General features: G+C 49.3%; 1 protein-coding gene across 17 annotated transcripts; it reads left to right on the plus strand.

The window, feature by feature from the left end:
• The first annotated feature begins 34336 nt into the window (after nucleotides 1–34336).
• KIF1A (kinesin family member 1A) lies at nucleotides 34337–217878 on the plus strand. 17 transcript variants are annotated; one of them, XM_077825919.1, is made up of 48 exons: nucleotides 34337–34442; nucleotides 81572–81648; nucleotides 84297–84476; nucleotides 86535–86600; nucleotides 87523–87701; nucleotides 88795–88906; nucleotides 89961–90038; nucleotides 90453–90518; nucleotides 91620–91637; nucleotides 92925–93000; nucleotides 93402–93480; nucleotides 94092–94234; nucleotides 94816–94842; nucleotides 103060–103271; nucleotides 107327–107406; nucleotides 111127–111202; nucleotides 123780–123859; nucleotides 124563–124669; nucleotides 131784–131867; nucleotides 132192–132372; nucleotides 132523–132595; nucleotides 132951–133044; nucleotides 149339–149487; nucleotides 153718–153896; nucleotides 154510–154647; nucleotides 155656–155913; nucleotides 166804–166922; nucleotides 168308–168393; nucleotides 169112–169250; nucleotides 169488–169656; nucleotides 170253–170343; nucleotides 172372–172490; nucleotides 173905–173960; nucleotides 176409–176517; nucleotides 181384–181450; nucleotides 181580–181664; nucleotides 182683–182788; nucleotides 205350–205464; nucleotides 207060–207193; nucleotides 209728–209789; nucleotides 210314–210459; nucleotides 212385–212597; nucleotides 213060–213137; nucleotides 214337–214461; nucleotides 214838–214984; nucleotides 215370–215562; nucleotides 216188–216306; nucleotides 217836–217878. In XM_077825919.1, exons 1-48 carry the CDS (start codon nucleotides 34337–34339, stop codon nucleotides 217876–217878), a joined length of 5439 nt encoding a protein of 1812 aa, XP_077682045.1. The 17 variants fall into 17 exon arrangements, with proteins under 17 accessions (XP_077682045.1, XP_077682050.1, XP_077682051.1 ...); XM_077825924.1 differs by lacking the exon at nucleotides 155656–155913 and adding an exon at nucleotides 191900–191926; XM_077825925.1 differs by lacking the exon at nucleotides 155656–155913 and adding an exon at nucleotides 203158–203181.
• Nucleotides 217879–231832: the final 13954 nt, after the last annotated feature.

Consider the following 231832-nt stretch of genomic DNA (forward strand, 5'->3'; position numbering starts at 1 on the left):
CAGACTTCTGTTGTTTTTACTTTATCTACAGGTGCCATTTACTTTATCTACCTGTAGCTATCAGCTTCAGCCCTGCTGGGAAACAGCCCCATGGAGAGCAAATACTCTCAGGGATCAGATTGCAGGGGGAAAGCAGTAGCAGCAGTCTTAGCAGGCTGCCCCTACAATCACAGAGCATCTGGATGTTTCTGCTAAAATGCTCCAGATCTGAAGAAGAGCTCTGTGTAGCTCGAAAGCTTGTCCCTTCCACCAACAGAAGGGGTTCTGTAAAAGATATCACCTACCTACCTTGTCTGTCTCATATCCTGGGACTGATACGGCTACAACAACACTGCTAATAGGATTTAACCTGTCATCATTAGATTTCATTATCAACCCCAACAGAGATGGATGGGCAAGATGATACACATTGGAGCTAGTGGGTCTGCTTTTCTGCAGACTTTGTAAGACAGCCCTTCAGCTCAGCCTTGTCTTCCCTCTCCCTCATATAGCAGTGCTCCCCGGCCTCACTTCTGCAGGGGGGTGAGTAAATGGCTCCTGAAATGCCAGGAAAGGTCATGCTGACACTTTTATTCTTTTGAGGTTTGGCAGTGGCATCAGTGTAATACCATGTTAATTTGGAAAGGTTTATTTCCCAATCAGAAGGGCTGGGTACTGTTTTTCAAATGCTAATGACCGCAGCGTCAGCGCAACACACACAGTGCTGGCTCAATTCAGTTCCCCTGGATTAGGACAGCAAATGTTTTTGGTTTTAGTGAAGAGGAGATTTAGGCAGTCAGAATGCAACCTCCGAAATGGGAAGTTTGGTTGAGACATCATGGCGCACATGCACACACACATTACACTAGCATTATTCTAACCCTTGTAATTAGTGTCAGAAGACTTCTAATTACCCCAGCAGGTCACAACCTCAGCCAGCTACTTGGTGCCCTCAGCTGCCACTGGCTCAGATGTAGGTGTGTGTGTGTGCGTGCGGGGGCAGGGGAATGTCTGCTCTTAAATCACCAGTGCCACTTCAGGTAAGCCTTGAATTTTTGTTGGAGTTGCCCATCTGCCAACTGACTATATATAGCTTGAGAAAGCTAACAAGAGCACAGCCCCAGGTCCTATGGCTTGGCGGACAAGTAGAAGGTAGAGAGCAGGAAACTTCAAGTACAGCTGGATACGAAGTTCTTGGTAAGCAGCTGATTGGCTGAATGTTAAGTATAAGAAGGGAGGGCGCCCAAAGATGCTCTCTTGACAGATTTCAGCCCTAATTATTTTCCTTTGTTTTTCTGGGAGTCCCTTCTCCCAGTTGCCACTTTTGCTTCTTCCCCCCCACATTCCCTCAGATTGTCACTTCACCAGGACACACAGCACCTGAAGCTTTAGCAGGGCCAAGTAAAGGGCCAAACTTGCAGCCTTTGGCTCCACTGAGTATTGCATCCTCGCACAGCCATTGTGTCCCATGAGGTTCCTGGGTGAGTAAGTGCTAGCCACCATGAGGAAGGGTTGCAGTGATAGCCCCAAATACCCATTGATCTATGGTGGCCCCAAATACCCATTTCAGAGCTGGGCCCACTGGATATTTAGCAAATCCCCGACGTGTCTAGTACCTGTGCCTAGAAGTAGTGCTATTCTCTGTTGGCGTCCACAGGGCTTGTTTTCCCCTGCCCGGTGAGCAGCCCTTCACATCCATGCAAAGGGAATAGAACATGTTACCATTCTGAGCTATGCGTGGGGGTCAGTGACTGCACACGGGCTGGGCAATGGGGACTCAGACCCACAGTGACTTCCTAAGCTATTGTAGATATGGTGAAGCGGGGAACTGGTGATATCTCCCTCAAAGCCTGTCAGTCCTTCTCCATGCAACAGCTGGGGCAGTGACATCCAGTGACTAAATACTGGGGTCATCTTGAACCACCTGCCATAGCTATAGGACTCCATTGGTACCAGTGGGGAATCAGATTCTTGAGGACCTCATGTATCAATCATAACTTCTCTTGTCCAACATACACAGGAGACCTCCTGGCAAGGCTATTTCTAAACAAGGGGCAAAATATCATCAGCAGAGTGATACCCATTTATATTGTCCATCTGTTGCCTCATGGACCTTGTGCGCTTGGTCTGCACTCTGGAGGAGCAACTGTGTGTCAAGGCTGCCTCATCCTCCACTCCAGGAGAACAAAGCTTTGCTCCGGGGCAGGGGTCTAGTCTCTCTTCTGGTGTCTGCAGTTAGTGAGCGCAGCCCTAGTGTAGGTGGGTGTGACTCCACAACTCAAGCATCCTCCATCTTAATTCACTGAGATGGAAGCTGTCCACACTGGGTGTGAACTGGGTGCTGGGTGTCAGGAATCCTGGCATGGCTTTCAGACATAACATTTCCACAGAGCCAGCAGAGGCTCCAAGGTGTTCTCTCAGCCGCATGGCCAGTTTGGACCTTCCGCTGCACCAAAGGACGTGGTGACTGTCTACCCCTTTCAGCAGGGCTGCTGCCAAGCCCAAGCTGCCAAGTAGTTTGCAGTGAGTGGTAGCCCTCCCCCCTCCCCCCCCCGGCGTGGGAGCCTGTGACCCCACCGCACTCAGCGTGCATTCCTTACGCTGTCTGCCTACACAGCGACAGACTTCCTGCTGGTGCGCTTGGTTTTGAAAGCCCTGAATACATTTGAATTCTCCACAGTGGTGGGCTGGGCTAACTCCTCATTGAGTGGATCAGTGACTGCACTCACATACACACGCAGCCTTCGTTGAGGAAGCCCCTCTGGACCTGGCTTCCGCCCCATCGACACCCATCTCAGCTACCCTTTTGCTGCTTTAGAGGCATTGTTTTGTTTTTCTTTTTGGTCACTGTTGCTGTTGTTCATTTTTCAGCAGCATCTGCCCCAAATGAAACTAGAACAATTGCTGCCCCAGAGAGCCGACAGTGTAACCAGACAAGGGGCAGGAAAGTCACACACCAGTGAAGTGACTTGCCCAATTCACCCAGCAGGCCATTAACCGAGCCAGGATTGGCACTTGTGCCTCCTGTCTGCTGATCCAGTGCCCTGTCCACTAAACCATGCTGCTTCTTTAGTTGCTAGCTGTATTATGGCTGTTTCCAAAGGCTGTAGTCATGTTCAGGACCACACTGTGCTAAGAGTTGTACCAACATGCAGTTCCTACCGTGCAGACTGGACAAGCGGGTGACCCCCTATTTATTACCAAAACCTCCGCAGCCCTTCAGTCTTCCCGGCAATTTGTTTAATTATTTTGAATGTTAAGATGGTGTTTTGAATTAACATCTATTCATTATATTTGCACGTTCGTTTTAAAATTAAATATTTTTTGTTGTATGGAGTAAAACAAAAAGAACGAACACGACAGAGGAAATAATAGAGCCAAATTCACCATCTCATGCAAGGCTGGCTGGTGATTGCTCCGGGCTTTGTGTTGCAGAGAAAACCAAAGCGATGAGACGAGAGAGTGTAAGATCCAGGAAATGAAGGAGAGCTGATGCTCCTCACATAGCGGGTCCCAGAGAATAGATGCCATCTAGAGCCAGGACATTGTCATCACAGGACAATGACATCAGCCCACAGTCATCTCTGTGCTGTTTAATTAGGCCCAACAATGGACTGCCCTGTACTCCTTACGCAGTCATCTGTCATGGGAACAGACCCAGAACTAAAGACATTGTAAACTGGCATTGCTGCACTGGAGGTGATGGCCCTGATCCCCAGCTGGGATAAATGAGTGTTGCTCCTCTGACTTCAGCAGAGCAGAGCTGGTTTACACTAGCTGAGGAGCTGATCACAAATGCCATCCCAGATGTCATGCTCTCCTTTCACACTGCTCTTTCAAGCAATGTCATGTCACGTGACCTCTGGACTAGTTTTCTGTGTCAGGATGTGGGCAGGGATTTCTGGTGCTTCTGCATCAGTCATTTGTCTCGTAGGAAGCAGGGCTCTTGTGAATCAGGGTGAAATTCACGCAGGGCTAGTGGGAGGCCTTAGCACCAGTTACAGAGCTCTCCGAATAGGGCTCAGCCCCAGAGGTGCATGTCCCCCTGTGTGAGAGCTTTGGATTGGGAAGCCCCAGTAGGAACAGTTCTGGCTGGAACACAAAAAGAGCGCCCCGGTAGTGAGCTCCAAAGCACACCTCTCTCAAAGCTGCTGATTTTTGGACAGCTCCAGAGCATATGCAGGAGGTAGACAAGGGCTGGATCCTCATCCTGCACTTCGCTGTCACTCTAGTGCCTCCCCTAGACATACCAGTTCAGCTGGGGGCCAATGTATGCAAAAACAAACTTCTGGGTCAAGCGATGTATTCAGAAATCTGAACATCTGATCGTGGTTTCAATGTCGCATGGAGCTGGGATGGGTTGGGATGGAGGCAGCTGTGGAAATAAAAGAGCAGGAGCAGTTGTGTTCTGCTGTTGCTGGGTTGCAGGGCTGATTCCAGCTCAGCCAACAGAACACAGACTATATTCAGTTCCAGAAACACCATCCCTGGAATACTGAGGAAGGGGTCCCTGAATGGAGCAGCTGACGTTCTGGGTGTAGGGCTTGATCCTATATTGTTCTGAGAGCTCTAGCCCGATCCAGTGAAACACTGAATCATGTGCTTAACTTTAAACACATGAATAGTGCCCTTGACTTCAGTGGGAGTGCTCAAGTGCTTATCTTTAACCATGTTTCCCTGGTTCAGGCAGGGCGTGCTGTATTGCAGTCTGGAGCCCCCAATGAGTGTCCGTTTAGAAAGGATTGGGTGCATCAGAGTTAAAGATGTTGGTTGCTTAAAGGCAGCGGCCATTGGTTTTGTGGGCTCCTGGTGGTGACAGCCAAGTGATTTCTGGTTCAAGGCTGCAGAAACTGGGCCCTGTGCCTTTTTTTGGTCCAACCTCTCCCCCTTACTCCTGATCTCTGTTCCCCTTGTCTGCCTCCCATCTGAAAGCAGAGAGCCCAGCATCTGTATGGTGATAAGAGCCACTACTGCCTTCAGCGCTGCACTCAGCTTACTGAATTATTGATTTGGAAAACAGCACTTATTATGGGCTCCTCCGCTTAGAGCAGAGGTGGGTAAACTATGGCCCGCGGGACCCTCCTGCCTGGCCCCTGAGCTCTTGACCCGGGAGGCTCGCTCCTGGCCCCTCCCCTGCAGCCTCAGCTCACTGTGCTGCCGGCACAACGCTCTTGGCAGCAGGGCGGCGAGGTCCTGCTGGGCAGTGCAGCTGCAGAGCCACAGCCTGACCTGGTGCTCTGTGCTGTGCAGTGGCGTAGCTGGCTCCAGCTGGGCAGCACGGCTGCCTGTCCTGGTGCTCTGGGCGGCGTGGCTGTAGCGCTGCCAGCCACCAGCACTCCAGGCAGCGTGGTAAGGGGGCAGGGAGCAGTTGGATAGAGGGCTGGGGAGTTCGGGGTGATGGTCAGGGGGCGGGGGTGTGGTAGGGGTTGGGGTGGTCAGAGGGCAGGGAACAGGGGATTTTAATGGGGGCAGGGGTCCCGGGAAGGCAGTCGGGAAGAGAGGGGGTGTTGGATGGGGTGGTGGGGGACAGTCAGGGCAGGGGTTCTGGGGTGGTCAGGGAGAAGGGGTAGTTGGATGGGGCAGGGGTCCTGGGGGGCAGTCAGGAATGAGAGGAGAGGCTGGATGCAGCAGCGGGGGGGATCCGGGGGGTGGGGGCGGTCTGTCGGAACTGGGCGGGTTGGATAGGGCAGGAGTCCTGGGGGCGGTCAGGGAGTGAGAAGCAGGGAGGTTGGATGGGGGTGGGGGCCGGGCTACGCCTGGCTTTTTGAGGAGCCACAACCTCCCCAAACTGGCCCTCCATACAATTTCGGAAACCCGATGTGGCCCTCAGGCCAAAAAGTTTGCCCGCCCCTGGCTTAAGAGGCTGGGCAGGAAAGACAGCTGGCTGGATTTTTCCAACTCTGCAAAGATGAGGCCCAGGCACAAAAGAGGGGAAATGAGAGAGAGATTTTCACCATTGCCTTTTGAACAGTGTTTTGCTGTGAGCACTGTCGGGTGTAGGGCTGTTGAGTCATGCAGCGTTTAGGGGAATTCAGGACTCGGGAACCGAGCTGCATCAGTAACAGGGAAGGAGGAGAGGTGCCTGATGGAGTTAGATGATGGTGTGATTTCTTGTGGAATGGCTGCCTTCCTCAGAGGATGCAATACAGTTGTAAGGAAAGATGCGAGCACTGGCAGGGGTCAGAACAGCTCATCTCTTTGGCATGTGAGAGTGAATTTTCCAGTTAAAGGGGTAGTGGCTGCTGACTCAGCATCTCTCTGTTTCTCTCCCCCCCCCCCCCCCCAACCCTCCCACCCCATGTCTCTTATTAACTGTTGACACAGGACAGTTGTCAGGAAGCAACAGAGGCAGCAAAGACTCTTCTACATGGGAGCTGTTGTCACCCCATCCCAGGGGGGTAGGATGTGAGCTTGCTCCCTTGTTGTGTGCCCCAGCGGGCTGAGCCATGTGGGGTTTATGAGCAGGCAGTGCCATGGATTAAGGAAAAGCTTGTTTGTTAATCCCTCCTAAATTAACTAGATCAAGTAGGATTAATCAGCATGCTTTGATAGGCCAGTTGTTTATCTCCCAGGCATAAAATGTCCCTGTGTCACACAGACACGTCCCTGTCTCAGGCTGTGATTGTGACAGATCTCATGAGCTAAGCAGGGTGGAGCCTTTTGTGGGCCGAATTGGATGGGCAACCCCTGAGGGAAGCTCATGTGCTTCAGGAGGTGGCACGCTGCCCTCCAAGCCGGCACTGAATCGTGCCACCAAAGGGTGCTGGGTCACTGTGCTACTGACAGTGGCACCTTTCAGATTCGACACAGGCCCTGTGCCTGCTTCATCAGTCTCTGTGTTGCCATTCTGCTATGGCCCTGCTTTGCCATGTGGCTGCATCATGGCAAGCGGATGAAAAGGGCTCTCCTCTGAACTGCAGTGTGTGTGTGTGTGTGTGTATTTGTGTCCCTGTCCTAAAACAGCTGCTAGTAGATAGGACGAGGGCTGTGAGTGACAACCTTTTTTTCCCTCCCTTCACTTCCAAAAGGCATGATCTACCAGTGCAAAAGACAAGGATAGCCTTGTCCAAATCCTATGCACCTGTGGTAGAAGTGGTACAGTACTTGGTTAAATGTACATTACTGTACCCTCACTGTATTAACTAGAGCTGCTCAACACTTTTCTACAAAACAAAATTTTTGGCAAAAAATATCAATTTTAATTTAATTTTTGCAGAGTTTTGTTGAAAAAACAAACCTCCATTTTTTTAAAATACATTTTGCCCAAAATGTTTGTCTGGTTTCACCTAATTTTTCTGAGAGAAAATATGTGCCAGAAGATTGCAATGAAAAATTTCTTCTTGAATGAACATTCACAAATTAATTTTTTTTCATTTCCAAATGTCTGCTCTACAGGAAAATTTTGCTTTTGCCATTTTAAGCCAAACTGTCAATTCTGAACAAAAGTTCAAAATCTACATTTTGAAACAAAACACTTGCTTTTCATTGAAAAAGTCTGTATTTGTCATTTCAGTAATTCTGAATCAACTTTTTTCCCAGCTTTTCATTATGTGAAAGTTTGCTACTGTATTTTGATGTTTCATGCTGATTCAGCACAAAAAAACTGCAAACTATCGGCCACCTCACGGACAATTGCCCAATCTGTGCTCATTCTGGAGGTATGACAGCCATTCACATAGCTACCCCGTCAGCTCTGGACTGGTCAAGAGACCTTAAGATCCAACTTTAGTCACAGCATTGCTTTCACTGTTCCACTATCAGCGTGCAGAAGAAGCAGCAGCAGCACAAAAATTAATGTTGAAACACTGGAATTTCCTCTGAGAGGGGAATTCCATTTTCCAACCAGCTACAGTTTTGGTTTTTTGATAACTTAATATTTCAGTGAAAACTTTTTTTTAATAAAGTGTTTTCAGGGAAAATAAATAAATTTCCTGGCCAGCTCTCATATTAGCATAGGACCAAATCTTGATATCCTTCCTCTGTTCTTCTCCAGGCCTTACTCAGTCAAATTTTTGTTTGAAACAAATGGGAATTTTGACTAGTGTAAGGACTGGGTAAAAACCAAGTAAGGATTGCAGGACTTGATGCATCTATTTTAAATATAACTTTAACAGCATGTGAATTAAAATATGAATTTTAATATACTTAAACTGTAATTTTAATTCTTTCTTGCTCTGTAAGATATGAGATCAACTGTTTTCTATATCACATGTAGGATATTCTACAGACCACATGCATGTTTTATATTATTTCAAATAAAGGGGTGATACACAGGAAATTTATTTGTTCAAAGTCAGGAAAAACTGGCAGTATCTGAGTCACCCAGCCCTAAAGAAGCTTTTCATTCAGATTTCAATCAATCTTGTAGGGCCATCCATGATAATTTAATTCTGAGCTGTTTATATCTTTTTATGGGTGTGGCCCTACCAAATGTTTGTCAGGTCCTCCTTTCTTATAGGCCTACTCATCAACTGTGCACTGTCCATGATCATCCCCTACAAACCAGTTTATTTCCAGTTAAAGAAGCCTGGCACAAAATTTTCCACATCCTCGTTGTAGTGTGGGGCCCAAAACTGGAAACAGTACTCCAGATAAGGCCTCACCAATGCTGAATAGAGGGGAATGATCACGTCTCTCGATCTGCTGGCAATGCCCCTACTTATACAGCCCAAAATGCTGTTAACCTTCTTGGCAACAAGGGCACACTGCTGACTCATATCCAGCTTCTCGTCCACTGTAACCCCTAGGTCCTTTTCTGCAGAACTGCTGCCTACCCATTCGGTCCCTAGTCTGTAGCGGTGCATGGGATTCTTCCGTCCTAAGTGCAGGACTCTGCACTTGTCCTTGTTGAACCTCAGATTTCTTTTGGACCAATCCTCTGATTTGTCTAGGTCTCTCTGTATCCTATCCCTACCCTCCAGTGTATCTACCACTCCTCCCAGTTTAGTGTCACCTGCAGACTTGCTGAGGGTGCAATCCATGCCATCCTCCAGATCGCTAATGAAGATATTGAACAAAACCGGCCCCAGGACCGACCTTTGGGGCACTCCACTCGATACTGACTGCCAGCTAGACAGGGAGCCATTGATCACGACCCCTTGAGCCCGATGATCTAGCCAGCTTTCTATCCACCTTATAGTCTATTCATCCAGCCCATACTTCTTTAACTTGCTGGCAAGAATACTGTGGGAGACAGTGTCAAAAGCTTTGTTAAAGTCAAGGAACAACACAACCATTGTTTTCCCCTCATCCACAGAGCCTGATCACTTTCCTCTAAGAGCTTCAGAATTGATTTCTTGAGGACCTGCTCCATGATTTTTCCAGGGACTGAGGTGAGGCTGTAGTTCCCAGGATCCTTCTCCTTCCCTTTTTTAAAGATGGGCACTACATTAGCCTTTTTCAAATCATCCGGGACCTCCTCCAATCGCCATGAGCTTTCAAAGATAATGGCCAATGGCTCTGCAATCACATCCGCCAACTTTAGCACCTTCGGATGCAGTGCATCTGACTCCATGGACTTGTGCTCGTCCAGCTTTTCTAAATAATCCCGAACCACTTCTTTCTTCACAGAGGGCTGATCACCTCCTTCCCATGCTGTGCTGCCCAGGGCAGTAGTCTGGGAGCTGACCTTGTTTGTGAAGACAGGGGCAAAAAAAGCATTGAGTACGTTAGTTTTTTCTACATCCTCTGTCACAAGGTTGCCTTCCTCATTCAGTAAGGGGCCCACACTTTCCTTGACTTTCTTCTTGTTGCTAATGTACCTGAAGAAACCCTTCTTGTTACTCTTAACATCTCTTGCTACCTGCAACTCCAATTGTGATTTGGCTTTCCTGATTTCACTCCTGCATGCCTGAGCAATATTTTTATACTCTTCCCTAATCATTTGTCCAATCTTCCATTCCTTGTAAGCTTCTTTTTTGTGCTTAAGATCAGCAAAGATTTCACTGTTAAGCCAAGCTGGTCGCCTGCCATATTTACTATTCTTTCTACACATCGGGATAGCTTGTTCCTATAACCTCAATAAGGATGCTTTAAAATACAGCCAGTTCTCCTGAACTCCTTTTCTCCTCATGTTATTCTCCCAGGGGATCCTGCCCATCAGTTCCCTGAGGGAATCAAAGTCTGCTTTTCTGAAGTCCAGGGTCCATATTCTGCTGCTCTCCTTTCATCCTTTTGTCAGGATTCTGAACTTGACCATCTCATGGTCACTGCCTCCCAGGTTCCCATCCACTTTTGCTTCCCCTACTAATTCTTCCCTGTTTGTGAGCATCAGGTCAAGAAGAGTTCTGCCCCTAGTTGGTTCCTCCAGCACTTGCACCAGGAAATTGTCCCCTACACTTTCCAAAAACTTCCTGGATTGTCTGTATTGCTCTCCCAGCAGATATCGGGGTGATTGAAGTCCCCCAGGAGAACCAGAGCTTGTGATCTAGTAACTTCCATTGGTTGCCTGAAGAAAGCCTCGTCCACCTCATCCCTGATCCGGTGGTCTATAGCAGACTCCCACGACGACATCACCCTTTGTTGCTCACTCTTCTAAACTTAATCCAGAGACTCTCAGGTTTTTCTGGAATTTGATACCGGAGCTCTGAGCAGTCATACTGCACTCTTACATATAATGCAACTCCCCTACCTTTTCTGCCCTGCCTGTCCTTCCTGAACAGTTTATATCCATCCATGACAGTACTCCAGTCATGTGAGGTTTTCCCACCAAGTCTCTGTGATTCCAATCACATCATAATTCTTTGACTGTGCCAGAACTTCCAGTTCTCCCTGCTTGTTTCCCAGGGTCCTTGCATTTGTGTATAGGCACTTGAGATAACTTCCTGATCATCCTGCTTTCTCAGTATATGTGGCAGGAGTCCTCCCCTCTCATGCTCTCCTGCTCATGCTTCCTCTCGGTATCCCACTTCCCCACTTACCTCAGGGCTTTGGTCTCCTTCCTCCGGTGAACCTAGTTTAAAGCCTTCCTCACTAGGCTAGCCAGCCTGATTGCGAAGATACTTTTTCCTCTCTTCGTTCGATGGAGCCCGTCTCTGCCTAGCTCTCCTCCTTCTTGGAACACCATCCCATGGTCAAAGAATCCAAAGCCTTCTCTCAGACACCACCTGCATAGCCATTCATTGACTTCCATGATTCAAAGGTCTCTACCCGGGCCTTTTCCTTCCACAGGGAGGCTGGACGAGAACAGCACTTGCTCCTCAAACTCCTTTATCCTTCCCAGAGCCACGTAGTTTGCAGTGATCCGCTCAAGGTCATTCTTGGCAGTATCATTGGTGCCCATGTGGAGAAGCAGGAAGAGGTCATGATCCGAGGGCTTGATGAGTTTCTGCAGTCTCTTCATCACATTGTGAATCCTAGCTCCTGGTAAGCAGCAGACTTCTCGGTTTTCCCAGTCGGGGCGGCAGATAGATGACTCAGTCCCCCTGAGGAGGGAGTCCCTGACCACCACCAACAGCCTCCTTCTCTTGGGAGTGGTGGTCATGGAACCCCTAGGACAGGGCATCTCATGCCTTCGAATTGGAGTCTCCTTCTGCTTCCTTCCCTCAGATGTATCATCTAGTCCATGCTCTGCATTAGTACCTGTGTAGAGAACATGAAAATGGTTGCTCACCTGTATCTGTAGTGCTGGTACATGGATGCTACTCTTTCTTCTTCTGGAGGTCACATACTGCCAGATTTCTTCACCGTCCTTTTGTCCCTGCTGCGCAGCCTGCTCTGATTCTTCAGAATGTTGTGCCCACAGAAGCATATCCTGATGTCTGTCCAGGAAATATTCATTTTCTTTTATGCAACACAGGGTTGATACTTGTTTCTCCAGTCCTTGAACCTTCTCTTCTAATATGGAGACCAGCTTGCACTTTGTACAGACAAAGTCGCTTCTGTCCTGTGGAAGAAAGATAAACATGGCACATCCTGTGCAGGTCACAACAGCTGATCACTCTCACCATCCGTATTACACCTTCCTTCTAAGAGCTTCCTCAGCTGTTGCAGTTACTACTCAGAAGTGTGTAAGATGAAAGCCTCAGTGGGCTCTCCCAGGGCGAACTCCCAGGTAAATGCCCTCTGTTTGCCTCTCTGCTGTTTGCCCATCAATCAGTTACTCTCTGAACAGCCTTCATTTCCCCTCCATAAGTATCTCAGAGGTGGTATTTTTTAGGTCTAAGTAGTACTAGTGTAAAAAATGACTTGTACCTTGATTGAACAGTGCTATTGTGGTAGTAGCCTTTTTTCTTTCCTACAGTAAGAGGACTAATAGTCTCCCTAGTATCCCTTTAGTTCTTGCTTAGTGTAATACATCACTCAGTAGAAGAAAAGACCCAGCTTTTGGAAGATACTGCAAAACAAGTTGGTTTGTTTAGCAACAAGGGGAAGACAAAACATATGGCTGTCAATGTCCCAAAAGCAACCATTAGAGTAAAAGGAGAAACCCTGGAAGAAGTAAGTGATTTTACCTGTCTAGACGGAGATGATAATTATGGTGAAATTGTGCTAGATGTTAAGCAACAAATATCAAAAGCAGCAAACAGCTTGCATGAGCTTGAAAAGATTTGGAATAGTAGCATGATTGGCACTGAGTCACCAATACAATATTTTTAACATTGGCGTCATGTCTGTCCTCCTTTATGGAGCAGAGTCATGAGATCAATTCATTCTAAAGTAAATGCCTGCAGAAGATCTTTCGGAGTCCATTGGAAAGAGTTTCTTGCAACATCAGACATTCTTGAGCAAACCAGCCTAAAGCATCAAATATGGTAAGGAGGCGACTATGGACATGCTTTAAGGATGCCCCCAACACATTTTTCATGTCAAGTGACAATACAGACACCACATGGGAAGAGAAAGAGGGTGACCTAGAGGAATATTATGCAGAACAGCAGAGACAGACTCCAAATCCATCAACATGACACCCAGAAGCCTGAATGGACTAGCTCAAGACTGAAATACATGGCAGAAAATGAACACCGTCTGTGAGGCTATGGGAGGATGAAGAGGAAGTAAGAGGGAAAGGGCTATCTGTGGTGATGACTCAAGGAGCAGTGTGATAAGGAGTTACACAACGAGAGATACATGGTGGGCAGTAAGGGTAGCCAACTTCTGTGTCAATAGCACTTGATGGTGTCTGGAAATCTCCAGGCACCTTCCAAAAAGAAATGCAATAAGGGCATGATGCAAAGCCCTCTGAAGCCAGTGGAAAGATTCCCACTGACTGATCATGCCCGAAGTGAGTGTGTGCTGCCAAGCAAATGAGTGAAAACAAAGGAAAAGGAAGTGAGTCTTCAGCGTTAAGCTAGAATGTGGTAGCAGTATCCAGACAGAATCCCTTTGAGCAGGTGCTAACTGGAGAGAGGGTAGTGGAAAACTACAACCATTCTATTCATGTACTGTCTCAGACAACCTGCAGTTCCCATTGAAACAGTGATTTAGTTTATTGTGCTCAATGTCTAATCAAGATCAATAAAACAAACTAACAGTGCAGGAGACCCTTTGACTCTAGCTACCTCTAGTTTATCTTCTCCCTGTTTGGTCCCAGAGGCCTTCCCACTTTTTGCTCACGTGTCTCTGGGCTGCTCATAAGAGGCTGATCAGACACTCACTCCACCCCAGTGTCTCCTCTCTAGGCTACGTTAACTTTTTCTCTGTCTGAGCTAGGCTTCTCCATGCACTCAAGAACTGCATTTGCAAATATGATTCTGTGCTTCAGACTGGGGAAGTGAGTTCCGTCTGTACAAAATTCTAGCCAGCTCGAGGTTGGACGATGTTAACCTCCCAGGCAGGCCAGCTGCTGTGCAATATTCCCATTCAGTAACCCTGTTGCCTTAGCTGTAAAACCAAGGCTGTAAAACAATCTCTAGGACAAAGATGAAACCATTCAGCTGGAAAATAACTCACTAGAGGATTATAAACCTCAAGATGGGAAATTAGGGGAGCTTTTGGATCCATGTTTGCCAGTTCAAGAAAATTCAGGAACTAGTCAAAACTAATCTAACTCAGATAGTGTATTGTGGTGGTGGTGGTGGTTTTAGCACCCTGCAACTCCAGTCAGGGATCAGGGCCCCACTGTTCTAGGCACTGTGCAACTGCCCCACAGGCTGTCCCTGGCCAAGGAACTGCACACGATCTAGGATTCAGACCACATACAACAGGGAATAAGCCAGCCAAACAGGAGAAAAGGGGAAGGTGGAATAAAGGAGCAGCAGAAATAGGTGCATTTGCATGAGCTGGCAGTCATGGTGTCTCTGGAGCCATGGTGGGGTCACCAACCTAGCCAGATCCTGATAAGCTCCTAGTGGAAATAATAAGGGAAATGAACTGTGGTGATAAGGGTACACTCAAACTTGCCTACAGGAGTAGATGGAACCATTGGGGAGGAGGGATAGCTCAATGTTTTGAGCATTGGCCTGCTAAACCCAGGGTTGTAAATTCAATCCTTGAGGGGGCCATTTAGGGATCTGGGGCAAAAATTGGGGATTGGTCCTGCTTTGAGCAGGGGGTTGGACTAGATGACCTCCTGAGATCCCTTCCAACCCTAATATTCTGTGATTCATTGCTGACAGTGACTTTGAACAATAGCCCTTGGTGGGAGCTGGTATTACTGAGCTAGTGAGGCTCGCTCATGTATTCTCCCACTGAAAGCAGTTTTGTCCCATCAACCCTAGACTCAACCCACTTTCCAGAGTAGTTCAGGAGGAACCATTATTAGCAATGCAGACATTACTTAACACAGTGTCTTGGGGCAGATCTGGCAAGGTTCTCCTCAGTAGCCTGTGTCAGACAAAGGGCACTGGCATGCTGTTTTCGCCAGTTGTCACTATCTAGTAGCACACACCAATTACAGCTACACTGTTCCTTTCCCATGCTGTAGCAGTATGGCCCGTAGGACAGGCAGTTCAGGAAACGGTTGCCCAGCACAGCAAGGAGGGCACCAGGCAGCAGGAGCGCTTGGCCAGAAGACAGGATGGGAGTAATGGGTTTGACAGCAGGGCTCAGTCTGGGCTGCGTCTGCATGCATTCTGCACCCAAGTTTGTTGTAAACTGAGAATGGGGCGGGGCAGAGCTCGCTCAGAGTGATGGCAAAGGTGGTCACCAGCGGGTGCACAGAGCAGACAGCTGGACTGGCCAGTGGGGTCAGGCTGGACTGATTGTTGGGCACAAAGTGCCACTCAAAGCAGCATGCAGTAGGCAGGTTTTAAACTGGGCAGCCCTCTGTTTGGGTGGTTTCCTCCCCAAAACTGGATGTGATTTTGTCTGCTGCCACTTTGAGGAGTGCACTGCCCTGCCTCTGTTGGCGTGACCGTGCATGCACCATGGGGAGGGGGAGAGTGGCACTCACTCTTCAAAATGGCATCCTCTGTGCACCATGCATTCGAGGTCACACCAGCAGGGTGGGGTCATGCGAGCAGGGTGGATCCACACCACTCCTGGAAGCATCAGTGTGTCGGTATTCTGGGAACGCGTGAGCGTCCACCCCTGCTCAGCAAGTGTATAGCAATGTGGCCGTCAGGACCAAGAACATTTTTTGTCCTGCCATGAACGACAACTGGCAGTAGCAGCAGCACGCGCAGCAGCAGTAGTAAGCACACAGAACCCAGTTGCGCTGGTAGCCTCCTATTGCATGGCTGTGGGCTGGAATCAGCAGTGCAGCATGGCAGCACCAGTATCATAGACTGGATGCTGTGTGGCAGCTGGGCGTTAGGAAAAGAGGCACTGAGCTAGCATTAGAGGGAGAATTTCAAGCCTCAAGAGAGCACTAGGACGTGTGACCTCCAGGATCAGACACAGCCATTGTGCAGGAGCCGAGGGTTCTGGCTGGAGGTTCCTAATCAGATGCGCACCAGAGTGTGGGAGCATTCAGAGGGGTGAGCTTGCTGGCTGGAGTGAAGAGCAAAAACAGCAGTGCCAGAGTTCTCCTTGCCATCATGGGACCAACAGCAGAGATCAGAGACACTTCTGCCCTTTGCAGCACTGGCAGCTATAGGAGTTCTCTGGAATCCAGAAGATGTAATGGGAAGTGTAGGAGCAGACATAACAGTAACCACCAGTGGCTGGCCAGAGCTGGCAAAGAAGGGGAAAGAAACGGAGAAAACTGAGTTGTATCCACTTTCAGCTGAGGATCTGTTGCCGGTGCACTTTGCTGAGCCCTTACCAGTCTTATTCTATATCTAGTTCCTTCTGGTCTCAAATCGTGCAACCCAGGCCTTCCATTAGCAGTGCAATTTAATAATGCCTCTTTTCCCCCTTCCATAGGTTTGAAAACCTGCTAGGCTTAGCAGCATTACAGGTTTCAGAGTAGCAGCCGTGTTAGTCTGTATCCGCAAAAAGAAAAGGAGTACTTGTGGCACCTTAGAGACAAAACAAATTTATTTGAGCATAAGCTTTCGTGAGCTATAGCTCACTTCATCAGATGCATGTAGTGGAAAATACAGTGGGGAGATTTATATACACAGAGAAGATGAAACAATGGGTGTTACCTGATCTCTCTCTTTACAGTGTGTATGGTAAGGTAAGCTATTACCAGCAGGAGAGGGGAAAAAAACCCAACCTTTTGTAGTGATAATCAAGGTGGGCCATTTCCAGCAGTTGACAAGAACGTGTGAGGAACAGTAGGGGGAGGAAATAAACATGGGGAAATGGTTTTACTTTGTGTAATGAAACATCCACTCCCAGTCTTTATTCAAGCCTAAGTTAATTGTGTCCAGTTTGCAAATTAATTCCAATTCAGCAGTCTCTCGTTGGAGTCTGTTTTTGAAGTGTTTTTGGTTGAAGAATTCCAACTTTTAGGTCTGTAATCGAGTGACCAGAGAGACTGAAGTCTTCTCTGTCTGGTTTTTGAATGTTGTTGTTCCTGATGTCTGATGTGTCCATTTATTCTTTTACGTAGAGACTGTCCGGTTTGGCCAATGTACATGGCAGAAGGGCATTGCTGGCACATGATGGCATATATCACATTGGTAGATGTGCAGGTGAACAAGCCCCTGATGGCATGGCTGATGTGATTAGGCCCTATGATGGTGTCCCCTGAACAGATATGTGGACAGAGTTGGCAACGGGCTTTGTTGCAAGGATAGGTTCCTGGGTTAGTGGTTTTTTTGTGTGGTTGCTAGTGAGTATTTGCTTCAGGTTTGGGGGCTGTCTGTAAGCAAGGACTGGCCTGTCTCCCAAGATCTGTGAGAGTGATGGGTCATCCTTCAGGATAGGTTGTAGATCCTTGATGATGCGCTGGAGAGGTTTTAGTTGGGGGCTGAAGGTGATGGCTAGTGGCGTTCTGTTATTTTCTTTGTTGGGCCTGCCCTGTAGTAGGTAACTTCTGGGTACTCTTCTGGCTCTGTCAGTCTGTTTCTTCACTTCAGCAGGTGGGTATTGTAGTTGTAAGAATGCTTGATAGAGATCTTGTAGGTGTTTGTCTCTGTCTGAGGGGTTGGAGCAAATGCGGTTGTATCGTAGAGCTTGGCTGTAGACAATGGATCGTGTGGTGTGGTCTGAATGAAAGCTGGAGGCATGTAGGTAGGCATTAGTGGTCACTAGGTTTCCAGTATAAGGTGGTTATGTGACCATTGCTTATTAGCACTGTAGTGTCCAGGAAGTGGATCTCTTGTGTGGACTGGTCCAGGCGGAGGTTGATGGTGGGATGGAAATAGTTGAAATCATGGTGCAATTGCTCAAGAGCTTCTTTTCCATGGGTCCAGATGATGATGTCATCAGTGTAGCGCAAGTAGGGTAGGGGCATTAGGGGACGAGAGCTGAGGAAGCGTTGTTGTAAGTCAGCCATAAAAATGTTGGCATATTGTGAGGCCATGCGGGTACCCATAGCAGTGCCGCTGATTTGAAGGTATGCATTGTCCCCAAATGTGAAATAGTTATGGGTGAGGATAAAGTCACAAAGTTCAGCCACCAGGTTTGCCGTGACATTATCGGGGATACTGTTCCTGACTGCTTGTAGTCCATCTTTGTGTGGAATGTTGGTGTAGAAGGCTTCTACATCCGTAGTGGCCAGGATGGTGTTTTCAGGAAGATCACCGATGGATTGTAGTTTCCTCAGAAAGTCAGTGGTGTCTTGAAGATAGCTGGGAGTGCTGGTAGCGTAGGGCCTGAGGAGGGAGTCTACATAGCCAGACAATCCTGCTGTCAGAGTGCCAATGCCTGAGATGATGGGGCTTCCAGGATTTCCAGGTTTATGGATCCTGGGTAATACCCCTGCTCGGGGTTCTAGGGGTGTGTCTGTGCGGATTTGTTCTTGTGCTTTTTCAGGGAGTTTCTTGAATAGATGGTGTAGTTTCTTTTGGTAATCCTCAATCAGCTCAGAGGGTAATGGCTTGTAGAATGTGGTGTTGGAGAGCTGCCTAGCAGCCTCTTGTTCATATTCTGACCTATTTATGATGACGACAGCACCTCCTTTGTCAGCCTTTTTGATTATGGTGTCAGTTGTTTCTGAGGCTGTGGATGGCATTGTTTTCTGCACGGCTGGTAGCTCTGCCACTTCTACTCAGGTTCTGGCACTTCTGCAGGGGCCCCCAAATTGGCTGGGGCCTCTTAATCTGCCATTGTATGCGAGAAGAACCGCTGGTCCAACTGGCGTGCACTGGCAGATCTGGGTGTGGGCCAGTACGAGGACAGCAGGAGTGACTTGGCAGAGCTGGATGTGGGGAAGCTTGCACAGCACTGCTCACGGCATCCCAGACTCTGTGGACAAAGCTCTCTGCTGCCATGTGCAGTCAGTTACACCACTACCAGATTGGAATACCTGGCAGTAAGTGACTGCTCAGGGTAAGGGGCAGTGGGGACTCAGGCCATGTATCTCAGTATTTGATAGTCACCCGAATCCCCAGTAGAAATATATCTTTCCTGCAGCACTGGTACACTTTCATAGAATCATAGACTATCAGGGTTGGAAAGGACCTCAGGAGGTCATCTAGTCCAACCCCCTGCTCAAAGCAGGACCAATCCCCAACTAAATCATCCCAGCCAGGGCTTTGTCAAGCCTGACCTTAAAAACTTCTAAGGAAGGAGGTTCCACCACCTCCCTAGGTAACGCATTCCAGTGTTTCACCACCCTGCTAGTGAAAAAGTTTTTCCTAATATCCAACCTAAATCTCCCCCACTGCAACTTGAGACCATTACTCCTTGTTCTGTCATCTGCTACCACTGAGAACAGTCTAGATTCATCCTCTTTGGAACCCCCTTTCAGACGTTTGAAAACAGCTATCAAATCCCCCCCCTCATTCTTCTCTTCCGTAGACTAAACATCCCCAGTTCCCTCAGCCTCTCCTCAGAACTCATGTGTTCCAGTCCCCTAATCATTTTTGTTGCCCTCCCCTGGACTCTTTCCAATTTTTCCACATCCTTCTTGTAGTGTGGGGCCCAAAACTGGACACAGTACTCCAGATGAGGCCTCACCAGTGTTGAATAGAGGGGGACGATCATGTCCCTCGATCTGCTGGCAATGCACCTACGTATACATCCCAAAATGCCATTGGCCCTCTTGGCAACAAGGGCACACTGTTGACTCATATCCAGCTTCTCGTCCACTGTAACCCCTAGGTCCTTTTCTGCAGAACTGCTGCCGAGCCATTCGGTCCCTCGTCTGTAGCGGTGCATTGGGTTCTTCCGTCCTAAGTGCAGGACTCTGCACTTGTCCTTGTTGAACCTCATCAGATTTCTTTTGGCCCAATCCTCTAATTTGTCTAGGGCCCTCTGTATCCTATCCCTCTCCTCCCAGTTTAGTGTCATCTGCAAACTTGCTGAGGATGCAGTCCACACCATCCTGCAGATCATTTTTGAAGATATTGAACAAAACTGGCCCCAGGACTGACCCTTGGGGCACTCCACTTGATACCAGCTGCCAGCTAGACATGGAGCCATTGATCACTACCCGTTGAGCCTGACAATCTAGCCAACTTTCTGTCCACCTTATAGTCCATTCATCCAGCCCATACTTCTTTAACTTGCTGGCCAGAATACTGTGGGAGACTGTGTGAAAAGCTTTGCTAAAGTCAAGGAACAACACGTCCACCGCTTTCCCCTCATCCACAGAGCCAGTTATCTCGTCATAGAAGGCAATTAGATTAGTGAGGCATGACTTGCCCTTGGTGAATCCATGCTGACTGTTCCTGATCACTTTCCTCTCCTCTAAATGCTTCAGAATTGATTCCTTGAGGACCTGCTCCATGATTTTTCCAGGGACTGAGGTGAGGCTGACTGGCCTGTAGTTCCCAGGATCATCTTCCTTCCCTTTTTTAAAGATGGGCACTACATTAGCCTTTTTCCAGTCGTCTGAGACTTCCCCCAATCGCCATGAGTTTTCAAAGATAATGGCCAATGGCTCTGCAATCACAGCCGCCAACTTCTTTAGCACTCTCGGATGCAAGGCATCCGACCCCATGGACTTGCGCACGTCCAGCTTTTCTAAATAGTCCCGAAGCACTTCTCTCTCCACAGAGGGCTGGTCACCTCCACCCCATGCTGTGCTGCCCAGTGCAGTAGTCTGGGAGCTGACCTTGTTCGTGAAGACAGAGGCAAAGAAAGCATTTAGTACATTAGCTTTTTTGTTTCATGATAAAGGTGCTCTCTGATTGGGAGGGCCCTAGGGGGATGTCTACAGTGCTTGTAAACCAGGGTTTGCGGAACCCGCACTTGAGAACTCGGTATTTCCAAGCCTGCACTTGAGTGTCCACACTGCATTGGAAGCCTGGATTTCTGATTGCTGGACCTGGGTCTCATACTACACTACACAGCCCTTCTGACTAGGGGCTGTGACTTGAGTTGCTCAATGACAGGGCTCGGACCTGAGTCACAGTGGGACTCCAGCTCAGACCCACTCTCCTAGGTGGAGCCTAGGACTTGGGCCCTGAGTGCTTGCTGGCCTGAGTCAGACAGATTCGCGTGTGGACAGTACTGGTCTCACACCTGATCTAAGCCTGGCTTTACAATGCAGTGTAGAGATAGATACCTTAGGAGACTGCAACATAGTCGAGGGGATGGGTTGAGATTAACAGCTGCAGGATCAATCTGCAGTGTTCTTGACTGTTTCTGGAACTTGTTTTTCCTAAAATTACTGTCACTTGTACAAGAGTAGCATCAGGGGCCCCACTGTACCAGGCACTGTATGTACATAAGAATGGTCATACTGGGTCAGACCAGTGGTCCATGTAGTCTTCTGACAGTGGCTGGTGCCAGTGCTTCAGAGGGGATTAACAGAATAGGGCAATTTATTGAGTGATTCATCCCCTGTCATCCAGTCCCAGCTTCTGGCAGTGAAAGGCTAGGGACACCCAAAGAATGAGACTGTGTCCCTGACCATCTTGGCTAATAATCATTGATGGACATAAGTTCAAGGATAATATCTAATTCTTTTTTGAACCCAGTTCTAGTTTTGGCCTTCACAACATCCCCTGGCAATGAGTTCCACAGGTTGACTGTGCGCTGTGTGAAGCATTACTTTCTTTTGTTTTAAACCTGATGCCTATTATTTTCATTGAGTGACCCCTGGTTCTTGTGTTATGTGAAGGAGTAAATAACACTTCCTTATTCACTTTCTCATTCCATTCATGATTTTATAGACCTCTATCATATCCTCCCTTAATTGTCTCTTTGAAAAGGCAGGGACTGTTCATTTTAGTAATCTCCTCATATGGAAATTGTTCCATACCTCTAGTCATTTTTGTTGCCCTTCTCTGCACTTTTTCCACTTCTAATATTTCTCTCTTGAAACGGGGCACCCAGAACTGCATGTGGTATTCAAGGTGCAGGCCTATCATGGATTTATACAGTAGCATTATGGTATTTTCTGCCTTATTATCTATCCTTGCCTTAATGAGTCCCAACATTCTGTTAATTTTTGACTGCTGCTACACATTGAGTGGATGTTTTCAGGAAACTATCCACAATGACTCTAAGGTCTCTTTCTTGAGTGGTAACAGCTAATTTGGACCTCATCATTTTATATGTATAGTTGGGATTATGTTTTCCAATGTGCATTACTTTGCATTTATCAACATTGAATTTCATCTGCCATTTTGTTGCCTAGTCACCAGGGTGGATAACATTTTTTTTTTTTAAATTTAAATAGCTTTTTGAGGAAAAAACCTTTTTATCAAAAATCCAAAGATCAAATATCTTTGACCTATAATGTTTTATGGAATAAGGATTATAAATTCTAATTCTATAGTATGAGACAATATATTCATGTAATGTTTAAGAAACATTTTGTAAATGAGTTCCAATAGTTCATGGATAGGGATCCAATCTTATGGGGTTCCAGGGGCTTCTGTATAGATTATTTAGGTTAATCTTTCTATCTACCCAATGGGTCTCAGTGCTCAGTTTAGAAGATACCATCAGAGATGCTTAGTTTTGCAGTTCTCACACTGTGGATTTTTTACTCCAGAGATAACATGCTTATTAACAGCAAAAATGTTTTAAATAAATAGAGAAGTGAGAAATAACAGACCTCAACCCTATTGTCCCTCTGCAAATTTGTGTATACTGAGTCAATCCCTTACCTCCCTCTGAAAGTACAAAGTTTCAAAAAGTTCAATGAATAGAAGATTGTTGGGGGTGGAAGAAGTCTAGAGATAAATGTGAAAAGGGAGAGACAGGCAGTAGAAACAAAAGTGAAACTGTTTGAGCAGCATATTCCAGAAGTCTTAAGGTCTTTCTGAGTGGTTGATTTGAGATCTACCAAACCATTCTCTCACTAGAAGGGAAAACCTATAATGGCAGCAGGCCGTAAAAGAGACCCAGTTTGGGAGTAAGAACCATTCAAGAAATATACATTTGCTGATGATGATTTAAAAAAAAGTCACACCAGTGAACTGGTGGAAGTCGCTTAAGCACTTGGATTCAGACACTGTTGAAGTGATGATCTCACTTTTAACAACATTAGCTTCTCCTGTAGAAAGAAATTTTCTTCCTTTGGACTAATTCATTCCAAATTAAGAAATAGATTGGGACCTGAAAAAGCAGGAAAGCTTGTCTCTCTTTTTCCAGATTATGAACAAACAGGAAAACGAAGGTGAAGATGACTGAGTTAGCTGCAGAAGCCAATATTTTAAGTTTCTCATGTTGAGCTGGCTGACATGGTCTATTTAATTTTTTTTAAATATTTCATTTAACTATTAATTAAAAACAATTTTAACAAACCAACCTGATAAACTTGAATATTTAACTAAATTCAAAAATTCATATGCTTGTTTTGTTAAATTATGTGTTTGCTGTTGAAGAAAAATCCAGAACACATAATGTTGTTTTAGTTAAATAAAACAATTTAAATGTGTCTGGTGATCTCCTCCTAATACAGCACGGCAAGAAAATCCTCCAAATATTAATGATTAACCTGTTAAATTGGAGATTTCACCTCCCAATGACTTCATAAATATCTGCTTCAATTACCTTTGGTAAATAAAATAACCAAACAATCATTAGTTTTCTGATATAGCTGTAAAACTGATCTGAAAAGCTTTCCGAATAAATCACTTAAATTTATAGTGTGTACCTTCTAAAAATGAAACCTACATATGTATTAAGGTTATAACAACCAACAAGAACGCACTTTTATGTAGAAATCCATGATTAAATTGGGTCTTCCTGCCTAGTGATTTCAATCATGATTTAAATCAAATCCACCCTGCCAGTCACCCAGTTTTGCAAGACCCCTTTTTAACTCTTTGCAGTCAGCTTTGGACTTAAAGTATCTTGTGTAATTTTGTATCATCTACAAACATTGCCTCCTCACTGTTTACCCCTTTTTCCAGATCATTTATGAATATGTTGAACAGCCCTGGTCCCACACATATCCTTGGGGACTATAACAGAGTGTAGCAGGGCCCCCCTTGGTCCTACCTCTGCTCTGCTCCAAAAACCACACAGAGATCCTCAGGTTCAGCAATCACCAGTGCAATATTTACAGGGTGCAATCCCATCACCCTACACAGCTTGGGGTTTTCAGCCTTGAGGACTTCTAAGCCTCTGCACCCAAAAGAGAAGAACTTCCCGCCTCTGCCTCTGGTCTGGTCTGCCTCTGGGCCTGTATATAGCCCCAGGCTGACAGCTGTTTCCCCTTTGCCAATCAGGCACAGGTTTCTCTAGCCAGCTCCAATTTACCTCTCTTAATTGGACCTGCTGTGACAGAGGGCTGGCTCAGGTGTTGCTGCCCAGCACCCCGTCACAGGAACCCTGCTATTTACCTCTCTGCACTGTTAACACTGACCACTTATTCCTATCTTTTGTTTCCTATCTTTTAACCAGTGACTGATCCATGAGAAGACCATCCCTCCTTTGGTGAGGGGCCTTGTCAAAGCATTTCTGAAAGTGCAGGTACACTATATCCACTAGATCCCCTGTGCCCACATATTAGCTGATCCCCTCAAAGAATTCTAATAGTGAGAGACAGTCCATGTCACAAAGAGCTTGGCGTCTAGATAGACAAAAGGTGGGAAAGAAAAGAGATGTTCTCAGAGTAGGTCAGCAGCTAGGCTCTCAGGTCTGCCAGGCTAGGCCCTATCCATTAGGCCAAATGATCTGATTAGAGTCAGGCAAATGATTGTAAAAAGGACATGTTTGTGTTCCATGTGTATTGCTAGTTTCTACAATTGAATGTGCTGAGTTTCAGCAAAGCAAGGTTTGTTTAGCTGAGAGCTGAAACTGGCCTCTGAAAATCAAACATACCTTTTCTGCTTCCAAAATCAGCGAGAGCAGAGATTCTGGAAGCAGAACTCAGCTGGTGACTTTGTTGATCATGCAGAAGGCAGAACAGACTACAGCTCAATTTTTCTTAGTTTTGGCTTTGCTGGACCCAGTCTGCTGACAATAGTTTTGATTAGTAAGGATCCAGTTGAGGGCCGAAATGGAAAAGGCGAAAAAATGTTGAATACCAAGATATCATAGAATCATAGAATATCAGGGTTGGAAGGGACCTCAGAAGGTCATCTAGTCCAATCCCATGCTCAAAGCAGGACCAATCCCCAACTAAATCATCCCAGCCAGGGCTTTGTCAAGCCTGACCTTAAAAACCTCTAAGGAAGGAGATTCTACCACCTCCCTAGGTAACGCATTCCATTGTTTCACCACCCTCCTAGTGAAAAAGTTTTTCCTAATATCCAACCTAAACCTCCCCCACTGCAACTTGAGACCATTACTCCTTGTCCTGTCCTCTTCTACCACTGAGAATAATCTAGAACCATCCTCTTTGGAACCACCTCTCAGGTAGTTGAAAGCAGCTATCAAATCCCCCCCTCATTCTTCTCTTCTGCAGACTAAACAATCCCAGTTCCCTCAGCCTCTGCTCATAAGTCATGTGTTCCAGACCCCTAATACTTTTTGTTGCCCTTCGCTGGACTCTCTCCAATTTATCCACATCCTTCTTGTAGTGTGGGGCCCAAAACTGGACACAGTACTCGAGATGAGGCCTCACCAGTGTCGAATAGAGGGGAATGATCACGTCCCTCGATCTGCTGGCAATGCCCCTATGTATACATCCCAAAATGCTATTGGCCTTCTTGGCAACAAGGGCACACTGTTGACTCATATCCAGCTTCTCGTCCACTGTCACCACTAGGTCCTTTTCCGCAGAACTGCTGCCTAGCCATTCGGTCCCTAGTCTGTAGCGGTGCATTGGGTTCTTCCGTCCTAAGTGCAGGACCCTGCACTTATCCTTATTGAACCTCATCAGATTTCTTTTGGCCCAATCCTCCAATTTGTCTAGGTCCCTCTGTATCCTATCCCTGCCCTCCAGCATATCTACCACTTCTCCTAGTTTAGTATCATCCGCAAATTTGCGGATAGTGCAATCCACACCATCCTCCAGATCATTTATGAAGATATTGAACAAAACCGGCTCCAGGACCGACCCTTGGGGCACTCCACTTGATACCGGCTGCCAACTAGACATGGAGCCATTGATCACTACCCGTTGAGCCCGACAATCTAGCCAACTTTCTACCCACCTTATAGTCCATTCATCCAGCCCATACTTCCTTAACTTGCTGGCCAGAATACTGTGCGAGACCGTGTCAAAAGCTTTGCTAAAGTCAAGAAACAATACATCCACTGCTTTCCCTTCATCCACAGAACCAGTAATCTCATCTTAGAAGGCGATTAGATTAGTCGGGCATGACCTTCCCTTGGTGAATCCATGCTGACTGTTCCTGATCACTTTCCTCTCGTGTAAGTGCTTCAGGATTGATTCCTTGAGGACCTGCTCCATGATTTTTCCAGGGACTGAGGTGAGACTGACTGGCCTGTAGTTCCCAGGATCCTCCTCCTTCCCTTTTTTAAAGATTGGCACTACATTAGCCTTTTTCCAGTCATCCGGGACTTCCCCCGTTCGCCATAAGTTTTCAAAGATAATGGCCAATGGCTCTGCAATCACAGCCGCCAATTCCTTTAGCACTCTTGGACGCAATGCATCCGACCCCATGGACTTGTGCATGTCCAGCTTTTCTAAATAGTCCCAAACCACTTCTTTCTCCACAGAGGGCTGGCCACCTACTCCCCATGCTGTGCTGCCCAGCGCAGCAGTCTGGGAGCTGACCTTGTTCGTGAAGACAGAGGCAAAAAAAGCATTGAGTACATTAGCTTTTTCCACATCCTCTGTCACTAGGTTGCCTCCCTCATTCAGTAAGGGGCCCACACTTTCCTTGACTTTCTTCTTGTTGCCAACATACCTGAAGAAACCCTTCTTGTTACTCTTAACATCTCTTGCTGGCTGCAGCTCCAGGTGTGATTTGGCCCTCCTGATTTCATTCCTACATGCCCGAGCAATATTTTTATACTCTTCCCTGGTCATTTGTCCAATCTTCCACTTCTTGTAAGCTTCTTTTTTATGTTTAAGATCCACAAGGATTTCACTGTTAAGCCAAGCTGGTCGCCTGGCATATTTACTATTCTTTCAACACGTCGGGATGGTTTGTCCCTGTAACCTCAATAGGGATTCCTTGAAATACAGCCAGCTCTCCTGGACTCCTTTCCTCTTCATCTTATTCCCCAAGGGGATCCTACCCATCAGTTCCCTGAGGGAGTTGAAGTCTGTTTCCTGAAGTCCAGGGTCCGTATTTTGCTACTTACCTTTCTTCCCTGTGTAGGATCCTGAACTCAACCAACTCATGGTCACTGCCTCCCAGATTCCCATCCACTTTTGCTTCCCCCACTAATTCTTCCCGGTTTGTGAGCAGCAGGTCAAGAAAAGCTCCCCCCCAGTTGGCTCCTCTAGCACTTGCACCAGGAAATTGTCCCCTACACTTTCCAAAAACTTCCTGGATTGTCTATGCACCGCTGTAGTGCTCTCCCAGCGGATATCAGGAAGATTAAAGTCGCCCATGAGAACCAGGGCGTGTGATCTAGTAGCTTCTGCAAGTTGCCGGAAGAAAGCCTCATCCACCTCATCCCCCTGGTCAGGTGGTCAATAGCAGACTCCCACCACTAAATCAGCCTTGTTGCTCACGCTTCTAAACTTAATCCAGAGACACTCAGGTTTTTCTGCAGTTTCATACCGGAGCTCTGAGCAGTCATACTGCTCCCTTACATACAGTGCTACTCCCCCACCTTTTCTGTCCTGCATGTCCTTCCTGAACAGTTTATAACCATCCATGACAAGTAGTCCAGTCATGTGAGTTATCCCACCAAGTCTCTGTTATTCCAATCATGTCATAATTCCTTGACATCACCAGGACCTCCAGTTCTCCCTGCTTGTTTCCAAGGCTTTGTGCATTTGTATATAGGCACTTGAGATAACCTGCTGATCGCCCCTCATTCTCAGTATGAGGTAGGAGCCCTCCCCTCACAGACGTTCCTGCCTGTGCTTCCTCCCGGTATCCAGCTTTTCCACTTACCTCAGGGCTATGGTCTCCTTCCGCCGGTGAACCTAGTTTAAAGCCCTCCTCACTAGGTTAGCCAGCCTGCTCGCAAAGATGCTCTTCCCTCTCTTCGTTAGGTGGAGCCCGTCTCTGTCCAGCACTCCTCCTTCATGGAACACCATCCCATGGTCAAAGAATCCAAAGCCTTCTCTCCGACACCACCTGCGTAGCCATTTGTTGACTTCCACAATTCGACGGTCCCTACCCCGGCCTTTTCCTTCCACGGGGAGGATGGACGAGAACACCACTTGCACCTCAAACTCCTTTATCCTTCTTCCCAGAGCCACATAGTCTGCAGTGATCCGCTCAAGGTCATTCTTGGCAGTATCATTGGTGCCCACGTGGAGAAGCAGGAAGGGCTAGCGATCCGAGGGCTTGATGAGTTTCGGCAGTCCCTCCGTCACATCGCGAATCTTAGCCCCTGGCAAGCAGCAGACTTCTGTTTTCCCAGTCAGGGCAGCAGATAGATGACTCAGTCCTCCTGAGGAGAGAGTCCCTGACCACCACCACCCGCCTCCTTCTCTTGGGAGTGGTGGCCGTGGAACCCCTAACCTCAGGACAGCGCATCTCATGCCTTCCAACCAGCGGAGTCTCCTTCTGCTTCCTCCCCCCCGATGTATCATCTGGTCCACTCTCCGCAATGGTACCTGTGGAGAGAACATGAAAATGGTTACTTACCTGTGTCCACGTTGCTGGTACCCAGACATTCCCCCTTCTTCTTCTGGAGGTCACAAGTTGCCAACCTTCCTCACTGGCCTCTTGGCTCTGATGTGCAACCTGCTCTAAATCTTTAGAGCTTTGTGCCCGTAGAAGCATATCCTGACTTTTATCCAGAAAATCCTCAGATTCTCATATGCAACGCAGGGTCGATATCTGTAGCTCCAGACATTCGATCTTCTCTTCGAAGCCTGATCTTAAAAACTTCTAGGGAAGGAGATTCCACCACCTCCCTAGGTAACGCATTCCAGTGTTTCACCACCCTCCTAGTGAAAAAGTTTTTCCTAATATCCAACCTAAACCTCCCCCATTGCAACTTGACACCATTACTCCTCATTCTATCATCTACTACCACTGAGAACAGTCCAGATCCTTCCTCTTTGGAACCCTGTTTCAGATAGTTGAAAACAGCTATCAATTCCCCCCTCATTCTTCTGCGGACTAAACAATCCCAGTTCCCTCAGCCTCTCCTCATAAGTCATGTGTTCCAGTCCCCTAATCATTTTTGTTGCCCTTTGCTGGACGTTTTCCAATGTTTCCACATCCTTCTTGTAGTGTGGGGCCCAAAACTGGACAAAGTACTCCAGATGAGGCCTCACCAATGTCAAATATAGGGGAACGATCATGTCCCTCGATCTGCTGGCAATGCCCCTACTTATACATCCCAAAATGCCATTGGCCTTCTTGGCAACAAGGGCACACTGTTGACTCATATCCAGCTTCTCATCCACTGTAACCTCTAAGTCCTTTTCTGCAGAACTGCTGCCTAGCCATTCGGTCCTCGTCTGTAGTGGTGCATGGCATTCTTCTGCCCTAACTGCAGGACTCTGCACTTGTCCTTGTTGAACCTCATCAGATTTCTTTTGGCCCAATCCTCCAATTTGTCGAGGGCCCTCTGTATCCTATCCCTACCCTCCAGCGTATCTACCTCTCCTCCAAGTTTAGTGTCATCTGCAAACTTGCTGAGGGTGCAATCCACACCATCCTCCAGATCATTCTTGAAGATATTGAACAAAACTGTCCCAAGGACCAACCCTTGGGGCACTCACTTAATACCGGCTGCGTACCGGACATTGAGCCATTGATCACTACCCGTTGAGCCCGACAATCTAGCCAGCTTTCTATCCACCTTATAGTCCATTCATCCAGCCCATTCTTCTTTAACTTGCTGGCAAGAATACTGTGGGAGACCGTATAAAAAGCTTTGCTAAAGTCCAGGAATAACACATCCACTGCTTTCCCCTCATCCACAGAGCCAGTTATCTTGTCACAGAAGGGAATTAGATTAGTCATACATGACTTGCCCTTAGTGAATCCATGCTGACTGTTCCTGATCACTTTCCTCTCCTCTAAATGCTTTAGAATTGACTCCTTGAGGACCTGCTCCATGACTTTTCCAGGGACTGAGGTGAGACTGACTGGCCTGTATTTCCCAGGATCCTCCTCCTCCCCTTTTTTAAAGATGGGCGCTACATTATCCTTTTTCCAATCGTCCGGGACCTCCTCCGATCACCATGTGTTTTCAAAGATATTGGCCAATGGCTCTGCAATCACATCCGCCAACTCCTTTAGCACTCTTGGATGCAGTGCATCCGGCCCCATGGGTTTGTGCTCATCCAGCTTTTCTAAATAATCCCGAACCATTTCTTTCTTCACAGAGGGCTGATCACCTCCTCCCCATGCTGTGCTGCCCAGTGCAGTAGTCTGGGAGCTGACCTTGTTCATGAAGACAGAGGCAAAAAAGGCATTGAGTACATTAGCTTTTTCCACAGCCTCTGTCACTAGGTTGCCTCCCTCATTCAGTAAGGGGCGCACACTTTCCTTGACTTTCTTCTTGTTGCTAACATACCTGAAGAAACCCTTCTTGTTACTCTTAACATCTCTTGCTACCTGCAACTCCAGGTATGATTTCGCCTTCCTGATTTCACTCCTGCATGCCAGAGCAATATTTTTATACTCGTCCCTGGTCATTTGTCCAGCCCTCCACTTCTTCTAAGCTTCTTTTTTGTGTTTAAGATCAGTAAGGATTTCACAGTTAAGCCAAGCTGGTCGCCTGCCATATTTACTATTCTTTCTACACATCGGGATGGTTTGTTCCTGCAACCTCAATAAGGATTCTTTAAAATACAGCCAGCTCTCCTGGACTCCTTTCCCCCTCATGTTATTCTCCCAGGGGATCCTGCCCATCAGTTCCCTGAGGGAATCAAAGTCTGCTTTTCTGAAGTCCATGGTCCATATTCTGCTGCTCTCCTTTCTTCCTTGTGTTAGGATCCTGAACTCAACCATCTCATGGTCACGGTCTCCCAGGTTCCCATCCACTTTTCCTTCCCCTACGAATTCTTCCCTGTTTTGTGAGGATCAGGTCAAGAAGAGCTCTGCCCCTAGTTGGTTCCTCCAGCACTTGCACCAGGAAATTGTCCCCTACACTTTCCAAAAATTTCCTGGATTGTCTGTGCACCACTGTATTGCTCTGCCAGCAGATATCAGGGTGGTTGAAGTCTCCCATGAGAACCAGGGCCTGCGATCTAGTAACTTCCATTAGTTGCCGGAAGAAAACCTCATCCACCTCATTCCCTTGATCCGGTGGTCTATAGCAGACTCCCACGACGACCTCACCCTTTGATGCTCACGCTTCTAAACTTAATCCAGAGACTCTCAGGTTTTTCTGGAGTTTCATACCAGAGCTCTGAGCAGTCATACTGCTCTCTTACATACAGTGCAACTCCCCCACCTTTTCTGCCCTGCCTGTCCTTCCTGAACAGTTTATATCCACCCATGAGAGTACTCCAGTCATGTGAGGTTTTCCCACCAAGTCTCTGTGATTCCAATCACATCATAATTCCTTGACTGTGTCAGAACTTCCAGTTCTCCCTGCTTGTTTCCCAGGCTTCTTGCATTTGTGTGTAGGTACTTGAGATAACTCGCTGTTTGTTCTGCTTTCTCAGTATGATGCAGGAGTCCTCCCCTCTCACGCTCTCCTGCTCATGCTTCCTCCCGGTATCCAACATCCCCACTTACCTCAGGACTTTGGTCTACTTCCCCCGGTGAACCTAGTTTAAAGCCCCCCTCACTAGGTTAGCCAGCCTGATTGCGAAGATGCTCTTCCCTCTCTTCGTTCAGTGGAGCCTGTCTCTGCCTAGCACTCCTCCTTCTTGGAACACTATCCCATGGTCAAAGAATCCAAAGCCTTCTCTCCAACACCACCTGCGTAGCCATTTGTTGACTTCCATGATTCGACGGTCTCAACCCAGGCTTTTTCTTTCCACGGGGAGGATGGATGAGAACACCACTTGCGCCTCAAACTCCTTTATCCTTTTTCCCAGAGCCACGTAGTCTGCAGTGATCCACTCAAGGTCATTCTTGACAGAATCATTGGTGCCCACGTAGAGAAGCAGGAAGAGCTAGCGATCTGAGCGCTTGATGAATCTCGGCATTCTCTCCGTCACGTCGTGAATCCTAGCTACTAGCAAACAGCAGACTTCTCGGTTTTCCTGGTCGGGGCGGCAGATAAATGACTCAGTCCCGCTGTGGAGAGAGTATCTGACCACCACCACCCGCTTCCTCCTCTTGGGAGCGGTGGTCGTGGAACCCCCATCCCTAGGACATTGCATCTCATGTCTTCCAATTGGTGGAGTCTCCTTCTGCTCCCTTCCCTCAGATGTATCATCTAGTCCACTATCCTCATTAGTACCTGTGGAGAGAACATGAAAACGGTTGCTTACCTGTATCTGTTTTGCTGGTACATGGACGCTCCCCTTTCTTCTTCTGGAGGTCACATGCTGCCAGATTTCTTCACCGTCCTTCTGTCCCTGCTGCGTAGCCTGCTCTGAATCTTCAGAATTTTGTGTCCGTAGAAACATACCCTGACGTCTGTCCAGGAAATCTTCAGTTTCTCTTATGCACCGCAAGGTCGATACTTGTTTCTCCAGACCTTGAACCTTCTCTTCCAATATGGAGACCAGCTTGCACTTTATACGGACAAAGTCGCTTCTGTCCTGTGGAAGAAAGACAAACGTGGCACATCCAGTGCAGGTCACAACAGCTGAACACTCCCCATCCATATTACCTTCCTTCTACGAGCTTCCTCAGGAGTTGTAATAACTACTCAGAGAAGCTGGCAAGATGTAAGCTTCAGTGGGCTCTCCCCAGGGTATGTCAGTGTATCCGGCACTTTGTTGAGCCTAGCTGAGATGTAGGCATGCACTCAGAATGGGTGCTTGCTCTTTCAGCAACAATGTGCAGCACCATGCTGCCTCCTGGTGCCTGAATGCACAATTTTGTGCAAAGACCAGCGTGCCAGCATTATCTCCATTCAAGACATTCTTGAGCTCTTTTGACTTTTGTGCACTTGGCACTTCTGCATTCACTGGGCTTGCAAAAAACAAAACAAACCCATAGAGGATTTGGAGAGGGAAAAGGTGCTGAGAATAAGCCACACACCAAGCCATAAAATCTGTGTGCAGTTTCCCTTCAGAATTTACACCCATTTATATAGCACGCTCCCTGTTGGAAAACTAGGATGACTCGGTACTTTTCACAACAGCTGAATGAGTGACAAATAATATTGTTTTCTGAGAAGGGCTTAATTTTCCCCCTCCCATCTAATCAAAACAAATTCATCCCTTTCCTCTCCTCCTCCTTTGCCCAGCTCCTCTTCTCCCACCCCCACTGCACCAGGGTGTGACGGGGAGGTGCTCATCACACTGTATGGAGGACAGGGCTCTGTTTGTGGAGTGCCTTTGTGTTCTGTCAGGTCTCTGCTGCCTGGGGCTAGCCAGAGCTGAGGTCCTGAGGGGCCATGTAAGGAGAAGCAGCATCTGAGGCATCGCTCTGAGCTCTCACTAGTTTCGCTCTGTTGCCTATGAGATTTCCCCTGGCGTGGAAGGATCGTCAGGAGCTGGAGAAGGCTCTGCAGAGTGGCATCTTTCTGGACTTGATTCTCCTCTCGCTTACCCCAGTGCAAGCCAGGAGTTGCTCCACTGAAATCAGTGGTGTTAACATAGGGTAAAATCAGTCTGCGGGGTGAGGGAGCTGGAAGTAAAGTATGTCTGCAGGAGACTGCTCGCCGTCCTTGCCTCACTGTGTGCTCTCCAGAGCATAGCCCTCTGGGAGGTGAGAATGGGTAGTTATTGCTGAGGCTCTCAGTTATTGCTGGCTCATGGGAAAGCTGCAGATGGCTTTGTCTTCACTAATAGACAGTTAACTCAAGTTAAGAACACACCTTTCCTTCCTAGTGGAAACATGGTCTGGTTGTGCGCGCAGCCCCATCCTGGGGGGGCCCTGATCTCAGCAGGGGCCTCTGGGTGCTCCTCTGATGATGACTAATAAATCCGACTAGGAGGGGGCATGCAGCAATGAGCTGCTGCCAGGAGGATGGGGTTGCAGGTCCCCACCTACCTGATGCTTTCACTGCACCCCTTGCCCTGAGCTGGCAAGCCTGGTGCTAACGGGCTGTTCTGGTCCTGGCCCAGGGAAGTCGAGGCTATGGTGCACTCTCTGGCTACTTGGAAAGCTTTAGCCTCGTGCTTGTCACTGGGTCTGAGCCCTGAGAGCATGGAAATGGTGAGCCTCCCATACCAGATGAGAGCTCACAGGGCTGGCGCTCCGGCTGGCAGCAATGGGTGGTGCTGCGAGGGAGCCCCTAGTCTCAGGGACACCTCAACAGCTGCCCTACAGCAACATCCTGCAGAGCTTAGACACTTTTCCTAACATGCCTTTCCGGGTCCTTCCAGGGCGTTCCTTGTGTTGCCAGGATTGCGATCCCTGCTGGAAAGGGTGACCTCAAGGCCAGCAAGATGGCGGGAGCATCTGTGAAGGTGGCGGTGCGAGTGCGTCCATTCAACTCCCGTGAGATGGGCCGGGATTCCAAATGCATCATCCAGATGACAGGAAACACCACCAGTGAGTAGCAGCCCTGGCCCTGCACACAAACGCCACTGGGGGCTAGGAATGAGGCGGGCTATACCCCGATCTGCATTGATTTCCACTGGGCTGGCTGCTGCTAATGGCAAAACAGCCACTTGAGGTCCTACCGGTGCTTGGGAGAGGACCTCTTCCCACTGCTGCCACCAGTATTGCTAGCCCCAATGTCGTGAGTTAGTCCCCTAAGAATCATGAGTCTGTCCTGAAAATCATGGGAGTTTTTTTAAATCACACATTTTGGGATCTTTTTCTTTGCCTTCTGGCTTTTGCACCTCTTAGATGCATATGGGTCATGTTTTCAGGGTTTTCTCAGCACCCGTGAGGACCAGAAAGCTGTTATGTTTTTGTTTTTGTTTTTAATAAAAGCTGAGATTCTTGTGTGATCATAGGCATCCAGGAGCTGGGACTTTAAAAAAAGCCTCAAACATAATGAGCCTGGTGATAAAATCTGAACTTCACACTCCAGATATGGAGCCTGATTGTCTGCCGTGCTGTACGGTGTGGCATCAGTTATGGCTTGTGCAAAGTGGCTGTGAAATACAAGCACTGGGGTGAAGGAGCAGAGAATTGTAATCTGGTAGCAATTTACATCCTCTTTGCTCTTGTTGAGCACAGATGTAACCTCACTTCTGCAGGCGTAAGGCGGTGGGCCCATGGTGTGGAGCTAATGGAGACTTGGGCCCATGGTGTGGAGCTAATGTTGGATAAACTCTCTTCTTGCTACCTTAGGGGTTTTATCCTGTCTCCCATCAGTGTGGTATCTCAGCATCTTCCATGTAAAGCAATACCAATCGTGAAATCCCCAGTGGACTCCATGGAGCCTGTGGCTCTCCACACTTTTTGGGGTATAAACTCTGCTTGGGGGATGTTTTGGTTGGCTGGTTACTGCTGGTTTGTATTGTTGTTTGAGGTGTCTGGTTAGATGTTGGAGTCAAAGTTGTGTCATTCTTGTGACAGTGGAAGGGCTCTTTCCCCACAGCAGTCCACTCCATGGGGGGCAGCATGGCCTAGCATCTAGAGCACTAGACTGGGACTCCAGAGAGCTGGGCTCTGTTTCCATCTCTGCCACTGCCTTCCTGAGTGGCTATGGGCAGGTCATTTTATCTCCCTTTGCTTTTGTTTCCCCCTCTGTAAATGGGGATAATGGTACTGCCCTCCTTTGGAAAGCAGTTGGAGATCTACAGATGGGCAATGCTAGGTATTCGTCGTCTTCTAGTCAGAGCATCTGTAAGGCATTGTTGAACTATCACTTCAGCTCACCCTAGGGAGAGCCTTCAGATTCGCTGTCCCATTTGATTCATTTGCTTGTAGCACATTATGAAGAGGTCCATCATGGGTTGCTGTTGGCCATACGTAATTTCTCATTTCAGTCTCCCTCGTGTGGCTACCCTCCTTTGGTAACTAGACCATAGTGCAGAGTTACTATAAAATACCACAACCGTCTAGCACAGGACACCACCCTGGCGTTTGATTCCTAATGGCAATATACCTTACCGCCTTATACTCCAGCAGGTGGTTCTGACTCTGGTCCTTTGGCTGATGGCTTTTAGGAGATCACCCCTCCTCTCCTTTGGGGGACTCATAGTATTTTCCTGCACAGAAATCATCAAGCCCTTCCCACTCCCAGTTCACAGAGGTGTCCTGGACCAGCCAAAGCCTCACACCATCTCATATAAGCTGCAACATCACCATGTTCCCTCCACTGCAGAGCTGTATAATGCAGGTGACTATACTGGGTCATCTGGCTGTAACATTGTCATGTATATATGGGCATCAACATTACTGGGCTGTCTGGGACATGGTGTATATGCCACTTTTTCCCATTCATGGAAGCACTCTGGTAGTGGCTGCTCCCTTATGGTCATTTGGCCATTGCCATCAGTGCCACCTGGAGTGGATGTTTGACAAATCGAAGGACTATTTCCTGGTGATGCAGAGTCAAATCATCCCCCCCCATCCCTGCATCTCTGTAGGGTACTTATGGCTGTATTGCATAGCTGGATGCTCATAGTTAGTGTGGCAGTCACCTCTATGACAAGGCTGTGTGATGTTCTGGATAGTCATCTAGTGCAGTGGTTTTCAAACTTTTTTCCTCGTGACCCAGCTGAAGAAAATTGTTGATGCCCATGATCCAACGTAATTATATCTTTTGACTAGAGTTTTCATAAAATTTTAATATTGCAGTACATTCCAGCTTAACCCACTTTACATAACTAATACTAGACACTAGCCTTAGTAATCCTATGGTAAGGAGAGTGGGAGGTGGCCCAAGGTAGGGCAGAAGGTGGGGTGAGAGCTGCAGGGTGGGGCCAGGGATGAGGGTGTTAGAGGGCTTATTCCTTCACCCACTTACTTCCCTGGTCCTTCTCACATGAACAGAGAGCAACAATACCCGAAGTCCAAAGGTGCAAACAATTCGATGTTTATTGGGGTGAACTTCCAGCAAGCATGATTCCAGTTTCCTTCCTTAGTATCCTCCTTCCCAGCTCTGACACCACAGAGCCTTACACTTGTGTCCCTGTTCCCATTCCTACCCTTAGCCAAACATGATCCCAACTTCCTTACTCCCATTCCCTGTTCCCATTTCCCCCTTTAGCAAAACATGATTGCAATTTCCTTACCCCCATTCCCTGTTCCCATCTCCGTTACCCACATAGAATCATAGAATATCAGGGTTGGAAGGGACCCCTGAAGGTCAGCTAGTCCAACCCCCTGCTTGAAGCAGGACCAATTCCCAGTTAAATCATCCCAGCCAGGGCTTTGTCAAGCCTGACCTTAAAAACTTCCAAGGAAGGAGATTCCACCACCTCCCTAGGCAACGCATTCCAGTGTTTCACCACCCTCTTAGTGAAAAAGTTTTTCCTAATATCCAATCTAAACCTCCCCCACTGCAACTTGAGGCCATTACTCCTCGTTCTGTCATCTGCTACCATTGAGAACAGTCTAGAGCCATCCTCTTTGGAACCCCCTTTCAGGTAGTTGAAAGCAGCTATCAAATCCCCCCTCATTCTTCTCTTCTGCAGGCTAAACAATCCCAGCTCCCTCATGCCCATGCCCACCCCCACCCACACCCCCTCACTTCCTCATTGACTACAGATTATATAGTAAAACTTGAGTTCTGCTTAGCTATACCTTAACCAATCATTTTCCTGAAATTTAACTAACCAATCCTAACATATTGTAACATGATTATGTAACCAATTATATCCCACCACCTTAATTAGTTTACACCCAGCAAAATTAATTATACAGCAGACAGGAACAATCACAGAACCAGACAGAGATTATACAGACAAACAATAGCAAAGTGGGAACTACAATGACAAGACAACACAGAAGTGAGGATTTCACATCCCAGCTATTGATAAGTGAGTTCTTGCCAGACAGGATGCTATCAAACTAAGTTTCCTTTTACATTTTCTAGGCACTTCCCTTTCTCTGGAGGTGATAGGAACTATCAGGACAGGATTGTATTCCTAACAGCCCAATAGCACCTTATTTCAGTGTGACTAGTTTGGAATGTGAGGATGTGACCGGTCGCTTCCGAGCTTATGGCTGCCTCTGCTGCTTAGCCAAAGGCCTTAGCCTAAGAACAGGGCCTCAGACTGTCACAGTAAGAGAAAGCCCTTACACCAGCAGACAGTGATTTTGATTCTTTCTTTTATACCTCTGGAACTAGCCAAGTGATAAGAATATACCTAAATTCTTAAAGTACAGGCCTTTGCAGACAGGCCTGAATATCTATATCCTAACACTCCACCCCTTTTTTTCTTTTTCTTTTGGGATCCTCCTGCCCAGGTATCCCTGGAAAAGCATAGGACATATGGCGACACATTTCCTGATAGGGCCAGGCATCAAGGTGGAAGGTGTCGATATTCCATTTGTCCCACTGCCTCTTGTGTAGTATAGTGCCCTGCACCTTCTCTCGTACGGGCATACCACGCCTATTCCAATTAGTGTTCCAGACTTCCCATTAGAGTGGGCCTGAGAAGGTTGGGTCCGGGTTGTCTAGTACACTGCAGGGTTTGGAGGGCTTACTACATTACTTATAGATTATCTCCATATGCAACGTAACATAAGTACAGTTAACAATACAAAATCCACAGCAACACTGAGTCCTGTCCACTGCAGTATGGTCCAACATCCGAGACACCCCCAAAACACTGCCTCTCCTCCTTCGATGGGGTCACGATCTTATGTGTCCAGTTGCTGGCAGTTGCAACAAGCTGCCCCTGCAGGTTTTGCTTGCTTTTGTCCATATCATAAGTCCATTGAATGTTCACAGAGAAATGGGATATTGTCCAAACCAGCTTGACCACTTGGTGTGGAATCAGGCAGTAAGCCCTGGTTTGATTATTCACAGCAATAAGATTCACAGATCCATTTGTGCACCAAAGTCCAGATAGCAGCATGTAAATGTGTGTAGTTTGGTTATGGGCTGGTGTAATTATGCCCCCAGTAATATGTACATTCCCAGCAAAACACCTTATACACAGTACACCCAATTGTCCACCCCTTGCATAGGCCATTGATCCTGCTCCTCCATAGTCATAGGGGAGGGGCACATCCAAACATCTTCTATTGATTTACACTATTTTACACACCCCTCCATTGATTCCCAGTGAGCTCCTCCCCTTCTCATTATTTCCATAGGGCTTGTGGGGCCACCTTAGTTGCCATTCCATTTCCAGGTACCACGGTAGCTATTACACAGATGCTGGCCTCCTAGTTGAGCATTTGCATTCCCATACACATCTTTCCCCCCAAGGCCAGCCTTTGGAAGCCATCCCCCACCCACATCATGAGGTTTTCTGTTCATTAAAACACAACAATGCTAGCAACAAGACAAACACCACAGACAAACAACACAAAACATAGATCCATGGTATTCTGGGTTATTCTTCCGCTGGCGCCAGCTTGCTTGTAGAGTGTCTGAAAAACAAAAGAAACAATTTCCACCTCCCTGGTGGGGACAGATTATTGCTTAATAATAATACCACTTTCTTTTACAAATGTCCTTTCTAATTGCAGGAAAAACAGAAGAATTACCTCCAGGCTCTCCTTATTTTGTTCTATAGTCAGGCTAGTGAATTACCTCACTCACTGGTCATTTATGAAATTCATGAGGTGGTGTACCTCAGTTTCCCCTCTTGTACAACAGACCAAGTTTGCAATAGTTTCTCTGCTGTACCAAGCTTTAAGTTTATTGTCAGGTAATAGCTGAGACATAGCTTCAGATTTTAGCACTGCGCGCACACACACACACACACACACACACACACACACACACACACACACACACACACACACACACACACACACACACACACACACACACACACACACACACACACACACCCCTTAAGGTTAACCTGTCCCCCTTATTTTCAGGCTTGACTTGTTTTTTCAGCTTCCTTTCCTGAAGGGCCATAATCTGAGTCTTCTAGTAGCTTGTTTGCTGACCGGATGTATTCATTATTTGCAGCTCCTTTGTGCCCATCAGCTAGGTAATTTGCATTTACACACAGAGGCTTACTAGCTTGCTTCTGGATCCAAAGCTGTTAGCAGCTCAGACACTGTCTTAAAAGGGAAGCATTTTACTTCCACCAGAGTTCTGATTACTTTCCACTTTCATCTCCTGCTCCAAAACACACACAGATCTGAAAAAGAAAGCACAACCTATTGTGGCTCCTTTTGGAGCACTATTAGGATTTTAATGAAGTACCATGTTTTATTTGCATTTCTTTTACCCCTTCTCCAATATACACCGCACACGTCCTGGGAAAATGCACATTCCTTCCATATAGTTTAACCTCCATAACATCATATTAGCCAAATTAATTTTACACAAGGTGTAACTGCCTCCCTTATGCCCACAGAGTTTTCATGCACACCCACTAAAGCAACAGTCTGATTCCCCAGAGCCACCCCAAGGCTCAGTGCTCCCATCATTCCTCCTCTTTTCCTTTTACCTGTGCACATACAAAATTCTCTTTTACCTAACATCCCTTGCTCTGTTATTACTCTTTTTACACAACTGTACCCCGATTACACTTCCATCTTGTACAACTAGACACAACCAAAAGCAGCCAAGTTAAGTTCCAATAGAAACCCCTTCCATCCTTTAGTGATTTTGATTACATTACCCAAAAGTCAAATAATTTTGATCAGATTCTCTCTCTGCCTGCTGCCTGCAGCAGTCTCTTATAGACCATTTCTGTGGGAAAAGGGCCCATTTTCCCTCAGAATAGCTGTAAAGGCTTCTGGGGACAGAAGCGCAGTGGTGGTAGTAGCCACTCTACCTGACCCCCTGGATAATTCCCTGGATAATTTAATGACCAAGCTTCCATCCAATGTGACTGCACAGAGTTGCACATACAGTTACATGTATATAACTGGGTTTTATCATTAAACAAAAACTTCTTTCTTGACATCTCACATAAGTATCCAAAGTACCCTCCATTAAAACTTCAGAAAAACAAAAGAGTGTGGAAAGGCAGGTTGCACTTTGAAACTTTTATTTTTTTTTTTCCTCCACTCCCCCAGGACCAAGTCTCAGATCCAGTCTCTAAAGGTGGTCTGTTAACTCTGCTTTTGACCTTAAACCCTTTTGTGCCAAATCATCTTTCACTACCCCTAACTAATTTACAACCCTTCAGCAGCCCTTGCTGAAGCAGCACCAAACTTGAAAGATTACTGGCAGCTTCCCATAATGCTGCCCTTACTTCAAACCTCTCAAGCAGACTGAAGTGCCTCCTTTCCCTGGGAGGCATTCAGTCCCCATGGGCAGGGACCTTCTTTCCCCTACCCATATACCAAGGAGGGTGGGCTCCTCAGCGACCCCCCCATACCTCTGGGTCCCCTAACACTTCCTCCATTTCCTTTTTAATCTCATCCCAGGTTGACCCCTGTACCTGGTATGGGCCCTGGTCCTCCCTTATCCATTTATCCAAAAAATCCTTTACCCTGGCTTGCCAGAACCCGCAACTACCATCACGAGAGTTCGCGATACCCCCTCCAAGCAGCTGCGCGGACTGTTGGGGAGGGGGACTTACAGGCTGCCACTCACCTATCCAATGCGATGCATCCGAGTCACCGGCACCAAGATGTTAGAGGGCTTATTCCTTCACCCACTTACTTCCCTGGTCCTTCTCACATGAACAGAGAGCAACAATACCCGAAGTCCAAAGGTGCAAACAATTCGATGTTTATTGGGGTGAACTTCCAGCAAGCATGATTCCAGTTTCCTTCCTTAGTATCCTCCTTCCCAGCTCTGACACCACAGAGCCTTACACTTGTGTCCCTGTTCCCATTCCTACCCTTAGCCAAACATGATTCCAACTTCCTTACTCCCATTCCCTGTTCCCATTTCCCCCTTTAGCAAAACATGATTCCAATTTTCTTACCCCCATTCCCTGTTCAGGATGCAGGAGGGGGCTCAGGGCTGGGGCAGAGGGTTGGGATGCGGGGGGCAAGGGCTCTGGCTGGAGGTGCGGGCTTTGGGTTCAGGCCAGGGAGGAGGAGTTTGGAATGCAGGCATACTGCCTCAGGGTTGGGGCCAGAGGACTCCCCCCAGCTCTCCCCCCACCGCTAGCTCCGGGGGAAGGGCCCCTCTCTCTCTCTCCTCCCTCCTCCTCCCCGCCCCGCCCCCGGCCGGCAGGCAGTACGGAGCACGGAGCTCTGGGGGAAGAGGCCCCTCTCTCCCTCTGCACCAACCTCCGGGGGAAGGGGCCCTCTCTCCCCCCGGAGCTCCGTGCTCCCTGTCGGCAGGGGAAGGGTCCCTCTCTCCCACCAACAGCAGTGAAAGCCGGGGGAGAGGCCTGCAGCAGCCCTGCAAGCCCCAACTTGCTCCCCTCCCCAGTTTCCACCCACCCCCTACCTCTCTCCTCTCCAGGTCCTTGATGCGCAACAATGATCATTATAATTTGAATCAGCGAGGCAACCCAGTGCCTGACATTCCATGACCCAGTACTGGGTCGTGACCCATACTTTAAACAACACTGATCTAGTGAATCTAAAACACAGCTCAGAATGTGCGTACATTGCTGCAAGCTCAGCAATATGAACTAAACATGTGGATACAGCCACTACCCCAGCTGGCCACAGTTCTCTTTAGGGGGGAGCCATACTATAAGAGAGTGGAATATTTCACCCACCAAGATCAAAATGGCTTGTAGGGCATTTCCCCTAGGTAATATTTTAGCAAGCAAGGAACTTCAGTGACTTCTGTGCCCATCTACCATATGCTCTCCAGCTGACATGGCTTGGATGTGCTGAGTTTGTTGGCTTACATTCAAACATATCATGGTTGTGGTAATAAAGCAGAGTCACTCAGGTCCATTTGCTCACCCGTGGCTGGGACCTGAGAAGACTCTTAACAGCAAAGCCATTTGAAATGGGGTGGAAGCTTTCAGAAAGGCTCTAGAATTAGAGTACCACAATCTTTAGCTGACTTCCAAGTATGAGACTTACAAACAGGAATTGATTTCTAAATACTGTATTCTTGGCAGAATTATGGGAGAGATCCTTGGCATAACTCCATTGGCTTCAGTGGAATGACATCCATGTACACCAGCGGAAGACCTGGCCCATCCGTGGTTCTCAGAGGTGGCCTATGGGCCACACGGTTCTGCAGAGTTACATCCATCTCGATAGTAAAGCATGCATGGACAAAACCAGTGTGGGTCCAACTAGCCTAAGAAGGTTAAGCTCTCTCATATTGCTTGCAAAGTTCCCCTGCATGCCTCTCCCTGATTAGGAACTGAGATCACTTAACAAGTCTCTTTCTCTGCTGTGTATTTCTTTGATGTAAATTCGGTCATGATTAAATTTGCTGATGACACCAGAATTGGAGGAGTATCAATCATAGTGGAGGGTAGAAGCAAACTGCAAAATGACCTGCTGAGACTAGGTCAATGGCGGGCTGCAATAGATGAGAGAATACTCATTTCTAGTGCATGTAAATTCCTCTGCCATAGATGCCAACTCTGTGGGTGCTCCGGGGCTGGAGCACCCATGGAAAAAAATAGTGGGTGCTCAGACCTACCGGCAGGCCCTGCTGATCAGCTCCTCCCAGTGCCTCCCCCTGCCACTGATCAGCTGTTCAGCAGCGAGAGGGAGGCGCTGGGGGTGGGAGGGGCAGGGGCAGGAAGAGGTTGGGGCCTTGGGGAAAGTGTAGAGTGGGGGCAGGGCCTGCGGCGGAGCGGGAGGTCAAGCACCCTGCCATGGAAATCAGAATGTCGGTGCCTTTGTCCTCTGCCGACAAAAAGAGGGGAAATAGAATGAATGATAGGTGGGGAGAAGTAATCAAAGAGCCAGCCTGACTGCAGTAAAGCCGTTTATTTCCATGTTATCTGCTCTGTACTCTCCTAATATATTTTTGTGTTTGTAAGTAAGTGTAATGGCAACCCTGGCCAGGTCATCTGCAGGGACTGGTAGAGCTAAAGGAGCAGGTCAGGGAGCTCAAGGACAGTAGCAGACTCCTAGACCTCTATACATGGTCCAGCCACCAGCAGGGGGACAAAGAGCCCTGCCGCGTTAGCATGAGAACACAATCACTATGGCTGCTGCAGGGAAGGGCGAGAGTGGGAGAAGTAGTCACTCTGAAGGAGTTGTCCTGTATGGACACAATTGAGAACTGTTGTGATTCCCCCACGTCACGAGAGTTCTTTGCTCTGGAAAACACCTCCCCTCCTTGGTCCACCCAAATGCAGAACTGTTACCCTTCTGATTGTGCTGCAAGGCCCAGTTCTTCTCCTGAGCACTGGAGGAGTGACGTTTGTTGAGTCTCTGCATTTGATCTTGAGGAGGCTAGGTACTGAGTATGGGCAGTTTGTTATTTGTTGATCAGGTGGGAGATTGTAAGCATGAATTATTGTTGTGGGGATGGGGGCACAGCCCATGATGGGGGTTTGTGACTGTGATCTAGAATTGGGTGGAAAATGTTGACAAAAACTGAAAATGTGGAGGAAGCCATGCCCTACCCCCGATTGTGATTCTATCCGAGCTCTGCCCAATCAACCCACAATGACATAGCTGCAATGTTAAGTCCTGGCATCTTGAAGCCAGCTTGCACTGATGAACAGTACATTACCTAGCTGGACTGGATATCCCCTCTGCTTGAGCCTGACATGCTTTGTCGATAGCAAAGGTAATAATAGTAACTTCGGCCCAAATCCTCAGAGGCACCTAAATACCTTTTGAGGACTTAGGCATCCATCCTTGGGGTTCTGGAGTGTTGCCCAAATTTCAACAGAGTTGAATGTGATGCAGCAGGCGCATGAGAGAGCTTCTTAAACCGGGCATGAGACACCTACACTCTTATCTGCCAAGGGGAAGGGACTGAGTTCACATGACCCCCGAGAATGTGACTCAAGCTCTTCCAGCTTTGGAGAGCAGTGTCTCTGTGATGTTCCCCTGGTTTTATCTGGACCAGTGATCTGCTAGGTCACTCCAGTCCTCGACTCTGGGAGCCAGCCTTACCCTGCTCCGCTGTGAGAACCCCCACTCCCGGGCTGTTCACACACAGCCTCTGGGATATAAGCTGCTCCCAGCTACGTGAGTTAGCACTTTTGGCCAGCTGCTGCTTGGATTGTGCAACTGAATGACACTAGCCAATATCTCCGGTCCCAGACACAAACCTAGGAACCTCCATCTTGCAGTGGCCAGTTACGTCTGCTGGACGCTACAAGCTTATGAGTTCATAGAATCATAGAATATCAGGGTTGGAAGGGACCTCAGGAGGTCATCTAGTCCAACCCCCTGCTCAAAAGCAGGACCCATACCCAATTAAATCATCCCAGCCAGGGCTTTGTCAAGCCTGACCTTAAAAACGTCTAAGGAAGGAGATTCCACCACCTCCCTAGGTAACGCATTCCAGTGTTTCACCACCCTCCTAGTGAAGAAGTTTTTCCTAATATCCAATCTGAACCTCCCCCACTGCAACTTGAGACCATTACTCCTTGTCCTGTCCTCTTCCACCACTGAGAATAGTCTAGAACCATCCTCTCTGGAACTACCTCTCAGGTAGTTGAAAGCAGCTATCAAATCTCCCCTCATTCTTCTCTTCTGCAGACTAAACAATCCCAGTTCCCTCAGCCTCTCCTCATAAGTCATGTGTTCCAGACCCCTAATCATTTTTGTTGCCCTTCGCTGGACTCTCTCCAATTTATCCACATCCTTCTTGTAGTGTGGGGCCCAAAACTGGACACAGTACTCCAGATGAGGCCTCACCAATGTCGAATAGAGAGGGACGATCACGTCCCTTGATCTGCTCACTATGCCCCTACTTATACATCCCAAAATGCCATTGGCCTTCTTGGCAACAAGGGCACACTGCTGGCTCATATCCAGCTTCTCGTCCACTGTCACCCCTAGGTCCTTTTCTGCAGAACTGCTGCCTAGCCATTCTGTCCCTAGTCTGTAGCTGTGCATTGGGTTCTTCCGTCCTAAGTGCAGGACCCTGCACTTATCCTTATTGAACCTCATCAAATTTCTTTTGGCCCAATCCTCCAATTTGTCTAGGTCCCTCTGTATCCTATCCCTGCCCTCCAGCGTATCTACCACTCCTCCCAGTTTAGTATCATCCGCAAATTTGCTGAGAGTGCAATCCACACCATCCTCCAGATCATTTATGAAGATATTGAACAAAACTGTCCCAAGGACCAACCCCTGGGGCACTCCACTTGACACCGGCTGCCAACTAGACATGGAGCCATTGATCACTACCCGTTGAGCCCGACAATCTAGCCAACTTTCTACCCACCTTATGGTGCATTCATCCAGCCCATACTTCCTTAACTTGCTGACAAGAATACTGTGGGAGACCGTGTCAAAAGCTTTGCTAAAGTCAAGATACAATACATCCACTGCTTTCCTTTCATCCACAGAACCAGTAATCTCATCATAGAAGGCAATTAGATTAGTCAGGCATAACCTTCCCTTGGTGAATCCATGCTGACTGTTCCTGATCACTTTCCTCTCATGTAAGTGCTTCAGGATTGATTCTTTGAGGACCTGCTCCATAATTTTTCCGGGGACTGAAGTGAGGCTGACTGGCCTGTAGTTCCCAGGATCCTCCTTCTTCCCTTTTTTAAAGATTGGCACTACATTAGCCTTTTTCCAGTCATCTGGGACTTCCCCCGTTCGCCACGAGTTTTCAAAGATAATGGCCAATGGCTCTGCAATCAGAGCCGCCAGTTCCTTTAGCACTCTCGGATGCAACTCATCCGGCCCCATGGACTTGTGCACGTCCAATTTTTCTAAATAGTCCCTAACCACCTCTTTCTCCACAGAGGGCTGGCCATCTATTCCCCATTTTGTGATGCCCAGCACAGCAGTCTGGGAGCTGACCTTGTTCGTGAAGACAGAGGCAAAAAAAGCATTGAGTACATTAGCTTTTTCCACATTCTCCGTCACTAGGTTGCGTCCCTCATTCATTAAGGGGCCCACACTTTCCTTGGCTTTCTTCTTGTTGCCAACATACCTGAAGAAACCCTTCTTGTTACTCTTAACAGTTCATCAATTTAACAAAGAAATTGATATGTACCAGGCTTGTTATCCCAAGGGGAGTCTCTGACAGGCTTCAAACCAAAGTCTTCTGGTAGAATAAACAAAAAAATTTATTAACTACAAAAGATAGATTTTAAGTGATTATAAGTCAAAGCACAACAAGTCAGATTTGATCAAATGAAATAAAAGTAAAACACATTCTAAGCTGATCATAGAATCATAGAATATTAGGATTGGAAGAGACCTCAGGGGTCATCTAGTCCAAATCCCCTGCTCAAAGCAGGACCAACACCAACTAAATCATCCCATCCAGGGCTTTATCAAGCCGGGTCTTAAAAACCTCTATGGATGGAGATTCCACCAACTCCCTAGGTAACCCATTTCAGGACTTCACCACCCTCCCAGTGAAGTAGTGTTTCCTAATATCCAACCTAGACCTCCCCCACTGCAATTTGAGGCCATTGCTTCTTGTTCTGTCATCTGCCACCACTAAGAACAGCCAAGCTCCATCCTCTTTGGAACCTCCCTTCAGGTAATTGAAGGCTACTATCAAATCCTTGCTCAGTCTTCTCTTCTGCAGACTAAATAACCCCAGTTCCCTCAGCCTCTCCTCGTAAGTCATGTGCCCCAACCCCCTGATAATTTTCGTTATTCTCCACTGGACTCTCCCCAATTTGTCCACATCCCTTCTGTAGTGGGGAGGGGGAAACAAAACTGGACACAGTACTCCAGGTGTGGCCTCACCAGTGCGAATAGACGGGAATAATCACTTCCCTCGATCTGCTGGCAACGCTACTACTAATACAGCCCAATATGCCGTTGGCCTTCTTGGCAACAAGGGCACACTGCTGATTCATACCCAGCTTCTCGTCCACTGAAATCCCCAGGTCCTTTTCTGCAGAACTGCTGCTTAGACAGTCGGTTCCCAGCCTCTAGGAGTGCATGGCATTCTTCTGCCCTAAGTGCAGGACTCTGCACTTGTCCTTGTTGAACCTCAGATTTCTTTTGGCCCAGTCCTCCAATTTGTCAGGGTCACTCTGGACCGTATCCCTAACCTACAGTGTATCTACCTCTCCCCCCCTATCTTAGTGTTATCCACGAACTTGCTTAGGGTGCAATTCAGCCCATCATCCAGATCATTAATAAAGATGTTGAACAAAACCAGCCCCAGGACCGACCCCTGGGGCACTCTGCTTGATACCGGCTACCAACTGGACATAGAGCTGTTGCTAGCTACCCATTGAGCCCGATGATCTAGCCAGCTTTCTATCCACCTTATAGTCCATTCATCCAATCCATACTTTTTTAACTTGCTTGCTTGCTGTCAACAGCTTTGCTAAAGTCAACAGATATCACGTCCACCGCTTTCCCCATATCCACAGAGCCAGTTCTCATCCTAGAAGGCAATCGGGTTGGTGAGGCATGACTTGCCCTTGGTGAATCCATGTTGACTGTTCCTGATCACCTTCCTCTCCTCCAAGTGCTTCAAAATGGATTCCTTGAGGATCTGATCCATGATTTTTCCAGGGACTGAGGTGAGGCTGACCAGCCTGTAGTTCCCTGGATTCTCTTTCTTCTCTTTTTTAAAGATGGGCACTATATTTGCCTTTTTCCAATTGTCAGGGGCCTCCCTCAATCACCACAAATTTTCAGAGATAACGGCCAATGGCTCTGCAATCACATCAGCCAACTCCCTCAGCACCCTCGGTTGCATTAGATCTGTCCCCATGGACTTGTGCATGTCCAGCTTTTCTAAATAGCCCTTAACCTGTTCTTTCGCCACTGAGGGCTGCTCACCTCCTCTACATACTGTGTTGGCTGGCGCAGCAGTCTGGGAGCTGAACTTATCTGTGAAGACTGAGGCAAAAAAAGCATTGAGTACTTCAGCTTTTTCCACATCACCTGTCACTATGTTGCCTCCCCCATTCAGTAAGGGTCCCACACTTTCCCTGACCACCACCTTGTTGCTAACATACCTGAAGAAACCCTTCTTGTTACCCTTCACATCCCTTGCTAGATGCAACTCCAATTGTGCCTTGGCCTTCCTGATTACACCCCTCCATGCTCTAGCAATATCTTTATACTCCTCCCTAGTCATCTGTCCAAATTTCCACTTCTTGTAAGCTTCCTTTCTGAGTTTAAGCTCACCGAAGATTTCACTGTTAACCCAAGCTGGTCGCCTGCCATATTTGCTATTCTTTCTGCACATCAGGATGGTTTGTTCCTGCGCCCTCAATAAGGCTTCTTTAAAATACAGCCAGATCTTAACACTTTCAGTGCCTTTACAAACTTAGATGCTTCTCACCACAGGCTCGCTGGTTGCCCTTCAGCCAGACTCTACATTTGATCAGTGCTCCAGTCACTTGGTTGTATTGTCTGTAGATGGAGGTGGGAGAGAGAGAGGGGGAGAGAGAGAGAGAGAGCATGGCAAACGTCTCTCCCTTTTATCATGTTCTTTCTTCCCTCTTGGCTTTGCGCCCCCTTCCGAGTCAGGTGAGCATTACCTCATCGCAGTCCCAGACTGACCAAGGAAAAGGGGGGTGACTCACTTGAGAGTCCAACAGATCCTTTGTTGCAGCCTAGACCAGTGTCCTTTGTTCCTGTGAGGCTGGGCTGAGTTTGTCCCATACATGCCCTGATGAGGTGTAAACTGCCCCTCTGCTCCTGGAGAGTTTTGCCTGGGCTTGTTTTAAGCCATGAGGACACATTTTCAGCCTCATAACTATATACATGAAATTACAACCTATAACATTACTATAACAACAATGCTCAGTGCATTATGAGCCTTCTGAAGATACCCGACGTGACACATTTTGCATTGGATACCACACAGTCATAAGGATGAACATGGGGGTGCAGGGTGTTCCCCTGAGGTACAGAGCATCAAAGTCTCCCCCAAGCAGGCTGTCTGCTGACACGGTCTCTTTAAAAAGTGCTGAGGAAAGACCCAGCCAAAAGCGAATGTCCATCCCAGCACTCTGTGCAGCTCTCCATGTAACTTCTGTAGAATCGGATAGAAGTGGCCATATGGGGGAAGTGATTTAAAATAGACTCCTTCCTTCCTGGATGAAACATCCTACGTCACCAGCTTTGGGTCCGGGTGGATGCAGAAGCAACTAGCCCACACTGAGAGCACTAGTCTTGCTGCTGAGACAACGTAGGGCTTCTGTGGTGAGGCGAATGTCTCAGGAAGTCTTGTAGGCACATTGGTCCAGATGATGTTGACGAGGTTGCTCGCCTTCTGGAATGAGCCGCAGAGAGCTTCAGGAACTCCTCCCCCTTACACAAGGGGGGCCAAGGGTGCACCAGTTCCAACACCACATCCTGAACCCACCTCCTGGTGGATCAGGTGCCATGCCGGCCCTGCCAAGCCTAGCCTGAATCATGGGGGTCAGGCAGAACTTCAGTTTTGCCTTGTTGGCTGGGAGGCAGGGGTTTGCAGTCCATTAATGGGTTGTGGGCTCCCACAGCACTGTGGATCCAGCTCCTTGTGTCTTGAATCCTTTCACATGCCCACTCTGCCAATGATGTGTGCCTGGAGGATCTCTTCTTTCCCTTCTCCCACATCTGTGCCACCAGGCATGGAATTATCTCCCCAGAGCTGTTCTCAACCAACCTCCTCCTCCCTGCAAACACCTCCCTCTGCCATGTGGCTTGTAAGTGAGTTGATTACACAGACCCAACATGATGAGCACATGCCTTACTGAGTGTCTGTGTGGTCATATTATTGCAACCCCTTGCCCATCTCTACTCCTCCTGTTCTTCTTGTTTACCATCTTCACTTAGAAAACTTGTGTCATGTCTGGCTTTAGCTCAGAAGCTACTTGGAGAAGGGCTTTATTTCCTGCTGTAAAGTGAATAGCACATTTTTGGGTGCTGCTTATTATTCTAATACAATGGTAGCACCTAGCAATCTCAATTGAGCCCCATTGCACTAGGCACAGTACAGAAAGGTAACAAAGAAGGTAGCCCCGTCCCAGAGAGCTCTCAGCCTATACATCCAACAGGTGGATGAAGACAGTCAGAAGTGGGAGGTAACAAGGAAATAGAATGTGTGTAGCAGAAAAACAGAAATCCCAGCTGGCCCCTTGCCTAAACCCCATGCCAGATGAGGGTGACTTGTAGGCATCATGGCAGAAGCAGGTTTTGTAGTATAAATGATTTGGTACCAGCCTAGGTAGGACAGTTGAGTATTTTGTGATGAAAGGAGGTCAGAAAACCCCCTTAGATGTGAATCTTCTAGAGAGGGGATCAAACCCAATGGAGACAGGCCAGTAACAGGAAATCCCTATATTCCCTGCCTGTCCCAACATGCCCATGGGAATTAATTCCATCTGGTGTGTTATAGTCCAGGATTTGCCACACTGCTGCGCCACTGTAGCCTCCTATCCTACCATTGTCATTTCCTGGAAGGAGAATGGAATGTGGGACTGTCAAAGTGGTCGGCCCTTTTAAAGGGGTCAGGCTCAGCTCCACCCGTGACACAGTTAGCTCCCCTCCCCAGTGGTGAGAAGCAGCAAGGTCATGTGACTTAAAGAAGCCTTTTAGGGGAAGAGCAGAGGAGCTCTCCCCAGAGGAATTTGTCCTCTCCAGGCTGGGGCGAAGGAGGAGGACTTCTGGAAGGATATGCTGAGAGCTGCTGCTCTATAAAATAGCAGGAAGACAGACCAGACCCTCAGGGAGGGGTTTTTGTGGCTGTTTGGACCTGGAGCGGGAAGGGTTTTTGTTAAACAACTCAGCTGGAGGGCCAGGTCACTGGAACAGCCAAACCAGACTGGGGGGTTTTTGAGAAGCCCTAAGAAGGGGAAACAGAGGCAGAGCACCACAGAGCCATCTCAGACCATAAAGGGGCTATTGGGATGCAGATGTGATGGGTTAGATCACAGAAACCCAATGGGGGCTGCTATCTGATGGGCAGAAGTAGTCTTGGCACCTGCTTTCCTGCCCTGGCAGCTTGGGACTTCAGTGCGCTGCCTGGTTTGAGCTAGGCTCGCTAGCCTGTTGCAAACCCAGACCCAGGCCTGAACCACATCCCCTAGCAGCTGTAGGCTTAAACTGAAATCAGCTTAAGAAGTGTTCCTGTCTTTAACACTCAGATGCCAAACTCCCAATAGGGTCCAAACCCCAAATAAATCTGTTTTACCTTGTATAAAGAGTATACAAAGTAAACTCATAAATTATATGCCATCTATAACACTGATAGAGAGATATACACAGCTGTTTGCCCCCCCCCCCAGGTATTAATACATACTATGGGTTAATTAATAAGTGATTTTATTAAATACAGAAAGTAGGATTGAAGTGGTTCTAAGTAATAGCAGATAGAACAAAGTGGATTACCAAGCAAAATAAAATAAAACACAAAAGTCTATGTCTAATACAGTAAGAAAACTGAATACAGATAAAAACCTCACTCTCAGAGGAATTCCAGTAAGCTTCCTTTTACAGACTAGCCTCCTTCTAGTCTAGGTCCAGCAAGCACTCACACCCCCTGTAGTTACTGTCCTTTGTTCCAGTTTCTCTTAGGTATCCTTGGGGGTGGAGAGGTTCTCTTGAGTCAGCTGAAGACAAAAGGGAGGGGTTTCCCAGGGATTTAAATAGACTTTCTCTTGTAGGTGGACACCCCTCCCTCCTCCTGTGTAGGATCCAGCTACAAAATAGAGTTTTGGAGTTACATGGGCAAATCACATGTTCATGCATGACTCAGTTTTTACAGGCAGCAGCCATCGCCCACATGCCATCTTGAACATCTCCAGGAAGACTTCTTATGTGGATTGGAGCCTTCCAAGATCCATTTTGTGTTAAGTGCTTCTTGACTGGGCACTCAACTTGCAAATTCCTTTCTAAAGAAGCTGACCAAATGCCTTACTAAGGTTATTTAAAATCAAACAAGTATACAGCTAATATTCATAACTTCAAATACAACAATGACACATGCATACAAATAGGATGAATAGATTCAGTAGATCATAACCTTTACATAGATATGTTACATGGCGTATGTAGCATAAAACATATTCCCGTCGTGTCATATATATATTCATAAGCATATTTCCATAAAGCCTTATGGGGAGCACTGTCACAGCAGACACATGGCTACCAGGCTCCCTCTCTTTCATCTTTTGCTTACACACACATCATGTGACACATGGGGTCCCATGCCTGTCCCTGAAAGTGCTGGTTGGATCCTTCAGCGGCGTGGCAGCTCTGCGGCAGTAGAGAGAGCTGGTTCTCCCCCAAGGATTCTAGCCTTCCTGGCCAGGCTGAAGCTGATCTTGCAGGCAGCTGCAGGGGGAGAGCTTCTTGTCTCTGGCCAGTGGTGCTGGTGTGGGAGCTTTCATGACAAGGGAAGCAGTGAAGCCAGAGCCCTGCTAACAGGGAGGTTTTTATCAGTCACAAAACAAAGCCGCCATTGAAACCTGAATAGCAAATGAGTGACGAATCCCCTCAGCTGGGCATGAGAGCTGTTTATTTTCAGTCTCCCATCAGAGCCATTAGGTAGGCCAGCATGGCAGCTATACTGTGCAGGGCAGGGAGGGCTTCTTTTCCATTTAAGCGGGGAGGGAGAGAGAGGAGGCCTAGTGTGGAAGGGAATGATGTACCTGCAGGGAGGTCTTGGGCCTGATTAGCCTCTTAGTCACACCAGTTCTGGCCTGGTGGAACTCCACTGAGGAGTGCTTGGAGGGTTGCTAGAGGGCTTGCCCATGGTTGCTCCCTGGCTGTGTATGGATGCAGTCAGCTCTGTTGCTGCACTGGCTGCAGGACCATCTGCTCTGTGGTGCACTTGTAAGTTTCACTGTATCTTTGTCAGGAGATGGTAATAGCAGAGGATTTCTAGAGCAGTGATTCCCAAACTTTAACAGCCCGTGAACTCCTTTCACTAAATTGTGAAATCTCATGAACCCCCTCCTAAAAATGAATATTTCCAGGGATTTAAGTTTAAATTTCCTGAGCACTGTGTGGGGCTCCTGCTGCTGGACCCAGATGACCACCCTGGTCAACTGAGCTCCACTGAGCTCAGACTGCAGGTCCCGCTGACCGCAGGGGTTGGGCTGCCAGCCCCAACTGCCCGGTCCTACTCTCCCTGGGGCTTGGGCTGCCAGCCCCGTGTGGAGCGCTGGGATTTGGGTGGTCTGCTCCCCCACTGACAGGGGCAGGGTTCAGGCTGCCAGCCCCAACATCCCGGCCCTGTTCTCCCTGGGGCTCGGGCTGTCTGCCCTGCAACAGGGTCCTACCTGCTGCCTCCAATGCCCGGGGTCCTCTGACCGCCATTAGTGAAATTTTTCTGGCAACCCCCCGTAACGTTCTGCGAACCGCCAGGGGTTCGTGAACCCAGTTTGGGAACCACTGTTCTACAGGGATACTCCCCCAATGTCCTTGAAAGTTGAGCTAACTGCATTCACGTGCCTCTCTGCACTGGCCTCACACGCATGCTTGCTGCCTCAGTCAGCAGAGAGACAATTCAGTAGGCTAATTGCATTTCTCCATGAAAGCAGCTGTTTCATAGTGATTTTCAGTCTGTGTGCTTTTGCTGGTTTTGCCGGCATGTCAGCGGAATCAGTAGAACCACCATCGGCCACCGAGGTGCTCTGAAGCCTATCAGGTCCCATCTCTTTGAGTTTCTGCTTTAGATAATGAGGTAATGGGCTTGCTAGCCAATGTCATGTTCCATCCCATCCCAGATATTTTCAGGAAGGGTATAGACTTGTTGGTTGGGCTTGCGTGCGAGATAAGAATTCCACTGGCAATGGAACGATACATTATCGTAGCAGAAGTCAATCCTGAAGGAGCCTGGATCAGGGCTGCCCTGACAGTTTGCACATGTAGGATTTCTGAGAGAGTATTGAACAAGATGTAGGTGCTCTGACCTCTCCCCTGATTTAGTTGCCCAAGAGGCCTCAGTCTTTGCTTCATGGTCAGCTGGTGGAAGCAGAGCGAATGCCCTCTGTCCTAGCCTGGGGCACAGGTGCTGTTTTACCAATTTGCCATGCAAGAAGCCAGGTCAGTGGTCTGATTGTTTATATTGTTGTGTTGCATTGGCCCTTCCTTGCTAAGTCAGCTCTGCATCTTGGTGCCCCTTGTTATTGCAGGGAAAAGGTGCCTTATCCCTCTCCATCGCCCATTCCCAACTTTTCTGGGAACCAAATCCCCTTTGTCAAATGAGCATGTCCAAATCCCACAACAGAGTTTTCAGATCTTTTTCTCTCATGCACTTTCTCCATCCTCCTTCCAAGAATCTTTCCTACAAAGACAGTTTCCTCTTTCTCCAGTGGGGCAGGAGCCCAGGTGTGTGCAGTGTCATCCTTTCCCCAAATGTTGTCAAACTGAAGACTTCTTTGGGTGTGAATGGGTGGCTCTGCCTGGAGAATACTTGTTGCTGCAGTAATCAAATAAGATTTGCTGTAGGGCAAAACCCCAAGGGGACAGCTGCCTGCAGCTGGTATTAAAACTCCTGCCAATGAAAAGCAATAATTCTTTGGGGTGGGGAAGATTTCCATTTGGAGGACTGATCATAGTCTGGCTTCACAAATCACTAAGTGTCCTGGGAAATGTTTATCTTGTAATTGGTTAAGTACTACTGAGTTCAGCAAGAGGGAGAGAGGGGTGGGATGGGAGGAAAGGAGAGAGCCATTCTCTCTAATCCGTCTTCACCAAATTTCCAGCTTGTAGCTCTGCCCACTTGGCTTGCACTTCAGAAGCTTGGCTGCCCAACATCATTTCTTTGTTTGTCTTGAATGTTCCTCCCTCTGCACTTCAGCTGACTCTGTCCTTTCCATTGTTTCTGGGAGATGCCCTGTCCGTAGTGCTCAATGGCGCCTATCAACTTTCTGAGAGGCTCTGAATTTCACCTGTCAAGGTTCCTCCCCCACTCTGAACTCTAGGGTACAGATGTGGGGACCTGCATGAAAACCTTACTTTCACCAGCTTAGGTTAAAACTTCCCCAAGGTACAAATTAATTTTATCTTTTGTCCCTGGATCTCCACTGCCACTACCAAACTCTAACTGGGTTTACTGGGAAATGTAGTTTGGACATGTCTTTCCCCCCAAAATCCTCCCAACCCTTGCACCCCACTTCCTGGGAAAGGTTTGGTAAAAATCCTCACCAATTTGCATAGGTGACCACAGACCCAAACCCTTGGATCTGAGAACAATGAAAAAACATTCAGTTTTCTTACAAGACTTTTAATAGAAGTAAAGAAATCCCCTCTGTAAAATCAGGAAGGTAGATACCTTACAGGGTAATTAGATTCAAAACATAGAGAATCCCTCTAGGCAAAACCTTAAGTTACAAAAAAGACACACAGACAGGAATAGTCATTCTATTCAGCACAGTTCTTTTCTCAGCCATTTAAAGAAATTATAATCTAACACATACCTAGCTAGATTACTTACTAAAGTTCTAAGGCTCCATTCCTGGTCTATCCCCGGCAAAAGCAGCATACAGACAGACACAGACCCTTTGTTTCTCTCCCTCCTCCCAGCTTTTGAAAGTATTTTGTCTCCTCATTGGTCATTTTGGTCAGGTGCCAGCGAGGTTACCTTTAGCTTCTTAACCCTTTACAGGCGAGAGGATTTTTCCTCTGGCCGGGAGGGATTTTAAAGGGGTTTACCCTTCCCTTTATATTTATGACAGCACCTACCCTGCATTCCCACTTCGAAGAACAGAACAGCAGCTGATCTCTCCCTTCCTAGCCTCCCCCATGCAAGCTTTGAGAGGAAAAGATCGCTGCTTGCTTTCCAAAAGGACATTAACTTTTTCTCTCCAGACACAAGTCTCATCGAGAGCCAGGGCCGGATTAATCTTTTGTGGGGCCGGCGCCAAATATATTTGTGGGCCCCCATGGAGGCAATGGAACATGGTGCAGGGAAGTCGGTCCCCGAAGCGAGGGGCTGGCCAGGGGCACTGGGGCATGGCACGGCGGGAGTAGCGCTGCTCCACCCAGTGTGAGGACACAGTTTACAAACCGGCAGTTGCCAGATGCACACTGGCCCACCTGGCACTGTGTTGCCAGTGTGCCTCTTGAACCATGGGGGTGGGCTCATGCTGTGCCACACAATCCCCCTGACTCCCTGTGCCCAGTGCCCCCCCCCAAATGCACAGCACCCTGCATACCACCACCCCTGCCCCATACACCTCAGCCCAACCACAACTGCCCAGCACCCCACACAGACCCTCCACTTCCTAGCACTTCAACACACACAGATCTCCCCCACCTCCACTGCCCAGAGTCCTTCCCTACAGCCCCATCATCACAACTACATAGCGCCCCCACTGCCTAGCACCCCAAAGCACATAATCTTCCCCCACTCCCCAGCACCTCCCACCCTCTCGTATCTGCCTCACAGATCCATGCCCCCAGGCCCTGCTGAGCCAGCGCAGAGCAGGGATCCCCCCTCCTAGCACAGTGCTAGGGGGCAGGACAGCTGAAGCTCAGGAGCACAGAGAGGTCCTGTCCTCCAGGGCCCTACCCGCCTGGTGCTGGTGCTGCCCATGGTGGAGGAGGCGTTTCCTTGCATGGGTGGGGTAGCCACCAACTTCCCCAGCCTGCCGCTTCCGCAGAGCAGCAGGGAGAGGCACTCGCTGCCCCCAGGGAGCCCAAAACAGATGGTCACTGGCCCGGACTGGCAGTGGCTGAGGGCTCCTCTCCGCTGGGGGCAGAGAAGAGCCCCCAGCTGGCTGCCGGCCGAGAAGAGCAAGCAGTGGATGGGAAGAAGGGGTCATGGCATAGGTGCTGACTTTTGGTTTTGCTGGTGGGTGCCGCATCCTGCCTCTGCCTCCGCCCCCTCCCCCAAGCCCTGCCCCCACTCAACCTCTTTCTGACCCCACTCTGCCCCATCCCCCTCGACTCCCCGAACAACTCATGCCTGCCGCCCCCCTCCCATAAATGCTTCCTACCTGCTGCTCACTCCTTTCTGCCCCCTCCTGCCTTAAGAGTGAGGTGTGTGTGCTGGAGGGGTGCTCTCTCGGTTTTGAGGGGAGGCTATTTTTAGCATATTTATACACTTTCATTCTAGTTATTGAATGTGTACTATCATTGATATCTCCCCTTCCTGATGTTTCCCACTTCTTGCTCTCTCTCTCTGCTCCCCACCTCCTGGTGGTTCTGTCTAGCACCTGCTCCCACCCACGCACTTAAAGCAGCTCTGTCTCCCCCAGCCCCACCCCCTGCGGCCAGCCCAGAAACTGACACAGAGAAAAATTTAATTCAACAGCCCAGCATAGAAATGGCTCATTCATTCATCCTGCTGTGTGGATGCTGTGTTGCTCCAGTGCCTCCCAGGGCTGAAGCCCACCCCGGCTTTGAAGGTCGCTCGCTGACTCCCTTACACACTCTGCAATTTTTGTGGGAGGGGAGCTCCTGGTGGGACCATGGCCAGAGGTGAGGGGGTGGGGGTTGCTTCCTCCTCTGGGCTGCTGCAGCCCAGCAGCCTGAAGCAAGACAAGCTCAGGTGTCCCAAGGTGAAGCAAGGCAGCGGCTCCTGACTTGAGGCTGATACAGGGGGGTGGATGCAGTGCAAGTAATTCTCTGGGAGCGGGGCGGGAAGGGTGTTGGATCCAGGGGAAGGGAATCAATCCTTCCTGATGTGGGGAGGAGGGGATGCTGATCTGGGAGGTGGGGGGATAAACTTCCTCTCTGGGAGGAAAAACCTCTCAGGCAGGCTTGATTGGGGCAGGGGTGGCGGGGAACAGCTTTGAGCTGGGCAAGCGTTACTTTCCCAGGCATGAGAGCCGGCCATAGAGGAGAGCCTGCAGGGAGGAAGTGGCTAGAAGTACTGGTGATTTGTTGCCCCCTCCTGTCCCCCCACACACCAGGAAAGGGATGTGGAGCCCTGGGACCTGGGTCAGAACTATAGGGGTTGGGAGCCCCCAGAGCCCGCATGGGAGGGGTCCAGGCACAGGCAGGGTCTAGGCTGGGGTGGGAGGCTGCTCATTTGCACCGGAGGCTGGGGCTGCAGTGAAGCCCCTCTCACCTTTGGCCAGGGCCAGGCGCACCCAACTGGCTGGACAGAGCACGGGGAGGGGGCAAGCTTCTGGCCCCAATCCAAGTTCACTCATCAGACACAAGGGAAAACATGTCCTTTGGTTTGTCTCCTGCCTAGCACTAAGGGGGTCCACAGCTGGTTTCTCCTGGCTGGAGGGGTTACAGATCCTGGGGGAGACACCAGGGTGGGCTGAGAGTGGCTGGCTCAGTCCTGGAGAAACTCCCCAGCCCGTACTCCCCCCAGCAGTCCCCTGCAGCCAGCCGAGAAGCTGCCCGCCCATCTCCCCCCAGCCCCCTACCAAGAAGCTGCTCACATCCATCTCCCCCAGCCCTCCGCAGCTAGCCCAGAAGGTGCCGTGCCATGCCATGCCATGCCATGCCCTGGCTGCTTGACCCCCTAGCCCAGTTCTCTCTGCCCAAAAAATTAAAAGGACTCACACCTGCCTCCAGTGGGAGTTGGGAGCCCGCTGGGATCTTTAGCAGCTGCAGGGGAAACAGCTGATAGGCAGGGACTTCGTGCCAAACAGCTGATTGGCTGCAGCCAGCCAAAGAGCTGATGAGGGCTGCTGCACATGCTAAATAGTTGATTGGCAGTTGCCAAAAGTTGATCTCCCCAGTGGTGCCTTTGGGTCATGGGGTAGGAGGGAGCCAGCAGGCAGGCAGGTCCAGGGGGTTGAGAGAAGCCCTGGGCTGGTCAGCTGAGTGGAGCAAACAGTGTGGGGGAGGAGCCGGGGGGTGTAGAGGAGCCAGCTGCTCTGGGTGCAGCGCAAGTGAGCCAGCCGGGCTGGGGCCCCTTTTGAGTGTGGGCCCGGCACCATTGTAAACCTGGTAAAGTCGAGAGTGAGTGCACTGCTGAATTGAAAGTTAGGGAATCCATCAGGTTGTTCCCTTCGCTTCTTCCTGTTCAGGATTATTTGCCCTATACGGGCAGAGAGTTCCCTCAAGCTGCCTGTTACCGTGTCTCAGTGGGTTACAGATAAGGATGCCAAATTTAGCACAAATTGCTGAGAAATAGGGCAGACTCACCCCAAACTGGTGGTTAGTCTATCATTAGATTATACTGAGCTAGTAACAAAGTGAACTTCTGTCTCACCACATTGGTTAATAAGTAGTCAAAGATGCAGTCTCCGTAGGCATCCCAGCCCTTGGCTCACCATTCAGACACAGGACTCTATGATGAGTGGTTACTGAAAACCAATTTAATCAAATATAGGGTCCTTCTAATCCCAAGGGATCAGCCACATAGCCAGGTCAATATATAACTCAGATCCTACCCAATAATCACACTGATGCCAATCCTTTAGTAACTAAAATTAAAGGTGTGAAGATAAAAGAAAAGAAGAAGAGAGTTAATAATGGTTAATAGATCATATACATACAAATAATTGCAAAGTCCTTAGATCAGGTTTGTAGCAGTGATGTTATAGACTGCTATCTTGTGAAGTCTCTGGTAACTTCCAAAAGGTTGGAAGGTCTAGTCCATAATTCAAAATGCTCCTTTTAGTTGTAAATCCACACTCCAGAGAATCAGGGCAGGAAAGAGGCAAAATGGAGATCTCTCAGGGGTCTTTTATATACTCTGTCATGTGCCTGGAAATTTACTATCTCAGACAAAGCCCAAAGCCCAGGTGCCTGGAAAATTACTGGCCCAAGATGAAGTTCAGGGTCACATGAGCACATCACATTTTCTTACATGCTTTGGTGTCTTGTAGAGGTAGCCATTGCCCATATTCTTTCTGAAGCGTCCACAGGAAAGGCTTACTGCAGTGAAGTGTCCTTAATGGTCCATCAGCACATAGCTGTCTGGCTGTAATGTAAATTCTGTTCCGTGGGTGTTACCCCGGAATACAATACATATATAAGGTACCAGTGCAGAGCCAATATTCATAACTTCAAATACAAAAATGATACATTCATATAAACAGGATACTCTTATTTGATAGGTTGTAACTTTTCCACTGACACCTTACATGACATACTTTGTACAAGATTTGTTGTAATATCAGTGATGTAAATGGTCATATTCAAACATACAGCATCACACTGCTGTTTCCACTAGTCTCCTTGAATCCAGTAAGAGAGAGGCCACCACGCCAGGCCACCAAAGAAGCCAGACTGAGCCATGGCTTTCCCTTTGCTAACATGCTTTCTCAGATCACTTCCAGCCATGAGCGGTGGATAAAATAGGCCAGGGAAGGCTCTGTCTTCCCTAGTTGCAGCCACTGCTGTGGGACGCTGGGCTGTGGCTGGCCCAGGGCTCCGCAGGTGGGGGGAGGTGGCTTGGGGTTCCAGCCACGGGGGGCGGGACCTCATGCAGAAGGGACAGGGCTGTGGGGCTAGCCTCCCAGAAGGGGGTTTCCCCCCCTTGTATCTGTACTGCAGGTGTCCCCAGCACAACCCTTCCTTCATTCCAAGGGGAAAACATTTGTGACAAGCTTTAGTTTGGTTTTAATTGTTTTTTGTCAAAATGCAAAATTTTGAAATATCAGATTATTTTCTTTTCCTCCCTTCTTCTGTCCCTTGTAACTTTTTGCCACTGAACGCCTTGCCCATTTCACGTGTTCTCACAATGTCTTTGCTCCTGGAAATCAAGATGAATGGTATCTAGTGGAGGGGTAGGGTTTTTTTTTTTTCTTCCTTTTCCTTTTCCTTTTTTCCCTTTCCACCATGGCGTAACTTTTCAGCACACCCTCTGCTTTGGAAAAACTACTGAGCAGCAAAAGGAAAATGAACTTCCTCTCTTTCCCATGGGTGCTCGGCCCCCCCTCTGCCCCTGGCCCTGCCCCCACTCCACCCCTTCAATGAGGCCCCGCCCCTGCCCTGCCTCTTCCCACCCCTTCCCCGCCCCTATTCCAACTCCTTCCCCAAATCCCCCCCCCGGCCCTGCCTCTTCCCTGCCTCCTCCCCTGAGCACTCCATGTTCCTGCTCCCCCGCCACCCCCCCGGAGCGTGCTAACGCTGCCAAACAACTGTTTGGTGGCAGCCAGGCGGGAAACACTGGGAGGTAGGTGGAGGAGCAGGGACGCAGTGTGCTCAGGGGAGGAGGACAAGGTGGGGTGGGGGGTGAGGGGAGCTTGGCTGCCAGTGGGTACAGAGAACCCACTAATTTTTCCCCATGAATGCTCCAACCCCGGAGCACCCACAGAGTCGGTGCCTATGGCTACACCATGGCAAAAAGGAAGAGAGAGAAATGAAAAAGTGGAAAAAGAAAAGGGTTAAACCTTCCCTCCCAAGCCCTGTCCATAATTTGTTTTACTCTGCTCAGTGGCAAAGAGGAAAAAGGAGGGAGAGAGGGAGGAAAAAAATGAAAAATTTAAAATTTTGAAATTAAGAATATATTTTGTGAAAAGGGTCTGAAAAAATGAGAAGTTACTGCCTTTAGAACCCTGTGAAATGGAAACAAGTTCAGAATGTCACCATTTTTGTGTGACAAGGTGGGTGAGGTACTCTTTTATTGGATAAAATAAAAATAAAGAGAGTACCTCAACCACCTTCTCTCTAATATCCTTGGACCAACCTGGCTACAGCAACACTGCACACCCCATTTTTGTGTGACACTGCGTTTCCATTTTTTGACCAGCTCCAATATTGAGGCTGGAAGAACCCATCTGGAATGCAGAAGAGTTGCAATCACTTGGCTTCACTTAACCTGCCTTTGCCCATGCACTGTCCCAGGCTGCCTCCAGGCCCTGCAGCTTTCCTGAAGCCTGTTCCAACAGTTTTGGAGGGGACTATGCTGACTTGTGTACCTGATCCAATTGAAACTTCACTGGCCATGCATCTCCCCAGCAATAACATCTGTGAGCACTTAGTCCAGCTGGGCTGCTGTAGCTGACCGTAGTGACGTGAGGGGAGGGAAGGGACCTCATGGGTCATTGAGTCCAGGCCCCTGCTATCACAGGCAGCCCCCTCATGTAATCCCCTTCATGAATTTACAAAGCTCCATCTTTCAACTAATGAGTTTGTGTGCCCCCGCCGCCCCGATCCCTCCCAGAAAGTGGTGCCAGAACATCACCACTCTGATGGTTAGGAGCCGCCTTCTGATTTTCAGCCTATGTTTATTCATGGCCCATTGTGCTCACTGGAACCATTGCTTGACTGCTGGCTTCCTCCGAGGCACCTTCTGTGCTGCATTGTGGCTACTCATCCACCCCATGCTCTCCTTTGGGTTTGCTGAGTGCTACATCACGATCTATGGTTTTCACATGTGTGACATTTGTCCTGGCCACTCCCCAGGTCTGTGCATTCTCCCTCTCTTTGCTGCAGACCCTCTGTGTTCACTACATTTGTGCAAAACTCCTATTGACTTCAGTGGGGCCAGGATTTCACCCTAGATCTTTATTTTGTGGTTGTCTGGAAGCATGGTGAGGCTTTGCTACGCCACGTACTCCCTCCTTTTTGGTCACTGATGTTAGCTGGGCTTTAGCCATTTTACATGTTCTCATGCTGTCAATTGCTCATCAAAGTCAAGCCTAGCACTCTGATTTATCAGCTTTCTGCAGACTGTGGATGCATTAGTCCCAAATCATGGTGTCCTGAACCATTTCATCCCTGTTGATAAATGCACGACAGTTGGCACTCTGTCACAAACTGTGCTGTCGGTTCATTTGTGATTATTCGAAGGCCAGAAAATGCAAAAGTGAAAGTTACCATGGCAACATGAACATATCCATTTCAGGAGGCACTCAGTTACTGTCATGCTGAAGGTATAGAAGTACTTGGATTGACTAAACAGGCTCAATTGGACATATGGGATGTTTTGCATTTCTCAGTGCAGTGAGTTACATTGAACTTTAATGTACAGAAAAGGCCCAGTTCTGCCTTCAGATATGCCGTTCCTGTCACTCTGGTATCTGAGGGCAGAATCGGGCCCTACATTGAATGTGCAATGTGGGCAAGTTTCGATGATTACAAAGACCCAACAATTTGCATTTCCTGGCCAGAAATCAGTGGAGCTGTGCGGATTTACAGCAGCTGAAAATCAAGCCCCTTGACCTGGGAGAGCTTAAACCTGTAACCTTAACATTACATTGACTACAGCTTTGATGTGTGAGGTATGTATCCCTTGAGAATGCCTGGTGAAGTCACTGGGACCAGAGCACATGCTTAAAGTTTGCAAAAAGAAAAGGAGTACTTGTGGCACCTTAGAGACTAACCAATTTATTTGAGCATGAGCTTTCGTGAGCTACAGCTCACTTCATCAGATGCATCTGATGAAGTGAGCTGTAGCTCACGAAAGCTCATGCTCAAATAAATTGGTTAGTCTCTAAGGTGCCACAAGTACTCCTTTTCTTTTTGCGAATACAGACTAACACGGCTGTTACTCTGAAACCTGCTTAAAGTTTGTACATAGTCAGAGATACAGAAATACCCAGACTGAATGTTAGACCTCCCAAATGAACACACAGGCTTTGTGGGTTTATATTTTGGACTTCACCAAGGATACATATTTTAGCTGTTCATTAGACTAGCTCCACTTATTACTCCTGGGGGAATTCTGTGCCACTGTGTGCGTGCACAGAATTCATGTCCACTGCAGATTTATTTGCTTCCCTACAGAAAAATGATTTTTGAACAGGGAAGCAAAGAGAAGCTGCAAGAGTGGTCATACGCCCCTCCCCAGCAGCACAGGCATGTTGTTTTGGGTGCCAGAAGCAGCCAGCAGAGAAGTAAATCCTGTGGGGAGGGGCTGGGGATGCACAAGCTAGTGACTGCTACCCTGTGCTGGGTTAAGCTGCTAGTCCCAGCTGGGATGGGGTTGGAGGAGGAGGATGGGACTTCCTCTTCCCCTGCAAAGGTGGCTGCGTTTGGGTCAGAGCCACCCTCAGAAACCTCCTCCAGCTGCAGGAAGCTCTGCACACACACACACACCCCTTCCTGCCCCCATTGAGCATCAACTGCAGGGGGGGGATTCACTGTGCAGGGAGCTGCTCCCCTGTCCACCCAACCCCTGTGCATCTGGACGTCCCCCACACCCAGATCCCCCCATCGAGCTCATCCCCTGAATCTGGAGCCCCCCCGCACCTGGACTCCCCCTCAGCCAAGTCCCACCTCCCGTGCATTCAGACCCCCACTGAGCCCCTCCCCCCTGCATCTGGGTCCCCAGTCCTGCACCTAGACCACACGCTGATGAGCCCCCACACGCACCTGGATCACCCCAACGAGCCCCAACCAGCTCCACCTGGACCTCCACCCTGCCAAGCCCCAATCCTTCAGCACCCGGACCTCTCCCCACTGAGCCCCTTGCACCCAGCCCCTCCCCCCCCCCCGAGCCCCAGACCCAGAGGCCCCCCTGCTGAGCCCCAACCACCTTCACCTGGATCCCCCTGCAGAGTCCCATTCCTCCTGCACCTGGAAACCCCCCTTCTCAACAAGCCCCTCTGCATCCAGATCCCCCACATACCTGGACCCTCCACCAAGCTGCCTGCATCCAGATTGCCTCAGAAAGAACCCTCTCATCCCACAACTTGGATCCCCCCACACTAACACCCCCACCCCACCACACACACACTTGGATCCTGCCAGGCTAGATTGGGGGCCAGGACTGGGCATTCGTTTGAGATTGTGTCCCTCCCATTTGCTATGTTGGTGCACCTGGTGGAGGGGCAGGGCCCTGGGGTGTTTCTGGGCCAGGCCTGGCCCTTGTGTTGTGTCAGAGTAAGGTGCAGCCTCACTGCTGAGTCCATGTCCTGGGGTGGGGGAGGAGAGAGGGCTGCAGGGTGATCTCCCACCTCCATGCAGCCAGTAGCCTGTGCTTCCCATTGCCATGCTGTAGCCTCCACATTTATTGATTGAGAAAAAGAATACAGTAGAACCTCAGAGTTATGAACTGGCCAGTCAACCACATACCTCATTTGGAACCAGAATTACGTAATCAGGCAGCAGAAGAGACACCAAAAAGAAAAAAATGCAAATACAGTACTGTGTTAAATGTAAACTACAAAAAATAAAGGGAAAGCAGCATTTTTCTTTTGCATAGTAAAGTTTCAAAGCTGTATTAAATCAATGTTCAGTTGTAAACTTTTGAAAGAACAACCGTAACGTTTTGTTAAGTTACGAACAACCTCCGTTCCTGAGGTATTTGTAATCTGAGGTTCTACTGTATGCAGAATTTTAAAATATCATGCACAGAATTTTTATTTTTTTGGCACAGAATTCCCTCAGGAGTAAATTCGTGAGCGGCTTGTGGCCTGATTGGATGTATGATATGTAGTTGCTATGGAGATATTAATTTTAACCCCTTTTTGCCATGAAAACAGCTTCTTGTTTATTAATTAACACCAAATCATTCTGCGATGTACGAGAGGCTGACTGAGTAATGCTGCCTATCAACACACCCCGACCTTCACACACTGGTATATGGAAAAACCTTCAACTTCCATGTCCTCTCCCCCAACCTCTTGTTCTCTTTGCCATTTTGGGGGGGAAATAGACAGTAAAGAAATTCAGGGCTTGTTTTTTTAATTCTTCACTAATATATTCCTGCCAGCAAGTGAATTTCAACCGTTATTCAGCAGAGTCTTAAAGCATGCGTGGAGCAAACTCCATCTGTTTCAGCAAAGCCCTTAAGTAGATATTTAATTTCAAGTCCCACTGGGGCTACCCAATTGCTTAACACTAAGCACATGCCTAAGTGCTGTTCTGAGCCAGGCTCCTAGTGCAGACCAGTGGCAATGGGAAGGTAAGGAGAAGGGCAGACTCCAGTGCAGGCTTGCTCAGGTGCCATCTACATCTTGTGTACTGGGCTCCCAGTATCCTGTCCTTCTGCAGCACAGCTCAGGGTATGTCTACACTACGAAATTAGGTTGAATTTATAGAAGTCGTTTTTTTAGAAATCGTTTTTATATAGTCGATTGTGTGTGTCTCCACACAAAATGCTCTAAGTACATTAAGCACATTAAATCGGGCGGAGTGATTCTACAGTACCGAGGCTAGTGTCTACTTCCGGAGCGTTCCACTGTGGGTAGCTATCCCACAGTTCCTGCAGTCTCCGCTACCCATTGGAATTCTGGGTTGAGATCCCAATGCCTAAAGGGGCAAAAACATTGTCGCGGGTGGTTCAGGGTACATGTTTTCAGGCCCTTCCTCCGTGAAAGCAACGGCAGACAATCATTTCGCGCCTTTTTTCCTGGGTTACCTGTGCAGACGCCATACCACAGCAAGCATGGAGCCCGCTCAGCTCACTGTTACCATTCATCTCCTGCGTGCTGGCAGACGCGGTACTGCATTGCTACACAGTAGCAGCTCATTGCCTTGTGGCAGCAGAGAGTGCAATAGGCCTGATAGCCATCGTCATCCTGTCCTAGGTGCTCTTGGCTGCATCGGTGAAGTCAGTCAGGAGTGCCTGGGCAGACATGGGCGCAGGGACGTAAATAGGAGCGACTCGACCAAGCCATTCTCTTTAGTCCTGCTGGCAGTCGTATTGCACCGTCTTCTTTCGAGCATCCAGGAGATGAGGATGGCTAGCAGTCCTACTGCACCGTCTGCTGCCAGCCTAAGATGTAAAAGATAGATTGAGTGGATCAAAACAAGAAATAGACCAGATTTGTTTTGTATTAATTTCATCCCCCTTCCCTCCCTCCGTGAAAGCAACGGCCGGCAATCGTTTCGGTGAGGTCTGTCAGGGACACCTTGAAAAGTTTAATGGAGATTCAGTCCTGCCTGGAATACCAGGGGGAGGGATAGCTTAGTGGGTTGGGCATTGGCCTGCTAAACCCAGGGTTTTAAGTTTAATCCTTGAGGGGGCCATTCTGTCTGACAGTTGTTTTTATTTCTCCTTGATGTCAAGCCACCCCCTTTGTTGATTTTAATTCCCTGTAAGCCATGTCGTCAGTCGCCCCTCCCTCCATCAGAACAACGGCAGACAATCATTCTGTGCCTTTTTTCTGTGCAGACCCCATACCACGGCAAGCATGGAGCCCACTCAGATCACTTTGGCAATTATGAGCACATTAAACACCATGCACATTATCCAGCAGTATATGCAGCACCAGAACCTGCCAAAGTGAAACCGGGTGAGTAGGCAATGTCAGCGCGGTGACAAGAGTGATGAAGACGTGGACACAGACTTCTCTCAAAGCACGGGCCCTGGCAATGTGGGCATCATGGTGCTAATGGGGCAGGTTCATGCTGTGGAACACCGATTCTGGGCCTGGGAAACAAGCACAGACTGGTGAGACCACATAGTGTTGCAGGTCTGGGACGATTCCCAGTGGCTGCGAAAATTTCGCATGCCTAAGAGCACCTTCATGGAACTTTGTGACTTGCTTTCTCCTGCCCTGAAGCGCCAGAATACCAAGATGAGAGCAGCCCTCACAGTTGAGAAGCGAGTGGCAATAGCCCTGTGGAAGCTTGCAACGCCAGACAGCTACCGGTCAGTCATAGAATCATAGAATATCAGAGTTGGAAGGGACCTCAGGAGGTCACCTAGTCCAACCCCCTGCTCAAAGCAGGACCAATCCCCAACTAAATCATCCGGGAATCAGCCGGGAATCAATTTGGAGTGGGCAAATCTACTGTGGGGGCTGCTGTGATGCAAGTAGCCAACGCAATCAAAGATCTGCTAATATCAAGGATAGAGACCCTGGGAAATATGCAGGTCATAGTGGATGGCTTTGCTGCAATGGGATTCCCTAACTGTGGTGGGCGATAGATGGAACCCATATCCCTATCTTGGCCCCGGAGCACCAAGCCGGTGAGTACATAAACCGCAAGGGGTACTTTTCAATAGTGCTGCAAGCACTGGTGGATCACAAGGGACGTTTCACCAACAACAACATGGGATGGCCAGGAAAGGTACATGACGCTCGCATCTTCAGGAACTCTGGTCGGTTTCAAAAGCTGCAGGAAGGGACTTTCTTCCCAGGCCAGAAAATAACCATTGGGGATGTTGAAATGCCTATAGTTATCCTTGGGGACCCAGCCTATCCCTTAATGTCATGGCTCATGAAGCCATACACAGGCAGCCTGGACAGTAGTCGGGAGCTATTCAACTACAGGCTGAGCAAGTGCAGAATGATGGTAGAATGTGCATTTGGATGTTTAAAAGGACGCTGGCGCAGTTTACTGACTCTCTTAGACTTCAGCGAAACAAACATTCCCATTGTTATTACTGCTTGCTGTGCACTCCACAATCTCTCTGAGAGTAAGGGGAAGACATTATGGTGGGGTGGGAGGTTGAGGCAAATCGTCTGGCCACTGGTTATGCACAGCCAGACACCAGGGCGGTTAGAAGAGCACAGGAGGGCAGAGTGCGCATCAGAGAAGCTTTGAAAACCAGTTTCATGACTGGCCAGGCTACAGTGTGAAAGTTCTGTTTGTTTCTCCTTGATGAAACGCCGCCCCCCCTTGGTTCACTCTACTTCCCTGTAAGCTGACCACCCTTCTCCTCCCCCCTTTAATCACCTCTTGCAGAGGCAATAAAGTCCTTGTTGGTTCACATTCATGCAGTCTTTATTAATTCATCACACAAATAGGGGAATAACTGCCAAGGTAGCCCAGGAGGGGTGGGGGAGGAGGGAAGGAGAAGGCCACACTGCACCACTTTAAAACTTAAAAACTTTAAAACTTATTGAATGCCAGCCTTCTGTTGCTTGGGCAATCCTCTGGGGTGGAGTGGCTGGAGGGCCCCCCACCGCGTTCTTGGGCGTCTGGGTGAGGAGGCTATGAAACTTGGGGAGGAGGGTGGTTGGTTACACAGGGGCTGTAGCGGTGGTCTGTGTTCCAGCTGCCTTTCCTGCAGCTCAACCATACGCTGGAGCATATTAGTTTGAAACTCCAGCAGCCTCAGCATTGAATCCTGCCTCCTGTCATCACTTTGCCGCCACCTATCATCTTCAGCCCTCTCTTCAGCCCACCACTTACTCTCTTCAGCCCGCCACCTCTCCTCGCATTCATGTTGTGCTTTTCTGTACTCTGACATTGTCTGCCTCCCCGCATTCATCTGTGTTCTGTCAGTGTGGGAGGACAGCATGAGGTCAGAGAACATTTCATCGCGACTGTGTTTTTTTTGCCTTCTAATCTTCGCTAGCTTCTTGGAAGGAGAAGATCCTGTGATCCTTGAAACACATGCAGCTGGTGGAGAAAAAAGGGACAGTGGTATTTAAAAAGACACATTTTATAGAACAATGGGTACACTCTTTCACGGTAAACCTTGCTGTTAACATTACATACATAGCACATGTGCTTTTGTTACAAGATCACATTTTGCCTCCTCCCACCGCATGGCTAACTCCTCCCCGTGGCTAACAGCGGGGAACATTTCTGTTCAGCCACAGGCAAACAGCCCAGCAGGAACAGGCACCTCGGAGTGTCCCCTTAAGAAAAGCACCCTATTTCAACCAGGTGACCATGAATGATATTACTCTCGTGAGGATAACACAGAGAGATAAAGAACGGATGTTATTTGAACACCAGCAAACGTACGCTGCAATGCTTTGTTCTGCAATGATTCCTGACTACATGCCACTGGCCTGGCATGGTAAAATGTCCTACCACAGTGGACGGAATAAGGCTGCCCTCCCCAGAAACCTTTTGCAAAGGCTTTGGGAGTACATCCAGGAGAGCTTTATGGAGATGTCCCTTGAGGATTTCCGCTGCATCCCCAGACACATTAACAGACTTTTCCAGTAGCTGTACTGGCCGCGAATGCCAGGGCAAATTAATAATTAAACACGCTTGCTTTTAAACCATGTATACTATTTAAAAAGGTACACTCACCAGAGGTCCCTTCTCTGCCTGGCGGGTCCAGGAGGCAGCCTTGGGTGGGTTCGGGGGGTACTGGCTCCAGGGCCAGGGTGAGAAACAGTTCTTGGCTGTCGGGAAATCCGGTTTCTCCACTTGCTTGCTGTGAGCTATCTTCCTCGTCCCCAAAACCTGCTTCCGTGTTGCCTCCCACTCCATTGACGGAGTCAAAGCACAGGGTTGGGGTAGTGGTGGCCGAACCCCCTAAAATGGCATGCAGCTCATCATAGAAGCGGCATGTTTGAGGCTCTGACCTGGAGCGGCCGTTTGCCTCTCTGGTTTTCTGGTAGGCTTGCCTCAGCTCCTTAAGTTTCACACTGCACTGCTTCGGGTCCCTGTTATTGGCTATGTCCTTCATGCCCTGGGAGATTTTAACAAATGTTTTGGCATTTCAAAAACTGGAACAGAGTTCTGATAGCATGGATTCCTCTCCCCATACAGCGATCAGATCCCGTACCTCCTGTTCGGTCCATGCTGGGACTCTGCACGGTCACCTCTGCTGATGAGCTCTGCACTCACCTGCAGCTTGCCACACTGGCCAAACAGGAAATGAGATTCAAAAGTTCGCGGGCCTTTTCCTGTCTACCTGGCCAGTGCATCTGAGTTGAGAGTGCTGTCCAGAGCGGTCACAATGGAGCACTCTGGGATAGCTCCCAGAGGCCGATACCGTTGAATTCCATCCACACTACCCCAAATTCGACCCTGCAAGGCCGATTTCAGCACTAATCCCCTTGTCAGGGGTGGAGTAAAGAAACTGATTTTAAGAGTCCTTTAAGTCGAAAAAAAGGGCTTTGTTGTGCGGACAGGTGCAGGGTTAAATCGATTTAAGGCTGCAAAATTCGACGTCAACTCTTAGTGTAGACCAGGCCTCAGAGTCACAGGGAGCCTCTGACCTCCATCTGGATTTGACTGGCCAGCTTGAGGACACACTTGGAGGCCTTGGGGAAGAAGGGCAGGGTGGCAGCGTATTCCAGGCCAGTTGGGAGACAGTCTTTGAGGTGAATGCCAGCCTGCTGTCACTGGCTGGTGGCCATTCTGCAGAGAGTTGCAGAAGCCAGGACAAACTACTAGTTTTTACAAAGCCACCAGAGATACAGGGACATTTGCAGCTTTCAGGGACATACTGTCACCCTAAACCTGGAGGACCCTCAGCCCTAGACCACCCCAAAATAAGATTTAGAAGTGATTTTGAGCACCTGAAAAATCCCCCTCCCCTGAAAGCCCAAGGAAGCAGATTTGACCAATTTTGTACTGCCTCTTTTCACAGCAGGGCAAGGAAGCAGAGGGGCCAGAAACACTGCATTCTGACTTTCTTTTTGCAGAGCCCCTGTGGGGACTGATCTCTGAAGAAGGACTGGAAAGGGTGCCACCAAAGCGAAGGGGGTGCTCCTCCCCCTCTGGTCTCTATTGCTTGCTCACAGGTCTGGCTGGAAAGAGCCCTGCGGGAGTCTGTGCTGGGCATCATCTGCATGCAGCACTGAATTGTTGGTAATTAGTAGCTGCATGCATCAAATCTGCTGTCTCTCTCTGCTTAAATCAGTGAAAGCTGGCAGCTCTTACAGCAGCACAGCTGAGACTCTTGGATGACATTTCTGGGGACATAATAAATTGGAGGGTTTTTTCTAACTCTGTGCTCCCCTCTTATGAATCCTACAGGCTCATCTGATTCCATAACTCTGTCTCCATGGATATCCTCTCTCTTTCTGCCCCTTTTAGACTGTGTATGCTACTGGTGCTAGTGGATCTGTGACTTCCACTGATAAAGCTAATGAAGTCGGTAAGCCCAAGGTGAATCCTGGCTCAGGCAGCAAGGAGGTTAAAGGAGTCACATGAAACTGTGTCCTGGGGATTCAGTCCGTTGCTGCTTTAGGGACAGAATGGCTGGAGAGACGGCAGCTTTCAGAGAACGGTCATTCATAGACATTGGATCAAGTCCCTATTGTCTAAGCCCATTGGAGCCTTTCCATTGACTTAACTGGACTTTTTCTCACCCCACTGGATATTGCAGTTCGTAGTACATAGGTTTCACCCTTGAAACCTGGGCCAGTATCCTCTGTTGGAGTCTTCAGAGTATACTTGTTGCCTGCAGCATAGGTGGGGGAAGGAGAAAAGGCCAAGCATGGGGCCACTGTGTTCTGTTTTATACCCTGTCATAAATATAAAGGGAAGGATAACAACCTTCCTGTATACAGTACTATAAAATCCCTCCTGGCCAGAGGCACAAAATCCTTTTACCTGTAAAGGGTTAAGAAGCTCAGGTAACCTGGCTGGCACCTGACCAAAAGGACCAATAAGGGGACAAGATACTTTCAAATCGTGGGAGGGGGGAGGTTTTGTCTGTCTGTTCTGTGTGCTTACCGGAGAGAGATCAAGAAAGCAAGCAATCCAACTCCATTAGCATTAGTAAGTACTAACAAGGAAATGCATTAGTTCACTTTTGTTTTGGCTTGTGATTTTCTCTGTGCTGAGAGGAAGGTATCTTCCTGGTTTTCTTTTTGTAACTTTAAAGTTTTTGCCCAGAGAGAAATCCACTGTGTTTTAAATCTGATTGCCCTGTGAGATTAGCTTCCCTTCTAATTGTATAGAGGTGCTTCTTTTACCTTTTTTCTTTCTAATAAAGTTCTGTTTCTTTTAAGAGCCTGATTGAGTTCTCTATTGTCCTAAGACCCAGGGCTTTGGGTCTGTGATCACTTTGTAACCAATTGGTTAAGCTATTATTCTCAAGCGTCCCCAGGAAATGGGGTGTAAGGGCTTGGGAGGATATTTTGGGGGAATAGGAACTCCAAGTGGTTCTTTCCCTGATTCTTTGTTAAATCACTTGGTGGTGGTAGCATACCCTCCAAGGGCAAAGAGTTTGTGCCTTGGGGAAGTTTTACCCTAAGCTGGTAGAAATAAGCTTAGTGGGTCTTTCATGCGGGTCCCCACATCTGTACCCTAGAGTTCAGAGTGGGGAGGGAACCCTGACATACCCTTAGTCCATGTGCTTGGAGAACACAAGTCCAGGCCTGTCTGGTGGGCATTGCTGAGTCCCAAGGTGAAGCAATACCCAGGTGTGTCTCCTGTGAGTGAGTCATTGAATTGTAACACCTCTGCTGGACAATGGTTGGTGATGTCTGTTCAACACCCACCCGGGGGTTGGTTACCTCCAGGGTGGATAAAAATCAATATTTTTTTTAAAAAAAATCAAAAAGATCAGATTTTTTTTTAATTTAAATTGGATTTTTTGATAAAATGCTTTTTGTGGAAAAAACCTATCTAAAGATAGTTTTAATTAAGATACATTGTAGCTCAAAGATATCACGGAATAGGGATTATAAAGAGAGCAGAGAGAGTGAAAAGTATTTTGGAAAAGTGAAATAGCCCCATGGACTAGTATTGGAGTGAGAGGTGGGTAGGACAGCGCACCTATCTGGAGAGCGGGCATGGATCTGCCAGACAAGGGAAGAGAGGGCACAGATATAGAACTACAGGTTAGGATGTCATCCAGGGATTGCATGGAGATTTTGTGTGAGTTAAATATGGGCAAAGAAACTGAGGAGGAGCCTTGGGGCTAGAACATGTGACCCTTACTCCCTTTGATGTGAGTGGCGGTCACACTGAGTGAGAGCTCACCAGTGAGAGTGGGGGTGGGTGGGTGTGCATAGTTTAACCCTTTATAAGCATTGGTTTCAATGCGATTCATAGAAAGTGGGGGAAGGAAAACAATCAGATGCCTCACCCTGGTGCCTCAGCAACATGTTTGCACCTTCCTCCTTTCCCCTTTGAAAGATGGCACCTCTGTTCCTCTGGTTTCCATCCTGTCTGGTTAGTACCTTGCTCTTATTACCTGTGCTCTGAAGGGCACACTCAGCAGCTTGCTGTTCCCAGGTTGGTTCCCTAGCAACTGCAGTTCTTTATGGGAAGCCTTCATCAATCATTTAGACCCCAGGTAGAACAATCAAGTGAAAGAGTCTTTTAGTTTTCTTTCCCTCTTCCATTTGAAGAGCACATTGTTACAGGCAACATTAGTTTCCCGAACAGTCTGGGTGAAGACAGACCACGTCTTTCTACTCTGGAGCAATGAAAGGAATGTAGGTGTTCATTTGCAGTAGCGATTTTATGTAGCAGATCACAGATGTACTTTGGCCTGGTGGAAGTTTAAGGTTTTCAGTAGGGCGAATTGGCCCAATGCCTGCTGGCTAAAATAGATGAACACATGAACTCGTGGAGCAGGTCCTCAAGAAATCAATTTTGAAGCACTTGGAGGAGAGGAAGGTGATCAGGAACAATCAACATGGATTCACCAAGGGCAAGTGATGCCTGATCAACCTGATTGCCTTCTAGGATGAGATAACTGGCCCTGTGAATATGGGGAAAGTGGTGGATGTGATATATTTGACTTTAACAAAACTTTTGCTACGGACTCCCACAGTATTCTTGCCAGCAAGTTAAAGTAGTATGGATTGGAATATCAAGCGGAGTACCCTAGGGATCTGTCCTGGGACTGCTTTTGTTCAACATCTTCATTAATGATCTGGATGATGGGATGGATTGCATCCTCAGCAAGTTTGCGGATGACACTAAGCTGGGGGGAGAGGTGGACATGCTGCAGGGTAGGGATAGGGTCCAGAGTGACCTTGTCATAAATATAAAGGGAAGGGTAAACACCTTTAAAATCTCTCCTGGCCAGAGGAAAAATCCTTTCACCTGTAAAGGGTTAAGAAGCTAGGATAACCTCTCTGGCACCTGACCAAAATGACCAATGAGGAGACAAGATACTTTCAAAAGCTGGGGGGAGGGAAAAACAAAGCCTCTCTCTCTGTCTGTGTGATGCTTTTGCCGGGGACAGAACAGGAATGGAGTCTTAGAACTTAGTAAATAATCTAGCTAGGTATGCATTAGATTCTGTTGGTTTAAATGGCTGAGAAAATAAGCTGTGCTGAATAGAATGGATATTCCTGTCTTTGTATCTTTTTGTAACTTAAGGTTTTGTCTAGAGGGATTCTCTATGTTTTGAATCTAATTACCCTGTAAGGTATTTACCATCCTGATTTTACAGAGGTGATTCTTTTTACTTCTATTAAAATTTTTCTTTTAAGAAACTGAATGTTTTTTCATTGTTCTTAAGATCCAAGGTTTTGGGTCTGCAGTCACTTACCAAATTGGTGAGGATTTTTATCAAACCTTCCCCAGGAAGTGGGATGCAAGGTTTTGGGGAGGATTTTGGGGGGTAAGATGTTTCCAGATGGCTCTTTCCCAATAATAAACCCGGTTAGACATTTGGTGGTGGCAGCGAAAGTCCAAGGGCAACAGGTAAAATAGTTTGTACCTTGGGGAAGTTTTAACCTAAGCTAGTAAAAGTAAGCTTAGGAGGTTTTCATGCAGGTCCCCACATCTGTACCCTAGAGTTCAGAGTGGGGAAGGAACCTTGACAGACCTAAACAAATTGGAGGATTGATTTAAAAGAAATCTGATGAGGTTGAACAAGGACAAGTGCAGAGTCCTGCACTCAGAACGGAAGAATCCCAGGCACTGCTACAGGCTGGGGACCGACTGGCTAAGTGTCAGTTCTGCAGAAAAGAACCTGGGGATTATAGTGGACGAGAAGCTGGAGATGAGTCAACAATGTGCTCTTGTTGCCAAGAAGGCTAACGGCATGTTGGGCTGCATTAGTAGGAGCATTGCCAGCAGATCAAGGGAAGTCCCCTCTATTCCCCTCTATTGGGCACTTGTGAGGCCACATCTGGAGTCCAGTTTTGCATCCAGTTTTGGGCCCCCCACTACAGAAAGTATGGGGCAAATTGGAAAGAGTTCAGTGGAGAGCAACAAAAATGATTAGGGGGCTGGGGCACATGACTTATGAGGAGAGGCTGAGGGAACTGGGGTTATTTAGTTTGCAGAAGAGAGGAGTGAGGGGGGATTTGATAGCTGCCTTTAACTATCTGAAGGGTGGGGGGGATTCCAAAGAGGATGGAGCTTGGCTGTTCCCAGTGGTGGCAGATGACAGAACAAGGAGCAATGGTCTCAAGTTGCAGTGGTGGAGGTGGAGGTTGGATATTAGGAAAAACTGTTTCACTAGGAGGGTGGTAAAGCTCTAGAATGGGTTACATAGGAAAGTGGTGGAATCTCCATCCTTAGAGGTTTTTAGGGCCTGGCTTGACAAAGCCCTGGCTGGGATGATTTAGTTGGGGTTGAGCAGCGGGTTGGACTAGATGGCCTCCTGAGGTCTCTTCCAACCTTAATCTTCTATGATACTGACACCTGGATAAGTAATAGTAGGCACTGCCAGCCTGTAGACATCGGGCTTGATTTACAAAGGAGGCTAAGGTAGTTAGGTGTGCAGATCCATGGGAATTGGCCACCTAACTCCCTGTGAATATCTTCTTTGAAAATCCCAGCCTAAAGTCTGATCCTGGAAGCACTCAACATGCACAACCCCTGTTGGGTGTCAGATACACATCCCAGAACAGGGCTTTAAATTACACTTGTCTTGGTTAATGTGTGAAGTCAGTGGGAGTCCTGGGCATTGAGTGCTTCTCCAGATCAGACTAATAGTGTGCTGTGTGATTTCACTGCTAGAGACCAGGCAGGAGGTGAGGCACAAGGTCAAGAATATGGGCACCACAGGATGTGCTGCTAGCTGCCTGTCTTCCGTGTGCAGGGGACATGACCACCCAAACTGAATAGCTAGTGGTCTAAATACGGGGCACTTTGGAATGATCTCAGTGATTATTGGATCCCAAGGGCGATGGCGAGTGGGTGAAGGACAGATACACTGTTGGCATTAGCCAGTGGGTTTTCAGTGTGGTGTCACCTTTGTGGTGGTTTGCCATGGGGCAGGCTGTTGCTGGAGCTCAAGAATTGGGGAGCAGGGTGCAAGGAGGTGTTCTGATCAGGGAGTTAGCTGCAGTGTGTCTGGAACACAGGCCTGTTGCTTGCGGGGTGCTGGCTGGCTGAACTGGAGCAAGGTGACTGTGCAGAGGTGTCCCTCTTCCCGCCTCTGCAACAACCTGGGGCAGCTGCTAGGTCTGTGCTCTGGCTAGGAACGACTCCCTGCAATTCCCCTGGGACTCCGGCACAGCACCTGTGCTCCCCATTCAATGCTCCTGGGGGTGCCATGGGCACAATCCAGCCTCCTCTGCATTGCCCATCCCCCCCGTCTTTATCAGGGCTGTCGTCACCGCTTTCCTTTGTGGCTCTTTGTGTAGCATGCGTACCCTCCTTCTCCTCCCTGTCCTTTTGCTCTGTGATCCGATGAGCCAACCCTCTCTAAAACAATGAAGCCAGCTGAACCCCTCTGATTCTTTTGGCACACAAGCTGCCTGTATCTCCTACTCTGTGCTGGTGGCTTCTTCTGGGAGGTCATTTGAAAGTCACCTGAACTTGCTGAGTAACTGATCTTGTGGTCGTTTCGCGCATGCTCGCTGCTGACGTGTCTCTCCGAGCTCATGTGATTCTTTATATCTAATAGACGTTGGGGGGAGGGGGGATGGAAAAAGAAATGATGCATTTTCTGATTTCCATGGAAAAGTCCTTTTCAGGCGCAGGGGGAGGGGGGCGGAGGGGAAGGTGGATTCCTTTTTTTCCTGCAGTTCAACACAATTGTGTTAATCTCACGGGGCCCTGCTAGTGGTGGCAGTAGGAGAGCTCAGCTGTGGAGTCCCATGACGATCCATCCTCTCCCCTGCCCAGTTCAGCCTCTCTAGGTAGCCCCTAGGGGAGAGTGGGAGTCAGCGTGGACTAAACTGCCAGCAGGGCATCCCCTCTGCATCAGACACTGACATCACCATTGCCCAGGGGTCTGCCTGAGCTCAGCAGGTGGCTGAAGCCGAAGCGTGGGCTGACTGAGGGGGGAGCACTTTTAAACACCCCGCTCCCCCCATAACCACTAAGTCAGTCTGTGGCCTGGGTATCCACCTGGATTCATCTTTGCTTCTGGATGCCACAGCAGCAAAATCCAACCTACCCTAGCTGCAGCTGACAGGGAGACTTCTGCCTCCTCCTCCTGCCAGATGCAGAGCTGGCCTTGGTGATCCATGCAGTCACACCTTTTGAGCCTGGTGACTGGGGTCCTCCATGCCTAGGTATGCAATGGCTGACCTCAGAATAACTGCAGCCAGTTGGGAACACAGCCACGTGTGTACTCAGTGACGCAGGCTTTGCTCCAGGACTCCACCACCCTCTCTGCAATGGTTTGCCACTAAATAGCAAGTCAAACTCCTCTTGAGAGCCCTCCATGACCCTGGGCAAAGTGGCTTGGGGGACTGCCCCACCCTGTGTAATGATGACCCTCCATGACAGCCTCCCTCTGTCCAGCCAATAGCCCTGCCAGTCTCCAGAGGGAAATCCCACGGGCACACACAGCAGGCCTTTCTCAGGGGCAGGCCAGGAATCTCCATGTGGCTATGAAGCTCACTTCCCAGAGAGATCAGGATGGCCATGGATCATGCTGACTTTGGAGCTACCAGCATTCCCACAGCATCATTAGATAAAGACCAGCCCCTGTTGTTGGGGGCAGGGTGGGGGAGAGCGATTCCTTGATCTTTGTGCTGGCTCAGGAGGCGCTTGGATACCATGGTGATGCAAACCATGGAAATGTCTGAGTAGTGCTGGAGAAGTCGCCTGATGTTAGTGGGACAGCGTGTGTGAGTAAAGCAGCAGGATCTGGCACGGACTGTGTTAGTGCCCACTCCCTTGGGGTGCATGCCGGGTGAAGGTAGGAAGGTGAACAGCCTGACCTGGATTTCGGTGCCTTCCTGCAGTTCACGATGGGGACAGTCCCAGGGAGGAAAGTGTCAATAGTCCTTTGGTCCCCTCGCTGGTTGTTTGGAAGCTGGAAGGGGCCCCTACGGCTGCTGGGGCTGGGATGCCCTGCTAGCTGCATCGAAGTGACGTGCAGGAGTGATCATAGCACTGGCGACACACACGATGGGTAGGACAGGTTACTGGGCTGTGGGAAGCCAGAACCGGGCAGGAAGGCTGAGAAGGTGATAAGTCGTGGCCACTGCATGGTGTGCAGGGAAGGATGGCTGGTTTACATTGAGGATGGTATGTGATTTACTGTCCCTGGCAGACAGATGACTCAGCAGAGCTGGCTCCATGGCTGTCCCTGGTGATGGATACATTCCCCCACTCTGCCTTTCCTATCGGTTAATGAAGTTTAATAGCTTGGGGGTCACATCCAGGTCTGGGGTGAACAGCTCCCCCCGGGCTGAGAGCAGGGAGCGGTATTCATAAGATACTAAGGTCAGAAGGGACCATTATGATCATCTAGTCCGACCTCCTGCACAACGCAAGCCACAGAATCTCACCCACCCCCTCCTGCGAGAAACCTCTCACCTATGTCTGAGCTATTGAAGTCCTCAAATCATGGTTTAAAGACTTCAAGGAGCAGAGAATCCTCCAGCAAGTGACCCGTGGCCCATGCTACAGAGGAAGGCGAAAAATCCCCAGGGCCTCTTCCAATCTGCCCTGGAGGAAAATTCTCACTGCTGCCTCGGAGGTTCCAGCAGGAAAGGGCAGGGCAGCCTCAAAGCTCAGTCTGTAGTGGCTGATGGCAAAGGGTTAAAGGTGGGCTCCTATCCTTTCACTGTAGGGTGACTCTGAGGAGCCCAGATCACACCAGTGTCCTTTAGACTTCTCCATGCTGCTGCGACCATAGTGCTCCACCCACCCACCCAGGAGCCACGGGGTTGTTTTCTTGCTCCATTGGCTGGCAGGGGCATGTGGGAGGGAATGCTCTGCAGCAGCATGCCCAGCACCAGTGGCGCAGCTGATGTTTGCATTGCTCTGCAGCCACAGCTCCGGCCAGCTCATAAGCAGCTGTTACGGACTCTGGAGGCAGTTCTAGTCAGCCAGGTGGCTGCTGTGATCTGCAGGCCTTTGTGCAGTACAAGATGAATAAAGGGTTTGGGTGTATTTGGAGGGACCAGGCTACATGGGCTCTTTGTGGCATTTCTGGGCTGCCTGTTGGAAATTCACAGCAGGAGGCAGTATTTGTATTTCCATGCATCTGCAGCCCAGTATATGCCAGCACTTTCCCCGGTCTAACTGGCAGGGTGTGGACATCCTGCACGGGAGTTGCATCAGACTGCTTATGGAGGTCTGGCTCTAGCCAGTCCCCACCCCCTCTTCTCAGCCACAGCTTCAGGGAAAGATCCCATACCTGCTGGAGATGCAGATACCACCATCTAAGCCTTTGCTAAGTGAATCCATTACCTATTAATAAACCTTGTCCTGAGCAGGACTCCTGGTTGAAATGATGCCCCATTACTGGATTATATATGATTACCTCATTATTTCCCTACTATCAAAATAAATCCCAGCTCTTCCCAGCCCCAGTCTTATTGCACTTGAAACAAACTAGACAGCCAAGAACACCCAGGCATTTTCTCCTTGTGACTCAGCAGCCTCTATTGCCTCCCTTCTGAATGCCTACCTTGGAAAAGAGGCAAGCGTGTAATGTAGTCTAGTCGGATGAAGACTGGGCTGTCTATTTGCCTGCCTTTCCCCTGCATCTCACTCCTTGCTAGTAGAGACCATCTGTAGGGGGAAAGGTGGTCCAGTTTCCATGCCCGTTCAGTGCCTGCCCCCTCTGCGGAGAGTGCCAACAAGGGATTTGATGGCAGTTTTGTCGTGTGGACACTGAGAACTGGACTGAGGCCATCAACTCCTTTAACCACACCCAGCCATCAGATGGCAGCAGCAGCCTTCCAATGCTGGTGTAAGCCAGTGATCTAGAGGTGAGCAAGATCCATCTCCGTGACCTGCTGTGCTGTTCATTTCCAGTTCTTTATGGCAGGTGTCTTCAGGAAGGTTTGATTGCTAATGAGGGTGGCCAAATGCTGACGGCTCATTCTACAGCATGTTTGTATCTATCTGTTTCTTTCTAGCCATCGTTAACCCAAAGCAGCCCAAAGAGATGCCCAAAAGCTTCAGCTTTGACTATTCCTATTGGTCTCACACCACGGTAAGTGGAAACCTGCTGTTCCAGGTGGATTTCCCTGCCCTGAGGCCCTCTTGCAATGGGGAGTTTGTTAAAAAGCTGGGGTTAGATGGGATGGAGTGATCCAAAGGTTTTGATATAAGGACTAGACGAGCTACCAGCTGTGGAAGAGGGGGGCAGTCTGCTTGACCATTACGCTTTTGGGTTCACCTCCTTATGAGATGACTCAGCTGATCTGGTCCCAAATCAACCACTGGGTGGCGCACCAGAGCTGGTCGCCCTTTTCATGCATTCCCCCTTCCAGCCACTGTGAAAGAACCCAAGCCATGGGTTTGCAAACAGGTCCAAGGGCAGGGACACAAGCCCTTTCATTATGGCTAGCTGGGAGCAGGTTCCCAGAACTATGGGTAGCAGCAACATCCTGATACTGTTTTCTGTTGTGACCCAGGTCACATGGTGGAAAAGGTCGAGAACTGCTGATCTAAGCAAAAAACAAACGAAAAACGATCTGTGGTAATCCCATGACAATGTAGCCCAGCCACACAGCTGGGGCCAAGGGAATGCAGTGAAAAGTCCTGTGCTATGAATACATTCACTAATTGTTCTTCAGTTGTGTTTGTGCCCTTTGTGCACCTGCTTTCCACAATCGCTTTAGCCAAGGAGTTCACTGGCAAGGGTATTCACTAGTGGCTGAAAGCTCATTTTTTATTGGCTGTCTAGGAGCATTGCTTCCAGGAAATTGGCATCTATCCATTTCATTCCTCCACTCAGAGAGCAGAAACACGGTGACCAATCACAGCATGAAGTAGGAATATAGGTGACCCATCCCAGCTTGAATTTTCATTACTTGCAACAAAAATGCTCCCAAACAATCTTCAGGTTGAAAGTAATTCATGTCAAGTGTTTCAGTAATTCCACATAACAGACCAACCTGAGACATAGTAACAGTCTGCTTCCAGATGATTCACACACAACTAGCTGTGAAATCTGACTAGGTGTTGTCAATTATTTGCCCAGCTGTGTTCCTGGCTCCTCTGTGTCCCCTGTGCTCAGTGGGCACTAAAGAGCCTCAAATGTGTTCACTCCTTCCAGCCTTGTCGCTGTCATGGGTTGTACTGGAGATAGAAACCAGATAGCATTTCTGAGAAAACTTTTTACCAGGACACATCAGCTGGAGCCAAGTCCCTTATTTAACAATCTATTTCAATTTCAATCATCTAACTCAGAAAAGGCTCGAGGCACCCAAGGCATAGGTACCAGTGCAATCCAACCCAACACAGCTAGTCAAGCAGCAGCTTCCCTCAGCAGTGCAATTTCCATTTCCCCTACCTTAAACTCCCAAATACAAATCTTACCCCTTCCCAAATGCCTGCCTGTCAGTCGCTGCCAGACTGGCGCCTCCCCCAGTCACTTTAGGGATGAGCTCAAGGCCAGCACTCCTGTCTGCCTTCTGCACCCTGTCACTCCTTCTCCACAGTCCACCTGCAACTCCTCTGGAACCACAGCATCCACTTCATGGCTCAGCCCTCTTGCCATGTCACTATCTATGTTCCCCCCTTCCAGGGGAGGTTTAGCTCCTCAATTGTCCTGCCCCTTCCCCGGTGGTGAGTGGTAGGGGGGACCCGGGCCCACTGCTCCAGGTCCCAGCCTAGGGACCCTCTGAACTTCAGTCACTTACTGCATTCCTTTGCCTCTGCTATCACTGCATTTCCTTGGGCCACTTCCCCATGGCCACAGACCTTTCTAGCCTCAGCAGCCTGCCAGAGCTCCTTCTCTTCCCCCTGGGTTCCTACCTGCACTGCTCTGTCCAGGATACTATTGGGTTATAGCCTATTCCAGACACCCTCCTCAAGCTTCAGGGAGCTACTGAGCCCTGCTCTGCCCTGAGGCTCTTTTTGTAGGGGCCTGCTGGGCCCTGATTGGCTGCTCCTCACAGCCACTTTCCCCTTAGCTGCTTTTCACACAGCCTCCCTAGGCCTCTATTACTGGCCAGTGTGGGGTGGATGCCCCATAACACTGCCCAAAAAGATGAGGCTTTGCACTGTGCCCAGGCTCTTTGAGAGCCAGAGAGGTCTGAATGGGAAAGTCTAGGGGTTCTTGTGGAGAATGCCTGCTGGCAGCTCCCTCTCTGAGGTAGCCCAGAGCTGGGCAGCTTTTCAGATCCTCAGACAGGTGTGTCACAATTTTAGGGAGGTGGAGTCTTGTCCAGCAATTCCCTAAGAGCGTCAGAACAGCCCCTTCGTCCCCATTCACATTATTTGTACCTTGATCAGGAAGCCAAGAGCTCTCAGTGTCAGCATTGGAGTGCCAGCAAGGGACTGGTGCTGAGAGGTTTTCCTTGGTGGCCCTACACCGTGGAAGTTAAAGGATCCCCTCCCCAGTTGATGAAACATTGCCAGGGATGCCCCAGTGTGTGTCTGGTCTTGATACATGAGTGACTCAGCAACAAGTAGTATGAGAAAATAATGTACGCTCTGATTCTCCTCTGACTTGCACTAGGGTGGGACAGGAGTAACTTTGGGGTGAATGGAATTGCACCCAGGTAAAACCAGTGCAAATGAGAGAAAATGAGGCCCAGATGTTTCCCATTTTTCTTGTTTTCTTTCCTTCCACTTTCTCTTTCACACCTTCCCTCTCTTCTGACCTCTGTCTCTGGTTTCTCCTCCCCGCAGCCCGAAGACATCAATTATGCATCTCAGAAGCAGGTGTACCAGGACATCGGGGAGGAAATGTTGCAGCATGCCTTCGAGGGCTATAACGTCTGTATCTTTGCCTATGGGCAGACAGGTGCTGGCAAATCCTACACCATGATGGGGAGGCAGGAGAAGGATCAGCAAGGCATCATCCCGCAGGTAACAGAGGCTATCACCACGCCGGGGAGAGCACGCTGCTGGCTGTGAACAAAAAGTACCCATAGCTGGGGCGGGGCAGGGCAGGAAGGAGAAGGAGGCTGCTGGGGAGTGGAGGGCAGGGTGGATGAATGGTTCTCATGGTGTGAAAGGCTGTTGCCCCCTGCATGTGGGGCACTGATAGCTGCTGAGTGCCAGTAAGGAGACAAGGAGCAGTTACTGGCCGGGAGAGGGCAGGATGATGGCAGCAAGGACTGAGGAGTGAACATGGCTGTGGCACCAGCAAGCACAGGAGCTACCAACTAGATTGGAAACTGACACAGAACTGGCTGCCTGGAACTTGACAAAGGGCAGGGCTGGGAGGAAGAATAGCTCCTGTTCTCCTGGATTCTCTGCCGCTCAGGGCAGCTGGAAAGTTACAGATGGGAGGGGATGTGAAGCAAGGAGCCCGGGATGGGAATCAATGCAGAGGGCACGAGCTGCTTGGAGGCCACCAAACATTTGGGGAGTCACCTTTAGGGCTCCTGGAAAGGGTCAGGGCAGAGCAAGGGAGATCCCAGACCTGCCATGAATGGGAAGGGGGCAGTAAAAGCATCAGTCCACAGAACCTAGAGGTGAGGCAGGTGGAGGCTCTAAGCAGAGATGCCTGAGTGGCTGGGAAACTTTTGGGCTGAATGACTGAGTCATACAGTAACTCCTCAGTTAAAGTCGTCCTGGTTAACATTGTTTCGTTGTTACGTTGCTGATCAATTAGAGAACATGCTTGTTTAAAGTTGTGCAGTGCTCCCTTATAAAGTCGTTTGGCAGCCACCTGCCTTGTCCACTGCTTGCAGGAAGAGCAGCCCGTTGGAGCTAGCTGGTGGGAGCTTGGAACCAGGGTGTACCAGCAGCCCCGCATTAGTTCCCCGTTCCCCTAAGTTCCCTGTGTGGTAGCTGCCCAGCAAGCTGTCAATTGCTGGGAGTTCAGCTGTCCTCCCTGCACTGCCATGTGCTGCTCCTGCCTGCCCTCTGCCTTGGAGCTGCTCCCCGGTGCCTCCTGCGTGCTGTGCAGGGTGGGAGTAGAGGGGGGGCTAATGTCAGGGTGTCCCTCTCCCCCCTGCTTCTGCATTCCGCTTGCTTCATTTCCATAGAGTGGGGGGGAACGACACGACAGGGCTCAGGATGGAGGGGAGCTTCCTGGCAGCAGCTTCTGTCTCAACTTGCTGATCTACTTAAAAAGGCACTGTACTTAGAGTGGGGTCAGCATACTTAAAGGGGCAATGCGCGTCTCTATCTCTCTCACACACGGTGTGTGTCTCTGTCTCTGTCTGCCATGCTGTCTCCCCTCCCTCCATTCGTGCTGCCTTGTAGAGTATGAGGCTGCATTAACAACAATGGGTTAACCCTTGAGTGCTCAGCTGATTGCTAGTTCATCATTTAGCAGTAAGGCATTCCCTGGGAAATATCCCACCGTCTGACTTCACCACCTCAACCAAGCTTCACAATCATCATCACTGTGTATCTGGTGAAAAAAATTTCCCTGGAACCTAACCCCCCGTATTTACATTAATTCTTATGAGGAAATTGGATTCGCTTAACATCGTTTTGCTTAAAGTCACATTTTTCAGGAACATAACTACAATGTTAATCGAGGAGTTACTGTACTGTGTCCTTATATACATCTGTCCAGCCCTGCGAGAGCCAATGGCTGTGAGCGAGTGCAGGCTTTGGCCGGACTGATCCCTGCTGTGACTCCATGCAAGGCAGGGGAGTTCTCCCACACATTAACCTGGCCGCGAAGGTCTGATTCATCCCTGAGCTGAAGCAGTTTAAATGCACAGTCCTGGTAGTGCCTTTGACTGTGCCACTTACTCTACATGTCGCTCAGAGTCACTCAGAATAGTTGTGAGTGAGCACAGAGAACAGGCTCCCCTCCTGCCTGCCTGCCTGCCTTTCTGCTGCTTCCATTTCTGGGGTACAAGGAAGAATCCTTGTTTCCCTGGTGCCCCCCGCCCCCATGGCTCTGACTGCATTATGGGGGATGTAAAAAGCCATGTCTCCTTCTCTCCTTGTCTGCTGCAGCTGTGCGAGGACCTCTTCTCCCGAATCAACGACACCACGAATGACAACATGTCCTATTCTGTGGAGGTACGGAGCCCTTCCCGCTGACAGCCGGGGGGCATTCTGCTGGGGAGAGCGCCTATTGAGGAGACAGTGATGATAAGTTAAGGTGGGCCGTTGCCAGCACCGCTGCATGGGCCTGCCCTGCTCTTGCCCTGAGTCAGTTACCCTGCTTTTTATTGACCAAAGAGGAGCTCCCATGTAATACTATCTGCAGCTCCGGGCTCCAGCCCTTGAGGAGGCCTGCCTTCCTTGCTCTGTCACTCACAGACCCTAGTACCTTTGCACCTGCTCCCATCTGGGTCCAGGGAGGGATCTAATGAACTACAGCTGTTCTCATGGGTCAGCAGTCATTGGCCTGCAGCCCTTGGGTTCCAGCACCTGCCATCAGGATGGGACAATGGGAGAGTCCTGCCGTCATCTGGTTCCAGGCCCACCCCCGGATCTGACATCACTGTTGGGATACATACCCTCACCCAGGCCTGACCTGCCTTCCCTGGCACTCCTTTACCTATATGGGGTCGCAGTTAACATCATTACATTGGTGACAATCTTAACTGATTTAAAAGTGCCTTATATCAGTTCAGCGTAATTCAGTAACAAACCTATTTAGAATCCAGTTTAGCTAACTAAGCAACTCTGGTGTGTCGACAAAGTAACTTGCTCTTCCATAGCCCCTTGTGCAAACTGGTGGGTGTGGCGTGCAGGGCCGGTGGAAAGCTAGCTGCATGCAGGGCAGGGTTTGCCCATGGCCCTTATGCCAGACTCTGCCCTCACTCACACTGACACAGCCATTGAAATCAATCGATCACTGCCTGGAATGGGGCGGCTCCTAGAGCAAGGCACTGGGTGTGTCAGGATGGGTGACAGAACTGGGTCTGTGTCCTGTGTGGTGTGGGAGCCCCTTCCCCCATTGTCAGACACGGACCTTGTGCGCTTTGTCCCCTAGGTGAGCTACATGGAGATATATTGTGAGCGTGTGCGGGACCTGCTGAACCCCAAGAATAAGGGGAACCTGAGGGTAAGGGAGCACCCCCTCCTGGGTCCCTATGTTGAGGACCTCTCCAAGCTGGCCGTCACTTCCTACAATGACATCCAGGACCTGATGGACTCTGGGAATAAAGCCAGGTGAGAGGGGGGCACAGCCTTGGTTGCCTTTCCTTCCCTCCCCACCCCAGTGCTGTTCGGAGAATCCCCTGCTTTACATCACCCAGCCCGTGCCCCACATCCTAGGCCCCTGCCTTCTGGCTGGGAGGGCCTAGACGCAATTGCCCCAGAAATCTCTCATCTTCTTTCCTGAGCTGGCTAGGTGGGCTGCTGGTGAGAGCCCCGTTGTGCTCTTGCCTCTGTATCTCAACGAGAACAAAGCAGACAGGGTCAGAGAGAGCAGCCATCAGGTGTGAAAGTAAGGTGGTACGGGCTGGTACGACGTACCGGTAAAAAGTAGCCGCCTGTACCGGCCCGTACCACTGACTTGGAAGCGCGTGAAAGCTGCGGATGGGGGGCGCAAAGGGGGCAGTGACATTAAAGCGCTGCCACGGCAAAAGGACCCTGCTTAAAGCGCTGCCGCAGCAGTGTTGTAACATCCCTGTCCCTTCTCCACGCCCCCCCAGCTGCCGATGTGGGGGGCAAAAGGAGCAGCTACTCCAGGGCCGGCGATTTAAAATCACTGCTGGAGTCCCGGGCGGCGTGGGCGGGCTGTCTGGGGAATGCTGAGAGCCCTCAGCCCCGTCCCTTCCGCCCAAGGCCCCACTCCTTTGGGGGGCAGGGGAGAACTGCCCCCCGTACCAGTAAGAGAGAAATTTTACTTTCACCCATGGCAGCCATACTGCAGCACCCACTCACTGACCCAGTTTTTTTTTTTTCTTGTCTCCTAACTGCTGTCCACTAGCCTCATGTTGTCCTGTGATGGAACCAATCCTGAGTCTTGCCCCCAGGGAGCTGTGGAGGTGGGACTGGGCGTGTGGGACATGGCCCAGAGCCCGCTGAATTCAATGGGGAGACCCTCATTGACTGCAGCAGGCTTTGCATGAGCCCCTTAGAGACGGAGGCGTCCAAACCAGAGCTGGGCATTAAGAGGTGGTCCAGCATGATCTCCACTTGCTCATGCTCTTCTCGGTCCTGCCTTGCGGAGTCACCAAGCTCTGCCTGATGTCATCAGCTGTGTACTCTGAGATAGTGCTGCAGGATTCCATGCCTCCCTGCCCTCTTCCCTCCACAGGACGGTCGCTGCCACAAACATGAACGAAACCAGCAGCCGATCACATGCTGTCTTCAACATCATCTTCACCCAGAAACGGCACGATGCAGAAACTGATGTCACCACCGAGAAGGTGAGCACAAAGGGGGGTGTTCCTTTAGTGGGGCAGGACAGCACTTCCCCAGTTCCTGTGCTCTTGCTAGTGGAGAGAAGGCGTGACGGTTGGGCTAAAAGGGCTGAGATAAGAGGTAGATAAATAATAAGCATCTTTGTTAGGAGCTGAGATGAAGAAGGCTAGTGGAGAGCTTTGCAAGCCTAGCCTTCCATACCCCAACTTTCAGTGTCCCCTTCCCATACTGCACCCCCAGCCACGCTCTCCACTGTCCTGTTGGGTCCTTTAGCTCGCTCTGGGTAGGGTTTTCAGCACAGTGGGGCACATCTGAGCCTTGCTATGCATTGTAGTGGCAATAACAGCGGGCAGTTTTCGCCCCAAAAGCCTTGTGTATGCCCCACCCTGGGTCAGCGCCAGGGGCTTGAGCCACTTATCTGACTTCTCCTCAAACAAATGAGGACTTGTGCCCAACCACCCTGCAGTTTGTTTGTTGACCAACTCCTGATTTTGCCAATCTCTGTTTGAATGGGCAAGGCTGGAAACCTGCTCTCTCTGACTCTGAAGAAAACAGGACTCAGACTCAAACTGCTGTTAATTTTTCAAAAATAAAGCTCTCCCTGGTGGAGACCATCAGGGCATATATTGAACCAATCCCTTGTTCTGGTGGCGGGGGTGCTGTGCTGCTGGCAGGATTGTCTTTTGGTGAGGTCCTGACTACTTATGGCCACTAAGCACCCCAAGTCACTCTTTGCAAGAGTAGGCATGTTAGCTGTAGCGTCCAGGCCCTATTCCAATTTGGATAATCACATTCTGCCTCCCCCAAATCCATCTCCCCACCCCTAACGGTTTCAGTTGAACCAAGTAGTTACTTCCTCCTCCAAACTGCTATGCAGAATGACTGGGCACTGCTAAACAGCTGCTGCATTTCACTCCAGAGGTGGTTGCATTTCAGTGGTGGATTGTGATTTCTGTTTGCACCATTTGCATAGCAATGCATCAGGTGTTTGGGGACCCTTCTGGATGGGTGCAAGTCATCGTTGTGCCCTCAATGGCAAGCATCCTTCTCTGTTTATAGGTCAGCAAAATCAGCCTGGTCGACCTGGCTGGGAGTGAACGGGCCGACTCTACAGGGGCCAAGGGCACGAGGCTAAAGGTAAGAGAAGAGCATGAGTCAGGAGCTGTACTCGGTGCTGGGTGCTGTTTGGGGTGCTGTTGGTGCACCCCAGCCACGGAGAGGTGTGCTCATTTCTTTGGTGGATTTTCAGACAGCTGGAGTGCCAGTAATGACATCCTGATTAGCCACTAAACCCAGCACAACCACTGCTCCCAACTGGTTCGCTCTTGAGAACCAGCTACATGCAATGCCTTTCCTCTCCCCAGGGAGTCCCTGGCACGGAGGGAGCTGGCTGTTGGCCATGTTTGCTGTGTGCATGGATCATCTGTGGATCTGAGCCTGGCTGTTCTGCTGAGCTGCAGACACCCACGCACTCTTAAGCTGATTTGTGTGTCAGGACCCTCTCTGTCAGTCAGCTTTTGGAGCCTAGGATTTTCTGTCTTCCTTCAACAGGAGGGAGCAAACATCAACAAGTCTCTGACCACGCTGGGGAAGGTCATATCTGCACTGGCTGAAATGGTAGGTTGGCCAAGGAGGTCTGTCCACAGGGTGGGCCTCATTACATAATACCACACTGTGCAACCCTGAAGCACTGACTCCCATTGACACTTATGGACCCACTGACATGAATCAGTGCTCACCCCGCGAGTTAGGGCTGCTCATACTAGGCCCTAGTGATGCCATTGGATGAGCAGCCCTTGTAGTCCCTTGTGCCAGTGACTATGAAATGTCCTCTGAGGCAGACATTCCGGGAACAAGCCAGCAAAGAGCCCTCTCTTCCCATGACTCAAGTACATCAGCCCCTGAGCTCACTCCCTCTCGCACACACCCTTGCTGGCATAGAATGACAGGTATCACTGATGGACTCTGGCATCAGTTGGTGCCTGGCAGACTCCCCCACCCTGGAGTGGGGGAATCTTTAGAACGATCCACGTTGCATGGGACTGGCTGGAGTGTTGGTTGCATGGGACTGGTGGGGCAGGGCAGTTGGGGGGTGGGAAGGGTGAGCTGGGATCTCCTGGGAATGGAGATTGAGGATCATTGATGGATATATATTAATAGATACATTTTTAAGAGGAGCTAGAGCCATTAGGCAGCCAGGCAGAACAGGAAATGGAGCCAGGATCATGAGCATCTCTCACCGTTTCATCACTTTGTGGGTATGGGGATCCCTTCCCCTGCCCTCCGTCTGGCTTTGATTTTTCTCAGTATATGCTCTGTGGGAGAGGGGTTGTTTCCCTTTGTGTTTAGGATGCTACCGCAATCTAAATAATAACTCCCAGTCACATGTCCTGTGCCACAGCCTACCTGATGAAAATCCAGAACTTACTCTTAGCATAGGGGCAAGCAGGGTAGGAGGAGCCTTTGTGTCGTTCCCCCCCCCCCCCCCCAACGCTCACTCCTCCATTGCAAGCTGCACGGCAGTGCTCGTGCTCAGAGCCCACTCTCCATGGAGAGTTCTTCATCTCTGAGAGGTAGAAGCTTTTCCTAGGTGATGGAGGGGAAGTTGCAGTTACCCACAGCCCCTTGTCCTGACTGGAGCAAACTGTCCTCCTCTTCAGCCTCTCTTTGTCTCACATGCTCATGCAATGGTAAACAATGTCTCTGGTTTCCTTTCAGGATTCGGGGCTCAATAAGGTATGTGCTTTGAGGGTTCTGTTCCTTGGCTTGGGTGATCAAACACAGGCTGGGGTAGGGGCATTGCGGATGGAAAGGGGGAGGTTACTGAGATGGAGCCCGGGACCATGCTGTTGCGTGGATTTTTAAACCGAGTGCCCCATTGTTTTCGGTGGGGAGCTCTGCTCTGAAATTCAGGCACAATTTGACCTCCAGTGAGGTTCTGTGCTGCAACCCTGTGGCTCCAGTGACTGGTGACCTATAGCAGAGGCTGTGCAGCAAAGAGCTGGCCAACAGCAAGGCCAGTCAAAACGGTACCAAAATGGCCTCATTCACTGCCCACAGAGTGGCTTTTAACCTTGGCTCCCTTCAGCTCCCTGCGTTTGAGATTAATATCTCAGTGGAACAGCTGTGGTGGAGAGGAGAGCTTTTGCTAGTCTGAATCAGCTGGAAATAGAGGGAGGGGTGACACAGGCTAGGCTTAGCATAGTGTGTCTCGGGCACATTAGCATTTCCTGGGACTGTGCTGCCATTGTTGCAAGATCAGTCCAGAGCTGGAAGTCACCTGTGGACTGTTGCTTCTCCTGTGTAAAATCTTTTGGGGGGAATGAAGGGGAGAGTTCACTGACCTAGGTATTGGTGTGTAACTGGGCTGGATGGGAGTAAGGGATGGACAAACTGGTTGTGCTGCAATAAGAATCAAACCGAACCCAAACCAAACATCTATTGAGGTCTGAAAATATTCAGTTCACTTCTCCCCAGTCTGTTATAGTCATCTCTGCCTTGCCTGAACTTCAGTCTCTCTCAGATGCTGGTATGGCCCCTGTTACGATAGAACCTGGCGCCTCACAACACCTGTGTGAGGTTGGGAGGACCAAGGCCAAGTAACTTGCCGAAGGTCACACAAGGAGTCTGGGGCAGAGCAGGGACTTAGACCCAAGTCCTTGGCTAGTGTCCTATCCATTGGACATCACATCGTGGCTTGTTGGGGGAGGGGGTGGAAGTGGGAGGCAGAGTTGTTCTTCATGTTTTTCCGGTCTACTCTAAAGCAGAAAATCTCCATAGACAGACTCTTCTTGCTGGATTGCTAGAAGTAGATAATTCGGTCAGCATCCAGAGTTTGGGTCCTTATCGAACCTCTGAACCATAGGTGGTTTGCTCCAGGCTAGGGGAAGCTCAAGAGTGTGCCTTTGGCCAGATGTGGCTGGAGGTCACTAGGTGAATAACCCTGCTTGATACTGTCTGAGAGCCCACTACCTTTGAAGAGAACGAGGTATCTCATCTCCCTGCTGTGCTCTCTTCCTCCAGAACAAAAAGAAGAAAAAGACAGACTTCATCCCGTACCGGGACTCCGTGCTGACCTGGCTCCTCCGGGAAAACCTGGGTGAGGGAAGGAGTCTGGTTTTCACTTAGTTTGCCCTCGTTCTGGCCTTAACTCACTGAATTTCCAGGCAACAGACCTCCAGAGGCTCCTGTCTCCTGAACTCTCATAGTCTCCCTGATTTAACTCCTCCCCCTCCCTTTGCCCTCCGGCTGTCAGGGACCCTTCACTGGGGCAGGGTTACGTCCCAACTCATTCAAAGCACTAGATGTTCCTGTGCTGGAGTTCTGAGTGACCATGTGAGCTGGGAGGGCTGTGGGGTGGGGATACTGTTTGGTATGTGTGCTCAGTGGGCAGAATGACAGGGATGCTCTGGCAGGAAGGGGAAAGCAGAGAGAACGGGGGTTAAAAAGAGGGCCCAGGAACAGATCTGCTTCATGGAGCCAAGGTGTTTTCTCTGGCAGGTGGTAACTCCAGGACTGCTATGGTTGCTGCTCTCAGCCCTGCTGATATCAACTACGATGAGACCCTCAGTACTTTAAGGTAGGCCTCTGTGACAACAGTTCATCGTCACGTCCCCTGCACAGGGGCTGGGGAACATGGAGTGTGACATCTGAAGTCACAGCCTTAGCCATTCCCCTCCTGTTGCCTTCACTGTTCCTTCATTCCACTATTGTTCCATAGCCCCTCACTGATACAGAGCTCCACTCTGGGCAGCACTTACCACTGCCCTGTGTGAATGTCAAAGCAGCAGACGAGGGTCCCTAACCATTCGTTCTGTCCGTAGCATTACAGAGCACTGTCCTCCACCCCTGCCACTGGCCTTCCTAGTCCCTCTCCCAGCTTGGCACTAGACTACACTGTGACCCTCTCCTTTGTGTTGCTGGATTTGCTCTGTGCGTCCCCCATCTGTTACTGCAGATGGGAGTAGAACAGGGAGCCTCATGGCCAGAAAGCTACAGCTCTGAGGGAGCCTTCGGCTGTCTGAACTGTGCTAACCAGGGCTCTGCGAGAAGCCATGCTTTGCATTATTATATGCAAATAGACCCCAGGTCTTCTGAATGCCAGTCCAATGCCCTAGTCCCTGGCCCATGCTGTCTCAGACCTGAAGTCTGAGGAAGTCTGGTGATTGGCCATGTGTCCCATTTCTGCAGGTATGCTGACCGTGCTAAACAGATCAGATGCAATGCCGTCATTAATGAGGATCCTAACAATAAGCTGATCAGGGAGCTGAAGGATGAAGTGGCTCGTCTGAGAGATCTGCTCTACGCCCAGGGTCTCGGAGACATCATTGACAGTACGTACCTCTGTGGGCTCTAAGCTGGGACCGGGATTTGCTTAGGAGAAGCAAGATGGAGCTCTCTAAATTTCAGTTTACTGGGGTAGGACAGGCTCAGCCATCTTCATCCCCACCACGATGTGCAATGGCATTACATCACCAAGACATCTCCATTCCCTGCCCTGTTGCTCCTTGTAGTTCCTCTCCCTGACACTGCTTCTCCGCCATAGCCTGCTGGGAAAGCCCCCTACTGATATCAGGGAGATGCATGTGATCACCACAATCCTGGGGACTCTAGCCTACACCCCTCATGCTGACCGTGAACCCTAGTCTCCAGCCCCAGGGTGGCTCCACAGGGACAGGCTCATCCTCTGTGCTATCAGTCCCAGGACTGCTGTCCCACCAAAGAGGCAGTCTCAGCTTGGTGAGCGCTCCCTGTGTTGCTCCCAGGGAGATGTCCCCAGGCTGGGTCAATGTACGGGCTCTCTTCTCAACCTGAGGGGCATGCTTCTCTGTTCCTTAGTCCTATAAAGATGAACCTATTCTTGTTCTGTTTTCTTTTGTCTTTCTTCCCACTCCCTCTCCTCTCTTTCTCTTAGCTAACACTGCTCCAGGAGGACCTAAATGTGTGTATTTCCCATTGTGGGTATTGTGTGTGCTTCACTGCTTCTTCAAGACTCGGTCGTAGCAAAGGAACATACATACAGCATGGCAAAGGGGTCCAATTGCCTACAAGCAAGGGCCCAGCTATGGGAAGCTTGTATGCTCTCACAGCTGTGCTGTGGAGGTGTTAAGGTAGTCATCTGCTCCTCCCCACCAGTACCCTGCCACAGTGCTCAGCCAGGACTCTGCTCCAGCCAAGGGATGCGCAGATCACTTAGGAGGTTTGGTGGGCGACTGCCTGCATTGGCAGAGTAACCTCTTCGCACAGGGAGCTCCCTTTCCTCATTAGAAGGCTCATCCTTGGCCCTTGTGTGAGGCTATCATGCTTGATGGTTCTCCCAGATCCACAAGCAAGGGGACCTCCACGGCGCCATCTGCTAGGGGAGGGGAGGGGGGCCTGGGATTGATATATGGCAAGGACAGGGGAGGCCATGCACCAGTCTTCCTCAAACTCTGTGTTAGCTCTGCACAAGAGGTAGTGCAGCCCTGAGCCATGTGGTCCTGGGTGCTGAGCTGGGGAAGCCAGACTGAGGCTAGCCAGCTTCTCTCAGTCAGTGCCTTGGCTGAGGTTTTGAGCCGCTGTACCGGAGTGGCCAGAGGTTAGCTGAAGAATTTGCCTGCATTGTGCTCCCCTCCAAAACATGTGAGATGGAATTGGTTTTCTAAATGAACTTCCTGGGCCTCTTTTCTCCATGCTGTAGCTATGGTTCCTGCTGTTTCTGTGCTGTTGCTGCTTCTGCTGGGTCTGGGACTAGTACCGATTCCAGTATTGGTTCTGCTGGCAATACCCTAACTATGGGCACTAAGTTATCTGCTTCCTACCACTGATACAAAATCACAAGTGTTCCCAGTGACCCAGCCTAGATCCTACTGCTGGTTGTACTGGGACCAGCAGGGCTACTGAACTAGTTCATGTGCTCCTGGACTTGACAAAGTGAGCTGGGAGGCCCTGCAATCTGCACCTTGTTTGTAAAAGAGCTCTCAACAGTCCAGCTGACATCCCTGGTCAGTGGCATAGCTAGAATCCATGTCAGTTTGGCAGAGAAACAGCCCCCAATTTCCCTGCTGTGGTCTCAGGCGAAATAACAGCTGATGGGAGCCTAGTGCAGGTAGAGTGATCTCAGCCCATTGACTCCTTCAGAATTAGCAAACGCCTGACCGGGATCCCTTGGTCCATTGGAAACAGACTTATGAGTAAGGCTTCCTTTCCTTGTAAGAAGCCGGCCTGGATTTCTGGTCTTAGTTCATAGAAGATTAGGGTTGGAAGAAACCTCAGGAGGTCATCTAGTCCAACCCCCTCCTCAAAGCAGGACCAATCCCCCACTAAATCATCCCAGCCAGGGCTTTGTCAAGCCAGGCCTTAAAAACCTCTAAGGAAGGAGATTCCACCACCTCCCTAGGTAACCCATTCCAGTGCTTCACCACCCTCCTAATGAAAAAGTTTTTCCTAATATCCAACCTACACCTCCCCCACTGCAACTTGAGACCATTACTCCTTTTTCTGTCATCTGCTACCACTGAGAACAGTCTAGATTCATCCTCTTTGGAACCCCCTTTCAGGTAGTTGAAAGCAGCTATCAAATCCCCCCTCATTCTTCTCTTCTGCAGATTAAATAAACCCAATCCCCTAAGCCTCTCCTCATAAGTCATGTGCCCCAGCCCCCGATCATTTTTGTTGCCCTCCGCTTGACTCTCTCCAGTTTGTCCACATCCTTTCTGTAGTAGGAGCCCCAAAACAGGATGCAATACTCCAGATGTGCCCTCACTAGTGCCTAATAGAGGGGAATAATGATATCCCTCGATCTGCTGGCAACGCTCCTACTAAGGCAGCCCAAGATGCCGTTAGTTTTCTCCGCAACAAGAAAACACTGTTGACTCATCTCTAGCTTCTCATCCACTGTAATCCCCAGGTCCTTTTCTCCTGAACTGCCATTTATCCAGTCGGTCCCCAGCCTGTAGCAGTGGTGGGATTCTTTCATCCTAAGTGCAGGACTCTGCACTTCTCTTGTTGAACCTCATCAGATTTCTTTTGGCCCAATTCTGCAACTTATCTAGGTCAGTCTGGACCCTATCCCTACCCTCCAGCAAAGCTACCTCTCCCCCCCAGCTTAGTGTCATCTGCGAACTTGCTGAGGATGCAATCCATACCATCATCCAGATCATTAATGAAGACGTTGAACAAAATGGGCGCCAGAACCGACCCCTAGGGCACTCCGCTTGTTACTGGCTACCAACTGGACATAGAGCCGTTGCTCGCTACCCATTGAGCCCGATGATCTAGCCAGCTTTCTGTCCCCCTTATAGTCCATACATCCAATCCATACTTTTTTAACTTGCTTGCTTGCTGTCAACAGCTTTGCTAAAGGCAACATATATCACGTCCACCGTTTTCCCCATATCCACAGAGCCAGTTATCTCATCCTAGAAGGCAATCAGGTTGGTGAGGCATGACTTGCCCTTGGTGAGTCCATGTTGACTGTTCCTGATCACCTTCCTCTCCTCCAAGTGCTTCAAAATGGATTCCTTGAGGATCTGATCCATGATTTTTCCAGGGACTGAGGTGAGGCTGACCAGTCTGTAGTTCCCTGGATTCTCTTTCTTCTCTTTTTTAAAGATGGGCACTATATTTGCCTTTTTCCAATCGTCAGGGACCTCCCTCAATCGCCACGAATTTTCAAAGATAGTGGCCAATGGCTCTGCAATCACATCAGCCAACTTTCTCAGCACCCTCGGTTGCATTAGATCTGTCCCCATGGACCTGTGCATGTCCAGCTTTTCTAAATAGCCCTTAACCTGTTCTTTCACCAGTGAGGGCTGCTCACCTCCTCTCTATTCTGTGTTGCCCAGTGCAGCAGTCTGGAAGCTGATCTTGCCTGTGAAGGCCAAGGCAAAAAAAAAAAAAAGCATTGAGTACTTCAGCTTTTTCCACATCATTTGTCACTAGGTTGCCTCCTCCATTCAGTAAGGGTCCCACACTTTCTCTGACCTTTTTCTTGTTGCAAACATACCTGTAGAAACCCTCCTTGTTACCCTTCACATCCCTTGCTAGCTGCAACTCCAATTGTGCTTTAGCCTTCCTAATTACACCGCTGCATGCTTGACTAGTATTTTTATACTCCTCCCTACTCATCTGTTCAAGTGTCCACTTCTTGTAAGCTTCCCTTTTGTGTTTAAGCTCACCAAAGATTTCTCTGTTAAACCAAGCTGGTCGCCTGCCATATTTGCTATTCTTTCTGCATATTGGGATGGTTTGTTCCTGCACCCTCAGTGAGGCTTCTTTAAAGTACATCCAGCTCTCCTGGACTCTTTTCCCCCTCATATTAGTCTCCCAGAGGATCCTGCCCATCAGTTCCCTGAGGGAATCAAAGTCTGCTTTTCTGAAGTCCAGGGTCCGTATTCTGCTGCTCTCCTTTCTTCCTTTTGGCTGGATCTGAACTCGACCATTTCATGGTCACTGCTGCCCAGATTGCCACCCACTTCTAGTTCCCCTACCAATTCTTCCCTGTTTGTGAGGAGAAGGTCAAGAGGAGCACAGCCCCTAGTTGATTCCTTTAGCACTTGCACCAGGAAGTTGTCCCCACTCTCCAGAAACTTTCTGGATTGTCTGTGCACTGTTGTTGTGCTCTCCCAGCAGATGTCAGGGTAATTGAAGTCCCCCATGAGAACCAGGGCCTATGATCTGTAAACTTCTGTTAGATGTCTGAAGAAAGCCTTGTCTACCACATCCACCTGGTCTGGTGGTCTATAGCAGACGCCCACCACGACACCACCCTTGTTGCTCTCGCCTCTAAACTTAACCCAAAGACTCTCAACAGGCTTTTCCCCAGTTTCATACTGGAGCTCTGAGCAGTCATAATGCTCTCTTACATACAGTACAATTCCTCCACCTTTTCTTCCACATTTTTATATCCGTGCAGGGCTCTACTGATCAGCGCCTTTATCTCCCTCCCAGCGCCTCCTGCCCGCCGTGGATCAGTTGTTTAGCGGTGTGCAAGAGGCCTTGGGAGGGGGAGGAGCGAGGGCAGGGTGCGCTCGACGGATGGGGTGGAGCGGGGTGGGGTGGGGGTTTAGGGGAAGGGATGGAGTGGGGGCATGGCCTGGGGCAGAGCAGGGGTTGAGCACCCCCTGGGAAGGGACAAAGTCGGTGCCTGTGGACCCGAGGGCTACTAACAAATGCCTCCAGGGTGGCTGCCCTCTTCGTAAGCCGCATGTGTGTGTCTGCGCCGTCTCCATGGGGTGTATGAGTTCCAGCATGCCACCTGGCGGTTGGAGATTTACCATAGTGCAGAGGGAGGAGAGCCATGAGTATCCTGGGCAAAAAAATGAGGAAAAATCAGTAAAATCTGGGCCTCCAACATGTTGTGGTTTTAAGGGGACCCCTCATGGCCTGCCAGGCACTGGGCTACTGCCTTTAGCCCCTCACAGAGTCCTCCTTGTGCACATAATCTGAAAGGCCGGATTCTAAGTGCCCTGCAGATGGGGGGAGTGCATTGGGCCATCCTGCCCTCCCTGATGCCCTCCACAACTACAGCCTGGCTGCCACGGGGTGAGTGTAAGGGGGCAAGGCCTGGCCAGCACCTCCCGGCCCACAAGGGAGTGTCTGATTGGAACAGGGCTGCGGCTACCATCCTGCCCTTGGCACCCCGGAAAGTTCAGACCAGGGGCAGCAGAGGCGAAGGTGCAGCAAAAGCCCAAAGCAACTTTGTGAAGCAGTCACATCATGAAGCAGATGGGGTTTTAATGGAGAGGGAACTGGTTGGCTGTGCCGTGTTCTAGCCAGTCCCCTGAACAGGTTGGCAGCAGAGCAGATGTCAGGACCAGCCTCCAAACATCAGCGAAGACCAGCAGCCTCTGCACACTTGCAGATAGTGACTCCTCAGAGAAGCCCCCACAGCCAGCTCGGCATGCCCCACGTCAGTCACTCCAGGCCTGGCTTCTAGAGATGCAGAGCACCCACAGCCTCAGCTGGGGTCAAACTCAGCACCTCTGACAATGAGACCTCGCAGCTTCAGCAAACTACGTGCACTGTACTGCTGACCCCATACCTGCCTACAGCCAGTCCTGAAAAGGTCTGGCGGTGCTTTCAGTTGGTTTTTGGCCCGCCCTCTTCCTCAGGCATTTCACCGGACCACTGGTGTCTAGTATATCTGAGCAGTTTTTAAACTATCAGCACAGTAATTCCTTCCCTGCTTTCAGTGACCCCAGACAATGCCAGATCTCCAACATTGCAGAGCTGCCTTTCTTACAGCTCACCTGAGCAGGCCCCATCTCTCTCTCCATCACTATATTGGTTCTGGGGCCTGGATCCATGGCAGCCATTGCTATGCACCACCAGAAGTAAAGAGACTTTGGAGGCTTCCATGAGAACTCCCCTAGAAGTCCAAGTGTTGGGCCAAATGCAGGCAGGTGTATGCACTAACCCCACCCGCAGACTCAACACCAGGCCATTATCAGAAACAATTGTAGTCACTAACATTAACCTCATCCTAACACACACATGAAAGGGGATCACGTATCAATGCTGATGTGGCGTTAAAATACCAGTGTTCAGACAAACAGTGCAGCTGCAGTGTGAATGGCCCCACGAGACAATTTTTGTGTCAGCCCTCGTCATTTTCCAGTTTGCAAATTGTCCATGAAATGGCCAGGATTCCTAAAAATTTGGTTGTTGTTATGCATCATAGTTGGACGGGTAAATTATATGAACGTACATCCGCCTACAGGCTAAACAGGCCAACTGTCCCCGGTTCTCTTGTCAGTAGGGCCCTACCAAATTCACGGCCGTGAAAAACGTGTCACAGACTGTGAAATCTGGTCTCCCCCAATGAAATCTAGTCTTTTGTGTGCTTTTACCCTATACTATACAGATTTCACGGGGGAGACCAGCATCTCTCAAATTGCAGGTCCTGAGCCAAAAGAGGGTTTCAGGGGGGGTTGCAAGGTTATTTGGGGGAGGGGGAGTCACGGTATTGCCACCCTTACTCCTGAGCTGCCTTCATTGCTGGGTGGCCAGAGAGAGGCGGCTGTTGTCCGGGTGACCAGCTCTGAAGGCAGTGCCCCCCCAGCAGCAGTGTGGAAGTAATGGTGGCAATACCATCTGATGCCATTCTTACTTCTGCTCTGCTCCCTTCAGAGCTGGGCTGCCAGAGAGTGGTGGCAGCTGACTGAAGGCCCAACTCTGCAGGCAGCAGCGGAGAAATAAAGGTGGCAATACCATGCCGTGCCATCCTTACTTCTGCGCTGCTGCTGGTGGCAGCTCTGCCTTCAGAGCTGGGATCCCAGCCAGCAGCTGCTGCTCTCCAGCCGCCCAGCTCTGAAGGCAGCGCCGCCACCAGCAGCAGCGCAGAAATAAAGGTAGCAGTACTGCAAACCTCGCTACAACTCCTTTTTGGGTCAGGACCCCTACAATTACAACACCATGAAATTTCAGATTTAAATAGCTGAAATCATGAAATTTATGATTTTTAAAATCCTTTGACCATGAAATTGATCAAAATGGACGATGAATTTGGTAGGGTGGGAGGGATAGCTCAGTGGTTTGAGCATTGGCCTGCTAAATCCAGGGTTGTGAATTCAATCCTTGAGGGGGCCATTTAGGGATCTGGGGCAAAAATTGGGGATTGATCCTGCTTTGAGCAGGGGGTTGGACTAGATGACCTCCTGAGGTCCCTTTCAACCCTGATATTCTATGATTCTACTTATCAGCACTCAGTGTGACGAATTCCATTTGATTGGGCTCTGGTCATGGACTCTATAAAGATTAGATCATCCAATCAGAGAATAAAGAGGAGCAGTGACAGAAAAAATCTTTAGGGTGTTGCATGTCTCAGAGAGAGTGGAGGGAGCAGGAGAAGTGCAAGATTGGGACATTTTCAGACTTTAAAGGCCTTTTCCCATTTTCTTTTGCACAAGAAAGAGCATTTGGCTCAGATTTAGAAATAGCTGTGGTCCTGCCTGGCTGAGGGCTGTCTAGCAGACTGACATTTCCTTTTGTCACAATAACACCAAGTGATTGTTGCTTCTTGGCTCCCCCATATCTCCCTGGTGATGGCTGTCTCCATGTCAGCAGCTCTTTGGCCCCCCACTAACACTGTGCCATTGTGGCTGGTGCTACGTGTAGTGATTCCATAGGGAAGTTGTCCCGAGGTACTGTCACCCCGCCACCATTCAGCCTCAGTCTCTGACTGCACAGCAGGCACCTTACTCCATGTTCTGAGGCTGGATCACATGCACCAGGACCCCAGGCAACTTTCCGTTACTCCTACTTCTCCAGCCCCTCACTGAGTGATGATCACTCCATTTGGTTGGCTTTGTCACTCCCTTAGGCTCCCCCTGCTGCCTCCCACCAGCCTCCCGCTCAAAGACATAAACCTGTTAGACATGGGGCAGCTGTGCGAGCTCCCCCCGTGTGAATCACTGCATGCGTTCCTGGATTCCAATATTTGGACTAATGCTCAAGGGAATAAAACACCAGTCACTTAAATATTCTTGGGGAAATGAACACAAACCAGCCCAGCCATGGGAAGATTGAGTCATGGGTCAGGTTTTGAGAAGAGCCATCATCACTGTGATAATATCTTTGGATTTTGGTAGCTCCTAGGAGCCTCAGTCATGGACCAGGACCCTGTGGTATTAGGCATTGTACAAATACTTAACAAAAAGCTAGGCCCTGCCCCCAAGAGCTCACTGGGACCAGATCCAGCAGTTCCCATTGTGACACTCACAGCCAGATTTTCACAAGAGAGCAGCACCCAGTGCCCTAGGCTCTTCTGAACATCAAACCATATTGGGGCCAAAATGGCAACTGGGCTCTTCTGCCCATTTAGCCATTAGCCAACCCAATCATGAGTAAACTTTCCTGCCCTCTGCCTGGCTCTCTGTCTGACAAGCCAGGGGACATAATGGGGGATGGTGGTGTGGGCGAAGAACCATGTAGCAACACTTAGGGTGGCTGTTCTGGATGTGGTGTGAATGCTCCTTCTGGTGTAGAGATGGTGTGAGTGCCTCTAGCCCTGTTGCTGGCACATGACGCTGTGCGTATTTCTGTGTTTTAATTTCTAGCTTTCTGCTCACCGCATCATGTCACTTTTTCCCAACTGCCTTTCTTTTCTCTATCTTCCTTTTCCTTCTTCCTGTCCACGTGTCCATCCCTCCCTCTTTCCCCCTTCCCTGCCCCATAGACATGACCGACTTTGAGAACAATAATGGTAACCGTAGCCTGGCAGAACTGAGTCAACGCCCTGACAATCTCTCCACAGTGACCAATGCCTTAGTGGGGATGAGCCCGTCCTCCTCGCTTTCAGCCTTGTCCAGCCGAGCTGCCTCCGTCTCTAGCCTCCATGAACGCATCATGTTTGCTCCGGGCAGTGAAGAGGCCATAGAGAGGCTGAAGGTAAGAGCCTGAGGATGCTGACATCATGCTTTACTGAGATTGGGGGAAGATGAAACACACTTGATCTGGCAACAGATCCATTTTATATTCCCATGGTGGCATTTGAACCTGCGGATAGCGACTGTAACAGCCCAGGCTCTGCGATTATTATTTGTGCGCCTCCTAGATTATCTGCAGCCTCCTGCTTCTTACAAAGTAATGAAATCAAATGAAGACAGCAGGTACTTTGACAAGGATACTTTGTGGAGTCCAGGCCCCCAAGATGACCTTCTAGAGATTTCCCCACAGGTTTAGAAAGCCTCCAGAAGCTCAATTCTTCAAGTGCTTGCACATGCCATTCCAAGTTAGGTGTGTGCACACTTTGAGCATCACTGTTGGAATTTTTTTCCTAGTGGTATCTGTTGGGCCGGCTCTGGTGCCCCGTGATGCTGTGCTCTCAGAGTGCCAGTATAAGGGGCCATGCTGAGCCCGCGTTCCTCAGTTCCTTCTTACTGCCCGTAACTGCTGTTGGAACTCCCCTCTTTGCCTTGGCAAAGTTTTTCATAGTGGTTTTTTGCTTAACTTTTATTGTAAATAGTTGTTAGTTAAGTAGTTTTTAGTAAGTCTAGTATAGAAATTGGGACACCTCTCCTTGTCTGGAGAGGTGTTCCTCCTTCTGGGTGCCGGGGCATGCCTTAGTCTCCAGGGTTTACACCTGGCTCCACCTGTGGGAAGCCTATGCCCAACAGCAACCCTCTCTTGAGCTGTCTTAAGTGTTTGGGATTGTGAGAAGGATACAGAAAAGATCGTTGCCAAATTTGTTGTGAGTTTAAGCCCACACACAAGAAGTCTGGGCAGCAAGACTGAAAGTCCTCCTGATGGAGGCAGTATTGAGACCCACCTCGGAGCTGGGATCTCACTCGGCATGAGCACATCATCTTCAGAGCGCAGTGCACCTCCCACTGCTAGGAGCTCTCAGCATTGCTCCTCATCACCAGTGCCCAAGAAGAAGCATTGCGGGCATGGTGAGAAGAGCTGTTCTTCCGCACCAAAGGGAGACAGAAGGGCAGACAGGTCAAGAGCTGCGGACATGGATAGGGCGAGACCCGCACCGCACTGCTCCCCCGTTTCTGGCACCGCAGCAGCCACTGACACTGTCACTTGCGCCAGCACCACAAACCCTCAGGAGGTCATCCAACCCCCTGCACAAAGCAAGGCTGATCCCCAATTTTTTGCCCCAGATGCCTAAATGGCCCCCTCAAGGTTTGAACTCACAACCCTGGGTTTAGCAGGCCAATGCTCAAACCACTGAGCTATCCCTCCCCCACTGCCTTGGTCCCCATGCTCCTTCTCCTCTTCAAAAATCAGACTCTGGTTCTGGCTCCTCACCTCGCCGCCATGGCCAAGGCCACATTCACCACCCATCAGCATTGTCGGGAGCTCCGGGAGCCATGATGCCCTAGAACACTTGGCCCCTGGGCTCCAGCACTGGTACAGTGGCCTTTTTGGGCGGTTTGGCCTGGGTCAAGGCACCAGCTGTAGGCATTCCAACTCTGTCTACTCTGAGAGTAGGATGCCACTGGTACTGCGTGATGACACACTGCCACCTATCACTGGTATCAATAGTAGGACTGGCCTGAGCACTGCGCTTGGCACCAAATCTGGAGCACATCCCAGTACCAAAGCCAGTACTGAGGCTGGTATTGATCAGCACGAGCAGGCTTCCCAAGGGGAGGATATAGTGGAGGCTATGGCAGTGCATGCCTTCTCTTCGTCTTCACCTGATGATAAACTAATGGAGAAGGGGACATCCCTGCTTCAGGATGACCTGAGGGCCCCCCAGGACTCATTAATCGGGTGGCATCCAATCTGGGCCTGCAGGCAGAAGTTGTCAAGGAGCCTTCTGACAGCTTCTTGGACAATTTGTCAGCAGCGACTTGTGCAAAGGTTGCTCTATTCCTATATGAGGCCATTATGGGACCTATTAAGACGCTCTGACAGAACCCAGCTTCCTTCCCTCCTACTGCCAAAAGGACAGAGTGGAAGTACTTTGTGCTAGCCAAGGGTTGTGAGTTTTTATTTTCTCACCCCGCACCCCCAGATCACTCATTGTGGCGGCTGCCAAGAAGAGGGACTGTCAGGGCCAGCCAGGGTCCGCACTGAAGATGAAGAAGCCCCTGAAGCTCAACCTACTGGGCAGGAAAGCCAACTCCACTGGGGTGGAGGGTAAGAAGGGCTTCAACTTCGCATAGCGAACCAGCAGGCAGTGCTGGGCCACTATGACTTTAAACGAGTGGGAAGCAACGAACAAGTCCAAAGACAGACTTCTCCGTGACAGCCAGCAGGAGTTCTCCACCCTTGTGGAGGAGGGCAAGATGGGAGCCTCTCTGCAGGCAGCCCTGGATGCCATGGACTCTGCAGCTACATCTATGGCCACGGCAGTTACCATGCACAGGAGCTCATGGTTACAGGCACCAGAGTGCCCACAGGAAGTACACCAGACCTTGCAAGACCTGCTTTTTGAGGGGCCCTCGCTTTTTTCAGAGCAAACTGATGCCAGACTGCATACCCTAAAAGATTGTAGGGCAACTCTGAAGTCCCTGGGCCTGCATTCTCCAGCACAACCCAGGAGACCATATAGGCTGCAGCATTATGGGGATTTCTATGCCCAGCTAGCCAGGCATGATCAGCAGAGAAAGAGGAATAAGGGCCACCCACCATCCTCGCTCTCGGAGTGGTCAGTAAGAAGAAACTGAGGGATGCGGACTTGGCAGAGCTCAGCAGGGCCCCTTGTACCAATGCTGTGAACGTTTGGCACCAGGGGGCACTGGAACCAGCTCGATGGATACCACTAGGGGAAAAAATTTTGACAGCGATGCTCAGGGCACGCACACACCTAACTCAGAATGGACATGTGCAACCCATCTCAAAGAACAACAGTCACAAAAAGGTTAGTAACCATCTTTTGAGGCCAAACATTTCAAAAGCAACCCAGGATTTTCAGTGCCCAATTTTGAACACCTTAAAGAGTGAAATTCGAATTTAGAGATTTTCAGAGGGAGGGTGCTTAAAGTTGTCTAAAAATCAGGGTTCTCTAAAGCATTGCAACTCAAAATTGAGGCACCCTGTAGCAGGGCAGTGACTCACCAGCATGGCACCTCCTGCTGGTCATCCAGGGAATTAGCTTTTCCAGCCTCTGGAGCACCCTCTGTAGGCCAATGTCCCGCTGGCCCCATGTCCCTCCCAGACCCTGGTGCCCCTTTACCTTGGGTGCTGCCCCCAAGCAGTACCTCCACAGATCTGGGTCTCCCCTCCCCAGGGAACCCCCAAACCTCTATCCCCACCTCACCTCAATCTATGGCTACTGCCAGTCAGCATCTAGCCCCCATTCACTGCGGCAGACTGCAGTATACAAGCCATTCATCGTTGGCAAAAGGGGGTTTGGCCTGCAGCCTCTGCAACCCCAGTACCTAGTTTGGCCTTGCACAGAGCCTGCAGTCTGGGGAGTTGCTAGCTGGGAGCTCCCCAGCTCCTCTCACCTTTCCCCAGCCCTGCTCTGTTGCCTGCACCCATGGCTCCCAGGCAGCTAGGTCCTTCTCCCTCAGAAGCTGGAGGGAGAGTGTCTAGCTCCTGGCTCATAGCCCTTTTATCAGGGCCAGCTGAGGTCTGATTGGGGTGTGGCCCAGCAGAGCCATCAGGCTGCAGTTTGGGCCCAGTTCTGCCCAGCTCTGAATGGCAGGTCTGAGGGTCATCTGCTTTCCTAACATGTTGTCTTCAAATACTGTGACTGGTGTAAGGGTTTGTTGAAAAACCTCTTACCCTGCCTTTTCCCTGAGGGATGCTTTACATTGAAACCAGCCTGGAACTGGGATTCACATTCTGCAGCCAGGAGACAGAGCTGTCTCATTTGTGTCCATTATACAAGATCATTGTGTGGTGTGACTGAGTAAATGCCGCTATGACTGTGACCTCTGTAGAACAGAGGTTCTGGAGCAAAGCCTAAAAGAGCATTTGTAGTTCTGTTACCAAAGGTGACAGCAGTCACAAAATACTAACATTTAAACTCTGCTTGCCAGGAAACAGAGAAGATCATCGCTGAGCTGAACGAGACCTGGGAAGAAAAGTTGCGGAGGACAGAAGCAATCCGCATGGAGAGGTGAGTGTACAGCAGCGATGTTTGTAGGACTTATTCACTCAGTGCCCAGTTCACTTTATGCCACCTTTGTGCCTCCCCTCTGTGGGGGCTGGCTGGGGTCAGTTCATCTGCCTGTGCTGGTTGTAGCAGCATCAGCAGCCAGGAAGAGCCAGGATAGTAAGAGCATTGGGTCGTGCCCCAGTTTCGTCAATAGCATGGCTGGCACTCCTCCTCTACCAGTGACTCCTGTAGGGGGCTTTGCATAGAGCCAGGTATGCTGACACGACACATGCCTGTGATGTGTTCGGTCAGAGACCCCCCTTGGGACTGTCAGCTGACATGCTGAGATTACCTCTGAGCCCATTTTCCCTGCCAGTTTGGGACTCCAGAACCCTGCCTTGTTAAGCCAGGTACGCTAGCTTGCTGCAACACAGACCCAGGTCTGGTCCACACCCCCAAAGCTGCAGGCTTTAACCAAAAACTGCTCAGCAGGTCACCTATCTCCAGCACCCAGACACCCAGTTCCCAATGGGATCCAAACCCCAAATAAATCCATTTTATTCTGTATGAAGCTTATACAGGGTAAACCCATGAATTGTCCACCCTCTATAACACTCATAGAATCATAGAATCATAGCATATTAAGGTTGGAAGGGACCTCAGGAGGTCATCTACTCCGACCCCCTGCTCAAAGCAGGATCAATCCCCAACTAAATCATCCCAGCCAGGGCTTTGTCAAGCCTGACCTTAAAAATATCTAAGGAAGGAGATTCCACCACCTCCCTAGGTAACTCATTCCAGTGTTTCACCACCCTCCTAGTGAAAAAGTTTTCCCTAATATCTAACCTAAACTTCCCCCACTGCAACTTGAGACCATTAGTCCTTGTTCTGTCATCAGCTACCATTGAGAACAGTCTAGATCCATCCTCTTTGGAACCCCCTTTCAGGTAGTTGAAAGCAGCTATCAAATCCCCCCTCATTCTTCTCTTCCACAGACTAAACAATCCCAGTTCCCTCAGCCTCTCCTCATAAGTCATGTGTTCCAGTCCCCTAATCATTTTTGTTGCCCTCCGCTGGACTCTTTCCAGTTTTTCCACATCCTTCTTGTAGTGTGGGGCCCAAAACTGGACACAGTACTCCAGATGAGGCCCCACCAATGTCGAATAGAGGGGAATGATCATGTCCCTCGATCTGCTGGCAATGCCCCTACATATACATCCCAAAATGCTATTGGCCTTCTTGGCAACAAGGGCACACTGTTGACTCATATCCAGCTTCTTGTCCACTGTAACCCCTAGGTCCTTTTCTGCAGAACTGTTGCCGAGCCATTCAGTCCCTAGTCTGTAGCGGTGCATGGGATTCTTCCGTCCTAAGTGCAGGACTTTGCACTTGTCCTTGTTGAACCTCATCAGATTTCTTTTGGCCCAATCGTCTAATTTGTCTAGGTCCCTCTGTATCCTATCCCTACCCTCCAGCGTATGTACCTCTCCTCCCAGTTTAGTGTCATCTGCAAACTTGCTGAGGGTGCAATCCACACCATCCTCCAGATCATTAATGAAGATATTGAACAAAACCGGCCCAAGGACTGACCCTTGGGGCACTCCACTTGATACCGGCTGCCAACTAGACATGGAGCTATTGATCACTACTCATTGAGCCCGACAATCTAGCCAACTTTCTATCCACCTTAGAGTCCATTCATCCAGCCCATAGTTCTTTAACTTACTGGCCAGAATACTGTGGGAGACCGTGTCAAAAGCTTTGCTAAAGTCAAGGAACAACTCGTCCACCGCTTTCCCCTCATCCACAGAGCCAGTTATCTCGACATAGAAGGCAATTAGATTAGTCAGGCATGACTTGCCCTTGGTGAATCCATGCTGACTGTTCCTGATCACTTTCCTCTCCTCTAAGTGCTTCAGAATTGATTCCTTGATGACCTGCTCCATGATTTTTCCAGGGACTGAGGTGAGGCTGACTGGCCTATAGTTCCCAGAATCCTCCTTCTTCCCTTTTTTAAAGAGATAGAGAGATATGCACAGCTGTTTGCTCCCACAGGTATTAATCACTTACTCTGGCTTAATTAATAAGCAAAAGTTTTCACCTAAGATGTCTGCTGAAACTAACAAGGACTGTACCGGGGAAAGGATTGGACCCAGACTAGGAAGCAGTCTAGTCTTTGAAAGAAGCTTACTGGAACATCTCTGAGGGTGAGATTTTACCTGTAATCAATAAAATCAATTAAGTATAAAAAGTAGGATTTAAGTGATTTCAAGAAATGATAAAACAAAGTAAGTCTCCAAGCAAAATAAAGCAAAAACACGCAAGTCTAAGCCTAATACATTAAGAGACTGATTATGGGGAAAATCTCACCCTCAGAGATGTTCCAATAAGCTTCTTTCACAGAATAGACTCCTTCCTAGTCTGGGCCCAATCCTTTCCCCGGTACAGTCCTTGTTAGTTTCTGTAGACATCTTAGGTGAAAACTAGGGTTTTTTTCATGACTGGCAGCCCCTTTTGTTCTGTTCGCCCCCTTTTATAACTTTGGCACAAGGCGGGAATATTTTGTCTCTCTGGGTCCCCACCCCTCCTTCTAAATGGAAAAGCACCGGGTTTAAGATGGATTCCAGTATCAGGTGACATGTTCACATGTCCTGTGAGACCCTCGCCTCCATTCTTCCAGGGCGGGCCCACATGCACTCAGGAAGGTTTGCAAGTAAACATACCACTTACAACCAATTGTCCTAGTCAATGGGAGCCATCAAGCTTCCAAACCACCATTAATGGCCCACACTTTGCATAATTACAGTAGGACCTCAGAGTTATACTTCATATTCCTAGTTTCAGATACCAGAATGATACATTCATACAAATAGGATGAACACACTCAGTAGATTATAAGCTTTGTAATTATATCTTCCAAGAGATCTTTTGCATAAAGCATATTCCAGTTACATTATATTCACACTAACAAGCATATTTCCATAAAACATTATGGAGTGCATTGTCACAATGCCCATAGCCCCTTTTCCGGAGGCAGTCAGAGGTGAGGGGACAGGTGCATTTTAGAAATGAATGAGATGAGAGAGAGAGAAGATAATGTCTCCGTACAACCATTTCAATACAGTGATCAGCCCTCCAAAAGGAAGAGGTGGATGGTCTTGTTGGTAAGGCACCAAATCAGTCTACAAGCTTTCTTCATGACCTCCTATAAAACATTTAATCTCTCTCTGCCTTGATTTCCCTCATCTGTAACACGGAGCTAATAGTACTATCCTGCTTCACAGCTGAGTCTTACTTCATTAACATTTATAAGACACTTTGAGATCCTCAAATAGCTGGCACTAGCTAAATATTATAAATGGAATGTCTGCCTTAATTTAGAGGGCTTCAAGGAAATGGAATTACTGAAATCATTAATATTCTTTATTGATATAATTGTTTAATTGAACTCTCATGATGGGGGTCATTTTCCTAAGCACTGTACAAATATCTAACAAAGCCCATAGCTAGTCTGTGTAAACATATGTTCCTCTCATGGTTACCTTCCTCCATCTTTGCCCTCCTCCTTCCACTTGATTCGCCTTGTTTCCAATTGAACCGTGAGCGCTTTGAGGCAGGGTCTGTGTCTGTGCAGCCCTTAGCGGGATCCTGATCTCAGTTGGTTTCTCTAGGGGCTGCTCTGATGCAAAAAACTAACAACACAGGTTGTTTTGACAGACTTTTGCTTTTGCTGTTGCTCAGGGAAGCTTTGCTGGCAGAAATGGGCGTGGCCATGAGAGAAGATGGAGGCACGCTGGGTGTTTTCTCTCCAAAAAAGGTAGGTGGGATTTCTTTAATCTCTTCCATCAGACCAATCAGATCCTTCTAAAAATATACCTACTGCCCGGAAGCAGCACTTGGAAAATACCTCCCTGCTAAATTCCTATTAGTCCAACTCATTTCTGATTAGCACCGAGACATGTGAACTGACCCGTCTAGCTCAGTGGGTATTGACTTTGAAACATAAAAATGATGCTTTAAACATCAACCCTGTTCACTGTTTCACTGCTGATTGTTTTAATAGAAACATCCAGCTAATTTTCCCTTCCCTTTCCCAGATTGTGTTATAGTTCTTTTGGCATCCAGCCATTAAGGCCATGAGACAGTGTGCCTCAGTTTCCCCATTCACACACAGCAAACCAGGTTTTTTATGGTTTCTCTGCTGTGATAAGCTTTAAATCCGTTTACAGGTATTAATTGAAAAGTAGCATTATCATAAGTTTTAACATCCGTGTCAAAATTCTTATCCCCAAAACTTAACATTAATACCAAAATTTTTATCTCAGATGTGCGTTTCTAAGTGTCTTTATGATAGCACGTCCTCTGTTCAGATAGTGTAGTTTGAGGTTAGTTTGTTCATTACCCATAGTGTCCTTTGACTCTGTCCCATGTAATCAGTCACTGGCTTTTCCTTCCCTCCAGTGTTCCCCTCTGTGTGGGCTCTTAATTTAATCATGTTTCTTGAATTTTGGTGCCTAGGGTCTGGCAAGATAGGTGTTCAGGGGGATCCTGCACATTGTCTGGCCCTTTGGGGAGCCGTCTCCCAACCCCAGGACTGTAGATATGCAGAAAATCCAGCTCCTCTTTTGGGGTTACCCTCTGTTTCCCCCCTCCCTGCAGCACTGAGTCCCTCCCTGCCCCCTAGAGGGCTTTGATCTGTGCTCTCTGGGCTAGGTGTGTTTACCCTTTGATCAGATTCACTTTTTCCCAGCAGCTTTCCCATAACTGCTCTCTGTCTCATCAGCCTGGGGGAAAACACCTCTTTCTCTGTCAGTTGGATCATTCGCATTCTGGCAAACTACCACCTGGCAATTTTCTGGTCCCAACTCCTCTGTTATCACACACACTGGAGCTGCATCTTGATTTAGAGACACAGTTACTTTCCAAAAACTTATCAGAAATAGCATCCTGAAAAACTGGGATCTGGATTGGGGTACCTTCCACCACCCCTTTCTGTGAGACGTCAGCTGTGTGACTGCTCCCCTCCAGGAGGTCAGTTACACAGTTGCTTCTCAAAACCTGGGTCACAGGTGGAGTGACTGGGTGCACAGATGCTGACCCAGCCATCCTCCTAATGTCCTGGGCATCCTGCCCCAAGTGACTAGTGAAGAGACATTCCTGTACCCCCACTATTCCTTTCCCAGTTTTCTCCTCTGGGCCCCCTCCTAAGACACATTTCTCTGTGCCCCTAGGAAGGGTTCTGTCTCTTGTTCAGCTGCAGAACTCTGCCAGCTAACAACTGGGACAGTTTCCTTAATCCCTGACAACACCTCTCCTGCCCCTGTGCTTGAGGGCATGTTGCCTTCTGCTGGAAAGGAGCTAGTCTCAGCCCCTCCCATACTTGGAAGGACACTGCCTCCCATACTTGGAAGTCACAGGATTCCTCACCAACCTCGGTGGTTTCTTGGATTCCCTGCCCCTTCTCTGGGCTCTCCTCTGGGACACATTTCTCTATGCTCCCTAGAGCGGGTTTGTCTCTGGTTCAGCTGCGACCTGCTGGCAGCTAGCAACTTGGACTGCTCTCTCCATGGCAGGCATTATACTCCCATCCCTTCCTGATGTGGTGTTGCCTCCAGCTGCGGTGCAGGAGTTGGTCTCAACCACCCTCCCACCTGGAAGGGTGTGGCTTCTCCCTGCTGCAGAAGAATCAAGGAGACTCTCTCCCATTCTCTCAGCAGTTCCTGAGACCTTACCCTTTCCTTCGGGGATCTCAGCATAAAACTCCCTCCTGCGGCAGGCAAATACTTTAACCTGAGCTACACGGAAAAAATCATTACCAAGGAGCAGGTTGACTAGGAGGTGTTCTATTACCCCCACAGTCAAAACACTTTCCAAACCTTCCCAAACCACATGGTAATCAAGGAATATGCTTTCGTCCACCCCCACAATCTCTGCCATTTGGCCAGGTAGCACACTAGCCTTTAGGACCACACTCTGCTTAACCAGAGAGATCTGGGCCCCTGTATCCCTCTACCCCAAGTACTCCTTGCCATTCATTTGGACAGCCTTAATATGCTCGATATCTGGTTCTGCAGAGGCTAACCTCACAAAACCAATATGATAGATTTCAATTGCTTGGGGGAGTTTCTGTGTTGAGGACAGCAGAACTAACATGAGCTATTGGTTGCCTGCTTCCTCTTAGCACAGGATGCGTATTCCTCAGGTGATCAGTGGAATTACACTGATAGCACCTTTTGGGCTCTTCTGCTTTCACAGGAGATTTGGAATGAGGGTTGGAGGAATGTTTTGGGGTAGGAGAATGTTTAGACTCCCAACCCCCTTCTCTCTTCCCAGGGGCAAAATGGGATCCTCCCTTCCCACCAGTTTTAACCCCCCTTTTCTGTGGCCTGCCCTCAGTTGATGCCTGATGCTGTTAGAAGGCATCAGCTAAAAAAGCCACAGACTTTACATCTTTGTCCCATAGACACTGCTTTACATCAGCCTTACATATGCTTAGGAAATGCTCCTGAACAAGAAGATCAACATTCCCTCAAAACTTACCACCTCTTTACCCCTCACCCATTTTCCCAACAAATCTTTCATTTTGTTTACATATTTCCCATTATTCATGCCAATATCCCTCTTAAGATTCCTAAATGTAACTCTATATGTTTCAGGGGTAATCTGAAAACTTCGCAAAACAGTATCTTCAAATTTACAATAGTCTAAAGCATCTTCAATAGGCATTCCATTGAATTAAGATTCAACTTGATAAGTTTATGGAGGAGAAGGTATGATGGGATAACATGATTTTGGCAATTAATTGATCTTTAACTATTCATGGTAAATAGGCCCAATGGCCTGTGATGGAATGTTAGATGGGGTGGGATCTGAGTTACTACAGAGAATTCTTTCCTGGGTATCTGGCTGATGAATCTTGCCCAGCCAGATTGCCATATTTGGGGTCGGGAAGGAATTTTCCTCCAGGGCAGATTGGAAGAGGCCCTGGGGGGTTTTCACCTTCCTCTGCAGCATGGGGCACAGATTACTTGCTGGAGGATTCTCTTCACCTTGAAGTCTTTAAACCATGAGTTGAGGACTTCAGTAGCTCAGACAAAGGTGAGAGGTTTATTGCAGGAGTGGGTGAGTGAGATTCGGTGGCCTGCATTGTGCAGGAGGTCAGACTAGATGATCATAATGGTCCCTTCTGACCTTAATATCTATAAATATATGAATACATTTCAAGCTTTTCCATTTAATTTTGCAGTTAGGATAGGAACTCTCTTATCATCAGGACAGAAGTGTTCCCATTTGTGGATTTTTGGAGTGGTGGGAGTCATTGGGATCGGAGGGTTCTAGTTCTGCTTCTCTAGCAGGTCCAGTTGGTGTTTTCACTCTCTTTCTCTTTTTTCTCTCTCTCTCTGTTTTTCTTCCACGGCCCTTCTGTGTGCAGCCTCCTCCCTGGCTGCCTCTGTCTCCATAGTTTCCCTGGTCGCAGCTGCTTCTTTGAGCCTCATTTCTGCCTGCCACATATGACACTTGTGGTCCTTTTCCTTCTCTGCAGCTTCCAGTCTGGCCAGCTCTACTTTTTGTAGCTGCCTTATTGGTAGTCATTTTTCTGCTTTCTTGTGCTTATTTCCCGCATCCAAAATAAACAAACAGAAAATAACAAAATTGTGACCTCCTCCTGACCGTTCTTAGCCACTGCACTTAAGACTCACTTAAAATCACAAATATCAGTTCTTAAAGTGTGAACTCCACTTGGAGTAACAAGCTGTACAAACACCTACTTGCTGTGCCACTGTGACTTTCCCCTGGTGTTATCTGTTGGGTCACTCCAGTCCTCGATTGGGAGCCAGTCTTACCCTGCTCTGCTGTGAGAACCCCCACTCCTGGACTGTTCACGCACAGTCTCTGGCATGTAAGCTGCTCCTTGGATTGAGGAACCGAATGATACTAGCCAATATCTCTGGTCCCAGACACAACCCTAGGAACCTCCTTCTTGCAGTGTTCAGTTATGCCCGCTGGACACTGCAAGATTATATGAGTTCGTCTGTTTAACAAAGAAATTGATATGCACCAGGCTTGTTATCCCAAGGGGAATCTCTGACATGCTTTAAATCAAATACACTTCTTCAGGTAGAATAAACAAACAGATTTAGTAACTACAAAGATAGATTTTAAGTGATTATAAGTCAAAGCATAACAAGTCAGATTTGGTGAAATGAAATAAAAGCAAAATGCATCCTAAACTGATTTTAACACTTTCAGTGCCCTTACAAACTTAGATGCTTCTCACCACAGGCTGACTGGTTGCCCTTCAGCCAGGCTTCAGTCGCTTGGTGGTGATGTCTGTAGATGGAGGTGGAAGAGAGAGGAAGCATGACTCTCCCTTTTATCATGTCCTTTCTTCCCTCTTGGCTTTGCCCCCCTCTTCAGAGTGAGGTGAGCATTACCTCATCACAGTCCCAAACTGACCAAAGGAAGGGGGTGACTCACTCGAGAGTCCAACAGATCTTTTGTTGTTGCCTTGGCCAGTGTTCTTTGTTCCTGTGAGGCTGGGCTGGGTTTGTCCCATACATGCCCTGATGAGGTGTGAACTGTCCCTCTGCTCCTGGAGAGTTTTTGCCTGGGCTTGCTTTAAGCCTTGAGGACACATTTTCAGCCTCATAACTATATACATGAAATTACAACCTGTAACATTACTATAACAACGAATTACTATAACATTACCATAACAACAATGCTCAGTACATCATGAGCCTTCCAAAGACACATGACATGATAAACTGTGCATTAGATACCACACAATCATATTATAAGGATGAATATGAGATGCTGGGTGTTCCTCCAAGGTACAGAATGTCACACCTATCTCCTGCAGTGTTCAGAGAGTAAATACACGAGCAGTGGTAAGGTGCTTAGATGCTATAATAAAGAGGTCATATAAGTATCATTAATAGATAGATACCCAGGAAACAGGTGTCTAATTAACACATAACTGGATGGGTAGAGAGAGAAAGTAAGGCCTTTTGCAAAAGTGGATCCCCATAACGAAGCACTTAACTCCATATTTGGGCACCTGGATAAATCAGAAAGTGCTGTGCACCCTGCAACACCTGTTGAGGTGTGGGGTAGTTAATCAGAGCTCAGCACTTTGAAAATCAAGCCACTTATTCAGGTGCTCAATACCGCATGAGGAGGTGAATTTTATGCAGGCGTTATGGAGATTCTTGTCTACAGACACTTGTGCAATATCCTAACAAAAACCACCTTAGCAGTCCTCCCCAAGTGAGAGCTGATGTCCCAGGGCGAAGCAAAGGCTGCAAGGGTTAGCTTAGCACAGGCTGCAAAGCAGGAAGATCTAGATGAGAAAGTGAGAGGAAGAAGCAGAAAAAGCCAGCTCAATGAGGGGGAGGAGGAAAGAAGCGACTGCATCATCTGTTGTGACCAGGCTTTAGTAGATTGGGTGGAGGATGCAGAGGAGACATTTTGGCTACTCCCAATTGTCAGATAGACTCAGTAACTAATTCTTTCTCCTTGTGCATCTGCGGGCTCTCTTCCTGAGAGGCAGGGACTGAGGGGCTCAGGAATCACCTAATCCTATAAAGCAGGAATTGCTTAAGGTCTGTGATCTTCATCTTTTAATAAATAACCCTTCCACTCCTCAGTGTGTTGACTGTTTGCCCTTACATGAGGGACAGTTTCTGATTCTCTTTGCATACCGTGTAGACTGGTTTTATGGTTGTGATTTTAGAGGATCTCCCACAAGGGATCAATCAGGTGTAAGATTATAACAATGTGAGCTTGCTCCCAAAAGTGCTCTGCTTCTGGCAGCTAAAATTCCAGCACTGAGTGCTTCCTCCTAGCAGCACGGCTGCTCCTTGGCCATTTGGGGGTGCGTTAGTTGTGCCATGGGAGGACTTGGCTGGCTGTAATTGAATAAAGAAGCTACCAGGTGCTGGTGAATTCAGGAATCTCAGCTCCAGCTCAAAGGATGTATAGGCCCTTCTGTGTTACAGTAGTATGTCCATGCCCCTTGGCTCACACGACCCACTTGACTTTTACTCAAATGTAGGGTGGTATTAGAAAGTTGAGGCAAATTTCTTTACATTTTCCAAGCCAGTTAGAGAAGCAACGTCAATGCTGAACAGACCTGATTTCCCCAACCCCCATGTGGCGCCATCACTGGCACCTGTGCAAAGTGGGTGTGAATGGACCCTGCTGTGAATGGAAAGCCTGATATGCCCCCTTGGCATGAAAGTAAATGGCCTGGTCAGATGCAGGGCACAGGGGAACCAGGCCCCAGCTCTGCTGTTCCGGCTTCTGTTTTGATTTTTAATCAGCTTGTGAGGCACTGTTCAGGGAGGCAGGAACTGTCAAAGAAGTTAGAAGCCCAGTAAATGTCAATGGGAGTTGGGTACCTGACTCTCTTTAGCCACCTTTGAAAATCCCTATGTGACGTTCCCCTCTGGTGTTATCTGAATTGGTGATCTGTTAGGGCACTCCAATTCTTGACTCTGGGAGCCAGCCTTACCCTGCTCTGCTGTGAGAACCCCCACTCCTGGGCTGTTCACACACAGCCTCTGGCATGTAAGCTGCTCCCAGCTACTTGCAACCGAATGAGACTAGCCAATGTCTTTGGTCCCAGACTAAACCCTAGGAACCTCCATCTTGCAGTGTCCAGTTTTGCCCACTGGACACTGCAAGCTTTTATGAGTTTGTCAATTTAACAAAGAAATTGGTATGTACCAGGCTTGTTATCCTAAGGAGAGTCTCTGACACGCTTCAAACCAAACACACTTTTTCAGGTAGAATAAACAAACAGGTTTATTAACTATAAAGATAGATTTTAAGTGAGTATAAGTCAAAGCATAACAAGTCAGATTTGGTGAAATTAAATAAAAGCAAAACACATTCTAAGCTGATCTTAACACTTTCAATGTCCTTACAAACTTAGAGCATGTCTACACAGGCAAAGTTACAGCACCAGCAGTTACAACACCGCTCAGAGAGCGCTGAAGGAAAACTGCTGTTGTGTGTTCACACTGACAGCTGCCTCCGCAATAGCATGTTCACACTTGCGGCGCTATTCAGAGAGGTGCACTCTGGGCAGCTCTCCCACAGAGCACCTCTTTCTCTTCTGCTACTAAGACTTGTGGGAAGGCGGAAGAGGTCGCGGGGCATCCTGGGTCCTGACCCAATGCCCTGTGACACATTGCTTCGTATACCAGCAATCCCTGTGCTTCCATCTGCATTTGGCACCATCTTTCAACGGTTTGTGTACTGCGCGCCCTGCCCTGCCTCTTTCTGGCTGCAGGAATGGATCCTGAGCTGTTGACAAGAATGCTGTTCGGACTGACCAACACGTCACAAGTGGCAGTGGAGTTATTCCTTAAACTACAAAGGCAAGAGGAGTGCAACATTGATCTCGCCATGCGAAGTAGCTACGACACAAGATTTCTTGTGGCATTCACTATGGTGCTGACCACTGTGGAACACCGCTTTTGGGATCGGGAAACAAGCACTAAGATCACATTGTGATGCACGTCTGGGATGACGAGCAGTGGCTGCAGAACTTTTGCATGAGGAAAGCCACATTCATGGGACTGTGTGAAGAGCTTGCACCAGCCCTGTGGTGCAAGGACACAAGAATGAGAGCTGCCCTGCTGTTGGAGAAGCGCTTGGTGATTGCACTGTGGAAGCTGGCTACTCCAGACTCCTACTGATGGGTCGCTAACCAGTTCGGAGTGGGAAAGTCGAGCATTGGACTCGTGTTGATGGAAGTGTGCAGGGCCATTAATCGCATCCAGCTCCGAAAGACCATGACTCTGGGCAACATGCGTGAGATTGTGGATGGCTTTGCACAGATGGGCTTCCCTAACTGCGGAGGGGTGATAGATGGCACACACATTCCAATTCTGGCACCAGACCACCTAGCCAACGAGTACATTAATCGCAAGATGTATTTCTCAGTGGTTCTCCAGGCGCTTGTGGATCACCGTAAGCGTTTCACAGACATTAACACAGGCTGGTCCGGAAAAGTGCATGATGCACGCATCTTTCATAACACTGGCCTGTTCAAGAAGCTGCAAGCAGGGACTTTCTTCCCAGACCAGAAGATCACCATGGGGGAAGTTGAAATGCCCACTGTGATCCTGGGAGACTCCACCTACCGCTTAATGCCGTGGCTCATGAAGCCATACACGGGGCAACTTGACAGCAGCAAGGAGCAGTTCAACAACAGGCTGAGCAAAATGCAGAATGACTGGAGTGTGCATTCGGCCATTTAAAAGCCTGCTGGCGATGCCTGTATGGGAAACTGGACATGGCCGATGATAATATTCCTATGCTTATAGCCGCATGCTGTGCACACCATAATATTTGTGAAGGGAAGGGTGAAAGATTCACTCAGGGCTGGACAGCAGAGACTCAGCACCTGGAGGCTGAGTTTGAACAGCCAGAGACCAGGGCTATTAGAGGGGCACAGCGTGGGGCCATAAGGATCAGGGATGCTTTGAGGCAGCAATTTGAAGCTGAAAGCCATTAATATTTGTTGCTGTGCTCGGGATTGCAATGCTTGTAATGCTACGAGGTGATTGTTGCACATGATGCAAGAAGGGGCCTTAACATAGCTGTACATATGTTGCCTTGCAGTGCTCTTTTTGCTTTCACTTAATAGAATAAAGATTGCTTTCAAACAAACACAATTATTTTATTGAAAGACAACAACCAGAGGAGAGAGTCAAACGAAAAAATTAATCAGCAGGTAGGGGGGTGGGGGGGAGGGAATGGGGGAATGGAAGGTTTCAAGAGGAGGAGGGGTCCCGGGACGGCTATTGATTTATGTATGTCTAGGGATCATACCCAATCTTCTCCTTTGGAGTACGATGCAGCGGGTGCTGTACTTCAGCAGGGCCAAACTACAGATGGATGGGTGTTGAGTGCAGTAGGCATTGGGAGTGAGGAGGGAGGAGTGGAATACTGCGGGTAGAGAGTAGAGCTAGGAGGTTGATAAGAGTATATTGGCGGGCGGAGCATGGGAAAGTTTTTTGCAACAGCGGCTGCAGGGGAGAGCAGGTGCAGAGCTGCTTGGTTTGAAGAGCTAGTATCTCCCTGGAGCATGTCCACTTGGTGCTCCATAACTGTTAAGAGCCGCTCCGTGTCTTCTTTCTGGTGTGCCGCGTTTGCCTTTTGTTCCCTCTTCTTGCTGTCCTGCCACTCCTTCAATTCCTTTTTCTCGGCGGCGGACTGTATCATAACCTCATACATAAAGTCCTCCTTAGTCCTTCTTAGCTGCTTTCGAATTCTTCACAACCATTCTGCCGCCAATAAGGGAGGCTGGCCTCCCACGGTCATCTCTGTGAAGTTCAAATGCAACCTTTTACAGAAGCAGTATTGTTTGCAACACAGACAACACTTTTTCAGTGCTTTAAAACACAGCTAACACTAACTGGCTGACTCCAGGCAAGCACACACAAGCCACAAGACCTCCAAAATGGTGAGTAGCCACAGGGGCAAAGTAAATCACTGTTCCCGGACCCTGCTGTACACTAGGCACATGGCTCTTGGGCACTTGGGGAGAGCCAGCACTGTGGCGGGAGGGGAGGGGGGCTGATAATCATTCCTGTCCCCACACTTTCCACAGGAGATTATCATTTTGGAAGATATCTCACTGTTGAGGGTGAGCAGGGAATCAAGGAAGGGTGTTCTCCAGGCCTGCAGCTTCCAACCTGGTCCCTATGCAGCTAGCCTGTGTGCAGCTATGGTCTCCCCCATCCGCTCCCCATGACGGCACAGTGGTGGGGGAAAGTTACTGTTGATGGGGCAAGAAACAAAGCAGCTCTGCCGAGGAACCAGCGGGAGCGGATTGCCCAGTATCTCCACAAGAGTTTCCTGGAGATCTCTGAGGGAGATTCCCATGAAGTGAGGGAGTGTATCAACAGCCGCTCAAACTAGGCATGATGTGGGAGACAAGCCTGCTTTCTGCAGCTTCCTGCCCCCAACAACTCTCTTCAGCAATTTCCAAAACCAGATCCACTTACCAGGGCCTCCTCTCCTGTTTCTGCTTCGCCAATATCCGCCTGCTGTGACTGGTGTGACAGGGTCGGGCCAGAGGGCTACAAGACAGTAATAGAAGGCAGATATATTAGCCCCAGGTTAAGTAGGTCCCTTTTCCCTGGGTAAGGGAACAGAGAAGGTTCCAGAACAATCAGGAACCTTCTGGAGACAATTAAGACAGACAGGCTGATTAGAACACCTGCAGCCAATCAAGAAGCTGCTAGAATCAATTAAGGCAGGCTAATCAGGGCACCTGGGTTTAAAAAGGAGTTCACTTCAGTTTATGGTGCGCGTGTAAGGAGCTGGGAGCAAGAGGCACTAGGAACTGAGAGTGAGAACGTATACTGTTGGATGACTGAGGAGTACAAGCATTATCAGTCACCAGGAGGAAGGTCCTATGGTGAGGATAAAGAAGGTGTTGGGAGGAGGCCATGGGGAAGTAGCCCAGGGAGTTGTAGCTGTCGCACAGCTGTTCCAGGAGGCACTCTAGACAGCTGCATTCCACAGGGCCCTGGGCTGGAACCCGGAGTCGAGGGCGGGCCCGGGTTCCCCCCAAACCTCCCAACTCCTGATCAGACACAGAAGGAGTCGACCTGGACTGTGGGTTCAGAAAAACGGCCAAGCTGAGGGCTGTCATGAAGCTCCAAGGTGAACAAATCCGCCAATAAGCGCAAGACCCACCAAGGTAGAGGAGGAACTTTGTCACACTAGCTAGACTCCTCCGGGGTAAAAAAGAGCTCCTGACTGCATGCATCTCTGGCCTCCGAGTCATCCTCTGCCTCTGGTTCCCCCTGCCCCTCTTCATCCAAAATTACCTCCTCCTGGCTCGGTCCACTCTCGACTGGCAATGAAGCCAATGAAGTATCCACAGGGGACTTCACAGTGGAGGTGGGATCACCACCGAGTATCGCGTCCAGCTCTTTGTAGAACAGGCAGCTCGTGGTCACAGCACCAGAGCAGCGGTTTGCCTCCCGCGCCTTGTGGTAGGCATTCCACAGCTCCTTCACTTTGACCCTGCACTGCAATGTGTCCTGATCATGGCCCTTTTCTATCATGCATCTAGACATGTGTCCATAGGTATCTGCACTGCCTCCTCTCCCCAAATACCGATGAGGTCCAGTAGCTTGGCATTGCTCTAAGCAGGGGATTACGTGGTGCATGGAGCAGGCATGGCCACCTGGAAAGATGCACTGAGACCACTGCATGCATCACAGAGGAAACAGGAAAGGGACTTTCAAATTTGCAAAGGAATGTATGGGGTGGGGCTGACGGTTGGTCACCTGAGGGCAGGGCAGTAGAGTTCAAACCGATGGCCAGAGAGGTGAGAACAGGCATTGTGGGACACCTCCCAGAGGTCAATCGCAGCGCTGTAATTGACCAGGGGGGTCTACACTGGCACCGCAGTGCTGTAGCCCCGGTGCAGAAAGCTCTACACCTCCCATTGAGGTGGTTTTTTTAGAGCGCTGCAACTGTGCAGATTCTGCGCACTAAGTGGCTTGGCAGTGTGTGCACCTCGGGAGTTACAGTGCTCAAAGCTGTTTTACTGCGCACAAACTTGCCAGTGTAGACAAGCCTTTAGATGCTTCTCTCCACAGTCTGGCTGGGTGCTCTTCAGCACCTTTGATCAGCGCTTCAGTCGCTTGGTGTGGTCTCCGTAGATGTAGGTGGAAGAGAGAGAGGAAGAGCATGGCAAATGTCTCTCCTTTTTATCATGTCCTTTCTTCCCTATTGGCTTAGTGCTGCCTTCAGAGTCAGGTGAGCATTACCTCATCGCAATGCCAAACTGATCAAAGGAAAGGAGGTGACTCCCTTGAGAGTCGAACAGATTCTTTTGTTGCTGTCTAGGTCAGCGTCCTTTGTTCCTGTGAGGCTGGGCTGGGTTTGTTCCATACATGTCCTGATGAGGTGTGAACTGCCTCTCAGCTCTTGTAGAGTTTTTGCATGGGCTTATTTTAAGCCACCAGGATACATTTTCAGCCTCATAACTATATACATGAAATTATAACCTATAACATAACTATAACGACTACTATAACATCACTATAACAACCATACTCAGTGCATCATGAGCCTTCCAAAGACACCCAACATGACAAACTTTGTATTGGATACCACACAGTCATTTTACACGGATGAACATTGGGGTGCTGGTTGTTCCCCTGAGGTACAGAGTGTCACACCCTACCCCAAATATTCTCTCCTGGAATTATGCTGGGGCAGGAGTGGAGGCTCCGTGCAGTGGAGCAGCCTGTCAGATGGCCGTGTTTTTGAGGGTGGGGCTGTCCTGTGACATGGCTTGGTGTCTGGCACGGTTACTGAGAATGCCTTTGACCCGTTGACTCTTTCCCTCCTAGACGCCTCACCTGGTCAATCTGAATGAGGACCCCCTGATGTCTGAATGCCTTCTGTACTACATTAAGGATGGGATAACCAGGTGAGAGCATAACCGCCACAGAATCATGTAGCACCAGTGTGTCTGCTGAAATGAACAGCATTGGACTCTGGTTGTCTGAGTGCAGGGCAGGCCCAGGGCATGGGATCCCCCTCTCCTCCTCATTCACTGCTGAACCAGGTGTCGGTGCTCTGTTGCTATCAAACTCAGGTCACTAGTGACAAAGAGACCTGATACTATGGAGGAATTGCAGCCCTGCCCTCTGCGTAGTCCCTGGGTCAGGCTGGACTTCCCAGAGAGGTGAACTGAAGGGGAATCTAATTGATGTGTTCCCATGGACTTAATGTGCTGTCCCGTGAAGGGGAGCTGGGCAGCGCTATCCTTGTGGAAGAATGTCCCATCCTGGGGATGGGCGAGGGCTGTCGTCTGCAGAAGCCCTGGCCCTACACTACCGGGTGGGCAGGGAGAGAGAGCAGATGCATATTCTAATTCCACCACTTGGAAGGGATGCATTAGCTGGTGTATACTGGCATGTGAAAAGTCACATTTCCCCATGACAGCTTCCAATTAAGATGTTTGCCTTGCTGCCCACTGAGGGTCTCCTGAGACCAGATCCAAAGCCCATTAAAGTAGATGGAATGACCAGTGGGCTTTGGATCAGGCCCTTCAAGTGCGCTGCTGTAAACGGTCTGAAATGTGGTGTATTATTGCCAGGGAACCCTACTAAGTCTGTGTCTCCCCGCAGGGTCGGCCGAGAGGACGCGGAGAGGAGGCAGGACATCGTGCTGAGTGGACACTTCATTAAGGAAGAGCACTGCATTTTCCGCAGCCACACCAAGGCCGGTGGCGAAGGTACCCTCAGACAGAGAGCCTCACACGTCCACACTCTGTGCTTTCACCCCAGTTCAGTCACATACCTGGCTACCTTCAGCTCCTTCTTAGTGTTTGCAGTCAGGGCATCCGAGCTCCTACTTACATCCAGGAGGACTGGGACACTAATGCCTGTCAAGAGGCATGGAGGAGGGCACCTTCTCTCTACCTACTTGTCAAGGTGGGGTGTGTGGGAGTGCAGCCTTGACAGGATGTGCTGTGATATCACCGCCTGTCTCCTGGGTTGGGTCATTCCCATTTCCTTCCTTGCACTCGTTGAAGCACAGTCAGACCAATCTCCTGGCTGTGCCATCTTCCCCGTTCACACCCCTTGAAAGGCAGCTAGCAGTGCAGAGCATTGGCAGGACACTGTTGCCTTCCATAGCCATGCCACTGGCAGAAGTGAAGGGAAGCATCTCCAGGGAATTGCGGCTGATATGCTAATAGAGGCCATTCTGTAAGGCAAATCAGGAAGTAGAGAAGATGGGTGTGAAAGAAAAGAGTGAGCTATGAAGGCTGATTCCCTTGCCGAAGACATTCTGTGTTATCTGAGGTCATCCCTCCTGCAGAATGGGCAGTTATTGTTAATGAGGCTTGCTCACAGGATGTGGGGGGTAAATCTCTGGGATTGATTTGCGGAAAGGCCAGAGACTCAGGCTCTGTTTTTTTCTTAATCCCGCCACAGTCTTTCAGAATGCGCTTTGTAGCTTCGATGGGAGCATGGTCTAACCCCTAGGATCAGTGATACACGTCACTGGCCAAGCAGAGTGAGGCCAAGCACTTAGCTCAGTGGCATTTTGCTGTTTGCAGTCTTGGGATGCACAGGGAAACATTTTGTTCATTTTGGTGACTGGCGACCAGACCTGATTTCCACCTTGTGCCCATTTGATACTTAGGCAGTGGAGAGGTGGTGACATCAGAGGTAGCACAGCCAGTCATAACTTTGTCCCTCTAGTTCATTTGCATACTTCAATCCCATGTGTTGAAATGAGTCAGCAAGTGAAACTGCAGGTCAGGATTCTGCTCTGCTTTGTCAGAGATGGGGGCTGGGGGCTCAGGACTGGAATAGTGGGGACTGCTTCAGGACAGGAGCTGTGTTGGTTGAGTAGGAGTGAGGCTGGAGATTTGAACTGTGGCTCCCGCCACACTATGGCTGGCCAGGGGTGCAGGAACAATTGGTGTAGTGAGGATGCTGACAGTCATTGAACCAAACTGTAATATAATGGAAACCACTTCAAGACGGGGGGTGCGGTGCACCCCCACCATGTTCCCTCTAATTTTTTCTATCCATGGGCAAAATGAATTTTGTTATGTGCACCATATTGAGGTAATGTGGGGATGTGCGCCAGCAGTAGAAACAAAAAACCTAGATATTTATAAAAAGAAAAGGAGTACTTGTGGCACCTTAGTGACTAACCAATTTATTTGAGCATAAGCTTTCGTAAGCTACAGCTCACTTCATCGGATGCATACTGTGGAAAGTGTAGAAGATCTTTTTATATACACACAAAGCATGAAAAAATACCTCCTCCCATCCCACTCTCCTGCTGGTAATAGCTTATCTAAAGTGACCACTCTCCTTACAATGTGTATGATAATCAAGGTGGGCCATTTCCAGCACAAATCCAGGGTTTAACAAGAATGTCTGAGGGGGGGTGGGAGTAGGAAAAAACAAGGGGAAATAGGTTACCTTGCATAATGACTTAGCCACTCCCAGTCTCTATTCAAGCCTAAGTTAATTGTATCCAATTTGCAAATGAATTCCAATTCAACAGTCTCTGGCTGGAGTCTGGATTTGAAGGTTTTTTGTTGTAATATCGCAACTTTCATGTTTATAATCGCGTGACCAGAGAGATTGAAGTGTTCTCTGGCTGGTTTATGAATGTTATAATTCTTGACATCTGATTTGTGTCCATTTATTCTTGTATGTAGAGACTGTCCAGTTTGACAAATGTACATGGCAGAGGGGCATTGCTGGCACATGATGGCATATATCACATTGGTGGATGTGCAGGTGAATGAGCCTCTGATAGTGTGGCTGATGTTATTAGGCCCTGTGATGGTGTCCCCTGAATAGATATGTGGGCACAGTTGGCAACGGGCTTTGTTGCAAGGATAGGTTCCTGGGTTAGTGGTTCTGTTGTGTGGTATGTGGTTGCTGGTGAGTATTTGCTTCAGGTTTGGGGGCTGTCTGTAGGCAAGGACTGGCCTGTCTCCCGAGATTTGTGAGAACACCCCTCCAACGCATTATTAAGGATCTACAACCTATCCTGAAGGATGACCCAACACTCTCACAAATCTTGGGAGACAGGCCAGTCCTTGCCTGAAACTGTTGAATTGGAATTCATTTGCAAATTGGATACAATTAACTTAGGCTTGAATAACTTAGGCTGCACAGCCTCAAGGACTCGCGAGCTACACTTAAGTCGCTGGGTATGCACACCCCGGCGACCCAGAGGAAGCCCCTTAAGCCACAGCCTCCCCCTCAACGCCAGTACCAGCCTCGCCATAGGTATGAGCCTTACCGTAGGCGAGGCAGGGATCACAGGCAACGGCGCAACAACCATAATGCACCGGGCCAGAAACAAGGCCAGCACAAACCCCAGCCGGGCAGTATGCCAGACTTTTGAAGGTGCGCTCGAGGACAGCGTACCAGAGCAGTCACCGGAACCGTCCCTTTGTTTCCTGAACTGCCTGCCCTGTTTCTCCCGTGCGTGGTCCACCATTACCTCAGACCTTTGGGTCTTACGCACGGTGCAGAACAGGTACTCGCTGCAGTTTGCCTCCCTCTCCCCCCCACCCCTCTTTCCTGTCCCTCTTCAGGGACCCCTCTCACCAGCATCTCCTAGAGAAGGAAGTCCGCTTGCTGCTGGAGGCGGGGGTGGTAGAGTCGGTGCCGCACAGCCTAAGGGGGAAAGGGTTCTACTCCTGGTACTTCCTCATCCCCAAGGCCAAAAGGGGCCTTTGTCCCATTTTAGTCCTGCACGGGCTCAACAAGTTCCAGGTCAAGGACCGGTTCTGCATGGTCTCTCTGGGCACCATCATCCCTTCCCTGGATCCGGGGGACTGGTTCGCTGCCCTCGACATGAAGGACACGGACTTCCATATCACCATCCACCCAGCACGTCGGAGGTTCCTACGCTTCACCGTGGGCCAAGAACATTACCAGTTTGCAGTTCTCCCATTTGGTTAGGCCGCAGCCCCAGGGGTATTCACGAAGTGCATGGCGGTGGTGGCAGCCTTCTTACGGAGACAGAGAATCCGCGTGTACCCGTACCTAGACGACTGGCTCCTGGCGGGCCGATCTGAGGCGGAAGTGTGGGGCCATGTGGCAGATTGTTCCGCGAGCTGGGGCTCCTGGTCAACGTCCCCAAGTCCATGCTTGTACCCACACAGAGAGTGGAATTCATAGGGGCGGTTCTGGAAGCAGTGGAGGTCAGAACAAGCTTTCCAGTATCCCAATTCCGGGCTATCCAGCAAGCTGTGGCCTCCCTGCACCAGTTTCCAATGACAACGGCCAGGTGCTGCCAGCCGCTGCTGGGCCACATGGCAGCATGCACACACATGGTCAGGCATGCCAGACTGAGACTCAGGACTCTGCAGGCGTGGCTTGCTCGTGTGTACCGCCCAGGCAGGGACCCCTGGACTTGGTAGTGACAGCCCCAAGGGACGTGCTGGACTCCCTGCTGTGGTGGCAGTCCCAGCCTGTGGATTGCGAAGGCATCCCCTTTGCCGCCCCACAACCGGACTTGACGGTGGTGACGGACACGTCAGAACACGGATGGAGGGCTCACCTGGGGGACCTCAGGACTCAGGGCTTGTGGTCTGGAGCAGAGCGGTCACTCCATATCAATGTGAAGGAGCTCAGGGCAGTTCGTCTCTCCTGCCAGACCTTTCACGCCACTCTGAGTGGTCACTACTGCCATGTTTTATATAAACAGACAGGGCAGGGCTCGTTCCTCGCCACTCTGTCACGAGGCTCTCCTCCTCTGGGACTTTTACATAGCCCATGCAATTCATCTCGAGGCGTCCTATCTCCCAGGGGTACAAAACGAGCTGGTGGACTCCCTCAGCAGGTCATACCGCATGCACGAGTGGACGCTCAGGGTGGACGTCATGCTTTCACTCTTCTGCAGGTGAGGGTTTCCCCAAGTAGACCTGTTTGCCACCAGGGCCAACGCCCAGTGCCCATGGTTCTGCTCATTCCAGGGCCGCAGCCCAGGCTCGCTCGCGGACGCATTTGCGATCCCATGGAGAGGGGGCTTGAGGTATGCTTTTCCCCTGCTCCCCTTAGTACACAAGGTCCTGCTTAAGGTACTCAGGAACAGGGCAGCGGTGATCCTCATCGCCCCAGCCTGGGCCCGCCAGCACTGGTACACATCGCTCCTAGAGCTTTTGGTGGAGGCCCCAGTAGTCCTGCCCCTACACTGGGACCTCATTACACAGGATGGTGGGCGGCTTCTCCACCCTGACCTGCAGTCACTGCACCTGACAGCGTGGAGACTCTGTGGCTAAACGCCTTGGAGAGCCAGTGCTCCTTTCCCGTGCAGCAGATTCTGCTTGGCAGTAGGAAGCCCTCTACTATGGCGACCTATATGGCCAAGTGGAAAAGGTTCTCATGTTGGTGTGAACCCCGACAGGTGCGGCCATGGCAGGTCCCGGTGCAGGTCATCCTGGAGTGCCTCCTGCACCTCAAGCAGCAAGGACTAGCACCGTCCTCACTCAGAGTACACCTGGCGGCCATCTCTGCCTTCCATCTGGGGTTCTCGGGGGGCTCGGTGTTTTCCCACCCAATGGTGGGATGGTTCCTTAAAGGGTTGGAGAGGGTGTTTCTGTACTCCCACCCCCAGTCCCTCCATGGAACCTTAACCTGATCCTCTCTAAACTCATGGGACCCCCTTTCAGGCCCCTCACTTCCTGTTCTCTTCTCCACCTTTCGTGGAAGGTGGCATTTCTGGTGACCATTACCTCGACCAGAAGGGTGTCCGAACTGATGGCCCTCACCTCTGAGCCACCGTTTTCAGTATTGCACCAGGGCAAGGTGCAGCTCCGACGGCACCCCAAGTTCCTCCCTAAGGTGGTCTCCCAATTCCATTTGGGCCAGGACATTTGTCTGCCGGTGTTCTTCCCAAAACCTCATACGGACCTGAGTCACTGCAGCTTGCACACCCTGGATGTGCGTCAAGTGCTGGCATTCTATTTGGAGCGCACCAAGCCCTTTTGTAAATCTACGCAGCTGTTTGTGGCTGTAGCCGAGAGGATGAAAGGCCTCCCAGTGTCGGCGCAGCGGATCTCGTCTTGGATTACAAGCTGCATCTGGACGTGCTATGAGCTTGCAGGTGTTCCGGCCCCGGCGGTCATGGCCAACTCGACCAGGGTGCATTCCTGGCACAGGTCCCGGTCCAGAAGATCTGCAGACCAACCACCTGGTCCTCGGTGCACACCTTCATGACCCACTACGCGGTCAACCAGCAGGCCAGAGAGGACGAAGCAGTTGGCAGAGCGGTTCTCTGAGCAGTTGTTCCGTGACTCCTACCCTCCTCCAGAGGTAACCTTGTGATTCACCTAATGTGGAATGGACATGAACAAGCACTCAGAGAAGAAAAAACGGTTACTTACTTTCTCGTAACTGTTGTTCTTCGAGATGTGTTGTACACGTCCATTCTACCACCCACCCTCCTACCCCTCTGTAGGAGTCGCCACAAGAAGGAACCGGAGGGGGTCAGGCCAGCAGCGGTATATATGCACGGCTCACTTGGGGGCCCCGCCGGCCCGATGGGAGCCGCTAAGGGAAAAAGTTTCCAACGCTCGTGCATGCAGCGCGCGCACAGCTAATGTGGAACGGACGTGAACAACACATCTCGAAGAACAACAGTTACGAGAAAGTAAGTAACTGCTTTTTCCTGCATCCATGTGCCTGGATCATTTCCCTTTGCCCAGTCAGAACGGTTGTAGTTCATGTAAACAGTGCTCATGTGGTGTGGCAGGCAGAGATTCCTTAGCCTGCTGCACCCAGTGGGCAGTCTCGAGAGGAGAGAAGACAGGCAGGCAGCAGGGTTCGGGTTCAGGTTACTGGTGGGTGTTGCCTCAGTGCTGTGAGGGGAGGTTGTTATTAATATAAAATTGATGACGCCAAGAAGACCGGCAGCCTGGCTGACTCAACATTATACAGGTTTGCTGGCAGTGTCCTTTAAAATCGCTACAGGTTTAGGGATAGAGACTGCTTTCCTACCCCTCCGCTCACCTGCAGCAGCAATGGGGTGGGCAACTCACTGGCATACAAAAGCAATGCATTGTTAAAAGCTGGAGTGGCCCAATCCCTCTTTCACCCTATCCAGGAATCTCCGTGCAGCCTAGCTTGCTGAAGAGGTCAGCAGGTGGCAGTACCACAATATAATAGTTCGGAGGTTACTTCTCACCGAGTGACTAGAGAACAAATAATACAACTCCCAGATCCCCAGGCGGTCCCTCTGTTACTCAGTGTCATGTGCTGTCCCCTCTTACACATGCTGTATAGTGCTTTGCTCTGTGAGCAGCCCCCGGGCTGTCTGTGGGACCAGTTGTGACGTGGGAGGAAGCGGGGCATGTTCTGGCTCTCGGTGATTAATGCTCAAAGACTGATGGCAGGTAGTTTGCAGTCTGCAGATCCAGGCTGGACTTTGGCATGGAAGAGACAAATCGTTAAATGCCAGTGAAATAATGGGGGTAAGAAGGTGGTGAAGGCCTGCCATGTGGGAACATAAGGAAATTAACCTGACATTTATAACTAAGATATAGACACAGGGGAAGATCTTCAAAAGCACTTCAGGGGTTTAGGAGCACCAGCCCCATTGATTTTCAGCGAGACGCACTCCTAAATTCCACAGGCGCTTTTGAAGTACAACCTTGTTGTATGTGCTTGGGCTTGTATGTCTGGAGCAGGGTGTCCACTGGCATCAAGATGCTAAACAAACAGCCCTCCCTTCCTATCGCAGCCCACAGGGCCTGCACAGCCAACATTTCCAATGCAATCAGGAGACCAGCAACCCTTCAGGCCTCTGCTGTCCCTTCACACCTCTCCTCCTGTCTCTTTCTCTCTCCTATGCCTTTCTCACAGTAGTGGTGACACTAGAACCTTGCGAAGGGGCCGACACCTACGTCAATGGCAAAAAAGTGATGGAACCCAGTGTCCTGCGATCTGGTAGGTCCTGCTTCGGAGGGAGTGATTGACTCAGCACTGACAGACTGCTTTAACCACTGACCCACATAGATCCCCTTATAGAAACATACCAGGTCACCCTGTTGGGCAGATGGTGGTTCTAGTCTAGTGGCATCAGTGGAGTGACAGTGGGGGATAGTCAGTGCGGCTACTCATGCTCAAATGCTCTGTTGAATCAGGGCATAAGTCATGGGACATGAGAGGCCTTGTTGCGGGAAATCCTGCTGTGCAACCCTTGCCACTGAGTTGGAGTTTCTGCTTATAGTGGAGACCTCATTGGTTAACTCTGAACTGCCCTCCCCAAAGGAAACCGCATCATCATGGGGAAGAGCCACGTGTTCCGATTCAACCACCCTGAGCAGGCTCGCCAGGAGCGGGAGCGGACCCCATGTGCAGAGACCCCCGCAGAGCCAGTGGACTGGGCGTTCGCGCAGCGAGAGCTGCTGGAGAAACAAGGCATTGACATGAAGCAGGAGATGGAGCAGAGGTGAGGAGGCATGGGGGAGGCAGAGGAGATGAGGGATCATGGAGGGAGGGGAACATGGAGAGGTGGAGCAGAAGGGAAGGAAATGGGGTGCCAGCCAGTAACTGTGGATCTGTCCAGGTTTGTCATTCTGTCCTTCCTAATTCTTCACAGGCTTCAGGAACTGGAGGACCAATACCGCAAAGAGAGAGAAGAGGCCAACTATCTCCTTGAGCAGCAGAGGCTGGTAGGCACATATATTCTGCTTCTTAACTGGTTCATCAGAGCAACACTAGTTACCGTCAAGGCACAGACTGGGGTTGAGTCTCTAGTTTGAACAATGGATGGTGTTCTGACATGAGTAGGGTGGATCTGCATCTTCTGAAGATACTACCCAGAATGGAAATATCATGTGTCTCCTCATCTAATGGGACCTTTTAGACCAGTGAACACAGCTGTGGGTAGGTTGGCTTTCTACAGGGGGTGGAGCCATTTGTCAGTTTTATGGGGATTGAGAGAGACCTGGTACAGGAAAGGGGTGGTCAAAATCAAAAAGACAATTGTTTGTGGGTTATTTCCTTATTTTCCCCCCTTTCCCTCAGGACTATGAGAGTAAACTAGAGGCTTTACAGAAGCAGATGGACTCCAGGTATTATCCTGAGGCCAATGAGGAAGAGGAAGAGCCTGAAGATGAAGGTAAAAGTTCAGTGAAAGCAGAGAGTGACAAATTGTGTGAGAGAGAATGAGCCTTTTATAGTTTTGTTGGCCAATGACACTTCCTAATGACTCTGGTCTGTTACGATGAAAGTCCGGAAGGTTATCCAGGTGTATTGGCAGGAGACTCTCTCTTATCATAAGAATGGCCCATCTAGCCCAGTATCCTGTCTTCCGACAGTTGCCAGTGCCAGGTGCCCCAGAGGGAATGAACAGAAAAGGTAATCATCAAGTGATGATGTGGAAAAAGCTGAAGTACTCAATATTTTTTTTGCCTCAGTCTTCACAGACAAGGTCAGCTTCCAGATTGCTGAACTGGGCAACACAGTATAGGGAGTAGGTGAGCAGCCCTCAGTGGTGAAAGAAGAGGTTAAGGACTATTTAGAAAAGCTGAACATGCACAAGTCTATGGGTCCAGATCTAACCCAATTCTGACGTGATTGCAGAGCCATTGGCCATTATCTTTGAAAATTCGTGGCGATTGGGGGAGGTCCCAGACGACTGGAAAAAGGCAAATATAGTGTCCATATTTTAAAAAGGGAAGAAAGAGAACCTGGGGAACTGCAGACCGGTCAGCCTTACTTCAGTCCCCAGCAAAATCATGGAGCAGGTCCTCAAGGAATCCATTTTGAAGCACTTGGAGGAAAGGAGGGTGATCAGGAACAGTCAACATGGATTCACCAAGGGCATGTCGTGCCTGACCAACCTGATTGCCTTCTATGATGAGATAACTGGCTCTGTGGATATGGAGAAAATAGTGGATGTGATATATCTTGACTTTAGCAAAGGTTTTGATATGGTCTCCCACAGTATTCTTGCCAGAAAGTTTCAAGCGGAGTGCTCAAGGGGTCGGTCATCTTTATTAATGATCTTCCATATGAGGAAAGATTAATAAGACTGGGACTTTTCAGCTTGGAAAGAGACGGCTAAGGGGAGATATGATTGAGGTCTATAAAATTATGACTGGTGTAGAGAAAGTAGATAAGGAAGTGTTGTTTACTACTTCTCATAACACAAGAACTAGGGGTCATCTAATGCAATTAATAGGCAGCAGGTTTAAAATAAATAAAAGGAAGTATTCCTTCACACAACACACAGTCAACCTGTGGAACTCTTTGCCAGAGGATGTTGTGAAGGCCAAGATCATAACAGGGTTCAAAAAAGAACTAGATAAATTCATGGAGAATAGGTCCATCAATGACTATTAGCCAGGATGGGCAGGAATGGTGTCCCTAGCCTCTGTTTGCCAGAAGCTACAGGGAATGAGCTATGATTCTATCACTTAGAATCATAGAATCATCGAATATTAGGGTTGGAAGAGACCTCAGGAGGTCATCTAGTCCAATCCCCTGCTCAAAGCAGGACCAACACCAACTAAATCAACCCAGCCAAGGCTTTGTCAAGCTGGGCTTTAAAAACCTCTAAGGATGGAGATTTCACCACCTCCCTAGGTAACCCATTCCAGTGCTTCACCACCCTCCTAGTGAAATAGTGTTTCCTAATATCCAACATAGACCTCCCACACTGTGGCTTGAGACCACTGCTACTTGTTCTGTCATCTGCCACCACTGAGAACAGCCGAGCTCCATCCTCTTTGGAACCCCACTTCAGGTAGTTGAAGGCTGCTATCAAATTCTCCCTCACTCTTCTCTTCTGCAGACTAAACAAGCCCAGTTCCCTCAGCCTCTCCACATAAGTCATGTGCCCCAGCCCCCTAATAATTTTCATTGCCCTCCACTGGACTCTCTCCAATTTGTCCACATCCCTTCTGTAGTGGGGGGACCAAAACTGGACACAATACTCCAGGTGTGGCTTCACCAGTGCCGAATAGAGGGGAATAATCACTTCCCTCGATCTGCTGGCAATGCTCATGCTAATACAGCCCAATATGCCATTGGCCTTCTTGGCAACGAGGGCACACTGCTGACTCATATCCAGCTTCTTGTCCACTGTAATTTCCAGGTCCTTTTCTACAGAACTGCTGCTCAGCCAGTCTGTCCCCAGCCTGTAGCGGTGCATGGGATTCTTAATAGAATCATAGAATATCAGGGTTGGTAGGGACCTCAGGAGGTCATCTAGTCCAACCCCCTGCTCAAATCAGGACCAATCCCCAACTAAATCATCCCAGCCAGGGCTTTTTCAAGCCTGACCTTAAAAACCTCTAAGGATGGAGATTCCATCACCTCCCTAGGTAACCCATTCCAGTGCTTCACCACCCTCCTAGTGAAAATGTTTTTCCTTATATCCAACCTAAACCTCTCCCACTGCAACTTGAGACCATTACTCCTTGTTCTGTCATCTGCTACCACTGAGAACAGTCTAGATCCATCCTCTTTGGAACCCCCTTTCAGGTAGTTGAAAGCAGCTATCAAATCCCCCCTCATTCTTCTCTTCTGCAGACTAAATAAGCCCAGTTCTCTCAGCCTCTCCTCATGGCATGTGCTCCAGCCCCCTAATCATTTTTGTTGCCCTCCACTGGACTCTTTCCAATGTTTCCACATCCTTCTTGTAGTGTGGGGCCCAAAACTGGACACAGTACTCCAGATGAGGCCTCACCAATGTCGAATAGAGGGGAATGATCACGTCCCTCCATCTGCTGGCAATGCCCCTACATATACATCCCAAAATGCCATTGGCCTTCTTGGCAATAAGGGCATACTGTTGACTCATATCCAGCTTCTCGTCCACTGTAACCCCTAGGTCCTTTTCTACAGAACTGCTGCCTAGCCACTCGGTCTCTAGTCTGTAGCAGTGCATTGGATTCTTCCGTCCTAAGTGCAGGACTCTGCACTTGTTCTTGTTGAACCTCATTAGATTTCTTTTGGCCCAATCCTCTAGTTTGTCTAGGTCCCTCTGTATCCTATGCCTACCCTCCAGCGTATCTACCACTCCTCCTAATTTAGTGTCATCTACAAACTTGCTGAGAGTGCAATCTACGCTATCCTCCAGATTATTAATGATCTGCAATTAATCCCATCAACCAGATCACTGATAAAAATGTTGAACAAAACCGGCCTCAGGACCGACCCCTGGGGCACTTGGCTTGATACCGGCTGCCAGCTAGACATCAAGCCATTGATCACTACCCGCTGAGACTGACAATCTAGCCAGCTTTCTATCCACCTTATAGTCCATTCCTCCCATCTCTACTTTTTTAACTTGCTGGCAAGAATACTGTGGGACTATGTCCACTGTATTGCCTCGGTCCACATGCTTGTTCCCTCAAAGAATTCTAGTAGATTCATGAGGTATGATTCTTTTTCAAGTGATTGCTCATGTGTATTGCACCAAAGGTGTGCATGCTCGCCACATGCACCGGTTTCGGAAGTTTTTCCCTTAGTAGTACCCGTAGGGGAGGGTCCTTTGCGACCCCTGGAGTGGCGCCTCTATGGCACGGTACAAGGGGCGCTGTACGCTCCCCCCACCCTCAGTTCCTACTTGCCACCAGTGAAGGTGCTTCGGAACTGCTCTGCTCCAGCTTTGCTGCAGATCGTCCCCAGAACTCTTGTTCATTCAGTGTATGTTACCTGCAGTTAGTAATTTGATTAATTTTAGTTTAGTTAGTTCATCCGGGGAGGGGCATGCCCCGCGCCCCAGGTTTTAAGTCATGCAACACTTGTAGGTGACAGATGCCACTGAGTGAGCCGCACACAGACTGTTTGCTTACGCTGTTTGCGTGAAATCCATCTCAGCGATCGCTGCCAGATTTGCAAGTCGTTTAAGCCTCAGACTGAGAGAGAGAGAGAGACATTAGGTTTCAGGCCATCCTGATGGAGTCGGCGTTGATCCCGACTCTGGCGCGCCGCTCCGAGTCGGCACTGGGTACCACGGTGTCAGTACGCGGCGACCCACCGGCGCCATCTACCAGTCTGCTCCGTTCCCCGTCTGTGGGGCACACCAAGAAGGCTAAGAATAGGCCTTCTCCGCCGTGGCACCGGAGCAAGACTGGTGGAGAGGCAAGACCCATGTTGGGCAGTCCTCGGTCCCCGTCGGCCTCTAGGCCTCCGACTCAGGTCGAGCAGAGTAGCCCGGCCCGTTTGGAGCAGGCTTCCCCAGATGTCTGGATGCCCTCCACTCCAGAAGCCCTGCAAGCGGCTCAGGATGTTATGCCCATGCCGGTACCAGGAGCACCGCCAATGTTGGCCCCGTGGTCCAGAGGCAAACCGCCGCTGGGATCTCCACAGTCGTTCCCGACTCGGTACCGTTCTCAGTCGAGGGAATGTTCCCAATGCTGTTCACCGCTCAGCGACCATCCTGTGAGTAGTCCATGCAGGTCACTGTCGACCCCCACTAGGCTGTCTGGCTGGGTTCCGTCTGACAGAGACTCCAGGCACCGCTCTGCCTCAAGGAGCGGATACCGACAGGACCGAGGCAGACAACGCCAAAGGTCCTCTTCTCAAAAGGGCTATCATAGTCAGTCACAACACGAATGTTGACACCGTTCTCGTTCATTGTCTCGCTCCAGGACCCTGCCACAGCACTGCTTCCTTAGCCCTGGGCGCCGATTGCCGTCGTGGATCCGCCCGCTGGAGCCTATCGCAGAGCAGCTGCTACCGGCAGTACCATTCCTCCACGTCGGGGTCGCGGTCTCGTGGTCAGCACCACTCCTGGCACCGCCACTCCTCCTGGTCCAGGGACAGCAGCAGGTCGTACATCAACCCAGCCTCCCTTCGTAGTCGTCCATTGATGGGTCAGGCCAGCCAGACCGAACAGCCTGCTCCGCCAGTGCCACAGCAGGTGCACTGGCACTGGGCCCCGTGGCCAGCACAGTGGTACCAGTGGGCACCGTGGGCCCTGACACAACCCCCGGTGGGGTTTGCTCAGTGGCTGGAGCCTCAAAAGGGCCATCGGCCTCCCTCTCCCGGCCTCCAAGGAAGGAGTCAGTGGGACGTGCATCTTTGGCGCCATGCCCGGAGAGCGACCAGGGGGTGGATCCTCCGGTGCTGGTGGACACACAAAATACTGCACCTACCTCCTCACCCTCCCCTGATGAGGTGATTACGGCCCCTCCTCCCTCCATCCCGCAGGAGGACTCTAAAGCCCACCAGGAGCTATTGAAAAGGATGGCATTAACCTCGGCCTTCAGGCAGAGGAGGTGGAGGAGCCCTTGGACTCCCTTTTTAACATCCTGACTGCCTCGGTCCTGGGCATGGTGGCCTTGCCACTCCATGAAGGGGTGGCAGAAATTTCAAATGCCTTGTGGCAAACCCCGGCCTCCTTGGCCCCCATCTCTAAGAGAGTGGAATGCAAGTATTTTGTGCCCGCCAAAGGACATGAATACCTTTACACCCACCCTGCTCCTAACTCCCTGGTGGTTGAATCGGTCAACCACAGGGAATGGCAGGGCCAACCAGCCCCTACTCCGAAAAATAAAGATTCCAGGAGGCTGGATTCATTTGCGAGAAAAATTTATTCATCCTCAAGCTTCCAGTTACGGGTGGTGAACCATCAGGCTCTCCTGGACTGGTATGAGTTCAATCTGTGGGGCTCTCTGCCCAAGTTTGAGGACTTCCTCCATGATCGTGACAGGAAAGAGTTCAAAGCTCTGGTGGAGGAGGGTACAGCGGCTGCCAGGGCAACCCTGCAGGCAGCGGCAGATGCAGCGAACACAGCCGCGTGGTCCATGACCTCCGTGGTGTCCATGAGAAGGGCATCGTGGCTCCTGCTGTCGGGGCTATCCGGTGAGGTGCAGAGCTCCTTACAGGACCTCCCGTTTGACAGCAAGGCTCTGTTTGCAAAGGAGACAGACATAAAACTGCATGGCCTGAAGGACTCCTGCACTACACTTAAGACTCTTGGCCTCTATGTTCTGGCTCCGGCTTGACTTAAGTTTAAACCATGGCAGGCTCCCACCAAGGCCACCCACTCTAAATACGAGCCCCCGTATAAAAAGTCGGGGGACTATAAGAAATGGCCACAGAGACAGTCTCGGTCTGTCCCCCAGCCTTGGTCCTCCAAAGGCAAACAGGCAGGGAAACAGCAGTTTTGACTGAATGCCCAGGGGCGACCCACTAGTTCTCATCAGGGATCTACCCTCAATAAAGCCTCCCTTCTCCAACCGGTTGTGTGCTTTTCTCCAGGAGTGGTCACGGCTGACCTCAGACCGATGGGTCCTCAGCACCATCTCTCAGGGCTACACCCTCCAGTTTACCTCTACCTCGCCCAACCACCCTCCTCCCCCGTCCCTCCAGGGGGACCTCTCCCACAAGGCTCTGTTCGAGCAGGAGGTGGGGCAGCTCTTTGGCCTAGGAGCGGTGGAAGTGGTGCCAGCAGAGTTCAGACACAAAGGGTACTACTCCCGCTATTTCCTTATTCCGAAGGCCAATGGGGGGGCTCAGGGCCATCCTGGACCTGCAAGGCCTGAACCAGTACATGGTGAAGCTCAAGTTCCGCATGGTCTCCCTGGCCTCCATCATTCCCTCCCTGGATCCCGGGGACTGGTACGCCGCCCTCGATCTGCAGGATGCATACTTCCACATCCATATATTCGAGGGGCACAGACATTTCCTCCGTTTCAAGGTGGGATAGGAACACTACCAATTTACCGTCCTCCCGTTTGGCCTGTCCACTGCCCCGAGGGCATTTACAAAGTGTATGTCTGTGGTGGCGGCCTACCTCAGGCACCGTGGGGTCCAGATCTTCCCCTATCTGGATGACTGGCTGGTCAAGGACAGCTCTCAGTCGCAGGTGCGGGACCATGTGGTGCTCCTTCTGTCCACGTGCACCACTCTGGGCCTGTTAGTAAACGACACCAAGTCCACATTAGTTCCATTACAACACATAGAGTTTATTGGGGCAGTTCTGGACGCCACGTCGGCCAGAGCCTCCTTCCCACCTGACAGGTTCAAGACCCTGAAAGGGCTCATCGACACAGTCACAAGGTTTCCAGTGACAACAGCCAGAGCGTTTCTCCAACTCTTGGGTCACATGTCGGCGTGCACATATGTGGTTTGTCACACCAGACTCAGGGTGAGGCCCCTCCAGCTCTGGTTGGTCTTGATGTTCTCCCAGGCCAGAGACAGGATGGACAAGGTCCTCACTGTGCCTGAACCGGTGATCGCCTCCCTACAATGATGGTCCTCCCCCATCAATGGAGCTGGTGTCCGACGCATCAGACCTGGGGTGGGGAGCCCATGTGGGAGATGTTCAGACCCAAGGTCTGTGGTCTGCACAGGACCTGGCCCTCCACATAAACGTCAAGAAGCTCGGGGCGATATGGCTGGCTTGCATGGCCTTCCGCTCACACCTGGAGGGCAGGGTGGGCATGGTTCTCACGGACTACACAGCCTCGATGTTTTACATCAACAGGCAAGGGGAGGCCCGATTCTCTGCCTGGAAGCCCTCAAGCTGTGGGACTTCTGTATAGCCCATGACATTTGCCTACAGGCCTACCACCTACCGGGCACCCGGAACTCACAGGACTTCAGTGACTTCTCCTCTCAGCATGAGTGGTGTCATCACCCAGAGGTTTTGCACAGAGTTTTCCAAGAGTGAACCTGTTTTCCAGGTGGACCTGTTCGTGACTCGGCAGAACCGTCACTGTCCCCGGTTCTGCTCTGTGGGGGCTGGGACAGGGCACTATCTCTGATGCCTTCCTCCTGTCCTGGTCAGGCCAGTTTCTCTATGCCTTTCCCCTGTTTCCACTGATCAGCAAGGTCCTGGAAAAGATAGACAGACAGGGCCTGGGTCCTCCTGATTGCCCCGGTGTGGCACAGGTAGCATTGGTACGGGACCCTCACGAGCCTGGTGGTAGCCCCGCCGTGGCTGTTACCATCCCACCCAGACCTCCTCTCTCAGGACCAGGGCTGCCTCCTCCATCCCAACCTAGCGGCACTCCACCTCACGGCGTGGCAGCTCAATGGTTAGACTGGGAGGAAAGGACGTGCTCGGAAGGAGTACAGCACATCCTCTTGGAAAGCAGGCAACCCTCCACATGCCGAGTCTACTTGGTTTTCCTGATGGGTGGCTGAGCAGGGCATTTCCCCCGTGGCTGCCTGGTTCAAGCTAATCTTGGACTACCTCCTTCACCTTAGAGCCCAGGGTCTGTCAAGGTACACTTGGCGGCCATATTGGCCTTCCATCCGCCGGTGCAGGGGCATGTGGTATTCTCCCATGCCATGACTGGCCAATTCCTTAAGGGATTGGATCATCTCTTCCCATACGTTAGGCCCCCAGTCCCGCAGTGGGATCTGAACTTGGTGCTGGCCTGGCTCATGGGTCCCCCCGTTTGAGCCACTAGCTACGTGCTCCTGGTCGCACCTCTCATGGAAGGTGGCCTTCCTGGTGGCGATCACGTCAGCTAGGCAGGTCTCAGAACTCAGGGCCCTGACCTCTGAGCCCCCGTTCCATAAGGATAAAGTCCAGTTCCGCCCACATCCTTCATTCCTCCCGAAGGTGGTCTCTACCTACCACATGGGTCAGGACATTTTCCTGCCGGTCCTCTGCCCCAAACCCTATGTGTCCAGCGAGGAGCGCCGTCTCCACAAGCTGGATGTGAAACGGGCTCTGGCTTTTTACCTGGAGCAGACTAAGCCATTCAGCAAGTCTTCACAGTACATAGAATCATAGAATCATAGAATATCAGGGTTGGAAGGGACCCCTGAAGGTCATCTAGTCCAACCCCCTGCTCGAAGCAGGACCAATTCCCAGTTAAATCATCCCAGCCAGGGCTTTGTCAAGCCTGACCTTAAAAACTTCCAAGGAAGGAGATTCCACCACCTCCCTAGGCAACGCATTCCAGTGTTTCACCACCCTCTTAGTGAAAAAGTTTTTCCTAATATCCAATCTAAACCTCCCCCACTGCAACTTGAGACCATTACTCCTCGTTCTGTCATCTGCTACCATTGAGAACAGTCTAGAGCCATCCTCTTTGGAACCCCCTTTCAGGTAGTTGAAAGCAGCTATCAAATCCCCCCTCATTCTTCTCTTCTGCAGGCTAAACAATCCCAGCTCCCTCAGCCTCTCCTCATAAGTCATGTGTTCTAGACCCCTAATCATTTTTGTTGCCCTTCGCTGGACTCTCTCCAATTTATCCACATCCTTCTTGTAGTGTGGGGCCCAAAACTGGACACAGTACTCCAGATGAGGCCTCACCAATGTCGAATAGAGGGGGACGATCACGTCCCTCGATCTGCTCGCTATGCCCCTTTGTTGATCGCCTTGGCCGAATGCATGAGGGGTCGGCCGATCTCCACTCAGCAGTTCTCCAATTGGATCACCTCGTGCATCCATACCTGTTATGACTTGGCGGGAATCCCTCCACCGTCAGTTGTGAGGGCACACTCCTCTAGGGCGCAAGCCTTATTGGCTGCCTTTTTAGATCATGTCCCCATTCAGGACATTTGCAGGGCTGCTACATGGTCTTCAGTTCACACGTTCACCTCTCATTATGCGATCATCTCCCAGACCAGGGAAGGTGCCGGATTTGGCAGGGCTGTGCTCCGTACCGAGAATTTGTGAACTCCTACCCACCTCCAACAGATATAGCTTGGAATCACCTATTGTGGAATACACATGAGCAATCACTCGAAGAAGAAAAGATAATTACCTTTTCCGTAACTGGTATTCTTCGAGTTGTGTTGCTCATGTTGATTCCATATCCTGTCCTCCTTCCCCTCTGTTGGAGTTGTCTGACAAGAAGGAACTGAGGGTAGGGGGAGCACGCAGCACCCCTTATACCGCGCCATGAAAGCTCCACTCCAGGGATCGCTAGGGGCACTCCCCTGTGGGTACTGCTAGGGGAAAAACTTCCAACACCGGTGCACGTGGTGAGCACGCACACTTATTGTGGAATAGACATGAGCAATACATCTTGAAGAACACCAGTTACGGAAAAGGTAACTGTCTTTTTCCTTTTACTAAAACCATGTTAACTCTTCCTCAACAAATTATGTTCATCTCTGTGTCTGACAATATTGTTCTTTATTATAGTTTCAACTAGTTTGCCCAGTACTGAAGTCAGGCTTACAGGCCTGTAATTGCCAGGATCACCTCTGGAGCCCTTTTTAAAAATTGGTGTCACATTAGCAATCCTCTAGTCATCTGGTACAGAAGCTGATTTAAATGATAGTTTACAGACTACAGGTAGTAGTTCTGCAATTTCACATTTGAGTTCCTTCAGAACTCTTGGGTGAATACCATCTGGTCCTGGTGACTTATTGCTATTTAATTTATCAATTTGTTCCAAAACCTCCTCTAATGATACCTCAATCTGGGACAGTTCCTCAGATCTGTCACCTAAAAAGAATGGCTCAGGTTTGGGAATCTCCCTCATATTCTCAGCCGTGAAAACCAATGCAAAGAATTCATTTAGTTTCTCCGCAATGGCCTTATCGTCCTTGAGTGCTCTTTTAGCACCTCGATTGTCCAGTGGCCCCACTGGTTGTTTAGCAAGCTTTCTGCTTCTGATGTACTTAAAAAAATTTTGCAATTACTTTTTGTGTCTTTGGCTAACTGTTCCTGAAATTCTTTTATGGCCTTCCTAATTGTATTTTTACACTTCATTTGCCAGTGTTTATGCTCCTTTCTATTTTCCTCACTAGGATTTAACTTCCACTTTTTAAAGGATGCCTTTTTGCCTCTCACTGCTTCTTTTACTTCACTGTTTAGCCACGGTGGCTCTTTTTTTTTACTATGTTTTTTAATTTGGGGTTGTCATAAATATAAAGGGCAGGGTAACCACCTTTCTGTATACGGTGCTGTAAAATCCCTCCTGGCCAGAGACAAAGTCCTTTTACCTGTAAAGGGTTAAGAAGCTCAGGTAACCTGGCTGGCACCTCACCCAAAATGACCAATGAGGGGACAAAATACTTTCAAATCTGGAGGGGGGAAAAGGCTTTTGTCTGTCTGTGTGATACCTTTGCCAGGAACAGATCAAGGATGCAAGCCCTCCGACTCCTGTAAAGTTAGTAAGTAAATCTAGTTAGAGAATGTGTTAGGTTTTCTTTGTTTTGGGTTGTGAAATTCGCTGTGGTGGAGGAAATGTGTATTCCTGTTTTTGTGTCTTTTTGTAACTTAAGGTTTTGCCTAGAAGGATTCTCTATGTTTTGAATCTGACTGCCTGTAAGATTATCTTCCATTCTGATCTTACAGAGTTGTTCTCTTATCTTTTTTTGTTCTTCTAATAAAGTTCTGTTTTTTAAGAATCTGACTGGGTTTTTTGGGTCTTAAAAATCCAAGTCTGGTTTGTGCTCATCTTGTTTATTCTCAAGCGTCCCCAGGAAAGGGGGTGTAAGGGCTTGGGTGGCTATTTTGGGGAAATAGGAACTCCAAGTGGTCCTTTCCCTGTTCTTTGTCTAAATCACTTGGTGGTGGCAGCATACTGTTCAAGGACAAGAGGAAATTTGTGCCTTGGGAAAGTTTTTAACGTAAGCTGGTAAAAATAAGCTTAGGGGGTCTTTCATGCAGGTCCCCACATCTGTACCCTAGAGTTCAGAGTGGGGAGGGAACCTTGACAGGGGTATACATTTAAGTTGAACCTCTATTATGGTGTCTTTAAAAAGCTTCCACATCACTTGAAGAGATTTCACTTTTGGCCCTGTACCCTTTAATTTCTGTTTAACTAACCTCCTCATTTTTGTGTAGTTCCCCTTTCTGAAATTAAATGCTACAATGTTAGGCTGCTGTGGTGTTTTTCCTGCCACAGGGATATTAAATTTAATTATATTATGGTCACTATTACCAAACAGTCCAGCTATCTTCACCTCTTGGACCAGATTCTGTGTTCCATTTAGGATTAAATCAAGAATTGCCTCTCCTCTGGTGGGTTCCAGGACCAGCTGCTCCAAGAAGCAGTCATTTAAGGTGTCAAGAAACTTTATCTCTGCATCCTGTCCTGAGGTGACAAGTATCCAGTCAATATGGGGATAATTGAAATCCCCATTATTATTATTGAGTTTTTTATTTTAATAGCCTCTCTAATCTCCCTGAGCATTTCACAGTCACTATCACCATCCTGTCCAGGTGGTCGGTAATATATCCCTACCAGTATATTCTTATTATTAGAGCATGGAATTTCTATCCATACAGATTCTGTGGTACAGTTTGATTCATTTACAATTTTTACTTCATTTGATTCTACACTTTCTTTCACATATAGTGCCACTCCCTCACCAGCATGACCTGTTCTGTCCTTCTGTTATATTTTGTACCCTGGTATTACTGTATCCCATTGATTATCCTCATTCCACCAAGTTTCTGTGTTGCCTATTATATCAATATCCTCATTTAATATGAGGCACTCTGGTTCACCCATTTTATTATTTAGACTTCTAGCATTGGTATATAAGAAATTTAAAAACTTGTTCCTTTTAGCTGTCTGCCATTAAATGATGCAATTGAATGGGACTTTTTTTATTTGACTGTTTCTGATCAGACCCTGCCTGTATTTTATCATTTTCCATCCTCTGCTCCTCACTAGAACATAGAGATTATCTATTAATAGATCCTCCCCTAAGGGATGTCCGAACCATGTGCTCCTCCACACCTGTCGGCTTTCCCCCAGCCCTTAGTTTAAAAACTGCTCTACGACCTTTTTAATGTTAAGTGCCTGCAATCTGGTTCCATTTTGGTTTAGGTGGAGCCCATTCTTCCTGTATAGGCTCCCCCTTTCCCAAAAGTTTCCCCATTTAAGTATCAAAATATCAAATAACTGCAGGTTTCTGAAGCTGTGGTATTACAGTGTGTGGAATGCCACAAGGGGGATGATTATAATGCTGAATGAAGGAGGCAAAGGGTCAAGATTGTTGCTTGTTAAATCACTCTTGTCTGAATTCAGGGGCTAGAGCGCTGCTCATTTTCCAGCATTTTCAGTATCTGCTTTGGATGCTGACACAGCTATTATAATGGTTACAGCAGATATTCACACTGCACTCACACACCCCATTCTCCATACTCCTTGCGTTCATGTTAGTACTGCCTAGTGCTTCTTGATGTGCAGTTAACAAGAAGCAGCATACAAATGGATAAGGCACAGAGATGAAGAAATAGCATGAGGTCTGATTGCAAAATTTCTGTAGTTGAAAGTTTGGCATAAATCAGTGGGGAATTCATTTATTGAAAATTAATCAGTTGTTCCCTGGTAAAATGTGGGGTTTTGTTTTGTTTTAAAGGAAGGCAGATGGGAAAGTCACACTTCTAGAACAGAGAAAGGGTATCACCATAACCCAGAGGGCCTGATTCTCCTTTATACCCAGGTCTCTTTACATAACCCCAAAGAGCCTGATTCTCATTTACACCAGGCCTCTTTACACCCTACTGATACTGTAAAGGGGCATTCAAGTGGATAAAAATGACATTACCGCACTTTAAGGTAGCCAAAGGGCATTAGTGTTAATGAGAATAAGGCCATTACCATTTAAATCAGTGCTGTTATTGTAATCAATTATTTCTCCCACCTCTAGTAGTGTTTGGGAGCCGTTAGCCATATTTGGGAGCTGGTATTGCTGTTTCATACATGCAATAACCTTCCCCATCCCTCATTTATCTTGGCTGCTGTCAGGATTCCCTCCCCACTCTGAACTCTAGGGTACAGATGTGGGGACCCGCATGAAAGACCCCCTAAGCTTATTTTTACCAGCTTAGGTTAAAAACTTCCCCAAGGCACAAATTCTTCCTTGTCCTTGGACTGGTATCGCTGCCACCACCAAGTGAGTTAAACAAAGATTTAGGAAAAGGACCACTTGGAGTTTCTGTTTCCCCAGAATATCCCCCCAAGCCTCTTCACCCCCTTTCCTGGGGAGGCTTGAGAGTAAACAAGGTGACTACAGACCAGCCCCTTGGGTTTTTAGGACACTAAAAACCAATCAGGTTCTTAAAAGCAGAACTTTATTATAAAGAAAAAGTAAAAGAAGCACCTCTGTAAAATCAGAATGCAAGGTAATCAGATTCAAAACACAGAGGACTCCCCTCTAGGCAAAACTTTAAAGTTACAAAAAGACCAGGAATAAACCTCCCCCTTAGCCTAGGGAAAATTCACAAGCTAAAACAAAAGGTAATCTAATGCATTTCCTTTCTATTACTTACAATTTGTAATTTTAGATGCTTAGTTCAGGTATTGCTTTAGGAGATGTATTTTCCCTGACCTGGTTTCTCACTGTCCCGGAGAGAAAACAAAGAAACACAGAACAAAAACCTTCCCTCACAGATTTGAAAGTATCTTCTCCCCTTATTGGTCCTTTTGGTCAGGTGCCAACCAGGTGTCAGTGTTCCTTCCCCACTCTGAACTCTAGGGTACAGATGTGGGGACCCGCATGAAAGACCCCCTAAGCTTATTCTTACCAGCTTAGATTAAAAACTTCCCCAAGGTACAAACTTTGCCTTGTCCTTGAACAGTATGCTGCCACCACCAAGTGTTTTAAACAAAGAACAGGGAAAGAGCCCACTTGGAGACGTCTTCCCCCAAAATATCCCCCCAAGCCCTACACACCCCATTTCCTGGGGAGGCTTGAGAATAATATCCTTACCAACTGGTTACAAAATCGTCAAAGACCCAAACCTCTGGATCTTGGAACAATGGAAAAATCAGTCAGGTTCTGACTGGTAAAAATCATCTCTGTAAAATCAGGATGGAAAATACTTTACAGGCTATTCAGATTCAAAACACAGAGGATCCCCCCTCTGGGCAAAACCTTAAAGTTACAGAAAACAGGAATAAACCTCCCTCTTAACAGAGGGAAAATTCACATAAAACAAAAGATAAACTAATCCGCCTTGCCTGGTGTACCTATACTGGAGACTTGGATTAGGATGGGTTGGAGAAGATGGATTTCTGTTTGGCCTCTCTCAGTCCCAAGAGAGAACAACCACATAAACAAAGAGCACAAACAAAAGCCTTCCCTGCCCCCAAGATTTGAAAGTATCTTGTCCCCTTATTGGTCCTTTGGGTCAGGTGCCAGCCAGGTTAGCTGAGCTTCTTAACCCTTTACAGGTAACAGGAAGTTGCCTCTGGCCAGGAGAGATTTTATAGCACTGTATACAGAAAGGTGGTTACCCTTCTCTTTATATTTATGACACAGGTTATCTGAGCTTCTTAGCCCTTTACAGGCAAAGGAGGGATTTTATGCTCCCCTTAGCTGTATGTTTATGACAGCTGCTGACAGAGTGGAGTTAGTTTTGGCTTATGCCCTCCTTGTGTGTCTGTGGTATTTGTCTTGGACCTCGCACTGTGATGCCCTCCTGACTTGTGTGTGGAACAGTTATTAGGACAAGAAGAGAAAACTGTATTTCCTCATGTGCCTCTATTTCAGAGCCAGTCACATAAAATCATCACTGGTAAAGTTTGCAGGTGACACAGAAAGTGGGGGAGTGGTAAATAACGATGAGGGCAGGTCACTGATTCAGAGAGATCTGGATCAGTTGGTAAACATGAGACAAGCAAATATGAGTTTTAACACAGCTAGCTGTAATTGTGTACATCTGGGAACAAAGAATGCAGGCCACACTTACAGGATGGCTCTATCCTGGGAAGCAGGGACTCTGAAAAAGATTTGGGGGTTGTGGAGAATAATCAGCTGACCACGAGCTCCCAGTGTGATGCTGTGGCCAAAAGAGCTAATGCGATCTTGGGATGTATAAACAGGGGAATCCTTAGGATTAGCTAAGTTATTTTACCTGTCTTTGGCACTGAGGTGACTGCTGCTGGAACACTGTGTCCAGGTCTGGTGCCCACAATTCAAGAAGGATGTTGATAAACTGGAGAGGTGTCAAAGAAGAGCCACGAGAATGATTAAAGGATTAGAAAACCTGCCTTGTAGTGATAGACTCACGGAGCTCAGTCTGTTTAGCTTAACGAAGAGAAGGTGAAGGGGTGACTTGATCACATTTTATAAGTACTTACTTGGGGAGCAAATACATGATCATGGGATCTTCAATCTAGCAGAAAAAGGTCAAACACAATCCAATCTCTGGAAATTGAAGCTAGACAGACTCAGATTGGAAATAAGACATAATTTTTTAACAGTGAGAGGAATTAACCATTGGGACAATTTACTAAGGGTTGTGGTGGATTCTCCATCACTGGCGAATTTTCAATCAAGATTGGGTGTTTTTCTAAAAGCTCTGCTCTAAGAATTATTTGGGGGCAGGTCTATGGTCTGCGCTATACAGTGGGTCAGACTAGCTGATCACAGTGGTCCTTGCTTGCCTTGGAATCTCTGAAATCCTCTCCACAGCCTGGATGGAATCAAGGCTGCGTGAGTGTCGGTGTTAGTGGTGGTAAGCAGAGGAGTGTTGGGGGGTGTCCTTTGAAGGAAGTGACCTTGTCTCTTTGTCTCAACAGTGCAGTGGACTGAGCAGGAGTTTGAGCTGGCCCTCTGGGCCTTCAGGAAGTGGAAGTGGTACCAATTCACATCGCTCCGGGACCTGCTGTGGGGCAATGCAATTTTCTTAAAGGAGGCCAATGCCATTAGTGTGGAGCTGAAGAAGAAAGTAAGCACCTTCTCTCATAGAATCATAGAATACCAGGGTTGGAAGGAACCTCAGGAGGTCATCTAGTCCAATCCCCTGCTCAAAGCAGGACCAATCCCCGACTAAATCATCCCAGCCAGGGCTTTGTCAAGCCTAACCTTAAAAACCTCTAAGGAAGGAGATTCCACCACCTCCCTAGGTAACCCATTCCAGTGCTTCACCACCCTCCTAGTGAAAAAGTTTTTCCTAATATCCAACTTAAACCTCCCGCACTGCAACTTGAGACCATTACTCCTTGTTCTGTCATCTGCTACCACTGAGAACAGTCTAGATCCTTCCTCTTTGGAACCCCCTTTCAGATAGCTGAAAGCAGCTATCAAATCCCCCCTCATTCTTCTCTTCTGCAGACTAAATAAGCCCAGATCCCTCAGCCTCTTCTCATAAGTCATGTGTTCCAGTCCCCTAATCATTTTTGTAGCCCTCCGCTGGACTTTTTCCAATTTTTCCACATCCTTCTTGTAGTGTGGGGCCCAAAACTGGACACAGTACTCCAGATGAGGCCTCACCAATGCCGAATAGAGGAGAATGATCATGTCCCTCGATCTGCTGGCAGTGCTCCTACTTATACATCCCAAAATGCCATTCGCCTTCTTGGCAACAAGGTCACACTGTTGACTCATATCCAGCTTCTCGTCCACTGTAACCCCTAGGTCCTTTTCTACAGAACTGCTTCCTAGCCACTCGGTCCCTAGTCTGTAGCAGTGCATGGGATTCTTCCATCCTAAGTGCAGGACTCTGCACTTGTCTTTGTTGAACCTCATCAGATTTCTTTTGTCCCAATCCTCTAGTTCTTCTTTGAGTGCTTGTTCACGTCCATCCAACATTAGGTATGCGTGCGTCGCGTGCACGAGCGTCAGAAACTTTTTCCCTTAGTGGCTCCTGTCGGGCTGGCAGGGCCCCTGAGTGGCGCCACTGCGCCTTGCATATATACACCTGCCTGCCGACCCCCTCCGGTTCCTTCTTATCGTCCGTGGCGGCTTTGGAACAACCTCTCTCTCTTGGATGAGAGCAGTCCCTTAGCCTTTCTCATAAATAGCTGTTATCAGTTAGTTAGCATACCTTTGTTGTGGACAATTAAGTGATTAGGTGCTTGAAGGCTTCCAGCACCCACCCCGGGCCATGGGGCATGCTGCAGGCCCATGGGTTTAAGGCTTGTGCCACGTGCCACAAGCCTATGCCAGTTAGTGACCCCCATGGCTTATGTCTACATTGCCTGGGGGAAGAACATCAAACTGAGCGGTGTAAGATTTGCAAGACATTCAAGCCAAGAATACAGAAAGAAAGATACTTTCATTTAAAGCAGTTGTTGATGGAAGCTGTGTTGCAGCCACCGGGCCCGCAGTGCCCAACGCTGGCTCCGGCTTCCTTGGTGCGTAGTACCCCGGAGCCGTCGGGAGACTCAGCACTGGCTAAACACTGAAAGCTGTCGGCCCCAGAGCGCCAGACTAGGCCCCAGCACCACTTGTCCTCCCTGGTGCGGCCCACGGCGCAGCCAAAAGGAAGGCGCGGACTTTCCCCGCATCGGAGGCCGGCGCCTTCCAAGGCCCCGAGCACCAATAAGAGCGGGAAGGCCACTGTACGGGCGCTGGACATGGAGGTGGAGGAGATCTGCAGAGCAGACACCTGGTCCTTGGTGTACACCTTCACAACCCATTACGTGGTCAACCAGCAGGCCAGAGAGGACGTGGCAGTTGGCAGAGTGGTCCTCCAATCAGTTGTTCCGTGACTCCTACCCTCCTCCAGAGGTAAGCTTGTGATTCACCTAATGTGGAATGGATGTGAACAAGCACTGAAAGAAGAAAAAATGGTTACTTACCTTCTTGTAACTGTTGTTCTTCGAGATGTGTTGTTCTCATCTATTCCACCACCGACCCTCCTACCCCTCTGTTGGAGTTGCCAGCAAGAAGGACCCAGAGGGGGTTGGGCGGCAGGGGTATTTTTGCACGGCACAGTGGCACCACTTGGGGGCCCCGCCTGCCCGACGGGAGCCGCTAAGGGAAAAAGTTTCCGACGCTGGTGCACGCAGCGCATGCACACCTAATGTGGAATGGACCTAAACAACACATCTCGAAGAACAACAGTTACAAGAAGGTAAGTAACCGTTCTTTCTTCTAGCTCCCTCTGTATCCTATCCCTACCCTCCAGTGTATCTACCACTCCTCCCAGTTTAGTGTCATCTGCAAACTTGCTGAGGGTGCAATCCACGCCATCCTCCAGATCATTAATGAAGATACTGAACAAAACCGGCCCCAGGACCGACCCTTGGGGCACTCCTCTTGATACCGGCTGCCAACTAGACATGGAGCCATTGATCACTACCCGTTGAGCCCGACAATCTAGCCAGCTTTCTACCCACCCTATAGTGCATTCATCCAGCCCATACTTCTTTAACTTACTAGCAAGAATACTGTGGGAGACCATGTCAAAAGCTTTGCTAAAGTCAGGGAATAACACATCCACTGCTTTCCCCTCCTCCACAGAGCCAGTTATCTCATCATAGAAGGCAATTAGATTTGTCAGGCATGCCTTCCCCTTGGTGAATCCATGCTGACTGTTCCTGATCACTTTCCTCTCCTCTAAGTGCTTCAAAATTGGTTTCTTGAGGACCTGCTCCATGATTTTTCCGGGGACTGAGGTGAGGCTGACTGGCCTGTAGTTCCCCGGATCCTCCTTCTTCCCTTTTTTAAAGATTGGCACTATGTTAGCCTTTTTCCAGTCATTCAGAACCTCCCCCAATCGCTATGAGTTTTCAAAGATAATGGCCAATGGCTCTGCAGTCACATTCACCAACTCCTTTAGCACCCTCGGATGCAGCACATCTGGCCCCATGGACGTGTGCTTGTCCAGCTTTTCTAAATAGTCCTGAACCACTTCTTTCTCTACAGAGGGCTGGTCACCTCCTCCCCATGCTGTGCTGCTGCTGTAGTTGTCTGAGAGCTGACCTTGTTCATGAAGACAGAGGCAAAAAAAGCATTGAGTACATTAGCTTTTTCCACATCCTCTGTCACTAGGTTGCCTCCCCCATTCAGTAAGGGGCCCACTCTTTCCTTGACCTTCTTCTTGTTGCTAACATACCTAAAGAAACCCTTCTTGTTGCTCTTAACATCTCTTGCTAGCTGAAACTCCAAGTGGGATTTGGCCTTCCTGATTTCACTCCTGCATGCCTGAGCAATATTTTTATACTCTTCCCTGGTCATTTGTCCAGTCTTCCTCTTCTTGTAAGCTTCTTTTTTGTGTTTAAGATCAGCAAGGATTTCACTGTTAAGCCAAGCTGGTCGCCTGCCATATTTGCTATTCTTTCTACATATCGGGATGGTTTGTTCCTGCAACCTCAATAAGGATACATTAAAATACAGCCAGCTCTCCTGGACTCCTTTCCCCCTCATGTTATTCTCCCAGGGAATCCTGCCCATCAGTTCCCTGAGGGAGTCAAAGTCTGCTTTTCTGAGTCCAGGGTCCATATTCTGCTGCTCTCCTTTCTTCCTTTTGTCAGGATCCTGAACTCGACCATCTCATGGTCACTGCCTCCCAGGTTCCCATCCACTTTTTCTTCCCCTACTTATTCTTCCCAGTTTGTGAGCATCAGGTCAAGAAGAGCTCTGCCCCTAGTTGGTTCCTCCAGCACTTGCACCAGGAAATTGTCCCTGTCACACTCAGGCTCTCCGGGATTTTACCCCGAGTTATGTAACTGAGTTTTCGTTCCAATTTTTTGGAGGAAATTGGATGCCTCCACTTCCCCATGGTTGCTGGATGCAGAGCTAAGCATGTGCATTTCCCAGTAATTACCAAATCAAGAGGTGTTTGTGCACAGACAGTAAGCACATGGGACAGAAACTGCAGCCCTCTGCTTTAGTAGAGTCTCATCAGCTTGCATGTACCACCAAGATGGCAAAGCTGTGAATGAGGTCAATGACTGGGGCTCTCAAAGACTGGAAAACGTGTTCCTAGATGAGCCATATTACAGGTTCTACCAGAAGCAATGGGTCAGATTCGAACCTGGCGTAAGCACGTGTAACTCCATGGAAGTCACTGACACCCGCTTACCCAGAGGTCAGGGGTGGCCCTTTGTGCATCTCAGGAGTTATACAGAGTGGATGGATGCCAACAGTCCAAAGGCACTTACTGGGGATCCCCATTCACCATGAGCCCTCCACACACATACTGATTCTCTAACCCTCTGTCCATTCCCAGGTCCAGTTCCAGTTCGTCCTCCTCACAGACACTCTTTACTCACCTCTGCCTCCCGACCTGCTGCCCCCCAATGCTGCCAAAGATCGAGAGAAACGGCCCTTTCCACGAACCATTGTGGCTGTGGAAGTGCAGGACCAGAAGAATGGAGCAACACATTACTGGACTCTGGAGAAACTCAGGTAGAATAGGGCAGAGGTACTGTGGCACAGCCACTTGTATTGTACTGGGCGGGCTGGCACATTCAGGACAAGAAGAGTAGAGTTGTGGAGTCTCCTGTCTTGTGGTCCTAGCCCCTTGGTTTGAAGTTGCATGCACACGCCCATCAGTCAGTGAGAGTTTATTCCTTGCACATTTATTACCACTGCCTTCACAAATAAACAAGAATGATCAATGAGCAATAATACATGGCAAAATAACATAGACCTGTACTTCATTATGTATCTAAATTGATACCTCCTCACTCATATGGTCCCCATGGTTCCATTAGCTCTATTGTTATAGCTCTCCCCACTCCACACCATGCACGGATGGAGAGGTTTCCCCTTCATAGGGTAACTGCACCATGGGGGCTGGAATTCAGTTCCTGTAGTTCAGGTTGTTTGTGTGTTGTTTACCCCAGAAGTATAGTGATATGGGGCTGATGTGTGTGGCTGTAATGCATTGGATACCCCAGAAGTACAGTGGTATGGGGATGGTGTGTGTGGCTCTGACTCGATGCTCAAGGGGCTGGAAGCTGCTCTAGATCCTTAAACCTCATTGTATACGTCTGTTTCTCTCTGTTTCTTCTTGCAGACAGAGGCTGGATCTGATGCGTGAAATGTACGACAGGGCAGCAGAAGTGCCTTCTAGCATCCTTGAGGACTGTGACAACGTTGTGACGGGCGGAGATCCCTTCTATGACCGTTTCCCCTGGTTCAGACTGGTTGGCAGGTGAGAGCCTTGTTCCTCCTTTTTCTAAATCCACCTGCAATCCAAACACACCCACAGAAGGAAACATTGCTTGGTTTGATAGGGACAACTGGTGCAGTGCAGAGAGACCATAGTGGTTGCTGTGGGTGAAAGGGTTGCACCAGGCAGCAAACTAATATCTAAGGAGCACTGTTTTCCACAATCAGTTTTCTCTGCCCTCTGCATGGGTGCTCAGGAGTGATTTTCTGGGACTCCTACTGCACCTAGGCACTTGGTGCCCTGCTACAACAAGTTGGTGGTGAACTTCTCATCGCCTTCTTTGAAGCTGTGCCTAATAACCACAAGGCCCAGGCTCTCAACCTGGGAGTGGCAGCCCCCTGCCTTTCCCATCTTGTAGCGTGGGAGGGGGATTCCGGGTGGGTTGGATGTTCCCCATGATGGAAAGGGGACAGGTTGAGGACCCTGCTGTCAGGTTTCCATGTCCATGGATGTGTGTTTGTGTGCACACACGCAGGCGTGCTCATTGGCATCTGAACATCTCTCGGTGTGCTGTACTGTATGTGCTGTGTCTCCTCATGTGCTTCCCACCTGCCAGTTGGAAGGGCACACTGCTGTCAGCTAGGAGGTGTCAAAGGGACCGGACCTGTCAGTAGGGTGCTGCCGAACGCGACCAACCTTGGTGCACTCAAGGCCTGATCCTTGCCAGTTAACAGCAATGGAAGGACTCCCCTTGATGCCAGTGGGCACTCTACCGGGGCCTTAGTTGACAGAGCTACGTTCCTGCTTTGCTGAATCCTCTGCAAAGTCCGAGGTGGCAGTTCCCATCTTTCACACCAGTTTTTCCACACTTGTTAGCTGGCGACACTGGGGGCTTCTTTGTAAGACACTTTGGACAGGCAGGTCTTATTTCCCTCTCCCCTCCTGAATAGCGACGGTCCTTGGTGTAAAAGAAAAAGCCTATTCTTTCTCTCTCTTCTGTTTGGAATAGCTGGTGTTAACCTGTCTTCTATCTTGTTGTACTAACCTTAGTTCAGATATCTCTGGCTGCAACAGCTCTCCTCTTTTCAACACATGCATGAGCGAGCGCATGGCTGATCTCACCCCCTCCCCCACCTTCTCGAACCCCGACTCCGACATCACCGAGCCTGCTGACGAGCAGCACGTGGGGAAGGAGGAGGAGGAGGAGGAGGAGGAGGACCTGGAGGAAGACATCTTTCCGGAGTACCCGCTGTATGATGGCCGGGATCCATTTTACGACCGCTCCCCCCTGTTCAGTTTAGTAGGAAGGTTGGTGAGGTTTTAGGAGAGCATGCTGGGAAGGAACTAGCTCTTTCGCACGAGAGAACTGCTTTCTGACACTGTTCCCATGTTAAGGGCATGCGTTCCACAGGCACTCGGGATGGGCTAGCTGAACAGTGTCCTTAAAGAGATGGCCAGCAGGGCAGGTGCACTGGTCAGTGTGATGGTAAGGCAAGTGTTGATAGGAAACGAAGAAGGGAGAGGCTATTCTAGCCAGCTCATCTTTAAAGAGTGAGCTTCAAGACAAGTATCACAGAGTCAATGGGGACCAGGATCGAGTGGCCACTGGATTCACATGGTCTCTTTAAAGAGAAGAGTTTCATGTGACAGAAAATTGTGTGGTGATGACACAGAGGGACACAGAACTGACCCAAAGTATTCCCTTTGCTTTAACACATTTGGGTTTCGGTTCTAATTTACTGCTGGAAACATTTATGATGAAATGTCTGCAAAATGGGTGGCCTTCTGCTCCTGCAGGGATTGTGAGGGTCACATCATTGCAGTCATGGAATGGAAATCCCATGCATGACTCTGACGTAAATCCTCACCAGCAAAAGGAGAACGTACAGGCTTCCGGGGAGTGGTGGAATGGCCAAGAGACCAAGGTGTAACGCAAGCACAGTGAACTGTAAGAGAAGGCCCATTGGTTCTGATCGTTAGGAGAGGGATTCAGAGCCAGCCAGTGGCCCCGAGTGGTGTGTGAGGAAGGGATGGGAGGTGCGGAAAGTGAGCCCAGTACTAAAAGAAAGGCAGGTTCAGCTGATAGCGAGTGGGATTTCCCCAGATGACTCAGGGAAGAGCTGTGGGGAATAAGGTTGGCTTCAAAAGCTAAAACCAAGGGCTGTGGAGGGAGAGGATTTTATCTTTTTTTTAATTAAAGCCATATATTTTTAAGCCACCACTACTGTGAAGTGGTGACATTTCCACTTGCTGCTTTGGCTAGCACATGGCTGAAAATTGTTTTATGCAGTGGTTCGAACTAGAGCCATGCAGAAAAGTGTTGTGTGGGAATCAGAGCTGCCAGAAGTTTTGAGGTGGTTTGGAGAAAAGCTCTGGAGTGGGGAGAGCTTCTCTGCCCTGAAGGGCTGGGAGTGGACTCTGCCCAAAGAGAAAGAGAATTGTTTATTTTCTTTTGCTAGTGAAAACAGAATGTTTCAATGGTTCATTCTGGAAAAGAACTCCAGATCTTGTGAAATTGGTGACATGTTTGATTTGATCGGCCACCATTTCATTCTACCAGAGAAAACCACCTGAAATTGCCAAGCATGGCACCAGATAGCCCAGTTCTGCTTCAGACTTTTCCAAGGGGAAAGAAGAGGTTTTGCCCATAATTGTCCCAGGCCCTGTCCTTTAAAAAATGGATCAAATTCAGACTTGGTGCAAGCAGCTGCAGCTTCACTGTAGTCAGTGGCATTGCTTCCACTTACACTGGGTCGTAATTTGGCCCGTGAGCTGCAAATATGTTTGTGAAAGCAAGAAACCCAGGCAAGAAGCCGAGTTCTCCTTTCCAGCCAATAGGACTTGGGCAATGGGAGCAAGAAGGGGAGGAGAAGGGATCAGAAAAGAGAGAGAGGGAGATGGGATAAGAGTCACTGCAGCCTCAGACCGAAAGAGCTGGGTTCTTCCACTTTTTTTTTCTCTTGGGGGAATCAGAGATTTTAAAAACAAACAAACCAAACTACCAGATACAACAATGATGAACCGAATCCCCCATCCTGTGGGATGTTCCTGGGAGGTCTTGCCTTTTGAATCTTCCCAATTCTTTTGAGTCAGATACGGAATTGGCTTTCCCTGTGCAGCAGCTGTGCCGATCACATTTCTCATGAAGTGTGCTTGGATTGGTTTATGATTGGATCCTTGTCTTTGATTAGTTTCCCCCCTATTTTCTTTATTCTCTTTTTTTCTTTTTCTTTTTTAGCTGCTGGCTCTCTCTCCAAAGCTTGAGCAAAAAATGGGGGTTATTTCACTTTTGTCTTCTTTTTGAAAGGCTTTTCTTTGGTCTGAGCATGCCATCTTTGCACCTCACCAATCTTGTGGTTAGTGTCTCTGCCCTCCTTCCTTTTCCTTTAGCGACATATTCCCTCCCTCTCCCTATTCCTCTCTTCCTCTTCCTCCCTCTTCAACCTTTCTGGTTTCAGTCTGCTTCAAGATGTGCTCACCTGTAATTTCAGACTGTTATGATGGAAGCTTAACAGTCTTATGATCCACATTCCTCCCCATTAAGGAGGCCTCCCGCAAGATGCCCAAAATCAGATATGTATTCACAGACACCAAAATAAAGCCATCTCCAATAAGGGCATCATAGAGCATTCAGGTGGGCGCCAGACTCAATTCCCTCTGATCCCGGACACTCAAGAGGATTCCGATCCTCTAACCCTGCAGTTCCATCTTATGAGGTGATTCACTGGGAATGGAAGATATTCTGAATCTCTCAGGAAGGGCTCAGCACCTTGTAAGATTGGGGTTTAAAGCTGGTTCTTGCCTTGTGCTTTAATGACCCAATTCAACTGCCGCTGAAGTCAGTGGAAAGATTACCATTGACTCCAGAGGGAGCTGGCTCAGGCTCCAAGATGCATAAGTTCCTCTGGACTTTTGAGGCCTGATCCTGCATCTATTGCAGTCAATGGGATCACTGTCATTGCTTTCCCTGGGTGCAGGATTGAGCCCTTTCTGCAGGAATCACCCAGGCTTTATGATGATATTTCAGCTCAGCAGTCAAACCTCTGCTCTGAGGGAGGGCACTGGAGCCAAATGTACAGATAACAAAGCTGACCACATAGGGATAGTCACAGAATCTTGGTTCCCTCCCTCTGAAGAAGCACCCGAGCTACTCTGTGTGGTAATACATTGTTAATACAGTGGCCTTGCTTTCTTCAAACCTATGCCACTCCATTCATCAGAGCCAGGGCCAGCTCTACAGTTTTTGCCGCCCCAAGCAGTGAAAAAAACTGTCGCCGCGGATGGCAAAAGGGAGAAGTTGCCGCTGATTTGCTGCCGCAGCCGGCAGAACAGAGAAGCTGCCGCCGAATTGCCACCACGGCCGGCGGGACAGAGGAGCTGCCGCCGAATTGCTGCCATCACGGAAACACTGCCGCCCTAAGCACCTGCTTGGACCGCTGGTGCCTGGAGCCGGCCCTGATCAGAGCATGAGTGTGATGCAGTCCTGTAGACACTTGCACCCTGCGCTCCTTCAGACTCAGGCTGGGGATGGCTCCCTATCAATCTGCTTTTCCAATCTGGAGACCAACTACAAACAACAGTAAAAGTTGTGGGGGGAGGAATTTTGTACAGCCAGTACCAAGTTCAGTGCTGATGATGGAACATGCTGACCACACACAATGCCACTATGGACTGAGGTCATTACAAAACTCCTGCTGAAAGGAACCTCCCACTTTTGCTGCCTGTTCTCATCACCCTGGACAAAGGCATGCTGCAGCTTTGTGAAAGAACTCAGACCCTGGATGGAAGGCAGCTGAGCAGGCTCACTACGAGTCAGAGGTGGTGTGGATAGGAAAGGGGGAAGCATTTTGAGGAGCTGACGTGATCCATGGCCTTGCCCCTTGTTTGAGAGCATCTGCCCTCTGATCGTCAAGGGGAGGTGCAGTCCTGAGAGGCTGGTGAACAGTCTGCTGCTCCTAAATAGAGGCAGTGGCCAGCAAGGACCTATCCCCAGCAGACTGCAGTGTGGGCCTAGCCATGGGGATACTTGTTTACACCACTGCAAGGCTAGGCTTCCTGCAACATTATCTCAGCGCACAGGGGAAGGATGAGATGGCCTCTTAGTGTCCCATCTAGCCCTATATTTCTGTGGTTCTAGGGAGACCACAGAGAGGCTTCAAACTCTTCAGAATGTGGCGGCCCAGGTTCTGGGTAGCCTAGACCAATGGGTGTACCACATTCTGCCTTGGCTTCCAAATCCTTTTCAAGGTTCTGGTTCTAGCTCCAGCGATGGCCATCTGAAAATGTCCTTTCAACAGCAAAGAGGGGATGGTGCATCTGGCTGAGACTGGACTCTGGGCTGCATTCCGAAATTCTGGTCTAATTACAGGTAGAATCTTAGCAGTTTATTCCTCGGTCAAGAAGAGATGGTAAATTGGTAAAAGCCTTCCGATGACCGTGCTGAAAGGGGAAGTGTGATGCTGCCAGGCCTACGGTTTTAAGGATGAAGTTTAAATGTGCAGGTTTTCAACATTAAAAGTCACCTGTTACATATATCAGGAGTCTACTCCAGAGTGTGCCCTGCACAAGGCAAAACTGATCCCCCAGAACTAAGATCACCTACAGCCCCGTCTCCACTCTGGTGTCCTCTCTTATCCTGGATGTGTTCAGATTAGATTGGGGTTGCCTACATGACGTGAGTACCACCAAGGAGACAGCACAAACTGCAGCTGTCTTCCTCTCTCTTTGGCTGCCTTTCTCTCTCAGAACTTTTTCTACTTTCACAATGTAAAGGGTCAGAGAGTAGGGATGCAATCTTCAGTCAGCACCAGTGCCAGGTGAAGATTCAGTTACTGTCCAGAATTAATGTTCTCATCCGAGTACAGTTTCACCCAGGTGTTAAAGTGCAGACCAGATGTACTCCTTTCCTCTACTGATCCAGTTCTTCCTGGTGCACTGGAGTAGGTAACCATCTGTGACTCTTGCCAGCACAGCACCAGATCCCCGGCTTGGACGACCAGAAACCGAAGTGCTCCAAGGCACTGGCCACTCTTGAAAACGTTGCCCTAGGTCACCATACAGAGGCAATAGCAGCGAGAGATTGCAGCCAATTACCGTCCAAAGGCGCTGCCTCCCAAGTACTGAGCCCGGGTGGGGTCTCAAGGACTGGGAAATGTTCTTGTGGGATTGCAGATCTGCTCAGGAGCAGATCATTCGTCTGGAAATCCTGGGGCTCCAGGCAGCCTCCAGCTACTCCGTGTACATGAACGTAGTCATTGTGCTGCTTGCTCGTTTAGTTAGGGTGAGACTGAGCCCTAGGCTGAGCCCAGGGGACAGAGGGAAGGCACCTGTGACTCAGGCAGACATGATCGTCCTGAGGGAGTGGGGGAAAAAGTGATTTCCTGCAGCCATTGACAACGTAGCACACTCCTCTTCTTGCGTCAGCCAGCCAGTGAATGGGGGTAGAGCCAGTGTTCACTCACCACCCTTCGTCCGGGTCCCCTGGCTGGTGGAGGGCAGGCAGCCCCAGCACCCAGAGTCACCATCCAGCAGGGCCCAACGTGGCTGTGCAGTGAGTTGGCAGCCCCCACTTCCGTGTGCTCCCCAAATGGCTGTGTGGAGCCGGGGCACAACCAAACCCTACATGAGGACCACGTTTGCATAAAGAGAGCCCTACTAGAGCTAGAGCCCTACTGATTTCTGGGTGGCAGGATGGAACTCACGCTGGTCTGGCCAAGGAAAGGGGTTCTCCCCGCCAGCCTGACAGGCAGCTTCTCTCAGGGGAGGGCTCCAGGTCTCAGTCCGCCTCCTGCTGGCCGCTATTTATAATTGGTACAGTGAGGTGTCAGCATCATTACTCATGCATTCAGGGATCATAGAATCATAGAATATCAGGGTTGGAAGGGACCTCAGGAGGTCATCTAGTCCAACCCCCTGCTCAAAGCAGGACCAATCCCCAACTAAATCATCTCAGCCAAGGCTTTGTCAAGCCTGACCTTAAAAACCTCTAAGGAAGGAGATTCCACCACCTCCCTAGGTGATGCATTCCAGTGCTTCACCACCCTGCTAGTGAAAAAGTTTTTCCTAATATGCAACCTAAACCTTCCCCACTGCAACCTGAAACCATTACTCCTTGTTCTGTCATCTACTACCACTGAGAACAGTCCAGATCCATCCTCTTTTGAACCCCCTTTCAGAGAGCTGAAAGCAGCTATCAAATCCCCCCTCATTCTTCTCTTCCGCAGACTAAACAATCCCAGTTCCCTCAGCCTCTCCTCATAAGTCATGTGTTCCAGTCCCCTAATAATTTTTGTTGCCCTCTGCTGGACGCTTTCCAATTTTTTTAAATCCGTCTTGTAGTGTGGGGCCCACAACTGGACACAGTACTCCAAATGAGGCCTCACCAATGGCAAATAGAGGGGAACGATCACATCCCTCGATCTGCTGGCAGTGCCCCTGCGTATACAGCCCAAAATGACATTGGCCTTCTTGGCAACAAGGGCACACTGTTGACTCATATCCAGCTTCTTATCCACTGTAACCCCTAGGTCCTTTTCTGCAGAACTGCTGCCTAGCCACTTGGTCCCTAGTCTGTAGCGGTGCATGGGATTCTTCTGTCCTAAGTGCAGGATTCTGCACTTGTCCTTGTTGAACCTCATCAGATATCTTTTGGCCTAATCCTCTAATTTGTCTAGGTCCCTCTGTATCCTATCCCTACCCTCCAGCGTATGTACCTCTCCTCCCAGTTTAGTGTCATCTGCAAACTTTCTGAGGGTGCAATCCACGCCATCCTCCAGATCATTAATGAAGATATTGAACAAAACCGGCCCCAGGACCAACCCTTGGGGCACGCCGCTTGATACCGGCTGCCAACTAGACATGGAGCCATTGATCACTACCTGTTGAGCCCGACGATCTAGCCAGCTTTATATCCACCGTAGAGTCCATTCATCCAGCCCATACTTCTTTAACTTGCTGGCAAGAATACTGTGAGAGACAGTGTCGAAAGCTTTGCTAAAGTCAAGGAATAACACATCCACTGCTTTCCCCTCATCCACAGAGCCAGTTATCTCGTCACAGAAGGCAATTAGATTAGTCATGCATGACTTGCCCTTGGCGAATCCATGCTGATTGTTCCTGATCACTTTCCTCTCCTCTAAGTGCTTCAGAATTGATTCCTTGAGGACCTGTTCCATGATTTTTCCGGGGACTGAGGTGAGGCTGACTGGCCAGTAGTTCCCTGGATGCTCCTTCTTCCCGTTTTTAAAGATGGGTACTACGTTAGCCTTTTTCCAGTCATCTGGGACCTCCCCTGACCGCCATGAGTTTTCAAAGATAATGGCCAATGGCTCTGCAATCACATCCGCCAACTCCTTTAGCACTCTCGGATGCAGCGCATCTGGTCCCATGGACTTGTACTCGTCCAGCTTTTCTAAATAGACCCAAACCACTTCTTTCTCCACAGAGGGCTGGTCACCTCCTCTCCATGCTGTGCTGCCCAGTGCAGTAGTCTGGGAGCTGACCTTGTTCGTGAAGAAAGAGGCAAAAAAAACGTTGAGTACATTAGCTTTTTCCACATCCTCTGTCACTAGGTTGCCTCCCCCATTCTGTAAGGGGCCCCCACTTTCCTTGACTTTCTTCTTGTTGCTAACATACCTGAACAAACCCTACTTGTTACTCTTAACATCTCTTGCCAGTTGCAACCCCAAGTGTGATTTGGCCTTCCTGATTTCACTCCTGCATGCCTGAACAATATTTTTATACTCTGCCCTGGTCATTTGTCCAATCTTCCACTTCTTGTAAGCTTGTTTTTTGTGTTTAAGATCAGCAAGGATTTCACTGTTAAGCCAAGCTGGTCGCCTGCCATATTTACTATTCTTTTTACGCATCGGGATGGTTTGTTACTGCAACCTCAATAAGGATGCATTAAAATACAGCCAGCTCTCCTGGACTCCTTTACCCCTCGTGTTATTCTCCCAGGGAATCCTGCCCATCAGTTCCCTGAGGGAGTCAAAGCCTGCTTTTCTGAGTCCAGGGTCCATATTCTGCTGCTCTCCTTTCTTCCTTATGTCAGGATCCTGAACTCGACCATCTCATGGTCACTGCCTCCCAGGTTCCCAGCCACTTTTGCTTCCCCTACTAATTCTTCCCTGTTTGTGAGCGGCAGGTCAAGAAGACCTCTGCCCCTAGTTGGTTCCTCCAGCACTTGCACCAGGAAATTGTCCCCTACACTTTCCAAAAACTTCCTGGATTGTCTGTCCACCGCTGTATTGCTCTCCCAGCAGATATCAGGGTAATTGAAGTCTCCCATGAGAACCAGGGCCTGCAATCTAGTAACTTCCGTGAGTTGCCGGAAGACAGCCTCATCCACCTGATCCCCCTGGTCCAGTGGTCTATAGCAGACTCTCACCACGACATCAGCGTTGTTGCTCACACTTCTAAACTTAATCCAGAGACTCTCAGGTTTTTCTGCAGTTTCATAGCAGAGCTCTGAGCAGTCATACTGCTCTCTTACATACACTGCAACTCCCCCACCTTTTCTGCCCTGCATGTCCTTCCTCAACAGTTTATATCCACCCATGACAGTACTCCAGTCATGTGAGTTATCCCACCAAGTCTCTGTGATTCCAATCACATCATAATTCCTTGACTGTGCCAGGACTTCAAGTTCTCCCTGCTTGTTCCCCAGGGTTCTTGCATTTGTGTATAGGCACTTAAGATAATTCGCTGATCATCCTGCTTTCTCAGTATGAGGCAGGAGTCCTCGCGTCTTGCGCTCTCCTGCTCATGCTTCCTCCCGGTATCCCACGTCCCCACTTACCTCAGGGCTTTGGTCTCCTTCCCCCGGTGAACCTTGTTTAAAGCCCTCCTCACTAGGTTCGCCAGCCTGATTGTGAAGATGCTATTCCCTCTCTTCGTTAGGTGGAGCCCATCTCTGCCTAGCACTCCTCCTTCTTGGAACACCATCTCATGGTCAAAGAATCCAAAGCCTTCTCTCCACCACCACCTGCGTAGCCATTCTTCGACTTCCACGATTCGACGGTTTCTACCCGAGACTTTTCCTTCCACAGGGAGGATGGTGAGAACACCACTTGCGCTTCAAACTCCTTTATCCTTCTTCCCAGAGCCACATAGTCTGCAGTGATCTGCTCAAGGTCATTCTTGGCAGTATCATTGGTGCCCACGTGGAGAAGCAGGAAGTGGTAGTGATCCGAGGGCTTGATGAGTCTCGGCAGTCTCTCCATCACATCGTGAATCCTAGCTACTGGCAAGCAGCAAACTTCTCGGTTATCCCAGTCGGGGCGGCAGATAGATGACTCAGTCCCTCTGAGGAGGGAGTCCCCGACCACCACCACCCACCTCCTCCTCTTGGGAGCGGTGGTCGTGGAACCCCATCCCTAGGACAGTGCATCTCATGCCTTCCAATCGGCGGAGTCTCTTTCTGTTCCCTTCCCTCAGATGTATCATCTAGTCCACTCTCCGCATTAGTACTGTGGAGAGAACATGAAAATGGTTACTTACCTGTATTTGTATTGCTGGTACATGGATGCTCCCCTTTCTTCTTCTGGAGGTCACATGCTGCCAAATTTCTTCACCGTCCTTCTGTCCCTGCTGTGCAGCCTGCTCTGAATCTTCAGAATGTTGTGTCCGTAGAAGCATATCCTGACGTCTGTCCAGGAAATCTTCAGTTTCTCTTATGCACTGCAGGATCGATACTTGTTTCTCCAGACCTTGAACCTTCTCTTCCAATATGGAGACCAGCTTGCACTTTGTACAGACAAAGTCACTTCTGTCCTGTGGAAGAAAGACAAACATGGCACATCCTGTGCAGGTAACAACAGCTGAACGCTCGCCATCCATATTACCTTCCTTCTACGAGCTTCCTCAGGAGTTGTTGTAACTACTCAGAGAAGCCTGCAAGATGTAAGCCTCAGTGGGCTATCCCAAGGCGAACTCCCTCTCTTAGCCTCTCCGCTGTTCGCCGCTCAGCTGGTTCACAGCTGGCTGCCTTTTTATAACAGTCAGGCCCACTCAAGGCTCACCTGGAACAAAGCACTCCCAATTCACACTTTTCAAACAATCAAGCACAGTCAAACTGACAAACTGCCCTGCTGCCTGGGCATTGAACTCGCAGGGCAAAATCCTCAGCTGGGGTAAATAGCATAGTGAGTGGGACTCCATTGATTTACACCAGCTGAGGTTCTGGCCTGTGGTTCCTGGATGTGACTCACTGAGCACTGTTCGCTCCCTGTCTGGTGTCACATGGTGCATAGGGCCCATCAAGCAGTCTTTACACCGCAGGCAGCCGTGCTGATTTCCATGGCAGTAGGGTACTATTTAGCATGCCGCAGGGTGATTGATTCGGAGGAGCCAGGTGCATTCACAAGGTGGGTGCTTGTTGCATGGAGGCTCTACCAGCTGGGCACTGACTGAGCAGGCCCCTGTACTTGGTGCAGACACAGACCCCTGGTTGAAGGCAGGCTTGACCCTCTTGGGGATAGGTTTTCATACACTGGGGATGTGCCGGGCCTCTCTTAAAGCAGGCTGAAAACCCACCATTGCAATAGCTTCTCAGTCTCAGACTCTGGACAGTTGTCTGCATTTCTCAGCCTGTCTGCAGGAGGCTCTGCGCTCTAACCAAGAACTTCCTTTCCTTCACTCTCTCTCCTCCCCTTCCTCCTCCTCTTTTTCCCTTTTCCTTCCTGCCTCTCTCTTCCTCTGCCTCCTCTCCCACAGCCCACCCTGATCCCCTCTTGCCTGTCCCCCTCCCCACACCCTTTAATCTGCAGCAGACCCGTGGTTGTTTCACAGCACCTTCCGTCCTATTTCTCCAGTTCTCCACTGCAAGAGGTCCTCTTTCTAGCTTCCTTGTTGCACCAACACAGCCCCCTCCTCAGCCCTCCCCACGACGCTGTCGCGCCCATGGGAGATGACAGGCCGAGAGGTACGCTGGTGCTCACTAACTCGCTGCCACTTTCGCAGGAACCTGATGTTACTGTAGCTCTGCCTCACACCAGCCTCTCCTAAGCACGCTGAATCCCCCCCACACACACACTTCTGGCTGGCCCTGGCTGCCTTTCTTTAGTTTTGCTTTGCAGCACCATGTTGTGATGTAAGCGGTGAACTGTGAGCCCAGCTGCCATCTGGCCATGGAGCGTGTTTGGAAACCCCAGGGTGGGGGTGCATTGACCCCTCTCCTGTTTTACTTGACTCTTTCAGGGCATTTGTGTATCTCAGCAACCTGCTGTACCCGGTGCCGCTGGTGCACCGCGTCGCCATTGTCAGTGAGAAGGGCGAGGTGAAGGGCTTCCTACGCGTAGCAGTCCAGGCCATCTCAGGTACAGTGGGTGAGCAGCAACTGGTTTCCAGTGGCAGGCAGATGCTCTGAGCTGGCCATGCCCTAGTGCCATAGTGAGTCTGGAGAGCCAGTTCTCAGGGCCATTGCATTTCATGGAGACATATGCCCTTTCCTGAGCGTGATGAGCCCCGTGCTGTGTGCTCTGGCTGGTGACACCAATCCATTAGTCCACTAGCCTAAGCGTTTCTTCAGACCTTGCTCTCCTTGTTGCATTGTGCACAAGAACTCCCCCCCCCACCCCAAAAGTGGGCCCATGCAGTGTTGCACACACATGGGATTTGCTGGGAGGTATGCCACTCACAGACCACCATGCAATGTCTTCCTGCTCTAGGAATACAAGGACATCCAGCTTCCTGTGGTAGGAATTGTGGGTGCTGTAGGCCAATAGGCATCACCTGTACTGTCATTAGAATTGCCACAAGAGGGCACTCATCACTCTGTGGGTTATATTGTATGCGGCTCCCGCCCCATGCAACTCTCCTGACTTCAGTGGGTTACATGTGGTGTAAATCAATTCAGCATCAGCCCCCGTGTGCATGCGTCAATACGTTCCAAGATCCATGCCTTACCGGGACAAATTGCTATCTCCTGGGGTGAGAAGGAAATTATTTTGTCCGATTCTTCAGTCCCAGGCTTCCCCAGCAATTGGATCCAACCTGATCCGGAAGGACCTCTCATTCATGGTATGCAAGGGGAAGTGGGGCATGTCATAGATTTATCATGAATAGAGCCCGACCCTGGTGGAACTGACCCATCTGAATTATCAGTCACCTTGAGCAAGGTGAATCATAGATGGGGTCAGTTCCACCAGGATCTGTCTCTATTCATGATAAATCTAGGGCTGAGGAAAATTAATAGCAATGCTTTTTTCTTGCACTGTTCGTTTCAGGTACTTATTCTGCTCTGCAAGTACAACCACCATCCCCAACATGTACATGCACACACAGCTATTCTAATAGGATGCTCTTGCAAAGAAACTGAAAACTCTGCCATGTCATGTCATGGTTTTATGATCTGGGCTATCATCCGCTTAACTAGCAAGGGCTTTAGTGTGGTGCTGTTGGTACCAATTTATAGATGAGTGTGCACATAGATGGCTGTTAGCTAATGCAGAATTGTTGACCATCTCTCTGAAACAAAGGCTGGAAAGCACTTCTTGCAACGTTTCCATGATTGCCTTTTGAAATTCACTGGTTTTCATCAAGTTCTGCAGTCAGTGACCACTCAAGCGTTCCTTGATGAAGAAACTCAGGGAGCAGTGTATGAAAGGTCACAATCCAGGAGACCTTGACTCTGGCTGCGATCTGCTTTGGGAGTGACTTTTTCCGGCCTTTCTGTAATGTCTTGCTATGTTTCCTCTTTCAGCGGATGAAGAAGCCCCGGATTATGGTTCGGGAGTACGGCAGTCAGGGACAGCCAAAATATCCTTTGATGATCAGCACTTTGAGAAGGTACAGTATGGCAGCCAGCCCCAGGTGAGAATATCTTTCTGTGAACTTAGCTTGCTGGGGAGCGTATTGTTTCCTGTTATTATTCATATCCTGATAACAGTCCATTCCTAATATTTTATCCTATTGGTCTCAGACTGCAGAAGAATGGGAGTGCCCTAGATATGATGCACTTTGAGATGGGAGAGGGAGTGATGACCACATCCCTCGTGGGCCTGAATGTTGGCCTCAGCCACATCAGTACAAACATTGTGACTGCAGTGGCCTGCTAGCAGAGTGGCGTGGGCACTACCCTTGCTGAATGGAACTGGAGCCTCTGGTTCATTTCGCGCAGGCCAGTGAACAGCTGCTAGATGACAGTCACTCAGTACAGACCTAGGTCAGGTTTGAACAATGTCATAGCAGCCAAAGGCTCCCTCTCTCATAACGGATCCCCTGGGCCGCTTGACCCTGTCCCTTCGGCCAATCTGTGTGCCATATGTTAACTCTGAGGCTTCACATGTTGCGGTCACAGAACTGGTGCCATTACTGTGGTAGGGGAGATAAAAGCTGCGGCCTCTCATGCCTGGCTGGGTGTCTGCCACGCAATACAGAAGGGAAGGCACACCAGGCAAGAGACGGAAAGGCTGCTCATGGCCGTTAGCAAGGTGAGCGTTCCATCAGGACCACGGCCTCCCTACACACTCGGCCTCTCTGTTCCATTTCCTCTTGTGCCTGGCAGTTCCAGTCTGAGGCCTGTCCCATGCCGGGGATGTCTCGTTCGGGGACCTCGCAGGAGGAACTGCGGATTGTTGAAGGCCAGGGGCAGATAACTGACATCGGACCTTCTGCAGATGAAGTCAACAACAACACCTGTGCAGGTGAAAGGCTTGTTTTAGTCCAGGGGGAAGTGGCTTTGGGCGGGAGCTGTGTACCTAATAGGAAGCAAAAGAATGTTTCACTGCTCACTGGATTGCAAAGGGCCAGAGCCTCAGCTGGGTGTGAACTGCCAGCTCCATTGAAATCAGTGCTTGTGTTGGTGTGTGGCATGCCGGACGTTCACTAGGTCTTGACAGATGCTGTCTGGAGTTTTTCTAATGTCTCTCCTCCTTCCGCAGTGACTCCAGATGATCTCCTCCTGAACAATCCAGAGAAAGTTGCTCTAGATGAGCCATTGGAAGCAGTTCTGGACCATCTGACGCTGGGCAGCATCTTCACCTTCCGAGTGACTGTTCTGCAGGCCTCCAGCATCTCTGCAGAATATGCAGATATCTTCTGCCAGTTTAAGTGAGATGTCCTCAGATCCCTCTGCACTGCTGGCATTTGTTCCCTCTTCCTCTCACTCTGCCTTTGCCTCAATCAGAAGGCTGTACTCCCCAAGGAGCATCATGAACAGATAGCAGGGGCATGCAACCGCCCTGCCCTTGCTAGATTCCTAAATGAAATGGGATCTCGGCTACATGGCAGGGGGTCTCTGGGCAGCCCTGAGATGGAACAGGGCAAGCGCCTCGACCTAGATTGGCCACACTGTCCTCTTTGCTTCTGAATTTTTGTCCATTGCCTCATGAAAGAGGGAAAGAACCGAGAGAGAGGCACGCAGTGCAGAATGAGTCTGTTCATTCACATGGGGACTGATCCAAAGCCTGCTAAAGTTAGTAGACGTCTTTCCATGGACGGCAGTGTGTGGCGGATCAGGCCCATGGAGAGCTGGCTTTCTGTAGCAGCCAATCTAAACTTATAGAGTGCAGCCCCCTGGGGGGAGGGGAAATGAGTCATGTTCATTCAGACCTGGGGTAGTCTACGCTGGCTCCCACCTCACTCTGTCATTCTCATTTCACCCTGCTGACCACACAGCCGCTGTAACAATCTTCCCCCCTTCGCAGCTTTATCCATCGTCACGATGAGGCCTTTTCAACGGAGCCCTTGAAGAACACAGGACGAGGGCCACCTCTAGGGTTCTATCATGTCCAGAACGTTAGTATCACTGCCCAGGCTGTTTTCTCTCTGCCCCGTGATATTCAGGGTCTGCCCAGAGCATAGAAACCTTCTAATCCAGTACTCCCCAAACTTTTTCTGTTGCACCCCTCCTTACCCATAAGGGAGTCTGTCCGTGTCCTGCTGGGGCCCAGGGACTGCGGCCGGGAGTAGAGCCGCAACCAGGACTGGGGCCAGGGCTGGGGCCAGGGCCAGGAGTGGAGCTGCAGCTGGGGCTGAAGGTGGGAATGGAGTGGAGCTGGATGCAGGGTTGGACTGGGTGGCACTTCCTCCCTGCCCCCGTGGAGCCTGACTCGGGCCCTGCCATGCCCCCCTGAATGTTCCTTCATGCCCCCCTCATGAATTAACGGGTTGTCACATATGTCACACTTGAACAGCAGCTGGCAACAAATACATTGATTGTATTTTGGTGGGGGAAGAAACCATGCGTGTGTCCTTCTGACTGTCACGGCACTTCTTCAGCTACCCAGTGAGCAGCACAGCCTTGCCTGTGTTCATGGTTCTCCGTCACAAACACCAACAGTCCGTTTCTGGCCCACCACGTGCCCCTGTAGTCCTCTGTTTCCAAACAGGACAGGACACAGCACAGGTACGCAGTGGGAGGAGCACACAGCTACTCTCCTCCACCCAGGCCCCCTGCCCTCCCCCAAGCTCCCCCTTTTACTTCCTGGTCCTCCCAATTGTATATCCTCCCAGTAACTAAGCCAGTTACCTGTTAGCCCAGCACTGCCCCCCAAGTGTCAGTAGTCTCCACCAGTAACAGGTTGGTAGGCTCCAATTACACCTGCAGCCTTCAGTGACCAGTGTGCTACAGCCAGCTCTCTGTCACACACCCCTTGCTGAACTTTCCCAGGGTAGGTTTTTGTCAGCAAGTTAAGTCTCTTCTAGACAAGAGGGTGTCTGTGTGAGAGGAGAATGGCAGAGAAACCAGAGAGTGCTACAAAGAAAACAAACAAAAGACTCTCTTCAGGGGAGGGATAGCTCAGTAGTTTGAGCATTGGCCTGCTAAACTCAGGGTTGTGAGTTTAATCCTTGAGGGGCCCATTTAGGGATCTGGGGCAAAAACTGGGGGTTGGTCCTGCTTTGAGCAGGGAGTTGGACTAGATGACCTCCTGAGGTCCCTTCCAACCCTGATATTCTAAGGAGCCCAAACTTTCTAGACCCTTGTGTCTAACTTGCCATGCCCCAGAACAATCATCTCTCTCTGAAGCAGCACAGGGCCTCAGGCTAACAACAGGCTAGCTCCGGCCTAAGACCAGGTCATTAGGGGTTGTTATCCTTCCCCCTTCTCTTCCCTGTGTCCACTCTCACATGACCACAAACACTGTCACAGCCTGGGACTGGCTTAAAGGTGAAGCCTGGAAAACCAGCTCCAGAGAGAATTATAAAGGCCATTGTTAAGGTTCCTTCAGTCCTGCTGGTGAAGGTCATGGCTCCTATTCCTGCTCTTCATATTTATTTTGACATTATTAGCCTCTCCTTCAAGGACCTGGTATAGAAAAGCTGTAGACCTCTGTAGTAAGCCCTGGCAATATGGGTCCAGATTTTTCTGATGCTGAATGTCTCTGTGAGAAGCCTCAAGGCCTATCTCACCATTTTGCTCTGGAAGACAAACCACTCCCATGCAGAAATATTCACCCCTCCTCCTCCTCCTGCATAGATCAAAGGGCTGCCTTAGTTTTGGGAAAAATAAACCAGCAGCATTATGCCATCATTGTGTAAGTATGACATAAGCAAAAACCCGTCAGAGGGGTGAGCTGAGCCTGTTTCCTTGGAGAAATACCATTTACTGGTAAGCAAAGTATTGTGTCTTAGTTGCTGGTCTGTTTGATGTCTGACCTAATAATAATGTCTCTGATCCATCACGTGCGTAACCTTAAGAGTGTGAATAATCCAGTGGAAGTCAAATGCTTAAATCCTTTCCTGGATAGGGGCCTAGATGAATGGATTGCTGCTGTATGTCATTTTAAAGTGTTGTTGCTTGTCCCCTGCTCCCCTCTCTCTCAGATTGCAGTGGAGGTGACCAAGTCGTTCATTGAGTACATCAAAAGCCAGCCGATTGTGTTTGAGGTGTTTGGGCATTATCAGCAGCATCCCTTCCCTCCTCTCTGCAAGGACGTGCTCAGGTCAGTGTGTTGTAGGGAAGGTGTAACATCCAGAGGATGGGCTTACCCCTCTTGTTGACTCAGACTTATTTTTTAATTCTGTAACCAGAGCCTCATGTAGGATCTGGACCTAGGATCTGATAAAACCTATCCAAATCAATGGGAATCATTCCATTGGTTTCCTTGGGCTGTGGATCAGGTCTATAAATTCTGTGCAAAGACTCTCTGGTATCTACAGCTTAGCAGTACTGAATTCTTCAGCATCTCGAAGCTTTAACTAAGAATCCAGAGTTTTCCATTCCTCTAACATGTATGAAAATAAAGATGGATCTTCCTAAATTCTTGGCCTCAACATCATGTGGCAGTGGTTTCCACAGTCTAATGAGATGTCGCCTGCAAAAGTATATTGTGACGGGGCAAGGCCAGATGGCTATAGTAAAGTAGTGGGGAACAGGTATGTTAGCCCCAGGCTAAACAAATCCCTGATACCATGGTAACCAAATGGCAGTTGCTCCAGGTTCATCAAGACACCTGGGGCCAATTAACATCCTTCTAGAAAGCAGTGGCAATAGCTAGGTTGATTGGGACACCTGAAGCCAATCAAGGGCTGGCTGGAACTAGTTAAAAGCCTCCCAGTTAGTCAGTGAGGTGTGTGTGTGTCAGGAGCTGTAGGAGGAAGCCATGCTCTTGGAGGAACTAAGCAGTACAAACCTATATCAGGTGCAAGGAAGGAGGCCCTGAGGTAACTGTGAAGGAGATATTGAGTGAGGGCTGCTGTGGGGAAGTGGCCCAGAGAATTGTACATGTCCTATTTCCAAAAAGTCAGCTACCACAGCTGCTACTATTAGGGTCCCTGGGCTGGATCCCAGAGTAGAGGGTGGGCCTGTCCCTTCCCTGATTAATCACTGAGACTGGGAGACAAGAGAGACTGCAAGGGAGGGTTGCTTCTTCTCACCTCCCTTGCTGACTTATGATGGAGTGGGAGGGATAGCTCAGTGGTTTGAGCATGGGCCTGCTAAACCCAGGGTTGTGAGCTCAATTCTTGAGGGGGCCATTTAGGGATCTGGGGCAAAAATTGGGGATTGGTCCTGCTTTGAGCAGGGGGTTGGACTAGATGACCTCCTGAGGTCCCTTCCAACCCTGATATTCTATGAAAGTGGTTCAATAAGCTGTGACCCTTGCCTCTAAAGAGAGAAGGGCTACGTGGAGGGTCACAGTGAGCCTCTGAGGCTAGTGAAATCCACCAGGAAACACAGGAGACAAGGACAGAGCTTTGTCACAATATCCTTTTGTTGGTTTTGAGTTTTCTACCTTTCAACTTCATAGAGTGTCCCCTTGTTCCTGTGTTTTTAGGAGGGGAGCTCTGGCTCTACCTTCTCTAAACCAGTCATTTATTTTGCATACGTTCTTTCATCTGAGTTTCTTCTCTCCACAGCCCACTGAGACCATCCCGACGCCACTTCCCCCGGGTCATGCCATTGTCCAAGCCAGGTAGGCCATTGTTTTTCCCCTTCTAAAGCACATTAAGCTTCAGAAGCCACAACTTGGAAGTACATGGAAATTGGGGGAGAATTGGTCATTCCTTGCTGCACTGCTCTGCGATAACACCATGGTCACCTGGTTTTGTTCCCAGTAAGGGTCTGTGTGGTGGGAAATGGTGTTTCAATAACAGGCTATGGGTTCTCATGCTGTTTTGCTTGATGCATTGCATAACATTCTTAAGATGGCTTCTGTAAATCAAGCCACTCCACTGGGGGGGAAGGAGACCATTCCAGGCTAGCTAGTATTCATGGTGTATTGATTCTTTGACGTGTCCATAGAGCCAACCATGGTGTGTAGCTCTACAGAGAAACTGTTCATCTGGGGAACTCCTCAGTGTTGCAGGTGGGGGGAGCTATTTCTGTGGGAATGTTCACTAGAGAACAGTCTTGGTGGCGAGATGAACAGGAAGGCCTGATGATGCTAGCCACGTTGCCTTTTGCATTTGCTGCAGAAAGGGGCCCAGATAGCGATGGCTGAGTGTAAAGCGGGGTGCTGGCTGGAGCGGCCCATGGGCCGCACAGTGAGTGATGGCTAGCACAGGCGGTTTGGTTTTTTACTGGACCAGGGTTACTGCCTTGCGTTGACTCGGTAGCAGAGAACAGGACCTCAGAAAATCTTGACAGTATCAAGAAATCAGCAGTAGGATAATTCAAAGCACTCTTAACCTGCCAAGTCTGCTCATTAGGATCTGGTTAGCTCAGAAGCAGGCCTATCCACTGGCATGCTGAGTACCTCCTGCACTCCAGCAATCCTTCCTCATCCCTTTCCCTTCCTGCAGGGATGCCTCCATCCTTTCACTAGCCGTTGTCGTCCATGAAGAGCCATTCCTTGGTGGTCCACTAGCACTATAACCTCATTGTTGAGTATTCCACTTGCTATAGGAAAGGGTTCCTGGACTGACATTAAATTGCCTCCTGTTGGCGTGCGCATCCAGACTGCAGAATACCCATCCCGGGGTGTCTCCACTTCCTCCACTCTTACATCTCCCTGCCTCCTTGTTAGGCAGAGGTGTGCTACAGATCTGTCCTGACAAACATTGATTTGAGTGGGACACCTGTTTAAAGCAGGTTTCAGAGTAACAGCCATGTTAGTCTGTATTCGCAAAAAGAAAAGGAGTACTTGTGGCACCTTAGAGACTAACCAATTTATTTGAGCATAAGCTTTCGTGAGCTACATCATTTTCGTGAATTGCATCCGATGAAGTGAGCTGTAGCTCATGAAAGCTTATGCTCAAATAAATTGGTTAGTTTCTAAGGTGCCACAAGTACTCCTTTTCTGTTTAAAGCAGCGGCTCGGAGAGCTCAGGAGTGGTTAAAGAGGGCTGAAGTGTGCAACATTGGCAAAGCAGACTGCATCCCATGTCTCCACAATGTCCATTCGCTCCTGCTCTATGTCTCAACTGTTTTGCTTTGTTTGGGGTTTTCTGTTTGTTTCCCTTACCTTCACCCTGAAGAGCATGAAAAACCCCTCCAGCTGATAAAATATTTGGTTCCCGATGTGCTAGCCAGCTCACTTCTGGATGCACTCTCTGGGCATGCTCTCTCTCTGCTGCTTGCTCAGCCACCTTGTTCCTGCTGTGAGAGAGGGAGGAGTCCAGCCCTGTGCCCTTCCCCACCCCCCTCCCACCTGTAATGAACTTGCTGTGAGAAAGGCTCTGAAACCTGGTTGGTTCCTGGACACTGCTGTGGAAGATCCCACTGCTACTCTGGTTTCTAGCCATGCCTCCCCTGGGGAATGTGTCCGTGTAATGGCTGGGGGACACCCATAGAGCTCAGTACTGAATGGCATTGCCATGCCTGTTCCCAAAGCAGTACACAGCTTTCTGAGGCTACATGCATTTTGGCATCTGACACCTGAGTCCCAGTGGTTTTCCTCTCAGCCTAGTGTCTTGGTTTGCTGTTGCCTCTGTGTGTCCTGCTTCTCCATTCTGTGATTTGGGGTCAGGCCTCTGGCTGGAAGTGCCTGAGCGGGGCTGGCCTTTCAGAGGGCAATGCTCAGCCAGAGCATAGCAAAAGCAGCAATCACTTCTTTTGCGTGTGTCTTGTCTCTCGTATACACTGTGTGGGCCTGATCCTTTGTACCCTGGCTCCCCACATCGGCCCACTGGCTTCAATGGGACTACGGACAGGAGTATGCACCACAGTGGGAGTAAGGGTTCACAGAATCTGACTGGGTTCATGTGTCAGTGCATGTTCTCCCCTCTTCTCTTGGCATGCTGGGGGTCAGAGGTCATCTCCAGCTGGGGCTAGATCTCGGCTAGCTGCTCTCCTAGACAGTCACTGCCAGTGGTCCTGGCTCTGACTGACACTCATCTCCTGAGTGGTGCAGTGAGTCCAGCTCATACTTCAGCAGCTTCTTCTTTCCTGTTTTGTAAGTCTTATTTTCTGCCCGCTGTAGTGCCAGCAACGAAGCTGAGCACCCTGGCGCGTCCCAGCGCCGGGCCCTGCCAGTGCAAATACGATCTGATGGTCTTCTTTGAGATCTGCGAGCTGGAGGCCAATGGCGAGTAAGTACCGTCCCCTCCTGAGGGCTGACCAGGGAACCAGAATGTCCCACTGTCGGGGGACCCCATCCTGGAGAGCTGTAGGGGGAATCCTACCCTGGGGAGCTCACCTGTCAGGGAAGGTCTAGACAACACTTAGTCCTGCCATGAGTGCAGGGGACTGGACTATATGACCTCTCGAGGTCCCTTCCAGTCCTGTGATTCCATGCCAAACCACAGTGTCACCGTTTGAGATGTCTCTTGCAAAATGGAACAAGTTTCTCCCCAAAGGACAGTGTGGTCCAGAGAGCTATGAGAATTGTGCTTATGTAGCTGCCTCATGTAGAACAATGAGAAAAGGAAATCAGCCAGTAATAAAATTGCCTTCCTCCCCACCCCATCAGCCAGCCACCTGGTTGATTTAATTACAGCTCTTCCAGATGAAAGGTTTACTGTATGTGGGAGCAGCTGCCCCAGTGCCAGGTGCAGGGCACATGTAGGGGGCCCTGCATGACCAGCAGCAGGCTTTGAATTGCTTGGTAGCTGTAGGAAGAGCCTGGGGAGAATCTTTCCAAAGCACACTCATTAATGAGCCTATGTGCAGCTAAGGGAACTTACAGAAGCATTCAGAACTGCCACTGCGGAAGGAGCATGGGCCTCCCAATGCATTCCAGGCAGGATTTGCCGGTGAAAGATTGACAAGATGTTGGGAGTCGGGGCAATAAGTGATGCAAAAAAAATAGCCTGCCACAAGTAAACAAATGAGGGACATGGGAGTGGCGCTAGTGTGCAGCTGGGGAGCGTGGGACAAATGCAGCAGAAAAGCATTTGCAAACAAACCACAGTTCCTTGGGCTAGTGCTTGCAATGGCTTGGCACTCGTCTAGACTCTCACCTCCAGCGAGAGTTCTCATTTGAAGGAGTTCTTTATTCCCGGCTGTTTGGTGTCACACCTATGGTGAAGACATCTCACATCTGCCCTGCTCCCACAGCCACCTCTTTCTGGGATTCACACAAGAGATTCGGTGACAGTGGTTCATCGATAATGTGCAGATAGGGCTGCTTTTAGATGACCCATGCAGGGGGCAGACAAAACACCATGAAACTTGGGAGAGCAGTCACATGGCGCCAAAGGGAATTCTCACAGGGATCCACTGGAAAACAAACCACAGGTTTAAAAAAAATGTTGGCACAAATTATTGGTCGGGCAATTGGGCATAACAATTAAATGTCTAAAATCACAGCCTGGTTGTGGGTAATTTGCAACTGGGACCAAAGGGCAAAACTCAGCCAATAAAGGATTCAAGCACCTCTGAGTCTGGGCGCTCTAACGGCTCCACTGATGATCAAAGACATCCAGTCACCTGCTGCTGCTTCTGAGAGAAAGTCTGTTTGCTCCTTGCATGGCCTCTGTGGAGTCTGGGCCTGTGTCTGGTCTCCAGTGTGCTGGGATGGGCTCAGGACATTGGTATGCCCTTTTGCCAGCTGAAGGGCTGAGTCTAAATGTCTTCCAGTGATCAGAACCCTCCCTGCATGGCACTGGCAACACAAATGGGAATCAGAAAAGGGTGTGTGTGTGTGTGTGTGTGTGGAGAGCCCTAGGGTCCTGTGATGTGCACCTGTGTGAGCCCTTGTGCCCTGGGGGGTGCATGTGTGAGATCTCCAGGGACCTGTGGGGTGCGTGTAAGGGATCCCCAGGCCCTGGGGGGTACATTTGTCAGATCCCACGTGTCCTGTGGGGTGCCTGTGTCAAATTCCCCAGACCTCGGGCGGGGATGCAAGTGTGAGATCCCCCGGGACCTTGTGGGGGGATGCGAGTGTGAGATCCCCTGGGACCTCGGACATGCATGTTCAAGATCCCCCAGGCCCTGTGGGATGTGTGGGTGAGATCCCCCGGGCCTTGGAGGGTACGTGGATGAGATCCTCCAGGATCTGTTGGGTGCATGGGTGGGATCCACTGGGCTCTGAGTGGGACATGTGTGAGATCCCCCTGAACCTCAGGGGATGCGAGTGTGAGTTAGGTCCTGCTTTGAGCAGGGGGTTGGACTAGATGACCTCCTGACGTCCTTTCCAACCCTGATATTCTATGATCCCCCAGGCCTTGTTGCGTGCCTGTGTGACATCCCCTGGGCCTTGAGGGGTGCCTCGGTGAGAACCCCCGGGCCCTGGGGGGTGCATGTGTGAGATCCATTGGGCTTTGAGTGGGACATGTGTGAGATCGCCCGGGACCTGTGTGTGATTCCTCAGGATCTTGGGAGATGCGAGTGCATGTTTGAGATTGGGTTCCAAAGACGATGGATCTAGACTGTTCTCAGTGGTACCAGATGACAGAACAAGGAGTAATGGTCTCAAGTTGCAGTGTGGGAGGTTTAGGTTGGATATTAGGAAAAAAAATTTTCACTAGGAGGGTGGTGAAGCACTGGAATGGGTTAGCTAGGGAGGTGGTGGAATCTCCTTCCTTACAGGTTTTTAAGGTCAGGCTTGAAAAAGCCCTGACTGGGATGATTTAGTTGGGGATTGGTACTGCTTGAACAGGGGGTTGGACTAGATGACCTCCTGAGGTCTCTTCCAACCCTGATATTCTGTGATTACCCCCGGGCCTTGCAGGGTGCGTGTGTGAGAACCACCAGGCCTTGGGGGGTGCATCGGTGAGAACCCCCAGGACCTGGGGGGAGCAAGTATGAGATCCCCTAGGGGAGGGGGAGGTGTGTGAGATTCCCTCTGGACCTCAGGGGATGCGAGCGTGAGATCCCCTGGGCCCTGGGGTGTGTGTTTGTGAGATCCCATGGGACCTGGGGGGAAAATGTGTGAGACCTCCGGGACTTGGGGAGTAAGAACATAAGAAAATAAGAATGGCCATACTGGGTCAGACCAAAGGTCCATCCAGCCCAGTAACCTGTCTACCGACAGTGGCCAATGCCAGAGGGAGTGAACCTAACAGGTAATGATCAAGTGATCTCTCTCCTGCCATCCATCTCCACCCTCTGACAAACAGAGGCTAGGGACACCATTCCTTACCCATCCTGGCTAATACACTTAACCTCCGTGAATTTATCCAGTTCTCTTTTAAACCCTGTTATGGTCCTAGCCTTCACAATCTCCTCAAGCAAGGAGTTCCACAGGTTGACTGTGCGCTGAGTGAAGAATTTCCTTTTATTTGTTTTAAACCTGCTACCCATTAATTTCATTTGGTGGCCCCTAGTTCTTATATTATGGGAACAAGTAAATAACACTTCCTTGTTCACTTTCTCCACACTACTCATGATTTTATATACCTCTATCATATCCCCCCTTAGTCTTCTCTTTTTCAGGCTGAAAAGTCCTAGCCTCTTTAATCTCTCCTCATATGGAACCCGTTCCAAACCCCTAAACATTTTAGTTGCCCTTTTCTGAACCTTTTTTAATGCCAGTATATCTTTTTTGAGATGAGGGGACCACATTTGTACGCAGTATTCAAGATGTGGACATGCCATGGATTTATGTAAGGGCAATAAGATATTCTCCGTCTTATTCTCTATCCCTTTTTAAACGATTCCTAACATCCCATTTGCTTTTTTGACTGCCGCTGCACACTGCGTGGACATCTTCAGAGAACTATCCACAATGACTCCAAGATCTTTCTCCTGATTAGTTATAGCTAAATTAGCCCCCATCATGTTGTATGTATAGCTGGGGTTATTTTTTCCAATGTGCATTACTTTACATTTATCCACATTAAATTTCATTTGCCATTTTGTTGCCCAATCACTTAGTTTTGTGAGATCTTTTTGAAGTTCTTCACAGTCTGCTTTGGTCTTAACTATCTTGAGCAAAAAGAACAGGAGTACTTGTGGCACCTTAGAGACTAACAAATTTATTTGAGCATAAGCTTTCATGGGCTACAGCCCACTTCATCGGATGCATAGAATGGAACATATAATAAGAAGATATATATACATACAGAGAGGGTGGAAGTTGCCATACAAACTGTAAGAGGCTAATTAATTAAGATGAGCTATTATCAGCAGGAGAAAAAAACTTTTGTAGTGATAATCAAGATGGCCCATTTAGACAGTCAACAAGAAGGTATGAGGATACTTAACATGGGGAAATAGATTCAATATGGGTAATGACCCAGCCACTCCCAGTCTCTGTTCAAACCCAGGTTAATGGTATCTAGTTTGCATATTAATTCAAGCTCAGCAGTTTCTCGTTGGAGTCTGTTTTTGAAGCTTTTCTGTTGCAAACTTGCCACCTTTAAGTCTGTTACTGAGTGGCCAGAGAGGTTGAAGTGTTCTCCTACCGGTTTTTGAATGTTCTGAGTCCTGATGTCAGATTTTTGTCCATTTATTCTTTTGCATAGAGAGTGTCCGGTTTGGCCAATGATTTAAAGGACAGGTTACAAACTATAGTTAATAGTTCTGCAATTTCACATTTGAGTTCTTTCAGAACACTTGGGTGACTGCCATCTGGTCCCGGTGACTTGTTACTATTAAGTTTCTCAATTAATTCCAAAACCTCCTCTAGTGACACTTCAATCTGTGACAATTCCTCAGATTTGTCACCTATAAAAGATGGCTCAGGTTTGAGAATCTCCCTAACATCCTCAGCCGTGAAGACTGAAGCAAAGAATTCATTTAGTTTCTCTGCGATGACTTTATCGTCTTTAAGTGCTCCTTTTGTATCTCGATTATCTAGGGGCCCCACTGGTTGTTTAGCAGGCTTCCTGCTTCTGATGTACATAAAAAACATTTTGTTATTACCTTTTGAGTTTTTGGTTAGCTGTCCTTCAAACAGTATGTGTGTGAGATCCCCCTGGACCGTGGGGTGGTGGGGTGAGATCATTCGGGCCCTGACATGGGGAGGAGCACCTCCATCTCCCATCACATCTCACTGATCTTCCCTTTTTCAGTTACATTCCTGCTGTCGTTGATCACCGTGGAGGGATGCCGTGCCATGGAACCTTTCTGCTCCACCAGGTATGGTCTTTGCCCTGCTCCTTGTCCCTGCGCCGCCCCACTGGCCCATCTTCCTAGTCCCCATAACAACTGGGTGTTGGGCTGTTGGTTTTAACCACTGCCCTTTTCTCTCTGGCATGGTGCTGGCAGGGAATCCAGAGGAGGATCACCGTGACGTTAGTGCATGAAAACAGCAGCCTTGTCCGCTGGAAAGAAGTGCGAGAGCTGGTTGTGGGTAAGCAGAGTTGCTGGTTGGCAGGGTCTGAGGAGATGCCTCACTCCTGCGTCCTCACGCCTGTGCACTCCCTCCCGTTCCCTTCTCTCCCATAATCTCTTCTCCCTCATACTTTTTCCAGGCTCCCGCTCCTCCTACTCTGTCAGGCCTGTTGTGGGAAATAATGCAGATGATCGCTGGGGGCCAGCTGGCACCCCCTTTACTCATGCTCAGCAGCACATCACTAAGCAAGGCGCCCCCTCCTTGAGTACCAGGCTACCCCCAGGAGCCAAGGCTGAGCTGCCAGGCCCTTACAGCTGCAGCAGGGGTCCCGGGGCAGATCCTCAGCTGCTGTCAATGGTCAGAGTTCCATTTACTTCAACGGAAATTGCCACCAGCTGAGGCAGTGCCCCCATTGTTCTTACCAGCATCCTGGATTAGACTAGGGGACCTCTGCCAGCTCTTTGAGCCCCCATTTGGGGAAGCGGGGCCCTCTCAGTGCCTGCTCTCTACCCAGGGCATAGTGGAGGAGAAGGGGCAAGGAGCCTCTCTCATTTCATAGCCCATGTAAAGGCCAGACTGTGCTTTGGGGAGCTCAGGACTGGCTCCATCCATGTGTCCTTACGGGTAGGGGAGGGGACAAGACGGAAGGACATGCCTCCCCCTCTCCGTGGCCTTCAGATGCTACTGGCCTTTGGGGCTGGCCAGCCATGTGGAAGGGAGTGAGGCAGACCTACAGAGGGGTGTGGTAGCAGGCATACAGAGCTCCTCCTAGTGGTCCCCCTGGAGTCAGGCACCCTCCCACCCATGGGGATGAGCCTGGGCAATCTGGTCTCTAGTTCTAGCAGGAGGGGATGGATATAGAGCCTGTCCCAAGGGGCTGAAAGAGGATATGATGCTGACATTAAGCATCTTCCCGAGTCTCACTTTTACCATTTACCCTGCTATGCAGCTTAGAACTGTGAACTGTCCCCATTGAGCTGTGCCCCACCCCCAGCTGCCCATCCTCCAAACGGTGTGTTTTGATGTGTGTTGGCAGGTCGGATCCGAAACACCCCAGAAGGGGACGAGTCTCTCATCGACCCCAACATCTTGTCTCTGAACATCCTGTCGTCTGGATACATTCACCCTTCCCAGGATGATCGGTGGGTCTGGCCTGGCCTTGCCGTCTCTTCATTTTGCCCTGCTGTCCTGTGGTGCTAGGCAATGTCTGGTCCAGTTAGGTTGGCAAGGGCTGTCTCTGTTCATGAGGGCTTCTCTCCCTCCTGCCCCTAAGGTCTTGCCCATCAGGGTCTTCTTGCTGCTGCAGGACCACTTAGGGACGGTGGTTGTGCTGAGTCTGCATTTCAGAGGGCACTGGCAGGATGGCAACATGGCTGCACCACAAGGCAGGAATAGTGGAGAATGTAAAGAAGCCCAGGGATTCGAGGTGGGCTTCCCAAATCCCCTCCCACACACAAACACACACTCTTTGATGGCATCTCAGAACATTATCTAGCTGACAGCTTTCACCCGAAGCTGCTGAGGCAGATCTTCCTTGCACTGCCCAGGGCTGCCATTGGCATGTGCCAAAGGAGGCCTCACCTCCCAGTGACATTTTCAAAATATTACACCAACATCAAAGGAGTCTTTGGATTTTCACCCACCCCTGGATTTTAAGATGCCATCCCCGCCCCTGCGTTGTAGCAGCATTAACCAAGGGTGGTGAGGCCCCATGGCCCTACATTCAACTGATAGGCAATGTTGTATGCAGCTCTCTTTAGATGCTGAGACTGTCACCTAGGCTTCTCTGAGACCCAGTATAGCTGTGTGCTGCAGTGTCAATCAGATGCCTAGATGCACTCTGCTAGTGCTGATGCTTTTGGCTAAGTCTTAAGGGGGTGGCAGCAAACACCAGAACTCAGAACCCTAGCAGCAACCTTGGAATGAATAACCAGTCAGTGGTGGATGCGGAGCGACTGATACTGGCACCACAGAGCAGAGCTCTAGGTCACTGCTGCAGCTCAGGGCAGCCCCAGCAAGAGGTCTAGCCTGGAGAGCTGTCACAGGTTCACGCTGGGATGGATTCTGGGTGGAAGTGGTTGTACAGTGTGTTTTAGGAAAAGATTGGGAGCACATTCAGCAGGAAGCAGGGGCCATCACTAGTCACAGTGCTTGCTTGTAATTCACATAGAGGAGATGAGAGATCATCACTGGCAACGTAGGTAACATCCGCATTGTGTGTGGCCATTGTGAGGCATTGCACTGCCTGTCCTTGGAGAGTGGCAGGAAGGAAACTGAGCTTGTCCCTGTCACAGCTTCCTCCCTGCATCCTTGGGGATGTCTCCTCTTCCTTCCTCCTGCCAGGGCTGCCCTGCCTATGGGCACCTGGTGTAATTGAGGGAATACAGTTTAAAACCCAGAAAGCTCAGTACAAGAGAAATGGTCAATCCCACTGTGACCTGTGTGCTTGCTTACTTAACCTGCCTCACCCAGCAATGCCCACAAGCCAGCGCTCTGCCCCAGGCCAGCAGAGCCCTTCACCAGCTGGGTGGATGACCGAGGGGGCAAGAGCAAGACAGCAGGTAGCTGGAGTGAGTACTTGAGGGGAGTGGGGAAGGTCAAGGGTGGGCCAGGCGTAATGTGAGTCATGTGACAAGCAGTTGCATCTGAAGAGTCATTGAGCAGTGAGTGACCCTGAGGAAAGGATTGGATCAGGGCAGTAGAACAGGCTCCACTACATGCTGTCAGATGCCATGCAGGTGACACTGCGTGAGGGTGACAGCAGCAGTATTCAGAGGGAGCAAGGACTCAGAACAGCAGCACTGCAGCACCTCTCTGGGTAGCTCAGATCGTTTGTTCCTGCCTCTCCTGAGCAAGACAGAAATTGATACAAACAAACAGTGTAATAGACGCAGCATTTCTCAACCTTTTGTTCTTCTTCGAGCTTGTTCACGTCCATTCCACATTAGGTGTGCGCACGCCGCGTGCACAAGTGTCGGAAACTTTTTCCCTTAGCGGCTCCCGTCTGGCTGGTGGGGCCCCCTGAGTGGCGCCACTGCGCCGTGCACATATACACCTGCCGCCCTGACCCCCTCCGGTTCCTTCTTACCGTCCGTGGCAGCGTTGGAACAACCTCTCTCTCGTATGAGAGCAGTCCCTTAGCCTTTCTCATAGATAGCTGTTATCAGTTAGCATACCTTTGTCGTGGACACTTAAGTGATTAGGTGCTTGGACGCTTCCAGCACCCGCCCCGGAGCATGCCGCAGGCCCACAGGTTTAAGGCTTGTGCCACGTGCCGCAAACCTATGCCAGTTAGTGACCCCCACGACTTGTGTCTACGTTGCCTGTGGGAAGAACATCAAACTAAGCAATATAAGATTTGCAAGACGTTCAAGCCACGAACAAAAAAAGAAAGAGACTTTCGTTTGAAGCAGTTGTTGATGGAAGCCGCATTGCAGCCACTGGGCCCGCAGTGCCCGACGTCGGCTCTGGCTTCCTTGGTGCGTAGTGCCCCGGAGACATTGGGAGACCCAGCACTGGCTAAACACCGAAAGCTGTCGGCCCCAGAGCACCAGAGTAGGCCCCGGCACTGCTCGTCCTCCCCGGTGCGGCCCATGGTGCAGCCAAAAGGAAGGCGCGAACGTTCCCCACATCGGAGGCCGGCGCCTTCGAAGGCCCCGAGCGCCAATAAGAGCAGGAAGGCCGCTGTACCGGCGCTGGCATTGGTGGCTTCAGTACCACAAGTCCCGCCGAGCCCAGGCCTAAATGAGCTCAGTGCAGATGATGGGCTCGAGGACTTAACGGATCAGCCCTTCACGCCTGGCACCTTTGAGGTGGCAAAGGACCTCAGTGTGCTGTTGGCGACGAGCTCTGTCCCAGACAGGGAGAATCCTCCAGCACCTATGCCATGGGAGCCGTCGAGGGGTAAGCTGCCAATGGTGTGCAATTCAAGGACATCGTCCCGGCATCGCTCCCAGAGTTGGTCCCGGTCGAGCTCCACGTCTGTGGACTCCCAGTTATCCGCGGTTCAGAAGGAAGCCGCAGTACCAGGAGTGGGTTGGTGCAAGGAAGTAATGGAAGAGGCATGATGCTCTCCGGCACCGATTAGAGACCAGCACCAGGAGGAGTTGAGACGGCCCTCGCCAGAGGACTCCCGCAGATGCCGATCCCAGTCCCGAGAACGTCGGTCCCATTCCCAGGGATTTTGGTACCAGTCTCGCTCCCATTCAGTTAGGAGCCGCTCGTCAACCTCCCGCCAGCACAAATCGTCAGCACCGCAGTGGCCTTCGCGGTCGGCGTCGCCACAGTTCGGCACCGACTCCAGCCATTACAGTTACTTGCACCATGCTCCGGACAGCAAGGACCCTCAGACAGGGTGGCACCCCCAATGGGGGCCGCTAGGTAATTGGCCCTTCTGGACACCTTGGGCCTATCAACAGTGCCAAGGGGCCCCGTCCAGGGTGGGCTACTCGGTGCAGCGGTCTCGGTCCCCGCATCGACGCCCGATGGCGCCAGAAGCTACAGTATACGGGCCTCCAGCATCCCCCCAGGATAAACCAGAGAGACCAGCACTGAGTCCAGTACCACCCCACGATCTCCCGCGCCAGCCCGAGCTGAAGGCCCCTCTGAGGGGGGGAGGGTAGCTGGAGGACCAGCCAGAGGGGGTTTAGCAGCTGCTAACCTCCTCGTCATCCCCGGATAAGGTGGTGACGGGAACAGCGGTGTCTGACCCTCCACCCATAGACCACAGAGCCTACCAGGAGCTACTGCGTAGGGTCACCCAGAACTTGGGGTTGCAGGTCGAGGAGACGGTTGAGCAGGAGGACCCCATGGTGGACATTTTGAGCCCCGAAGGTCCATTTAGAATAGCGCTCCCGCTCATTAAGACCGTCCAATCAAATTATAAGACTATATGGCAGACCCCAGGCTCCAGGGCTCCAACGGCCAAAGGTGTGGAGCGCAAGTACTTTGCCCCATCAAAGGGCTACGAATTCTTGTTCTGCCACCCAAGTTCATGCTCCCTGGTGGTCTCGGCAGTGAACAAAAGGGAGCACCATGGACAACTGGCCCCGGCACCTAAGGCCAAGGAAGCAAAACACCTGGACCTTTTTGGCAGAAAGATGTACTCGTCAGGGGGCCTTCAGTTGAGGATTGCGAACCAGCAGGCCATCCTCAGCAGGCATAATTTTAACTCCTAGGCAGTGGTGGGGAAGTTTAAGGACAACCTCCCGCAAGGTTCCCAACAGGAGTTTACAGCCCTGGTGGACAAGGGCAAGTCAGTAGCTAAGACCTCTCTCCAGGTCTCCCTGGATTCAGCAGACGCGGCGGCCAGAACAATCGTGTTGGGGGTGGTTATGAGGCACTCGGCGTGGCTGCAGGAGTCAGGCCAGCCACCTGAGGTCCACAGTACACTTCAGGATCTCCCCTTTGAAGGGTCCGGGCTCTTTTCGGACCAGACAGATGCGAGGCTACATAGCCTCAAGGACTCGAGGGCTACACTTAAGTCGCTGGGTATGCACACCCCGGTGATGCAGAGGAAGCCCTTTAAGCCACAGCCTCCCCCTCAGCACCAGTACCAGCCTCATCATAGGCATGAGCCTTACCGTAGGCGAGGCAGGGATAACAGGTGATGGTGCAATAATAACAACAACAATAATGCGCCGGGTCAGAACCAAGGTCAGCACAAATCCCAGCAGGGCAGTAAGCCAGGCTTTTGAAGGTGCACTCAAGGACAGCATACCAGACCAGTCACCGGATCCGTCCCCTTGTTTCCTGAGCTGCCTGGCCCGTTTCTCCTGCGCGTGGTCCAGCATTACATCGGACCATTGGGTCTTACGCACGGTACAGAACAGGTACTCGTTGCAATTCTCTTCCCTCCTACCCCCCTTCCCCGTCCCTCTTCAGGGACCCCTATCACAAGCATCTCCTAGAGAAGGAGGTTCGCTCGCTGCTAGAGGCGGGGGTGGTAGAGGCGGTGCTGCACGATCTAAGGGGGAAAGGGTTCTACTCCCGGTACTTCCTCATCCCCAAGGTCAAAAGGGGCCTTTGTCCCATTTTAGACCTGCACAGGCTCAACAAGTTCCGGGTCAAGGCCTGGTTCCGCATAGTCTTCTGGGCACCATCATCCCTTCCCCGGATCCAGGGGACTGGTACGCTGCCCTCGACATGAAGGACACATACTTTCATATCGCCATCCACCCAACACATCGGCAGTTTCTGCACTTCACTGTGGGCCAAGAACATTACCAGTTTGTGGTTCTCCCGTTTGGTCTAGCCGCGGCCCCATGGGTGTTCACGAAATGCATGGCAGTGGTGGCGGCCTTCTTACTGAGGCAGAGAATCCGGCTGTACCCATACCTTGATGACTGGCTCCTGGTGGGTTGATCCGAGGCGGAAATGCGGGGCCATGTGGAGGTGGCTTGGAGATTGTTCCGCAAGCTGGGGTTCCTGGTCAATGTCCCCAAGTCCACTCTCGTGCCCACACAGAGAGTGGAATTCATAGGGGCAGTCCTGGATGTGGTGCGGGCCAGAGCAAGCCTTCCAGTATCTTGATTCTGAGCTATCCAGCAGGTGGTGGCCTCACTGCGCCAGTTTCCAATGACTGCTGCCTGCGGCTGCTGGGCCACGTGGCAGCATGCAGGCATGTGGTCAAGGGACGTGCTGGACTCCCTGCTGTGGTGGCAGTCCCAGCCTGTGGTTTGCAAAGGCATCCCCTTTGCCGCCCCACAACCAGACCTGATGCTGGTGACGGACGCATCAGACCACGGATGGAGGGCTCACCTGGGGGACCACATGACGCAGGGCTTGTGGTCCAGAGCAGAGCGTTTGCTCCATATCAATGTGAAGGAGCTCAGGGCGGTTCGTCTCGCCTGCCAGACTTTTCACACCACTCTGAGTGGTCACAACGTGACAGTTCTGACAGACAACACTACTGCCATGTTCTTTTTAAACAAGCAGCTGTTCCTCACCGCTCTGTCGCAAGACTCTCCTCCTCTGGGACTTTTGCATAGCCCATGCCATTAACCTCGAGGCGTCATATCTCCCGGGGGTGCAAAACAAGCTGGCGGAGTACTTCAGCAGGTCGTATCGCATGCATGAGTGGATGCTAAGAGCAGATGTTGTGCTTTCGCTCTTCCACAGGTGGGGGTTTGCCCAGGTAGACCTGTTTACCACCAGGGCCAACGCCCAGTGTCCGCGGTTCTGCTCGTTCCAGGGCCACAGCCCAGGCTCAGTCACAGACGTGTTTGCAATCCCATGGGGAGGGGGCTTGAGGTATGCTTTTCCCCCGCTCCCCTTGGTACACAAGGTCCTGCTCAAGGTACGCAGGGAGAGGACGGCGGTGGTCCTCATCGCCCTGGCATGGCCCCGCCAGCACTGGTACACAACGCTCCTAGAGCTGTCGGTGGAGGCCCCAGTAGTCCTGCCCCCAACCTCATCATGCAGGACGGCAGGCGGCTTCTCCACCCCGACCTGCAATCACTACACCTGACGGCGAGGAAGCTCTGTGGCTAAACGCCTTGGAGAGCCAGTGCTCCCTTCCTGTGCAGCAGATTCTGCTTGGCAGTAGGAAGCCTTCTACCACGGCGACCTATATGGCCAAGTGGAAAAGGTTCTCGTGTTGGTGTGAGCCCCGACAGGTGCGGCCAGGCCAGGCCCCGGTGCAAGCCACCTTCGAGTACCTCCTGCACCTCAACCAGCAGGGGCTGGCCCTGTCCTCACTCAGAGTGCACCTGGCGGCCACCTCCGCCTTCCATCCGGGGTTTTCGGAGGGTTCAGTGTTTTCCCACCCAGTGGTGGGACGGTTCCTTAAAGGATTGGAGAGGATGTTTCCGTACTCATGCCCCCCCAGTTCCTCCTTGGAACCTTAACTTGGTCCTCTCTAAGCTCATGGGACCCCCGTTCGGGCAAATGAAAGGTGACATTTTTGGTGGCCATTACCTCGGCCAGAAGGGTGTCTGAGCTGAGGGCTCTCACCTCTGAGCCACTGTATACAGTGTTTCACAAGGATAATGTGCAGCTCCGATGGCACCCCAAGTTCCTCCCTAAGGTGGTCTCGCAATTCCATTTGGGCCAGGACATTTGTCTGCCAGTGTTTTTTCCAAAACCCCATACAGACCCAAGTCACCGCAGCCTACACACCCTGGATGTCCGTTGAGCACTGGCATTCTATTTGGAGTGCACCAGGCCCTTTCGTAAATATGTGCAGCTGTTTGTGGCTGTAGCCGAGAGGATGAAAGGCCTCCCAGTGTCAGCGCAGCAGATCTTGTCTTGGATTACAAGCTGCATCCGGACGTGCTATGAGCTCGCAGGTGTTCCAGCCCCGGCGGCCACGGCCCACTTGACCAGGGCGCAAGCGACTTCCACAGCTTTCTGTGGCAGTTGGCAGAGTGGTCCTCCAATCAGTTGTTCCGTGACTCCTACCCTCCTCCAGAGGTAAGCTTGTGATTCACCTAATGTGGAATGGACGTGAACAAGCACTCGAAGAAGAAAGAACAGTTACTTACCTTCTCATAACTGTTCTTCGAGATGTGTTGTTCACGTCCATTCCACCACCAACCCTCCTACCCCTCTGTCGGAGTTGCCAGCAAGAAGGAACTGGAGGGGGTCGGGCCGGCAGGGGTATATATGCACGGCACAGTGGTGCCACTCAGGGGGCCCCGCCTCCCCGACAGGAGTCTCTAAGGGAAAAAGTTTCCGATGCTGGTGCACGCAGCGCGTGCACACCTAATGTGGAATGGACCTAAACAACACATCTCGAAGAACAACAGTTACGAGAAGGTAAGTAACCGTTTTATACCAAGGACCAGCTTGCTGCCTTCCTAAATTGTATCAGGGAAATCTCAGGGCCAGTGCCGTCCACGGACCAGTCATTGAGAAACAGTGTAACAGACAGCTGGAAGAATTAGGGCTAGATCCTGAACTACTATAAATCAGGACCATTGATTTCATTGGAGCCACACAATTTACACCAGTTGGGGATCTGACTCAGTGACTCCAGTGGAACTAGGTCTGATTTGCACCAGCTGGGGATCTGGCCGATTAAATCTGACAGCACTGTGTGACTGGGCCCATTCTGCAGTGCTCATTCTTTTGCCCTGCTCCACACATGAGAGCAATGCAGTGGCACCTTGGGAATTTCTCCCTCTTTTTCCTCCGCATTTGAGCACTGCACGCTAGAAGAGCTCATTCTGGCCAGGGGATTTCAGCCCTGGCATGGAGTTCTCCAGAGAGTGAAGAGTTGCTTGTCACAAGACTGTTTACCAAACAAAGGGGGAGGTGTTGCTTACAACTTGAGGGACCCAGGGCATCACGTTTGTATCTAGCTTTCTGTCCCAGAATCTAAACTGGGTGTGTGAAAATGCACTACTCTCTCCCAGGGTTGCTAGCCTTGGATCACTGCCTCTCTCCACAACCGGGATCAGAAGCCCTCAGTAGCATGGGCAGAAGGGGTGGTGCAGGGAGGAGATGGGGTAACTGGAACATGGGGAAAGGAAAAGAGGATTGAGTTTCCACAGGACAGTGGAAGGAAACATCTTCACCAATTCCCTTTGCTTCAACCCTGCATGGGCTTCTTGCTTGGTTTGGCCCTAGCAATGGGGAGACCCTGGATGTAGGGACAAAGGGAGGAGAGCCAATGGAATGGGATGCATCTAATCCTCTTTCTGAACTGCTTTTGCTCCCTGCTTTGCTCTTGTATGTCCTTCAGTCTTCATTGCAGCAAGCAGGCCCTGGGACCATCCCCTAGGCTGCCCTTCTCCCCTACCACTGATGTTTCAGGGTAAGTTGTTCCTGATGAGAACCAGGAAAGGCCTCACTGTGGAGGTGTTAGCTAGGCCCTCAAGGAATTGGCTTTAGCCTGTAAGCGCCAGCAGCCCCAGACTCTTCCCCCACAGGCTCAGGCATGCTTTAGGTTTCCATCTGCACATAGCCCCTGCAGCTAGGATTGTCACTCCTGCTCCTCACCCTAGCCAGACGAGATAAGGATGTTTCATGTTCGCACTCTGTCACCACCGTCAGGAGCAGGATCTGGTCTCTTCCTCTTTACTACTCCCCAGGCCACGGCCATTGCCCCTCAGCACGCTGCTCACACATCCACGCGTGCCTGTAAGGTGTCTGGCCCCTTGGCTGTAACCCTGCCACCCTACATGAAGCAAGGAAGGGCAGTGGGGGCTGTGTGAAGGCATCAGGCTTCTGAATCACTTCCTTACAATGCTGCTGCTGCTGCCGTCCATTTGAACCCGCACTAACCATGTGATTGTTTTGTGTTTTTGCAGGCAGTTTCTTGATTCGGATATGCCTAGGTAGTATTTGTTTCCCTTGGGGTTTTTTCTTCACTTCCTCTCCCCTCCTTGGCACTCTTCCTCCCCCTCAGAGACAGCATTTTAATTTCCAGACACTCCATCCACTAGCTTCCCTTTCTCTTCCACATCTTTGGGCTGCTCTTTCGTTATGTTTCTGTCCCTTGGGCTTCCCTGTTTGTTTTGGATCGCTCTCTCGTTAGCCTCTGTTCCTCTGGCTGGCTTTTCCTTCAATTTTGCTGCTGTTGTAACTTTGTGACATTTGGCAAAGACCATCCTTCCCCCTCTTGTACCCTCTCCCAACTTGGGCCCAGGAGCATTTTGGGGAGCTGGGAGCTGACCCAGGCTGCGTGAGAGGCTGGACTGCAGTGTATGGATGGGAAGGACACTTTGGAAAAGATACTGTATGAAAGATAGAAAGAGGAGAGAAATGGAAGCAACGTAGCTGAGTTTGGGAGCAAAGTACAAGCTGCATGTAGAAGGAAGGGATATAACGGGTGAAAACCTGGCTCCACTGAAGTTGGTGGGAGTTTTGCCATTAACTCCAGTGAGGCAGGATTTCACCCAAGCTTGTTATTCTCTGGCCTGCTTGACAGAATTTCCACCAAAGAAACCTCCGTGGAGTCTCATATTCACTGGCTTGAATTCTCAGTTTTGCTAAGGCCCCTTAACATCCCTCTGCAAATTTAATGGGGCCTCAAAGTGAACACCCATTTTAAGGCCCTTTTCCATTGCCAGATTAGTATAACGGGGCCTTGGCATAGCTGAAAATCAGGCCCCAAGGTTTTTAGGGTCAGAAAGGATTATTATGATCATCTGGTCTGACCCTCTGAGTGCTGAAGGGAGATAACTGGCCAGATCCTCAGCTGGTGTAGAGAGCATGACTCCATTGCAGGTTTACACCAGCTGAAGAGCTGGCCCCTTGTTCTTTGGACATTACCAGGGGAAAGTGTTTGGAACTGTAAGTTAATGCACTCTCTTCTCAGAGTCAAATCTTGATACGATTGCAGGCTGCAGAGAAACTGGGGTTGTCTTATTACTATGTAATAGTTTTACTATTGAATTGACTTCAGTGGAGCTGGCCAGTTTGCACCAATGGATATCTGGCCCATTGAAGTCAATGGAGTTGTGCCAATTTATACCAGTCGGGAATATGGCCCCCTGTACATGCATACACACAAGAAGCAGTGCTAAGGTATGTTCAGCCGTAGTTCTCTTAACTTTTGAATGCTCAACTGTGCATAATTGTCAGATAATTTGGGGGTTTTTTTGCATGTAATTTCTTTTTGTTTAAAGAAAAAGAATAAAGAAAAGTTCCCAGTTCCATAACTAATGGGCACCAGCCAGCAAAGGGCAACTGGTGCCTGTCAATATCATTAATAAACTGCTCGCTTGTGGGGAGGGGAGGAGGAAAAGCAGAGATGTTGAGGCAGAGGAGAGGCTATAGGGAAATAGGTGCACAGGGGAGACTGCGGGGGATATATAGATATGTGTAGATGCTATATATACACACCATTGCGATGGGGGTGCTGGAAATACAGAGGCAGGCAACAAAAAGTAGGAAGAGGCAAAGAGGAGATATGAGACTATAAAAAGCCAAAAAATTGTGGAGAAGGGACCCTTGATTGACCTTCTTGCTCTGTCTCACGCTTCCCATGTTGAGAGAGACAAGGTGGGTGAAGTAATATCTTTTCTTGGACCAACTTCCGTTGGTGGAAGGTAAAAGTCCCTGAAGAGTTCTGTGACGGTTGGAAGCTTGTACCTTCCACCAACAGAAGTTGTTCCAAGAAAAGATATTACTTCGTGTATCTTGTCTCAATCATATGCTGGGACCAGCATGACTAAAACAACACAACAAACTTCTCATTTTGTTAAGTATCAAAAGACAATTGCAAGTTAGTAGCCATGGGAGGATGGGATTGTGACATTACCCAGGGTACAGTCTGGACTGTTGAACAGCTGTGTCCCCTCAATTCTCTAGCCTGGGGTGCCTTTTACATTGCTTCGCTGTGAGTAACGACTTCTGGTCTGCTCACACAGAGCCCCCAGCATGTAAATCACTCCCAGTTTTACTGTGTGAGTGATGTAGACAGCCACTCTTGAATTACAGTGCAGGGTAACACCAGCAAATTCTCAATCCCAGACTTTCCCGCAGAAATGTGCATCTTGTGCTGCCCAGCACCCTCCTAGACAACACAAGCTCATATAAAGTCTGTCATTTATTATTAGAAAATGATATGCACAAATCCTGTTAACTTTCCCAGACACTTCAGTCCAAGCACACTGGTGTAGATAAAACAATAAAACAAGTTTATTAAGTACAGAAGGATAGATTTTAAGTGATTACAAATAATGAAGCATAAAAGTCAGAATTAGTTACAAGGAAATAAAAGGTAAAACACAACAAACACCTAATTTAGCTTGTTAAGTTAATTCAAAGCACTAATTTCTCACCATATGCTCCTGCAGTCTTACTCACTGAACTCCTTTCAGAAGCATCTCTCCACAGTCTAATGATGCTTCCTTTGTTTTTCAAGTGTGTGTTGATGGCCGTGAGTAGCTGTCAAGGTTCCTTCCCCACTCTGAACTCTAGGGTACAGATGTGGGGACCTGCATGAAAGACCCCCTAAGCTTATTCTTACCAGCTTAGATTAAAAACTTCCCCAAGGTACAAACTTTGCCTTTGTCCTTGAACAGTATGCTGCCACCACCAACCGTTATAAACAAAGAACAGGGAAAGACCACTTGGAGACGTCTTCCCCCAAAATATCCCGTCAAGCCCTACAGACCCTTTCCTGGGGAAGGCTTAATAATAATATCCTCACCAATTGGTACAGGTGAACACAGACCCAAACCCTTGGATCTTAAGAACAATGAAAAAGCAATCAGGTTCTTAAAAGAAGAATTTTAATTAAAGAAAAGGTAAAAGAATCACCTCTGTAAAATCAGGATGGTAAATACCTTACAGGGTAATCAGATTCAAAACATAGAGAATCCCTCTGGGCAAAACCTTAAGTTATAAAAAGACACAAAAACAGGAATATACATTCCCTCCAGCACAGCTTATTTTACAAGCCATTAAAGAAAAGAAAATCTAACGCATTTTCTAGCTAGATTACTTACTAACTTTACAGGAGTTGTAAGGCTGCATTCCTGATCTGTTCCCAGCAAAAGCATCACACAGACAGACCAAACCCTTTGTTCTCCCCCCCCCACCCCCAAATTTGAAAGAATCTTGTCCCCTCATTGGCCATTTTGGGTCAGGTGCCAGCGGGGTTACCTTACCTTCTTAACCCTTTACAGATGAAAGGATTTTGCCTCTGGCCAGGAGGGATTTTATAGCACTGTATACAGAAAGGTGTTTACCCTTCCCTTGATATTTATGACAGTAGCAATGAAGGGAGAGATGATCTGGGCTTCTGTTCCCCATTCTTTATACTTTTATTTTTCTTTGAGAATCATCTCCAACTGAGGTTCAAGAGACAGCAAGTCTGTGGGGATAGGACTCTCCAACTGTTTCTTTGCCAAAATGTAGATTTCTTGCTCACACCTTTTTACGTACCAAAGAATGGCCGCTTAACCAGGTGATAGTCCATTTGATTTTATTAACACGTGACAGAGGCGTCAGTTTGGATTTTGTCTCTGAGGAACTGGTTTGTGCCTGCTTTTCTAAACTTGGAGCATGTCTAAGCAATATCATACCACAGAATTTTATAACTTTACATACAATGTTGCCACACACATTTACCAGGACAATAATGATCAGCAAATTATGAGTTTTCAAATGATACCTCAGAAGGCATACTTTGTACAAAACTTATCATAGTCTTGTAAAAGGGGTAAACATAAGGGTACAGACCATAACAGGGATATTAACATCCTCTCCTTGTCAATGGTTGATTGTAACACACTAACCCATCACATTCAGAGTAGTTCCATTGCAGCCTCCTAGGCCTGGAGGAAGGAGGCAGCCATTTTGGTATTTTTGAAGGAGCCTAAAGGAGTTAGGCACCCAGCTCCTTTTGAAAATCCCAGCCTTCTTCTCCTGTGCCCAAGCTGCTGGCGTACAGACAACAGAATAACCTGAGGAGAGGAGATGGGGAGGGGGAACGCTGTAACAAAGGACTTACCATCCCAGCAGTAACCACTGGTTCATGTCACCTGGTAATTAGCTGCTGGCAGTGCCTGGCACTGACCTCATGCTTCAGAGAATGGCAAATTTATTTTAGCAGTTCTCATAGGAAGAAATATTCCTTCCCAAGCAGGTGGTCAGCTTGTAATGGTCACACCGACTCACCTGACCAGTGTTGACGCTTATGTGTGTAGAGCATCCATTTTAGGGCTTTAGATTTTCTGATCATCTCTGGTTTCAGAGTAGCAGCCATGTTAGTCTGTATCCACAAAAAGAAAAGGAGGACTTGTGGCACCTTAGAGACTAAAAGGCTTTAGTCTCTAAGGTGCCACAAGTCCTCCTTTTCTTTTTGCTGATCATCTCTAACATCCAGCTAACATGCAGAGTGTAGAACTTCACCCATTGATTCATGCATCAAGCCAAATAGACTGTGGTTGCACTAGAGAATCTCTGCATTGCCTTGTTCTTGCTGACATAACCAGATAAGACTTTAAAAATGGTTCTGATGAGTTCCTGTAACAGAATTCCACAGGGTGAATACTTCCCCCCAAGAAGTATTGTCTTCTTCCTACAGGACTGTCACTTTAATTGAGCTCCCCCTTTCTCTTGTGTTATGGGACAGGACACAAGGGAATGTCTAGTTGGTTTTTCAGTCAGCTTTTCACCATTTGGAATGGGAGGGAGGAGAAAAGCAGAGAAAATGAGGATAGGAGAGAGAGCAGCAAGAATACCACAGCTGTTTAGAATTCAAGCTCTCAGTCATCCTCAGATAGGATCTATTCTGCCAGATGGTGTTGTGAATTGATTCCACTGTGACAAGGGCTAATAGAGCTCTGCCTCTCAGCACACCCGGGAGGAGAGGAGAGCTATTCTTCCTATACAGTGGTACAGTCCAGGAGTGAATCCCGAAATCTAAAGCATTGAAAGAAGGGAAGAAAGTTGCATTACCTGAGCGGGGAGTACTGGCCATTCTTCTAGCCCCCGCACGTGGGATGGTTGGGGATTTGATGCGCACCTGAATTTGTCTTTGCCTGTGTCTCTTAGATAAACAGCTGCTTTAGGACCTTCTCAGTGCCGTTTGAAATGAACACAATGTCTCTCATTGACTTCAGGAGGTGATTAGACTTCTTATACATCAGAGATTCCGGACAGCAGATACAGGAGAGTGCTTGTATTTTCATTTCCTGCTCTACTGTCCAGATCAGGAGTGGGCAAACTTTTTCACCTGAGGGCTGCATCGGGTTTCTGAAATTCTATTGAGGGCTGGTTAGGGGAGGCTGTGCCTCTCCAACCAGCCAGGCATGGCCCAGCCCCTGCCCCCTATCCAAACCCTCCTGCTTCTCGCCCCCTGACAGCCCCCCCGGGACTCCTGCCCCATCCAACCCCCCCGTTCCCTGGCCCATCCACCTCCCCACCCCCGCTCTTGGTCCTCTGACCGCCCCCGTTCCCCCCGCCCCAAACTGCCCACCACCACCCCATTCAACCCCCCCTTCCTGACTGGCCCGCGGGACCCCTGCCCCATCCACCCCCCCACCCCCTGCTGCCCTATCCAATCTCTCCTCTCCTTCCTGACTGCCCCCAGGGACCCCTGTCCCCATTCAACCCCGCCATTCCCCACCCTCTGACCACCCCAACCCCTATCCACGCCCCTGACCACCCCCCAAACTCGCCTACCCTCTATCTACCCCCCACCGCTCCCTGCCCCCTTACCGCCCTGCCTGGAGCACCAGTGGCTGGCGGTGCGGCTGCACCAGGACAGGCAGCCGCACCACGCAGCACAGAGCACCGGGTCAGACCAGGCTCTGCAGCTGCGCTGCCCAGAGGATTGCGCCGCGCGGCGCTGTGGCTGCGGGGGAGGGAGGACAGCCTCCCAGGCCAGGAGCTCAGGGACCGGGCAGGACTGTCCCATGGGCCAGATGTGGCCCATTGGCCATAGTTTGCCCACCTCTGGTCCAGATTGTACCAGCCAGATTGGCTTCTATATCTTTAGTTGAATATCTTGAATGCTTTGATTCCACTCTAATATTGCCTATAGAGTGATATGTCTCATCTCCACAGTAAGAAGATCCAGAAACGTTTTACTGTGGGTGCACTTCCCACTGCACCTTTTTCAATTTCCCTTTTGTGTCAGTAAAGGTGAGGGTTACAGTTCAGAGCCAACATCCAGCTGAACTCCAGTGATTGTCCCTGAATCAGTGGCACGTCATCCAAAGCTTGCTGAAAGGACTTGCTGTATGATTGCCCATTAGAATGTTTCTTGGGTGCTGATTCAGCAAAGCATGTAAGCATCTGCATAAAGCTACGGCCATGCATAAGTGCTTTGCTGAATTACCACCATAATCCTGTACTTCGGATTGTAAAGAGCTCCTTGTTGACAGGATCTAGTTCCACACAAAAGCAATTGCTATCCCACAGTCCATGGTGGGCTTGTTCTGAGATGATACGAGTCTGCAGTTAGACAGCTAACAATATAGATGGAAGCAGAATATCTTTATAAGCAAATGGGGTGTGGGGGAGGTTGAATTTCCAATTTGCCTTCCGAGAGCAGAGGCACATCTGCACCCAAAGGATCGCGGACCCCTTGTTTCTGCACTGGGTGATATGGGTTGTGCAAGCAAAGGAAGACCATGGTCTAGGCTTGCTATGGGGACTGTTGGCAGTCTGGTAGCAGACATAACAGTGCTCTGCAGCCCGAGGTAAGTGCAGATTGTGACAGGTTGTCACCCCAGGGTGCAGTCTGGGAGCCATGGGAAATGCTGCACCCCTCTAACCACCGAGTTGGGCTGGCCCTTTTCTCACACTGCTTGGTTGGAGACAAAGCCAGCCTCACCAGACCCTGTTATCACCCAACACGACAGCAGGTGGTGCCACACACCAACTGAGTTACCGTAGTACTTTCCCTAAGCCACTCAAGGACAAGCCAACTTCCCAGTTCCCCCCGCCTTGCACCCATGCGGGGCTATAAACCCAAAATTATACCATCATACAGGGATCTGTACAATGTAAGCTCTTTAATAAAAGTTCGCCTTCCGCTCGATGTGGGAAGGATATGCAACAAGCCTGTGTTAACCAAGCTGAGATTTTTCCCCAGACACTTCACTCAAAGGCTCCCTGGTTTAGATAAAGAAAAACACCCCAAGTTCGTTAATTACAAAAGATGGATTTTAAATGATAGCAAACCTATCAAAGCAAATAAACAAAACGCAAACTAAGCCTAACATAATAGATAGATTGGATATGAATTAGCAATTTCTCACCCTGGCTGATGATACAAGCAGTTCACCAGATTTCCATATACAGGCTAGAAATCCTTTTAGCCTGGTACCAGCACTTCTCCCCAGGTCAGTCTTTTTTCCTCGAGTGTTTCCAGTTCTCTTGTGTGGGGAGTGAGGCCACTAGATGATGTCTCACCCCACCTTACATAGCTTTATCATATGGCAGGAACCCTTTGTTCCAAACTCAGTTCCCAGACCAACTTCTGAAAAAAAATACAGGTATCAAAATGGAGTTCAGTGTCACGTGGTCTGATCACATGCCCTTGCATGCCCTGCTGAGTCATAGCAGCCATTACTTACACGCTGGTTGGAGCATTCTCAGGAAGGCTAAGCTCTTCCATGGTCCATTGTCTTTGCTGATGGGCTATTAGCACTGTTTACTTTCTTTATTGTTGTACCTGAAAGGCTTGCTGTGGGTGTTCTCAAATGTGCTTACTCTGGAAATACCTGATACACAGTCAATATTCATACCTTCAAATACAAAAATGATACATGCAGACAAATAGGATAATCATATTCATCAAATCATAACTTTTCCAATGACACCTTATGTGACCCATCTTGTACAAAATGCATCATAATTATGCCATGATTATATAATATACCATGACAAATATGGGGTGTAGTGTCACACAGATGATATTCCAGAGGGACTCCTTAAGACAAGGATGAAGCGTGGTGACATCTGGCAGCTATGGGGTGGTGTGTACAGAGCAGGTGAAATGGTTCAGGCCAGGCTTAGCCAGCTGGTGCTCACTAAGCCTGACCTACATTATTCTTTTGCCTTAGTGAGGATATGGTCTGACAGTTTCTCCCAGTGTCCCCACAGTGCTCCGTATCTCCTGGAAAGATAGAGGCTGTCCTATGTGATAGGGGCAGACTGGGGCATCCCTCAATGAGGGCAGAGTTAAGGTTGGGGGGTGGGGCTGGTTTGCACTTTAACTCTGAATTGCCAGCTGTGCAGGGAACTAAGAATATAAACTTGCTGTTCTGGAAGGGTACGAGGCACTGCTTTTCAGCCGTAACTCTGCGTCAACAAAGGTTTTGGGCAGTGAATTTAAGCACTAAGGACCTGATCCAAAACTTGTTGAAGTCGGTGGGAGCTTTTCTCTTGATTTCAATGGGCTTTGGCCTTTGGTGAATTAACTCTTTAGACATCAGAGGCAGAGAAAAGGGCACCAGAAGCCTGGGAACTTTATTTTGGAGTGTTTTTCCTACCCCTAGGCTAGATTTGTGAAAAGGAGTAATGGACTAGATACCTGAGATTCCTTTTACTGAATCCTTAGTCTTTGGTCTGATTCTTTATCTTGCAGTTACCCATTTATGGCAGGAGTAACATTAGGAAGAAATCTGTGGAAGCCAGTACAGGGACTGAGAGCAAATTCTCAATGGCATAAAAAACCCCAACGCCGAATCTAGAGTGTTCCTAACTACTAGAGACTGATTTCCTTTGATGAGTAAAGTGTTGCAGAATCAAGTTTTAAATTAGAAATGAAACTCTGCCATCATTCTTTTTAGTGGAGAAAGGGAAGACTTTATTCCACTACGGTTTAGATTTAGGTTTTGTTTTTAACTCTACTTTGAAAATCTAGCAGGGTTTGTATTATGCAAGTACTCTTGCTTTTCATGGCATTTGTGGAGCTTTGCATTACTTGTTAAATACAGGACATGATGATTTCTGTCTCATAAATCAACGTGCATTCGCTTCCAAGGCAATTACTATGCAGCTCATATTTTTTACTAAGCAAATTCTTCTTTAATTACAGACAAGTCACATGGCCATTGTGCATTTGCAACTCTAAGTTTTTCAAATATTGGGCCTGACTGTGATCTCATTTACCTCAGTGCCGTGCCACTGAATTCAGTTTTCCGATTTACACTGATGAAACTAACATCAAAATCAGGCCCACAATATTTTGTTTGGCTAATACAGTATTATTGTCTGGTCTGCTCAAGCCCTGTACTCAGGGCAGGACCCATTGCCAGGGTCATGGGGGGCAAAGGTGGCTTTCCACCCACAGTTTGGCCTCCAGGGTGTCATTATGCCAGCCAGGCCTTTCCTGAATGCTCTGGCTAGGCCCCTCGCTGGCAACATCCCCTGCAGTGAGGGCTATGGGAGTGGCTAATGTAGTGGCAACATAGCTTTAGCCCCCCAGGGATTTCCCACCCTGGGGATGCTCAGCTGGCTGGGTAAGCCTATCTTACAGCACCTTTGTGCCACCAAACCAGAGCATGGGTGGGACATGCCATCTCTTTCTGGTTCTCAGGTCTTTGCAAAGGGGTTTGCAACAGACTCTTGTGGTGGAATTCAACACATGCTATGGGAAAGCATTTAAATCCTACCCCACAACTGCACCTCAGGCCCAAACATGTGGGATCATACCAGAGCAGGCACATCAGAATATCTTTCCAGTTTGGGGGCGGGGTGGGAGGAGGGGAGAAGAAGGGACATGGTTTGTGCTTTACAACATTTGACTAGTTTGGTTTGGTTTCTTTAGGGAAGCACATTGCAAAATACAGTATTTACTTTTAAAAACAATTTGCACTAGAGTCCCCTGTTCTCTTTGCTGGAACTAACCGTTTGCTCAGTCTGCTGCAAGTTATCCTTAGCTTCATTCTGCAATATGAAAAAGCTGTTGGCTTCAGGATTGAAACCATGCATGCATGAATGAACAATGACAGAACTTACACAGTGCATTGGGCTAATTCACTAGTCTGGGGACCAGAATGCAAATTTTGGATCAGCTGACAAATGAAAAGGGGGTGTGGTGGCCTCACCCACTCCTCATTTTGATATACCTCAAAACCACCTGACTATTCAATGCAGTTTGTTGGGATTGGGAGACCCTACTCAAGAGAGGCCCCGGACTGGAACAGCAGGGGAATTGCAGCTCAGGATCAAAGTACATTGGCAGAAACTCTGAATTTGAATGACTGGAAACAGGGTACCCTTCCCCTCTCCAGAGGAAATAGGGCTGAAGTTGATTTTTGGTCTAATGTGTGGGAAGGAGCTCTCAAAACAAATGGCTCTCTTGGGGCATCCAGATGAAAGAGCACTCACAGAAGCAGGTATATGCTGAGGGTCCACAAGATCTGCACTGCTCACTCCTTGCTCTTACATTTAAAAGGTGCATATTTAGTCCCAAGTTCTCAACCACACAGCATGCTGTGTCTGTGGCTCTCTGAGATGGTGCATCATTGACATTAATAACATCAGTTGTCCACCAGCATGATAGAAATGATGCACGCTTAATGGCATCTTTCTTGGAAGGGAGCTGAAAGGCTGTTGTGGTATTAGTGAACATGCATGCTAAAACTTCTCCCATCTCTGACCGCATGAGGGGCAATGGAACCTAGTTTCAGCAGGTTTTGTAGTCCATGCCCCAAGTAGCATGGACAATGGGTTCCTCTTTTGTTACAAAAGAGGCTGTTCTCTGCGGGCAAGGGCAGAGATCCATTGATACAGCAGGGCAGGAAAGCCCATTAACTGAATGAACAGAATCTAAATTCCCCTATTGTGGGCAGGGTGGGTGTGGAAATCCTTTACATATCCAGGGTTTTGTGAAACTGTCTGGCCCAGGGTTCATCCTGTTATATCACCACAACGAGGATGGAGAGAGAATGTGATCTTTGTTTCCTTCCTGGTTCTCCACCAGCAGCAAACTTACAATTAGCTCTGACTACCACCTCTCCACACCTACCCACACACCCTGGAGCTGTGGAGTTAGCTTGTTACCAGACCCCATATCAACAATGCTTTCTAACGTTTTAATTTCTTTGTGTGGTTGTATGTTGTGTGCTTGTCCTGGGTTGCCTTCCACTTACAGCATTTCACTAGGAAATTACACTAGGTAATTCTCACTTTTCTCACCCGTACTTGCTCGGTCTGTTCCCTTCTGCTTTTCTCTCTTTCTTCTCTGACTTGTTCCTCTGCTTTTTGCTCCTTTTTCTTATAATCCTCCTTTTCTTATCTTATATCCTTCCCTTTGGAGTTACCTGTCCTCCAGTGACTTGTTTCTAACAGTGGTGCTGGTGTTTCTCATTTAGTTTCAGTGTTTGCGACATGTTCCAGAACAATTATCTCATGTTATTTACAATGTGGTGTTTAAAATGAGATAACAGTGTATCAACAAACATGGTCAATTGTGCCTTAACAAGAGTCTCTCCTTGCTCCCCAGAGTGGGATCCAATCCAACGCATCATTTTCTAAGAACAGTCCTGGGATCTTGTTAAAGAGATGTTTGACTATGTTGATACAGAGTGTTGGTGAGCTGTGATGGTGGAATGTCTGTGTGGAAATGGTTTTGAACCATGTTTTCTTGAGTATGCTCAAATACGGAAATTAGGGGGAGTCCTGAGTAGATGTCATCTTTGATTGGCTTCTGAATGTGGCTTTCAAAAGTAGTCTTCAGTATGCTGGAAGGTAAACCCTAAACACTAGAGCTGAGAGTCAGATGGGCTCAACAAAGAGACTGTCAGCATAGTGGGCTGTTCTAATGACCCAAGACAGGTCAGGGATTTTGGGACCTGAGCTTAATTTGTTCCAGCCAGAAAATATTGATCCTAAAAATGATAGGGCAAGAAGAGAGTTCCCATCACCTGACAGTGCTGAAGTGTCAGGCTGTGATGTCCTTCATGGAAGTCCTGTCTCTAGAAGTGGTATTTCCAGGAAGTGCAGCAGAGCACAGATACTACCAGTTCCGATTACCTGTGGGCAGGATTGATATCTTTTATGGTACCAGCTTGTCTCTCCCAAAACTGCATTAATTTGGCAGGCAAACTTCCCAAAAGCCCAGCTCTGTATTCCAATATATGCACATATTTACTTCTTGAGATCAGTGCAGCTAATTTCAAAGGAGAAAGGGACAATGAATGGATGTGTTGGTGGCCAGAGTGTAGGTGTCTAGAAAGAATGAGCCTAATTTCACAGGAGAAAGGGACAATGAGTGGATGTGTTGGTGGCCAGAGTGTAGGTGTTTAGAAAGAATGAGCCTGGGCCCTGATTCAGAAATCCATCTCTGTTCAGCAAAGCATGGAAACATGCTTAATGTTAGGCACATGCTTACATCCCTTTGACTTCAAAGCCACTTAAGCAATAGTTTAAGTTAAGCCAATGTTTAAATGCTTTGGGGCCATGGATATTACATTCCTCTTTCAGCCCTCTTAATTTAGCACAGACATTAAATGAGGGGAGCAAGGGGACAATGAACATGGAGGGTCAAATTCACCTTGGCACTATGGAGTTCACTGGAGTTGAACTTGTTTAGGCAAATGCTCAGCTGGCTCAGAGTCTGTGGCTTTGTGCCAGAGATGAACAGTAGGAAGGAATTAACTCTGCCGAGCTTTGATGGACATTTTGAGCTCACAGCTTAACCTTGGAGGGAAGTGGTCTGTTTTGGTGTCAGGTAAAAGGTAAAAAAATCACTGAGAGCGTAAAGTGCCTGAGAGAGATGACAGCAATCACTCCGCTAAGCATCCTCACTCTCTTCCGTTCTGACCATGCTCACAGAAAAGTCAGTCTTCCTTCACATGGAAGGAAGCCTATTTGACTGCAGAGATGTGGCCCTGAAGTGCTGCACATTTCTTTGACTAGAGGCAGTACCTGGTGCTGATACAGCTATTTCCTTTTCTCCATCTCCTCTAGCTTTCTTTCTGTCCTTCTCTTGCTCTCCCTCCACCTCTTTCTTGCACTCCTCCCATTTCCATAGTATTGCCAATAGGCTGCATCCCACTGCTTTCAAACCTTCTCTGTCCAATTGCAATCCATACAGAAGATTCTTCCTCATATTTGTAATGCAGATCCCTCAAATGAAGCTTCCTCATGGAAATGTTACAATATCTTTCAGAGCAAGTGGGGGGGAACATGTGTTTTCTCCTCAGCCTGCCCCTCCTGAGAGTTGAACCTGAGAATTCCAGAATGGCTGCTCATCTGTCACAAATGTGTGCATGTTACATGTTTCTGCAGCTCTAACTTAAGGTGTAGTTGTGTTTTTACCAGCCCTCTGCTGTTTCCTTCCAGGACGTTTTACCAGTTTGAAGCAGCGTGGGACAGCTCCATGCATAACTCCCTGCTGTTGAACCGAGTCACCCCTTACAGAGAGAAAATCTTCATTACCCTGTCCGCTTACATTGAGGCAAGAACCTTCCTGTATTCTTTAACCTGCCCATCAGTGCACAGAGTAGGCAATATGATCTGTGAGAGCAAGGTTCTTCCACCTCCCCTCTACTCCAGCCCCTTGCATGAGCTACTCAAGTTCTTCAAAGTAACTCAAGATGTTTGCGCAATGTACACTATCCCTCATGTGCAGACAATTCTAACACTACCAGATAACCCAGAGCTGCAGTGCCTGAGTCCCCACTCCAGCATGCCAGTTTTACAGTAAGGTAGCTCCACTGAAATCAGTGCAGTGCAGAATTAGAACCATCAGGCTCGGCTGGGTATATTGCTATACCTCTGGCAGTAACAGGGCGTAATGGGTGCTCGTTGCCAAAGCCCATGCAGACTGCTACTCCACACCCTGTGCAGGTGGTCAGGGAGTGGGTGCAGCCACCACTAACACAGCAGCCCGCCAGCCTGTGCACCAGAACCAATGCTTGGGAGAAAGTTAGAATCTGAGTCATGCCCTGCTTGTAGAGCAGTGCAGCTACACACAAGCCCTTCCTCAGGCTGCATTGTCAGGTGACAGTCCAGCACTTGGTGTTTCTGCAAGCTGTGTCCATCTCTCTGAGCTTGTGTTCTCCTCCAGATGCTCAGAAGTTCCCTGCAGTGTCATGGACGATTGTCTTCCAGTGCCAGGGTGCTGTCATCGGGGTAGGGCCGTTGGATTGGGCCAGGTCCTCAGTTGTTTGGCGACTGTTGTCCGCAGGAGTGGTCCTGTGCGGAGCAGAGTGTCTCCTCCAAGATCAGTGCGAGTCAAGGGTGCTTCGCACCTGGTGGGATGGGGCCCAGTGCTAGCAAACAAAATAAACAGTGCAGTTTGGGGGTAGGTGGAAAGATCAGTCCTGGCAGCATCTGGAAGGAGAAACGCTGAAAACTAGACAGCTGGTGTCAGGAACACAAAGAAGAAGGTCACTGCATGTATCAGAGAAGAAAGGGCTGGTTGTAATCAGCAGCAGGGGAAAGGAAGGGCGCTACTTAACATTCATTGAGCATGTTCCTGAAAAGGCAGTGCCCAAAAGTGCCCTTGCTTGGTTTAAGCCTAGTTTTTCTCAAGGCTATTAACACTGTGAGAACAGGCATTTTCTCTAAGATTGGCCCTCCCCTTCCAAAAGCTTTTTATCAGAGTGGTGGGGAAATCGTCTTGCAGAAGCCCAGGACAAGGGGAGCAGAATGGCTTGGCCCAGTGGAGAATCAAGCCCACAACCCTCTGCTGAATATTCTTTATAGAGTCGGCAATTTGGCCTTTGCGAAATCCCAAGAGTAAAGCAGGAAAGAAATAATCCAGTTGATATCCACTTTCCCTGGGCATGCTTGAGTCATTCTAGAATGGCTGGCCTCATAGTTTGAGGCATGTACATTAGGAAACGACATATGATAAAGCCCTGGAATCACTATTGTCTAGTCACAGTGCAATCTTCTCTCTGAATATGGACCACTCAGACACAGTCTTTACTAACATTACAGACACTGTCATCCCTCACTCAAACTGATGGGGAGGAGCTGATGTTAGCCTCATTAGGAGCCATCTCCATAATTCTCCCTTCATCCTTTTTCTCCACCCTACTGCAGATGGAGAACTGCACCCAGCCAGCTGTGATCACCAAAGATTTCTGCATGGTCTTCTACTCCAGAGATGCCAAACTTCCAGCGTCTCGCTCCATCCGCAATCTCTTTGGCAGTGGGAGCCTGCGGGCCTCAGAGAGGTAGAGGAATCTCCTTTCCTTTTCAAAAGGAGGAAGGAAGACACTGAAGAATAATTAGCAATGGTTATTAACAATGTCTTAGCTGTCCATAGTGCTGGTCACCCCAAACCTTCCCAAGGCACTTAGGCCCAAATCCACAAAGATATTTAGGCACCTAGCAGCTTTTAAATATCCCACTAGGCTTCTATCTGCCCTTACCACTCTAAAGTGAATAAACTAGTTCCACACACTGCAGGATCCTGATTTATTGATGTAATTGTTTCCAGAGGAGCTCTGTGTTAGTCATGCAGGGGGCGTGATAACCAGAGCTGGCCAGGAAATGATTATTTTTTTCTTGCAAAAAAGGTTGAGGAAAAAGATTCGTTCATTGTTGTTGAAAGTTTTCAGATTTTTATCAAGAAGGTGTATTGGTTTAAAACTGTTACCAAATACCAAACAAAAGTTGTTTTTTGACAAAAACCTGAAATTTATTGACTGAAACAGAATTTCTTTTTGCAAAAATGTCTTGAGGTGGGCGGGATTCAGGGCTGGAAAAGTTATGATGTCTGTTGTGGAGGACTTTTATTTTGTTTGCTGGTGTGTATTTATTAGGGTTGAAAGAGCGATCTGTTCTATCATGCTATTGCACTGTGGAATGAAACTGCTGGGGCACCCAGAGCATGGGATGGGGGCTTTGTTATGTTTGTAAAAAACTAAATGGAATAGCCTGTTCTGAGGGGTTGGATTGGTAACATAGCCTTGAACAAGCTGCATCAAGTGCAGTCCTATAGTAAGGGTATCGCAGGAAATATAGGTTTCAGAGTAACAGCCGTGTTAGTCTGTATTCGCAAAAAGAAAAGGAGTACTTGTGGCACATTAGAGACTAACCAATTTATTTGAGCATGAGCTTTCGTGAGCTACAGCTCACTTCATCTGATGAAGTGAGCTGTAGCTCACGAAAGCTCATGCTCAAATAAATTGGTTAGTCTCTAAGGTGCCACAAGTACTCCTTTTCTTTTTGCAGGAAATATAGTCTGTCTGACACAGCTAGAAATCATGGACCTGGTTCCCCGGGGTGAAAGGGAGCCGGTAGGGGCCGGTCCTGTGTACGAGTAAGAACCCGCATCGGCCCATACCCAGCCCACAGTAAAGCGTTGCCACAGCAGCGCTTTAATGTCCCTGCCCCTTTTGCTTCCCCTGTCGGTGGGGGGCGCAGCAACATTAAAGCGCTGCCGCGACAAAGGACCCTGCAGCGCTTTAACGTTCCTGCCACTTTTGGCCCCCCGGCCGCCGACGGCCAGGGGGTGGGGCAAAGGGAGCAGCTGCCCTGGGGCCTGTGATTTAAAAGGGGCTGGGGCTCTGGACGTAGCAGCAGCGGCGTCTGGAGCCCTGGGCCCTTTAAATCAACACGGGAGCCCTGGGCAGCACGGGCCAGCCAGACTCGAAGGGCTAGCTGGGGGATGCTGACCCCCCACAGCCCCGCCCCTTCCACCCGAGGCCCCGCCCCTTCTGGGGGCCGGAGCCGCCCCACCCTGTACCGGTAAGTGGCCTCAGTTACTTTCACCCCTGCTGGTTCCCCAGGGCCTCACACCTTGTGTAGACAGTGAAATCTGTGCACAGTGGGTGTGTGTGAAATGCTACCTTTCTGATCTGGAGGTGACTTCCGCTCACTGCATAGGGGCAAATGATTGCACAAGGTGCAAAGTAATGAAGAATCAGGCCCTGTGTTCCCTGGTGATTGTGCAGTGTTGCATGTTCACGTGCACTGTTCTCTGCCAGACGGGACATGAGAACAGGGACTAATGCTGAGGTTCTGGAATGGGCTATGATTATTTTTCTCTCCTTTCCTTCCTTCCTTCCTTGTCCGGAAATCAGTGCATTATAACAGCCCCAGGATCCAGATACTGTGTTCCATGGGAGGTTGCGGGCTAACCTGGTTATCTAGTAGTGGCACAGTATGCTGGGGCTCTAGGATTGCTGTTCTCAAGCTGGCAAGGAAGAGGAAGTGCCTCATGACGCCCACCTACCCACTCAGCCAGCACAGAGGCATTACTGATGGGCTCTGAAGGGACCAGTGTCCAGTCCTTTTCAGCTAGACTAGTCCATCTGGCATTGACCTGAGAGTGGGATAGTAAAGGAGATCAGCTGGAAGGCAGGCATAGGGTTCCCAGGGATGTCCCTGGGGGAAAAGAAAAATCACTTGAGGGTGTTTAATGCACTACTAACCCTTTGTTGCAACGTGCTAGAGAGCAGGAGGTGGACTGCAGGCCCCACCACAGCTCTCTGAGCATGAACATTCAGGAGGAGAATTTGAAGGACATTGCCAGAGCAAGAGCTTGTTCAACGCTCTTCTAACAAATTATGTACCACATTGTTATTGCTGGCTAGTCGCTTTGTAATGAGAATTAGGGCAAACCCACCATTTTCACAGCTGGGACCTGAGCCCCATTTCCCTAGCTGACACCTCTCAGCCACTGCATCCTGCAGAAAAGGGTCTGTGTGAGGAGCATTTGCCCTCAGCAGTGTGTAACCTTTTGCCTTCCATTTGCTTGCAGTAACCGTGTGACTGGGGTGTATGAGCTCAGCCTTTGCCGTGTGGCTGATGCCGGCAGTCCAGGTGGGAAGTTCATCTCTACCTCTGGGTTGCTTTAGGGGTTATTTTACCCATGGGGACTCCATTGCTGGAATTTAAAGGGGACCAAAACCCCTGGGATTCATTTTGGGGTTGGATTGTTTTGGCTACTTATTTTTTAAAAGGACTTAAACTTTGAGGGCCAAATCCATCCCTGGTGTAATGCCATTGGCTTAAGTGGATTAATATGTGTGGCCCTTTCTGTCTTTATTAGATGACAGGTTGTGAAGGTCAGCACCTGCAGCAAACCAGCATATCCAGTCCCATGCTGGGCAGGGGGGAGACAGAGAACGGATAGTCTATGCATGTCATTATCTCCCCAAAACCTGACACACACACACACACACACACACACACACACACACGATACCGTGCTGCAGTGCAGATATATGGAGCATGTCTACAATTAGATATGCATCACCTTAGGCCATTCTCCATCTTACCAGCCCCAGTCTCCAGTCTAAAGGCATGAACAATGATCTCTAAAGCGGAGATCCTCTCTCCTGCAGGTATGCAGAGACGACGCAGGCGTGTGCTGGACACCTCTGTTGCATACGTGCGGGGCGAAGAGAACCTGGCTGGGTGGAGACCTCGAAGTGACAGCCTCATCCTGGATCATCAGTGGGAACTGGAGAAACTCAGCCTCCTACAAGAGGTAAGACTCCACCCTAGAAACCTATTGCCAGGAACTTCAGTCAACCAATGGACCTTGACTTGTAATGGCCAAATGCAAGGTGAAACATCCTGTTTAACTGGCAGCTTCTCCTACCCATATCCACTAAGGTGTATCTGATGCTTTGCCTTTGAGGTACACTAGAAGCAAATACAACATGCAATAGCTGGTGCTGCTTTCCCACCATTTGACTCCATCCCCATGACTTCTCTTGCAGAGCCCAAGCACTGGTGTGTGGCAATTTGAACCTACAAAGCTTTAGCTGGGAGGGCTATGCAGAGATCTCTTACTTTTTTTTCGAGTGCTTGCTTCATTAATGATCTGGATGGTGGGATGGATTGCACCCTCAGCAAATTCACGGATCACACTAAGCTGGGAAGAGATGTAGATATGCTGGAGGGTAGGGATAGGGTCCAGAGTGACCTAGACAAACTGGAGGATTGGGCCAAAAGAAATCTGATGAGGTTCAACAACGACAAGTACAGAGTCCTGCACTTAGGACGGAATAATCCCAGACACTGCTAAAGGCTGGGGACCGACTGGCTAAGTGGCAGTTCTGCAGAAAAGGACCTAGGGATTATAGTGGACAAGAAACTGGATATGAGTCAACAGTGTGCCCTTGTTGCCAAGAAGGCTAATGGCATATTGGGCTGCACTAGTAGGAGAGTTGCTAGCAGATCTAGGGAAGTGATTATTCCCCTCTATTCTGCACTGGTGAGGCCACATCTGGAGTATTGCATCCAGTTTTGGGGCCCTCACTACAGAAAGGATGTGGACAAATTGGAGAGAGTCCAGCAGAGGGCAATGAAAATGATTAGGGGGCTGGGGCACATGACTTACGAGGAGAGGCTGAGGGAACTGGGCTTATTTAGTCTGCAGAAGAGATGAGTGGGAGAGGATTTGATAGCAGCCTTCAATTACCTGAAGGGGGGTTCCAAAGAGGATAGAGCTCGGCTGTTCTCAGTCATGGCAGATGATAGAACAAGAAGCAATGGTCTCAAGTTGCAGTGGGAGAGGTCTAGGTTGGATATTAGGAAAAATTATTTCACTAGGAGGGTGGTGAAACACTGGAATAGGTTACCTAGGGAGGTGGTGGAATCTCCTTCCTTAAGAGGTTTTTAAGGCCCGGCTTGACAAAGCCCTGGCTGGGATGATTTAGTTGGTGTTGGTCCTGCTTTGAGGAGGGGGTTGGACTAGATGATCTCCTGAAGTCTCTTCCATCCCTAATCTTCTATGATTCATGTCGATTCCAGGCTAGGTGTGTGCATGCCCATGTGCACAACTCCTAGAGATTTTTCCCTTGGTGGTATCCATAGGACCGGCTCCGGCACCTCCGGGAGCCCCACGCTCATGCGCTGGTATATGAGGTGCTGCTGGCACTGTGCTCTCTCAGTCCCTTCTTACTGCGCGTGATGGTCGCTCAAAGAAGTAAAAACAGTTACCTACCTTTTGTAACTGTTATTCTTTGAGATGTGTTGCTCATGTCTGTTCCGTGACCTGCCCTCTTTCCCCACTGTCAGAGTCAATGGCAAGAAGGAACTGAGAAGGCGCCAGAGTTGGCCCTACAGATACCACTAAGAAAAATCTTCAGCAGCCATGCACGTGGGTGCACACACTCCTAGCATGGAACGGACAGGAGTAATACATCTCAAAGAACAACAGTTACGAAAGCTAGGAAACCATTTTTTTTGTAGGCCACTAGCTGGCATTTTGTGGAGTTTCTGATAGTTGTGGTATAATGTCATCTTAAAGAGTCCCCATAGTAGCCCATATCGGACCTGTGACATTCGTTCACTCCAAGGTACTCATCACCATGTGTTTGAACAAGGCAATGCAGTGGGAAGGGAATAATGCAAGTGAAGTTAAGTGCCAGAAACTTGAACTTGAGAGTGAATGTCTTTGTCCAGGTTGAGAAGACGAGGCATTACCTCCTCCTGCGTGAGAAGCTGGAGACGACCCAAAGATCAGGCCTGGAGTCCCTGTCCCCATGTTCCAGTGATGATTCCGATTCCCATAGCACTTCCTGTGTCTCCTCTCCACTCTCGGCAGATGGTGCCTCAGAGGACAGGAGCTCGCCCTTGGAGACCCCCAGCGAGAGGCAAAAAGAGCTTGCCGTCAAGGTATTGTATTGCAGCAAGCTAGCCCCTCTAGAGGGCTCGACGCTGGGGAGCAGATGGGCAGCAGCATTCTACATAGGCTGGAGTGAAGGTTGGAAGGCCACAGAGAAGGGAGTGGCCCTCATCGAGGTGCAAGGAGGTGACAGCATGGAGGAGGGTTTCAGCAGAGGCAGTGATTAGGGGAGGAGGCAGTGGGCAGGAGATGTGGAAGGAGAATCTGTGGAAGGTCTGAGGCAAGCAGGGGAATCCATGACATGGATTTGGTGCTCACAGCTGTTCCTCCTGATCAGCAGAATGTTGCCTTTGAAATATTTATCCAGAGGAAGCTGAGACAGAGCCGCGCATTTCAGGCCTGGCAGAGAAGGGCAGATGGGGAGAGTTACTGGTGGGACTGGAAGACGTTTATGTGTTCATGGGGAGAGGTCTTGCTTGCCAACTGGATGTTGCCTTTTGTTTCCCCTGCAGTGCTTGCGTCTCCTCACACATACATTTAACAGAGAGTACAGTCACAGCCATGTCTGCATCAGCGCCAGCGAGAGCAAGGTAGGACCAACTTCCCAGCACCATTAGCACTCCCTGCTTCGAACAATGATGTGATAAGCAGTATGGAAGTGCTGGTTCTGCTCAGACAGTGACACTTACTGGTAGTTAGCTCCTGGCCTGGCCTGCATTGGGAATCTTAGCAGAAGATTCCTGCTGGTATGCGGACAAGGCCTCAAGGTGCCATTTCACTCCACATTAAGCAGGCTCTGTGTGCTAACACCAATGGCATGCCACAATCATTGCTACTGGAGAGGTGCATGGTGCTGCATTCCATGAGATTACCACCTCCACATCTATCTCTGCTTTGGCTGAGCAGAGGAGGGGAGGAGAAGTTGCCTCTCCTAATATCTGTCTCCTGGTCTGACTGCAGTTCCTCCCTTATGGGACTGAGAAGGAGCGGGATCAGTCTTGTGAATCTAGTGCCTTCCAGAAACCCACCCCCCGGCTACTAGCCTAGAAACACTGGTGCTCTGGGACCTCAGGGCTAGAGGGTCAGCTCCAGAAGGAGGCCAGCGTCAGCACTGTGACAAAGCTTCTCACTTTGCCTCCCACTTACTTCTCCAGAGCAGAGCACAGGAGGGCAGGGCCCAGTGGGTCTGACCCTGCCAGTCCCTGATATCTTTTCCACTGGGAGCACGCAGGAGTGGAAAGGGAAAGGAAACAGGAGGGAGATGTAGGCAAGGGGTGGGAAAGAGCAGATGATCTGCCCTGAAGATTACCTATGTGGGGAGAAGGAAAGTCTGGTGACCTGCCCCGTCCCTGGAGTCTGCATCTGCTAGAGGGCTGTAAAACTTTCCCTAGCTGGTAAACTGTGGGGAAAAATCAAGGGCATTAGTATATCTAATATCGGCTCTAACCAAAAGGCAAGAGCTATAAAAGATAGCACCCTCAACTGTGTTATATCGGCCTAGCTCCCTTCTCCTCTAGGGATCACACTGACTTTGAGAAGCTGTCCCCCATCTGTTCAGAGTAACCTTTAAAAGACCCCAGTAACCATGCAAATATGGAAGAGGAATTGTCTCTGCAGCACGGGAGAGTGCTCGTTACCCAGCTAGGCCCAAATTCGTACCAGGAATAAGCAGGTGAAACTCCATTGTCTTCAGTTCACCAGACCGAACTTTGGCCTTTGCCCTCCAGGCTCATGTCCTATAGCTCAGATTAGATTTTGACTCCAGGAAATGATTTCTTTCCTCCTGCAGCTGTCAGAAATGTCTGTGACCCTGCTGAGAGACCCCTCCATGCCAGCTCTTGGTGTCACCACCCTGACTCCCTCTTCCACCTGCCCATCACTGCTAGAAGGACAGTATAAAGACACTGAGGTCAGGTAAGAGATGCACCCAGACCACTGTGGGCTGAGAAATTCACACTGAGGCCCAAACAAACATGTACAGGGTCAGCCTGATTGCTAGTCCATACACCAACCCACCATGAGATTGGGCATAACCATCAGTCTCTGTGCGGAAGAGATACAGTGCCAGCATCACGGGAGGTTTGAAGGCCAGAAGTGATGAGCATGGACAGTGATTTGGAGGGGGGGATTCCACAGGGATATAGCCTTGCCTGGGTCTAGCCACTGCTATCAGTAGGTCACTTTCATGTGCACCAAGTTAGCCAGTTTCCAGAAGAAAATCAGAGATGGCTATTGGCAAAAGTCACTGTGAAGGTATCATTGTAATTAAATACCTTTCTTCCCCTTCCAGAACCTCCCATCTCTCTTCCAGGGCAGAAAGCCCTGAGCCAGAACCCGTAGTGGAGGGAGAACCGAAGAAATCTCCTACACGTGGGTCTGAAGATGAGAAAGAGACGCAGCGCTTACTGGTCCCCGATATTCAGGAGATCCGGGTGAGGTATGAGCAGTTGGTTTACTTGAAGCAGGAGGTGTCAGTGTACTCTGAATGCCCTCATGGCTGGAGCTGTCCCTGCTAGAGTGGGCAGTTGTTCCTGTCTCAGTATAGCCACATGCAGCTCCCTCCTCAAATGGCTGGAAGCCTAGCTGGGGACATAGGAAGATGGAAGGTATTCAGACTAGCTGCTGCTAAGTGACAAGAAGGTCACAGGGCAGGAGGTTCAAGGCTGGCAGTCTGCATCTGGAGAGGTGGGATTTGTGGGAAGGAGGCGAGGGACAATCTGCAAAACAGCAAGAGTAGGGACAAGTACTTGGGGTTTTAACCCTTTTGCTGGTGGTTTTCTTCAGTCACTAAGCATGAGACTGCCCTGTCTTGCCCTCTGCAGTCCCATTGTCTCAAAGAAAGGCTATCTGCACTTCCTCGAGCCTCACACCAACGGCTGGGTGAAGCGCTATGTGGTTGTGAGGCGCCCCTATGTCTACATCTACAATACAGACAAGGACTCTGTGGAGAGAGCCATCCTCAACCTCTCCTCTGCTCAGGTGGAGTACAGTGAGGACCAGCAGGCCATGCTCAAGGTAATTGCTGGAGGTCGTGACATGGGCAAAACAGGGGAAGCACAGCTCGTGTCCAGGGCTGTGCTACAAGTGCAAGGGGGGAACCAGAATGGCAGCACATGTCTGAAACCATGTTAAAGATAAAAGGGAGGGGCTGCAGTGATGGCTATGGGCCAAGGATGGGGAAAGACCATAGGGATCAGAAACTGGTACATGAAAGGAACAGTGATGTTCACAACATGGTGTTGAAGGGAGAAGAGAGTCTAGGAGCACAGTGGTATGCTAATACTCCCCACAGAGCCAGCTTTAGGGAGATCCTGTGCTGCTCGACAGCTCACACCTAGTTCCCTTGATATCACGGGGTCCCAAAGGGTGAAATTGCACCTTTAAAAATGAGAAATGTTCTCATGGTGTCAGAATCCACTCTCCTCTCTGCAAAGAAGCCACAACAGAGCTCTGATCTGTGACTGTTCAGAAAAGCAGAGGAATTTCACATTCGAGGAAACGTAGCCTACTGTGATAGCATCTTCCCTGGCATTGTCTGGGTCCTGTTCTATGTCCCTTCATGCTCCAAGCTGTGCTGCATGTTGCTCAGTGTCATCTCAGGTAGCCTGGTGGACTCATTCATGGCATTGGTCTGTTTCAGACCCCCAACACGTTTGCAGTATGCACGGAGCATCGTGGAATCCTTCTTCAGGCAAGCAGCGACAAGGACATGCACGACTGGCTGTACGCATTTAACCCTCTGCTAGCTGGATCCATAAGGTACCTGGGGACATTTTAAACCATTCCGTTAGGAGACAGCCTGGTAACCTGTTGGTAATGCTCTAGGCTGCAACAGCAGAAGCTTGGTTTTGATTGTCCAGCTTGGTTTCTAGCTCCCCAAATCTGCTCTGTCATGCCTCTTCCTACCCAGTTATCAAGCATCTTCCATATATTTTTGAAGGTGGAGCTGCAGGGAGCAAGGCCTGCTGTGTGCTGATTGTAAAATTATTGCAAGGGGTTGGCAGCATCAAATGAGCAAAACAGGGCAATTCCCAGAGACTCCTTCCCCTCCATCCACTTCAGCTCTGTCGCCTTGTGACAAGGGGTCTTGGTTTAATGTTTTTCTACAGAGAGATGGTGCTACTCTTGGTCCCTTTCATTTGTATTTCAAATTGGATGTTGAAGTCTTATTCCTTGCTCTCAGAACCATTGCTTATAAAATTCAAATGCTGCCTTTATGTAGCCCAATCTGCTTCACAGACTCTATGCAGATGCAGACACTGCATCATAAGGGGTTAAAATTGCAGGCGGGCAACACGGTGACATAGTCTTTCTACACTGACAATCCAAAATTTTGCTCCAAATCCCAGAACAGCTAGGTTTCTCAATAACTCTGAATCCTAATGATGATGGTTTAGTAATGCTGTTGGATTGGGGTACACCATGGGGGCAGGTTGTACAAGCACTTCTCTGGTGGCCTCATTGTTTTGTGCAGCATTTAGGAGTTCATTTTAACTGTGATTTCAACTGTGCCAGCTTAATGTTACAAGGACACAGTTCCCCCCCACACACACACACACACCGAAATAAACACAGAAATTCAGGGCTAGATCCTCAGCTGATGGAACTAGGCATCAGTCTATTGAAGTCAATGGAGTGACACCGATTTATAAGAACGGCCATACTGGGTCAGACCAAAGGTCCATCTAGCCCAGTATCCTGTCTTCCAACAGTCGCCAATGCCAGGCACCCCAGAGGGAATGAACAGAACAGTTAATCATCAAGTGATCCATGCCCTATCGCCCATTCCCAGCTTCTGGCAAACAAAGGCTAGGGACACTTCAGAGCGTGGTTTTGCATCTCTGTCCATCCTGGCTAATAGCCATTGATGCACCTATCCTCCATGAATGTATCTAGTTCTTTTATGAAACCTATTTTATATCAGTCAAGGATCTGATCCTTAATCCCTAGAACAAAACATCATAATTTCAGTAGTGGAGTTAAAAGAAGATAAAGAAATAAACAGAAATTCCCTGTAGTCATTGTATAAAGAAACATACCTACCCACCCTCCCTTTGATTCTGGTGCTGCCCCCTGTCAGGTACACATGGATTAATTGGGCTGCGGATGGGTTTGGTCTCATCTGGTCTGTGCCGATGTTGAACCAGCCCATAGTTTCTGTGTGTCTTGCACCTCTTTCTACCTCCATGATAGGGTCTCTCACAAGGAGAGTGTCTGTCTCCCTTTCTATCTCTCCGCATTCCTTTTCTAGTCCTTTGACTCCTTTTGTCTCCTGGTTTCCAAAACAGATCCAAGCTGTCCAGAAGGAGAACAGCCCAGATGAGAATCTAACCTAAAACCGCTCTCCACCTCATCTGTCTGCTGGCAGGATCAAGATTGCTGGTTCTATACAAGAGTCCCTATCTTAATGTCAAATCTTTTATGCCATCCACCACCCCAGCTGCCTGCTCCAGAAATGGATCCATCTCGATTTACACCTTCACTGGGAAAATGCATTTCTGTTATATCTGCAAAAGCCTGATACAGCCTGGTCATGATTTCTTGTGCACATGTGATCTTCTGCCCATCTCCTCATTGAGTGACCTTGGTGTCACATGAACCTGTAACTTTCAAAAGCAGGAGCTGTGTTTTTTATTTTAAAGCAAGGCTACAATTTAAGGAGGCAGGAGCATTTGAAAGGTCAGAGATTACAAGTCATGAGGAATTGCTTCCATGTGAAGAGAAAGTGATAGATTTAAGTACTGATACTTCTTAATTTATTGACATATAAAAAAGGTAGATTAAGTTATGGTAGTTTGAGATTTATAAAGTATTTATTTCTATTTACTTCACTGCAATCTGTATGTTCAGTTTATCCTGTTTTGTTGCTCATGTCTGCACACATAAAGCCTCTCCCAGGGAAGGCAGAGCCTTGGAAGGTGGGCCAGTGGGGAGGGGGTTGTCAGGCCGTTTTGTGATGCCATCTTTGTCTTCTTTCTCAATCCCCAGCACTGGGAGGTCTGGATGAATTCAGGAGGTCATGCTCCCACCTGTGTGCAAACACGTACACACTGACTTCAGAACTCTCACCCTCCTGCCCCCACTGACCCCAGAGCTCAAACCACTTTTCCTCCAGGTGGTGACTGGATAGTACACTATGCCATCCCAAACGAGGCAATCCACACATAGCACAGCAAAGACATGCACACAGACAAGTCACCACACTTATCGAAGCACTTTGTGTGTGTATCCCATCCCCTCCATTCCCCCAAGTGCTTGAAACCCAGGTAGACTGCAATGATGATAGGTTCTGGTTGGTTCTACACAGGAGATTTGGTTTGGGGTTCTTATCTCTATTCTGTCTGTTTTCAGGGCCCAACCTCAAATGGGGTGAAAGGGATGGAAAGGGGATCTGAAGTTCTGGAAGGGCAGATGGTTCTGTCAATCCACTTTTGGGGTAGGGTGCTGTTCGAACGCTCCCAATGAGTACAATGCAGCCTGCCTCTCAATATCCTCAGTCACCTTCTAGTAAGTATGCAGGCCATCTATACTGTACTGTACTAATCTCTGGCCTGGGCTGTACTGTACTAATCTCTAGCTGGGAAACCTTCAATAGGATTAATCAGTGTCACAGGGACTCAAACTGCAGATGGGACTCAAGAATCCTCTCTGATAAAACCCACCCAGCTGGGAAGTGGGGAGAGGCAGGAGGGATTGCATCCCGACAGTGAGTATAATATGGAGAGAGATGACAGACCTGTCTTGTGCATTACTGCAGACCTGCATTCTGTTTAGCTAGCAATAGCTTGTTCTGGGCTACCAGGTGGCTGCTGCAGCCAAATGCTGGTTCATTAGTGAATCCTGGGGCATTGCCCATATAGTTACATCTGTGCAGATGGTCCGAGTTAATAAAGGGTTGTTACTGGGGGGTGGGGGTCAAAGCTAGATCATAAAATTACACTGGAGCCTAAATTCAGAACAGTTGTCTTGAACCAGATCTGAGTCTCACTGTCCTTTTCTGAAAGGGCTTTTACTTCTCTTCTCTTTCATATGGGAAGAATCTGTTTGCAGCAATTGAATGGGTAGCAAAGAGAATGGCATGGGGGTGGGCAAGGATGAGAGAAATTGCGACTTCTCTTTACTTTTATATGTGATTACATTGTCTTATTCCCCTCCCCCATTTAAAACATTAACTTCATCCTCTTTCCCCTTGCCCCACCTCTCTATCAGGCTTAGACTGCCTACATAGAACAGCTAAGTTGGTGGGGGAAGCATACCAAAGCAGACATATGACATCATTAATAACCCCTCTCCCCATGGAAAGGACCTGGTCAGGTAGTGCTGACCTTGCTATAAGCTTTTTAAAGTAACTTAAGCAGCAAAGGTCTTTATAAATTTTTAATTACCCAGATTGTTTAATTAAGATTTCCAGTTGGTCGTATGCACCCAACTCCAGGCAGAAACAGGGGGAGCTCACCCTCCCTCCATACATATACCAGGACCATCGCTGGTCCATGCTTCGTCGTCACACTTCACGGCTGACCTTAATTTGCACAGGACGGCGGTGCCTTGGTTCTCTTAGGCACTTTTCCATCCTTTCTGTTGTGTTTGTTGAGTATTGTATGTGTGGCTCCAAGTGGAGATGGTCTATGCAGTGTATTTCTCCTTTCACTTTTTCTTATTTTGGGGAGGCTAGGGCATAGGGTAAGGGGACATGTGGGGAGCCCAACAAAGCCTCCATGCAACCTCAATGGGCTGGTAGAGATGTCACACACACACACACACAAAAGCTCCCAGCAAACTGCCCACCACCATGCTGCAGTGTGAAGAAAGATTTCATTCCCCAGCCTCTGCCTCCTGTCTGCACAGAGACAGTGCATTTGTATTGAGCCACTGTTTACCTCAGCTCTCATTTAGTTGGGGATGGGTCCTGCTTTGAGCAGGGGGTTGGACTAGATGACCTCCTGAGGTCCCTTCCAACCCTGATATTCTATGATTCATGCTGCATGACAAGTGCTTTTTTTTCCCTCTGGACCCCGATTTGCTTTTGACCAGCTCAACGGCATCACTACGAGTCCCAGGGAATTTCATTCTATCTCACAGACCTGGATGGCACTGCAGGTTCCTGCAGGGAACAGTGTCAGTGCAGGTGCCAGTGCTTGTTCCTTTCAGTGGGCTCTTTGTGCCAGTCCTACATGGGCAGATGGGTTAGACAGCAACTTGCTGACCCAGGTGAAGGTCTCTTGTTTTTACAGCTATTCCTTATGGACTTAGAATTATTTTTTTAAATACAGGACTGAATTTTAATAATTAAATTAAATGCCTAATGCCTGGGATAAGTGCTTTATACATACAAACAAATCTTATGTGTTATTATCTACACAGAGAGAGATGCTTTGCCCTCAATGAGAATGTGCAAGAGAGAAACTCCAAACTATGGCCTCAGTTCAGAAAAGCATGTTTAGCACATACTTATGTCCACCCGTATCCAGCAAAGCAATCAAGCATGTGCTTAAATCACACTGAATGGAATTAAGCACAAATCTAATGTTTAGCACAGGGGCAGGCAACCTATGGCACACGTGCCAAAGGTGGCACACAAGCTGATTTTCAGTGGCACTCACACTGCCCAGGTCCTGGCCACCGGTCCGGGGGGCTCTGCATTTATTTTAATTTTAAATGAAGATTCTTAAACCTTTGAAAAACCTTATTTACTTTACATACAACAATAGTTTAGTTATATATTCAAGACTTATAGAAAGAGACCTTCTAAAAACGTTAAAATGTATTACCGGCACGCAAAACCTTAAATTAGAGTGAATAAATGAAGACTCGGCACACCACTTCTGAAAGGTTGCCGACCCCTGGTTTAGCACATGCCTCAGTTTTTTGCTGACTGCTGAATCAAGACCTAGAACAGTTAGAGCACTCCTCCCCTTGTGTATATATCCATATTAATCAGTCTTAAGTTCTAGGGTTTTTTAATTCTCAATTCTTTGTTCTATCTCCCAGCTTATAAGGGAGCTTTCATAGAAAGGACTAGGGCTCATTCTAACTGCTAAACCTCACCCAAAGAACTGATTGTCAGCTGGTGAAAATACGTTTCAGCAATCTCTGCTCTGGCAGCAAATAGGTCCTTCCACTGAGGCCCTGATGATGGACAATGGAAACTCTCCCATCAGCTTCAGTGCATTTTGAATCAGGCCCTTGGTAAAGACCACTTGGCTTGAGTACCTATTTTAACATACTTCATAGTCAAAAACTTGTTGTTTTGATGCAGTTTCTAAGAAATGTCCTGAATGGCTGGTACTGTCCTATCAAGAGCTAGTGTAAACCAAAGTGTTCTGGAGCCAATCTTAGGAAGCATATGAAATTTTAAGCCCCTTCCTTTGGTAAAACAGGCTTATTAAATTTCCATTCTCATCCCAACTGAACTCTGGATTTTCAGTGTAAATCAAGACATTCTTGGACTTCTGTTTTTTGTTTTTTTTATCTCTCATTCAATCTCATTCTCAGAGATTTCTCCAGGTTAGAGCTGTCTAGAGTGGAGGTAGCTAGGTTATAAAAGTATATCACCATGCTTCCTTATATACATGCCTGTATTTGTTTTGGACTAGACACAGAATCACAGGAGACAATGGGAGAAAAATGAGGAAGGGATGCAAATGCCAGTGTTGGGTCCTCTGGGAATCCCTGCCAGATCAGAGAGGAAGGATGGCTTGGGGGTGATACTGTTATGGGTCTTGCCTTAGGTCAGCGATCCTGAAGAGCATGGTCTTGATGATTTGGTTATGGAGAAGACATCTGGTTTCACTCAGTCAGTGCTGTGTGCCTGAGGCCAGCAAACCTGCAGAGTACACTACTTTTCTGAGTTAGAGACAGGTCTGATCCAAAGACAGTGGGAGTCTTTCCATTGACACCAGTGGGTTTGGATCAGGCCGCAAATATAAAGATCTAGAGTTGAGGAATAATGACTGCTTATGGGACTTATACTGGCTCCCAATAAAATATCCAAATAGCAGCCATCTGCTGTTCATGTGGATTCCCCAAAAGGGTTATTTTCTTTAGTACCATCTGGGGAATGGCTGGAGAGTCCTAATTCTATATCTTCTATATCTGGAGAGTCCTGGAGAGTCCTCTTCTATATCTGACACCCCACACCTTTCCTTAACTTAGCATCCCTGCTGTTGAGAGTCCCACCCAGAGAGACATACATTCTCAAAAATTCAAGTAGATGATACATGCATCAGCCCTTAGAGTAGCTGAGACTAAATTCTATTCATTGTTCTTTCCATGGGATTTGAGGATGAAAAGGGTCTTCAGGATTTAAACATTAAAGATTGCGTAAATCTTTTAGCTTCAGTCAAAGCTGAGGCATAGAAACTTTGTTGTGAGGGTAAGAATGGCACAGGAAAAGACCCATATAGTCCTTATAATGAAGAAACAATCCAAAATGGGTGCATTTGGAGAAGTCATCCAGTATATTTCAACATGTGTAGATGAATTTGAAAACTAATTGAATTCAGTGTGACACAGCTGAGTTGTAGACTGGTCACTCAGAAGTAACAGCAGTTGCACAGTAATAGAAGCATACTGTTCCTTTGGTGTAACAGAGGTCAGTGAGATACAATGATGTCATCAAAGTTAATCATGACTTATCAGGAAGGTAGAATAAGAGGTAATTTAATTGAACAAGTTTGTCATGGGGAAACAGCTTCGAAATCAATGGACTGTCTTTGCCTGGCCTTTTGTAATCATGCAAGGGGCAGTCATTTGTCTACATCAAGTTTTTCGTATGAAGCACCCATCCTGATGATCCTCAGCCAACAATGAGGTACTCACTCAAAAAAAGAAATACCAGTTCTTCAAAGGGCCCTCAGAGAACTGCTGGTTTTGTAACCACAGAGAAAGATTTCCCAAATCGACCTCAAAAGAAACAAGCAAGAAGAAGTTGAGTTTTTACCGTGGGAAAGGAGGCAGCACTTGACTGAGAACTGGAGGAGCTCACATAAGCATTTCCAGCTGTTACCAGTGATGCATGTCATAAACAGCAGCAGCCCGTAAGAGCTTACACCTTTCTAAGATGCTCTTACTGTCTCTCTTTCTGTCTGAAAGAAAAGGAGTACTTGTGGCACCTTAGAGACTAACCAATTTATTTGAGCATAAGCTTTCGTGAGCTACATCCGATGAAGTGAGCTGTAGCTCACGAAAGCTTATGCTCAAATAAATTGGTTAGTCTCTAAGGTGCCACAAGTACTCCTTTTCTTTTTGTGAATACAGACTAACACGGCTGTTACTCTGAAATCTTTGTCTGGTAATCAATGAGCTGTATGAAGGAACTCTTCATGAGATTCAACTTGTTATTAAGATCTTACTGTAAAATGAAGGCGGTTGTGGTTACTTTTATTTTATTTTGGTTGGGGGATTTTTTTGGGGGGGGGGGGGGGGTTGGGTTTGGTTTTGTTTGTTTTTGCCTGTGCTTCCATTATCTAGTTTGTCCACATGAGTTCTTCCTGTGATGCCATCCCCAAGTGCTGGGAGACCATTTCTCTTGCTTTGTATATATGTGATTGCTGTGGGCACACCCTGTACTACTGTATAATAACAAAATTACTGAAGTCATGAGTCTAGTTTTCTCGATGTCTTAAACTATGAGTGTTGGAATTTAGGGTATTAAACTGTTTGTGTATACTTAAGGCATTGTTCAGTTAAGAAATAAATGTGGCATTTATGCAAATACTGGACAATGACTCCTTGGTCATTTTTTTTTCTTAAAGAAATAGGTGGGGTCAGGTTTAATAACATGTAATAAGGTTTTAACTCAACATATCTCTAGGGATAAATTAGTATGACAAAAGAATTCTCTTCTCAACCCAGTAAAGGGTGGTCTATTAGATTAAATCTCAGGAAAAACTTCCTAACTTGAAGAACAGTAGGACAATGGAAAAAACTGCCTCAGGAGGTTGTGGAAGCTCCTTCACTGGAGATTTTAAAATGGAGGCTAGATAGCCATCTGTCTTGGATGGTTTAACCACAACAAATCCTGCATCTTGGCAGGGGGGTTAAACTAGATGACCCTTGCAATCCCTTCTAACCCTATGATTCTATGATGCTGTAGCTTCAAGGGGGTACTTATATGTATGTTCAGATATTTTATACCATATTTTATACCATTTGAGCTTTGTCATACTAGTATATAGTAATAGAACAGTAGCACTTAAGGTGATAAACACAATGGGGTCAATTGCCCTCTCATTTAGCACTCGATTACACAAAATGCTCAGCACTCTGGCGCCAATACAGCAAAACATTTAAGGATGTAAGTAGTCCACTGACATCAATGGTTACAAGCGTAAGTGCTTTAGTAGACTGGGACCAGAGTGCTCAGCACATTACTCTTGGGGGAATTTGCACCACTGCACATGCAGAATTTGCGAAGAAATTAATGTGAATGCAGAATTTCCTTTTTCTCCCACAGAAATGGGCTGCAGAGCTGCTAGCTGCCACTAGGGGTCGCTGGACCCAGCAAAGCACAGCTCACAAATAAAAGACACCTGCCGGGGAGAGGGGGAAGGAGCTGGAGGGTTCCTGGAAGCTGCAGTTCCTGGCACATCCTGAAGGAAGGAGGCGGCCTGCAGGAATATCCACACAAGCCCGGGGGACCCAGCATCAGGCTGTTTCTCCCTCTGGATCCCTGGGCTCTAGGGGTTAGGAGGTGTCAGATTCTGGGCTGTGGGATGCCCTGCAGATGGGCTCAGGGGGGACACCTAGCTGGGCTCTGGGGGGCAAAGGGGACGAGTGTCTGGGCTGGGGTGGGCCCCACAGCTGGGATCTTGTGGAGAGGGGGTGCAAGTGTCTGGGCTGGGGTGAGGAGGGGGTGTGAGTGTCTGGGCTGGGGAGGCCCCAAGTTGGGGGATAGAGGGTGCGTGTGAGTGTCTGGGTGGAGGGGGCTCTGTAGCTGGGATCTGGGGGGTAGGGGGTTCATATGTCTGAGCTGGGGGGCACTCCATGGCTGGAATCTGGCAGGGTAGGGAGTGTGGGTGTCTGGGCTGGGAGGGCACCCCACAGCTGGGCTCTGAAGGTTAAGGGGTGCAGGTGTCTGCCCCCGCTACTGGGCTCTGAGGGGGAGGGGGCAGAGAAACAGGGATTTCTTTAACTCTCCACTCCTGGAGGAAAATTTTTGTGCCTGTATTGTTACTGACATAGTTGCTGACATGTATTTTGAAATAAATTACCAAAATAATTGAAACTGGCATGATTTTATAGTGTTATTTTGACAAATATTTGCAGAATTTTAAAATATTGTGCACAGTTTTTAATTTTTTGGCACAGAATTCCCCCAGGAGTAGCACATTGCAGAATCGAACCTTTTACACTGGTCTGTCTCCACTGACTTCTGTGGAGTTACTCCTGATTCACACTGGTATAAGTGAGTGGAGAATCAGACTGAATCCTCCCAGACTGAACTTCCTACATAGAATAGGTAATGGTCTAAGAGTTCATAAGCCATTCATCCCTACCCAAAGGAACCCTGAAGCTAGTCACCCAAATCTTTGATTAAACGCTTCTGCTAGTCATAGGCAAACACACTCTGAGCACAAAAAACCTAAGGAACATCTTAAAGCAGGCAATGTAGAACACACAAGGTGCTGCACAGTGATGTATCAAAAAATATACCATAGGTGTCAGCACCATGAGAATAGCAGAACTCTGTTATAAAGACTTAAAAGCTGGAAAAAGTTCTGGCACAGGACAATAGGGATTAGATCATTTCCAATTCAGAGGATATTTACAGCACTGCAGTATTCACTTATTTGCAGTGTGGCCTACCTTTAGAACAGGGGATACTACTATAGTAGATTTAATTGCAGGTGGAGGTTTTAATGGCATCTGCTGCGTAAATGTCAACCCAAGGCAGCATTATTTTTCTATGCCCCATGCCCTGGAATGGGGAATTCTCTTTTGGGCAGTGCCTGGGGCAGCTCCTAGCATCAGAAACCTTGACAGCTTGACTTCATTGGAGCTGTTTTGCAGGAGCAGGGCACCTGTGGGAACAGTGGATCCACCCCTATGCATCTGGTTTTTCTTCCCACTGTTCCTGAGAATCACGGTTGGCTCTTCCAGGGAGGTTGGTGCAAACCCAACCTTCTTCCCTAACAAAACAACTGGGAAGAGAACTACAAGAGGGGGAACCTCATGAAGATTTCTTCCCCCAGAGATCATCCTGGGCCAGAGTTCTATGGAAAGGGACAACTGGGTTCAGTGTTTCTACTTTAGATTGGTTCATCTGACTGAGATAATTATTCCTGAGGCACTTAAAAACCGTCCCAGTTGAAGAAGAAACCATTGTGAATATAATGAGCCAAATTCACTGCTGATGTCTATGTGCACAACTCTGTAAAATCCAGTGGATTCACTTCACTTTAGACAAGCAGTGAATTTTACTCCATGTGAGCCTGTCTAGCATGGACAGTGCTAATAAGTGCCTGTCTATTGAGGTAGACCTCAGCTCTCAGAAGAGCTGTCTGAAATGTTTTCATGAAACTGTTCCTCATTTTCCAGCTAGCTCCAGTTCTCAAATTTTGCATTCTATTTCTGGGCAGCAAACACAGAGGTCATAGGTGTACTCTAGCTAACACTGAAACTTTCATCTTATCCCTTCCCATCTTCCTGGTTTTGAGAATATAGATGGAAACCATCTAGAGAGATAGTGATATATGGCACCATAGGCGTGCACACGGGGTGTGCCGGGTGTGCCCAGGCACACCCTAATGCCCTGAGCTCCGGCTGGGAAGGCTGCTCCTCCCCCCTCCCCTGCTGGAGGCTCGGGGTGGGGGCATGAGGAGGAAGAGGAGGAGGCTGCAGCAGTTGCAGGCAGCGGTGGCGTCAGAGCCGTGTTTACATCACTGCTGGCCCCAGCAGCGCGGGGTGAGTGGAGTCGGCCCAGGGGCCCAGCTCCACCAATATTTGGGGCCGGGTGTCCCCCCTGGCCCCACCTGCCGCCCCCGCATCTCCTCCAGCTCCCTCTTGCTGCCCCCACACACCTCCCCGGGCCCTGGAGCAGAGTGTCCCTGCTTCTTCCATGCAGCTCCATGCTGCCTCCCTGCAGCAACTGCTGCTGTAGGGTCTTAGTACCCCCCATCTCAACTGCCAGGGCACACTGACTCTGAACCTGCCCTTCTACCTCAGACCCTCCCCTTTTCCGGCAGGACCCTCCACCAGCACAAGGGGCCCCCTCGTCCGCAGTCACCACTCCTGCCCCAAGCTGGACAAGGAGGCAGCCCCATCCCTCACCCCCAGTGAGGCTACAGTCAGGGGCAACAGCAGGGGAGGAGGCGCATGCAGCACCCCCCGGCACCCACCACAGGGGAGGCGAGAGAGATTCCTGGACCTGAGAGGGGCCCTGGGAGCACATGGATTGACAGTGGTGGGGGTGAATGTGCTGCTGGGGGGGCAAGAAAGGGGGGCTCCTCCCCCAGAGCTCGCTGCTGCCAGCAGGGAAGGGGCTGTGGGGAGTCCTCTCTGGCCCCTGTCCCAGAGCAGCCTGCCTGCACTCCAAACTCATCCCCAGCCCTGCACCACCCCAGAGCCCACACACCCAGCCAGCGCTTTCACCCCCCCACTGCACTCTCAACCCTAGCCCTGAGCCCCTCTGACACCACAAACCCCTCATCCCCAGTCCCAGCCAGAGCCCTCATCCCCCTGCACCCTAACCCTCTGCCCGAACCCCCTCCAATACCACAAACCCCACATCCCCAGTCCCAGCCACAGCCCTCATCCCCCTGCACTCCAACCCTCTGCCCCAGCCCTGAACATCTCTAACACCCCAAGCCCCCAGCCCCAGACAGAGCCCTCACCTCCCACACTCCGACTCTCGCCCTGAGCCCCCCCCACACCCAAATCCCTCATCTGCAGCCACACCCCACAGCCCTCACCCCACACCCCTCACCGCTGCACCTCCTCCCATCCCCAAAATCCCTCCCAGAGCCTGCACGCTGTACCCCAATCCTCTGCCCCAGCCTAGGGCCTGCACTCCAGACCTCCCCCACCCAAACTCCCTCCCAGAGCCTTGGGCAGGTGGGGAGCAGAGTTTGGGCAGGGGCGTGTTCTGGGCACCACCAAAATTTCTACAAACCTGCCACTCCTGGTGACAGGGTCCCCCCTGCCCGCACAGGGTGTATTTGTTGCCTGTACAAACTTCCCCAGCAGCTGTACAGAGTGGTTGTAATTGTGTCACACAGCAAACCCCACACTGCTACCATGACTCCCTTGGCCCCCTGCCCGGGCCCGCCCAGCCAATCACCACTTCCCCAGCACTATATGTGACCTTTGTTGACTTACGTCAGTCATAGCACTCTTCCACCGCTGCGCTCCAGCTTGGTTGGCGCTCTTTGCGCCCGCCCCGTAAGTACCATCACGTCATTGGTCAAGGGAATGTCCAGGGGGTGTGTCATAACCATACTTCTAAGGGTAGCCTAGAATTCCTCCTTACCTGTCAGGGGTTAAGAAGCTCAAATAACCTGGCTGGCACCTGACCAAAGGGACCAACGGGGAAAGAAGATACTTTCAAATCTTCGGGGGGAAGGCTTTCTGGTGTGTTCTCTGGGGAAAGCAGAGAAGCATCAGGTCAAAAAAACTCCTTCTCCTATAAACCATCCTGTACAAGACTTTGATATTACAAAAAGAGTAAGTAAATAAGGCAAGGCGGGTTAGATTATCTTTTCTTTTCAACTTGTGAATTTTCCCTTTGCTAGAGGGAGGCTTATCCCGGTTTTCTGTAACTTTAAAGTTTTGCCTAGAGGGGAATCCTCTGTGTTTTGAATCTGATTACCCTGTAAAGTATTTACCATCCTGATTTTTCAGAGGTGATTCTTTTACCTTTTCTTTAAATAAAATCCTTCTTTTAAGAACCTGACTGATTTTTCCATTGTTCCAAGACCCAGGGGCTTGGGTTACATTTGTAACCAATTGGTTAGGGTATTATTCTCAAGCCTCCCCAGGAAAGGGGGTGTAAGGGCTTGGGGGGATTGCTGGGGGAAGAGGAACTCCAAGTGGTCCTTTTCCCTGGTTCTTTGTTAAAATCACTTGTGGTGGCAGCGTTACTTAAACCGAAGGGAGAATTTGTGCCTGGGGAATTTTCAACCTAAGCTGGTAGAATAATCTTAGGGGGTCTTTCATGCAGGTCCCCACGTCTGTACCCTAGAGTTCAGAATGGGAAGGGAACCCTGAAAGGGTGGGATTTGGTGGGGACTCTGTTCTGAGGGGCGGTGTGGTAAGGGGGCCGGGCCAGGCCAGGGGGGTTGGATACGGGCCAGAGGGTCTTGGGGGCAGTCAGGGGACGGGGAACAGGGATGTTGGATAGGGCATGGGAGTCCCAGGAGGCCTGTCAGGGGCCGAGGATGTGGCTAGGGGTCGGGGCAGTCGGGACAGGGGGGTTGGATAGTTGGTGGAGTCCTGGGGGCTGATTAGGAGGTGGGGGGGTCTCTGGAGGGGGTGGTCAGGGGACAAGGAGCAGGGGGGTTGGATGGGTTGGGGGTTCTGGGGGGGGCCCATCGCGGGGGGATATGGAGAGGGGTCAGAGCAGGCAGGGAGCAGGGGGAGTTGGATGTGTCAGGAGTTCTGGGGGTCCTGTTAGGGGGCTGGGAGCAATTGGATAGATGTGGGAGTCCTGGGGGTCTGTCTGGGGGTGGGGGTATGGATAAGGGTCAGAGCAGTCAGGGGACAGGTAGGGGGTAGAGTCCTAGGGAGGCAGTTACAGTGGGGGGGTCTCAGGAGGGGGCAGTCAGGGGACAAGGAGCAGGGAGGCTTAGATAGGGGGTGGGGTCCTGGGGGGCAGTGAGGGTCAGGGTCCCAGGAGGGGGCAGTCAGGGGACAAGGAGAGGGGGGGTTGGTGGTTCTGAGGGGGGCAGTCAGGGAGCGGGAAGTGAGAGGGAGTGGATGGGGTCGGGGCAGGGCTCCCTGGGTGCACACCCTAATGAAATGTGCTGCGCATACCTATGTATGGCACATGAAATATTAGGGGACAAAACTAAAAACACTGCAAGCTCTCAGAGAAAGTTTTGCAGATTCTGTTCTATTATAGTCCATTTCTGATACCATGACCATCACCATGGTATCTCAGCACCTTTCATAGTGCCTTAAGCTATGTGACTAGCATGATCTGTCAATGTGAATATGGTATTTGGAAACCCAGAATTCCTAAATATGATTAATATATTCCTGTAGTGACCAAGGAAAAGATTTCTGCTATATAGCCTTCTCTGTCATGTGGAAAGCAAAATCACGTGGGGAGTTAATGAATAAATATGGCTGGCCTTGCGGACAAAATTAAATGTTAATATCAGCAGGACAAATACTAGTGTCAGAAAGTATTTTGTGAACCAAAATGGGATGGTTCCACCCCACCCTCCGGTGTATCATATTTTCACACAGGGCTCACATCAAGGTTGTATTGGATTATGTCACAGAGAAATAGATCCTGCTACATGTGGCACAGTTAGTAAGCGGGCGTAGGGGCGGGGTGGGAGGGAGAATTGTACAGTGGACACCGGAGTTAGTGGATACTGACCTCTTACCATGTAACTGGAGCATTAAGCTTCTATAACCCTGATCCATGTCAGGTGACTAGACCCAAGAAGCAAAGAGCAGCCTCCTACCAGCACTCTTCTGTGTCACATCCTCATTGCATGGCATCAGGAGCTAACTAAATCTTTGGTAAACAGAAGCTGCTTGACTCCCTTACTCTGAAGGGAAAGTTGACAAAGGAGGTAATGGAAGAATCTCCAAACAGTCCTAGAAGAAGCACTGAAGTGATGTGCTCCAGGTGGCTTAGGGTTGCCACCTCTGAGATACAAAAACCTGGGCCATCCAGGATTAGCCTGAACCAGAAAAACTGTGTGTACCGAGCAGCGTTACATATGCCCCAGGACAGTTACCTCTAAAAAAACTCTAGGAAAACCTTGACAGCCCTAACATGGCTCCATAGATTTCTAACTGCCCCCTGACTTGGGCTTTGAGTTTTTCCCACCTAGCACCAAGTGGCTAGGCCAAATTGTGCCTTTGATGCTCACAATGCAAGCACGCAGGCGGCACAGGCCGAGCCCCACAGCATGTTGGTACAAGACTGCTCCTTAGGGCAGCGCTGCCTGGAGCGATGGCGGGCCTGGCACTGGGGGGCAGCAAGCACACCAGGGCCACTGCACTTGGGTAACACACCTGCCCTGCCCTGCCCTGGCCTAGAACCCCCTGCCAGCCATGGGATGCCAGCCTGCCAGAGTCTGACCTCAGGCGAAGGCCAGACCTGCAG

This window comes from Eretmochelys imbricata, chromosome 9 (genome assembly GCF_965152235.1).
Source record: "Eretmochelys imbricata isolate rEreImb1 chromosome 9, rEreImb1.hap1, whole genome shotgun sequence".
Taxonomy (NCBI): Eukaryota; Metazoa; Chordata; order Testudines; family Cheloniidae; genus Eretmochelys; species Eretmochelys imbricata.

Coding starts and splice junctions, on each gene's coding strand:
- KIF1A (XM_077825919.1), top strand. CDS start 34,337: ATGGCGGGAGCATCTGTGAAGGTGGCGGTGCGAGTGCGTCCATTCAAC. Junction 131,868..132,191: donor ACCCAGTGTCCTGCGATCTG/GTAGGTCCTGCT, acceptor CCCTCCCCAAAG/GAAACCGCATCATCATGGGG. Junction 176,518..181,383: donor GAGCTGGAGGCCAATGGCGA/GTAAGTACCGTC, acceptor TCCCTTTTTCAG/TTACATTCCTGCTGTCGTTG.